Source organism: Globicephala melas, chromosome 6, assembly GCF_963455315.2.
Source record: "Globicephala melas chromosome 6, mGloMel1.2, whole genome shotgun sequence".
Classification (NCBI taxonomy): Eukaryota; Metazoa; Chordata; class Mammalia; order Artiodactyla; family Delphinidae; genus Globicephala; species Globicephala melas.
Window position 1 is genome coordinate 13,821,073 of NC_083319.1, and position 253,413 is coordinate 14,074,485.

Below are 253,413 nucleotides of genomic sequence, written 5' to 3' on the forward strand. Positions count from 1 at the left end.
TCCCCCGCATCGGCAGGCGGACTCCCAACCACTGCGCTACCAGGGAAGCCCCCTAAGTAATTTGTGATATGTGTTTTTGTTTGTTTGTTTAAAAGAGTTAGATCTTCTGTAAATTCTCCTTTTGTCTTTTAAACTCATTTGTAGTAGTTTGTTGTTGTTGCCAGTAGATGGTTTAGCCAAATTTGTCAAACTTGTTAAACTCATCTTTATGATTTGTCTTATAAATTGCAGAACTAATTTACTCATATTTTTCTTATAATCTATTTTTTAACATCAATTTCTTTACATTTAAGTGTTTGGTACATTGGTGATGAGGTGGGAATTCAATTTTTTTTTTTAATGGCCTAGCTAATTATCTATTCATCTCCATTGATTGACTAATCCAAAGAAAACTTACTTCTGATGGGTCCCCATCACCCCACTGGTATTCAGACTAAAAGCAACACTAGTGGCAGGGTCATTGGAAAGACTCTATTCCAGAAAGAAGTCAGAACTTTGAGGAGAGTCCCAGGTCTACCCTTAGCTCACAGGATGGCCTTAGACAGGTCCCTTTCCCTCTAGGCACCTTCTTCTAAGTTTACAGCTCTACCATGGGGGGGGGGGTGGACAGCAGGGGGTAAGTGAGGCAAGGTGATCTCTGGCAATTGTCCTTCTAAAAGCGTTCTGAAGAATTCTTGAAATAAAAAGAAATGTAAATTTAAATAACACCAAGAGGGAACCTGTTGTTTGTTCTCGCTCCCCCCTACTTCAGCAGGGGCCCCAATAAAGCCTTGCCTGGAAAAAAAAAACCACACCAAGAGGGACTTCCCTGGTGGTCCAGTGGTTAAGAATCCACCTTCCAATGCAGGGGACGTGGGTTTGATCCTTGGTCGGGGAGCTAAGGTCCCACATACCATGGGACAACTTAGTACGCGCGCCACAACTACTGAGCTCGCGAGCCTCAACGAGAGAGCCCACGTGCCGCAAACTACAGAGCCCAGGCACCCTGGAGCCCACGTGCCACAACTAGAGAGAAAACCCGCATGCCACAGCTAGAGAGAAGCCTGTGTGCCACAAGGAAAGATCCCACATGCCTCAACGAAGATCCTGTGTGCCACAACTGAGACCCGATGCAGCCAAAAATATAAATAAATAAATAAATGACACCAAGAAACTTTTTTCCACCTGTCAGGCTGGCAAATATTGAAAAGGTTGATAATACTTATTGTTGGCAAAAATGTAGGGAAATAAATTCTCTTAAGCTCGCTGCTGATGGGAATATCAATTGATTCTGCTTTTTGAAGGGCAATTTGGTCACAACCATCAAATGTAAAATGCATACATTTTTGGACCCAGCCATTCCACTCTGAGGAATTCTGAGATGTGAAGAATGATATAATATCTTTGATATAATGATAAAATAATATTGACTGTAACGTTTATCGTAGAAAAAACTGGAAACAACCCAAATGTCCACCAATCAAAAGTTGGATGTACAATGTACTAGTCAGGGGTTTGAATTCCTAGCTTCCCACCTCCTATGTGACATCGGGCAAGTTACTTAACCGCTTTGTATCTGAGTTTTCTCATCGGTAAAAATGGAATGATAACAGGGTCTACCTCACAGGCTTGCTGTGAGGATTAAATAAGATAATACTCATAAAGTATTGTACCTACAACAGTTCCTGGCACACAGTAACCACCCTCATAATATTAGCTGTCATAACCACAGTATACGTTCAGATGAAAAACTGTTAAAGTTTATGGACTGTCCTTTCTATGGAGTGTTGGGTGTTATTGCTGGGAGTTCCCTGATTCTATAGGGGCCTGAGTCTTTCACTGTCTATTTCACAACCCTGTAAATTATAGAAAAATGATAAGAATGCAAATTATTCTTGCTCATAGAAATGCAAATTGATTTTGCCCAGTAAATGTATAAATTAAGAGATAATTCAAAACATCACTCTATGCGCTAAAAATAATATAACCAACTTTGCATCATTAGCAAATTTATTTCTACATTACTGATTGCCTATATACACATTAGCTATATCCTATATATAATACTATACTATATAATATATGGTATATATACTATGTATTAATACATATACTAATTAATATATATTTAATCTATATATTAAAACCACTTCAAAGGAGAATCTGATTAGCATATATATGTGTGTGTGTATATATATGTATGTTCCTTCATTAATTACTGAGTTAAATAAAAATCTTTGACAAGTGTTCATTTTATATTTACATGAGAGTCACAATTTTACCTTTAAAAAATTATAACAGTATTTCTAGTATGATCTTATTTTCATTATAAAGATATATATATATATATATATATATATGTTAGAGAAAGCCGAGAAGGATGAACACAAAAATGTTTTTGAAGGCTGTCTCAGGCAGGGTTAGGTAGAGAACATTTCAGTTGACTTTTACTCTCTTCTTTATATATTACTATATTGTCCAAACATTTTTATGCTGAACATCTGTTTTATGGAAAGTTAAAAAAACAAAAAACAACCACAACCTATTTTCCTTTTTAAAAGACAAAACTGAAAACTCTCCTGCTGGAACCAGTCATTTGGGATGGGAGGAGAGAGTGCTTCTGAGGGGTCAAGTGTAAACAGCTTCCTTGCTCTACAGGGCTTTGAGATTGGGTATTTAGGTAAGGAGACCCCAGGAACGGGGAGGCCAGCTTAATTCCCAGAAGACCTATTCTTGCTGACATAGGGCACTAAGGCATAAAATGATCCAAAGTGGTCAAGTGGCTGATCTGGGGGTGGTCAAAGCTGAGAGTTGGGGACTTCTCTGGTGGCACAGTGGTTAAGAATCCTCCTGCCAATGCAGGGGACACGGGTTTGAGCCCTGGTCCGGGAAGATCCTACATGCCATGGAGCAACTAAGCCCGTGCGCCACAACTACTGAGCCTGCGTTCTAGAGCCCGCGAGCCACAACTACTGAGTCCACATGCCACAACTACTGAAGCCTGCGCACCTAGAGCCCGTGCTCCGCAACAAGAGAAGCCACCGCAATGAGAAGCCCGCGCACTGCGACGAAGACCCAGTGCAGCCATAAATAAATAAATGTATTTTTTTAAAAAGCTGAGAGTTGGACCTGAGCTCTGGCTCTTTCAGCCTCTTTGATCTTGAGCTGGTCAACTAATTCAGCCTCAGGCCATCACCCATAGAAGGTCAGCTCAGGAAAAGACTCACCTAATCCAATCCCTTCTTTCTATCCATGGGAAAACTGAGGCCTGGAGATGGGAGGGAACCCACAGAGGTCACCCAGCAAATTAGGGGTCACCCTAGCACTAGAACCCAGATATCCAGAGTCCTGGCCCAAAGCACTTTTACCAGTAAGATTGGGCTGTGTGAAGGGCTTCAAGCGGCAAGTCAAAAAGATTGGCCCGAGAGAAAAAGGCATGTTTGAACGGAACACGCCAGGGCCAAGGTCAGAGCTGTGTTTAGGAAGAATTTTCACTCAGAGTGGAGAGGAGCCAAACCCCCCCCCCGGTCTGGGAACTGGGCCGGGAAAGGGGTCTGTTTCAGGACCTAACGCTCTACCAGGCCTTTAACAGACTGCCACTGCCATTTAATTGCTTTGCAGGGGAAAACTGGCTGCTCTCTTTTGTTTGAGGAAAAACAGTGTCAGGGGACTTTTGTTATGCAAACAGAGCTGGAAATCCCCCTCAAAATGGAGCAGATACTAAGGCAGAATAAAGGGAAGGCTGCACTTCAGGTGTGTCTGGGGGTATTATGATGTTAACTGGCTTTTCTTGGGGCTGGAGCTGGGCTGGGTAGAGGGTCCTCTTCTCGGGGGTCCCTGTCAGAAACGGAAGAGAAAGGTGGCCCCTTGGGACTGAAAAGGGCAGGCCGGTCTTAAGTTCCTCCTTATTAAGTGCGCTGTTCCCCAGCCTTGAGGCCGCAAATCTCACAATTTTTGCCGTTTCCATGAACTAACCACACTATGGTTAACTTAATATTTTTCTGTAAATCTACTCACTTTTAATCATTTAAATATATACTTAAAGAGCATTTATATCCCTACCTCAGTGAGAAATCAGTATTATTTTCCTAAAAATAAATATAAGGAAAGCAAAACAGTGTCATAAAATTCCAGCTAGATACTGTTGCCCAAGCTCTGTTATAAAGGGAGATTGGCACGTGTTAGAGAACTTTTGAAAGGATATTAGAAGCAACCCGAGGCTTTCCTCGATTTAATCAGAAGGAATGAAAGGTAAGTGAAAATAGAATAACTATCTCACTACGAGGTTCATTTACTCAATGCCTTTGTGCGAAACGGTGTAAATGTGCTATGGTTCTACCAGTGATCCCTGCCAAACTTTGGAGAATGCTTTGGGCCCTGCTCCCCCACCCATTAGCTGAATAACCTTGGGAAAGTTCCTCAACCTCTCTGAACCTCGGAGTCCTCACTTACAAACAGAACCTACCCTTAGGCTCCTCTGAGAGGTAATAATGGTGATAAAGATGAGGATGATAGTGATGCTATTAGGAAGGCTTTGGTCGAAGTCTTTAAGCTGAACCTTCAGGTATTAGGTGTACTATGGGGAACTGAATGAAGAGTCTGGGTCTTTACTTGAGTTAAGAGGGGGAGAGAGACGAGCAGAAGGCTGCATGGTCAACAGAAGTTAGCGTTCACCAGGGTGGATTTGTGGAAAACGGAAGCGTTCCCTGGAAGGAAGTGAAACTGAATAAAGATATTGAACTTCCACGGCCATGCAAAATGGATGCTCAGATAGGACTGGTTGAGCATTAAAGTGAAAGGTGACCTCTAAATGACAGACCGGGTGTGCAATAAACAACCTACCTCATCCAGCAGTACTGCCACGAAGCAATAGAGATCCATAAACTTCTACCATCCCCACAAAGAGATGCCCTCACACAACTTTCAGAAATTGTGCTCACAAGAGATAAATGACAACTCTTTCTGTTATTTCTGGCAGCCATCTTATCAGACTGCCTAAAGAATTTTGTGGAATATACTTTGCTTCATGGGCAGATAACCAAAATTATTTTAAAAAATCGTTTCAATCTTATTAGTGGGGAATTTTTTTAATTGGAAAAGTTTTTCAGAAAACTTTAAAAAGTGTAAGTGAGTGATCTGAACCTGTCATTCTAGTCCTATAAACTCTAACCGAGGTATCTTGCTGGTTATACGTGGTATTGTGGGCCTGAGGAAATGAGTATTATAATTACTGTTTTCCATTTTATATGCAAGGAAAATGAGACTATAATATCAGATACCTGCCAGAACACTCAAAGCAGACCTATTCTCCGTGGCTTCATTCTTTCCAGTATTTCAACAAATGTTCCAAACATGCTTAACCATAGCTAAGCTCTGGGTCTGGGTGGGTGCGGGGTAGCTATGTACATTTAAAAAAATAAGATGAAGCTTTGCAAAACAATGTGGACAATATGATCTTATTTACGTGAAAGAAAAAAACAGCAAAGCTATATCTTTATGTACGTGCACCATATTTATTAAAGCTTACAAACAGATCTGGTAGCCGTGTTCACAGTTGCGTGGAGTGGGTAGGGAGGGGAGGACTTTAACTTTACCTGTATTGTTTGAGAGAATAATAATAAATTTCTATATTCTTTAGGTTTTTAAAATTTTAAATAAATGATTGTTACAGGCTGAACTGTATCTCCCACAAATTCATATGTTGAAGTCCTAACCCCCAGTATCTCAGAGAGTGACCATATTTGGAAATAGAGTCTTTAAAGAGGTAATTAAATTAAAATGAGGTCATGAGGGTGGGCCTTAATCCAACATGACTGGTGTCATTATAGGAAGAGGAAACTGAGGACACAGACAGACACTGAGAGAAGACCATGTGAAGACATACATCTACAAGCCAAGGGGAGAGTCCTCAGAAGAAATCAATCCTTGATTTCAGACTTCTAGCCTCTAGAATTTTGAGAAAATTAATTTCTGTTGTTTAAGCTACCAAGTCTGTGATATTTGTTGTGAAAGATGTTAAAGAAAAAAAAATCCAATGATACTTGTTGAAGATAGAAAGGCAGACTTTATTCAGGACCACGCTGATAGGTATAGGGACTGCAAAGGGATTTTCCAATGTGGGAGAGAGATGGGGCTAAGCTCCAAATACAGCATGGGCAAGTGGGAATTTGTAGCCAGGGAGCAGGGTGGGGTCAATGGATGGAAAATTACTGGGAGGAAACGTCAGGGGTAAGAAGAATTCTGGCTAAATCAACCTAATAGGATTTTTGCTGAAGGCAGGCCAGGATAATCAGACATCATTGGGGAGATGGTAGAGGGGATAAGGAACCTGATCAGATATCGAGGGTCAGGGGTTTGGGTTAAACTGACTTAGCAGGGTTCTTGCTAAAACTAGATTTTACAAGGAAGTGCAGAGATGTGCCTAGGAGAAGGCTCATCAGGCTGACTACAGTGTGCTCAAGCAAAGAACCTTTGACACAGCCCTGGTAAACTAACACAACAACCAAGGTGATGTTTCTGACTTCTGGGAGCTCTTAACTTAGTGGGAGAAGCAGTTAATAGTACAACCTCACTATGATACCAGGAAAAGTGGGAGAAGTGCTGCAAAATGCAGAAGCAAGATACTATGGAACTGGGGGTGGGAGACACTGTTGTGCCTGGCAGCTTTCATGGAGGAAGTGGCCTTTGAGCTGGGCCTTGACTGTTAAGTAGCAGAGAAAATGGGGGGGGTTGGGGGTAGGGGGGTGCATGGGGGGAGGGGAGTGGAGGAGACGGGGACTGTTCCTGGAGGAAACACAGAAGCTGGCAGTGAAGGTCTGTTTTCAGCCAGACCGGGGAGCTACACGTGAGCACAGGCTTCACCAGGGGATGCAGGGGAGATGTACCTAGAAGTGTTTGTTGAAGTATCCATTTGTCAGCTATTGCTGACAGCTATCGGCCATCATGGAAAGAGTAACATCATCGTATTTGCTTAGTAGGAAGACCACCCTGAAGTCCATGAGGCCAGGGTTGAACAGTGATGGCCCAAGGGACTTTCATGTCCACAGAAATATTTTATTTGACTCATCTAGCTATTTTTAAAAAATTAACTGTCCTAACATCTCATAAATTATAAATAATTTAGATACATAATTTATTTAAGAATTTACTGATATAATTTGAATCTAGGTAACATTGTTTATAATATATTTTTACATCAATTTTACATAAATTAATAAAATAAAACCAATATATTATAATTATGTTGATGTACTTTATATATAAATAAAAATTTTTTTTCCTTGATCACATTTTTGTTTTCTTTTTTATAACATCTTTATTGGAGTATAATTGCTTTACAATGGTGTGTTAGTTTCTGCTTTATAACAAAGTGAATCAGCTATACATATACATATATCCCCATATCTCCTCCCTCTTGCATCTCCCTCCCACGCTCCCTATCCCACCCCTCTAGGTGGTCACAAAGCACAGAGCTGATCTCCCTGTGCTATGCAGCTGCTTCCCACTAGCTATCTATTTTCCATTTGGTAGTGTATATACGTCCATGTCACTCTCTCACTTCGTCCCAGCTTACTCTTCCCCCTCCCTGTGTCCTCAAGCCCATTCTCTATGTCTGCATCTTTATTCCTATCCTGCCCCTAGGTTTTTTATAACCTTTTTTTTTTTTTTTTAGATTCCATATATATGTGTTAGCATACGGTATTTGTTTTGCTCTGATTTACTTCACTCTGTATGACAGACTCTAGGTCAATCCACCTCACTACAAATAACTCAGTTTCGTTTCTTTTTATGGCTGAGTAATGTTTCATTGTATATATGTACCACATCTTCTTTATCCATTCAACTGTTGATGGACACTTAGGTTGCTTCCATGTCCTGGCTATTGTAAATAGAGCTGCAATGAACACTGTGGTACATGACTCTTTTTTTTTTTTTTTTTTTTTTTACATGACTCTTTTTGAATTATGGTTTTCTCAGGGTATATGCCCTGTAGTGGGATTGCTGGGTCGTATGGTAGTTCTATTTTTAGTTTTTAAGGAACCTCCATACTGTTCTCCATAGTGGCTGTATCAATTTACAGTCCCACTAACAGTGCAAGAGGGTTCCCTTTTCTCCACACCCTCTCCAGCATTTATTGTTTGTAGATTTTTTGATGATGGCCATTCTGACTGGTGAGGTGATACCTCATTGTAGTTTCGATTTGCATTTCTCTAATGATTAATGATGCTGAACATTCTTTCATGTGTTTGTTGGTAATCCGTGTATCTTCTTTGGAGAAATGTCTATTTAGGTCTTCTGCCCATTGTTGCATTGGGTTGTTTGTTTTTTTAATATTGAGCTTCATGAGCTGCTTGTAAATTTTGGAGATTAATTCTTTGTCAGTTGCTTCATTTGCAAATATTTTCTCCCATTCTGAGGGTTGTCTTTTCGTCTTTTTTATGGTTTTCTTTGCTGTGCAAAAGCTTTTAAGTTTCATTAGGTCCCATTTGTTTATTTTTGTTTTTATTTCCATTTCTCTAGGAGGTGGGTTGAAAAGGATCTTGCTGTGATTTATGTCATAGAGTGTTCTGCCTATGTTTTCCTCTAAGAGTTTGATAGTGTCTGGCCTTACATTTAGGTCTTTAATCCATTTTGAGTTTATTTTGTGTATGGTGTTAGGCAGTGTTCTAATTTCATTCTTTTACATGTAGCTGTCCAGTTTTCCCAGCACCACTTATTGAAGAGGCTGTCTTTTCTCCATTGTATATTCTTGCCTCCTTTATCAAGGATAAGGTGACCATATGTGCATGGGTTTATCTCTGGGCTTTCTATCCTGTTCCATTGATCTATAGTTCTGTTTTTGTGCCAGTACCATGCTGTATTGATTACTGTAGCTTTGTAGTATAGTCTGAAGTCCAGGAGTCTGATTCCTCCCGTTTTTCTTTCTCAAGATTGCTTTGGCTATTCGGGGTCTTTTGTGTTTCCATACAAATTGTGAACTTTTTGGTTCTAGTTCTGTGAAAAATGCCATTGGTAGTTTGATAGGGATTGCATTGAATCTGTAATAAGTCAGAAGAGCTCATAAAATTTCAAATTTTTTGAAAAATCTTTTAACAAGTGCTGTGGGTTGAATTGCACCCCCCTGCAAGATATGTTGAAGTCCTAACCCTTGGTGCCTGTGACTTCTACTTATTTGGAAATAGGGTCTTCATGGACGCAATTAAGATGTAAATTAAGATGAGGTCTTAGTGGAGTAGGATGGACCCTTAGTCAAATATGACTGGTGTCCTTCTCTAGAAGGGACGCAGATACACAAGAGGGAGAATGCCATGTGGCTGGTAATGGAGGCAGAGATTGGGGTGATGCAGCTGTCAGCCAAAGGATCAGCAAGGATTGACTGCCAGAAGCCAGAGAGGCAGGGAAGGATTCGATCCAACCTCAGCCCCTTGATCTCAGATTTCTAACTTCCAACACTGTGGGAGAATACAATGGTTTTAACTACCAGCAGGTGGTACTTTGTTACAGCAGCTGTAGGAAACTAATACGACAAGGAACCTATATATTCTCCCAGCAACATTTGGCTGGAGCTAAGGAAGGGAGCCCCCTAGAGGTGAGCCACCAGCCAGGTAGCATCACTCATTCCTCCCAAGGTGCAGGCTCTGTAGCAATAGTCCAGGGGAGAAAAGAGGTCTCAACTAAGGCAGTAACAAGGGTGTGTGTGTGTGTGTGTGTGTGTGTGTGTGTGTGTGTGTGTAAAGCTTTGTTCTTAGAAACAATCATTCTTTACTTCACGGACAGGGATAAAGTAATACTTATCATTATAAACTGTATTTTATATCACTACCATGAGCCAGGTCCTATGTTGTGAGTTTTTTTGTGTTGTGCCATTTAATCCTCCCTACAACGCTATGTAAAATCCCCACTCTATAGATGAGAACACTGAGGCTCGGAAAGGTTACATGACCTAGACCTAGATTATAAATAAGATACGATATCTACTAGGTGCCAAGCACCTAGCTGAGCACTTTATGTCTGAGCTCATTGAATTCTCACAACACCCTATGAAGTAGGTACCATTATTATCCCTGAGTATATTTCCCCTCCCCCACTGAGACGAGGAAACTGAGGCACAAGAGGTCAAGCAACTTGATCAAGTTAGACACCAGCAAAGCTGGATGATGAAAACAAGAGTTTGTGTTTTTGTCTGGATCCAAAGTCCTTGCTGGCTTATCTTTTCATTCATTTGTTCATTGATGAATGCTCTTACGTCTTATGCATTTTTAAAATTATTTATTTATTTATTTGGCTGCGTTGGGTCTTAGCTGAGGCGTGCGGGATCTTTCATTGTGGAGCACAGGCTCTTCACTGCGGCGCACGGGCTCTTCATTGCAGCACGCAGGCTTCTCTCTAGTTGTGGCGTGCAGGATCTAGAGTGCGTGGGCTCAGTAGTCATGGCACACGGGCTTCAGAGCACGCGGGCTCGGTAGTTGTGCTGCACAGGCTTAGTTACCCCGTGGCATGTGGGATCTTAGTTCCCTGACCAGGGATCAAACCTGCGCCCCCTGCGTTGGAAGGCAGACTCTTAACCACTGGACCACCAGAGAAGTCCCTGTCTTACGTATTTTTGAAGGAGGCAGCTGGGTTTTGGTGTAGCCTGGGCCTCAGTGTCCCCATCTGTGAAACGTGGTGGGTCTGCTGGCCAATCTTGAAGGTCTCTTCTTGCTCTATAAATCAGTGATTCCCTGGCCTTGGGAATTTAGCAATTATTAATAATACAACAGCTCAGAATATTAACTCATTTGCCAACGTCTCACCAAATGACAGAGCCAGGATTTTAATTCAAGTCCACCTGACTCCAAAAGCTTCTCCACTTCCTCCTGGGCCAGGAAAAGAGAAGAACCAAAAAAGAGACTGAGGAAGTACTGCCGAACCAGATTTGTGTGAGCTACACAAGTGGGACCAAAGGCCAGGAGTTCCAACCATGGAGCTGGCCTGGCATGGGCCTGTGACACCCTCTTGTGGACCGCATCTGAAATGCTCTGCTTTGCCATCTTTTTCATTTTGATACCAGAATAGACGTAGGGATTGGGGGAAGCAGGATGTGGTTTTCCCAGTAGTTTTTGAAAACCAGTGACCCCAGCTACTGTCCTAAAACGGAGACTGCTTGAAGGCATGGGTCACTTAGACAAGCCCAGCTGCCCTGTGTTCATTTACTGATGAAACAAGTTACTTTTTGTTTCTGTCTTCACATCTTGTACATGCTTGTACCAGGTATAAAGCAGTGAACCCAGTAAAAATGGCCCCTTTCCTCCTTTGCGCTCAGAGTGGGGGAGGTCAGACATTAAGCCTGTAAAACCCAGAATAAATATATAGGCAGGAAAGAATTCTTCCTTCACGCTCCCTTTCCTCCTTAGCTTTCTCTCCAGAATCTGGAGGGGAAAAGTGTAAGGTCCATTGGCCCAGGTGAAAGGAGGCCCGGGGGGTAAGAGAAAACATCGACCAGTATGAGGTAGGAGAGGCATTGGGACATAACGACCTCACCTGTTCAACAAGAGACTCTAACTTCCTGCCCAGAAAACAATGGGGCTGACGGGAAGGGAAAATGGGCTTACGCCCCACAACACACCAACCAACACCTGGCCCTGCTGTATTCTCACCAAATAAGGAATTACCCTGTATAGCAAACCACCCCCTCCCTTTGCAAACCGCCTTCTGCTTTTACCCCAATAAAAATTCCCCTCATCCAGTACTGGACGCGACTTCTCTGGCCCCTTTCTCTCGGACCAGTGAACCTCGCCCGGGAGCGCTCCCTAATAAAGCTCACTTGAAGCTTTCCTTTGTTTCGCGGTGTCGTTTTGTTAAGATCCCACCTTACATTTGGTGCCGAAACCCGGGAGGGGTACCAAGCCCCGCGGGCAGCCGCACGGGCCGCTCCTCCCCTCCCCCAGGAGACAACCAGGGAACCTCTGCTCAGACACCCGATCCGGCAGAAAACGGGGTAAGTCCCTCTCCGTTGTTCCCTCCGACCCTCAGAGTCCCTGCCCTCCGGACTCCCTGTCCTTAAGCGCGGCCGCGTCAGGGATTCCTCCGTCCTCCCTCCGGTCCTCGGGCAACTGTGGAGACGTCCCAATCGCCTGACCGCCCTCCGACCTGCCGTGAATTGGAGAATGAGACCAGGGACGCCTCTCTCCCTCTCCATTCACTCAGGGACAGACTGGGGTCATGGGAACCTCACAATCGAAACCAGATCCTAAGACGCCCCTGGGGTGTCTCTTAGCCAATTTTACAGCCCTCGATTTCTCCCAAGATCACCGCTGTCAGACGGCTTATTTTCTCTTCCACTGTGGCCTGGCCACAATATCCTCTGGACAATCAATTCTGAAGGGACTTTCGATTTTAACATCCTCCGTGATTTAAATAATTACTGCCACAGGACGGGCAAATGGTCCGAGGTGCCCTATGTTCAGGCCTTCTGGTATTTGCGCTCCCGCCCCTATGCCTTAATTGCTCTACCTCCCAGATTCTCCTCGCAAAACAAACTTCTCCAACTCCCTCCGACGAAAACTCCTCCTCTCCTTTAACCGACCCCCCCGAATCTCTTGCTGCCCCCCTTTTACACCTCCCCCACCCTACCCCGAAGCGGTTCCCCCTTCCCCTGAAGCCGCTCCTCCCGCTGCTCCCCCGCCACCGCCGTCAGCTCCTTTGCCCACATCCCTCCCCCCACCAATCAGCGCACACACGCGTTCGCATGATTCTCAGGATCCTAACCTCCTCTGTCCACTGAGGGAGGTAGCAGGGGCAGAAGGACTGGTCCGAGTCCACGTCCCCTTCTCCCTCCAAGATCTCTCTCAAATAGAAAAACGACTGGGTTCCTCCTCTGCTGACTCTTCCCGCTACATTAAGGAGTTCCGCTATCTCTCTCAAGCTTATGATTTAACCTGGCATGATATCTTCGTGGTTCTGTCCTCTACCTTAACCCCAGACGAAAGGGAAAGAATTCAAACTGCTGCCCGAAACCATGCAGATCAGGTCCACCTTACTGATAATTCTATGTCAGTCGGCGTAACCGCTGTACCAGGCACCGACCCAGGCTAGTATCAGGACAGCCAAGATGGTCGGCCGTAAACGTGATCTCATGATTCAATGCCTCCTAGCTGGCATGCAGGCTGCTGCCCATAAGGTGGTCAATTTTGAAAAACTAAAAGAGATAACCCAAGAACCTAACGAAAATCCAGCTATCTTTCTCAATCGCCTTACACAGGCCTTAACTCTCTACATCCGGCTGGATCCCGACACACCGGCAGGGGCAGCGGTCCTAGCCACCCATTTTATTACCCAATCAGCCCCAGACATTCGGAAAAAATTAAAACGGGCAGAGGACGGCCCTCAAACCCCTATTCGAGACCTGGTAAAAATGGCCTTTAAAGTCTATAATGGCCGTGAGGATTTGGCAGAATCCAGCCGACAGGCTCGGATGCACCAGAAGGTGGCCCTCCAAACCCAAGCTCTTGTGGCCGCCCTAAGGCCGGCCATCTCCCATGGATCACAGCATCCACGGGGTCTGCAGAAGGCAACCCCGCCAGGGGCCTGCTTCAAATGTGGAAAAGAAGGCCACTGGGCTCGCCAATGTCCCAATCCCCAACCTCCTTCTAAGCCCTGTCCCAGCTGCGGGCTAACGGGCCACTGGAAGAGTGACTGCCCTACGACTGGCCCTCCCTCAGCGTCTCCACGCGGGGGGCAGGCCAACCCTGCGGCATTGCCACTCGAACTGCTGGGATTGGCTGACGACTGACGGCGCCCGGACTCGAAGAACCCCATCACCCTCGCCGAGCCCAGGGTAACGCTACAGGTGGCGGGTAAGTCCATCTCATTTTTGGTGGACACGGGGGCCACCTAATCGGTTCTGCCTACCTATTCCAGGCCAGTTTCTCCTTCCCAGATCTCGGTTATGGGTATTGACGGCAAATCCTTCTCCCCATTTCAAACCGGTTTACTCCCATGTAATCTTGGCGGGATGCCATTTACTCATTCCTTTTTAATCATGCCATTCTGCCCAGTTCCCCGCTTAGGCCGAGATATCCTCTCTTACTTAGGGGCCTCCCTCCAGCTGGTCAGACTTGACCCTAAAGTCCCCTCCTCCCAGCTTCTGCTTCCTCTTCTCGGTCTATCTCTAGAACCCTCTCCCTCCTGCCCTCCTCTTTTAACCACACCATACCCAATCAATCCCCAAGTTTGGGATACTTCTAAGCCCATAATAGCAACACACCATTCCCCTGTTCTCATCCGCCTAAAGGACCCCTCCAAGTTTCCGTCAAGGCCCCAATTTCCCATCTCTGAGACTCACCTTAGGGGCCTACAACCTATTATCACCAGACTCCTAAATCAGGGACTTCTTATCCCCACTGACTCTCCCTGCAACACCCCCATCCTGCCTGTCCGCAAAGCCTCTGGAGATTATCGCCTGGTCCAGGATCTCCGAATAATCAATGAGGCCATAATTCCTCTCCACCTGGTAATACCGAACCCAAACACCTTGCTCTCCCATATTCCCCCATCCACAACCCACTTTACGGTTTTGGATCTCAAGGATGCCTTCTTCATTATCCCCCTACATCCTGACTCCTATTTCCTCTTTGCCTTTACCTGGACGAATCCGGACACTCATACTTCTAGCCAGCTCACCTGGACAGTTCTTCCCCAGGGCTTCCGCGATAGCCCTCATCTCTTTGGTCAGGCGCTGGCACGGGACCTCACTTCCTGCTCCCTTACCCGCAGCATACTCCTCCAATATGTAGATGACCTCCTCCTTTGCAGCCCATCTCTTAACCTCTCTAGACAACATACCACAGATCTCCTTAATTACCTTGGCTCTCGCGGTTATCGGGTCTCCCCAGCCAAGGCTCAGTTATCTGTATCTTCTGTAACCTACCTGGGGCTCCACCTTACCCCTACCACAAAAAGTCTAACAACCGACCGCACCCGGATTATCCGTGAACTCCAACGCAAACACCAACCGTCCACCTCCCCAATTCCCGATTGGTGGTAATCCACCCTTTTTACCTGGCTAACACCAATCTCGGGCCCCTATTTTTTATTTGTATCCTGTTTATGTTTGCTCCCTGTTTTCTTAGGTTCCTTCGCAGGTGCATGGAAGAAGTCTCTCGAGTAGCCACAAACCAGATGCTTCTCGGCCCTTACACCCTGCTTCCTACAGAACCCCCCACTGGCTCTCCTTAAATCCGGGCCCCCGACCGCCCAACCCCAACGACGCCCCCACTCATGCAGGAAGTAGCCAGAGACAAAACGTCGCCCCAATCCATCAAAGATGTTGGGATGTAAGGTCCATTGGCCCGGGTGAAAGGAGGCCCGGGGTGGGTAAGAGAAAACATCGACCAGTATGAGGTAGGAGAGGCATTGGGACATAACGACCTCACCTGTTCTGGGAATCAACAAGAGACTCTAACTTCCTGCCCAGAAAACAATGGGGCTGACGGGGAGGGAAAATGGGCTTACGCCCCACAACACACCAACCAACACCTGGCCCTGCTGTATTCTCACCAAATAAGGAATTACCCTGTATAGCAAACCACCCCCTCCCCTTGCAAGCCGCCTTCTGCTTTTACCCCAATAAAAATTCCCCTCATCCAGTACTGGACGCGACTTCTCTGGCCCCCTTTCTCTCGGACCAGTGAACCTCGCCCGGGAGCGCTCCCTAATAAAGCTCACTTGAAGCTTTCCTCTGTTTCGCGGTGCCGTTTTGTTAAGATCCCACCTTACAAAAAGGATCTTTGGCAAGACCAAAGAAGAGAGAGAAAGACGTTTTTTTAAGAATAATGATTCATTAAAATGTCTATCTGCTCTTGAAACTTTCACCTGTTTCACAGATACTGTGCTCTGGGAATTCTAAAATAACTAAATCCTCATAGGTACTGAGGCACCACGGGGAAGGGAATACCCCCCTTACCCCCAGTGAAGTCCAGGAGCAGTTCTCAGAACCAACCTTGAAGGCTGCAGGGGCCTCTTCCAGGAGGGAGCTGACACCTGGCAGGGAGAGCAGAGGGGTGTAAATGGGGGGTGGGGTTGGGGGTTTTGGTGAAGAAGAATTTTATATGAATGTCTAACCTTCATAACAATCCAATAAAGTCAGGGCCACCATACCTATTTTACAGATGAGGAAACTGAGGTTCAGAGAGCTTAATAAGCTTGCCCAAATCTCAGCATTAACGGCTGTAGTGTTGGAATCTAAGTTTTAGAAAAGCAATAGATTAGGAATCCAAAGTCTGATTTCTAGTCCTAGCTCTGAACACACTTGCTGAGTTGGGCAGGTCAGTTAACATCTTGGATCTCTATTATCTCTTCTGCATAATAGGGGCTTGGTTAGAAAGGCATCCATTTTTCTGCCTGAGCAGAAAAATAGGAAGGGGGCGCTGAGGAGCTCCAGTGGTCAGAAGGAGACAGGAGCCCAAGTCCAAGCAAAAACATCAGTTACTGATGAGTGAATCACTGATGCGTGAATGCCGGGTTGCCTGTGATGTGTGGTCACCTGGCAGCCTCTCCTGAGTGGATCCCACAGCTTTCTCAGTAAGAGAACACTGAATATCAGAGACCTCAGAGATTCCCTTATCCAGTTGGTTTTTAAAAAGCTTTATTATCTCTCCTGTTAGACTCATACTAGTAATAAAACCCTCTCATGGGAGTGCAGGACTTTACAGTTTACAAATCACATTCATATCTGTGGTCTCATTTGAATTCTTACCCCTTTTCTGTGAGGTTGACAGGACAAGTGTTGCTATCTCCATTTCACAGAGGATAAAATGGAGGCTCAGAGAAGGTCCAGGGTCAGCTAATAAACAGCTGTCAGTGGCTGTCTGTCCCTCTGACACCTGAGTATGTTTGGATGGGGAGGTAGTCCACTGTGGAAGAGTGGATTACGCTTCCCCTATATAACCTCCCTGGAGCAGAATTATGTGCCCCAACTCTGTCATCATGAAGCCATAAGACTTGCTCTGGCCAATGAAATGTGAGAAGAAGTGATGTATGTCACTTTGGAACAGAAGGCTGAAGACCCAGCATGTTGTTCACCATGTCTCTTTTCCTTCTGCCATGAAATCTGGCAATGTTCCAGAGAGAGAGAGAGGAGCTCCCTCAGCCTGGGTTCTGGAGTAAAGATAACATGGAACAGGGAAGTAGTTGACCCATCATGGACATAGGGGTGAGCAAGAAATAAACCTTTGGGGTTGTACACCACTGAGATTTGGGGGTTATTTGTTACACAGCAAAACCTAGCTAATATATCTATAAAGACAGTACCCTCTCCTGGGAATAGTGATGTCAGACCCTGGATAAGTATCAGCTGGTCTATGATTGTGTGTGTGTGTGGGGGGGTGGCAAAGTGGGTACAGGGAAGGGAAGGCTTAGCGGAGTTTGCCCTGTATCCTATTCCAGTCAGTCTTTCAAACCAGCTACACATACAGGGGCCTGCGTCCCATCCTTCTCCTCTCTTCTCTCTGTCCCTATTTTTATTATTTGGCACAGAACTTCGGATCTCTGTTGAATTCCATGATAGCAGATAAAGTTTTTTTTCTTTCCCAAATTATATGGAGAAACTGCTTCAGGAGCTATTGATTGACTCTCAGAAATAATAATTGTAGCTACTGTTTCCTGAGGATTTGCTGACTATCAGGCACTCGTTAAGAGCTTTTCATGCTTTACCTCATTTTCTCTTCACAACTACCTGAGGAATTTGATCCTACTATTTCCTCATGTTAGAGGCAAGAAAATGAAGCCTTAGAGACGTTAAGAAACTTTTTTTTTTTTGGCTGCGTTGGGTCTCCATTGCTGCGCAAGGGCTTTTCTCTAGTTCTGGCAAGTGGGGATTACTCTTCATTGCAGTGCACGGGCTTCTCATCGCGGTGGCTTCTCTTGCTGCAGAGCACGGGCTCTACGAACGTGGACTTCAGTAGTTATGGCACGCAGGCTCTAGAGCACAGGCTCAGTAGTTGTGGCACAAAGTTGTTCCAGTCTTTGTGGCTTCAGTGTGTAAACCCAGCTTCCCTAGGCCTTTGAGCTCTAATGCTTGCCCCCTCCTAAGCAAAGGAGGGTGGTGTGGCAGAAATGGCCAGTTGCTGCTCAATTTGGGAGAGGGATTTGGGGCTCTGGCAGAAGCCTAATTGTGCATCCGATTCACACAAATGAGGAAATCAGTGAATGAGGGAAGGATAGAAGGATTGGGCATCTGTTGAATGCTTAGAATATTCCAGATACTGTGAATGATCCTTTCTATTACACTTTCTTAGTTGATCTAAACAAACATTCTATGGGAGAAGATCTATTACCCCATTATGTCACTGAGGCTCAGAGAAGTTAACCGCTTTGACTAAGGTCATTTAGCTTATAAAAACTTATGCTAGAAATGGAGCTAGGGTCAGTGTGACTGTGAAAACCATATTCTTTCCTCCATAGCAAACCATTTACTCACTGTGCCCTTCCACCAAATATAATACAACATAATAAAATCTTGTCCTCTTGAGTTTCTGCACATCTTGTGAGCAGAGGCACTATCATTTGTTCCACACCATCTTCACAAGGATGTTTGTAGAGCAAACGGCCTTCAAAGATAGAGTATTTCCCTCCAGAGCAAAAGACAGAAATGCTTGCCTCCCACTATAAAAGATTTGGTTTCCCTAAGCTCAGGGTTCCTGACATCCAGGAACTGATGTAAACATGCCGATGCTCATGCTGCATGTGGTGCTGTGGATAATAAAGTTCTTTGTCTCTGACCCGGAATTCTCATGTCCTCCGCTCATATCCATGAAACCACGTTACACTAAGTTGTTGGCTTACAACTAGGGTGAGATCTTAGTTCCTGACAGCACCTGCCATATTTGGGCCATGGAAAGAGCTACCATGTTTAATCCAGTTGTGTCACATCACCCATGCTCTTCACTTACATTATTTCAACTAAATGTATAAGGTCAACAAAGCAATAAAGAAAATTTAAATACCACTCTGCCTTCCCTTTTTCTAAATAAGTGCATGCCATGGAGGAAGAATGTGACAAAAGACTTAAATCTGCTATTTTCTCAGTAGATCTTAGTTTTCATGTGGCTTTCATGGCATGGTCATTTTGCCACACTGAGTGTGATTCAAAGATGCACGTTTTTTCATGTAGCATTGCCTCTAAATCTAAACCACCCACTTTGGATGGTCAGCCAAAGAGAAGGCTATCAGATCAAATGCTGGAGGAAAATTCAGAGATGATAAATCAGTCTCCAGTTCGAAGCTCTCCTAAGAAATTTTCAAGTACATCTTCTTTTGTTTGTTTTGGCTGCACCATGTGGCTTGTGGGATCTTAGTTCCCCGACCAGGGATTGAATCCAGGGAGGAATGAAATCACAGAGTCCTAACCACTGGATCGCCAGGAAATTCCCTCAAGTACATCTTTCACCTCATGTGATTTTTGTTGTTCTTACAGATCAACTTTAGAATGTTCCACCCTCATAAGCTATGACTCCAGACGATTATATAAGGTGGAGGGGGGATATGCTAATGGTCACAAAATTTCTTTTACAATTGAATATAGCGTGTACTTATCCTTACATTTATATATCACTTTCTTCTTTAGTACCATAAATTTGAATCTAATCCTTTTCCATCTCCAGAGACAAAAGAGTCCCATGGACTTAATTTTGACTTCTTAGTCTGCTAAATTTTGAAGTACAGTATATCAATTGCCATTTCTTTTTTGATTAAACTAGTATTATTTATTTATAATTTATTTTTTTTCTTATTAGTTATCTATTTTATACGCATCAGTGTATATATGTCAATCCCAATCTCCCAATTCATCACACCACCACCCTCAACCCCCGCCGCTTTCCCCCCTTGGTGTCCATATGTTTTTTCTCTACTTCTGTGTCTCAATTTCTGCTCAGCTGAACCAATCTCTAAACTAGTATTTTTTATTACTGTTTGTTTTTCCTCAATTGAATTATGTATCACTGGAAGTTAATCAACTACATTTGAACATATATTAGTTTTTAAAATTAGGTAGTAGTACATGGTAATAAATACCAGAGTACAAATTGTATTAGTTCTGCTATATCTTCAATATTACCTCAGGGATTGGGACATCAATATTTTAATGTCTGGTTCTGGATTGATGGCAACTCCAAAACTACTACATAAAAAAAGGGTGAGCATAGACAGAGATAGAGGAAAAAGAATGTACAGTCCAAGATAAGTCTATGAACCAAAATTCTAAAACATATGAGTAAACTTAACAAATTTAAGCCTATAAAACCAATAAGGAGATGAATCATTTTGGTTTAAATAAACACAATAGAGAGATCTGAAAATGAATTTCAAGTTTGGGTTCTGGAAAAAGATAAAGAATAGAATAACATCTATTTTTACAAAAGAAATTATAAAAATATAAACAGGTGTAAATGAAACAAGAACAAGTAGATATGAAAAAGAATCAGTACTGGAGTGATCAATCTCATGAATCTCCTCTAGGAATGGGTGACCCCTCATACATTTGCTGTATCTTCCAGCTGAGTGCCAGCTTGTGTTATTCAATCTAGGACTGCGAAGTTAAGCTGTGTGTGAGCATGGTGGGGGCAGTTCCAGTCCCCTTCCATCTAAAGCCCTCCACCATGCCATCCAAAGTCCCCTTCCATGTGGTCTTTCTCCATTTGTGTTTTCCTTTGCCGAAGAAGCAACGGGCAGAACAGGTTAGTAAGTAACAGATATCCGGGGGTTGCCAGTGTCCTCTTCGTGCAGGCACGCCCAGTCTTCACTAGTGATTCTCTGGGAGCCCTTCTCCCTTGCCTCTAAGAGGGACTACAACCCCCCATGGAGGGAGAGGAAGGGATGGGTCTCTTTTCAGAAAACTGCATTTGTCCTCAAGGCTGCCTTCCCTCCCTTCTCTCCATTCTTTCTTTGCACTGATTAGTGGTGATGGTTTGTCTGTGGGAGAAGGGTGGGAATGGGGAATAGGTGGAGTAGTGGAGTAGGAACTGATGGAAGGGCTGGTAGAATAACAATAATGGCTCTTCAAATGCCCTGCTGGAAGGTAGCTGGTTCCAACCACTGGCAGTTCTTTAAATATAGAATGTGGGCTCCTTATGGACTTTTTGGTTCGGATTTGGGTTTCAGCAGCAGTTTCAGGACAATAGGAAAAAGCTCTCTTAATGTCCAATTACACAAGAATATATGTCTATTATCCTTTCCTTTTATAATTTAATAAATGTTGGCATACTATTTACTTTTCCATATCTTGTTTTTTTCACTTGAAGTATTTCCTAGAGATTGTTCCATATCAGGATATGTACATGTGCCTCATTCTTTTTTATTGCTTCATATATTCCACAATATGGATGTACTAAAATTTATTACAACAGCTCTCTAGTGACAGTTAGTCTCTAGTCTTTTGCTATTACAAACAGTGCTACAATGAACATTTTGCATATACTCTTTTCATGTAAATAGCTTTTTTTAAAAAAAAAAACAACTAGAAACCCTGACAGATGTTTGTCATCCAAAGGACAGTCCATTTTAAGTATGCTGCAGTTAGTGTCACACAACCTCTTCCTACTTTGAAAATTCTGTGAATTATTACAAGAATTGCCAATTTCTACTCTTTAATTGCACTGCTTAGCATGTGATAGGCATTCTGCATTCACAACGTTTCTTTTCAATGCAGCTTCAAAGTGTAATGACTTTGACACAGATTTAAGCAAATTTAGAGATCTACATTTAAGCTGCTAAATGCAAATAAAGCGTGAACTACAAAGTAATGCTTAGGATGGGAGATCTGAAGTTATATGTGTTTGAATTCAAATCCCAGTACCAGTTTTCACCTATATGACTTTAGCCCTGTATGACACTCAGTTTTCTCATTCATAAAATGGGGTGAATAGAGTAGTGACTTCATGGGGATGTTGTAGGGATTAAATAAGAAAATATGCATGATTCTTAGGACATTTCCTGGAACACAATAAGTGTTCAGTAAGCGTTAGCTATACATAAAGGTTTCAGTTCAGGTGACAATTGTATATATACAAACTTTCTAGCCAGACATAAGTTCATAGCTGGACCAGTAGTGTCAGTTGGTTCATAGCTTTCTCCTTTATTTGGTACAGGCAAATTTCCTGATTTCAGAGATGTTAAATTGTGAAACAAACAAACTATACTTATTGGAGTTAAAGAATATAGAAATAGGGGCTTCCCTGGTGGCGCAGTGGTTGAGAGTCCGCCTGCCAATGCAGGGGACGCGGGTTCGTGCCCGGGTCCGGGAGGATCCCACATGACACAAAACGGCTGGGCCCGTGAGCCATCGCCGCTGAGCCTGCGTGTCTGGAGCCTGATGGATTACCTTATAGATTAGTATTACCTTATATTAGGTTATCATGTAATAACCATCCCATGTATTAAATTCTCATATGCCAAGCATTTTGCATATATTATCTCATTTAATTTTCACAAGGACTCATGTGAGATAGATATTATTATTCTTATTCTGAAGAGACTGAAGATCTGACAAATCAAGTGACATGCCCAAAGATATCATTAGTAAGTTGTAGAGCAGGGATTCATTCTCAGATTGTTCTGAAAAAAAGATATTTGTAAATTCCCATACATTTTTCCAATGAAATCTCACGCATGGCAGAACCAGCTTATGAAAGGTCTTGAATGCTAAAAGCAGGCTTGAACTTCATTTTGGTGGATTGAGGCAGGGCTGTCTTATCCATTAGGTACAGCAGGCACAGTGCCTAGGGTCCACAATACTTTTAGGGGTCTATAAAAATGTTTAAGTTCAAAATCAGAAGAGAAAAATGGACTTTTAGATTGAAGAAAATGACTTGCTATATAACATTAATATATTTATCTGTATATTAATGCATTTGTAAAATATGAAATATATATTAAATAAATATTATCTACTACATAAATATATATATTATATATCCACAAGCGCAAAGCAAAAGTGCCCGGGGCCATGAAAGTCAGCATGCGGCCTTGTACCGGGGTGCGCTAAACTTTCTGGGGAGGTGATATAGCAGACTAAGTTGGAAGAGGGTGGTAGGTGGTGGCCAGATTCTGAAAAATGTCACAATTTCTCTCCTCCCATCAAAGTGACCCCCCCAAAGGGAGGTTGTAAGGGACAGAGGTGAAACATAGGGCAGAAAGTGCCACTTCCTAGCTGCATGATTTTGGACAAGTGACTTGATCAATCTGAGCCTCAGTTTCACCATCAATAAAATGGAGATATGTATCTCCTGAGGTTGTTGGACAGGGACCTAGGTGCCGTGTTCACCGTTAGGTACGAATCGCTTGATACATACATGTTGAATGAATTCAGTAAATGTGTGCTTTGCACAGTGGTCGGTGTAAGGTAAGCCTCCAGTAGTGGTAGCTGCTAGCATTAAAAATAGTAAAAAGTCCCCATAGTTACAACCCTAGCGCTGCAGAACCCAGACGTACCTCAGCAGGTCCTACGGTAACCTGCGCAGTAACTTCCCACAGGAGGCGAGGACGCGCGACTGCGCTTGCGCACAAGCGCTTTCCTCCGCCCCTTCGGGCGCGAGGACCAGAGGGGCGGGTTCGGCAGCGTTGCGACGAGTCCAGAGGGGAGGACTGAGGAAGGGGCGTGGCCAGCAGGCCGGGCCACGGCCACACTCTTCCGGGCTTCTCCAGCTGCGTGCGCATCCTCCTCCCCCCTTCTTTTGTGGTCCGGCCCATTGCGAGGGTGACAGGAAACCCTGTGCAGGGAGCGCCGCCATCTTGGACGTGCCCGAGGAAGACCCTGAGGGAGCTGCAGGAACGTCGCCGCTGCCACCGCCACTGCCGCCAGTGCGTCTGCAGCTTCTCGGCCTGCCCGCTGCTTGCCGGCGCCTCGGCCGACCGCCCCCGCCCCTCTCCTGCTGCGCCCGCCCGCCTCTTCCTCGTCCTGACGCCCCCCTCACTCCCGGAAAGCTGCCCAGCCACCAGCAACCCCCCAGGTAACCCAGGCCTTCCGCAGTGTCCGGGGGCCCGGGGCTTCCTCGCCGGGCTCTCCCCGGGCCGGGGGTGGGGACGACGGCTGGCCCGGGGCGCGGGCGAGGGGCGTTGCAGGGTGGGCCGTGTCAGGCCGCGGCGAGCCCGGGGTCGGCGGTGGGCGCCGCGGCGGCCTGACAGGAGTCCATGCGGGGGCGAGGGTGTCCCCACGCGGCGCCCGCCGAAGCTCCGGTCCTCCCCGCCCAGTCGAGGGCTCCGGGGCGCGGCGTGGGCAAGGGTGTGTTCGGCCTCGTCTTCCCCGCCTCCTCAGCCGGCCTGGGCCGACTCGCACCTCCCGCGGGCCCCGTCTCCTTGCCGCCACTCTCGGCGGCCGCCGACCTCCCCCGCCGGGTTTGTCCACGCGGGCCGCGCCGCTCTGCAGCTCACGAGCCCCGGACGTGGCGTTTCCCGGCCCATAGGCCGCGTCCGGCCCCGAGCACAAAAGGCAGCAGCCCGCAGCCCCGCTGGCCTCTTGGACCGTCTGCGACGTCCTTGTCGATGTGGGTAGGCTCTCTTGGACTCGGGCTGGGCAGGGGTCTGGGCGTCCGAGGTTCTGGTTTGGGTGAAGCCCTGTAAGGTCTGTGACATCCTCTAAGACCCCGATGCTAGCTAGCATCTAGAAATAACGAAGACAAAAAGTTTTGGCTTTTCTAGAATTTAAGAAAAGAAGGCGGAAGAAGCGTGTTTTGGTGGTTTGCACTTTACCGTGTGCCAGACCCGGATTTAGGTGTCTTCCAACAGGTTTATCTTGCTTCACGGGGCCCTGGGGGGTAAGTGTCTCCATCTCCCAAGTGAGGAAACTGAGGCGTGAAGGTGTGATGTGGCTGGTTAATGATGGTATAGGCAAACTCAGGTTAGGCCAGGGTTACACACAGGACCATTTAAAATGTAGCTACGGCTTAATTCCTTTTTTGCTATGTTTGCATTTGGGTAACAGCTGATTACTCCTTTAGAACCCAGAGTCTGTCGTGTGGGCCACTACACTGCCAGTCCTCATTTTCACCACCCCAGAGGAGAGATGGCAAGATTTCCATTTTATATTTGAAGGAGAAGCTGGGTTTCGCAGAGAGCAAATGCTTTCCTGGTGGTCCCACAGCAAGTGTCAGTGTCCAGATTTGGACTCTTGCAAAGTTTACTGCTCGGTTCCATTACTGTCACAACTGCCTTTTATTTAGGGGTGGTTATTGAGGACAAATGTGACCTTGCGATAACCCAGCTCCCACTCGCCCACCCCCCAAGACTTCCCCAAATGTTTCTTCAGATTTCTGCTTACACCCATTTACTTGGTCATGCCTTTGAGACATGTAGTGGTTAGGAGTTTGGAGGGTTCCCACGCCCGTATTGCCACTTCCTAGTTAAGTGACGTTAAGCAAGTCACTTAACTTCTCAGACTAAGTGTCCTTATCTGTTCACGGGATAACTGTACGTACAATTTAGAGTTGTTGTGAAGATTAAATGGGGTTTAAAACCCTTAGCACATTGCTTGGAATATGGTAAGTGCCCCGTTGTCTCTTAACAGTGCCAAGCATGTAGTGGGTGTTTAGTATTTGTTGATTGAGAGGAGCATGGCTTTAGAGAGCTGTAGAGTTAGACCTGGGCCTTAATCTTAGCTTTCCCTTTAGTAGTATATGACCATTGGTATATCTCCTCTCTGAGCTGGTTTCCTTATCTGTAAAATGAGTTAGTTTTTAGAATTAGAGATTGCTTATAAAGTAGCTGGCATATAATAGTCACTCAGTAAATGGCCGTTATTGTAAAGAAGTAAAACCTTTAGATATTAATAACCTAAAAAATTCCTTGGAATTAAAGCTACATTTTAAAAAGATTTTGTTTTTTATATTTCATGTTACACTTTATAGTTGTTGCATACTTCAGCTATGCAACAGAATGTGGAGTGTTTTTACAACTGATTATTAGTCTTAAATATCTTTGCATAATCTCAGTAAGATATTGTACAATTAGAGGAAACTTTGGGTTAAGGCAAATAAGATATTTTAAAGCTAGAGCTATTGAGAGATGTTTCATTTTTTAAAAAAAGCTTGAAACATTTTTATGTGATTAAAAATGCTGGGCATGCCGGGAGTCAGCAATGCACATATAGAGGTATCAAAGATACTATTATTTTAAGAAACTATTTTTTCTAGACAATTTTAAACATATACAAAGTAGAGTAGTATGTTGAGCCTTCATATATCCATCAGCCAGTGTCATCAGTGATCAGTCTCCTTTCATCTATATACACCTGTATCTCTCCACCAAATTACATTTTTTGTTGTTGTTTTTTCTTGTTTTGATTTTTATTGGGGTATAGTTGATTTACAGTGTTGTGTTAGTTTTCTCTGTACAGCGAAGTGAATCATTTATACATATACATATATCCACTCTTTTTTAGATTCTTTTCCATCTACCAAATTATTTTGAAGGAAATCTCAGACATCATTTCATCAGTAAATTTTTCACTTATTGCTAATTCTTTTAACTCTAACGGTAAGTGCAGGGTTTTAGTTTTGTTTTGTTTTCCTCCTAAGTACTTTCCTTCTGTGGACAGAGGTACAACAGTAAAGTACTTTATTTCCTATTCACAGCGTGCTGTCATAATTAGGTGGAAACTTTTGTCTTTCTCGTGATTCAAGAGAAATCTGTTTTTTTCTTATCACATTATTAATTTATATAAAAGTGTGACTTTAAATATCTTGTCAAAAGTCAGGTGATTTTTAAAGTGCGTCTCAGAAATGAGCGGGTTATTTTCAGAGGTTGCATTAGTGTTGAGGAAAGGAAATTGAGCATACATTTTGATTAGATTAGTTTAGTAGATTAACTCCCAAAGTTCTGTGTCCACTTAACTGACAAATCAAGTAGCATTCCACTTTAGTGGGCTTGTAAGCACACCAAAATGCTTCTCTTCTTGAGTTCCCTGAAGGGAGGGACCCCTTTATTTCATTACTGTGTTGTAATGTATTTCATTACTGTATTGTATAATTTCATTACTGTATTGTCAAAGCCTAGCATAAGGCTTTGTGCCTAGTAGATAATTTAAAAATTTTTTTATATTGGAATCACAAATGCAGTTTATCCTGGCTCAGGTGTTTTTAACAGTGTTCTTCATGTAAAAAAAAAACCACTTAATTCTAACAATAAGGATAAGAATTTAAATCACCTGGAATATTTTTATTCGGGGGTAGCTTTTTTCCTGTGTTGTCTTGAATCAGTTACGTAAAAATTACACAGTAACATCTTATGCTCTAAGAGTGGAATAAAATAGCTGTGTAACAGTTGTGAAAGGATTAGTCAGACAAGTGCATAAGGTAACACAGCAAGGAGTCAAACCATAAGAAAATGAAAAAATGCCCTCCATTATTGGGGTGTTTTCTGTTTGTGTGTTTGGTTTTTTTTGTTTGTTTGTTTATTTTTTTTTTGTCTGCACCCCAGAGCTTGTGGGATCTTAGTACCTGAACTAGGGATTGAACCTGGACTCTCGGCTGTGAAAGCACAGAGTCCTAACCACTAGACTGCCAGGGAATTCTCCTGTTTGTTTTTTGAGTCTAATCACGAGTCACTTCATATGATGTTCCCCATATTATTGGTAAATGTGGAAGTAATGTTGGAAGTATTATGACTGGGATTTTTTGTTTGTTTGTTCTTGTTTTGTATTAGAATTATATATAAAAATGCTTAAAAAATATTTGTCTTCTTTTCCTCTACTTTTAATATTTTAGAATATTACTAATGAATATAGTACATGCTTATAGTGTCCTCACAGGGATATATAAAGAAAGTTAATAATTTTCCCCTTTTTTTCTCTCAATCTGTGTATTAATTTTTCACAGCTTGGTGTGTATCCTTCCATAGTATATGCATATAGGATTGAGTGTGTATGTGTTCAAAAATGGGATGTGCTATCATAAAACTCTGCAGCATGCTCTTTTTCACTTAAAATCATGGATATATTTCCAGGTTAATACTTATATCTAAATGGTTTTTAAACTAGATTTATATTATTTCATAGTACAGATGTACTTTAGTCATTTCCCTGTTGACGAGTGTGTAGATTGTTTCCAGTTTTTTGCTGTAAAAATGCTGCATTAAATGCACTTGCACCTGTAAATTATGGACTGATGCTTTTGTTTCTGTAGACTACTTTTTAAAAAATAAATTTATTTATTTATTTATTTTTATTTTTGGCTGTGTTGGGTCTTCGTTGCTGTGCGCGGGCTTTCTCTAGTTGCGGTGAGCGGGGGCTACTCTTTGTTGCAATGCTCAGGCTTCTCATTGTCGTGGCTCCTCTTGTGGAGCACGGACTCTAGGCGAGCAAGCTTCAGTAGTTGTGGCATGTGGGCTCAGTAGCTGTGGCCTGTAGGCTCTAGAGCTCAGGCTCAGTAGTTGTGGCACATGGGCTTAGTTGCTCCGCGGCATGTCTGATCTTCCTGGGCCAGGGCTCGAACCCGTGTCCCTTGCATTGGCAGGCAGATTCTTAACCACTGCACCAACAGGGAAGCCCTGTAGACTACTTCTAAGTGGGTTTCTTGGCCAAAGGGTGATTTGGGTTGTTTTTAAGATATTAAAATATACTGATTACTTCCCCAAAATATTGTGACACTTCAGATTCCCACAAGCAGAGTAAATGAAAGTGCCTACCTTCACATCTGTATCTGCACATTTCAAAACTAGTCGTTTATATGTATAGTTTTATTTGGAAAGGTGTCTGATTCAGTATATGGAGACTATGTGATACTATTTTGGCCCAGCAATGATTAGTGTTTAATGTGCATTTAGTAACCATTTAGATCTATATGTGTTGGCCTGGAAATAGATCCATGATATTGTTAAGTGAAAAAAAGCACGCTGCAGTTTCATTCAATAGCATACCCCATTTTAAATATATTTCTCACCTTAACAGTGGTATGTTTTTCATGTTCACGAGATGAGGTTGAGAAATCCTTTGTTACAGCATCATTAGGCAAAGTTAATATTTAAATGGGGCCACAGAATAATTATTAGTGTTTAATATGCATTTAGTAAACATTCTTCTTGACAACCAGGAAGTTTAGGACTAAATTTTACATGGACTGATAGTAAAACTATTACCTTAACTTTGAGTATTAATTAACCTCCATCTTTCTCTGATTTTGATTTTTTGCTTTTATTTTATCAACCTACATATATATGTTTTTAATGAGCTACTTTAGATAGAGAAAATCATGTTCTTTGGAGTCAGGTTTGGGTTCAGGTTCCAACTCTGCTATTTGCTAACTTTGTAAACCAACCAAATCAGTGAATTTCCCCAAACCTCAGTTCCTTCAGTTTTTACGTGGACATAATGGTAACGACTCTGCAGAGTTGTAAGACTTGAGTAAGAATTATACAAGACAACATAGGAAAAAGTAGTGCACATCCTCACATGGTTTACTCTCAACAAATGTTAGTTCCCTTCAGAAACTTTTTTGTAAATAGATATAATATGAATCGTTGTTACTAGTATTATCACTTATCCATATCTACAAATCCTGATCATAGTGCATCCTCTGAATGTAGTTATTTAATAACGCCTATTCAGAATATTAAGTTAGAACCAAGTGAGTGAACTGAGAAAGATTTGTGTCCCAAAGTACCGCTGTCGGGTTTTGTGGTGCATCTCAACTGTGGAGGAGGCCAAATAATATAGTGATTAAGAGAGGGTTTTCTGCAGTCAGAACAGTTGTAGGTTCAGTATAGACTTGACCACTTAGCTCTATGACGTGAGCATATTACTTACCTGTTGAGTCTTACCTGTGAAATGAGGATAATAGTCACCATTTTATATAAAGGTAGTAGTGAGGATTAAATGAAATAGCAGCATGTAAAGTATTCAGCACATTGCCTGGCATATGTTAAATGCCCAATAAATGGTAACTATAACAATTGTGTTTGTTATTAGTTTACAGATTGTTCATCACATATTTAATGACTTGTCTGCTTCTTGTCTTTAAGAAAAAGGTGTTAAAGGAGATCTTATTTATATGTGAATTTTATTCAAATGATTTTTGTAGAACATGTAAGAAGGTGCATTTTAACCACACCAATCACACATTTGCTGTGCACAAATTACAGGATATTACCAAGATTTTAAAATTAGTGGATATTGTAGTGTTGAGTGGACTCATGTTTTCAGAGTGTTTGAACTCGACCAATATTTCTTGCTCTCCCAATACCACTTTTTTTTTTTTTCACTTTTTGAGTTCTCAAAGTAAGTAAAGCAGAAGCACACTTAAGTAATAGGGGAAAAACTTTTTTCTCCCTTCCAAAGCTAGTTAAAAATATATTCCTCACCTTAACATTGGTATGTTTCATGTTCAAGAAATGAGGTTGAGAAATCCTTAACGCAGTATTAAGCATAATTAATAGTTAAAAGGTGCCACTTGAACATGGTTCTACTGCAAATACGTAGTTTTGAGTGAATGCTATCAATAAACTATGGGAGTCTATTTAAACCTAACTAGTATCTTACCTTAGAATAATAAAAAGAGGACTTGTGTTAGTGGCTACAGTGCTAGATATTTTTGCTTTCCTATCTACTGAAATTAGTAAATTTTAGTAGTTCTCCTTTAACTCTGCTTTTAGGATTTTTATTTTAATTTTTAAGAAACTTGACCAGAAAATTGTGTACTGAGGTGGAGACAGGGTGCTGGTATTCAGTCTGAAATAGGGATCATTCTCTTCTGTTTGGAAATAGTTTATACTAATTAATGCTTAGAAATTAAAAAAAAATTCAAAATTAGTCGTCTCAGTAGATATTTAATTAATTAATGCTTGTGTGATAATTAGCAAGTACACAAATTAGTACAACTAGAATTGGTTTATAATTTCATGATTAACCTTTAGAGCATTTCAAGTAGAAACTGGGATTGTTAGAGGCCATAGTTTTAACATAAAATGAAGGGAAGCAAAGTATGTACAGCTACAATGTTCAGTTAGAAGAGAGAAAAGAAATAGGAAAATCAGAAGAGGGAGAGCTTGAGAGTAACAGTAATTTAAAGGTGACTAATTACCTTCCCCCAAGTTTGAATAGGGAAAAAGAAGTTAAAAGAGGAGTTAAAAATGAATTGGATGAGAAGAACCTGAGAGAAATGCAGCCCAAGAAGAAATTAATAACCTTTAAATATCATTTTTATTGTGAGAGATTATTTTTTTCCTTGTCTTTAGGATCTGGTTCAGAGATGTAGTAAATAATACAGACCAGTTTGAGCCTCAGGACCAAGTTCATTCTTGTTTCTGGAAAAAGGGAATCAAATTAGTATGATGTTCAGAATCAGAGTTACTTTAACTAGAAACTCTTTCCTGAAGGAACTGGTTAAGGGAGTTTTCTGTGATGTGACTGATTATAAATGTGTTACATCATGTCCCACTTTTGTTGAATGTAGTTCATACAGCTAAGTGGGAAGACTGTACTGTGTGAAATTATCTAATAATTTACTGTAATTGACAACTTCCTCTTCCCTGGTAACAATAATTCACTTATTCTAAATATATACTTTTTCTACAGGTTAAATTTTATTAGTTACTTAGAAATTTTATTTGAAATATGACTTACAGTAAGGTGTTAATTTCAGTAAATGAGTTTCCCCAATCATACTAAATGTCTGGCTTGTGTATGCGACAGTTGGCCAAAACAGTAAAATCCAGGTTAAAAAAATACTGGAAATAAATTTTTTAAAAAATAGGGTTAAACCTTCATATTTATAAAGAATTTTTATCTTAAGCTTTTTGGCTACACCGTGTGGCTTGTGGGATCTAAGTTCCCCAACCACGGATCGAATCCCGACCCTTGGCAGTGAAAGCGTGCAGTCCTAACCACTGGACCACCAGGGAATTCCCTGAAAACTGCTTTGAGAATAAATTTTTTTCTTTCAATTTTATTGGGGAATAAAATTTATTGTAAGTTATTACCAGCATTAAAATTCACCTCTTATTTCTCTAGCACCTAGCACAGTGTCTGACATATTCAAGGCATTTGTTTGAATAAATTGGAGAGGTTTTTTTTAAGTTATTAAAAGTAGAAGAGGGGCTTCCCTGGCGGCACAGTGGTTTGGAGTCCGCCTTCCGATGCAGGGGACACAGGTTCGTGCCCCTGTCAGGGAGGATCCCACATGCCACGGGGTAGCTGGGCCCGTGGGCCATGGCCGCTGGCCCTGCGCGTCCGGAGCCTGTGCTCTGTGATGGGGGGGGGCCCATTGGTGAGAGGCCCGCGTGTCGCAAAAAAAAAAAAAAAGAGAAATTAGAATTCTTTAGGTTAAGTCTTCTCTGAGGGTAAGAAATGGGCTGTGATCTTTAAGAATACCTTCTAATAAACAAACTTTCAAATTTTAGAACCACAATATGCTATTATTTCTCTTAGCTCCTAGAATAATATATAGCAGGCATTTGGTATATTGTTAATCTTCAAATCCTATATTAGGTTGAGCTATATGAAATTGTCAATAATTGACTTTTTTTAAAAAATCTATAAGAACAACAGATTCATGTGGTTCTAATTCTGACATTTATTTGGTTTAGAAATAATATGATTACTCTTTCTTTGGATGCTATGCTAATTGATAATTTCAGGTAGAGTAAAAAGGTTATTTTGTGTTTATAAGTTGGTGGTTACTTTTTATAACATTCTGTTGTAAAATCAAAGAGTTCCAAACAAATAGGTCATCAGTATTCACTTGATCAGTTAACAGGGATGGGGACCTTAATAGGGGAGGAGGATTATTTATAATGATGATACTGTTTAACTTAAATTTATAAAGATTTTCTTGTTTGAAAATTTTCAGAGTAGCATTTCTTATTGGGTATTTCCTAAAGTGAAATATTGGAATTGTTTTTATATACGTTCTTATATTTCTGGGGATAATACATGAGAATGTTAAAGCGTGTTCATCTAAGTGAGTTTGTGCATTTGATCATTTTGGAAAATGCAGTTTTGCTCTGATATTGTAACCAACATTTTGTTTATAATCACTGTGCTTTATTTTATATATCTTTAAAGGATACACAGCTTGGGTGACTTGTGTATACTTTTTTTCTGAAGTAACACAGTTTTCTTTGTTTTTAGTGCCACAATGGCAACTGCACCATACAACTACTCTTACATCTTTAAATATATTATTATTGGTAAGTTTATTTAACTTATACTGTTGTTCTCCAAAGAAGGTTAAAATGCAAAATATTTCTATGCTAATACTTAATGTAGTACTCCAGAAGAAGTGAAGGATTTTCTTTCTCACTGCAAAATTAAAGCTTCTTTGATAAGGTTTATTTTTGTACCAGTGATGTACCTTTTGCTTTGTGACCCTGGGTACTTCTGTAGTACAAAGCTGGGTACATTTGAAGTGATGTTGGTTTTTCTTGAGGGCTACCTGAAAGTTTGTTAATACTGGGAATGAGATTAACTTCGTAGGAGTGCTGATACATCCAGAAATATCATGAAAGCTCTCAGAGCTCCCTGGATTCCAACAGTTGATAAAGATTCAGAGTAATTGTGTAAGATACATAAAATATAATGGTGGTTTTTCTCTTAATAAGTTTTGAGATTTAGCTCAAATTAAGACAATGCTGTTTATCCAGATACAGTTTTAAGAGCACAGTTGAAAGTATACATATTATTCTGTTAATTCATATTAGAACAGTTTGGTTTAATGTTGAGCTTATGTGACTGTATTGTAATGCTTCCTTCATCAAAGGTTAAATTGCTGTTAGTACAGTTAGAGATGATATCTCTTCTGTTATGATTTTCATGTGATGTACATTCTTTTGTGGAATTCTACAAGAAATACGAGATAAGATGGGATCTAGTGAATCAAGCTTCCCAAACTTATTATTTCTACTTGTTATATGCTGCCCTTTTGGTCACTCCTAGGAGTTTCTGACTTTTTTGCATGGGTTAAGGGAAAAGAACAAAAAAAGTTGAAATAGTTCAAAGTAAAAAATACTATGTTTCTCTGTTAAAAAGCTTTTGCCAGCTGGTTTATATTTATTAACATAATTCATAACCAAATTCTGTCACTGGTGAAGGTTGGGAATATTCAATTTATATATCACAGTGAAAACTGACCTTTAGGATCTTTTGAACTCGTTATAAATTATGGAAATAAAACTTTTTTAAGTGCCCCAGAAGTTTGTGATGTGATATGGTAGAAGGGGTATAGCAATCATTGAAGAGTATAAAATTATAAGTATAAAATTGAGAAATATAATTACCACTTGAAACTTTTTTTTTAAACAGGGGACATGGGAGTAGGAAAATCTTGCTTGCTTCATCAATTTACAGAAAAAAAGTGTAAGTTCAATATATAAGATAAAACATTAGTAAATTCTTTATTGTCACATGACACTTATTTTCAGTGTATTCTATGCAATTAAATATAACCTTTCCCTATATATGCACTTTTGTCTTTAGAAAGTGATTTTTTTTTTTAATAGGTGCAGACAAAATGAAATATACCTGTATGTATAGAGTGTTGGCTTTTTATGCCATAAATAACTTGATTGACTTGTTTAGATTTTTTTGATGATATAAACTTAAATTTTAAAAATGTATACTATAAAAAATTTTAAAAAATTACAGTGTCAAACTTAAGTAATCTTTTTCTTGTTCTCTGACTTTCCATTATAGAAATTATCTTATTGGGGGAAATTTGCTCATATATCATTTGCTAATAACTAAATAATAATAGATTGGAAATATTTAAGGTGGAATTCTTTCTACATTCATGACTGGTTGATTAAGATTCAAAGTGTACTGCTCTATCTTGGGTGGTAGGGGAAGGGGGCATTGTATTTTATGTAACCGATAGGCTAAATATAGTTGAAATTGTTTCCAGTAGTTGAAATCATTTCTATGGCATTTTTTGGCTTAATGTAACATTTTATGAAGTGTCCAGCAGTCTGTGTGTACTATAGAAGAGAATAATAGTGGGTTCAGGTTTTCAGTGGCCTAATTATAAGGAAAGGACTAATAAAATTGTTCTGTTGGATTAGACGTATATAACTTGACAATATATAATTATAAATATATATTAAACATGGTGACTTTGAGATATTGATAACATTTTGCAAGATAAATATTTGTTTGACCAAAAACTAGAGTCCTAAAACCATTGATTGATTTGTTATATGTAAGAATTGTCAGAAGGCTAAATAGTATAATGTTGGTATTATGAAGAGTTTATGAAAATCTTTATTTTTCATTAGCAGATTCTTTTAGTCCAAAGGTCAGCAAACAGTAACCTGTGGGCCAAATCCAGTCACTGGCTGTTTTTAGAAATAAAGTTTTTTTGGAATGCAACCATGCCCATTTTTTACGTATTGTCTATGGCTGCTCTTGTGCTTCAGCAGAATGCAGTCTTGTGACAGAGATTTTTTGGTCTACAGAACTTAAAATATTTATTATTTGGTTCTTTTTTTTTTTTTGGCCGCACAGCGCGGCATGCGGATCTTCCCTGGCATGTAGGATCTTCTCCGACCAGGGATCGAACCCTCACCCCCTGCGGTGGAAGCACGGAGTCTTAACCAGTGGACTTCCAGGAAAGTCTTATTATTTGGTTCTTTACAGAAGTTTGCTGACCCTTGTTCCAGTCACATCTCTGTGACTCACTTCTGGGTTTTTGCTAATTTTTTTTTTTTTTAGTGCAAGCTTTAGTCTGTTTATAGCCTACAAGCATTAGTAAGTCATTTGATTTACTAGTGGATTATTTTCCCACTGGTCTTAATTTGAAGATTTCTGCAAGTTGGAATGTTATATTTCTTTTCCTCCCTAACAGTTATGGCTGACTGTCCTCATACAATTGGTGTTGAATTTGGTACAAGAATAATTGAAGTTAGTGGCCAAAAAATCAAACTGCAGATTTGGGATACAGCAGGACAGGAGAGGTTTAGGGCTGTCACACGAAGCTACTACAGAGGAGCTGCGGGAGCACTTATGGTGTATGATATCACTAGGTAAGCGATTAATAATTTTCAACCTTCATCCTTGAAAAAAGAAATCTATTTTAGGAGTGTGGTTTCTTTTTTTATTGATTTAGGCATTCTATAGTTTGTAATTGCGTGTCTGTAAATGAGCTTATTTGGGTTTTATGGATTTTTCTCTAAATTGCTGTGTGTAATACTTGATATAACATGTTGATTTCCCTTTCTGAAAGTGAGTATGACTGAAGGAAAACTTCAGGAGATGCCGGTGGAGCGAGTGAAAGGATACTGTTCTGAAAAGCAGTATCAGTTGAATTATTTGAGGTGAAATAATATTTTACACCACATATTTTCACTTCAGTAGAAAGCAAGCAGATCTTGAGGAGTTCCTCTGTTCAGCCTCTAGTTATTTATTTTTGGCTGCATTGGGTTTTTGTTGCTGCACACGGGCTTTCTCTAGTTGCGGTGAGCAGGGGCTACTCTTCGTTGCATTGCGCGGGCTTCTCATTGCAGAGGCTTATCTTCTTGTGGAGCATGGGCTCTAGGCGTGCGGGCTTCAGTAGTTGTGGCTTGCAGGCTCTAGATTGCAGGCTCAGTAGTTGTGGCGCACGGGCTTAGTTGCTCTGCGGCATGTGGGTCTTCCCGGACCAGGGATCGAATCCATGTCCCCTGCATTGGCAGGCGGATTCTTAACCACTGTACCACCAGGGAAGTCCCCACACCTTTTCAAAATAAGGTCAAGCAAGGAATTAAGTAGTTTTGCTAACCCACCATGGTAGATTATAAAAAGTTCTCATACTTGCATCTGAAGTATTTTATTGTTTATTTACTTAAATTCTTTTTTGTCCTAAAATGGATTGAAGTAGCTCATGATACTTCATGTAGCAAGATTAAATTTATTTCAACTGTTTCTGGAAACTCAAAGGAATTGATAGAAACTAACGAAACTGGATCCTAAATGTTTGACTTTGGAATACTGTGCCACTTCATTAAACTCTGTACTGTTTATCTACTACTGTAAGCTAGAAAATGAACTGGATCACCTTTCATGTTAATGCAAAGTGCCAGTCTAAATCAGTGTGACTCTTGTCTCACTTTTTGAGGGGGTAGGAATTGGTGAGTGGGACCAAGTGATAGACTTTCAACCTTATTTCCTTTTGGGAAATGATTTATACTGTTTCCTCTTGAAGAGTCACATTAACATTATTTAGGACCTTGAGAAGTTCTGTAGTAAAGGAACTCTTTAAGTTTGTTTAATTTGGTGTTTTCTAAGGTTATTTTATTGAGGAACACCCTTTGGAAAATGCTGCCTTAGAATAAAAATAGTGGATGATTATAATTATAGTGCTTGAAGTCTTACTAAATTCTAGAATTTGGTGGTGTCGGGGCAAAACAGAGTGAAACAGCCTTAATGCTCTTCACTAGAGCCAGACAGTTGGTAAATAGTTTTGTGAGAAGACTGTTAAAGAACCTGGCCATCTGTACAGACATCCTTTTATGAGGGATGCATTCCTGAAGACTTCGCATAATTGAAAGCTGCATTCATTATTATAATTTTTTAAAATTTATTTATTTATTTATTTTTGGCTGCGTTGGGTCTTCGTTGCTGCACGTGGACTTTCTCTAGTTGGGGCGAGCAGGGGATACTCTTCATTGCGGTGTGCAGGCTTCTGTTCGTGGTGGCTTCTCTTTTTGCAGAGCATGGGCTCTAGGCGCATGGGCTTCAGTAATTGTGGTGCACGGGGGATCTTCCTGGACCAGGGCTCTAACCTGTGTCCCCTGTGTTGGCAGGAGGATTCTTAACCACTGTGCCACCAGGGAAGCCCTGCGTTCATTATTAATAAAATTTAAATATGGTGATGTGTGCTTAAGTGTATCTATCTATAGTGTTGTAGTTTGTTTTGCTTTCTCTATGTGCTCTTTTTTTAATTCCAGCCTATTGAGATACAGTCAACGTAGAAGATTGTATAAGTTTAAGATCATTTGATACGTGTATATATTTTGCTTTTAAACATAACTTTTAAGCATAGTAACTACTTTTGAGAAAATTTGTGTCTATTCAAGTCATTAAAAGTACTTTGCTGGAAACAGCCCAAATGCCCATCATCTGACAAATGGATAAACAAATGTGGTATATCCATATAGTGGAATATAATTCAGCCATTAAAAGGAAGGAAACATTGATACATACTATAAAGTGGATGAACCTAGAAAACATTTTACTAAGTGAAAGAAGCCAGACACATACAGTCACATGTTGTATGATTCCATTTATATGAAATACCTGGAATAGGCCATTTCATAAAGACAGAAAGTGGATTGCCAGGGGATGAGGAGTAAGTGCCAGTGGGTACAGAGTTTCTTTTTAGGAGTGATGAAATGTTATAGAATTAGAGTGATGATCATGCCACAAATTTGTGAATATATTAAAAACCACTACATTGTATACTTTAACAGGATGAGCTTTGTGATGTTTGTTATATCCCAATAAAACTGTTACTGAAAAAAAACAGTACTTCAGGTTTTAGATGGGTACTTTTTCTTGGTAAAGTGATACTTCATAGCAACATTGATGTGGCAGCTATGACACTGATTTTTTTCCCTTTTTTTCCTATTATTAATCATTGACATTTTGCAAACTTAAAAGTCTCTGCTTTAGAGTAATACTTTTTATTCTTAGCATTAACACTTTTTAAAAAATTTATTTATTTATTTTTGGCTGCGTTGGGTGTTCGTTGCTGCACGGGGGCTTTCTCTAGTTGCGGCGAGCAGGGGCTACTCTTCGTTGCAGTGCACGGGTGTCTCATTGTGGTGGCTTCTCGTTGTAGAGCACGGGCTCTAGGCGCGTGGGTTTCAGTAGTTGCAGCACATGGGCTCAGTAGTTGTGGCTCACGGGCTCTAGAGCACAGGCCCAGAAGTTGTGGCGCACGGGCTTAGTTGCTCCGCGGCTTGTGGGATCTTCCCAGACCAGGGCTCGAACCCATGTCCCCTGCATTGGCAGTCACATTCTTAACCACTGCACCACCAGGCAAGTCCACTAGCATTAACTCTTTTTTTTTTTTTGCGGTTCGTGGGCCTCTCACTGTTGTGGCCTCTCCCGTTGCGGAGCACAGGCTCCGGACGCGCAGGCTCAGTGGCCATGGCTCACGGGCCTAGCTGCTCCGCGGCATGTGGGATCTTCCTGGACCGAGGCACGAACCCGTGTCCCCTGCATTGGCAGGCGGACTCTCAACCACTGCGCCACCAGGGAAGCCCAGCATTAACTCTTGATTGTCACAGGGTACTTGCCTAAATTGACATCATAGTTTATCATGGTAGTTTGTTTGATATATCACATCTAACATCACACCAAATTTAGGGATCTTTTAGCACCTTTTTGTTTTTTTTTTTTTTTAGCAGTAGTAACACCAGTTAATGCATATTTGGGTCAATATATAGAGAGATATTATATCTATAGATTTGAAAGTATGTTGGTGAATTTTAAATTAGTAATGAGACAGTTACCAAAAGCATTAGCAGAAGTTATGTACATGTAAATAATTCAGTATACATGATCTTGATACTACTTACAAAGGATGTGTAGATTTTTCTGTTTACCAAAGTGTTGGCAGTTTGTAATTCACTCTTGCTGCCAGCTTTGACATTTTAAAATTGATCTAAATCAGTATAAATATTTTTGGACTTGTGTTGTATAAGGTTTTGTGCACAAAGCAAGATAGCTGTGTTGGGTAAAAGCAAGGTATGCTAGTACTACAAGTATTAAAGAGTGATAAGGCTTGTGCTTTTTAAAAGAAAATTTATTTATTTATTTATTTATTTTTGGCTGCGTTGGGTGTTCGTTGCTGCACACGGGCTTTCTCTAGTTGCAGCAAGCAGGGGCTACTCTTAGTTGCGGCACGCAGGATTCTCATTGCGGTGGCTTCTGTTGTTGTGGAGCACAGGCTCTAGGCACATGGGCTTCAATAGTTGTGGCATGTGGGCTCAGTAGTTGTGGCCCACGGGCTTAGTTGCTCTGCGGCATGTGGGATCTTCCCGGACCAGGGCTCGAACCCGTGTCCCCTGCATTGGCAGGCAGATTCTTAAAACCGCTGCACCACCAGGGAAGTCCCAAGCCTTGTGCTTTTTAAGAATTATATTTGACCATTGTTTGCTTAGAAAATTTTAAAGCATTGGGAAAAAAGTTTTTATGTGACTTTTTTTTGACATTTATGTGGTGATTTGTGTATAATGTAATATAGCACAGAAAAAAGAGAGTCTGAGTAAGAAATTCTTTTCACTTCTCACTGGGAAAGGATTAAATGTTTGGAATATCACATTTTATATGAGCACTGGCAGCTGGAGATCATGCAGTATATTCACAAGGCTGAACTCGAAACACTTCAAGGACACAGTGTGTGTACAGGGTTCTACACCCGGCTCTGAAATCATTAAAATCTTTATGGGCTTCTGTTTCCTCACCTGATAAATGAGTAAGATAGATTAATGTTCTGTGAGTCTGTAGAAGTCAGAAATATTTTTAAGCTACAAAATTTTTTAAAATTTTGACCTTTTTGGTAAAGTCTAATTAATAGTAATAGTATATACTCTGTATATTATTGTAAATTATTTGGATTTGTTTGTTATCTTAGATCCTACTTGGCTAGTGCAAAGGAGCCTATGAGTTTTTAAACTCTTGGGTTAGAGAAAATGGAGAAATAAGGCAGTCTGTATCCCCAAATGAATTAGCTGCTGGTTAATAAGAGTACAGAGTTAGGATAAACTCACTGTCTGATATACCTGGGGATTTCAGTTTCCAGTCAAATGTATTAAATGTCTTTTTAAAGCCAATTTTTAAAACTCTGAGTTTAGAATTGTTTTCCATCAGTTTTTTTAAGTTGTTCCTTGCTTGCTTATTGGTCTGTTTATGGATGTTCTTTTAAATGTAAAAAATTTACTCCTGACGTGTAAGTAATTAGCAAAGTTGCTGGCTATTGAGTTATTTATTTAAAAATAATAGGTTTTCCTAGATTTTTGAAAAGTATATGTTTGCATTCCACAGTTGTACTTTAGTGTAACAATCTAGTCAAATCAAAAATACTTCTTTAGGATCTGTTGATTAAAGTGTATATTTAAAATATTTGTTGAAGTTTCTTTTTTTCTGTTGAAATGGCATCTGTGGCAGTCACAAATGTAAACTTTAATTTTTGCAGAAGAAGTACATATAATCACTTAAGCAGCTGGTTGACAGATGCAAGGAATCTCACCAATCCAAATACTGTAAGTTAAATGACATCTATTATACAGAAAACTTAAGATCTAAGTTGACTCAGAAAGGAAAGCCATTTGCTAAGTGGGCTTTTTTTGTATTTGGGTGCTAAGAATGAGAGAATCTTTATTCTGAAATTAATTGAAGAAAAAACGTTCTTTTCAAATATGGATTATGCCAGGTTTTGCGTCTTATACTTGGGTTTTGTTCATGTTAGTGGTTAAAAAAAAAAAGAAAGTTATGAGTGGGGTAGTCTCATGTCAAGTGGAGACTCTGAAATCTGAAACTATCACTTTAATCTGCATTAGTTTCATAAAATGTTACCATTAGAGGAAGCTAGGCAAAATGTACTAGGGAATCTCTGTATTTCTTACAACTGCATGTAAGTCTCAATAAAATTTCAATTAAAAATAAAAAGAGTTCTGCATGCGTTAAAAAATTAGCCAGTCTGAGAAGATATTTATTTATGGAGATTTTCATAGCCACCATGCTAGACTCTGCAATATACAAAAATGAATGTGGGTCCTTAGCCCATAAAAGGTTATAGTCTAGCAGGGAGATTACCTGTGGGTATACAGATAGCTATACTGAAAAGCAGAGTGAATATGGGTTAGAAATAGAGTTACTGGTGTAGTGCTTGGTGGTGGTGGTGAGGACCCAGTATGAGCAGTGCCATCTGGAGAAACCAGCTTTATAGAGGAGGTGTTGTTTGAGCTGGGGCTTGAAGGGTAAAAAGGTTTCAGTAGATTCTGTTGAGGGTATTCCAGGAACAAGTGAGGAAAAGCACAGATCTGTGACAGACTCTGAGCTTTTTGAGAGTAAGGCCTGTGTCTCACTTAGCTTTGTACCCCAGCACCTGGCAGTGGCCTGGTTTAGTAAATATGTAATCAGTGGTAAGATTGGCTTTCATCAGGGAACAGCAATTTAATTATATTGATAGTCAGTTAACATGGTTTGCCTGTTATGCCAGGGACTGTGTCTGGAACTTTCCATCATCACATTAAACCCTCTGTAGGTATACATACAAATCTATAGATGAATGTTCATCAGCAGCTTTATTTGCAATAACCAAAACTGGAAAACAACCTAGATGGCCATCAGCATGTAAATGGTGAAACAATCTGGTACGTCCATACTATGGAATACTCCCCAGCCATACAAAGGAATGAACTGTAGATAAATGCAACACATTAGATAGATCTCGGGCATTGTGCTGAATGAAAAAAAGTCAGTCTCAAAAGATGACATACTGTATGATTCTATTTATATAAAACATTCTCAAAAAGACAAAATTATTGAGATGGAGAACAGATTTGTGGTTGTCAGGGGTTAGCGATGGGGGTGAAAGGTGTTAGTGTGAGTTGACTATAAAGAGGGCAGCACAAAGCAGTTTCTTTGAAGTGATGGAACAGTTCTGTATCCTGATGGTGATGACACAAATCTATACCTGCAATAAAATTGCATAGAACTATACACACTCCAGAACCTGTAAAACTGGTGAAATCTGAATAAGGACTCTAGATTATACCAATGTCAGTTTTCCTCGTTTTGAGAGTGTACAGTAAGTATGTAAGATGCTACTATTGGGGAAGCTTGGTGAAGGGTATATAGGACCCCTCTACTCTTGTGTAAGCTTTTGTGGTTCTATAGTTACGTTCAGGTATTGGTAAAATATTAAAAACAGCAAGGAAACAACTTATTGTACAGGGTCCTTAGAGGAGTGTAATAAAAAAATTAGCCGTGTCCTTCCTGCCTCATTTATGCCTCTTAAAATCTTTAGAAAAAAGAAAATCTCTTTAAGGTCCAGTGCAAATGTTACATTTTCTGTAACGCTGCCTTTGATTTCTGTGTGGAAGTTAAATACTTCCTCATTTTGTTGGTGGTATATTTTGTACCTCTGTCTTGTTAGCATGCCACTTTATGCCTCCCCTTTCATGATGATGAGAAGCATTTTGGAAATTCTTAAGGAATGGAGAGCAGGCAGTGTTTCCATTAAGCAAACATTTCTTGCTTTGAGCACCTGTGTTGTAACGGCCCTGTACTACTAAGCCATCGTGACTTGACCAACTTTGATATTTTTTGAAAAATTGATTTCCTTTAAGTGTTATTGCCTTATTCTTTAGAAGACTAGTGGACTATATATGAAAACTTCTTTCTCTCCTCAGTGGGCGCTTGTCCACACTGACTGAAGAATGCTCACTTGCTGAAGGTTTACATTCGGGTCAAAATGGCTATACTTCATGGACAGCATTTTTTGAAAGTAGGACAGCCAGGGCCTGAAATTTCACGTGAAAAAAAGTTAATGGTGGAAATCCCTTTTAGTTGAAACCGTCCATTTCTGAAGTATCTGTATCTGGATTACCACATCTGTTCTGAAGGGGAAAAGCGAGGATGGGGGGAGTTGCCAGTTGGTGTCAAAAAATACATTGGTAGAGACAGTTTATCCCCCAGCTCATTCCAGTAAAGGCTGAAGCCCTGTTTCCCAAGGCTGCACACGTTTTTCTTAGAGCTTTTCAGAGCAGCCTTTAACTTCAGCCTAACTTCACTGGTATAAATGACTCCAGAGTGGGTATAGGTGTATATAATATTTTGCCTTGAATTTGAACCCACTGCATATACGTCCTCCCACCCCCAATGTCCTCTATCATGGATACACAGTCATTTGTTATCAGTTGCTACAAACTTAGTCCAGCCTAGGGATAGTGTAGGGGAGGACAGTATTTGATGGTCACAGTTTGGGTTTTCTACCTGACTTCTAATGTCCGCCTACCACTGACTGAGTGACCTTTGACAAGTCCTTATTTGAGTATTAATTTCCTTACTTGTAGCCTGAGAAGTTGAACTGGTAGTTGTAAAGTTTTTTGAGGGTCCCAGGAACTTTTGAAAATCTGATGAAAGCCACAAACCTTCTCTTCCAGGGAATGTCCTTGTTTACAGCATTTTGTGCTTAATTTCAGTATATTCACAGATACCCTGGAGCTTGTCCATGGACCCTTAGTAGTCTTACTCAAATAAATCATAATCTTTGGCCTAGACCAGATGTGTTTCAGGCACACAAAAACAAAACAGGACTGTTTTGTTTTTAAATGGCTTGAGAGCTGAGACTGGTTTCTACGTGTTTATAGGGTTGTTTTTAAAAAAGTCAAGAAAGAAGTATATGCAAAGCGACCACAAACCTGAAATATATACTTTTTGCCCTTCACAGAAAGTTTGTCAACCCCTGGCCTAGGTAATTGCTGACATCCCTCTTCATACTAATACCTTCATGATTCTGTAGTTCTGTCTGATGGATAATTGCTAGTATTTCGTTTCCTTTTTAGACCCACTTGTTTTTTCTTCAAGATTTTTAGATTTCAGAATTTTCATGTTTGATTTAAATGGTTTCTTTTGTTTTAAGATGTTTTTCTTTTGGTCACAAACTAGGTAATAATTCTCATAGGAAATAAAGCAGATTTGGAGGCACAGAGAGATGTTACATATGAAGAAGCCAAACAGTTTGCTGAAGAAAATGGTGGGTTTCTTTTAAGACTTTTAATGGCTTTTTTAGGTCACACATGGGAGAATTTCTAGGGATAGGTGGGATTTTGACAATGCAGATTATTTGACAGTTTTTTAAAAATGCAAACTGCTCAAATCTAAGAATGAGGAAATAACAAAATGTGTTTCTATTTGAGGGCAGTAGAGTTATTTAATGACAAATGTAAAGATTCCCTCCATCTCAAACTCATATAGTCTTTCATAAAATACTATAGAAGGAGTACTGAAAGCTGTTGGGAAACTTTTATTCAGATGTTACTGAAGAGAGTGTCCTTGTGAAAGTTAATTCGAAATATCCTTCATAGTCTGAATTTTATTTTTAGGCTTATTGTTCCTTGAAGCAAGTGCAAAAACGTAAGTATGGCTAAAGTTAGTAGATCATTTTTAATTACATTCAAATTTCTCAAAGTAGAACCATATATTTAAAAATGTATAATGTATATACATGTAATGTATAATATATAAATGTGTAATGCTTATGGCAGGGAAAACAGTCAGCAAACATCCCTTTGCTTCCTGTTTCACTTTTCAAAATAATGTTTTTTGTTACTTTCCCTAACATATTATACCTTGCTTATACCCGTTGGTAAGCCAGGTTAATAAATGAAATTGTGTTAACATTTCAGAAGTGTTTGACTTTTACAACCAAGGTTGAATTTGGCATCTTGGACTCAAGGTTGGTCAACCTGTTGATTTAATGCTGCTTCTTATAGTAAAAAGCATGACTTAAGGAAATATTCAATGTCTAAGAATAATTAGAAGCATAATTAACATTTTCTAATTGTTATTCCATGTTCATTATTGAACCCCAGGACTGCTGTCATAGTTCTTCATTTATTAAGCCAAAAATTCCTTGCAGTGGTGAGAAGCTAGCTCCTTTTTGTTTAGCCTCATCTGTACTGTTAGTCCTAAGGGAGATGAACTCAAGTGTGAACATGGCTAAGCATGATAAGAACAGTACAGTTCATGCTTGGCTAATCAGACCATACAAATCCTGGAATACTGTTCTGCATGTGTTTGGAGATGACTTCATTTCTATTTGAAATACCCACTGTAATGGCCTGTCTTAATTATTGTTATATATTAATATACAGCATTTTAATGATTAGAGCACATAGTTTCAAATAGGGTTTGTAGAAAGAGCTGTTAGTATTGTTTATATGCTTTCCACAGAAAATATCTTCCCATGTTGTTCTCTTAGCTCAGTCTTCTGGTAGTCCCTTATTAGATGATACTGGCTGAGTTGAAGACATCATGCCAGTTGACTAAAGGTTAGCAAAAGGTCAGTGTATAATGTCCTGTCTGTCGTAGAAAGCTGTGGTTCGCCAATAAAGTTGTCGATTGCCTCTTAGGGGAGAGAACGTAGAAGATGCTTTCCTTGAGGCTGCCAAGAAAATCTATCAGAACATTCAGGATGGAAGCTTGGATCTGAATGCTGCCGAGTCTGGTGTACAACACAAACCTTCAGCCCCACAGGGAGGCCGGCTAACCAGTGAACCCCAACCCCAGAGAGAAGGCTGTGGCTGCTAGTGACCTCTTTGCCGTGGCTCTCATTTGACCTTTCACCTCTGTCTGTTGGAAGCAGTACTTTTTACTTGCTGCCTCATTGTCTTCTGTACATCTTACTGGGTTTAATTAAAAAGAAAAAACAACTCTGTTGTAAAAACAGTTTAACACAATACTAAACTGCTAAACAACTAGATGTAATCAGGTTATCAAAGGCAAGTAGAGTAATAAATCTCTTCTGCATGGTAAATCTAGACTTTTTTCCCCCCTTGATTGTCCTCGTGATAGGTATGTCACCAATACATGATTTAAACTGAGCACTGATGCTGGACTTGAGTTTTACCCCTCCCTCTTTTTGGCAAGGCTTTGTCTCATTGTACGGTTTAATTTTATGATATCTTAAGCCTTTCTTCCCATTTTTAACTGTTCAGGTATGTCTGTTATAACCCATAAGTTTATTGCTGTGAAATGACTTCTGATGATAGAGAAGGGGTCCTTTAAAGCCTTTTGTTTTTGTTGGATAAATTCCCTGTTGTGTGGGTGGCATTTTTCTTGAGGCGGTTTGCTTCTGTCTTAGCCTTGCACAGGGAAAATATCCATTTATCTTTTCTCTTGTGCTTAATTAATAGCTTTATCCTTTTTTTTTTTACACCATTTTATCTTTTTCTCTTTAGCAGAAAGTAAATATGTATAAAATTTGAAGGAACCGAACTAACAATACATTCTGTGTATATTATTTTAATGAAGAAAATAAATTGATTACTGGCATTGGAACAGTATAAAATACCAGTTTGTACAGTATGACCTATATGTGACTATGTTACTCCCTTCCATTTCATATAAGGAAATAGACACAACTGCAGTTCACAGGATGTACTGGCTCCACCCTTTGGTGCTGGCAGTGTTTGGGGACATTATGCTGGAAGGAGCTCCTGGCGTGAGAGGATTAACACTAGTAGATTCTGTTCCATCTTTGCACTGTGGCTTACCTGCTGATTTTCTTAACTGTTCTTGTGCAATCAATAATGTGCTAACGTGCTTTTCTCTTTTTGTAACGTTTTACATTACAGGCTGCATTTCTTGCCTTACTATATAGAAAAAGAAAAAAGGCTGGGTTTATTATTGCACATTTTAAGCTTTTATACCTGTATCTTCTTGGAATGGTGAGATTCTAAACGAGACAGCCAGAACTGCAGGTCTGCTGTTAAGGGATTTTAAATTGTGCATTTTTAACACTACAGTGAAATAATCTAAGATATCCCCTGTGTTCTTAGTATGAGGGGCTATTTTATGTCACGTTGGCATAAATTGTTTTGTAAAGGGGAAAGTGTTTCTAACGGTGTTCCAATATTTGTGCTGATACAAAGTAAGTTATTGCTTTGCACTAGGTGGTTTGGCCACTGACAGAATACTGTATTGCAAGGGAAATAATCTTTTATTTCTTTAGAAAGCAAACTTACATTTTACCAAGTTCTTTACTTCTGTTGATTGATTTCTAATTGAGTTTATGGTTCAGGCTGGGAACTGAGAAGTTATTTGAAGTAGGATAGGCAAACCTCAGTATATTATATACAACGCACTCTCAGCTCAACTGTTGTGTTTAAAATACACATTTTAAATCCCTATTTACAGACACTAACGTAAAAAATACAGCTTTCTGGGTTGTAAACATGTGGTAGTACCAGAGTATTGTATAGTCAGTGTTAAATAAAAGCCAAAACTGGAATGTGCAGAAAATAGGATTTGGTTAATTTGTGGACTCACCTTTCTGTCTTTGTTTAACTTTTTAAAAAGATACCTGGAGTAGATCAGTGTATTCTGTTAAAGACTTAACAGTGATCCATTTTGCTTACACTGTTGCATCACAAGGGACTTGCCCAGGGACCATGACCTGCTGGTGTGTGTATATATTTACAAAAACAAAACAAACAAACCACCCATTGGGATATAAGGTAGCAATCACAAATGAAAGACTGCGGCTTGTTTAGGTGCAGTACCCTGATTTCCCAAAGTTAGTTACAGTGGGTCTTAATTGTTTTTGTGACAGGAGTTATTCAGACTGCTGTACTCTCCATTTGATGTAACAAAATGCTATTAATCTAAATATTTGTAAATAAAGTACCTGTATCTAGATTAAATTAAAATTGTTTGCATTATTTTCTGAATTATAACAGGATTTCGTATTTTCTTCAGGCAGTTATTTGGCATAAGTCGCCGGTGTGTATTTCAGAATTGTCCTTTTTGTTTAAAAAGAAAAGTCTACATAAGTAGCGTATAAATCCACATCACCCAGTAATTGAGCTAGTCTTATCCTTGTGTTCAGATCACACTTGCAGTGTTTTTCAACCTTTTTCAGTGTGAGATCAGCACATTTGGTGGCTGATAGTGTTCTCCCTTGACTGTACTTGGGGCCAAATTCTGTTATTTGCATGTGTAATCCCCTATAATAAACTTGGGTGCTCAAAAATAGAGAAGCAAATTGTCATATTGTAATATCTGTGTGCCAGACACTGGGCAAGTACACTTTGGAGAGAATGTGAAATTCTTTTAATTTTTAATCCATGGAGAGCTTACTACGTGTGTGGTCACCTGCTTTTCTGGGTTACTCCTTGCCCTTTTGCACCTATGAGGCCCTCCTGATTAGTAATTGGTGCTCAGTACTCTACGCGTTAGACATTCCAGTATGATGTTCAAGTATTTTTCATGGACAAAGTGTTTGATGCGGTAACTTTGATTTTTTTTTGGTGGGGGTGGGGGTTGGTGGTGTTTTCATAATACTAGTTAGAGGTAGCAAAGTTTCTTTGGCAAGATGTCTTTTGGAACCGGGTGTTTGTTTGGCGTTACACGTTAATTACCTCACCTCTAATTCCAGAAGACTATAGTTTTGGGAACTTTTTTGCCCACTTTTTTTTTTTTGTGGTATGCAGGCCTCTCACTATTGTGGCCTCTCCCGTTGCGGAGCACAGGCTCCGGACGCGCAGGCTCAGCGGCCATGGCTCACGGGCCCAGCCGCTCCACGGCACGTGGGATCCTCCCAGACCGGGGCACGAACCTGTGTCCCCTGCATCGGCAGGCGGACTCTCAACCACTGTGCCACCAGGGAAGCCCCGCCTACACATGTTTTAAGTGTTCTCTTTTCTTATAAATGTGTGGCTCAATTCACTCCCCTTAACAGAAGACCAAATGATTCCTGTTCATGTGGGAATATAGAGAGGGTTCATGTGGCAGTTTAGAAAGAAAATATTTTACCCTCATTCAGCACATGGACAGACCAGGAAACTGCGTCCTTGAAGGATTTCAGTAATTGTGGATAGGCCAGGATTTTAAGCATTTTGCTAAGACTTGTGGAAATGAAACAAAGAATATAACTACCAAATCAGTTTTATTTTGGAAGTAGATGTTTTCTGGAACTTAATGTGTTAATAAATTTTATGCCATTTTCATTGTCTTTAATCGTATTTATCCCGTATCTGTTTTTTTTTCTTTTGGCTGTGCCACGTGGCATGAGGGATCTTAGTTCCCCCACCAGTGATCGAACCTGTGTGACCCCTACAGTGGAAGCGTGGAGTCTTAACCACTGGACCACCAGGGAAGTCCCTATCCCATATCTCCATATCTTAATGGTCCAGCTCTAGCCAAACAACTTATTAGGAATATAAACCTCAGTAGGTGGTGAGAGATTACTCACTGTGCTATACTGTGTATAGTAACATGGTATATAATACCTGTTATGGTTCAAAAGCTGTATAGGGGCCTAGAAGAGTCCTTGGGGATATTTTAAAACAAGTCTGACTGAACACAATTTGAATTTACCACTGGGTCAGATTCTCCAAAGTCCAAAGTTCTAATTTTCTACCACAGAATATTTTTGGTTAAGGAAAAGCACCTGAAGTATATATATAATAGTTTTATAACAGATATTTTCAAGTGATAAAATATATTCATTGATAGGTACAACATATTTCAACCTGCAGGCAGAGATGGAAAATCACTTGAAAGACTGAAATTTAGGTAAAAATTTTATGGTTTAACTGTAGATATGTGAAGTGTAAAGTCAGAATCTGTCAGACCCAAATTTACTTTATCTTTTATTTTTATATGAATACAGATTTTAAACAAAATCCAAAAATAACTTGGCACTGTTAATGAAGAGGGGCTTAAGTACATTTTTTTTAACCTTCCTAACTATGGATTTTACCAGTTTATAGATTCAAATCAGTATTGGTTTTATAATAATGCATTTCAAAGTGAAAAAACCCTTAGCCATCTAGGACCCTGGTTTAAATTGTATACAGTTGTTCCCATATGTACAGGTGACTTACAAAAACCCTGACGGTAATTGTCCAAGTGGAGTTTCAGCATTTGAATTCACTGGTTCATGGTAAAAAGCAAGTGGCATTCTAATTATGAAGTTGGTGAGGTAGTGGAAAAGGTATTTCCTCATATTTCTGCAAGACAGTTTTCCTCCATCTGGCTGAGCCACTCTTTTCCTACAACAAGATGAGAAAGGATGAACTCTTGCAACAGTAAAAACAGGTTTTAACTAGGTTAACAATTAAATGATAGCATCATGGCTAACAGGTAAAATATATACTGAGTACCTCTTCGGAAAAATGTTTTAAGATGAACCACCATATGATATTATCCAAGAGAAAAGTCAGAAAGTTACTTTTCTTAAGACTGTATGATAAACTAGAATTCAAGATCTTGCAATTGAAAGTGCAGGTTAAAAGAACTCTTTGTAACATGTACCCTGTGAGCAGGAGGCTGGGAATGGCATCAGTGTCGGTAACCGTCTAGTGATTGTGACGGACCTTGTAGAACTTGGAAGGAGCTCTGAAATGAAGGAAGAGAAAACATTAGGCTCAGAAGCCAGTCTCTTAATTCCAACCTAGTTCAGACTTTTATCCCACGTACACCTAGATTATGACTCCAGAGTCCAAAATAATTCTAACAAACTCACCTCTACTCCTTGTGCCTCAAACATTCCTCTGTTACTCCTGGATTTAGAGCACCTGAACTCTTCTGGCTGCCACCATGAGCTAAGAGTTTAACCTGGCCCTCAAACCCCTGTCTACTCATCTCCCACTATTCTGGGCTCTCTTACCTCCAGAGTCATCTACTCTTCAATGCTCTGTGCCTCTGACACACTGTTCCTCAAGGCCTGCCCTGAGGCCCATGATGGTTTTGGCCTGTATCTGACTTGGATCCTACCATGGAAGGTTTTAAGGTAATCATTCAAATCTTGGCGCTGCTGCTAATGAGCGAGCTGTGTGTCTATTAAAGATGCAACTGGCCTTGAATGTTCTCATGGCTCAACCATACAATATACCACTCTGGTAAAGAAAGATGAGCCTCTAAGTCCTGGTTTTGTCTTTTGCTGTGACCTTGACATTTTTCATTTTATACAATTTCCTTATCTATATAGAGGGATAAATCCTATTTCCCAGGATGTAAATGAGATAATATATGTAAAGTGTTTAGTACACACACACAGTAGGCACACAAGATGGTAGCTATTATCCATCTCTGACAGTAATACTGTGTTACTTACTGATTCCATGAGTATATTTTATGTTCCTCTAAATAATTATTAACCTTATGTAAGTCATAGAAAACTTGTGAAATCCAGGGTTTTTTTCTAATAGACTCTCAGTTAAGAGTTCAAACTCTGTTCAAACTTTGCTGAGGATTAACACTTGGCACAGTCATCTTCCCAAATGGACAGACTAAACTGGGACTCAAGTTGGTTTCAGAGGTCTAAACTTTTTTTTTGGCTGTGCCGCACAGCTTATGGGATTTTATAACTTTGTTGTTGTTGTTGTTAATTTATTTTATTTTTGGCTGCGTTGGGTCTTTGTTGCGGTATGCGGGCTTCTCTTGCTGTGGAGCACGGGCTCTAGGCGCGCAGGCTTCAGTAGTTGTGGCACGTGGGCTCAGTAGTTGTGGTGCACGGGCTTAGTTGCTTCGCGGCATGTGGGGTCTTCCCAGACCAGGGCTCGAACCCGTGTCCCCTGCAGGCGGATTCTTAACCACGGCACCACCAGGGAAGTCCCAGCTTATGGGATTTTAGTTCCCCAACCAGGGATCGAACCGGGCCCGCAGCACTGAGAGTACAGAGTCCTCACCACTGGACCACCAGGGAATTCCCTAAACTCTTTATATTGACCAAGTAGACGATAAGGACATCCAGAAATGGAAGGCATTTATAGAAGAATTAACTATATCCCTGACAGGTCACCCAGTTTCCTAGGCTATTGCCTAAATCATCAGCTTATCCTCTTTATTCATCTACCAACCAATTGATTCCAGTCTCCCCAGGGACCATGAAAAAGCAAGTCTTTCCTAAGACAAGTTTTTCAGAGATTTGAAGGTGGCATTCATATCCTTCTGAGTCGCCTCAAGATTATGGACCCCAAAGCTTTCAGGTACTTTCCATGTATAAGTCAGACCCCTTGTGAAGAGCTTCCTCCTACCTGGCTTGGTCCAAGATGGGAGTCCTCTGCAAGGGAAGACTCCAGCTGAGACACACTGGGTGATGACGTGGAATCTACAGATGTGCTGGTGACCAATTCCCCTAAGGCATCCACTTGTCTCCTCAAGCTGTGTAAAGTGCCCTCTGTCTGCCGCTTCCCTTTGCTTAACACTTCTGCCTGCTTGGACATACAGTGTCGAAGCTGGGCCTGAAAGTGTTATGGTAGAACATATTAGAACTAACACTGGGTACCTTCCTCATGTTTAACTTTTTTTTTTTTTTTGCGGTACGCGGGCCTCTCACTGTTGTGGCCTCTCCCGTTGCGGAGATGCGCAGGCTCAGCGGCCATGGCTCACGGGCCCAGCCGCTCCGCGGCATGTGGGATCTTCCCGGACCGGGGCACGAACCCGTGTCCCCTGCATTGGCAGGCGGACTCTCAACCACTGCGCCACCAGGAAAGCCCATGTTTAACATTTGATAGGCAAACCTGACTATAATAAAATAGGAATGGCTGCTGAAAATCCTCTTCTTGTCCTTTAAAAAAAAAAAAAAAGGAGGTGCCAGATGGCTACTCTCTGTGTTGTCATTAACTGGGCCTTCAACTCAGTCTGTTCTCTCTGCTGTCACAACACTTAGGATTTCAGCATCCCTGGCCTCCCCATTAAATGACTGCCTCATCTCTCTCTCCTTACTGCCCAGACTTAGAAGATTGGTTTATACTGGATATCTTCAGAGTCTCTCACAATGTATGTAATCCTCAACCCCATACTACGTTCTGGCTTCCCCACCGTACCTCTGAAATGATTCTCTTATTAAAGTCAACAGCAAGCGCTGTCCCATAGAACTTTCTGTGATGACGGGAATGTTCTATATCTGTGCTGCCCACTGTAGTAGCCACTGGTCATGTGTGGCCTTTGAGCACGTGAAATGTGGTAACTGAAGAACTGAATTTTTAACCTGATTTAATTAAAGTGAATTTACATTTAAACAGTCACATGTGGCTGGAGGCTATTTGATGTCAAGGGCCTCCACTCACTTGGTACCGCCCATGGCTCCTTCTCAGCCCTCGCTGTAAGTGGCCGTTCTTCAAAGATGCATTCTGTCCTCTCTTGTTCTATCTAACTCACTCTCATTTTCCAACTCCCACCTAAACTCTTAACCCCCAGATTTTTAGGTCAACAATGACCTATTCTAGACACCTGTTTTCAGCTGCCTATAGAAAGAGATCCTTCTCTGAGCTTCGAACGTGTAATCTATAAAACTGCCGTGAGAGCTGCAACAGAGCAATTCCCCCCACTCTCCTCAATATGCCAAGTATCTTATACTGTATTTTTCTTTTAAAAGGGCAACCTTTAGTCGATCTTCACGGTGACGCAGTTTCTCTCGGAGTGCTTCTCCACGCCAGTGTTCATCCTTTTTCAGAGGGAAAGGGAAACAGAGAGTCTCTAAGCACCACCATCAGTAACCGACCCACCTTTCCCCCCTCTAACCCTCTTCCATCCTCAACTCTGTGTTTGAGCTTATCTAGGGTAGGTGGGAACCAAATTATCTTTTGATGAAGTCCACAGAATAGCAGGATAAACCCTTACCATTATGTGAACATGAGAAAAATTCAGTTTTTCTTCAAAAGGTGATGGTCTGTCACTCACGGGGAATGGAAAGTTCTCTTTCAAGCTTTCCAGCCCTCCTTCTAGGTTTTTGTTCCTTTCCAAAACAGCTTCCAGATCTGCTGGTTGTTCTGGAAGAAACTGGTTAAGATTCTTCAGGCTGGTTCGGATTTCATCTTTCACTTCAGACTTAAGTGTCCTCATTGCTTCACTGATTTCCATTTGTCTTCTTTCCAAATCTTTTTGGTTTTCCATCTAAGGAGTGAGTGAGAGTCAAATAACTACTAGGTAAAGTTTGGGACTTACCTGGAATTGAACTGTTATTGTTAATGATTTAAATTTAATGTTTTAAATACATGTGTCATGTATTTACAGACCTACAAATGTTAATTACTATGATTAGAATGGTAAAAACTTGTGATTTTTCAGCTATTCCAAGTATCTACAAGCTACCAAGTAAACGATTTTACTGACATTTGACTGAAGCAACTTCCATTTAGAAAAGCATGGGTGCCATGTTCCTTGAAGGTGCATTACTCTATAGAAGTCGGTCTCTCTGGAGCTAGACAGAGCTGGATTCCAATCTCGTTTCCAGTAAACATTACCAGTATGACTTAGGGCAAGTTAGCTAACTTCTGAACCTGTCTTACCTCATTTAACATGAAGATAATACCTTGCATCCCGAAATGCAAGAACTAGGTGAGAATTTATACAAAGCACCTTAGTGGTACCCAAATGAGAAAAGGGCCATTTACCTAAACAAGCCATAAGTGATCTAGATTATAAATGTTAATGCTGGAAGGGGCCTTAGAAAAGATCTGGTCCAACGTTTTCATTTTATGGGTGAAGAATCTGGTGGTTTCGGCAGTCTGGAGGTTTCCTCAGGTTTTACAGTTTGTGTTTAAGACCTGAGACTACCCTATGTGGCTCTCTCCATAATAGAGAGCTTAGTGAAGATATTACAGTCATACCCACTTCTAACTGCCCTTCCAAGTTTGCAGAGGCTGGGGGGGCCTTTAAATAAAAGTTATTTGTGTGTGTGTGTGTGTGTCAGGGCTGGGGGTGGGTGGCTATAGGCACAGATGAAACTGAATGGCCACATAGGGTTATCCAAAGGACAAGGTGTAGCAGGGTCAACCGAGTGGCCCCAGCAGCCTGACTAGAGTAGAGCTCTGGGGTGGCCCAGCTGCTGCCAATGGCTAAGGGACACCAGGGGGGGTCTAGGGTTAGACTCTCCATCTAGCGTGAACTGCTTTCCCACCCTCAGCTTGGCAACGTTACAGGTTATCAAAGGTTTTCCCGGGGGTCATTTTTTCCTTCCCCAGGGGTTTGGCTCTTATAGACTTGTTTCTGACATAAAATCTAACATTTCAATACAGTGCTTTGGGACATGATAAAATTTTATGCTGAAGAGCTGCTATTTTTCTTTCAAAAACTAACATGAAAAAAAAAAAACTAACATAAAAACCTTGTTGAACTTAAGGGCATTTTAAAAGTATATTTTGACACTATTGATACTATGTATATAATAGATAACTAATGAGAACCTACTGTATAGCACAGCGAACTCTAATGCACTGTGGTGACCTAAATGGGAAGGAAATCCAAAAAAGAGGGGATATATGTATATGTATGGCTGATTCACTTTGCTGTACAGTAGAAACTAACACAACATTGTAAAGCAACTCTACTCCAATAAAAATTAATTTTAAAAAAGTATATTTTGAACAAATACTTTTTTTCTTGTGGAGGTACATTTCTACATTTCAAAACTAGAAAAACAGATTTGATTAATTAGCTTTTCACGACTTTCCCAAAGAAATACTCCTTTTAAAAGAGCTACTGAAGAAATATAGCTCTGCCTGAGTCCCGTGGGGTGTGGGCGCACCTGTTTCTTGAGCTCTGCGTACTCCTGCTGCATCTGGCTGAGCTCCTTCATCAGGCGCCTGGCCCGCTCGTGGTTGTCCTGGGCCACCTGCTCGATGGTTGCCATTTCCTTCTGCATGCAGCTGTTCTCCTGCTTTTGCTCCTAGCACCAGAGGAGGAGGATGACTCTGGAGGTGTGCGTTGCTGGCTTATGCACTCACTAGCTCTGTGACTTCATTTCTCGTCTAGGCTTCAGCTATAAAATGGGGATAATCTACCTGCCTTCTTTAGCAGCTGTGGTAGAGCTGGGAGTAAACATGTGGTCGGTCAGTCTGTCAGCCCAGAGTCTGAATCCTAGATCTGCAACATTACCATTGATACTAGGTTACTTTCCCTTGTCTGTAAGATGTTAACTATAGCCACCATCATAGGGTTCCTGGGAGGATTAAAATCTAGACATCTACATACTATCTTTACAATCATGTTGCCCATCACTGGTTGTAAGTGTATCACCCTCAGGGAAACACACCTGGTTGGAAAGTACCATTCAACAGGGCTACATTAATTCCTCCAAAGGGTGTTAGAAAAATCCATTCCTGTGACAGCCCCCGTTGCTGCCCACTGGCCTCCACCCACCATACGCTGTTTTGAACTCATCTGAGTGTCACCTCCCACAGTTTATCTCCAGGGATAAAACCATGGTAGGTTGAGCTTCCCGGTTTCAGGATAATGATTAATTAAAGCTAACGTTGACCGAAAAGGGCGTGATGAGAAAAACGTGTGAGCACAGACTGCAGCTGGGTAAGAATGTCTTTAGAGGCTTTCCTTCCCCAGCCCCCTCCTCGACCCTGCTGGGGAGGCTGGACCGCTGAGCTCTGCTCAGTGCTGACATTGTCTGTGCACACGACCATCGTTCCAGCCAGCCAGACAGCTCCTCTAGGGCTGAGCCCAGACTCTGGCAACATCTACCATCAGCTTCAGGAACAAATTACACGTAAATGCACCACAAATCACAGTTGGGTTAGGGACTTGGTTGACAGGTAATTTATTTTCTCTACCTTGAAGAAGTATTTTAGTTAAAAACGTAAAGGCGTCATCTCCTCATAAACTGCCTGGGCAGCGGATACTCACGAGAAGGTTCTTCTCCAGCTGACTCCGCTGGATCTTAAGTGCTTCCTTGAGGCCGGCGACCTGCTTCTCGGCTTGCTTTCTCTCTGTCAGGAACTGGTTCCGCAAGAGGCTGAAGTCCGCCCTCACAGAGTCCGTCTCCTTCTGCAGAGCCAGAAGCTCGCCTGACTTCTCCAGTAACTGCTGTTCCCGTTCTGAAAGCTGTCGTTCTGAAATGAGCATTTTAGGTAGTTTAGCCCGAGGCTCTGGGCTGGCCGTGGGCAGACTCCACAACGACATGCCACCCACTCAGGCACTTTGCTCTGTCACTCAGTCGTCCAGATCTCCCCTGACCCACACCAGAGGCCCAGAAAAAGGCCCAGAGAAGGGTGCCTCTTGATGTAATTTGTTCCCAGAGGCCTGATCCCAAAGTGACAGACAGCAACTGTCTTCCCTTTTGAGTCTTTGAGACCAGAGAGCACCAACCCTGAGGTGCAGGGAACATGAAACAGACTACTGACATGTTTTTTATAAACCTAATTTTAATAAAGGGGGGCACACAGTATTTCTTCCTTCATGGGAGGCAGCGCAGAGGAAAGAACACAGGATTTGGAATGGCACACATCTTATTTTCTACAGAAGAAACGTATTTCCTGGTGTTTAATGGGAATCGTGTATGCAAACACCTAGTACACAGTGAGTACTCAATAAATAACGCTTATGCACAACAGTGATACTTAACACAGATTTTTCTAATCACCCTCTGTAAAGCAACACGCCGCCCAGATTTCACTTCTCACACCTCTGGCATGGTCAGACTCGGCATATTTGTTAGGTTTCAGTTTCCTAATGAAATGGTTGGGTCTGGATGCATCAAGAGTTCCCAGGGAAAAAAGGAATAATAACCCTTTCAGGTCCCAAGTCCACTGAGTTCACTCAAGGTAGAACAACATTTTCTGAGCATTATTAAAACCTAAAGCCTAAGAAAAAGAAAACTCATTTATTGATGTGAGAACGATCATTTACCCTGGATTCCCATGTCAACTTCATTTATGTATGGCTCGAGAGAGTAAACAAACCCAAAGGCCAACATCTGTATCTTGGTACCATTCGCTATGTCAAATTTAGACAGAAGTAGAATTGTTAATATTGTGGGTTTTTTACTAGATTGAGATGAAATGGATCATTGTTTCAAAGCTCAGAAGTAATGTCCTTTACAGAAAGCACCTTTTGGCACTTCTCTGCCTTAATGTTCCACTCCCTTGAGACAGCACTCTCGAAGAAAGCAATACAGTAAAAGTAAAAAGACCTGACAGTCTTGGAACCAAATCCTATCTCCATAAAGACAAATTCCCTCTGTCCCTCTGAGCCTGTTTCCTCTTCTCTCACAGGGCTGGGAGGATCAAATGAGGGACCATTCTTCCCACTGTGCTTGTCCTGTGCCTCCCGTCTGGGCTATAGCTGGGGCCTGGGACTCCTTCACACATTTTACTCGACAATCAGCAGATTTCCCCACCCTCAGTGCAATGTTCCAGAATACATACGGGTTTGGGAGAGCGTCTTCTCCAGGGTCTCACCCCACCTTTCCTCTTCCTGCAGAGTCCTGATGCGCTCTTCAGCCACCAACACCTTGGTCAGCACCTGCTCCAGTCTGCTTTGCTGGTCTGCTATCTCCTTTTCCAGCTGGTGCCGCTGCTCCTTCAGTGTCACTCTACTGGCTTCTAATTTTTCTTCTTCACTTTCTCTCTCTTTCTGGAGTCTCTGAAACATCTTAATAGAGAACAACCTTAGTTAGTCATAAAATAACAAATACTCAGTGTCCTGAGGGAATCTTCATGGACACTAGATAGATTCCAGTTCAACAGAAAGTAGAAAACAGCCCATGGGGACAGAGAGTGAGTTCTCTTTACAAAGGTGATCAAGTAGGGACTGGAAAACTGTTTGGCCAGCATGTGAGGAGGGGATTCAAGCAGGAACTGGCACGTGGCCTTCAAGATTCCTTACCGGGCCTGTTCTATGGTCTTAATGGCCCGTAATATTAATACCAAGGGAGTTAAAGAGTTGGTGTAAACTCCCCTCTGGTCACACAGGGCAGGTAAGGGAAGCTAGTCCCAAGGGGGATACTTCTCAGCAGCTTTGTGCCGGGGAAAAAAGCTCACACAAGTGATAAAATGTTTCCTATTATATAACGTCATAGATGTGCGGTACCATTTCCTGTTGGGCTAGTTTGGCCTTGTTTTCTTCAACTTCATTCTGAAACACCTGCAGTTGTTGTTGTTTTGTTTCCTCTTCTTTTCGGCAGACTTCCAACTTCTTTACTTGTTCTCTGATGTCCTCCTGGAGCCTGGTCTGCTCACTGAGCAGTACATCCTGACGCTTGGTGGTGTGGAGCAGGTCCTTCAGGTGAAAGAACAAATTGAAACTACGGACAAAGCCACCTTCATTACAGGTGGCTAGTGTCACAGCTACATCTATCTACTAAGTCTGACAAAATTAAAGCGTAAAAGTTCCATATCCTTTATTATTTCAACAAACATACAAAGGTACCTGGAACTCAACTTAATCACTGGCTTCCCTCTTTTTAGTACCTAGGATGACAGAGATGTCAGAACCTCAGCAAGAGACTCAGTTCCTCCGAGCTTTAGCTGCCTTGTCACTGAGATGGGAGTAAACAACACCCACCTCACAGGATTGCTAAGATTAAGAAAAGCTGTGAATAAGGCTTAACTCTGAAAATGAACCTAAAGTCATGGTTTTGTTACCATTTGAAATATTTATACAGGTTAAAAAACTCAGACAACAGGACTTCCCTGGTGGTGCAGTGGTTAAGAATCCGCCTGCCAATGCAGGGGACACGGGTTTGAGCCCTGGTCCGGGAAGATCCCACATGCCGTGGAGCAACTAAGCCCCTGCGCCACGACTACTAAGCCTGTGCTCTAGAGCCTGCAAACCACAACTACTGAGCCCACACAACACAACTACTGAAGCCCGAGCGTGCCTAGAGCCCATGTTCCACAACAAGAGAAGCCACCACAATGAGAAGCCCACGCACCGCAACGAAGAGTAGCCCCCGCTCGCCACAACTAGAGAAAGCCCACGCGCAGCAACAAAGACCCAACACAGCCAAAAAAAAAACCTCAGACAACAATAAATACTTCTTTCTTCAAGGAACCCAAATTAAGCACTTTAGAAAAAGTTACCATATTTCTAACAACACAGAAAATATTCCTACGAACCTGTATAAGACTTCTTAAAAAAAATAGAATAATTTAAGTTTTTTTTTTTTTTTTTGCGGTACGCGGGCCTCTCACTGTTGTGGCCTCTCCTGTTGCGGAGCACAGGCTCTGGACGTGCAGGCCCAGTGGCCATGGCTCACGGGCCTAGCCGCTCCGTGGCATGTGGGATCTTCCCGGACCAGGGCACAAACCCGTGTTCCCTGCATCAGCAGGTGGACTCTCAACCACTGTGCCACCAGGGAAGCCCTAATTTCAGTTTTATATATCTTAGAAACACAGAATCTTAAAGGTAGAAGGAGGAGAATTTAGATGTCTAATCTAACCTGTAATTTACAGAGTGGAAACTGAGGCCCAAAACTTGCTTGAGTTTCTCTGAAATTCAAATTTTGGCAATAATCTCACAGGACAACACTGAATTACCTCAAGAAGATGATCAGAAGTACAAGGGTAAAAAGAATCTGCTCTAGGGGCTTCCCTGGTGGCGCAGTGGTTGAGAATCTGCCTGCCAATGCAGGGGACAAGGGTTCGAGCCCTGCTCTGGGAAGATCCCACACGCCGCGGAGCAACTAAGCCTGTGTGCTGCAACTCCTGAGCCAGCGCTGTAGAGCCCACGAGCCACAACTACTGAGCCCGTGTGCCACAACTACTGAAGCCCGTGCGCCTAGAGCCCATGCTCCGCAACAAGGGAAGCCACCACAATGAGAAGCCCGTGCACCACAATGAAGAGCAGCCCCTGCTCACCGCAACTAGAGAAAGCCCGTGCTCAGCAACAAAGATCCAATGCAGCCAAATAAATAAATAATTAAAAAAAAAAAAAAAGAATCTGCTCTATTCAACACCTGACAAGGCCCAGATTTGGCCATGATTCTGCAGCTCAACGAGTGATCAAATCTAAGCCCAGCCTTTGCAGGCCTCATCTGTGCCATGGGTAAGAGATGATCCATCTGGTCCCTGAAGCCCCCAGAGTGGCTGCTGAGGGACTGTTGGGCTCTTTTAGCCATGACCTTACTTATTAGCTTCGAGTAAAACGTTGTTTGAATAAAGAATTCTAGGGATAAAATAAACTGGAAAATCACTGCTCTGCATCAAAATTTTTGTATATCTTATATTTGTGTTTGATAAATGGTTCTAAGGGACCTGCTCATGTGAAAAGGAACCAGCCTACTTGATTTGTTATTTCAACCAATTATCTGCATGCCTTCAGGACACTACTAGAAGATTACCTTTGTGAGGCTTACCTGTTTTGCTAGGTTCAAGTGGTCTTGGACATCAGCTAGTTCCTCCTGTAATGAGTTTACTGCTTCCCGTTTTTCTACAGAAATAACATTTACATAAAATAAGAAATACTTATGTATACATGTTCCAGATTCCTATCAGTCCACTCAGAGAAGTAGAGTAGAAGTGAATTTATACTTTCTTCTGTTAAATGTATGACTATGCCACCCTATCTTATTAAAGGCCAAAAGAGAGGTACATGATGCGCAATCCAGATCTGGACTTGGAGCCCACGTTTTTAAAGACTTGCATGTTCAAAAAAAAAAAAAAAAAGACATGTTACATGTTCAAAACCTCACGATGAAAATTTACACATAATAATACCTCATGTTGATGAGGTGCATGGTTTAAAAACAGGTATCTTCCACATTGCTGATAAAAATATAAATTTGGTACAACCTTTCAGGAAGACAGTTTGGGAATAAATTTTATATCTGTACTGGTTTTGTCACTTACTAGCTGTGTAAGCTTGAGCAAGTCACTTCTCGCTTAGGCAAGTCGCAAGGAAACTAGGCTTAAGTTGCTTTATCTGTAAATGGGTGAAATAATAGTTTCTACCTCATAAAAATGTTATAAGGATTAAGTGATAAAATGCATATGAAACACGTGCATCATGTCCAGGACACAGTAAGTGCTCAACAGTATACTGCTGGCTAGGATTACTTAGTAACTTATAAATAAACAACCATGAGGCTTTATAAAGAGTTGGTAATTAAGATGTTATTTGCATCTTTGTTTTTAAATCTACACACACACACACACACACACACACACACACACACACACGCCCCAAGGAAAAATCTGGAGGGATATTTACTAAATTGATAATAGAAATTATCTCTGAGGAGTGAGGTGAATAGTAATTTTTATTTTGTCATTTTGCTATGTTTTTAAATTGTTCTCTAAAGAATATGAATTAGTTTTTTTAAAAAATAGCTTTACTGAGATGTAATTCTCACACCATGCATTTTCCACCCATTTAAAGTATACAATTTCATGGCTTTCCGTAAGTTCACAGAGTTGTACAACCACCACCATACCTAATTTTAGAACATTTTTCTCACTTCTAAAAGAAGCCCCATGCCCTGTAGCATGAATTATTTCTGTAATACGACAGCAAACAATTAAATAAAGAATCTAGCAAAAGGAAGAAAGTCCCATCTCTCCTGTTGTGCTGCCTCATACCCTGGAGCTGCTGCTGCATGGCTGCGATGTCTTTATGCAGTGAGAGTTTGTTTCTGTTTAGTTGGTCTAGCTCCTGCTGCAGTTTTCTGACATCCACTTCCAACTTTTCTAAGTCTGATTGCTTTGTTCTGCTATTCTCCTCTGTAGCTGCTAAAACCCTACAATACAAATGGAGAATAAGTTAGACTGTCAAATACAAAATGTCTAAGCACACACAAGCGACAACTAAGGAATAGTGTTATATTTCACAATGTAGTTGTGGAGTCTGGATGATATTAATAAATAAATATTAATAATTTACCAAATTATTAAATGTTATTAAATATTAACAAAATGTAAGGCTCTTCAACTCATTTTCAAAAGAAATCTTATTTTCAGCTTTCCAAATAGAACATTTGGAAATGTTTATCATTTCAAAAAGTGACTTGCTAAACCGAGGTTTTATAAAAGTCAGGGATAACATGGATAGCACTTGTAATTCCAAAAATGTGATTAAGGACTTCCCTGGTGGCACAGTGGTTAAGAATCCACCTGCCAATGCAGGGAACACGGGTTCGAGCCCTGGTCTGGGAAGATCCCACATGCTGCGGAGCAGCTAAGCCCGTGCGCCACAACTACCGAGCCTGTGCTCTACAGCCCTTGAGCCACAGCTACTGAGCCCATGTGGCTAAAGCCCGTGCTCTGCAACAAGAGGAGCAACTGCAATGAGAAGCCCGCGCACCACAACGAAGAGTAGCCCCCACTTGCCACAACTAGAGAAAGCCTGCGCGCAGCAATGAAGACCCAACGCAGCCAAAAAATAAATTAATTAAAAAAAACGTGATTAAAATGGATCACTAACTTCTGATAAGTGAAAATGCAGGAAACACACTGTATGTATAATAGGATTTACCCAAAAAAGATATGTATGAGCATGCATTCCTTTACACGAATGGAATCATATACTATGGACTGGTTTTTGTCTGGCTTCTTTCAGTAAGCATAGTTACTTTGAGATTCATCCATGAATTTGTCTGTATCAATCCTCCATTGCTTTTTATTGCTGAGTAGTATTCTATGGTATGGCTATACTATAATTTGCTAATCCATTCACCAGCTGATGGGCATTTAGGTTGTTTCCAGTTTTGGCTACTGCAAATAAAGCCGCTATGAACATCAGTGTACAGTTTTTGTATGGACACATGCTTTCACCTCTAGGTGTGAGAAAGCTAGATCTTCTGCTAGGTGTATGCTTGCATTTTTAAGTAACTGCCAAACTATTTTCCAAAGAGGTCTTACTAACATTTTATACTCCCATCAATTGTGTATGAAAGTTCCTCGCTAGCATTTGATATGGTCAGTGTTTAATCTTAGCTATTCTATTAGGTGTGTAATGATATCTAATTGTGGTTTTAATTTGCATTTCCCTAATGGTTAATGATACCAAGCATCTTTTCATGTGCTTATCTGCCATCCATATATTTTCTTAAATAAAATTTCAAATCTCTTGCCCATTTGAAAAATTGGGTTCTTCATTTTCTAATTACTGAGTTTTGAGAGTTCATTATATCCTGGGTACACGTCCTTTATCGGATACATGGTTGCCAGGATTTCTCTCGCAGTCTGTGACATGTCTGTTCATTATCTCAACAGTGTCTTTTGAGAAACAGAAGTTTTAAATTTTGATGAGGTCCAATTTTATCAATTTACTCTTTTATGGATCATGCTTTCAGCGTCTTATCTAAGGAATTTTTGCCTAACCCACGGCCACAAAGATTTTTTCCCCCTATGTTTTCTCTACAAGTTTTATATTTTGGTTTACATTTATGTTTGTTAATTTTTATATGTAGTGTGAGGTATAGATCAAGGTTCATTTATTTGGTTTTGGATACGTAGTGCTTTTAGCAACAGTTTTGAAAACACCATCTTTTCTCTACTTTGCATCTTTGTCAAAATCAGTTGTGCATGTATTTGTGAGTTTACTTGCAGACTTCTGTTCTGTTCCTTTGACCTTTTTGTCTATCTTTATACCAACACCACAGTGTTTTGATTACCATAGCTGTATACTGTCTAGAAATCACATAGTATTAGCCCTAAACTTTTGTTCTTCTTTTTCAAAGTTGTTTTGGTGTCATATCTAAAAAGTTTTAGATTCTATTCTAGGTCCTCTGCATTTCAGTATGAATTTTAGAATCAGATGGCCAATTTCTATTTAAAAAACCTGTTGGGATTTTGACTGTGATTGTTTTGAATCTATAGATCAATTTGAGGAGAACTGAATCTTAACAATGGGTTAAGATTGGGTCTTCCTACACACGAACAAGCATATATTCTTTTATTAAAAAAAGAAATCACAACAAGTTATTTTAAAAAATGCTTTTGGGGAAAAAAAAAAACCTAAAAGGAGAATTCACCCAAAAATGCTACTGGTGTATTGTATTGTGATACTGAGTTTGTGGCGTATTTTGTATTTTTTTGCCTTTTCTCAATTTTCCAATTTTTTGAATAGTGTGTTAATAATGCTTTAGCCTTCCAGATGGGATCTTACAAGCTTACTTGTTCCTGCTCTCACCGTTTGGTTTGTGCCAACTTCTTCTCCCAGCCATCACATTTCTCTTCGAGATCTTCCTTTTGTTTGCACAAAGACTCAACACACAACTGCAGTGCTCGGGTCTCAGCAGTTATTCGCTCAACTTCTCGTTTGTCCCTCTCCAAGAGCTGCTTCTGCCACTCCATTTCCCCTTTCTGTCGCAGGGCTGTCTGCTGCAAACTGTCCAACTCCAGTTTCTCCTAAAGCAGATAAAAGAGAAGTCAACCATGCAAACTGAGAAAGACCGCGGTTCACTACTGGTAAAACAGCTTTATTACCTCTAGCACTTCAACCTGAGCCTTCTCTAACTCAGACACCTTTTGGTCATGTTGTAGCTTCAAACCTTGCAGCTCATTGTTTTCAAGTTGCAACATGTCCAGAATATTCTTTAGTTCTAACAGAAACAAAGCATGGTCCAGGCTATTAAATGAATGTGGAAACATTTACAAAATGAAACAGAAAATAATGTTACTGGCTGACACAAGAAACAAAAGATAATAAAAATATATTTGTTGTGCTGAGTTAATGGAGCTAATTAATTATATTCTGAATGTAAAAAGCCTTTAAAAGTATTGCTAAACACTAATTTGTTATAAACATTTAAACAAAAACATTCAACAGAGACCTAGTTCTAAAAAGTACTTACCCTACCTAAAAGAATTTAAATCAAAATAGGAAAAACTTTAAAATATATCAGCTGACATTTATATAACAATTCTTTTGTCCTTTGAAATATAGACTTTTAAATATTAACTACTTTTATCTGATTATAAAAATATTTGTTCATTATAGAAAATTTGAAAAAAGTATAAAAGAAAAAAATGAAAACCCATCATTATCCTACCATCCAAAGACAATCACTACTGCAATAGCATTTTGATGTATTCCCTACCAGGACTGCACGCACACGAATAGACACACACACATATATATATTTTAAAATAAATTGGGACTACAATCAATATTCAGTTTTTATCTATTTTTTCACTCTTCTTTCATCAGCATTTTTACATGTCATTAAATGTTAAAATATGTTTTTAAAACAAATTTATTTTATTTATTTATTTTTGGCTGCATTGGGTCTTTGTTGCTGTGCGTGGGCTTTCTCTAGTTGCAGTGAGCGGGGGCTACTCTTGGTTGCGGTGTGCGGGCTTCTCATTGCGGTGGCTTCTCTTGCTGCAGAGCACGGGCTCTAGGCACCCGGGCTTCAGGAGTTGTGGCTCGCGGGCTCTGGAGTGCAGGCCCAGTAGTTGTGGCGCACGGGCTTAGTTGCTGCGCGGCATGGGGGATCTTCCTGGACCAGGGCTCGAACCCGTGTCCCCTGCATTGGCAGGTGCATTCTTAACTACTATGCCACCAGGGAAGCCCAAAATATGGTTTTTAAATTAGTCATTTGTTTCCAAATTTTGTCATTACAATTTCTGTTGCAAGTAACTGACTCAGTCAACTTAATTTGTAAAACTAGGAAATAAAGGCTTACTTCTTAAAAAAAAAAAGAGAGAGAAATAAAATAAATATTGCTGCGATGTACATAAACGCTTGCCCTCTCTAGATAACCGGAAATGGGCTACCCGGTTTAACAGGTGTGAGTTTAATAGTCTTAAGACACTGGGAGGTTGTTCCATTTTATACTTCAATCAACAGCCTGTAAGTGCTCTTCTTTCATCACACCCTGGTCAGCAATGAAGATGATTATTTTGCTTTTAGTCAATTTGAGTGGCAGAAAATATCATATTCCTTTTATAATCTGCTTTTCTTTGATTAGAAATAAGGTTAAACTTTAAACTTACCAGTTTTATGTTTAGACATTTGCCCTAAAACTACCTGGAGATTTTCTTCCTCTTTTTCAATTTCCTGCTTTATAAGTGAAAGTTGATCTTTTTTCTCACTAATCTGGACATTCAGTTCTCCCTTCTGAAAACTCAGTTCTTCCAGAAGAGATTTTAGTTCCTGTGCAAAGAAAAAGAAAAGAAAAGAAAAGAAAAAAGTCAACCCACCTTCACCAAGTTATGAATAGAAATTACTTTAAAATCAGTTCTGTTATTAACTGTCTCATTTCATAGAAATTCTCATTTGGAAACAAGCTCATGTCTGAGTTTTACGTCAAGAACAGCACTATATTTTACACTAACATATTTTAGTATAATAGAAGTAAAAAAGTAACACGTTATCTTCATTTAAAATTTATATGCAATATTTACTATGAGCAAAGCAATGTGTTGCAGAGAAAAAAGGCTGACTCGGACACATCTCCTGCCCTCAAGGGGCTTAGCACCTGGTGGGGAAATAAGGCAGGGAACAGAAACATGATCACGAAAGGCTACGGTGCCCTAGGAAATGTGCAGAGTGCTACCAAACTCAGAATCGAGAGAAACTCCTTCCAGGGTAAAGGAAAAGTTGGGGAAGTCTTCTTAGTGGCATGAAGCTGGACCATGGAAGCTGGGTCAGATCTGGACATTCCCAGAAAGGGAATTCCTAGAGAAGAAACAGAATGAGAAAGGCACAGAGGCATAAAACCTTGGGCATGTCCAGAAAACAACACAGGGGGAGAGCTATGCACGGCAGCCACAGCATGGATAGATAGCACAACACCAAGCTCGTTACAGAGGCAAGATGCAGGAATTTAAATTTGCATTTTAGGGGGAAACCAATGAAAATATCTCAAAATAAATCTACAGGACTATACTAGGACTCTTAAGAAAAACTATTGAAAAATGTACCCTGATGTGACTGCACTTCTCAGCTACTTCAGTTTCTCCCAGTCTCAGCGCTTCCTGGAGGTCAGCTCTGGCCTGGACCATGCTTCCCTGGAGTAGATGCAGCTCCTCCTTTTTATGCCCCAACTGTCTGTCCAAGACAGCCATCTCCTGCTGCTGACCTGTTACCTGCATTAAAGAAAAGTAAAGAATGCAAAGCCTGACAAAGTGCTGAGATGGAGAATATTTAGTCCAGCTAAAGGTTGTGTGGGGAAATAAGGAGGTAGTCTAATTCTCACAATCCTAGCTGCAAGAGTCAGGAAGGCCAGGCTGGGGGGCTGCAGGCATAAAATGCCTAATAAAGGCCTTGAGCTCACATAGGTAAAAACACTTAAATCACAGCAAAAACAACAATATGATAATAATGATTGTCCTTCAGGATATGGTTTTCAAAGAACTTTCATATCTATATTTTATTCCAATTGGCAACCACCTTGGCAATGGAAGTTAGGCAAGGATTTAAAAAATTTATTCATTTTGTAAATTTAAAACTTATAATTTTAAGGGCAATACATATTTAGTTACAGAAAAGCAGAAAATGCAGACATGCAAAAGGAATAGAAAATATTCACAATCCCCCCCTTATCAGATGACCATGTTTGTACTTTGGTATAGACTAAAAATTCAAACACAAGTATACATAAACACATTTAACATAAATGATCTCAGAGCATATTGTGTTTTGAGACTCACTTATTCAATAATATATCGTACTGAGTTGAGATTCAAATTTGGGTTGGACTCTATTCTTAAGCACTAAGATATATAGCCTCATTTATGCTTTATACTTTATTATGTATTTTCCAGTCTTTTCTACAATCAAACATGTATTACTTTTTATAATAGGTTTCCAAGCAGCATGAACTGGTTTTCGAGGTGTCTGCTGCCCTACCTGGCTTCTCAGCTTTTCCAGCTCTGCTCTGCGGGCCTGCAGGAGGGTCTCCGACTCTTTAAGCACCTGCAGGTGATGATCCTCAGTGCGTTCTGCGGTCTCGATGTCTTTTTGCAGCTTCTGCAGCCTACAAAGCACCAGCAGTACTGGAGCAAATTGGAAGGGAGACAGAGCCCCAAGAGCCGCCTTCCAGCACAAGCCCCTTGCAGGCCTGCAGAGGCCGTACTTACTCTTCAGTCAGTTTTTCCTTCTTCTTGTTTAGACACTGGAAGTCTGAGTCTTTTGCTGCAACAACTTTGTTTATCTCTTTCAAGATTTCTTCTTGCTGAATTTTGTGCTGCTCCAAATCCTTTGTGTCAGCCTGGAGCAATCTAAAACACATCTCTTTATTTCCCCCAGACTCCTTAGGCTTGACGTGCATTTATCATAGAGCAATTATTGTCCACTTAGAATCAAACTTCTCATTCATCTCACCGAGTACATCAGTGGCTGAGGGAGTCCACCTACCTGAGCTGCTGATTGGCTTTGACAAGGTTAACAGCAGTTTCCTGAGCTCTCCTTTCTAACTCCTCAGCATCTTTCTCAGTTTGCAATAAATTTCTTTTGGCATCAGTGAACTTTTCAACAGCATCTTTTGTCTAGAAAAGAAACTGTCATTAAAACCAATTCAGTTACAATACTCTCTCACGGCTACTGGTATCGTAAATTGGCTCAGCTCTTGGAAAACAAGACAATACAGAAAGACTGATAAAAATGTTCACTCACTTAGACTCTCCAATTCTCAAAAAAGAATTCAGAAGAACTATTACACAAAAATGCTCATTGTATACTGAAATAATATAAGACTTGACAAACAATCGATTCAGTAAGTGATAATGCATCAGCACAATGGAATACTGTGCAGTCTTTAAAATAATGACAATGTGGTAACATAGAAGAATGTTAATGATAAAATGTTGGCTGAAAATAAAATTTTAAATGGTTTAAGCACTGTAAGAGCAACTATAGAAAACTATCTTGTCAACAAAGACAGAAAGGCTATGCAAAAACAAAAATAGTCATCTGAGGGTGGTGAGATGGTGGATGATATTTTATTTAAAAATAATCTGTAATATTATTATATGCTATTTTTTTCACTTAAAAATATCTACCCCAAAACAACCACCAAAAAAACAGGAAAAGAAGAAATTAGGGCTTCCCTGGTGGCGCAGTGGTTGAGAGTCCGCCTGCCGATGCAGGGGACACGGGTTCGTGCCCCGGTCCGAGAAGATCCCACATGCCGTGGAGCGGCTGGGCCTGTGTGCATGGCCGCTAGGCCTGCGCGTCCAGAGCCTGTGCTCCGCAACGGGAGAGGCCACAACAGTGAGAGGCCCACGTACCGCCAAAAAAAAAAAAAAAAAAAAAAAAAAGAAATTAAAGGAAAACAAGAAATTTAAAAAAGAGAAAAAAAAAGTGAAAAAACAAACAAATATCTACCCAATTAAGTGGCAAGGAAGTGATTCTACCAATAATCCCTCCACATAAAGATTCTTCCTTTACTCTAGATATTATCTTGTTAAGTAAAACCCCATTAATCTAAGGATGATTTAATTATGGCTAAGAAACACAAATATTTAATACTTTTGAAGTATTTCAAAATCTTCCTATATATGATTTGGCAAAAACATCATTTTTTTTTTTTTGTCACCTTGGTTTCTTTTTCTGTCTCAAATAAGAGGCTTAACATAATGTCACGAGAGGTCCAAAAACAGAGTATGGTTTGTACTTGGTTGAGCAGTGACTCACTCTTCTGCCAAAACACTCCGTGTTGCAGTTGCACTCAAGTCAGAGGCATCTGTATGTGAAGCTCGTCTAGTAAATACCCCGTGTGGATGCAAGAGGGTTTGGCCAGTTCCCAGAGAGCAAGATATTTCACCACACTTCTTTCCACTTCGGATAGCTGGTTTCTACTAGATTCATCAGCAAAGCATTGGACAGAACTCACTATACACTACAGAAAGCCAGCCACGTCTCTAAGTAGTTTTTTATCCCTTGTATGTCAGGTTTTAACAAGTCTGGCACATTCCTTACAAAATGCAGCACTTTCTCCTTTCCTCTTCCCTTTTAGCAAGCTGCTTCCCTGAGTCATTTTGGGAGGATGAAGGAGGAAGAGCTTATTAGTCTCGGTTCACTTACTATCTCTGCCAACTACTAGTCTCAGCAATTTTCTTTTATACACCAGTGATACATTTTTCTCTGGTCCTGCTCACACCTATTCTCTCACAGTAATCTAACATGTGACAGAAGAGGGAACTGATCACCTGGAAAGAGATAAGGAAACTTTTCCATTCTTATCAAAGCCATCACTCACAGAATTTCTTTAATAAATCCTTCATTTCAGTTCCTGGGTAATAGATTTCTATTCATTTAAATTGATCCATGTTGAAATAACAATATAAAAATAGTAGTTCCTGATGTGCCCCATATGGATTCGGGACCTTTGATTTTAACCCTGGAATTCCCATCTAAAGCTCTCTTGGTGAGTCAGAACTTTAGCTGTATGACCCTGGGCTAGACCAGCCTCTGAGCTACATGTGCGAACTGGGCTAATGACCATCTTACAACGCTGCCAGGAAGGTTAAATGAAGTGGTATTTATAAAATAGCCAATGTGTGGCCATAGCAGGGGCTCATAAAAGGCAGTTCCTTTTCTTCCCCAACTTTCTCTGTGTTTCAGTCTTAAGAATACTACCTCAGGCCCAAAAATATTTGATTTTATATTACTATCAACTTGGAGAACAAAGTAAGAATAAGAGTCTTGTGAGGTCCATTGTTATAAGAATATAAGATTGGCCTATTTAATAAACACAGATATCACAGCCCGAATAATTTTCAAAAGACACAGATAGGATACGGAGGTAGGGTGTGTTAGGAACTAAATGACTTTCAGGAGCTTTAAATATGCTATTGCATTTAATTCATACTGAATTATACTAGGTTAATTCTAGCATAATTAGTATAGTCTAGGTTAATTAGTACAATCTAGGTTAATTATACTTCATTTAATTCATACCGAACAGCCTAGGTTTTCTTAGCCTGAATTTACACAGGAGGAAAGCAAAGCTCGGGGACTTAAGCAACTTGCCCAAATCCTCACAGCTCCTTAGCTAGCAGAGCACAGACTGGCTTGGACCACTGTGCTCTTCACGTTTTCTTTCTAACCCTTCCTGCCGCCGCCGCCGACAGCAAGCCAGCAAGCCGTCTCACCCCAAGCACAGCAGCACATACTTTCTCGGTTGTGTGTGAAAGTTCACTCTCAGCTTCCGCCAGCAGTCGGTCAGCCTCCCTGAGCTCTGCTCGACGTTTCAGGAGGGTCTTCTCGATGCACTCAATTTCATCTACAATATCTTCATGGTGCCTGAGTGATTTTTCTATTTCTAGTTCATTCATAAGACTCTCAACATTTCCATCAATGAAGTCTCTAAAAAAATCATATATACACACTCATCAAGAGATTTTAAATGTGACAATATAGATACTTGTAGCCTAATGATAAAAAGATACACAATGATTTTCTAATTTTATATGAGAAGGAACTGGACAGACAGCTACATCTGATTAAGTTCAATACCTATGCTTACCTTTTTACTCAACATGGCATACTGTTGACAATAAGTGGATAATATGTATAATGTATGAGGCAGTTGTTTTGTCCTTTTAAATATAAAGATTATTTTTTCATCAGCACTTGGTCAAGACAATGCTGATACTTCAGTTCTTCTGTGGTATAAAAATAAAACAAACCACTGCCTCAATAATCATCCATTCCCTCAAAACTATCCTAAGTTTCTACTAGAGTAAAATTATGGTGACGATATTTGACAAATCAGAAAGCGTAACACAGGACTTGGTAACTCAAGGTTAAAGTCAAAATTATTTGAAAACGGGACTATCATTGACAGAAAAACATGAAAATAAATTCAACCACATATTAACAGATTAATTCTTCTCTGGACATTTTTGTGTTATCCAAATTCCCTAAAATGATCATTTATTATACATTTATAACTAGGAAAAGAAGTGGTTCTCCCACTGCACTACACCCCCCTCAAAAAACTTCACCTCCCCCATATACACCTACAAAAATGAAATAACCATCCCCCAAGCCTTCAAACATCTAGTCCCAACCTTCTCTCGGTATGACCCTTGGTTTTCCCTGCCAGGTCTATCAGTCACTCTTGCGTTTGCTCCTAGAAGGCAGAGACCATATCTCACTCACCTCTATGTACTCCACAGGTCTCCCCGCAACCCTGGTACCTGGGCCAGTCTGGCTTAAGGGACAAAAACTGGGGAACTGTCATAATTCATGGTCTAGTGCAGAAGATGGGCTTCTACATAACTGACCCATGCAGCAGATACAAGCATTAGCTAACGGACCCTATGCCAGATGCTGGGGCACAGAGAGGGAGGCCCCGCTACTGCCCTTCTGGGTATCTTACAACATGGTCTGAACAACACTACGCCCAAGGTTGCCAACTCCAAACTGTGGGTGCCTGAGATGAGAAAGCTCTTCTGTCAGAGGGGATCCCTAACCTTCATCTGGAAAGACACACTGGAGTTAGGTGGAGGGCAGGTCGGGAAGCCATTTCAGGCAAAGGACAGCATGTGCAGAGGTGGGGAGGCAGGAGAAAATGTGGTGCTCGGGGAAACCACAGCAAAGTGTAGGGCCAGAGTAAGTACCGTGTGGGAGAGAAGGATAAAAAAGAGAGGTAGGGTTCAGATCTTGCAGGGCAGTATGTATGCTCGTGGGAACGAGAGACACAGGGCAGCGTGCACAGTTAGGTCTGCAGCCATGTCGAGGGTGGGATGGAGAGAAAGACACTAGACCTGGAAGGCCTGACCTAGGATGAGGATGACTAAAGGCCAGGGCAGTGGAGACGAAAGAAGGGGACCAGTTTGAGAGCTCTTTGTGTACAGAGTCAGTAGGACTTGGAGAGCAGCTGGATCCCTGGCGGAGTGAGGGAAAGGCAGGTGTTGAGGACACCCAGCATGTTTTCAGCCAGGGTAACTGGGGAGGGGTGGTGGTTGTGCCATTCTCCAAGAGGGACTACAAGAGGAGCTGATATGGATTACTGGCCAAAAGAACTTAGACTTCTACTGTCCCATATGCTAATCTCCACGTGGCTATTAAATTAACTCTGTTCCTCAGTTCTATTAGCTACATTTCAAGTACTCAATAGCCACATGTGGCTAAGGCTACTGTTTTGGATAATACTGATCTAGAACATTCCCAAGATCACAGAAAGTTCTACTGGACAACACTGATTTAGGTTACCTTAATGAACTAATATCATATTCATCTGAGTTATAAAGATAAAATGGCTAATAATTACTTTCGCTGTTGATGTTTCTGAATGGTTCTATGCAATTCTTCTACTTCGTGCTCTAAGTCTCTCTTCTCTTGCAAAAGATCATCAATATTATGATGCAGTTCTTCTATTTCTTTCTCACACTGCCGCTTGGATACTCTCATCCACTGTTCCTGTTTCTTTGATTTTAAATGCTGTATTATATCTTCCAATCTAGAAACTTCATTCTCCTGAGCAAAGAAAGAAATGCAATACTGAAATATCACATGATGTTTCCCCTTCCTCCTGCCAAAAACTGAAATTAACAGTGATTAAAGTGGTATCTTTGACCTGATAATAGTGGTAGCTTCTAAGACTTCAGTATGAAAAGAAAAATTAAGTCAAGCCAATTTCTTCACGTGCCATAGATGAAATTGACGGACCAACAGATCTTATGACTCTTCCATCAGTCCAGCTATGGCTGATAAATAGTCACCAAGCACCTCCTGTGGATAATGTCTGGCTCCAGAGTTCAGCATCTAGCAGAAGACACAGACAGAGGTCTCTCCCTCCTCTGCGCACATGGGAGAGGAGTTGGCTGAGAAGGATGCCTAGAGGAAGTGGTGTTCTGCCTGGTTTTGAAGAATAAATGAAATAGGAAATGACTACGCTGAAGAAATAATGTGCAAATGTAGGGAGGTATAAAGGCACACCCGGGAAACTACAGGAACAGCCGGGTACTGGTGGAGGGTAAAAGAACCAACAGAATTGCTATAAAAACAGTGTGCACTGAAAAAACTGCAGAATGACACGAGTAACTACCATTTTTAACCATGTAAACATCCACAGTCCCTCTGAAACTAGTCTGACCTACTAAAATGGGGCTGGTGGCTTGGCACCCAGGTATCCTAGTCCTTTATCTTCCTCTCAATCCGCTGAGAGGAAAAGGAAAAAATAAAGAGCTCCAGGTGCCTTAAGTTTGAAGGAGGCCCTTGTAATGCATTTTATTTCTTTAAAACAAAAAAGTTATAAAGGAAGCTAGTGATTAGGAAGTAATCATTTCTTAGAATTTAGCCTAGAGGAAAATATGAAATACAGTAAAAATTTATACACAGTTAAATGAACTACACAGCCTACAAATAAAGAAATGTTATGCAGTCATTAAAATACTGCTTAAAAACGCTTGTAAAACCATGGGGAAAATGCTTGTAACATTAAGTGGGAAAAACAGGACACAAAATTATGCGCACAATAAGAACTATGAAAAGAAAGAAAGAATAATCATTAATTTCACCACCCAGAGATAACCCCCACCAAAACCTTACTGTACGCTGCTCTTACATGTGTTTGTACACAAGCACACATAATATGTGTATGCACAGGTACAGGCACTAGTATGTGAATATGCCTATACATACACATTAATATAGTACTGGTCAATAGAAAAATATATAAAAAGCTTTCTAAAAATGGCTATTTTCTGGACTGAAAGCATTTTTGTTATAAAATGGTTAAACCACGTTCGTAGAATGGCCTGGTACCCTAACTCCTGTCCAGAACAGTGTTTTAATAAGAGGATGCTTGCTCAGTTCTAAACATCAGCCTTACAAACACACTTTTGGGGTATAATCCATGCATAAGTAGGTCGACTCATTAAGTATATAACCTTACTCAGTCTCCCATGGAAGCAGTGTGGACAGGGGTCTTGTGTCTTTCCACTTACTAAGTTATGGTGCTCCGGGACATTGCAGTGCAGCACGCCCACTGGGATGACGGGGATGGAGAAGTTGGGGGGTGGAGGCCCATATACGATGGGGGCCCCAGCGGGAGGCGGGCCATAAACAACAGTGCCAGGGGTGAGAGGTTGGCTGTTGTTGGGCAAGGGAGGAGGTGGTGCATACAGGGCCATGCCCTGGGGTACAGGAGAACCATCGGGAAACACGGTATACATCATGTATCCAGGAGGAGGCACAAATGGGCGGTCCTCTTGGTCATCCAGCTCACTCTCTTCCTGGCTATCTCCTCCACTGTCTGCATCTTGAAACAAAAAAACAGAAGAGCGTTTTATTCCCATGGCTCACTAGGTAAACATGTTCAGTAGAGAACAGCAGTGTTTAGGCCAAGATACCAGAGATGTGAAAATAAAATTCTGTAAAAAAGGTCAAAAGCAGTTTTGAAAAGTGGATCAAACAGGGATGCAAATTATTTTCACCAGGTGAACTTGAGTTTTTCTTTTTTTTTTTAAATGAATGAACTTTATTTTTTTTAATTTAAAATTTATTTTTGGTTGCATTGGGTCTTCGTTGCTGTGAGCGGGCTTTCTCTAGTTGCAGTGAGTGGGGGCTACTCTGCGTTGTGGTGCGTGGGCTTCTCACTGCGGTGGCTTCTCTTGCTGTGGAGCATGGGCTCTAGGTGCACGGGCTTCAGTAGTTGCAGCATGCGGGCTCAGTAGTTGCGGCACTCGGGCCCTAGGGCCCGCAGGCTTCAGTAGTTGTGGCACATGGGCTTAACAGTAGTTGTGGCACATGGGCTTAACTGCTCCGTGGCATGTGGGTCTTTCTGGACCAGGGATCGAACCCATGTCCCCTGCACTGGAAGGTGGATTCCTAACCACTGTGCCACCGGGGAAGTCCCCTGAGTTTTTCTTATACCTATCTGGTGGTTTTTTCCATCTTCATTCATTCAGCAACATTTGCGTGCCTGCTTCGTGCTACGTAAAACACCAACAGAGAAGTGCTGTGAGATACCACAGCCTCTCTCAGTTGTTGGTTCTCTTACTTATCTCCCCTATAAGCAGGAACTAGTTTTTTTTTTTTTCCACTGATGAAGAAAGCCTAGCACACAGCAGGCCCTCAATAAATAGTTCCTGAATGAACAAATTCTCAGAAGGTAATATTCCCATTTTACAGATTAGCAGTCTCAGAGTGGCTAAATAATTCCCCTAGGATAACACAGTGAAAGTGCCAGGATTTACCCCAGGTCTGACTCTTCCCCCTGGAGCTCTGGAAGACAGACCTGTAACACTTCATTTCAGTCGAGTTAATTAGTGCCATAACATGAGGATGTAAACTGCCACGTTCCAGGAGTGGAGGTGAAGATGTCGCTCAGTCTGCCGGGAAAGGCAGGGAGAAGGAAGGGTCCAGAAAAGGAGTGTTGTTTGAGGACCTGGGTCTTGCTGAAGGATGAGTAGGAATAGGTTTGGGAGAGAAAGGAGGAAGCAGGACATTCTGAACAGAGGGTTCAAAACATGGAGGTGTGAGAAACGTGGCATGCAGTGGGTATGGCTGACATGGGAGAGTGATGGAAGGTGAGACAAGAGGTCGTTGGCCAAGACCAGGTCACAGAGGGCCCTGCAGAGCAAGGTAAGGAGTCTGGACTGTGTCTTATGGATTTCAGGGAACCAATAAAAGGTCATTAAACAGGCAAGAGAAATGCAACTTCCCTGATGTAACTTACCTCTATTTGAACATGATTTATGTAACCCACTCCTGATGGGAGAATAAACCCAGTATCCTGAAGCAGGTGGAGGTGCACTGTGTTCCTTCCCATCCTGCCATGGTTTTCTAACAGGAGTTGAGGCTGCATACTTTAGGCCGACACCAGAGTCCTTGGTGGCCTGGGAACTGTGGCTGGAAACCTAAAATAAATGACAGCAGAGCATACTATCTCTTAACAAATAAAAAGGCCGATGTGGAGAAATGTCAAAGTCTAGAGCGAAGTTGAGAAAGAACTGGTTTCTTTTCATATATCGTAATCTCATTTTTCACAGGCAGAAACGAGACGTGATTACGTGGTCACATAACCTGCATGGGTGTCAGCCTCCCGTCTCCCGTACTCATCTTTCCTGGTGGTTTCTCTTCTTTTGCCTAGTCCTTGATGGCCCAGCAACTAAGATCAAGGAAACAGGAGCTTGCAAGGCAAGCTGGGATATTAGTCTCCTGTTGTGCCAGGAGCTTGGAGTGGCTTTAGAGCTCTACTCTGTTACTCTCCCTCTCCTTTCAGTTATAAGTCGACCCTCTAACCTACACTGCTTCCACCTGCAGCCCTGGCTGTGACACGGATGTCTGGCTTCCTTTAGATTTCTGGGAGGAGGATTTCAGATTCTGCTTTTCGGGGTTCTGATTAAGTCTGAACGACCTGGGGATCCTAGCATGTGGGAGCTGCTTCTCCTGACTGCTGTTGTCAGCTGATTCTAGCAGGATGTTGCCCAGCCCCTCTGCTTTGGATAAGAGCCACTTACAGTCCTCTCCTTCCTTCCCACATTCAGGCTGCAAGCCCTGACATTTTGCTCCCTGAACACCCCTCAGTCCATCTCTGCTCTAGCTCCACTGCTCTGGCTCTGGCTTCTTCCATCCTTCACCCGAACAAGTTCAAACAGCCCCACACAGAGTTCACCCACTACAAGTCTAGCCTCCACACTCCGCCTGATTATTCTTCCTAAACTACAGCTCTGATCATAGCACACTCAACTGCAGTTTCCCAAGGCCTACATAATTAAGTGCAAGGGATTTTGAGGCTCTTTTTTTTTTTTTAAAAAAAGCATGACCCCAATCTACGTTTCCTGTTTCACCTTTCATTGTTCCCATCCAGCCCTCCAGCCCCACAAGGGGCTAAGCCAACTCTCCTTTTCCTCACAAGCTGTTCCCTCCCTCCTGAAAGCCCGTCCTTTGAGGGTTGCTAAGTGCTGACTTCAAGCTCCTGTTTGTGAAGGCTTCTTCCCTAAACATCCCCATGAGATAAATCTTTAACATTTCTCTGCAACTGGGGCACGGAAGTCCAGTCTGTTGTCACATGCGTGTCACTGTTTTGTAATTACATTGGTGTGCTTGTCTTCCCCACCAGCCCATGAGCTCTTTGAGAGCAGGGGCTATATGATTCATCATGGTTCCCCACCAAAGCCTTGTACTTGACCTAGACCTAAGTACTGAATGAATGTGTTAAAAGGAAATGCAATCCGGGTGCTACTTTTCTGTCTGAGACTCTATAATTCTACTGCCATTTTCAAAAGGCTCTCTGGGCTCAAGTCACTTTATCTACCCTTATAGGATCCTTGTTCAGGGATCCCACACATACCACCTGAGCATGAGTGGGCAACTGCCACATTCCTTGGGAATGCCCCATTTCCATCTCACACAGCACAAAGTACTTAAGAACCTCAATGCATGGCTTAGCCTAGATATGTTGTTCTTGAGACCTGATCACAGATTTAGGGAAGGCAACACAGTCACACTTTCTTAAAGAAAATTTAGTATATATTCCCAGCACCACAGACTTCCTACTTTTGATGATGATGGTGGTGGCATAAAGTACCAATAGCCTCGTCTTTTGAAAGGATCTGCCATGCTGCTGATGTAATCATTCTGATAAGAAACTTCACGTCGGAGTTCAGCAATTTCTTCCAAAACATTTTCAAAGCCTCCTCTGTTATCTGTAAAAGGAAAGCCATTCTGTGAAGTTGGGTATGAAATCATCTACTTCCTCTCTCTCTCAAAATACAAAAGTGATTCCACGAGAGCCAATGACTTTTATCAGTTCCTCAAAGCTGCCGTTCAGCCTGTCCTTTGGTAATAAAGAGGACTTAAAGAGGACAGACATATCCTACTGCTGTTCACTTATAAAGTGAGCCAGAGAAAGAACAGATTTGTAAACAGTATTTCTTTTGAAAATACAAACATAAATCTCTCTTTGTAATCAAGTCCCTTGATACTGCACTTACTTACATTTAAAAAAGTGCTTTATTTATTAAGCTAATTATCACAGCTCTATAAATCGAGCATGGAATTAGTCTGTAACCGTTAAATAAATTTGCTAAAGGTAAAAAACAAACACGATGATTTAATTTTAGAACTACAAAACCACTACCAAAATCAAAGCCCAATACCTTACCAGCCCCAGTGAGGTCTAGTAAATTCCGCAGTCTTGCGATCTCTTTCCTTTGTCTCTCCATGGTCTCATTCAGTTTTTCGATTTCTAGCACCTGTGAGTTTGCTCCTCTGGTGCCTACCTCAACTTTCTCCATCTCAATTCGAAACTATTAAAAAATCACATATACAAAGTTGCCAATGAATATTCTTTCCCAGATGCATGTCTCCTTGCAGTAAGATTCTAATTCTATAATTTTGTACTTACACTTTACTAACGAGGAACTGCATTACTCCTTACATTTAAACCATGCAATGCCTGGCACACGGCAGAGAATCAAGTACCGATTGGCAATTGGCTGCACCTCAAAATTCTCTGAGATGTCGCCTACACTAATTCAATCTTTTAGGAACTGATAAGTACCCAGTAAGGAGGCGGTCTCATGGGGGCACCAGCACTGACCTGCTCCTCTTTATCCCTGAGGAGATTCTGCAGGAGTTCAATCTCCGCTTCTGCTCGGGTCAGATCCCTGGCGGCTTGAGCTGCCTTTCTGCTGAACCTCTCTGTTTCCTGCAGCTCCTACAGGGACAGAGGTGTGAGAAAGGCACCACTGCTATTGCAGGCTGCCCTCTTTATTTCTTTCTTCCTCTGAATGAGTCTTCTGCTTTCATCAGATCGCCCGCCTGGCTACTCTATGCACACGTAGTGCCAAGTCCCAGCTTATCTGTGCTGTTCCTATGATTTGGCAGCTCACTCTGGCACTCTCTGGGGGCCAAGTGGGCAGGGTTCTGCATCAGAAAGAGCAAGGACTAATTTTTTCTTCTCTGTTCTACAGTCTTCCATGACTGGTGTCTCTGTGGACCCCCATGGTTAGATTTTCCCTCCTATGATTTACTGTCTTAATCTCATAAGCATTTGCATCTTATAAAGACTATAACAGACTTATCTCAGTCAGGAGTCATAATAACCCCGTGAAGTGACATATTGTCATCAGACTGCACGAGATGACAAGGACAAAAAGTTGAGGTTCAGAAGGGTTATACAGCAAGTCTTGAAGACCTCTGTTCAGATGTGTATTGACAGGTGCCTCCCTAAGCAGAGACCCCTACACTTTGAGATTAGGATAGTATATTTCATTTGATGTCTCCTTTGGGACTCAATAGAGTACAGGACCCATAGCAGGGTTGTGACGGGGGAAATATAATCTTCAGGTCTGAAGAGGAACAGACAACTTTATGGTGGTTTATAAAAGAGCCAAAGTCTATAACAAGAGATCAATAATACAAGTTGCTATGTTTTCTGACAGGGGCAGCCCTGCTGGAAACTTGTTCTGTACGTGGGGACTCACCTCTGCGCGCTCCTGGTTAATTTTCATAACGGTTCCATGAAGGGACTTGAGCTGGTCTTTGGCAGTGGTGAGCTCAGCTGTGGCCAGCTTATCAGAGGCGGCCACGGCTTTCTTTAGTTTCTTCAGTTCTTTATCTAAACCAAGAAACTGTGCCTGAGATTTGGCATCTTCAAGTTTCTTCTAAAATAAAAGAAACACTAATTAAAGAGATGAATCATTTGGTAGCAATGAATTAAGACAAAAGCCCCATGAGGGCAGGGACTCTGTTCACACACCCCATGCCTAGAACCATACCTGGTACTCAGCAGGTGCTCCTGAGTGAATAAATAAATAACAACATCTCAAAGCTGTATGATAACTTAGAATGAAATCAGTATACTTAGTCAAGAATCTTCGTGATCATAATCCATTCATTTGTTGTAGAAACATTTCTTGGCACCATCACCAAGCAATGGGCCCGCCCCTTGTGATCACGGAGTCAGGCACTGGGCATATGGTGGTAAACAAAACAGACTTGGCTGCTGCCCTCAAGGAGCTTATGAGAGACATGTATTAAACAAACACTCAGACAAATGTGTAACTAACACTGTGCTCACTGCTATCAAGGGACAGAACAAGGTACTATGTGAGAGGCCAGCAGGGGAGACCTAGATTGGTAGGGGGAGGGCTTTCCGGAAGAAGAACGGTGGAGGGACATGGTCCAGGAGAAGGAACGGCCAGGAGGGAAGACAGAGCTTGGGAAGAGTCAGGAACTGAAAGAAGCAGCACGGTAAGAAAAGGAGAGAGCTCAACAGAGGCGAATCATGCAAGGGCTCAGAGGCTGAAGAATTTTTGTCTTTACCCTAAAGACAACAGAAGCTGCTGGAGAGAAGGGGAGACGGGGAGGGGCTGACAAGAGCCTATTCATGTTTTTGGAAGAGCGTGTTGGCTGCTCTGTGGAGCAGGTCATGAGTGGAAGTGGGGGACTGTCAGGTGGCCACAGCAGTTGTCCAGAAGTGAGATGATGGCTGGATGAGGGTGGTGGCACTGGAGAAGGACAAAGTGCAAATATTCCAGAGAGATTGTGGAGGCAGACTCAATAATACTTGGGAACTGATGGGTTCTCAGTGAAGCATGAAGCAACTCATTCACTGGGGCTGGGAGAAGGGAGAGGGTAGGTGTGAGACATGAGAAGGTATGAAACAGTGCAGCAAGGGAGTGGCAAACATTTATAGTGTTACTGCTATGCCTGGATGGGTGACTTTTTCTTCAGGAATACTTAGCCATGGGTGCAGGGCTACAGAAAGCAGATGGCTGCAGTTCTGTCATAGAAGATAGGCGAAAAGAGCAAGGGATTTGAGGATACTTGCAAAAAACAGCGAGAGTGGGAGACCATGGAATTTAAGTTGGACAAGGAAGAAAGTAAAGACAGGAAAGCCTAACACACAGAAAAGGTGGGGGTAATGCACTGGGATTATCAAGAAGGTTGAGAACCTGTCAGCATGACTCATCCCAATAGCATTTAAGCCCCACCTCACTGACTCTCAAGTCACTCCTTACATCCCAATTCTCTTGCTTCCATCTAGCATGGCACCCTTGTCTCAGGCTCTTGATTCGATGACATGCATCTAGGTCTCTCTAGGTCAGGTCCACCTCTGGGCCAGCAATGCAGCCAGAGGTGACCGTGGATCACACCCCTCTCAGCTGCCCCATTGCTGGGTGCAGGACCCTGGCAGTGGGGACTCATATGTCTCTTTCCTAGTCTTGCCCACCTTCTTCTCTAACTCTTGGAGTTGGGCCAGAATTCTCTCCTTCTCTTCATCAGCTTCCTGAAGTTGGAGATCTGTAAGGCCTTGGATTTCCTCCATACTTTTTAGATTTTCTTGTAAATAGTGAATTTCATTCTCTAATTGCTGAATTCTTGCTTTGTGTTGCCTCTTGTCAAAATTAATCTGTGAAGAAATCAAGTTTCAAAGATGATTTTTAAGCAAAGTACGTTTTGAGCAAAACAAAAACCTTCTAGAGGATTATGTTTCATTTTACTAAAGAGTAAAATGAAATACTGTGCTAATGAGTTACTGCGGATGTGGCTTTATCACAACTGCTCTCTAGGATCCATTTTAATGTTTGCCTCATCATGAAAATAATTACATCAAAAACTCAGATTCTGGCACTATACTACACTCTAGCGATGTTGTATTATCCACTTGCACGTTAAGAAACATCTCTCACTTGCTTCCAAAACAAGGAAAACACAGTGTCACAAAGAAGCCTGACTTTGACATCAGTAACCACATTTAGAGTTGAATTTTAGTCACACCTAGTTTGACTTATTAGGAGTGAAACTAACAACAATTACACTGTATTTAAAAAAATTATACCTTTATTAATTATACCTTAATAAAGGTATACCTTATAAAGGTATACCTTTATTAAGGTATAATCTACATAACAGACACTATTTTCTTTCTTTCTTTCTTTTTTTTTTTTTTTTTTGGCTGTGCCACGCAGCTTGTGGGATCTTAGTTCCCCATCAGGGATCGAACCCTGGCCCTGGGCAGTGAAAGCAAGGAATCTTAACCACTGGACCACCCGGGAATTCCCTACACTGTATTTACATGAGAAAGGAAGCACTGTAATTTGCTGAAAAATATGAATGTTTTCTGAACACTTCCCTCTAGCTGCCTCTTGCCCTTCTCTTACTCTTGCTTCAAGGGCTCTCTCACAGGTCTGCCTGAACTCTTCTTGTCCGCTGGCCAGCTTCTCCTGATGCAGGGCCACTTCTTCTTGGAGTTTTCTCTCTCTCACTTGAGCTTCCTCTTTTTCCCACTGGGAACGTGTAAGGATTTCACTGAACTGTTTCTGCAAATCAGCGAGACTTTTCCCTAAGACATCTGAAGGACTATGGATTCTGGTAAGGGGGGGAAAAAAAAGATGGTATAAGTGTGACATTTTATTTTTGATGCTGGATGCTGGGTGCAAACATGCCGGTAAAATTAGTGCAGAAGTAAAAAGAGTTGTGAGGAATGGGACTGGTGTCAATCCGTAGCAAATTACTGTGCACCTCCTGAGTGCAGATCATTGTTTTATTAAATGACTGTTGCCACTCTGAAAGCACAGGCTCCTGTCAGGCTAACAATGTGTGTTCAAAGAATAAATGTCCATTTCATATATTCAAATTAGCCTCAGTTTTCTTTCGATATTTGTTTTCTATTTAAAATGCATAATGTGACTCTACTTCCTGACCATCTGCAGTAAGCTTTCAAGAATGAGTTACTCGTAAAACCTTTGTGTTTTTTAAATTAAATAATACCAAAAAGTACAAAAGATCAAAAAAATCAGTGACAGACACTTGAATTAAGCAATCTGTGTCTCAATCATGGTAATATGATAAGGGAAAAGGGAAACCTTACAAAAGAACTCAGCCATTAACAGTAGTTGGAAAGGTGATTTCATCATTGAACCCCACATTCACAACTCAGCCCACTCTCTACCTGGAGGTCTCGAGTTTCCATTACCTCATCTCCCCAGCTCCTGATTTCAGTTTTCTCCTTAGCTCATCTACACGAGCTGCCACTTCTTCTGGACGAATCAAACCATCAACTACATGGTTAAGGTGATTCTGGAAATCTTTAAGTTGCTGTTTTAACAGGTTATTGTCATCCTGTGGAGGGGGTAAAATGGAGAGGGGTAAAAATTACCAAAACAAAATAAAAAATACACCCAAATACACACACACACAGCCCATGTTATTTACCATATAACAGTTCCAGTCAACTCCCTTTACCAATTTTTTAAAAACCCTTTGCACTATGGCCGACAATATCTGAATCTTTTGATTAATCCGAAGTCACAAAAGACACAAACAGGCATTACGATGTGTCCTGACGTGATGCAAAAAAGTACGTATGAACACTACCTAAGACTGTCTTCTTGCCAAAGAGTAAATAACTTGAATCTAAATAAGCCTCCATATGTGACATAAGAACATGTTAATCAATGCCATGGGGATGCAACCACCAAAATCTAGACTATGGGAAACTCTACAGGACAAAGACCTGGTTTTCTTTAGTATGTAACAAAGAGAAAAAAAAGGAGCAAAACTATAGATTACAGGAGACAAGAGTCAAGTCATCCAAATGCAACGTGTGCACCTTATTTGGATTCTGATTCCAACATAACACTTCTAAAAAATTTATAATTTGAACATTTTGTATACTTAAGGTATTTGACGATATTAGGGAGTTATTGTAATTTTTTTTTTTTTTTTTGTGGTACGCGGGCCTCTCACTGTTGTGGCCTCTCCCGTTGCGGAGCACAGGCTCCGGACGCGCAGGCTCAGCGGCCATGGCTCACGGGCCCAGCCGCTCTGCAGCATGTGGGATCTTCCCGGACTGGGGCACGAACCTGTGTCCCCTGCATCGGCAGGCGGACTCTCAACCACTGCGCCACCAGGGAAGCCCAGGAGTTATTGTAATTTTAAGGTGTAATGATAGTATCCATGTTTATGCCTCTTTTTTTTTTCTGGCCATGCTGCGTAGCTTGCGGGATCACAGTTCCCTGACCAGAGATTGAAGCCGGGCCATAGCAGTGAAAGCTCGGAATCCTAATAACCACTAGGCCACCAGGGAACTACCCTATGCTTCTTTTTTAAAGCCTTATTTTTTAGAGATACATACAATAGTACAGTATTTACAGATAAAATCAGATGTTTTGGATTTACTTCAAAATAATTCAGTGTGTGAACAAGTGTGAGGGGTGAGGTGTGGAGGGTATTATAGATGAAATAAGACTGGCCATGTGTTATAGATGAAGTAAGGTAGTCCATGTGTTGAAACTGTTGAAGATGAGTGATATATACATAAGGATTCATTTTAGTATTCTATTTTTGAATATGCTTGAGAATATACATAATTCAAACTTAGAAAAAACAAAAAACACCTTCCCATAATACTCAGCTTTATCTGCCAATCAACTGAAAAGTGGAACATCTAATACTGAAGTTCTCTAATAGCTTACAATTCTCTATGGGAGTATTTGTTATATGCTAGGATATTTTCACTAAGAAACTAATGAACATAACTAGACCCCAGAATTAAATCCAGACAGTACCTCTTTCAAGTAAAAAGAAACTGCTAAAATTTCCCTAAATTGTACAGAAAAATAGTTCTATGTCCTAAACTATTAACTATATTCCCCTGAATACCTATATTCTACTTAATTGATTTTCTTCAAACTTGGTATAACATTAGGTTTTTTGGTTTTTTTTTTTAACACTGTTAACTAAGTTGGAGAATTAGCATTGCAATGAACGTGCCTGTCCACCATATTTGCACTACTTTCTAATCCTGGCCACAGGTGATCTGACCCAAGGACAGCCAATCCACTGACTAGCCAGAAAACAAGTTCTCTCCCTCTCCAAAATATGAACCAAGATCCAGTCCAGCAAGTCTGTATGAGAGCTAGACCTGTAAGGTTATGTCAGCTTGGGGCTGGGGTTGATGCTGGGCCAAATGCAATGCCCAGGGAGACAGAGGAGAAATGAGAGCCACACAGGCCCTGGAAGGTTATCAGAGCAGCTCTGGTCACCAGCAAGCTGCCTGTCTCCTTCCTTGAGCTAGTGTTAGTAGGTTTTGGTTCACTGCAACTAAATGATTTCTGACAAAGATAAATGTAGAGTGAGTTTAACTTGTACTCCGCATCAGGAGGTCAGTAGGCCAAGTAACCAAAGGACCTAGTTCCAACTAAGAGAGTCTTACAGCATGGACCAGCATTCTGGAAAGCTGACCTCAATTTCTACCTTGGAGAGAGACCCCTGAAGTCCTGTTCTTTAATAGATGTGTACTGAAGTATTTATGGTTGAAATAAAGATGTATGAGATTTTCTTTAAAATATTCCAGCAAAAAAAAAAATGTGGATTAATTGAAATAAGAACAGCAGAATGTTGACAATTCTTTAAGCTGAGTAAACGAAAGGGCATAAGGCTATCTCCTCTCCGATTCTGTGATTATTTGAAAATTTCCAAGGTAAAAATAAAAAATAATAATCCAGTGAACACCCAATACACACACACAACACACACAAGAATGGAAAACATGTATATCTTTTATGATATTTACTTCAGAAGCTGAAATGATAGCAGTAAAAATTAAATTCTAGGTAACTAGATTTTCTTAAACTTTGAGAAAAAAATATTCAAGGCATTGGAAGAAGAGAGAGAGAATTTGGGTGAGTTTAGTCTTATTTGTCACAAATCCCCCTAGATGAATATTTGGAGCTTCCCCCAAACCACAATAACTCTGCCCCTTGATTTGTGGTGAAGTATAACAGCTGCCACCTACGTCAGCTAAGTGACCCCTGACCTCACAGATCTGGAAACCTGCGTGTTGATCCAGGTACTTGTTTGTTCAGACGTATGTCCTCTTTGAGAGCGTTTAATTACCTGGAAAATCCTGTCCACTTGCTTCTCGGGCAGTTTGTCGGGCAGATTATTGTGACAATAGCTATAAAAATAGTCTGCCAAAGAAAACTCTCAAAAATGTAAAATGACTGCATTTTTAATGACATTCCTTCTGAGAAGGAGACTGAAAACTTTACAATTAAGAAGTTCTACTGCAACTCATTCTAGTTAAATTCCTGGATAATTACAAAGATATTTCAGTGGAAGAAGAATGCATCAATCTGCTAATTTTAGCTCAGTCTGGTGACAAAGCCGCTTCTAGCGGAAATGCAAGGTACTGCTGTCCTCCATGGGTTTACCTAGTGTTCTCTGTTTACTATCGACACTGCCTCTATCTCTTAGCACCATAGGAACAACACAAAGGATATGCATATTAGTAATCTTAAAATAATCGCAACAGAGGCTATGGTACTATCCCATCCAGAAGTCCTTTTTTCTAATAACTCAAGTAGCTTACTACATGTAAGAGCAGGTTGTGAAGTGTCTCACATAAAGATGGCAACATCTTTGGGTGTCCCATATAAGAATGTATTGGGAGCCAATAAGTCTCTACCTGCAGCTGTTTAAGTTGGGTGCGGAGCTCACTATTTTCTTGTTCCTTTTCTTCTGAGAGCTGGGCTTTTCCGAGTGCGTTCTTGAGGGCTTGCTTTTCTTTCTCAAGTTCTGTTTGAACAGCTGATTGTTCTAACTATTGCCATAGGAAGCGATGATACAAAAAAAGTAAAATAGCAATAATTTATGATCTAATAAGGCATAAATAAATTTACATACACATGCAATCCCTTGGGAGCTTTGGTTTTATAACAACTCAGTTTTACATTTGTACCCCCAAGTTTAAAAGCCCAAGGTAAGTTTTTCACATGCCTCCTTAAACTATTAATACATAAGGAAGAGCAAGCATCAGAATCAGCTCAGCCCAGATACACCAATTCAGAATCTCCAGGAGTGAGCCTTTAAAAGCTCTGTGAGTGACTCAACAGTTACTGCTCTCTTTTCCCTTAGACCAATATTTCTCACACTGTGGTCCTCAAATACCTGCATCAAAATCACTTGCTGCACCTGTTAAAAATACAGATGCCTGGACTCCCTCTCAGACTTGATGGGCAGAATTTCTAGGGCAAGTCCCAGGAATCTGCATTTAACAAGCATCACAAGTGATTTCATATAACTAAAGGGTACCAATCATAGATCTGTAAAGCAGAGAGAGAAGATCTGTTATGCTCCACAATCTCGATGTGTGGTTTGAAGACCAATCTTGGTAGTCCTGATGCAAGGAAAGGAATGTCCCTTTCAATACCATATGAATTTGTGAAAAGGCCAGGCTGCTGTAATATTTTTGTCAAGACTTATAAGAAAAAAAAATAAAGGACAATGGAAGTACAAAAGACAATGGATTTTAAGCCAGTAAGGGCTTGCTTAAAAACTTTTGAAAATTTATTTCAAAGAAGATGCTATCCAGAAATTGTATTTACTATTATTTAAAAATATGTATTTACTGTTATTTTAATTGTTTCCTTCCCAACCTCTTGTTTTCCACACTCTGATCAGGTCAACTAGAGTTTTATAAAGCTTGGTACTCTTAAGAAATATAACACTGACAACTGGCAAATGGTCATTTGATATCATTTGGTATCTAGTAAGTAAAGGAACACAAAGTAATTACAATTATTATAATAAGCCTATTTTTATATCCTTTTCTAATCATATGAATGCCATTTTACATGAATTCCTGGGATTCAAACTATCTTATTTTTTTTAATGATTAATTAATTTTAAATTATAGTTGATTTACAATGTTTCAGTATACAGCAAAGTGATTCAGTTATACAAATATATATCTATTCTTTTTCAGATTCTTTTCCATTATAGGTTATTATCAATACAAGATATTGCATATAGTTCCCTGTGCTATATAGTAGGTCCTTGTTGTTTCCCTATTTTATATACAGTAGTGTGTATATGTTAATCCCAAATTCCCAATTTATCCCTCCTCCCCCCTTTCCCCTTTGGTAACCATAAGTTTGTTTTCTATGTCTGTGAGTCTATTTCTGTTTTGTAAATAAGTTCATTTGTATCATTTTTTTAGATTCCACATATAAGTGATATCATATGATAGTCGTCTTTCTCTGTCTGATTTACTTCACTTAGTATGATAATCTCTGGGCCCATCTATGTTGCTGCAAATGGCACTATTTCATTTTTTTTTTTTACAGCTGAGTAATATTCCATTGTGTATAAATACCACATCTTTATCCATACATATGTCGATGGACATTTAGGTTGCTCCCATGTCTTGGCTATTGTAAATAGTGCTGCTATGAACACTGGGGTCCATGTATCTTTTCGAATTAGTTTTCATCTTTTCCAGATATATGCCCAGGAGTGGGATTGCTGGATGATACAGTAACTCTATTTTTAGTTTTTTAAGGAACCTCCACTTCTCCATAGTGACTGCACCAATCTACATTCCCCCAACAGTGTAGGAGGGTTTCCTTTTCTCCACACCCTCTCCAGCATTTATTATTTGTAGATGATGGCCATTCTGACCAGTGTGAAGTGGTACCTCATTGTAGTTTTGATTTGCATTTCTCTAATAATTAGCGATGTTGAGCGTCTTTTCATGTGCCTGTTTCGAACTATCTTATTTTATTTAACTTTCATCCAGTTAGAACCTATTGACCCTCCTCATGTGCCAGGCACTGAAACAGGCATCTACAATCTGGGCATTCACTGTGCTCTGAGTCTAGCAGGAGAGACAGACAATCTAAACAGATGATTTCATACACAAGCTAAAATGCTTTGACTGAGCACAGGTTAAAGGAAAATCAAAGTAGAGTCCCGAATCCAGATTTTCAGCAGGCATAACAGAAGGTGAGGGTGGGCTTCCTGGAGGAAGATGCAACCCATTTGGCTAATAGCTAAACAAAACTGTATTTTAATGTGATCAAGAATATATTATAACTGGCCTCTGTCTTCCTCTCTGCCCTTATCTCTCACTCTCATTCCCTACTCCTCTTCTCGCTCCTGGCATATTGGAGGCATACTTTCAGCACTTCAAATGCATTAAGCTCTCTCTCCTTGCCTCTCTGCCTAGAACACATCCCTTACCTCTACCCTTTCACCTCTGCTCCCTCTGCACAGCCAAATCCTAGTTCCCCTTGAAGTCTCGGCTGAAACACCATTTCCATAGGGCAGTCTTCCCTGACCACCACCCCCCTAGCACAGAACCCTATCGTTTTCTTTGTCCGACACCTGTTTCACCTACCAGACTGTCAGCTTCACAAGGACATAACCATGTCTGTGCTACTCCCTACAGCATCCATGGCACCTGGCCCTTAATGGCCAATCGATAAGTATTTATTGGATGAATAAATATTTCACTAATTTTCAAATATAATTAAACTAGTGGGTATTTCATCCAACCAGAACAGGAAGTAGCAAAGTAAAATTTAATATCAACTTAAAAGAGGTCTCTTAAAGCTGTTTTGAGAAAGAACAACTAGAATTTATTGATTACCAACTGCTAGGTGCTTTCAGGCCCATTGTCTCACTTACCCTCACCATAACCCGCTTTACAGATGATGAGGCATTTGTCAGAGGCTCAGAGCCATGAAGTGAGTTGCCCATGTTCACACATGGGTCATATTTAAGCTCAGAATGTCTGACTCCAAAAATGTGCTCTTCCCATCACTCCACATACATTATATTAAAAAGTGTTTAATCTTCGATTAAATTAAAGGAAAGTTGTTATGTTAAGGCCCAGCCTAGATGGCTTTGTGCTCTTACTTACCTGGCTGAGCCTTGTTAGTTTTTCCAACTCTTCTTTGAGCTGGTTGGCTTCGGCATCCTTTATTTTTAACTGAGCCTCTAGCTCAGCCTCGTAGGCACTGAGATCTCCTTGGGTCTGCTGCAGGGATGCATTCACCTCATGCTGCTCCTGAAGGGCGCTTTCTAGCTCTGCAAGCTCCTGCAAGGATTCAGTGTTTTAAGTACAGAACCCTCAGTGTGCTGCTTAAGCATCTGCAAGTCATTATAAGTAACGTGAGCACTTAAAGTAAATGCTGGCCAGCCAGTGCTGGCCAGGCACAGAGTATTCAATGGCAATACGATGAAGCTGCAGGCTGTGTGAATCCAGGCTGGAAAACAAAAACACTGACTAAATGTAGTAAGAAAAATCAGTAAGCTACAACATGTTTTCCAAAGTAACCAGTTGTGTGATACTTTAAATGAGTCTTATGTATTCGTAAGAAGAAAGAAGAGAGGAGGATAAAATTTAAGGCCTATTTTCCTTCAGACACTGGAATAAATGTTTTCACATTCATTATTTAATTACATCCTCACAGTAACTGTGTAAGGTAAAGTATTATCCCCGTTTTATAGATGAGGAAATGGAGAATGAAGATCTAAGTAAACAGCACAGAGCTGTGCAGCTAAAAGAAGGACAGAGTCAGCATATGAACTGAGATTTCTGACTCCAAAGCCCACACTCTTCCTGTTAAACCACAGTATGTTCACTTATCAGAAGAACAAAATGGGACTAGCACTCTCTAATATTAAGGATGAGAGAGAAGCTTAAACGAGTGTTAACAAGAATATAAGTACCTGTTGATTAGCATACTACAGTTCTGATTCATTTTAGCCTATTTTTTTATGATTACACATTATAGCTTTCACCTGTTTATTTGGAATCTTGAAGAATTAAACTATTCTGATTAAAGAGGAGAATCCTGTGATAAGAACTTCTATAGAAGAGTTTCTCAGTAAGGGATCAAAAGACCACCTGGCATCTGAATCATATGGGTTGCTTGTCCAAAATGCAGACACTACTTATAACCAACAGAGGATTAATATCCAGAATATATAAAAAGTTCCTACAAATCATTAAGAAACAGACAATCCAATAGAAAAAATGGGCAAAGAATATGAATAGGGATTTCACTGAAGAGAAAAACTGAATGGCAAATAAACAGATGAAAAGTACTTAACATCTCCAGTAATCAAGTGAAAATGCAGTTAAAACAAGACACAATTTTGCACAGAGCATAGAGAAACAAGTTAAACAAACCATGAGGAAACAATCAGATAAATCCAGAACATGGGACACGCTACAGAACTACCAGCTGGATTCTACACACACACACGCGCGCGCGTGCGCGCACCATGAAAGACATTCTTGGCACAATTGGGAAAATGTGAATATGGCTCAGATATTAGATAATATTAGGGAATTGCTGTTAATTTTCCTAGGTATAATAATGGTATTGCACTGATGTAGGAAAATGTCCTCATTTTTAAGAGATATGTACTGAAGGGATGATGTCATAATATCTGCAATTTTCAAATGACCCAGCAAAAAAAAAAGATATAGAAAAATATTTGTTGAATCTAAGAGAGCACATAGATGCTCAATGAATTATTCTTTCAACTTTCCTGTAAATGTAAAAATTTTCATAAAAAAGACATCATTTCAAACTCAGCACATTGGCAAACACTAAGTCTGACAAAATGTTAAATTTCCTGAATTTGATCTTTATTCTGTGTTTATCTTAGAAAATGTCCTTGTTCTCAGGAAACATACTGAAATATTTAGAAGCTAAAGAGCATGATGTCTACCGCTAATTCTAAAATGATTAAGAAAAAAATTTATATAACAATGTATATAAAATCATGTAAAATTTTATATGAGACAGAAAGCAAATGTGGCAAAATAAATTGGTGACTCTGAATGGAAGGTATAGTGAGCTATTCTTGCAACTCTCCTGTAAGCTTGAAATTATTTCAAAATTAAGGCTTACAAAATAAAAGTGATAACATTAAGGTGATGTCAAGGATGTGGTGTAATGGTAGCCCTTCACACTGCTGGGGGGAACAGAAATTCACAAAATCACTATGGACAGTAATTTGACAATATCTAGTGAAGCTGAGAAGGCACGTACACTCTGACTCACAGTTCCACTGTGAACACAGTCCCCATGCTCAGGATGTGTGTAAGAATGTCACTCTCAATATTGTAATAGCAAAAGAATGGAAACCACCTCAATATCCCCCAAGAGGAGAATGAATAAGCAATAAATTTGTGGTAGGCACATACAATGGGATGCTATATACATCAATAAAAATAGAGCTACATGTATCAACTTGCATAATTCTCAAAAACATAAACATGAAGGAAGAAAGGAAGTAGCCAAAGAATACATTATGTACTTTTTATATAAATCCTAAAATTATGCAAAACTATAATACGTATTGTTTATAGATGGATACACATATAATAAAAGAAGAGAGATAGAGGGAAATGATAACCATATTCAGGATTTTGCTACCTCTGGGAGGGGTACACAGAGGGTTTCAAATATATCTGTATGTTTTAGTTTTTAAGCTGTGAGTACATAGTGTTAAATATTTTTGATATTCTTATATGTCTGATAAATTTCATAACATTAAAACAAATTAATTCAAATTTCCAAAGCCAGCCCTACTGAGGATGAGGTTTGGGAATCTGGGTTCTCCTGCAATGTAAAGTTTACCAAACAACTAAAACAGAGCAAGTGAAATCTCCAAATGAATGTCAACAAATCAAGCATGGAAGGGTATAATTTACAATGCTGTGTCTGTTTTGTTATCTGTAAAATAATACTACAATTATGAAGTAACAGCAACAAGAATAAGAAAAATTATGTTATGCTTAATTTTGCTACACAAATAACAAAATATGAACATCTAATACAGTATTTGTAATAGCTATAATTTCTTATTCTTTAGAGTTATTTGATCACAATACTTTTCAGGGATAGCAATTCAGCTAAAATAATCTTCCTTTTCTTAGTAAGGGAAAAATAATGCTTCCAAGTGTGTCACAACTAAAGGGGAAAAAAACCCCAAAACACTAAATAGCCCCTAACACTTTTGCCACTTATAATTGCACTGTGGCTAACTTCCTTAACTAACTTCCTTAACTAACTTAACTTGGACATCATCCACTTCTGAAGGTAAGGAAAACAGACAAGAAGAAACAAATCATACCTTCCTCATATTTTCTGCATCTAAGGCAACTATTTCCAGTTGGTCCCTTTCCTGCTTGACCTCAGTCAATCTCTGCAGCAATGTCTCTTTCTCATCCTGTAGCCTTCTGCACTCATTCTGGGCCTGAGTAGCCTGGCCTTTGACAGTCCCCAGGTATTCTTGCAACCCACTGATGACACCTTCTAAGTCCTTCTTCAGGGCTTCATTTGCTGCTATCTGGCCTAAGCAAGACGAAGAAAGGGAAGACGATAATATATATAAGAAAATGCTTTCAAGATACATAATTACTGCATTTAGTCTCCTTAGCTATTGTTACTAGCTAAGAATGACATTTTAAGCTTTCAATTATTTCCTACTATCTTAGATTTCATTTTCAAGATATAGTAATAGCTTTCCCCCCTATTATCCATGGTACAGGAGTATTAAGCAGGTACACAATAAAAATAGTATATTCATTGGCATTGCTTATGAAATGCTTAATACATGCTATAAAAAGTTTAAAGTAGTGATTTCCAAATAAAATAACGAAAAGTGTGCAACAAAACAGTTCTTGCTGCTAGACACACAAAACAAAACCAAGTCAAATCCCAGACTAGCAGCATTAACCTGTAACCTGAAGACTTATAAAAACAAACAAACCATATATTGGGTTTACTATGTCCAGGCACTTCATGAACACTATTTCATTTAATCTTCCCCAAACTAATGATCATGACAGAAATAATTTATCCCAGGTAACACAGCTGATAATGGCAAAACAAGGACTGGGGTCTTTTTACCACAAGCCAAGGCTCTCATCACTTACAGTCTATTATCTTCCTCTTCCACTATTATGGCAATGTCACATTTTTTTTAAATGATTTTTTTAAATGGGTGGAAGATCTATTTTTATTATTTATTTAAAAAATTTTCTTTTTTGGCCACACTGTGCAGCTTGTGGGATCTTAGTTCCCCAACTAGGGATTGAACCTGGGCCCATGGCAGTAAAAGCAAAAGAGTCCTAATCACTGGACCACCTGGGAATTCCCAGCAATGTCACAATTGAAATTTGCACTGCAGAAATAGATCCTAAAATTCTTTCTGCAGTCTCCTTATAACCAGACACCGAATGCCTGATATCAACGGACTCTTTGCTCCTGAAAAGATTTTAGGCCTTAGAAGAAGACAATCACATGCCAGAGTTTATCATGATAATGTACGGATTTCTTGCCATAGTGACCTGACTCACTAGGACATCAACCCAAGAAAACTAAAATAAAAATTTTTAATTTTATTAAACATTTTTGAGTACTCTGCAAATATTTCCCTATCAAATACTAGTACTAACAGCTGAAGCATATTCAGCTAATATCTGGATTAATGCCTGTTATTTGTCTTTTATTAACACTGAATCTGATTTACCTTAAATCATACTTAAATTCTCACCTTCAGTAAGCTGTTGTTCAAGGTCCTTAATCTCTTCAGTTTCTTTAGCAATTCTAGAAAGTATCTCATCCAAACGACTTTCAAGTTGTTTGTACTGCTTGTTCATAATGTCAAGCTGTTGTTCTTTACCCCTCTTCTGAGCCTTCATATGGCACTGAATTGAAAAAAAAAAATAAAATCCCTAATTCTTTAAACTCTTATAAAAATAATAGTCCTTAATAACATTTCTAGGGAAGAGTGGAAAAGAAAATGTAACAATTTGCATCTGTTTTGTGTCAGACACTGTTGTTTTCACATGAAGTTTTCATTTAAACCTCATGATAACTTGATGTGGAAATCATCTCCATTTTACAGATGAGCAAACTGAGGCTCAGGAAGGTTAAGTGATTTTTCCCAGGTAACAGCTAGTAGGTAATGCAGCCAATTTCAGTGTTCTTTGCACTGCACTAAAATGTATCTTTCCAAAAGGTTTCCCAAAAGTTAATTGATTACATATACATATATCCATAGGAAAAGGCTATATTCTAAAATGTTAACAAAGGTTACATCTGGGTGGAAAGATTACAAGAGATTTTTAATAAGTTTTTTTAGCTAAAAAATTTATAATAGACAAGTAATAACTTTTTATTAAAAAACATTAAGTATAATTTTTAAAAAGGTTTTTTTGGGGAAATACAGACATGAAATAAATACTTCCTTAGAATTCAAGTTTATTTTCTTTTTTTTTTAACTTCTTTATTATTGGAGTATAATTGCTTTACAATGGTGTTAGTTTCTGCTTTATAACAAAGTGAATCAGCTATACATATACATATATTCCCATATCTCCTCCCTCTTGCATCTCCCTCCCACCCTCCCTATCCCACCCCTCTAGGTGGTCACAAAGCACCGAGCTGATCTCCCTGTGCTATGCGGCTCCTTCCCACTAGCTATCTATTTTACATTTGGTAGTGTATATAGTGTCCATTCCACTCTCTCACTTTGTCCCAGCTTACCCTTCCCCCTCCCCGTGTCCTCAACGAGTTTATTTTCAATTCCTTATACAAAGAAACATTTTGCTTTTAAGTTCCATAAACTGGGAGTTGAGAGGGACCTCGAAGACCATTTAGCCCAGTGATTCTCAAGATGGAGGGCCCTATGGAGGCACACCCCTGCAACCACTACATACAGCTGCAACCACTACATATGCCCCTGGTGGAAAAGAGCTTCCACACACCCACACACACTCTGACAGTCATCGCTTTAGGGAGCTACTGTTAACTGAAAGGACTGGATTGTATTTCTCAGGTGTGCTGGGGGAAAAACTGAAAACTGATGACCTAGTCTAACTCTTCCTTTTACATGTGAGAAAACTGAATCTCAGATCCATCAAATGACTTGCCCAGGTCTCCTTAAGCAACTGTTCATATGGAGACAAAATAATTCCCCAGAGAACCTGTGCCCTCCCACTCACATCACACCCTCGCAGCTCTAGTTTGCCCCCACAGGATCAGAGGAACAGAACAATAATAAATCAAGAGAAAGTTACCAGGAGAAAGAACTATATTAGTCTGAACAACAAACTCCATGCGTCTCAAGTCTAAGACTACAATTTGATTATAAAAGAACATTTCTCAATTTTACAAGTCTGCTGCCTCCAAAGACAAGAAAGAAAGTCTCTTCATTTCTGAAGAATAAATGAGAGGCAGCTTGATTGGAAGGTTTTTATTTTACTACTGGTAAAACGTGATGGATGTTCAAAACTCTTCTCCTACTCTCCCAAAATACCCATCTGAAGTCTTTCTGAGAAGATAACTGCAGATAAAACCTTAAATTCTAAGTAAATTTAGGATTTTTATGGCTCAAGAAAGAATTTTCAAAAAGATCTACACTCATATCTGTATCAATAAATCTTAAAAATTCACCATTAAAACTTCCACTGAAATCTCTACATGCAGGACAAAAAAATTAGTTCAATACACCAATGATCTGCATTAAACACATGGGAGCAAAAGTAGATTCAGCGATTTTCACTACCATGGAGCTCACAATAGAGGTACTGTAAAAACAGGAACTTACATCTCTCACTCCTCCTCCTTTTTAAATCCTTTGTACACAGAGAGAGAAAATGATCATACCTTAATTTAGAATTTGTCCTGATAAAACTGAGACGTTGAGAACAGAGGAACTGTGGGCGGAACGCTTTCCAATGCTGTCTTGAAAATTCATGTGCACTTCCCTCTCTGACAGCCACAATTTTGTAAACGCCTCTGAGCCTCTAACCTCCCAGCGCTTCAAACCACATTCCTGGCAGAGATTGAGCGGCAGCCCAGCCCGTCCAATCACAAGCAGCCTCTGAAGGCAGGCCACACCCTCCGTGCTTTAAATCACAACACAGGAAGCTTCCACAGGCCAATCACGCACAATCTTTGCAACAGATTACTACAGATTAATTGCCTTTAGCATACAGTTTGCTCCCATAGAGCATTGCTAGACAGGGAACAGGGATACAAATCTTCCTTTATTATGTTTGCTCCTGTGGTATTTCTGCTTCTGCGAATGTTTTCTAGAACTAAAATGGGATTTGATTTTTATATAGTACCTTTTCCTTTTGAAAACTAGTTAAATGCTTATGTCTGTTGAAAACTTGGCTTGGCTCTGAGCTAATTTTAAAAATAATTAATCTCTTTAGACCTGTAACTCCTTTGTGAGGCTCTGCCTCTTCCTAAAAGGGGGTACTTTGGGAAATCATTTAATCTTTCTAAATCATATTTTCATTTTATGCAAATTTAAAAAGTCACCAGTCTCATTTGGATGCTGTAATAAAATAAAGTTCCACACCATATGTGCCTAAAACCAAGTGCAATGCAAGACACGTCACTGGCACTTAACATACTTGTTTTCCATCATATCTCAGTCATTTACTGTTTCCTAATCTCTCAAGCTTTTACTTTAAATTCTATTTGCTATTCAGAAAGATACTTCATCTGATTAGATAATAAAAGTTAAATAAAAGCCTGAATCTGCAGAAAAATATGCAGAATACCATTCTTGATTCTTTCCCTCTTGCTAAAATGTTCACATTTTGCAGCCTAAAATGGGGTGCCTAACACTAGGCATTAAGGTGACTTTGTGCAAATTAGAAAAAGATGCTCCTTCCAGGTGAACAAATTAAAAAGAGACATCCTCTGGTGCTCAGACTAAGACTGTAACCCTAAGAAGTAACCTTCACAAGTTTTAACAATACCAAAAAGGAACTTCAAAATCTGGCTTGTATGTTTCATCTCCACTATTACAGATTGATTTTGACTACCTTCAAAACTTGGATGCCTTTCCTACTTCTCATTTAACTCCTTTCTATATGTAATTCTTTACAGATATCCAGTGTGTATTAGACTCCCGGTATGCCAAGACTATCACAGTCCTAAGTTGAAAGCAAACAGACAATCTAGGTTCTGATTACACTCATAGATCACAGAACTACAAGAGGGAGTAAAGGAGCTTTGGGTAGTGCCTATAGGCCAGTTCTTCCCTACTTTCCTTAATGCAAGCATTCATAAACATAGCACTGGCCCCTGGGGATTCAGTTCCTGTCCTCAGGGGCCTTACATGGGGTGGTAGACTTCTGAACAAATAAATATGATACAGGAAGATATCACAGACCACATTATATATTATTTAAAATCTCTAATTTTTCATGTAATGAAAATTCTTCAAGATAATCAAGACTACTTTTGGTTTCTTTTTTTTTTTTTTGCGGTACGCAGGCCTCTCACTGCTGTGGCCTCTCCCATTGCGCAGCACAGGCTCCGGACGTGCAGGCCCAGCGGCCATGGCTCACGGGCCCAGCCGCTCCGCGGCATGTGGTATCTTCCCGGACCAGGGCACGAACCCGGGTCCCCTGCATCGGCAGGCGGACTCTCAACCACTGTGCCACCAGAGAAGCCCTGGTTTCAATTTTAATACTAAGTCTTAGGCTTTTGTTATAAAAGACCTTATGTCTGTGATGATATGGTCACCCTTTGTCAAAATTAGCTGGCCTCCAAAAAATATCTATGATATTTTACTAAAATGCTTAAAGGGATAACTAAATAACTTGTCAAGTACATAAAGCAATTATAGTGCATTGTCTTTACCATGTTAAATTCTATGGTTTCTCATAATCCAGAGATTTTAAAGTTTTTTTTTAAATAACCTTATTATTCAAAGTATACCAGTAAAATATGCAGGAAATATTCTTACTTCTATTTTACAAATATTGGCTAAAATATAAACCATTAGTAAGACTTTTCACAGTAGAGACAGAAAGAGACAAGAACCTAACTCCATCATCCAGCCACCTGACCACCTCTGGCCACATTTTAGGAAGACATACTCTAGAGAAATGTTTTCTTTTTAAGGACAAAACAAAACAATATGAAACAACAAATAGCTTTAGTGGAATATTTGCATAAAGGATTAAAGAAGAGGTAGAAAAAGGACTCCGAACGCCCTCAGCTCTCCCATCTTGCAACCTTGCTGTTAAGAAAGAAGAAAATAAAACAAGGAGAGAGAAAGAGTAAGAGGTTTGGAGAGCACCTTAGAGCAGGTTACTCTTGATTTGAAATATAATGAAATTCAATTACTTAAAAAAAAAATGTATATCATTCATCAATTGTTCTACTGAAAGCTACTACCTCCATCAAGCCCTAGGTTGTTTTGTTTTAAACACACACACACACTTCATATATATGTGTGTGTGTGTATGTATATACACACATATGTATATATATATAATACACATACATACACTCATATTATATATACACACATATAAACATATGTATTGCTCAGATTTGTGCATCAAACTAAAAGATTTTCAGAAAGGACTCTGAGGCTAAAAACGATGAGACATAATACCCAGAAAGAATGATATGCTCATCCCCATAGAACAAGCCAAAGATCTCTTCATTTACTTACATGTTTTGGGTCTTTGGAATCCAGACTATCAATACCTATTTGCAGGTCCTTGATCTCCTTCTGCTTTTCAGCAATTTCTCCTCTTTGCTTTTCCATCTGCATTTCTAGATCCAGAGCTTCTTGGCGTAATTTATTTAGAAGTTGTATCCTACCACTCAACTGCCTGTAAAGAAAGTCTTTCTCCGCTTCTGAAATCTAATTCCCCCCCCACCCCAACATACAATTAACAGAGGACAGCAACACTGATTTACAGATTTACAGAAAACAACTAGTACAATTTAAAAAGGTATTCCATGCTCTATCAGGTTTTTTTTAATAATAAAAGTAAAATGCAGGAGATACCTAGGCACTCCATTCATATCTTATACTTTTATCCCTATTATATGTAAGAAAATTTTATTTTATAAAAGCTTATGAAAACAATAGCAGTAGAAATGAAGTTGTCATATTAGTATAAATAATTTATAAATTATTATTAATAATAACCATAGTATTAATGGTAGCTGACTTTATATAGCACTTACCCTTGTATTAGAATATCAAGCCAACTGACAATGTAATGAAAAATTTAGGCTATATTATACTTACTCATTTAAAATAACTATTTTTTCCAAGCACATTTTGTAAGCATCCATTTACTTAAAAATTATGTACATTATTTACTTCTACCAATTTATCTATATAAAGCTTTCGCCAGTACTGTTATAAAACATTCTTATTTAATTATTAAAATCATTCTTAATAGCTCCATCCACCTCATCTCCCATTTTCAATCCATCTTTAAGTCCTGTCTATTCTACTGCCAGATTTTACCTAGTCTTCTTTCTCTCCATGTCCACCATCACCTTTGTAGTCCAAGCCATTATCATGTCTTGCCTGTACTAAACAACAGCCTCCTAACCGATATACACATCTCCATTTTTTCCATCTCTCTCAACCCATTTCACTCTCATCAAGTAGCCAGAGTGACCTTATAAAAATACAAATAGGATCAGCCATGCTACCACCTAAAGTCCTTCAAAGGTTTCCCATTACATTCAGAATAAAATTCAAACCCCTTAAAATGGCCTATGATGCCTGGCATGAGCTTTAACCTCATCTTCCACTATACTCTCCCTCATCCTGCAGAGGAATCTTTAGTCTGAAGTCTTTTGCACACACTGTCACCTCTGCCTGGAATATGCTTGCCCTTAATTCTGCCTTACTGGCTCTTTTTCATCCTTTGGGTCTCAGCCTAAATGTCACTTCCTCAGTGAGGCCTTTGTGGGTTGCAGCAATCTACATCCTCTTTACTGTCTCTCCTAATTTTCTTTCCCCCCTAGAACTTATGTTGTTTAACTATACATTTCTTTTAAACTTATTTTTACTTATTTTTTGCCTACTTCCTGCCCAAGAGAGAGGAACACATCCGTTTTTTTCATTACTCAGGGCCCAGCTCAGTCAGCAACTGCCACATAAACTTGAATCAATTTCTAGTTACTAAATAATTTGAAACTAATGACACAGGGTTATCTTTTTAAAAGAATATATAATTTGGACTTCACCTTCTTTTCTTCCTACTATGGTATGAATACATTACCATCACAATTTTCAAATACTGATTTTTAAAATTTGCAAATAACTAAAACCTTTTACTTACTTAAAAACTAAAATGTCAAAATACTTCCTTTTTTGAACTTTCTCCCTATGCAACTACATCATGGGTTTGAGCTGCTTGCTTCTTCATGACATCATCTTTATGTATACCATATTTTATATCATTTATATTTTTGCTACTCATGTTTAATAATGTTCATTGTAGAGGTGTTTTCTGGCTCTTAATCTAGGTTCCAGGATCTTAAAGGTGGCGAGTGCTTAATTAAATTAGGAGAGATATATTAGGAAGCAGCTTCCCTGGATAAATTGGACACTTTCATAATACAGTAGACTGAATATATCTTTTTACATAAATGGTTAAGTAATGTGTATCTATACACTCTATTAAATGCTAATAGGATGTCATCCTGAATGGAAGGAAATGAAATTGGAAAACGCTAGAACCATATCTGACTCTGAAATTTGTTATTCCGTAATTAATTAGGCAGCACTGATATAAAGATTTTTTTACACGGTTATGAAGAGGGAAACACATTTCATTTTTGGCATTTTCTCTTAGCAATGCAGCTTTACTTTTACTTACTTTTTTAAGTTGTACAGCTTCTTCCAGTTGTTTAAATTCTTCAGTAGCTCTTAAAATTTGTTGTTCTGCCTTTTCTATTTCATCATGCAGTTCTGATAGTCGAGCTTGTGCTGCAAATTTAAAAACCATGCACACAGGCACACAAGAAAAATCTTGAATTCTCAAATTTCTACCTTTTTCTTAGCAATAACTTCCTCCAATTAAATTCTGCAATTATACAACACAGGAATAAAAAAAAAAGTAATTTCTTATGATTGTTTTCCTCTCTATTAGTTAATCTCTAGAATAGTTTCATGATATGCCATAGAGCTATAATTGATCCATTTATTTGTAAAATCCTAACATAAAAGGGGCTCTGCTTGATACTCCCAACATTAAAGAACTCTTTTGAAAGAATAAGGATTTTATTTGTAAATATGTGCTTACATGTCACCAAGTTATAATTAGGTTTAGAGTATTAAACAAAAACCTGTGTTAGAGACAAATGCTTTATGATGGGATTCAATATCAAGAAATTCACTACTGATTTGGTAATCCCAAATCAGTGACTTTCCACCTCAAATTCCTGATTTCTTTCTCCCTCCCTGCCTCCTATAAAACTTGAGGCTGGTGTGATTTAGTTTCGCTTTCCCCTTCCAGAGCCTTGCATATAGTTTACGCAGGCACGGACAATTCGGCCTCTTTTCTCCCCTCTCCAAGTCAACCGCTATTGGCCTTCCATGTATTCCATTTAGCTGCCAACCAAGGGAAGATGGGCTACTAATCTCATTGCTTGAGATCCCCACAATGGGTCATGATTACTAGTGAGATGAATGAACTCAGGTCTGCTTTCTCCTTCCGCCATATGCATACAGCTAAGTGAGGAAGTGGGTCCAAAGTTTGCCATTTGGAAGGTCTCTAAGTGTCCCCTTGGATTGATTTCTTCCTCTTTGTGACTTGCCAGGAAGTGATAAGATTCCTTGAATTAGATGGCTGAGGGCGGGGTGCAGTTGACGAAGTGGAGTGTGGGGCAGGTCAAGAAGAGTCAGAGGCCAGCCTTAGGCCTAAGCCTAAGGAGAGTGCACTGATCCAGTTTATCCAAAGCACTACTTTAGGTTTTGGCGACATGTATAGGAATCAATAACTTTACTTGCTTCAATTATTACTAATTATGTCTTTGAATGTGTAAGTCCAATGGTGAGGAGCACCTGTTGGCAGGATGAAATTTAAGCATTCTTGGAGCCCCTGGACATGCTGCTATCAAATAACGGTCAAAAACCCCATTCTTCATAACAGGAATCATTAAAAAATAATCTGCTCAATGAATCACTGCTTTTGTTTTAGATGTCTCATGTAAACAACAATATAATAAATAACTTCAGCATGTTTAACTAGAAGAATTAAAAAACAAAATTTGCTTATATATTCAATTCTTTTGTATTTTTAAAGAATTTAAAGTAACTTTTTTTAACCTGCACTTATTTTGTTTTCTTTGTCTTCCAGTCGTGTGTCCAGTGGCGTATGGGCTCTCAAGTTCACATGTTCATTTCTAAGTTGTTCCCCTTCATCTGGATCCATCCTCTTGATCTCTACTAGCTGGGCATTATCGGTAATATAACTCTCTGTGGCAAACATATTTCTCTTGTATCTGGATTTGCCAATGTAAGGGCTTTCGTCTGGGGCTTTATCAATGTCAACATACTAAAAACAAAATAAATAAATCTTATGACTTAATAAGTAACTGCTATGCAGTCGAGTGACATTATTCATTTTATTAATGAAGAATATATCACAGAATTGCCTAAATAGTAATCCTACACACATAGAAGTTTAAAAAAATATGTAATTCTTTTATCTTATTCTTAATATACTAAAAAGGAACTAGAACAAAAAATGGTCTCAAAAGGATTACTCCTCCTATCCCCAAACAGTGAGCTGGATTGACTAAGAAAGTGCCTACAGTTATGTGGTTTTTGTTGTTGTTTTTAGCACTGCTGTATCTCTCAGATCAGAAATCTACATGTTTTATTTTGGTTTCTTGGCTGATATATAAGTAAAATATCAGTCTAATAAATTTTAAATGTTGAATTTTTACTAAAATAATTTTTCATAAAAATTTAGTATTTACTAAATACTAAATTTTTACTAAATCATATTTGATATGACATTTTATTATCATATATTATTTTATATGATACTGACTGGAGCTTGGAAGTTAAACAGTTCCCTGTTGCAGTGGCATTTATGGTATTTGTACAAATAATGGTTGACTAATAGTGAACCCACTGATTATTGAAAAAACAATGTAGGGAGATGTCTATTCCATGGTCACTGAAGCAGGCAGTGCACTTTTCCTGGAGGTTTGGATTTAAGGAAGCTGATCAACCACACTCTTGAGTGAGGTAACAGGATTAGAAGGGCTGCTTATGGTTACGAATATGGATGTGGGCAAATATCCTCTTGGGGCTTTTAACCTCTTTTGGACACTGCTCTACCTCACTGAGCCAAATAATTCACAGATTCAACCAAAATACTCTGCTGGTATCTTAAGAAAAACATGGAGTGGTTATTGATAAAATCATTTGAACATCTCCACCACCCTGCCCTCCCCTGCCCCATTCTATGCTGGCTTTAACTGTGGATTACTACAAAATCAAAATAACTCACCTCTGATGGATAATAATTCAGTGGCTCAAATTTAGCATCAATTTTATAAAAAGCCAATTCCTGTTCCAGTTCATACTGTTTCTGACATGCTCGAGTTAGTTCCATGGTCTTCTGCCTTAGCTATTGGCCCAATTTGATATGAAACAACACATAGATTCAGTAAGTTAGTATAAAGGTACAGTGGTGTGGCAAGCTCTAATTATAACTGATAATTAGATTTTTTAAAATCTCACAGCAAATAGAATAACATTAAGAGCATTTTATCTTAATTCTAAAATATTACAAAGAATGAAATACAAAATTATCATTTCATAAGAGATCACATAAAAGACCTTTGAAGTTTATATGTTATTTCAGGATACAATGAGTAAAAGTTTTAAAAATCATTTAAATTTGCCTTATCCAAACATGAAAATAACTCTGTATCAATTATTTTTAAGTAACTAGTCTACTAAGTACCTGCTTCCTGATTTCCCAATAACTGGTACTAATTTATTTAACTGACTCATGATAGTTTCAAATCATGGATAGAAATAATATTTGACATTTACTAAGAAATTAGAAGGAGCGAGAAGGATGAAAATAGGAGATTGGTTTTAATTGTTGTACTGATGTTGCTGTAGTATTTTGGCTAATGGCATCTCAGTTTTAAGTGTTCAGAACATTATTCTTTGTAATGGAGGATAAGGGATGTGAATAAGCTCAATCAGATCCAAATATAGGATATTAAATTTTTAATAAAGTAATCCTACTGTAATTACAACTTTTCAGTTATTCTTAGAAATTGTAGGAGCTAGAAGAAAAATCATCTAATCTAACCCTCTGAATTTATAAATAAAGAAACTGAGTCCCAGATTGGTGAACTGACTTGTCAAAAGTTACATCATTAGATTAGTGGCAGAAGTTAAATATTTTATTAACTACCAGTACCAGTCCCCTTTCTACTAAAGCAATCCTTGAGTTCATTTCAAAGGTCCACTAAGTGATTTCTGCTTTTTCATTCCCCCCAGCATCTGACAGTAGATACCAGACAAAAAAAGGCATGCAGAAACACTTCTTTAATATAAAAATGCAAGCTGAAGAAAATAAAACATAAACGAACATGAACATTTTACAAGGCCCGTGAAATCAAAGTCGTGCGTGATTTAGCTTTCAGTCACCTCCTGATTATCCAACTGAGTGGAAGTAAGGCTAACCTGGATAACAGGTAATTCTGACTGAGTACTCACTGTATGCCAGACACCATGCTAAGCATTTGACATATGCCATCTCACTGAATCTTCACAACTACCCTATGAGATGATAAAAGCTGTACAGAGAGGTTAAATAACTTGTCCAATTGCACAGCTGGCAGTGGAAGAGGCAGAGTTCAGTTCCAAGTTTCCCGATTTCAAATCCGACACTCTATTATACTACACTGCCTTCGATGTCCTGCTGCAGGGTGTCAAGCACATTACCCACATTGATGCTTTCACTGAATGCTCACAAGTCCCTGAGTCCCTAGAAGGCAACTCACAACCAACAATGTCAACTAATCTTGCGCTTCTCTCCCTAAAGATCAGTGGCAGTGGAGACAAACAAAGGCAAATGTGACTGAACGGTGGAGGCTATAGGGACTGGTCTCCACAGGCAAATACAGTTGACCCTTGAACAATGTCGGTTCGAACTGAGCAGGTTCACTTACACATACATTTCAATAGTAAATACTATAGTACTAGACGGTGGTTGTTTGAATCTGTGGATGCTGAGGAACTAAGGATATTGAGGACCAACTATAAGTTATACGTGGACTAACCCCTGTGTTGTTCAAGGCTCAACTTTAATAATGAATACTCTGTGCACCTTAAAGTACTTTTGTGTCTTTTACAGCAGTAGGCTTAGCATATAGTAAGCATTCAATAAATGTCCTTTGAAGAAATGCATAAATGGGAGCAAAGTGGGAGTCAAAGCCCGGGAAAGTATTAGCTGTGGATAATCAAGAGCTGACTGCAGTTAACATATTTACCAATAGGAAAAATGATACAAATTCTTTCCCCCACATTCAAATTCACTCTCCTATGTAAACAATCATTAAAAAAAATTATACATACACACAAGCACATTTCTCAAAAGGCAAGCCAGTTTCAAAACTTAAAATGTACATAAGGATATTAATACAAGTTTTCATGCAAACCATGAAAAACATAGTATACAATTCAGTCCTGAACAAACTACCTTTAAGGAAGAATAAAGAATCAGCAGAAAAGGGTCTGCAAGAAACCAAAACAAGGGCTAAAAGGAGAAAGAAGCAAACAGATACCATCACCTGGAGAATTCTAGAGAGTGAGGCTATAACAACATAAGCTGCTCTTTACTGACAACTTACCTTAGGAAGATATGGTTATTAATACCTGCATTATTCTCACATGGACACATTTTATCATCATTCTAATGGAGTTTTATATTTACCACCTTCCATTACTTAGCTTGATTCATTTCAAATCATTTTCATATTCATAACCTCACTTAGTCCTCACAACTCTGTGGGGCTGGCAGGACAGGTAAATCATCCTCATTTTAAAAATGAGGAAACAAGTACAGGAGTTTAAATAACTTGCAAAAAGACAATGAGTAACATTAATATTAAAGTTAACATTTGTTGGTGGCAGGAGAGGGGGACTACTACAGGTTAAATGGCCACCAGAAGTTTTCCTTCAATGTTACAATGCTTCATTTATAAGTTAATTGACTTACTATATGAGGAATTATTATATGAAACTAGAAAACATTATACAACTATAGGTGATATTATCACCAGATATTCTGCATAAGATAATGGAAAATGTTTTTCAAATGTAGTCTCTTGGAATAAGACACAGAATTTTTTTTTTTTAACATAGAATAGTCCTTTGGAATAATAAAAGAACTGGCAAAAGAATATGAATTTGAAGAATACAAAATAGCTAAGAAATACATATGCAGTACTCAGCTCTCCAATACCTAAAGAAATGCGAAATTAAAGCAATGAGATTCCATTTTTTTCTATCCTATTTACAAGTTCAAAATAATACTATCAAGTGGGGGTGGGCTCTTTCACCCACTGCTATAGAAGTGTGAAGCAGTTATAAGCTTTTTGAGGGGTAACATTAATAGCTATCAAAATTTAAAACTTACAGTGATTATGCTAAGGAAGTACTAGTATGAACGCGTAAGGTATATATATATATAAAGATTTTCTCTATAGTATTGTTTCTAATAACAAAAAAGTGGAAGCAACTTAAATATTCATCAATAAGAGAAGATTAAATAAATCATGGAAAATCCATATAGTGGAACACAATATACACTTTGAAAAGAATTTATGTGTGTGTGTATATATGTGTGCACATATATACACGTGTATGTATTTTTTTAACTTGGACAGCTGTCCAATGATATACTGTTTTGTAAAAAATAAGATGGTAGAATTTTTAAAAATATATAGTAAAATTTTTTTAAATCACAAAACATTCAAAAATATATATAATTACATATACACTATGTAATTATATATATATTGTAGAAGCATAGAAAACAAAAAGGATACATATTAACCTCCAAGGAATGTGGCAGGGGAAGAGTGAAACCTTCATTTTCTAGTGTATACATTTGTGTTGTCTGAATTTGTTATAATAAACATATAGTAACTTTGTATATAAAGTGTTTTTAAATAGTTAATGATAAAAGTAACATAATGACTCAAAAAGAGCACAGTCTGTCTTCTAACTGAAAACAATTACAGGAAAAAAAACGAACAAAAACTGTTGACAATTTACAAAACATTTATTTACAGCATAAACATATCAACATAATAAACGAACAAAAGAGAAAACTAGACAACTATAATAATCCATAATTTTGGGATAGCACACAAATATAAAATAAAATATTTTGCCATGATTTTCAATGGGTTGACTTAACGTGCACCAGGGAGTCAGCATATGGAAATCATAATTTTTTTTGTCTTAATAATACAAGATGAATTCTACACTATGAAAAAGATCAATAACTCAGGAAAATTTATTAAATGTTCACAAATATCAAGTGATACCAAAGTAAGTACTGTGCTTATTTTAAGTACTGTTTTATTTTTGTATTTAAAATACAACTGTTAAGTGATGGCACAAAGAGTTCACTGCTAAAATAAAACTGATTGTAATATGTCTTCAATGATTTAATTACTCATCATTCCACTCTTATGGAATGGAGTGCAAAAGATCTATGCATATTATAAGACCATTGATAATCACTGGTTTATTAACATCATATATAATATGCCTTCAGAATACAGCAGACATATTTGAAAACTACCTTCAAATAAGAGGCATATGAAGGAAGCCACAAATGCTCCGAATGTTTGACTAACAGAGCTGGGAAAGCGGCCCTGTCTTTTATCATGTCCCCCTGACAAAGAAGAGCTCAAGAAAGAGGTAATTAAGTAGTATTTGGATTTCAAGTAACAATTTCCCTCTCTATACAGAGGAGGGAACGCTTTTTTTTCTTGCTTAAAAATGTAAGTGCTTAGGCAGAATTCTTGTCAATAAATCAAGTAACTAAGCCAGAATGCCAATCTTGAAAGGGGGATGCAAAAAAAAAAGATAACTGTATCAAGGATTCTGCTAATTATATGAGAAATACAATTCTCTAAGTTATGCACAGAGATCAGAAAAAGAACTGTCAAAAGAAAAAGAGAGTACCAATAGCTATTTTTTTCTTCAAGGAAAGTAGACTAATAATTTTACAGAATCAAATTATCAAGGTTGAAAAGGGCTTTTAGGGTGATTTAGTCCATCTCCCTGACCAATGTTTTTTTTTATCTTTTCCCTAAACCCTGAGCACATGGCCTGTTTCAGTGATAGCACACACATTCCAGAGTTATCACATTTTATCTCAAGACAGCTATTATATAGATTTCTTCTTCATTACTAAATGAAAAACTGTTTTCCTATAATTCTTTTTGCCATTTCTTAATTTTAACTCTTGGTACCTTCATCAATAACTCCAGTCCCTCTTCCATGAAACAGTCCTTTGACTATCTGAAAGCAATTGTCACAGCTCACTGGGTCTCCTCTTCTCCAGCCTGGACACCCCTGTTGCTTTGGCCACTTCTCAGACATGGTCTCAAGACCTTTGAAGCCGCTGGGTCAGGTACCTTCTGAAGATATGCTATCTAGTCTGTCTAAATCTTTCTCTTTTAAGATATCTTTTCTACCTATTTTAACCATAAAGCCAAATTATTTAAAATTTAAACATTAAAGATATGCATATATGGCAATTTGAAAGTGCTCTATGATTCTACTCCCCTAAAATAACTGCTGTCAAGAATTTGGTATACATTCTACCATTTGACTTACACATACTTATACTATTATATACTTCCTTTATATATAGGACCATACTTGATATACAGCTTGCTTTTTTTCATATAGCAATATATGTTAGACGTCTTTCCATATGAGGATATACAGCTCTGCCTTCCTTTGATAAGAACACTATTATTCTACCACATGGATATCTACTGAGGGACATTTTAGTTATTCTCAATATTTTGTTAATATAGACAATAATGTAGTCAATGTCCTTGTATATATATGTGTATATGTATATTTATATACATACACACATGTATCTACATATATCTCTTTATACATTCTTGTACCATTTCTACAGACTATATTATTAGAAATATATATTATATTATACTATAACTTACAGAATAACCAATAAATAATATAAATATTATATACAATATTTCCAATATACAGGACATAGGGTACATCCATTTAAATTTGGATAATTTTGCCAAATTGCTTTCTAAAAGTTTTTGCCAACGTACAGCCTCACCAACGGTGTTGTTGTTTAAAAAAATACAGACATCTAAGGGCAGTCTGACCAACTCCCCACGGTGTGGGGCTTCATCTTCCTCATTTGTTCTGGATATCATACTTTCACATAACACAGCTCAAGACAGTATGCATCTTTTGGGCAACCATACCATAGAGTGTGCAGTCAACTACAACCTGTCAAACCAGTTGCACATATTTCTGTTAAACCACATCTTCCCCATTTTATAGTCAGGAAGCTGTGTTTTTAGACCTAAGAACAAAGAATTTTCTATTTCAAGAGAATATAGTCAAGGCAATGTAAAATACGGACTTACCAGTTCATTTTTCGTGTTTAGGTTACTCTCTAGCTCCTCACAGCTCTGTTTTTGTAACATGGCCTCCTCTTTTAATGATTTGTTCAACTTATCTTGATTTTTAATTTCCTCGAGGAACCTTGTTTGTTTGCTTTTAAGCTCTTCAGTTTCCATCACCTTCTTCTCCAGGTCTCTTTCCAGTCTTTCTACCTCTTCTGCTAGTACAAATTTAATAGTTTATTGATCATTATATTTTCTATTTGAAGAAACATAAGACTATTTCTCAAATAATAACAAAAGAAGTCTTAGAATAGTATATATACAATTCTACTTTTAAAATTATTCACTATGGTTTTGGAAAAAAAGATTATTTTGAGCTAGAAAGTGATTTCTATTAAGAGGTAAGAAGGTATTACCATGTGGATAACAATTTTAAAAGATAACACAAAAATAAGGTGACTATAGGTGCGTGGGTTTATCTCTGGGCTTTCTATCCTGTTCCGTTGATCTATATTTCTGTTTTTGTGCCAGTACCATAATGTCTTGATTACTGTAGCTTTGTAGTATAGTCTGAAGTCTGGGAGCCTGATTCCTCCAGCTCCATTTTTCTTTCTCAAGATTGCTTTGGGGCTTCCCTGGTGGCACAGTGGTTAAGAATCTGCCTGCCAATGAAGGTGACAGGGGTTTGGGCCCTGGCCCGGGAAGATCCCACACGCCGTGGAGCAACTAAGCCTGTGCACCACAATTACTGAGCCTGCGCTCTAGAGCCCGCGAGCCACAACTACTGAGCCTGCGTGCCACAACTACTGAAGCCTGCACGCCTAGACCCCATGCTCCGCAACAAGAGAAGCCACTGCAATGAGAAGCCCGTGCACCGCAACAAAGGGTAGCCCCCGCTCGCTGCAACTAGAGAAAGGCTGCGCGCAGCAACAAAGACCCAATGCAGCCAAAAATAAATAAATAAAAAATAAATTTAAAATTAGAAAAAGGGCTTCCCTGGTGGCGCAGTGGTTGAGAGTCTGCCTGCCAGTGCAGGGGACATGGGTTCGAGCCCTGGTCTGGGAGGATCCCACATGCCATGGAGCAACTGTGCCCATGAGCCACAACTACTGAGCCTGCGCGTCTGGAGCCTGTGCTCCGCAACAAGAGAGGCCGCGATAGTGAGAGGCCTGCGCACCGCGATGAAGAGTGGCCCCCACTCGCCGCAACTAGAGAAAGCCCTCACACAGAAATGAAGACCCAACACAGCAAAAATAAATAAATTAATTAATTAATTAAAAAAAAAAGAAAATTAAAAAAAACTTCTTAAAAAAAAAGATTGCTTTGGCTATTTGGGGTCTTTTGTGTTTCCATACAAATTGTGAAATTTTTTGTTCTAGTTCTGTGAAAAATGCCAGTGGTAGGTTGAGAGGGATTGCATTGAATCTGTAGATTGCTTTGGGTACTATAGTCATTTTCACAATGTTGATTCTTCTAATCCAAGAACATGGTATATCTCTCCATCTGTTTGTACCATCTTTAATTTCTTTCATCAGTGTCTTATAGTTTTCTGCATACAGGTCTTTTGTCTCCTTAGGTAGGTTTATTCCTAGGTATTTTATTCTTTTTGTTGCAGTGGTAAATGGGAGTGTTTCCTTAATTTCTCTTTCAGATTTTTCATCATTAGTGTATAGGAATGCAAGAGATTTCTGTGCATTAATTTTGTATCCTGCTACTTTACCAAATTCATTGATTAGCTCTAATAGTTTTCTGGTAGCATCTTTAGGATTCTCTATGTATAGTATCATGTCATCTGCAAACAGTGACAGCTTTACTTCATCTTTTCCAATTTGGATTCCTTTTATTTCTTTTTCTTCTCTGATTGCTGTGGCTAAAACTTCCAAAACTATGTTGAATAACAGTGGTGAGAGTGGACAACCTTGTCTTGTTCCTGATCTTAGAGGAAATGGTTTCAGTTTTTCACCATTGAGAATGATGTTGGCTGTGGGTTTGTCATATATGGCCTTTATTATGTTGAGGTAAGCTCCCTCTATGCCTACTTTCTAGAGGGTTTTTATCATAAATGGGTGTTGAATTTTGTCGAAAACTTTTTCCACCTGCATGCTTTTATTCACACCTTCTCCCTGGAACTGTCTTCCTCTATCTCCTACTGGCGTATTTTGCATCCTCCAGGTCTTAGTTTTAAAAACTATTCTGAGAAGCCTGCCCTGACTCTACCCTCCCCAGGTTGGACACTTCTCAGGGATGCTATGATGCCACCCTGCACCTCTGACGCAGTCCTCATCACAGAGAGAGTTGGAAAATGTGATCAAATAGCTTGGCTGTCTGCCTTCTCCACTAAAGTTTTGTGAAAGCAGAAACCGCATCTATCTGTATTACCACTGGATCCCAAGAGCTCAGCATCACTAAAAGCTCTTAATTAACATCCAAAGTTGTGAATGAATTATAAGTACTTTAAACATTTCCCCAAACAGTATATTTATATAATGACTTCCCCTTGCATTATTTATATTTTTTAATGATTCCAAAACATCAACTTCTGGGTAACAAATGTTGAGTTAGGGGGATCCGAAACAAATAAAAATCTACCATTTCTCAAGTATTGGATCAAACCATATGAAACTGTTGTTTTTATAAGTCAAAATGGACTAACTTGAACATACAGGCTCATGCCCTAACATTATCATGTTAGGCTATTTCATACCTTCCTCTTCCCTTCAAACCTCCCATACTCCTTCTATTTTCTTTTTCTTTCCAATCTTTTTTTTTAAATTAATTTTTATTGGAGTATAGTTGCTTTGCAATGTTGTACTCCTCCTATTTTCTTTCTCAGCTGATGACCTCTTATTTTATTGAGAAAACAGACCCCACCAGTGGGAACTTCCTCATCTTCCTACCACCAAGGCAACAAAACTACCCATACCTACACACATCTTCTCTCCCTTCTGATGGAGAAAGTGTCCCATCCCTCTTATCAATAGACAATCTTTCCTTTTTTTTTCTAATCTCATCTCCTGTCTTCTCAAGGACCAAAAGAACTAAGCCACGATTTGTCTCTCCACTCCGCTCTTGAATATTTTCTGTTGCTTTGATTACTAGCTTTGAGGTTTATTGCACTTGCTTCTCCATTTCCTGGTTGGAAGCTACTGGTGAAATTTTTTTAAACTTACTTTAAAAAATTCATTTATTAGGTACTAGGGGAGGAAACTGTGGGAGGCAATATCAAATCTTTACCCAAATGTCTCCCTCCCATTCAGTCTTCAATCTATAATCTAGCATTTGTCCCAGCCACTCCTGAACTGCTCTTGTCAAGCTCATCATCATGTTGTCACTCTAAAGCACTTCTCTGTGCTCATTTTTCTTCTTCATGTCTCAGCAACAGTCAGCATAGCTGACCACTTTCTCTTTTGAAATCTTCTCTGGGCTTCTGCAACCTACTACTTCCTGGTTTTCTCCTACCTTGCTGGCCTCTCTTTCTCAGTTTTCTTAACTGGCTCCTCTTCATGCTCTTCCAAACCCCTGCCTGAGTGAGCTAGTTGATTCCGGTGGAATTAAATATTATTTTTATGCTGATGAATCCCAAATTTATATCTCTAGGACAGATCTCTTGAACTCCAGACTCATATTTCTGATTCTCTTCTTGGTTGTCTCACAGACATTCAAACTCAACATTCTGAGTTCTCCCATTTTCCAAAACAATACTACCATCCAACCACTTACTCAAGCCAGAAGCTTGGGGATTATCCAATTCATTAGAAAGTGCTGCTGATGCTACTTCCAAAGCTGATCCGTCTATTCCACATCTACCACCTAAATACAGGCCACCAACATTTCTAAGGCAATAGCCTTCTAACATGTCCCTTTATCTCTATTTTGCCCTGCTTCAAATCATTCTCCATCCAGCATCAAAAATAATCTTAATATACAAACCCCCGCTTAAAAGTTGTCAGTGGCTTTCCACTGCACCTGGAATAAAATCCAAACCCCAAGGCCCTGTGCCATCTCTCCCCTCCCCATCTCTCCAAACTTTCACCTGGGCTATCCTCCAGTCATACTGATCTTCTTTCTGTCTCTTAACTCACCAGGGTCTTTCCAATCTCAAAGTACAAGCTGCTCCCTCTCCCTCAGGCCTTTCTTCACATGACTAATCCTCTCCTGCCTTTGCCTTCAGCTTATATGTCACTTCCTCAGAGAGCCATTCCTTTACACCACTTTCCAAAAAGGGGGTTCTCCTCTGTTACTTTATCTGGGTTTACTTGTTTTTTTGTCTATCTTCTCCACTAAAACACAAGCTGCACGAAGGCCAGTACCTTACGTCTTGATCACCATTATATCTTTAGTGCCAGATACAGTGCCTGGCTCACAGTACATGCCTAATGAATATTTGCTGAGTTCATTGATTTATGATGCCATTGTCTATGCAAATTTTTTTTTTTTTTTTTCCGGTACGCGGGCCTCTCACTGTTGTGGCCTCTCCCGTTGTGGAGCACAGGCTCCAGACGCTCAGGCTCAGCAGCCATGGCTCATGGGCCCAGCCGCTCCACGGCATGTGGGATCCTCCCAGACCGGGGCACGAACCCGCGTCCCCTGCATCGGCAGGTGGACTCTCAACCACTGCGCCACCAGGGAAGCCCATATGCAAATTTTAATAGCATTATAAAGTTCATAATAAATATTTTTTTTCTGGATAATTTCTGAAATAAATTCCTCTCCCACCCAAATTTAGTTTTTTAAAAATATGTCACCTCACCTAAACTGAATCTCTCAAAAGCTTCCTGTCTGTCCTGAGTGGTTACTGGCTGACCTTCCAAACTTTCCAGTGAACGGAGGTGAAAAATGGTGAACTGGAGGTAATGAGGAAGGGTCACAACTGGATTTTCAGCTAGGATCACAGAAGTCAAATCTTGAAGGGGTTTCAATTTGCTTACATCTTGGAGCTGAAATGATAGGTAACATTATAATTGGTATAATTGAATTTAAAAATCATAAACATCAAGATGTTAAAAAAATAAATAAATAAATAAAATAAAAATCATAAACATACCTAAGGGAAGTAATAAATCAAGGAAATTGCTATTAACATGGCAAGCAACCTATTCATGAAACCTATTATCCAAAAGTAGTGATTTGAAGGGCGGAAAAGAAAGGAGTATTTGAGAATCTAAAATGTATCAAGGGCAGTATTAGGCATTTTCCATATACTATTTTATCTGTGACTCCTCACAAAAACCTATGATATAAGAACCATCTTAATTTTCTAGATGATGAAACTGAGGTTCAAAGAATTTAGGTGACTTGCTCAAAGCTCAGAGGTTATATGTTAATGAAATAGGATTTGAATTCAAGACTGTGAAACTCTAATCCTATTATCTTTTCAGTATGCTGATTGAACAAATCAAAAATATAAATGGCTATAAAAAAGGAGTTTGGTAAATCTTCAGGTAACAGTTATACTTGATAGTTAAAAGAAATAAGGATATGTAGAGACACTCACAGTTCTGAAGTAAGATTTTTACATTTACCCAAAGAGGGATTTTAAAAGGTTGAGAAACACTACTATCAATAGCTAGTATAAATAAATCTCTCCCAAGTGGATGTGCACTCTTACTGAAGCCAATGTCAAATATGAACTGGGATGAGAAGGTCTTACAAAATTAGAAATAATAATAAGTATTTATTAAATGATTTTCCTGTTAACAGTCCTATCTAGGGATCAACTACTTTTGGAACATGTGTGGCAAATTTTAAATAGATTCATGGTTACCTCCTCCCATCACCCCATAAGCTCCAAGAGCTCCAAGGTGATGCTGTGTAACATGGCATGGGGCTTGGGCTGTGAGGCTCCTGGGCTGTCACAGTGAAATGGTAGAGTCACCTTACCAGATCTTTATAAAGATGAAATGAGAAAGCATAAACATTGCACAGCATTAAACAAATGTTATTTATTATTATTGGCTTCTACTGGTGAAAGTTTAAAATACTAAATAACTCTAATGCTGTATTCCTTATAGTTTTTAAAGTATTTTCACATCTATCATTTCATCTGAGCCCCATACCACTTCTGAAAGAAGGCAGGGCAGGGACTCTCTAATTTAAATAGTGAGTTTTAGAGAGATGAAAGATTCTCCAAAGGTCACAGAAGCAAAGTCTAGACCCATATTGGAAGTCACATCTTTTATTTTCTATTCTAAGACTTAAGTTCTTTAAATTATAGCAGGATTGTACCAATTTTAATACAGATTTAAGTAAATTAATGTTTTTACTTTTCAATGCTTATTGAATATCTAACTGTATAAATATCACAAGGAAATCATAAAATATACTCCAGAGAAAAATACACATCATTATTAGCTTATGTGAACCACGAAAACAAAGTTGCCCTACTATAAAAAGCTAGTGATTAACACTTCTTGTAACACCTAACACTATAATCAAGATTAATTCAGATTAATTCACAAGTTTGAAAAAAAAGAACTCTGCTCTAGCCATTCAGTGACATGGATTCGGGCACAAGTTGAATGACTTTGGGTAAGAGAGTTACCCTCTCTGAGACTTTACTTGAAAATGGGATAAGACAATGGTACCTAACTCACAGAATTATAAAAATAATCCCTGCACTGTCTCCTTAACAAGAGTATTTTGAGGCTCAAATGAAATGAAAGATGGGAAAATGCTAAGAGGTCAACTTTTAGCTACCATGGAACCATGCAAAACCAGGACTGCCTATATTTAATTACCATAGAGAATACTAGCTTATGTCTGAATTTGATGTTTTGTCAAAGAACCAAAGACATTAGAAGAAGTCCCATTTTAAAAAAAACTTAGATTTTAATTTTTTGCTTCAACAAATCCAAAAATTTTTTAAATATTCTTGCTACTTTGAATAACTTACCGATGATATCTTGTTGCCTTTCAGATTGAGGACTCGCAAACATTTTAACTTCTTCCCTAACCATACTGGAATATGTTCAATTTCATTTCCCGCAAGGTTTAGCTTTTGCAGATTATGCATATTTTCTATACCTTCAATTTTGCTGGAAACCAAAGGGTAAAATCAAACTTAGTAATAAGTACAATGATAGTGCCCCTCCATTGTATTTTAAGAATAAACAGGCTTGGTTTTATGTGGAGTTACTTTCCATAATTATAATTTATAAATGAGAATTTAAAAAGAGTGGCTAAAAACAAATTTACCAGAACAGCTCTAGTAAACTCTTCATTACTGTCTGTGCCCAGGAATCCTACCTATCTTACTATCAGACTTTAAGATCCCACAACACAGAAGAGTCTGTCTGTAGCATTCTCACTAACCACTGTGAAGACTACTAGTGGACAGCAAGGGGAGAGCTAGAAAGTTCAACAGCACACACTGTGCTATGTGCTACAGCCCTGCATAAGAACAAGATGTCCTTAACTATTACCTTAAATCATCAACAAAAGATTAGCTATGCCAGCAGGATATGGCTGCTACTTTGAGCTGGTGGACCCCCAGAATGATACTGTATTTATGAACAAAAATATTTTAATCAGAATATTTAAATTAATAAAACATTATCACCCATATTCAGGAATTTTCATTGATGAAATACTTTCCCAAGTTGATTCCAATTTAATTCCTTGGTCAATTCTCTATACTGGGCAAATATTTCCAAGCTTCTTTATTTTCAGTTTTATTTTGCTGAAATTATTTTCATCAGGATCAATTTTTTTATACACACTTTACATTAAGGATTTGATTCATTAATCACTTTTTTTCCCATTTCATTTTTGCCATATTAGAGGTTCTGCTACTGTTAGTTGTTTTGTTCTCTGGCCATTATATATACCAAGTCTTATGTGGAGGGAAAATACATAGATATAAAGATATTCAAGATTTGATAATTGTATCATTTTGCCTATAACAAGTTTTCTATGTGCATTTTTAGCAACTGTCAGTTTTATTATGTTTATTTCTCAGAGTAATATATATTATGAAGTGGAAACAAGATAGTGTGTATTTATTACAGCAATGAGCAAAGAACATTAGGATAAATACATAGGCTCAAAACAGGTTGAAATATCTTTAGGATCAAAATGACAGGGTTAAAACATTCTGCTTCATGCCACCTTTTTTAATGAAATAAGGCAGTTAATCAGACTATATCTGGGAAAACTTCCTGTCAAAAATGGAATTAAGATAAAATTTGGTACTCAAAAAATGTATCTCCTTCTTTGTTAATGACAGACGTTATTCTGTACTTTAGTAATGCCAAAATATGGCAGCTATCATATGTGAAGGGCTAGACTACAAATGAATAAGAATCAAAGTGCCTGATCTTTCAAAGGATTCTTTCAGTAACACAGCAGCATTAATCTACCTCTTTAACAAAGATGACGACCCTGCAGTGCCACCCAAAGAAGTATTTACTTACCAGATTTTGTTATATGATAAGTTGAGCTCACGTAATTTCAACAGCTTGTCTACCTTCTCAATCTTCCCTATTAGATTATGGCTGAGATTCAGTATTTCAAGTTTAACACATTTTTCCAAATTTTCGATATACTAATTGGAAACAAATGAATAAATACTTTATATAACAGATGCCTCGACATAAGCACGACATATAAGCATGTGCTGATCAGTCACCGGAGACTAAGCCTTTACTGCTTCCCCGGAAAATCCTCTGGTGTGGCTCTCCTCGGCCAGGAGTGGCCACTCTCTCCAGGTCGCCAAACTCTCCTTGCCCCTCAGCGGACAACACTTCCTACGCACTAAGAAACTGAAGACTATCCAATGAGAATTTCCCCATCAATCCTTTTCTCCACCTCGTCTTTTCTATGCCTCTCCCTTTCTCCCCTCTTCAAAGTTCAACTAGGTACTTACGCTCTTGCATAACCTTACCCATCTCTTCTCCTTATGTTCCTGTATCTCCAATCTCTTTCTCTCTCCTGGATCTTCCCCTCAAGTTTAAAAACAGTCACTTTTCAACAGATATTCATTTCCCACTCACTACATGTCAGATGTGGCGCCGGGCAATGGCGGTATACTGGTGAACCAGACTATTTCCCTGCTGCAGGAGCCTATGTTCAACATGCTCAGTCTCCTCTATATAATACAAATCACCTCACTCCCAACTTGCTTCCTACCAAGCTTTCATTTTATCACTCTTATTTGCCACCATGTTCTCATAAAAGTTGTGAATATTTGCTCACTCTGAGGCCTTCCATTCACTATTATTCTATTGGCAAGGCAATATATCTTCCACCCTTACTATGTATTCGAAAAGTTCTCTCCAAGATCACCATTCATTCATCCATTGCAACAAATATTTATCAAACATGGATTGATTATGTGTCAGGAGCTGTTCTAGGTACTGGAAATATGGAAAAACAGTGGTGAATAAGGAAAACAAGGTTCTTGATTTCATTCACAGGGGAAGCCAATAAACAAATAAAGAAACAAAATTTTTAGGCACTGAAGCATACTAACAAGAAAATAAAGGTAACGTGATGTGACAGAGTGCAAGGCACCAAGAGGGCAGATTTTGTCTGCTGTGTTCACTACTATAGTACTAGTGCCTGGCACATGGTAGGTGCTAAATAAATATCTATTGAATGAAAGAATGAGAGGGAGTGACTGAGGAGAAGGTGGCTAACTGCAATTGGGTTAAGAGAAGGCTTCAGAGAGAGAGGAAGTGCATGGAGTTGAGACCCTAATAATAAGCCAGTTGTGTGAACATCTGGGGACAGAGAATACCAGGCAGAGAAAAAAATGCAAAGACTCTAAAAGAATGAACCTGGTTGGTTTAAGAAATAGAAGGAAGGGCTTTTTAAACTGCCAGATCAAATAACTTCTTCCAAGTTTTCATCCTATTTGCTGATTCGGTGACATTTTATAGCATATCCTTTCTGCCTGACGTTCTCTCAACTTTGGCCCCCGTTCATCATACTCTTGGATCTTCTATTCCAACAGCCCCTTCGGACTTTTTCACTGGGTCTGTCTCTCCCACGTGCTCACTCTCTTTCTCTGATTCCCTCTCACTATTTCTCCTCTTAATCCTAGGCATTCTTCACACTAAGCTCTAAATTCCCAGAGATCAGAAACTAAGCTTATTGGCTTCTGTATCTATTCCCACAGCCTAACATAATGCCTGGCATATAATAACCACACAGTAAAGATTTACTAACTTGATATTTCATTTTCACACCCTTTAAACTCCAGGATGTCTCCTTTTTTCCTTTTTAATTACACAAGACATAAATATATTCTAATAAAAATTTCAAACAAAACATAAAAAGCTCTCTTCATCAGGTCTGCAGGCCCCCATAAAAAATCTCACTGCTCAAAAGTAACCATTGTTAAGAGGCTGGTGTATATACACATACATATACATATGTATACATATAGGCCTTTCTATTCATTTACATCTATATATACATAGATAGAAAAACAATTTTAAAAAATATATTTTGAGACCTTGCTATACAAAATATTTTAGAATTTGTTTGTTGCATTTAAATATACTGGAACATTTCCCCACATTAATACATAGAGTTCTGGGGTTTTTTGGGTTTTGTTCTTGTCTTTTAAGAAACTTGATAGTATTTCATGGTATATTGCACCATAATTTTTTTAAGCAATCCCCTATTGACAGACATTTGGTTATTTCCAATTTTTCCATCTTAAATAATGCTTAATAAACATGACTATTCAGACAATTTTGGATACGTGTGCAAATATTAATAGATATCAAGGAGTAGAACTGCTGTGTTGGTGAGTATAAACTCAGTAAGTATAAACTCGATTGCTGGATCAAACAAATACATTTGAAATTTTGATAAATACTATCAAACTGTTTTCCTAAAATGCTGTACTAATCTATACATCCACTAAGACCATATGAGAATACCCATTTCTCACACCTTTCTGAACACTGAAATAATCTTTTTAATTATTGTCCATCAGACATACAAGATGGAAAATGGCATCAAACTATTGTTCTATTTCACACCTCTTTGATACGAATGAAATTGAACATATTTTCATGTTAACATTAGCCATTTATAATATTTTTGTGAACAAACTGTTCATATCCTTTGCACATTTTCCATTTAGCTGTCTCTTTCTACCGAACTGTAGGTGCTCTATATATTATGTGGATATTGTTACATATGCTGGAAACACTATCTGCCAGCTTGTTGTTTTGCTTTAACTTTTTAAAAGATATCGTTCATTAAACACAACTTTTTAAGTTTTTTAAGTAAGCTAAATCTGTCAATATTTTTCTTTGTGGTATTAGGGTTGGTGTTTGCTTAGAAAGGCCTTCCCAACTCTAAGATTTAAAAATATATTCTCCTATATTATTTCCTAATAATTTTATAGCACTTTTGTCGGTTGATTTTTGTTTCATTTTCATTAAGATTTTCAATCTTCTGGAATTAATTTTTGTGACTAATGTAGTAGGCATCTACGTTTATATTATTTCCAATTAAAAAATTAAGTTGTCTATTACAATGTGCTCATGTTGTATAGTTTATGAATAAAGTAGTGAACAGTCTAGAGCAGGGATCCGCAAACTTCTGTAAAAGGCCAAATAGTAAATATTTTTGGCTTTGTGAGACAGTCTCTTTGACAGCCGCTTACCTCTGCCATTGTAGTGCAAAAACAGCCACAGACAATATGTAAACAAAGGAGTGTAGCTCTGCTCCAATAAAACTTTATTAACAAAAATAGGCAGTAGGCCCAATGTGGCCTACAGGCTGTAGTTTGCGGACTCATTCTAGAGAGAATCAATAATGTGTAGAATAATAGGAGCTTACGAATTTGAAGATGTCACACTTCTGATGGAGAACTTTCACTAGAAACGATAAAAGATCTGCAACAAATTCGGTGACATTAGGGTGCTGTGAATGTAATATACTCTTTTAAAAAAAAATTTAAAGCACATAAAAATTAAAAACAATGTGTGTATTCAGAAATGTTGGTAACCTACCCTAAATTTCTTGCCACCATCTTTAGAAAGTGAAAGGTTCAGAGATTTTACCAAGGCCAAATTGTCCTGTTTAGTAAGTTTTTTAACCAGGGCCTCGGTAATATATCGAACTCCTTCATGTGAATCAGCTTCTGAAATTACACAAACAGATCATTATCAGTAGAGGAAGACATGAATACTTTGAAAAACAAATCGTCTTGATGTTATATAACAAAAAAATTTTTTAAAGCAATGCAAATGTAAAAACAGCTGGCTAGTTCTATTTGCAATGTTTTAATAATAATATTTTACTTTATGTAGCATTTCATAATAATGACAATAACAGTTATACTCTATAAATATTAATTGTGTGCAAGCTTTGTGCTGAATACTTTACATATAATCTGGGGACTTCCCTGCTGGCGCAGTGGTTAAGAATCTGCCTGCCAATGTAGGGAACACAGGTTTGAGCCCTGGTCTGGGAAGATCCCACATGCTGCAGAGCAACTAAGCCCGTGCGCCACTACTGAGCCTGTGCTCTAGAGCCCGCGCACCACAGCTACTGAGCCCGCGTGCTGCAACTACTGAAGCCCGCGCGCCTAGAGCCCATGCTGTGCAACAAGAGAAGCCACCGCAATGAGAAGCCCGTGCACCGCAACGAAGAGTAGCCCCCGCTCCCCGCAACTAGAGAAAGCCTGCGCGCAGCAATGAAGACCCAACGCAGCCAAAAATAAAATTAATTAATTTAAAAATTTTAATTTGTACAACAAACTTTTGGGATAGAAATTACTGTTCCCCTTTATAAAAGAAATTATAATAATTTATTCAAGATCTTGCAGCTAGAAATGTGCAAATCTAGGACTTGAACCTAGGCAGATGAATCTAAAATTTATACTTTTAATTATATGCAGCACTGAGGTTTTTAGCAGTATTTTAATGTTAGCTATTTTTAAAAATATATATATTGGCATTATTTAGTTGTTTGTTTTTTAAAATTCTAATCTGAAGTTCAAAAACACTGGAATTCTTAAAAATCCTCTTGTGGTGCTCCAAGGACAAAGAATGACCCTCCTTCAAAAAGTTTCAGCGCCGACTCTTTTTTCGGTACGCGGGCCTCTCACTGCCGTGGCCTCCCCCGTCGCGGAGCATAGCGGAGCACAGGACGCGCAGACTCAGCGGCCACGGCTCATGGGCCCAGCCGCTCCGCGGCATGTGGGACCCTCCCGGACCGGGGCACGAACCCATGTCCCCTGCATCAGCAGGCGGACTCTCCACCACTGCGCCACCAGGGAAGCCCCCCTTACCGACTCTTAATCGCCTTCCCTACCATGTTGCCATGGTTACGAAATTCCTGAGCCCACCTGGGCACGCCCGCCTGGGCTACCGGGCCTGTCCCAAATAAGGAAAGGCATCTGCCCTTTCCCACTCCCACGCTATAGAAGGAAGGTATATGTGCCTCGACCAATCAGTAAATGAAATTTTCACCTCGGACCATTCCTTTGTTTTCTGGCTATAAAAGCTGATCAATAGCACATGTTTGGGCCCGACTCTCCCAGACTACTAGGAAGTCGGCCCGCTGTTCTGGCAGCAACCCTTCCCTCTAATAAATTCTATCTTCTTTACATTCTGCCTTGAGTCTGGAAATTCTTTTCCAACCCACGTTCAGATGACACCTCTTTTCCTATTTCTTTTTTATGGTAGGAAACTCAAATTTGTTGCTCTTTTAAATATAGAGGATCATAACACAGTTTATAGAGATAAAGTACTAACTTAATGGATAGCACACCCTATCTTAAGACCTTCCTGGATATTGCAGTCACAGCTTGTTAAAGCCATGTTAGTATAGCACAAGGAACTCTACTCAGTACTCTGTAATGGCCTATATGGGAAAAGAATCTAAAAAAGAGTGGATATATGTATATGAATAACTGATTCATTTTGCTGATTCATGAAATTAACACAACATTGTAAATCAACTATACTCCAATTTAAAAAAATATTTTTAAAAAAGCTATGTTAAATTCTGCAAAACCATCCAAAAAAAAGAGAAAATTGCCTCTTGGTTCTTTCTTTATGAATCAAAGATAATTAATCCTGGGTTCAGATCCAGGCTGTGGGCCAAAGTTTCCCGATGATTACTCATAATAAGTTAATATTACATTTATTTTGGTTCAAAATAAAATAATTTTTAAAATTTGGGCCATTCTAGGAAAGAACATATTCTAAAATATTAATCAAATTAGAAATAACAGGGCTTCCCTGGTGGCGCATTGGTTGTGAGTCCGCCTGCCAATGCAGGGGACACGGGTTCGTGCCCGGGTTCAGGAGGATCCCACATGCCGTGGAGCAACTGGGCCCGTGAGTCATGGCTGCTGAGCCTGCGCGTCCGGAGCCTGTGCTCCGCAATGGGAGAGGCCACAGCAGTGAGAGGCCCGCGTACCACAAAAAAAAAAAAAAAAAAAAAAAAAAAAAAAAATTAGAAATAACAATGTACCAACGGGCAGCAAGGGTACAGTCAACTCAAGGCTGATAATGTTTATTAATAAACACTGGTCAATATTCATGTCAACAGAGTTTGATGACTGTGATTTCATGACTTAGCAAAGAAATCACATAGTTTTCTTTCACACTTAATCACATTATAGATTCCCAGACTAACAGAATGCTTTTAAGAAAAAATAAAAACCTTGGTGGAAGAGGGAAGAGATATGGGAACATATGTATATGTATAACTGATTCACTTTTTTATAAAGCAGAAACTAACATAATGTATATAAATGTCAAACCACTATGTTGTACACCTGAAACCAATACTGTACTATACTTCAATTACAAAAAGAAAAATAAAAACTCTGCTATATACTAATTAAAAAAAAAAAAAACCTTGGTGGAACATTTATATGTCCCTTATGTGGAAATTAGTCCATTCACAGATTGCTAATAAGCAAGATGCTAATAAGCAGACTGGAATAGCCCAGGGGTGGATAGCATTTTTATACTGAATTAAGGCACTCCATTCTGAAGTGAACAGATATGCCCTCCCCACAGCCAAGGATTATGGTAAATTTGGCATATGAGCTTTAAGGCACTCTCCCACCACAGGAAATAAAGCTTCCTCTTTCAGGAAACTCCCTTCTCCTACCGCTTTTAGACATCTTCACCCTCACCCAGAAGCCTCCATCCCCCCACTGTCCCTACACAATTTCTGTCAATAAAAAACAATGGTTCAAGTTAGTAGTTGGATATATGTTACATTTGGACCAAAAATGTAAGTTGAATATTTTCCATCTGTACTTAAGAGTATTTGGTGAAATTCTTAGATTAAAAGCAATACCTTGATGGTCTTGGTAGTCCAAAAGCATAGGGTTTTCACCTATAATCTCAACTTGCTCATACCACTGTCTTCCAGAATGAAAAGGTAGAGTCTCGGATCCACTTAAAGGTGAAAGTGACCTAGATCTCATATTGGATGTAACAGATGATGGACTAGGAGAGTGAGATGATGGTGGCGTCTTTGCTTTGGAAATTTTTTGCTGAGGACCTTTCTTCATTGCAAGAATAAAGCCAGGTATCCATCAAAACCTGTAAGAGTTTCCAGTATATTTAACAAGGTTAATTTTTAGAGCTATCAAAACTATTTATTTCTAGAATTTTCAAGACTACAGAAGTTATAGATGCTAGAACCCAAACTACTCCAAGCTGATGGGAGCAGACACTATTTCAGACATTGCTGATTACTTTACCAGAGGGAAGAGACCTCTAGAGGGTCTGTACTGACACATACTCCAGCCAGAAGCCTTACCTGTCATGACGGTTCTCAATTTATTGGACCAAACTTGTCACAATGTCTCTTCTACCCATAAGGGGTCCTAGATTGAAGGAAGGTGGAAATACTTGGCAACCAGCAGTATTTCATACTGATGAGCAGTCTCTCCTTCCTGAAACAGTTTCTTCCTTTGGCTTCTGGGACGCCATCCTCTCCTATCCTTCCGTCTCCCTGGCCACTCCTTGGCCTCCTTTGCTGGCCAAGGCTCTCCTATTCAATCTTTAAATGTCAGAGCTCCTCAAGTCTCTTCTGGTCTTTCTAATCTTAATTTAGACAATCTAATGAACACCCATGGTTCCCAACGCCACCTGTATACTAATATTTATATTTTCAATCCAACCTTTCTCCGAGTTCCAGACTCCTATTCCCAACTGCTACCTGACATCTCATTGGCATCCTGAATCAACATGTCCAAATTGAATTTATCATTTCTCTCATTCCTCCCTCATTTTCCTCCCACCCTGTTCCTCCTCCAGTGTTCCCTAACTATGAACAATGCTCTTGGGAATAAGACAGAAACCTGGGAGTCATTCTTGATGCTTCCCTTTCCCTTTTCCCCATAACCAAACGATCACCAAGTTTTGTCAATTCTACCTCCTAAATATCTCTCAAAATAGTCCATTCTTTCCATCTCCACTGTCGTCTACTCTAATCCACGCCCTCATCAAACTACTAATAATAGCTTCTAACTGATCTGTCTACAAGCTCTCTTGCCTTCCTCCTCCATCACTACATTGCAGCCAGACTGATCTATTTTAAAAGTTAATCTGTCTGTAATAAATGAAATATTTACCATGACCTATGAGGTCCCCCATAATACAGCCTTGTCTCTAGCCTCACATCTGTCACTGGTTCCCTCAACTCTGTGGCTCCAGCCACACGGACCTCTACATCTAATTTCTTCTGCTATAAATGCTTGCCCTCAGTCTTGTCTTTTCGTTTTTTAAAACTCTTCAGAAATTCTCTCCATATAATCTGGATATTAACCCTAATCAGATATATGATTTGCAAAAATTTTCTCCCATTCTGTGGTTTCCTTTTTACTCTGTGATATTGTCTTTTGATGCTCATTTAAAACTTTTTAAGAAGTCCTATTTGTCTATGTTTTCTTTTGTTGCCTGTGCCTTTGGTGTCATATCCAGGAAATCACTGCCAAATCCAATGCCATGAAGCTGTTGCCCTATGCTTTCTTCTAAGAGATTTATAATTGTAGCTCTTACATTTAGGTCTTTGATCCATTTTGAGTTAATTTTTGTATATGGTGTTAGGTAAAGGTCCAAATTCATTCTTTTGCATGTGGATATCCAGTTTTCCCAGCATGATTTTTGAAGACTTCCCTTTCCCCATTGAATGATCTTGGTACCCTTGTCAAAAATCATTTGACCAAATTCCTTTACTTTTTATGTAAGAAAATTAAGGCCCAGAATGGTAAATGACTTGGTCAGACACAATGCTAGCTGGCATTAGTTCTCCTCTCAAATTAATTTGTAAGTCAAATCACATAATTAATCCAGTAGAATATAAGTTCCATGAAAGTAGGGATATTGTTCACTGATGTATTCCAGGCCTAGAACAGAGCCTAAAAGATAGTAGATAATTACTACTTATGGAATGAATTATTCATAAAGAACCTGCAACCAATAAAATGCTATTTAGTACTTCAGCCATAGGATATCTTCATGAGTAGTATTAGTTCTCAATACCAAGAGCCCTAACTTACAAGTTAGGTTTATGAAAAAAAGATTTTCATGTTATACAATTGCTCTTATAAGTACATTGCATAAACTATAAATTTGACAAACTTTTAGACCAAAAAATCTTATAAGAAGCATAGGTCTTGAACAAGGCTGCATTAACAATGATTCTACTTTTGCTCAATATCCACAATCTCCCCTACTCTCACTACTTAAAATGTGAAGATAAAACACAAATTCTTTTTTAGAAAAGTAGTTTGCAATCCAAAGTTTTTGGATAGCTCCAATCTTAATGCCAGGGACTCCCCTGGTGGTCCAGTGGTTAAGACTCCGTGCTTCCACTGCAGGGGCCGCAGGTTTGATCTCTGATTGGGAAACTAAGATCTCACATGTTGTGTACAGCATGGCCAAAAAAAAGAAATAATAATAATAAATCGTAGCTTTAAAAAAAAAAACTTATTTTATTTTATTTTTTTTGGCTGTGCCGCGCAGCGTGGCAGAGTGTGGATCTTAGTTCCCCAACCAGGGATCGAACCCGCGCCCACTGCATTGGAAGCATGGAGTCTTAACCACTGGACCACCACGAAAGTCTAAAAAAAAATCTTAATGCCATATAAGTTGGTATTAGAAAGAGATATTATAGTGATTTGATGTGTGAACATCTTCATGTATAATAAATACACCTTCACAGGTATGTACATGGGTATTATTATACAGGCTGGGATTTTAAAGAAACTTATTTTTTAAATGCTTAGAACACATACAATATATGTAAAGGAGAGCTGCCATTAATATATCGAATCAATTAACCAACATTTAACAGATGTTAATACCTTTCAATGACTAGTCATTCTAGGAATGCTGATCTTGCCCAAAACATTTCTGGAATTCCTCTTTGGGTCCTGCTTTCAGAATTAATTTATAAGTCTCACAAGAAAACTAGATCTATCACTTCAACTACATTTTGTTTTTATTTTCCCAGTTTGATTATTAACTTTACCATGTGCCAAATATTGTGATAAGCTCTTGTATGTATCATCACATTAGAAGGATTAAACACAACTCTATGAAATAGGTGTTATTATCTCCCATTTTAAAGATTAAGAGGTTAAATAATTTGTTCAAAGTCCCATAACTAATTGGTTAAGCCAAGACTTGAATCCTGATCTGATTCCAAAGCCCATGACTTCATTACCATGTCATACTGCTGACTGAGTTTTCTGGAGGCCAGATCATGTTTGATTCACTTTGTAGGGCCTAGGATAGTGCCTTAGACAAAACAGATCATAAACAAGTGCCACTAAACAACCTTGATTAATGGACGACATACACTATAAAAACTATTCCTGAAGGAAAAACAGAAAATTTAATATAGTAATAGCATCACGGAACTCATGATCTAGCTTCTTAAGGTGACTAGTTTGAAGGTAACAAAAACCTGCGAAATTTTTACAAAGTGACTATTATTTCACAGGTATACAGTACAACATGGCCAACTACCTTGTTCCAATAGTCTAGGTCACTTTAAACTGCAAATCTATGTCTTTACTTTCTCTTTCATTTTTTCATGTCATATCATCCACATGGGTCAGAAAATCTTTCCCCCAATTCACATAACTGCTATTTATGCCATAGCCACATGGTTTTAGGTCTTAATTTCAGAAGCGTGGTAAACAATTTTTGTCTCACCATTCTACCAAGGCAAAAAGTCTCTTAGTAATACTCCTCATTCTGTGTTAAGTTGCACTGGTGCTCTCTTTCTAAATAATAATATACTCAAGCTTGAGAAGAGCTAAGAGGCATGTGCTTTAATAGTATAATTTTATTCATTCCTGAATTAAATATAGTTTTCATAAAGGCAAGAGATTTAAAAGATAAAAGAGGAGAGGCACAGGGCCCAGTTCCCACTTGTATATGTCTTTCTCTATCCCATATCATGCTATCCCATAGCATGATAGAAAATTATAAAATTAGAATGATAGTATGCTACATGTTACAGAGATATGGCTTATATATTTTTCTAGTTTCTTGGTTTAAAAAATGCACATCCTATATTTTTACGCAATGCAATTATTTTGTATCCTGCACCTTAGTCTTATCTCTAAGATAAGACTAAGAACCATGCTGAATGCCTCTCAGAACATCCTAATAACCAAGACTCTTTGGGCCTCACTAGAATATCATGCAGTCCTTTGTTACCTCACCTGATTAGAAAAACTCTGCCTTACTCATTTATAGAGTTAAAGAAATATATTAGAATGGATTCCAGAAATTGAAATCAACTCTTTCCTTTAATGAATTGTAACCTGAAAGATTAAATGATGGTTCCAAAGTCACAGTGCATTGCCAGACCCCCCTCCCTTGGTTGCCATAGCTCCTGTAAAGCCTGGACGTAGGATCTCATAGAACAGCTAACTCAGTGAAATGAGGTTAGGGATTTACTGTGCTTGAGAAAGGCTGGCATTATTTCAGAGACTATCACCTGGGGGTAGTAACACCTTGAACCACAATTTAAAGAGACAGATATGGCTGTTGTTTGACCTAGGCTGTAGTTTGCAATAATATAAACAAAGACTAAGCAATAGAAAAGAGAAGATAGAGCTGAGACATAGGGCTAGAGTGTGTGAAGGGCAGGATAAAGAGAAAACAAAACAAGCAAAACAAGTCCAGAGCTGGAGACACACTTTGAAGGCCCAGAAGGTAGTCTGCTGAGTAAGGAAAGCTGTTGGATGATGTTATCATCAGAATCATATGACCGGGCATCCAGTCATTCTCAGACTCAGATACTTGCCTTGATCTAACAATCCCCTCCGTCACAGCTTAGTAGAGACCACACCTCCACCTCTATCCAGCCTTTCCTAACATTCCTAACTTTCCACCTTCTTCTCTGATCTTTTCCAATGAGGCAGACCTCAATAATCCTCAAACCTTCCTTCTCTCTTTCCAGCCACTCCAATATGCAAATATCCATCCCCATTTCTTGACCTCCGTATCTTCTCCACTGCATCCCTTAGCCCTTTAATCACATCTCAGTACTTTCCCTACAATTCGACTTCATCCCATACCCTCACCCATTTAAACACTATTACTCTCTAACTAGTCCTTTCAAATATCCTGACTCCTATTCCTCTCCAATGGCAATTCTCCATCCTGTGCTCGTCAACCTCTGCCTCCCGTCCTTCATCCTATCCTGATTACCAAGTTCTCCCACAAATTCTGTTCCAATTCCCTAACACTGTATTAGTTTCCTCCATTTCTCTATAGTTGTTTCCAGTACCCTGACTCAACACTTCTATATCCATCTTGATTTCCCAAACTGCTCATCACAGCAAATATTCTAACATCCTAATCCATTCCAATACTCTGACTTCTAATTAACCCCTCTTCAAACAAAATAATCAAACTTCCACCCATTCCTCTTCATCTCAACCCAACTGCCTATCTACTTGCCTTTCCCTTCCAACACCCTGACATCTGTGTCCTTCTGCATCCTATTAACATCCTGAACTCTCCTCTCACATCTCTCTCCATTCTACTCAGGTACCCAAAAAACCAAGCTCCCCATCCCTTTCCAGTATTTTATTTATTCAGCCATCCAATTTTATTTGGCAACTTTTATGCACCAAGAACTGTGTTAGGCTCTAAGAATACAGGGCTGAGAAGGCAGGGTTTCTACACTCAAAACGCACAACAGGATTAGGTCTCTGCACCAAATAGCATCCTTTACAACACCTTACAATTAGAATTAAATGATTATTTGTGAAACGACTTGTTTCTCCTTCTAGAGTTTATGCTACAAGACAGTAGGGACTCTATTTGTTTATTGTTTGGTGCACAATAAATATTTGTTGAATGAGTGAAGAAAGGACTGTGCTAAGCACTCTAAAGACATTACCAAATTTAAGTTCTTGCAGATGGTGTGTAAGGTCAAAATTATTAACCTCATTGATAAGCGACAGGGTATCATTAAGAATTAAGAGCTTGGATTCTGGAACTAAGCAACCTGAGTTCAAATGTTAATTTTCCACTTTCTGTGTGACATAAGGCAAATTATTTAACCTCTCTGATCCACAGTTTCATCACTTTTGAAATGGGGATGAAAACCTCACACAAGTTATTTTAAATTCTAAATCAGTTAACGCAAAGGACTAAAGGACTCAGAACTGAATCTGGCACACAGCGTACACTCGAAAGTAATTAGCGATTATTTTTTACAAACAAGAAAACATTTGCTCGGGAAGGTTAAGGACCACGCCCAAATCGCAGAGCCGGTAACACAGGTGGCCGAATCAAGAGGTGAAGCCAAGTTTTGACTTCAAAATGCACCTGTCCCTTAACGGTTATACAACAAAGTATTTGCTCTTCCCCTCCTTCAAATATTTCTTCCCAATATCCTAACTCTCATTATTCTCCATGTACCGTATTCCGCCCGATCCCAGGACGCCCGTCAGGATACCCAAACCATCCTGTACCCGTCATTCCCCGCATACACCTGGCACACCTCCTCCCTCCTCCGCTCGGTGGCGGGACCCCATCTTCCTCCACGCCGCACCCCACCCCTGACCTCCTCATTTCCCATCCAAACCTCCCTCCATCCTCCTCCTCCCCACGCCCGTTCCGGGCCCTCCCCTCCTTCCCATCCAATCCCAATTCCCCGGCACACGCCCCCGCCCCGAATCCATCCCACGCTCGGTTCAGGCCTTCCCGCTTTCGCCCCTCACCCCACCGCTCCGTCTGGATGCCGGAGAACGGCCTCCACCAGGGCCACTCACCACGGAGGAGCCGGGCCGAGCGAGCTCGCGGGCCGACGCCGGGCGCAGAGGCGCTGGTCGCTCCCTTCAGGCGCTCAGCGGTGCGGCGGCCATTTTGTTGTGTTGTGCCGGTTGCCGAGGGGCAGTGCGTGCGGCGTGGGCGGGGCCTGCTGCGGTCGAGCCCCTCCCCGGAGCATGGGGGCGGGGCCGGGCTTCCCGCCGCCTAGGACGCTAGGGCCGCGGGCGCGCAAAGGCGCGCGGGAGTCGGCGGGAGGGGAGGTTCCCTGTAGCAGCTGGCTAGAGGCCTAGCGCTTTTCTCTGAAGCGGAGCGGCCGACTCACGACCAGGCTTCGACTCGCTCCGTGGGGGCTGGGCCTGAGGACGACCTAAGGGACCGATGTGGCGCTGTCGCCAAGCTCCTGAACTTCCAATGCCGGCCGTCTGGGCTTGAACTAGTGTGCCTTGCCCCACGCTCCTTCTCGAGGCCCATTTCTGAGGCGAGTTCTCTGCTTCAGGGGCCAGACGTGGATAAACCGCTCAGGGAACGCAGCTTGGGCTGCAGCTGCACCCGAGGTTAAGGGAGTGAGAGCAGCCTGGGAGTCCTGGCAGAGACTAGTGCTCTGGTTGTGAGAGGGAAGCCAAAGCCAGAAGCGGTTGAAGAAACTTCGGTTGGCGCTTGCCTGGAAGGGCTGCATTTCACCACGTATATTCAACAGATAGTTTAAGAGAATTTAGAACATACTGTGCTGGATGCCAGGGAAATACAGTGAATTCTTTTAGAAAACGTTGTCGCCGAGGACACCATTCCTCCACTCCAGCCTCCCATTTCCAAGTTGGTACCCTGGACAGTGTCACCATCAGAGGCTGCACCATCTCCAGAAATCGCCAATGCAGGCACCACCTCTCCCTTACCGTAGTTCTCCAATCTTAACAGCGTGCTTGCTCGGAAGACCCCCGTCCTAGCACAATTCACTTCATTGTGACTTCCAATCCCTTGTTCTTACCGTTTTCTCACAGTTCATGGCCCATCTGTGTAACACTATTTTAGGAATTTCCTTTGTCTGTGCCTCAGTTTCCTCATCTGTGAAATGGGATAATCCTACCTACTTCCCACAGTTATCCTGGTAGTTATAAATGTTAATGTATGTGAAAGAACTTAGAACAGTCCTAAGTTCTCTCACATGCCCTATAATATGTTCTCAATATGTTTTAGTTATTTTAGCATTAGGCAAAGGTTTCCCAGAAGAAGTGACGCCTCATCCTAAGTCCTGGAAGAAGCAAATAACTTAGTTCAAGGAGTATGGGAGTGGGGAAGAATTTGCTTGGCAAAGGGAACAACTTCTGCAAACCCCAGGAGGAGGGGAAAAAAGAGCTTGGCAATGAGCTGGAGGTTAAGCAGATCAGGATACAGCCAAAAATCTGGAGTGTAGAAGCTAAAGCAGGAAGAGGGACCTTATGAACCATATTAGGCACTTGTAATTTTTCCTGAAGGCAGAGATGGATTCAGGAATAGGAAGTTCAGGTGGCTACCAACAGGGGGCGCCATTCACACTCACATTTATGTGAATGATGCTCCCCTCTCCCCCACTATTTATGCAACACGGAAGGAGGCCCTTGGAGTTGTAGAAAAGTCAAAATTCATTAAAAGCTCCACGTTTTAAATTGAAAGGAAGATGTATCCTTTTTAAAAAAAATCTAAGTTCAGATGATATTTATTAGTTTGGAATGTGTACATTGCTGAATTTCAGTTCTATTATTTTTTGTCTTTTTGTTTTGACACTTGTTTCTTTTTCTCTTTTCCAACAGAGAATTGGACTTATGGTGTCACCTCACTGCTATGTCCCTCAAAGTCTGTAATGATATTTAGGTGGAATCCATTATCGAATCATGGTATGCTGGTGTAGTTCATTATCAATCTGATAAGTAGCTGGTAAAAATATACACAAAATCCAGAGGATGGTGCAAAACACTTATTTATCCCTTGGGTAGTCTCTCACTCCCTATCCAGTTAACCTTGGGTGGGTACTTGCCAGTTCCTTATTGGCCAGTTCTCCTCCTTCAACCAGACCCTCTGCTGGTGTCTAGCATGATGAAGGCCTTGGATAGACCTCAGGCCTTAGACCAGTCAGAGGTGAAACCTTTCTCTAGCTAATTTGTATATTAACTGCCTCTCTTAGCATGCTAAAAGAACCTCTCTCCCCAAAGCAGGAGTGAGAATAGGAAATGAGTGAGGGCAACTCTTTGATTCCACACTAATTTGTATTTATCTGATAATATGAAGTTGTTACTCTTCTGAGTTGCATTTACAATACAAATACTAACCATAGCAGAGTGACTCAGCTATCCCTCAGTTCTTTTCTCCAAATGATAGAAAGCTATTCTGTTTGTTGTCACTTGCCTCATGTTTCACAATCCAGTTTAATAATTTTGCAGATTTGCTTCAGAGGAGAATCAGACTAAGGTTGTCAGGCAGCTTCCTGACAGGAGATATGTCTTATATTTCATATAGCACCCAGTAGAAATCCTTCAACCTGCAGTTTCATAATCATATCATTTAATATTAATGGAATTTCCTCTTATTTAATTTACCAGAATAACTTGGAAAATAACAAGATTGTACAAAGCTAGAATTTAGCAATCAGAGACAGGGCCAGTAAGACCTTGAGTAATTCATGAACTAAAAAGCTAAGATCACGTGAATCCCCAGGAATAATAGCCAGTGTCACAAACCAAAGGACTGATAATCCATATAAAACTTTCCCAGATTCTTTTCAACAGATTTATGGACTGTAAGAACTAGAGAGAATCTCTGGTTCTGTTATATCACCTAGCTAAACTCCTTCAATTTACAGTTTGCATTATTTTTCAGTCCTAAAAGATAAAGTTATTTTCTTCCATAGAAATGGTCAGGCTCTAGTGTTTAGTCATTGGTTGAGGGCTTCTTGGAAAGAGCGTGGCCTCAGCTTGAAAGCTAAGGTAGGGCTTGAAGGCATTAACAGCTGGAGGCTGTCAGCTAATATCCCCCTTGCAACTGATGGCAAGTTCTTTAATCAAGGGAAATTGGAGCAGCCCATCTCCATGGTTGTCACACTGCTTTGACCACCAAAGACACCATACTGTTGCTGAAGTGCACAGAGGTATGTGCCGAGGGTGTAAGTGCCTGATGGCCAGGGCAATTTTGTTGTACTGAGGGAGGAGTCTCCTAAACCAGGAAGTCCTGGCCCTTGTCATTTTTTTTTTTCCTTTTCCAGTTTTATGAGATATAATTGACTCTTGTCATTGTCAATGCTAATCACTACTGTAACCAATCAAAACCATGCTACTGAAGTCTTGTCTCCCAATACCTCATGGAGATTTGAGCATTTTTAAGCCAGGCTGTTGTTAGGGTTTCCTGGGACTCAAACATGAGTCTATTGAAGCTGAGTCCAAGGAAAGTCAGAATGGCAGACAATGAACTATTATCGGAATCATCTTCCCAGCTCCATGTAGCTCAATTCAGGAGCCTGAATTCCTCTTAACTCTCTCTTATAATGATTTCTGAAGACCTCCCTAGTAATTAGGCCTTTGGTGGCTTTCACTTAGGGTGACACTTATGTTCCATCAGGTACCTTGAAAGGGTAAACAGAGAGACCAGACTGAATCTTAGGAGATGATCCCTTAGTATTCCTCTATAATCCTTTCCACTTGTAGAATATTGGAAATAATGCCTCTTCTTTCATTTGTGATTTTAGCAATTTGAGTCTTCTCTCTTTTCATAAAGAGCTTAACTAAAGCTTTGTTAATTTTGTTGATCTTTTCAAAGAACCAACTTTTGGTTAGGTTGATTTTCTCTGTTGTTTTTCTACTCTTTATTTCATTAATTTCCATTCTAATCCTTATTATTTATTTCCTTCGGCTTGCTTTGTACTTTGTTCTCACTGTCTTAAAGTGGAGATTAGGTTATTGATTTGAGAGCTTTCTTCTTTTTTAATACAGGCATTTATAGCAAAAGATTTTCTGTTAAGTGCTGCTCTTGCTGTATCCCATATGTTTTGGTATGTTGTGTTTTCATTGTCATTCATCTAAAAGTATTTTCTGATTTCCCTGTGATTTCTTCTTTGACCCATTGGATATTTAGGAATGTGTGGTTTAATTTCCACAGATCTGGAAATTCCCCAAATTTCTTTTTGTCATTAATGTTTAATTTTGCTCCATTGTGATCAGAGAAATATGTGATTTCAATCCTTTTAAACTAACTGAGGCTTGTTTTATAGCCTAGCATATGATCTATCCTAGAGAATGTTTCATGTGCACTTGAGAAAAATGTGTATTCTGCTCTTGTTGGGTACAATGTTCTACAGATGTGTACTAGGTCTAGTTGATTTATGGTGTTGTTCTAGTCTTCTATTTCCTTGTTGATCTTCCACATAGTTGTTCTATCCATAATTGAAACTATTATTGTTGAATTTTCTGTTTCTCCCTTCAACTGTCTGTTTTTGCTTCACATATTTTGGGGCTCTGGTGGTAAGTATATGTATGTTTATAATTGTTATATCTTCCTGATGGGTTGACCCGTCTATTATTGTAAAAATCCCTCTTTATCTCTAGTAACATTTTTAATTTCAAAGTCTGTTTTGTCTAACATAGTATAGCCACTCCAGTTTTCTTGTAGTTGCTGTTTGCATGATACATCTTTTCCCATCCTTTTACTTTCAACCTGTTTTTATCTTTGAACCAAAAGTGTATATCCTGTGGGTAGCATGTGGGACAATTCCATTAGTCCCAACAAAATGATGAAATCTAGCTTTGCAGTTATGAGACTCCTGCTTAACAAACACTATCAAAATCTAGTGCTTTTATGGTAGATCATTTTTTACAGTTGCTGTTGTGAATGAATGTTTGACATCTCAGACTTTCAACAATTTCTGCTTGCATTTTGCCTTAGAGAACAATTTTCTTAATTCTTTGCATAGCATGTACTACCTGTCTATTCTTTTCACGGAATGAAGAATACTAGTATGTCATAAATAGATGGTAACATCCTCAGGGTCAGAGAAACAAGGTCAAAATGTCCTTGATTTCCCTTCTAGACTCCTTAGCATGGCGTTCAAGGCCATATATAATCTGGCCCTCAACCTCCCTTTCAACAGCATCTTCCTTGGTCCACCTGATGATGCATTCATTTATTCATTCATTTAGCAAAAATTTGTTAACTGTCTAAGTGCCTTTTAGGTGATAAGTTCTGTGTGTATCCCCATTGTATATGTTAGACCCAGTACCCATCCTCATGGAACTGTAGTCAAGAGGGGAAAACAGACAAGTGAAGAGGCAATTAAACAACCCATCATCCCAACCACCAGCAATCCTGACTATGCCTAGAGACTTGTAGTTCAGGATGGGTTTGTGCATACAATTGAATGCAGACTTGAGGAAACTATGACAACAATAGTTTTATAGTTTCCTTGCCCATGTCTGGTCATTGATGGGTCTTTTTTTTTTTTTTTTTTTTTTTTGCCGTACACAGGCCTCTCACTGCTGTGGCCTCTCCCGTTGCGGAGCACAGGCTCCGGATACACAGGCTCAGCAGCCATGGCTCATGGCCCCAGCCGCTCTTTGGCATGTGGGATCCTCCCAGACCGGGGCACGAACCCGTGTCCCCTGCATTGGCAGGCAGACTCTCAACCACTGCGCCACCAGGGAAGCCCTGATGGGTCATTTTTAATCCCAGAGTTCCTGGGAATACTTTAGCATTTGGGAGTATGCCTTGGGATTTCAGATCTGCTCCAAAGTGGATCAGTATAGGCCTCATGGGCACAATTCAAACCAGACTCATTCCAGGGAAACCTCAGAACCATTTCCATATCTGAGACGTTCTACAGAGAGTCCAGGATGATAGTCCCCTCTCATGCTCCTTAAATTTAGAATGGCTTCCTAGAAGCAGAGCCTGAGACTGGGAGACTCTCTCATGCAAGTGGTTTATTGTAAGATTTTTCTTAAGAGAATTTTATAAGCAGTGAGGGAAGCAGGACAGGGCAGGAGAGAAGATAAGCAAAGATGTGGTTTCAACCAAGGTCTAGCCTCAACCTGATCCCATGAGGGGCTCTGTAGCATGAATGGTACCACAAGGTTGTCCCACATTGAGGCAAGGGAGCTAGTCTGTTGTACCCCCAGAATCAGTCAGTTATTGACTGTGGACCAATCCCAAGGAGAGGATATAACTTCCCAGGCATTTCTGGGCAAGCTGTCTCCTGGGGCTGAGGTGAGTTACCTGGAGAAGGGAGCAATTAGGAAACTTTAGCAGCCAACACTCACAGCATCTGTAGGATGGGCATAGCGGGCCCAGAAAAGAGGATCTGGTCTGGGCATCAGCCGCATCTACTACACCCGGAAAATGTTCAAGACCAGAGCAGCCTCCAAATATTTTGTGTCTGTGTCCAGCTTTGAACCATTTTCCTGGAGACTCCCATTTGGGTGTCTTTTCTGCTTTAGTCATCAAAATCAAGTTTCTCTGCTTTGAATCCCAAAATTATCTTTGGATGTTAAAAGGTTATCATTTAAATTTTTAGGTTTCCTTCTCAGTGATCCCACTATCTGACATTAATAATTAACCTGAAGACTTATTTAACCAAATTATTCAAGCTGAGTTCACAAAAAAAGTAGGGCAGTTTCAAGAAATGTTGTATCAATAGTTTAATCCTAACCCAGCCATGGACATTTTAAGCATAATGTGTATTTTTTTCTACTTGGGAAGAAGTTGGGGACAGGAGCAAATGTAAGTGAAGGATCCCATTTTCATTTGCAATGTATTTTGGTTGTAGTTTTATAGAAAGCAGAATTCAATCAATGCCACATGAAATTAACTTTCTAGTTCTGAAAACTCCAAGTGAATTTCCTCTTTTCTCTCTTGTCTAATGCCATTTCCGTTTTTTAATACGAGTACTTTGTGATCTATCATGACTTATATTCAAATACTCTGTATTTTCCCAGGCTGTTATCCCTGCCATGGGGAAGAGTAATTTACTGACTGGAATTTTGATTAAGAATTCAAAAAACAGGGCTTCCCTGGTGGCGCAGTGGTTGAGAGTCCGCCTGCCGATGCAGGGAACACGGGTTCGTGCCCCGGTCTGGGAAGATCCCACATGCCGCGGAGCGGCTGGGCCCGTGAGCCATGGCCGCTGAGCCTGCGCGTCCGGAGCCTGTGCTCCGCAACGGGAGAGGCCACAACAGTGAGAGGCCCACGTACGGCAAAAAAAAAAAAAAAAAAGAATTCAAAAAACAAAATTCAAAAGACTGCAGCATGATCCCTATTTGCACTTCTTATAGAGGACTCTATTAAACATTGCCCTGGCTGCAACTGATCAAAATCATTTCGAGCTCTCTCTTTGAAATTTCATCTTAGAATGCTTTTCAGGACACTATCCTGGCTTTATCATAGATAATAAATTTTTGAGGAATAAGACATGTATTGCTAAATGTAAGAAAAATTGCTAATTTGGACTAAGTGAAAAACATTAAAAATTATGTTGTATTAGAGAATCATTCTATAATTTCACTGTTTCAACAGATATGTTGTCTCAGCACCTGAAGTATTCTATGTTGGAGCCTCTGAAAATGTAGTAATCCAAGTTCATGGATACACAGAATCACTTCCAGTGACCATTGCTATTAAAAGTTATCCTGCCAAAAGTTTTACATATTCTTCTGATCAGATTAATTTATCTCCAGAAAATAAATTCCAAAGCTTTTCAAACTTAACTGTACGTATTCATCTTACAGTTTCTTTTGTATGCCAATGTGTCTTTGTAAAACATATCTGTAGATGATACATTGATCCTTTTTACATACATGGATAAAATGTGATACATCACACTATTAAGTGAGTTCACTAGTTGGTGAGAGATAAGTGGCATGTTTATACATGTAAGTAAGTGGGAAATGTTTAGTAGAGAATCTGTTTCTGATTTGGGGACAACGTCAGGAAATGTAAATTTTTGAATGAAGCAGATAAAGGTTTTTAAGGTGAAAAGACTTGGTGACATGAGTTGAAAACTACATTAACCAACACATGCACCTGTTTCAGAATTAACATGATGAATACTAGAAAGAGACAATTTAGATACTTAAATTTTATTTATTAGGAGGAACAGAAATATTAATATATAGAGACAGACTCTGTTGATTTAAAAAATTCAGAGAAGTGAATGGAGAACATTTTGAACATTTGTTTTCCTAGACTATATTCAACATTCTAATCCCATGGTTTTCTAGAAAAATTAATTTTTTCCCTAAAGTGTGTATCTATCATAGGCTTTTGATATTTTCTGTTTGGACTTGAATCAAACAAATTTTCTTTCAAACAAATCTGTGAAAAATGTCAAGGAAAATTAGAGATGTGTCCACAAACTCTATTACTATAAAATATACTGACCATATGCAATAAATTTGAAGAGGGCTACACACTAATTATATAATGACCAATAGACATGAAAAACATTAGCAGAAGAAACGTTTTAACTTTTAGTGTAAGTCTAAATATAAATAAATATAAGAGATATTTTATACTACCATGTGATAAGTCATTTAGTCCATTCTCCACCTGACATCTGAATCACCCCCATTCTCCCACCTCTCTATTGCTGATAAGCTTTTGAGCTTTTTATCTTTCTTAATGACGTTTGGTTATTTTGTTTACTAAAACTTGAATTTTTCAATGATTGTCATTTTTAATAGACATATACTCTAGATCAACTTTTTAAAAGTAATTGTTTCAACCTAAATTTGATAGGAAACTAAAATACAGAGGTGTTCCTGGAAAAAACATATTTACTATTTTATTTTACAAAATTTCTTTTTTCTTTTTTTTTTTCTTTTTGGCTGTGTTGGGTCTTTGTTGCTGCGCACGGGCTTTCTCTAGCTGCGGCGAGCAGGGGCTACTCTTCATTGTGGTGCGTGGGCTTCTCATTGCGGTGGCTTCTCTTTTGCAGAGCATGGGCTCAGTAGTTGTGGCTCGTGGGCTCTAGAGCACAGGCTCAGTAGTTGTGGTGCACGGGCTCAGTTGCTCCATGGCATGTGGGATCTTCCCAGACCAGGCCTCAAACCCATGTCCCCAGCATTGGCAGGCAGATTCCTAACCACTGCGCCACCAGGGAAACCCCAAAATTTTTATATTTGTTGCATGCAAACAATTATTCAAATCATTTTCATAGATACCTAAAAGACAAGTGCTTTCATTATATTAATGTATTTATATTAAGATATAATTAGTTAATAATATATAATCAATATAATCATGTATCATAATTAATATAATAAAATTATATTATTTGAATATCTTAATTATACAATATTCATCCATTAATTTTTTGAAACAGATACAACCAAAAGATTTATCTGGAGGCCCAAATGCAGTTTCACATGTATATTTAGAAGTGGTATCTGCTCATTTTTCAAAAGCAACAAAAATTCCACTACACTATGACAGTGGATTTCTCTTCATTCAGACAGACAAATCTATTTACAATTCAGTCAGGTATAATACAGAGGGGGGAAATGTGGGATGGCCTGATTAATGGTATTGGGACAAGTGGTTTATTTTGGGAGGAAAATGAACTTAATTCCTAACTTTACACCATACACAAAAGTAAAGAGCTGACAAACTAAAGGTTAAATTGTAAATTATAAACACAAAGAATCAGAAAAATACAAGTATAATTTGGAGATAGAAAGACCTTTCGTAGAATGATGCCAAGGCTCCTTTCAAAATAGTTTTTAAAAAAACCCTTAAGTGATGTATTATCGAACTTAACAAAGAGGCTGAATTTTAACTTTAAAAAATCTAACTTTTAATTCTCAATATCATCTCCTTTTATAAAAAATATTTCAATTTCATATTAACATTGAAAATTGTGAACTAAATTGCAAAGTTCACCTACCTACATCTGCCTCCTTATGTTTCCAGTTGGAAATGGTTTCAGTCTTCTTTCAGGAAATTCCATCTTACAAGTTATCTCAAGAGTGGGAAGGAAGGTTGAGCTAACGGGGGTGTACTGAATGCAGCTGCACTTTGCGAATCATCACTGAAGATGATGGTGATGGTGGTGATGCTAATTAGGTAAGCATCATCTAATAAGATAAGATGGAATCACCGCCATAATTTTAGCAACAGGTCAAGGTCCCCACTAGTACACATTAACCTGGCCTTAGACAGAACTGTTTCTTGGGCACCTGATCAGAAGATGACTGTGTGTCGAAGGAGAGCTGTGGTGCCTGTGAGGCTTCCACCCTTCTATGCACTCCAGTACTTAATTATACCCTGAGACATGCAGATTTTTGCCTGCATCTTCCTTCTATTAGAGAATGCTTCACTGGGTTCTGTTGACATAACTTACTGCTTATGTTCTTCCTCCTCAACTCCATAATAAATTCAGATACCAGTCTTTTTTATCTATCAGTGGTTTAAAAATACAAAAGGCTGTGTAAAAATACTTCTTAATAAGTTGAATTATATTTTAAATGCATAAAGAGAAACATTTAAAAGAATCCCATTCAGGAAATATTTTGTGAAAAGAATATTTTTTTCTACTTTAACATCAAGTTCACGTTCCAACATCCTAGCTCATCTTTCCCTTTAAACTTGGATTTAATGTTTTGGGCTTTCTTAACTTTACGTTTAATTTCACGGCCCTCATGTTATAGGGTTATTAATAATATTGTCAGATCATTTAGAGTTCAACAGAGTTTCTAATAATGACAATTTTTTCCTTACAGTAAAAGTTAGAGTTTATTCATTGGATGAAAACCTAAAGCCATTGCAAAGAGAAGTTGCCTTAACTTTTATAGTGAGTATGCAACTAATTTAAATCAAAATTTAACCATGGCATTTTCATTATATGAATAAAGAGTTTTCATTATTATAACACTAGTCAAATGTGGCATTAAATTATTCATTACTAAATAGCCGCAAGTATTTACTTAGCATCTATTGTGGGTACAAACTGGTAATTTTATACTTCTGTTATTCTGACTGACATTTTTTGTGTGTAAATTTAATGTTAGTTGAAATACATTTCAATGGCCTCATTAAAGAACATCTTTTGGTGGGTCCATCTCTAAAGTGGGTCATATTGGTTCATATCCTCTTGCTCTTTGTGAAGCGTGGACAGATGTGATGAGGGTTGTAGAAGTATAATTGTGGTACCAGTTAGAAGTGCATGGCATGCATTATATCATCATGACAACCTTATAGGGTCAATATAATTATTATCTCCTTTTTATAGATGAAAATACAGAGGGTTAGAGAAACTAAGTAACCACTGAGATCATACTGATAATTATTAGCTGAATCAGGATTCAAACCCAGGTGTGTCTTTCTCCAGAGCTTCCTCACTTAGCATCTCTTGATTTGTTCGAGGGATTATGGTGTGTGTCCTTCATAAGCATTTGAGTTCAGAAAGGCAAACAAGCACACATAATACAGTAAGCCAAGTACGGGATGATGTAGGACCAATAGCAGACCAGCTTGAAGGGAAGGCAGCACTGGAGATGATTATTAAGTTACTCTGGAGGAAATCATGAAAGGATGAGGGCAGGTCCTGAACTTGGTCTTTATTTATCTATCTATGTGTTTATTTATTTCATTATTTATTTATTTATTTTTGACTGTGTTGGGTCTTTGTTGCTGCTCACAGACTTTCTCTAGTTGTGGCGAGTGGGGGCTACATGCGGTGTGCGGGCTTCACATTTCGGTGGCTTCTCTTGCTGCGGAGCATGGGCTCTAGGTGCATGGGCTTCAGTAGCTGTGGCATGCGGGCTCAGTAGTTGTGGTTTGTGGGCTCTAGAGTGCAGCCTCAGTAGTTGTGGCGCATGGGCTTAGTTGCTCTGCAGCATGTGGGATCTTCCCAGACTAGAGCTCGAACCTGTGTCCCCTACATCGGCAGGCAGGTTCTTAACCACTGCGCCACCAGGGAAGTCCCTTGAACTTGGTCTTAAAGGAAACCATGGACATGGTTTGATAGAGAGAAGGGGGATCATGTCTTGGGTGACATGCAGAAGGAGCAGAGGTCTGGAGCCAGGAAGAAGCAAGGTGTGGAGATGACCATGACAGTGACTTGGCTGTAGCAGCTGGCCTGGAAACACTTCCAGGAGAATAAGTACCAGCTTTGGTGGATTATTTTACATTGGGAGAGTTCTTGGGGGGACGGCATGTTCAGGTGAACCTGTCATAGCGGTGAATGGCTCCACGGACCCCATTGTTCCCTTGTTAGAGTTCCCCATGGACAGTAAACATTGAACATATCAGAGGCCATTGCTGTGGCATGTCCCAAGGTGTTCAGGTTTGATCTTGAAGATATAGAGAGCCAAGGACGTCTTTCGGGCATGGCATGACGTCATGTAAACAGTGTTTGAAGAAGATTATCCTGGAGGTCCTGTTCAGGAAGAAGCCAGGAGGAGAAGAGCCTGTTGGGGGTTTATTTAACATATTCTAAATATATACCATACTACTTATGTCTGTTGAAAATGTGCCTTTGTGCCTTAGAAATTAGTCTTTGTTAACAAGCCTGACCAGTTGACAGTCATTGCCTCAAATCTACATCAACATCATATATGCTTAGTTTCAACAAAGTTTCTTAGGGCTTAGTGAATATTTCTGTAAGAACTATCAACTACATATTATGCTTAGGTGTGACTTCTGTACTTATAGATTATTTTAAAAAATGAAACTTGCTTTTCTTTTCACTCAAAGGATCCAGAAGGGTCAGAAGTTGCTGTGATAGGAAAAAAATTTTTCTCAGAATTATCAGTTTTCCTGACTTCAAGATTCCATCTAATCCTAAGTATTTTAAATGATTTGTTGGTACAGTTGTTTATCTTAAAAGCAGTGGAGGTAACTGGGATTATTGAACAGTCTGATGGAGTCATCAACATCTGACTGAAAGGTGCTGATGTAAAGAAAGTTTGGTTCTAGCTAATCTTCTTATGCCCAGTGAGTGTCCTTCCTGCCTAAAGGAAGGTGGCACCTGCTGGGGCTCTTCTGCATTGAGATGGGGGAACTGATATAATTCTGCCAGCTGTGAGCACCATGCTAGTCTGTTTATTCAATTTAGATAATACACATAACATAATATTTATGATTTTAATTATTCACAAGTGTACAACTCAGTGGCATTCACATTCACAATATATTCACTGTGTTGTGTAACCATCACCACCATTTACACCCAAAACTTGCTCATCATCCACAACAAAAACCCTGTACCCATAGGCAATGTCTCTCACTCCTGGTCTGTTTCTTGATCAGGGATCCTGTCTCCACTTGGCTGTCCCCTGGCCTCAGCCTTGTAGCTAGATCCTACCTGTTTGCAAATAGGCCTCCTTGATTTGACCTCCTGCCTGACCTTCTGAGGAATCCATCCCAGGATTGCCCTAACTCTTGTGACATTGTTTTGTTGGACTCCTGATACTGGCTGCCTCTCTGGTCTTGTCCCTTTTTGAAAGTACCCTATAGATACCGGCTGCCAAAGTGAATGCTTCCTAAGCATCTAGAGATTGGGACATTGTCTGTCCCACCCTTGGGAACTGACCTACGTTTAGGTGCTAACCCCTGACAATCTGTACGTCCGCTGAAAGTAACTAGGCTGTTCTATCCTTCTGATAACCATCTCCTTCCAAACACTTCTAACTCCTCATCCTTCTCCAGATTTTAATCCCTTTACCCCTTCCCATTATCCTAGTCCTCAGTCCTTCAGTACCATCAGGAACTTCTCTAACCAGCTTTGTGGGCATGCAGCCTATGCAGTGGCACAGTGCCTGGCACTCTGAAGGGCCCCCTACTTAGTTCAGTGCTCTGTTGTTGCTGTCTTAAAATTATTAATAATTTTATATTTGAACGTGTATTTTGTAAGCAAAGTCTGACTGGACAATGGAGCACGCATGTGAATTAGAGGAGATGTATGTGATTCATGTGCCCACCATCCCTTGCCGCCCCCTTCCCATAGAGCATTCACAACACTCCATGAACACAGGATTCCAGTGGATCCACAATGCGCAGAAGTTTAATGAGACTCAAAGTAAGTACAAAGTGAGTGTGTCATGTCTATGACTGAGCAAGCACGGGTCCTGACAGCCCCTAGAGGCCATATTTTCCACTGGAACCAGAACTCGTTTTGAATGCAGAAAGATGACAATGGCATTCAAAGAAACACAAATGACTGAGGAACCTCATCATATTGTTTCTTGCTCCTGTTGCTACCCTGTACTAGCCAACCACTTACACTAAATATGATGATATAGAAGGAAAGGGAAAGATAGGGTAACCCATAGTTCTTTTTCCTTTCGGGCTTTTCCTATTTATCAGTAAGCAAAGGTAGAGAGTGTTATTAGAATACACACATATCAAGAAGTAAAATAAAGACAGTTGAGTTATCTTTGTGCAGCATTTCCACCATTCTGGTAAGAACGAAATATTAGATGTATGCATGAGCTATGAAATACGAATTATGTAATTTTGGTGATTCTACATATGAATTAAATGCTCTTATATTTGCATTTAAAACTCGCATTGCACAATACAAAGATGAGTGGCAAAATTCATGCCATTATTTAAAAGTTTAATTTTTCTTTGCTTAGAATGATATTAAATAGCAAATTAAAAAACACCATGGCAAGTTGAGTGAGAGACCCAGAAAAAAGGAAAAAGCTTTATATTTTAATACCTGTAATAGCACTTTTTTCTTGCTTTATGAATAAGTAGTTCTACATTTTCATCTTGCACTGGGACCCTCAAATTTTATAGACGGCCCTGGCTACTTCTTTCTGTGTGATTCTGAGCAGCGCTTCCTTCCTTCCTTCCTTCCTTCCTTCCTTCCTTCCTTCCTTCCTTCCTCCCTCCCTCCCTCCCTTATTTCCTTCCTTCCTTCTATCCTTTTAACGCTTTCTGATCATCAGTTTGTCTGTAAAATGGAGATAATGCCAAATCATGCCAACCATTATCAAGTGGCCTCTGCTGATGGGCAATCATTTTATTCATTTCGTATCTAACTTCCATGGAGAGATCCAGAAAGCATTCTGGAGGGGTCTGTGGATAAATGAGGGAAAAGAAAATCATATAAAGTTGGGGGGCAGACTAAGCCTTTGGCAGTTATTTGGGGGGGAAATCCATTGAACAGTTTTTTGTTTGTTTGTTTGTTTTTTGCGGTACGCGGGCCTCTCACTGTTGTGGCCTCTCCCGTCGCGGAGCACAGGCTCCGGACGCACAGGCTCAGCGGCCATGGCTCACGGGCCCAGCAGCTCCGCGGCATGTGGGATCTTCCCGGACCGGGGCACGAACCCGTGTCCCCTGCATCGGCAGGCGGACTCTCAACCACTGTGCCACCAGGGAAGCCCCATTGAACAGTTTTTTGGTGTTTGCCTTTTTTTCTGTTAATGGAGACTTTTGCATGTTTGCAGGTAAAAAGAAAGGAGTTGGTAAAGCAGGAGAGATAAGATGCTAGAAAGAATGATCATATGAACTCCTTATATGTTTATATGATTTTCAGAGCTCAGAGTATATCACATTTAAGCATTCCCATGAAGAATCCAAGGCAGGTGTTGCTATCTCCAGGAATTGAAGAAGCCTAGTTCTCAGAAGAGACATAAGATGGGAAGCAGGGGTTTACCTTGGAAAGGTGTTACGGGTTAGCACTGACCATCAGCACCAATTATTCCAGCCTTCTTGGGATGCTATTAAGTTACTACCAGCAGGTGGCGCTTCAAGCAGGCCTCTGAGCCCGCTGTTGTTTAAGAACTTAAAGTGCACTTGCAAATTAAAGTTTGTTTTTATTGAAGTACAGTTGATTTACAATATTGTGTTACTTTCAGGTATACAGCATAGTGATTCAGTATTTTTGCAGATTATACTCCATTATAGGTTATTACAAGATAAAGGATATAATTCCTTGTGTTATACAGTATATCCTTGCTGCTTATTTATTTTATATGTAGTAGTTTAGGCCCCATATGGAAAGGAACTGAGGCTTCCTGCTCAGAGCCATGTGAGCAAGCCACCATAGAAGTAAATCCTCCAGCCCCAGTCAAGCCTTTAGGTGACTGCAGCCTCAGCTAACAACTTGATTGCAACCTCATGAGATAAACGAAGTGAAAATTACCCAGCTAAGCCATTCCTGAATTCTTGCCATTTCAATAAAACTGTGAAGATAATTGTTTATTTTAAGCCCTTAGGTTTTGGGGTAATTGATTACATAGCAATCGTTAACTTGTACAGTAGAATAGCTGTTTTTCTATGTTTTTCTAAAAATGCAGCTCTCATGAAATCTCCTGCATTCACTGCCACCACTAATGGGCAATTGCCCATTAGGAATGGCTTAGCTGGGTAATTTTGGCTTGGGTTCGGGTTCTCTCAAGAGTTTGCAATCAAGTGGTTAGTCACCAAAAGGTGTGACTGGGGCTAGGAGATTTACCTCTACAGTGGCCCACTCACATGGCTCTGAGAAGGAGGCCTCAGTTCCTTTCCACATGGGCCTCTCCATAGGCTACTTGTGTGTCCTTACAGCATGGTGGCTGGCCTCCCCCAGAGCAGGAAATCCAAGAGAGAGCAAGGTAGGAAGGGCAATGCCTTGTATGACCTACCCTCTAAGGTCACACACCTCTGCATTTGTTGTATTCTATTGGTCAAATGGGCCAACACTGATACAGCATGGGAGGGAACCATACAAGGCCATGAATATCAGGACATTGGGGGCCATTTTGGAGGCTGGCTACCACATCCAGCCATTGGATGAGTGGCTGAGTATGGATGCGTTACAGGTATTAGAATTAAACAAGAGAGCTTATGCTGAACAACAAGTAAGATTGTCTGAAAAAGTGTGGGACAGTGAAGCCAAAGAGGGGGTTAATGGGAGAGTGGGCACCTTCTTGTATTTTGTCTCTTTTTGTTTCCTCTGAAGAAACGTGCCTAACTGCATTCCATCACAAACACTTGATTTTCTCTTTGGGCCTTATTATTTTCCACTTCCTCCATATTCTCTCCTCAGAAATCCTCCCCTATTCCATTACTGAGTTAGGAACCTGCAGTGGCCTTTTAGGACGTGCTATTCCAACCCACTACTCTGGTGACTTCCAAGAATAGTTTGAGCAACAACTTTCTTCTTTATCTTTCTTCAGTTATCATTTGGAACTTAAACATAAAATCATCCACCCTTGGATCTGAACTACTGTGCTCCCTATGACATGACTTATCCAGTTTTTCTTGGCTCTTCCCTCCTCTAGCCCTTTTCAGGTAATCTCCTCAATCTGCCATCTGCCTGGTTGCCTCTCCAGTCAGTCTCAACCCTACACCCTTTGAGGTAGGGAGACCCAGATATAAGTCAGAGTAGTGCTTCATTTATGTCACACCTATTCCCAACTTGTACCTTTGAACCTTCACCTAGAATGTACAGTGGTATCTAAATAAGAATCAAAATGTGTGGACCAGGCTATAAATTCTTAAAGAGTTTACAAAACAGAGAATCAATCACAGACGAAAGAACTGGAGACTGTCAAAGAGAAAGGAAGACTTCAGCAGGGCTTGGTATCTCTCCCTTCTTTTTCCTACTGATCCCAACACAATCAAATCCTCATCTCTGCAAGTTACTAGATGTGTTTCCTGAGGCAAATCACTATATTTCTCTGAACCCCAGTTTACTCATTGGTCACCTGAGGTCATAACAACTTTCAGAGTGGTTGTGAAGATTAGGGACAGTTTATATAAGTTAATCATTGCAATACCTATGACATGGAGCTAAAAATTGGTAGCTATTGTGTTATTATTATTATTTTTTTTTTTTTGCGGTACGCGGGCCTCTCACTGTTGTGGCCTCTCCCATTGCGGAGCACAGGCTCCGGACACACAGGCTCAGCGGCCATGGCTCGCGGGCCAAGCCGCTCCGCGGCACGTGGGATCTTCCCGGACCGGGGCACGAACCCATGTCCCCTGCATCAGCAGGCGGACTCTCAACCACTGCGCCACCAGGGAAGCCCTATTGTGTTATTATTTGGATGAGCTCTTTAAAGGTTCAGAACATGTTCTTCATGTCTGAATCACATATAGCACCTGGCAAAATGCCATGGAGTTTGTAGGTCTTGTTGAGATGGTGAATTAACATTTATGGCCTTTCTTCTTAATCACTATACTTATTCCTGGAAGTAAGAAAAATGCTTCAAGCAATATCTTTGTTACAGAGAGAGCAGGATCTTTTTGAGTGTAGACCTTTTATAGCTTATGAGATAAAAGTAGGAGGGTACACATAATCTGCTAATGGCAATCAATGCCATAAACAAGAGGAAAAATAATTGAGTGCCTTCTAAAAAGGATTCCGGTCCATGGGAGCCTTTTTGTGCTCTTTCGCTCACTAAGTTAGAATGTTAGACTCTCAGGAGGTAGCAATTAGCCTCTTAACAGGTCAGTCATCTAATCTCTGACCCTTAATTGACAGCAAACAAACAAACCAGAAAGGAAATAGGGGCAAAATTCGCTGGGCTCAATGATAAAGAGATTCTTTCATCCTGAGAGTCATGAGACTGTTAGTGTTGTGTTCCGCCTGGCCGCTGCCAGGAGGGTAGAGCTATATTAAATATAGATTGGTATGATCCTATGCACATATACATGTATATATATATATTTTTTGCGGTACGCGGGCCTCTCACTGTTGTGGCCTCTCCCGTTGCGGAGCACAGGCTCCGGACACGCAGGCTCAGTGGCCATGGCTCACGGGCCCAGCCACTCCGTGGCATGTGGGATCTTCCCGGCCCAGGGCACGAACCCATGTCCCCTGCATCGGCAGGTGGACTCTCAACCACTGCGCCACCAGGGAAGCCCCATATACATGTATTTTTAAAGTAGAAGATCATGACTATGTCTTAAACCAGTCGTAAATAATAGCGACAATTTTCAGGTTCATGCTACGTGCCAAGAGCTTTATACATATGTCATTTCATCCGCCCATCAGCGCCATGAGGTATTATTGTTTTGATTTTATAGATGACAAAACTGATGCTCAAGTTTTGAGTTTTAAGTTGCCCCAAATCACATAGTTTTTTATACAAACACAAGATTTGAATTCAAGCCTGCCTCGCCGCAGACCATACTTTCTTTTCAATGAAATATTTCAAACTTTTAGGAAGCTACAGGACTAACCTCTCAAACACCGATATAACTACCACTAAACTTTACTGAATTATTTGTAAGATATTGCTATACTGGCTTCAGATGTTCCTTTAAAACAAAAGGTAATAGATACAGTGGAAGCATATACCTCTTTCCTATCCCAAATTTCTCCTTCCCTTTGCAGACATAACTACTATTCTGATTTAGTATTTACCTTTCACAATCATGTTTACGTCATTATTACTGGTATAAGTGTCTATAGAAAATGACATTGCTGTGTATGTTTTTGGTTTTTTTTTTTGGCTGCGTTGGGTCTTTGTTGCTGCATGCGAGCTTTCTCTAGTTGTGGCGAGCTGGGGCTACTCTTTGTTGCGGTGCACAGGCTTCTCATTGCGGTGGCTTCTCTTGTTGCGGGCTCTAGGTGCGAGGGCTTCAGTAGTTGCAGCACGCAGGCTTAGTTGCTCCGTGGCATGTGGGATCTTCCCTGACCAGGGATCGAACCCATGTTCCCTGCATTGGCAAGCAGATTCTTAACCACTGCTCCACCAGGGAAGTCCTGCTGTGTATGCTTTTAAACTTGTGTAAATACAAATGTTATTATTTTTTTTGTTGGTTTTACCAACCAATACTGCAAGTTGGTTTTGCCAGCCAACATTGCATTCCATGGTATGAATATACAGTAATGTATTTATCATTTTTCTGTTGTTTTAGGTTGCTGCCAAATTTTACAGATAACACTACTATTACAGATAACACTACAAAGAGCATTCCTATACTAGTGTCTTAGGGAGTTGTGTGAAAGTTTTCTGGGGTATATACCTAGAGTATCTATTTTCCCATTACCCTCTAACCAGGTTTCCTGCAGTCTGTGGTGAATTCCTGATTTGATGTTGGGATAACAGGGTACTGGATGTGGGATACAGGTATAAGATTGTAAGAAAAATGGGTCATTTAGAGGGCGTGATGTTGATAGCCCAAGTCACTTGAGAGAGGAATTTTAACACACAGCTAAAGCAGTGGATCTTAGACCCAAGGAGAAAAGAGACTGGTTTCTCCTTTGGCCTAATCAACAGAAAACTAATTTCGAGCTGGACTTGGGGATGTTGGAAGAGGGAAATAAGGAATGGACCAAGTGAAACAGGGACACGTGGAAGAGGTTGTTTGGTGCTTTCAGTTAATGGTTTTTAAACCATGTGTCCAGGGACTCCAGGGTCCCTACGGAGCCTCCTCAAGGCCACCTGGGGGTGCATGCTGGCAGAGAGCGGGACCACCCACTCTGTTCACCTGGAGCATCTCTATTCTAACTAGTTTACACATTGGACTTCCCTGTAAGACTTTGTTTCAGTAAAGTTTTTGTAGCTAAATGTCTTTTTAAATTCATTTAAATATTTAGGAAGAGAAGTAACTAATGAGAGGCATTTACTTATAAGGTTCCATAGCTGGATGTAGTTTATATCCCAAGATTCCCTTTCTCACTGGTGTTATGGGTGAGCACTTAAGTAAATTCTGAGTGAGTTGCATTCTGCAGTGCTAGTAGCAGTAACCCATATATAACCCATGTTTCCAAAGACACACAGAATTGAAGGTATAAATAGGTTAAGAATAATAGTAATAGTATTGGGCTGACTGTTACCCTGCTAGGAGCACTTTCATGTCATGGTGACTTCAGAGAATAAGTAATTCAGCTAATTGGCTGCAGTGAAGAAGAGAAGCATTTGAGGCTGGAGAATCAAGCAGGACTCAGATCAGGAGGGGCCTTGTGAACTAAGTGAAGTCATGTAGACTTGATCCTGAGGGTTGAATTGAGGTAGCATTAGCAGGCAAGTCGGATGACCACCAAAGTTGCTGCCAGACCTGGATTCTCCTCTTTTAGAGATGGAGTATCTGTATAAAAACCAGATGCCTCCAAAGGTCAACATTTTAAAATGTAAAGAAGAATCCATCTTTGAGCCATGTTTAGAAGGCAGATTAAAAAAGTTTAGTTAAAGACAATTGAGAATCTGTAAGTTGTTGAACTTCAGTTCTATTGAGAACCTTTGAGATCCATCGTTTTTTAAATGTTTTCTATCAGAGAAACATGCCGATGGTTAGTGATTGATATCACTTATCAGTATTGACTCCATAATACAAGCAAATAAGTGTCCTTCACTTCAGATATCATCTATGATCATTTGAGTGTTCTCGCTTTCTCCTAAGTATCTTTTCCCGAAAATGATGGCAAAAGTACTTTGTTTGTTTTAACTTGCCCCATCTTTCGTAACCCAGTTTAATTATTTTACAAATTTCCTTCTGAAACAACTAGGTCAGACAACAGTGGCAGATTTTTGCCATTTCAATAACATATGTAGAGACACTGTTAGTGAAATTTGTATATCAAATTTTCCTTTGTGTGCCTTTTTTCCCAATAAACTCAGTACGAAAGTGTTGGTAAAATAGAACCTTATTAATTCAGAAGGATTGCCAATGTGACCGTAAAACATCTGGATTATAGTAAAATGTTTAGAGAAATCTGTTTTACTATTTTAAAATAGAGTACTTATTATATACTAGGCTAGAAATGAGTGCTAGTAAAAGGAAGGTAGTAATAAAAACTTTCTAGTAAGCATAAAGTATCATAAAAATCTTAAAGATAAAATTTTTATTTCATTCTAAATTAATTACTAGACTCATTTGTCATAGGAAGCTTTGTTTTTCTTGCGCTCTTATATTAAAATAATTTAAAACCTCACTGAAAAGTAAGTTTATTTTTTAGAAAATAAAGATATTCTGTGCCTGAATGAATGCAAATTTTGAATTTATGCTTTATGAATTAATAGATATTGTAGGATATCCATTCCCCACTAAAAACTAAAGAATTTGATTGGTCATTTATTCCCTAGAGAATGATGCAGCATCCTCAACATGATGTTTTCATTGCCAGTCACAATCTTTTCTCTACCTAACATTCAGCTTCTTCTCTAGACTGGGACAGACCAAGGAATTATTCCATAGACTTCCTTTGCAGATCTGTCTTCTCCTTTCACCATTTCCAGTGCCAATGACACTACTGTTCAGGTCTTCTCTAGAAAGACACCTCATAAGCCTTCTCTAAACCAGGCCCATTCTAAAATCACCTCAGTGTGAAACTGAATCCAGGTGGGTCTCCATCTGTATCAGAGGGCCTCCAAAGGCATGCTCACAGATGATAAAACATCAGAGCAATTGCCTGGTTAAGAGATGAAAGGCCAAAGACAATGCAACTTACTAGTTTCTAATTTTGAGCCATTCATTTCAGTGCCAAACTCTTATGTTAGAATCCTTTTATTTGTATTCATCAAAATAAATTATCTAGGTGTAGGACTCTATAAAAAAACTCCTACTTTTATACCTGGGCATTAAAGGGTGTTTCAGTTCCAATTTTACTTTTCCTACTTAGAAGTCCCTCTTCTTGACATTAATAATTAACCAGTAAACCAATTTACCCAAGTTCTTCAATCTCGGTTTATTTAAAAGGAGAGTAACTTCAGGAGCGTTATATCCATGGTTTACTGCTACCTCCAGCATGGGCCTGTGGGGCATACTTTGTTTTTTAATCTTTGTGGGGAAAAGTTGGGGACAGGAACAAACGTAAGTAAAACAACCCATCTTTATTTTTCAATGCATCTTATTAATGTGATGAGTGAAAAAGTAAATTCAACAGACTGTGTTAATTTGGTTTTTTGTTTGTTTGCTTTTTTTGCGGTACGCGGGCCTCTCACTGTTGTGCCCTCTCCCGTTGCGGAGCACAGGCTCCGGACACGCAGGCTTAGCAGCCATGGCTCACGGGCCCAGTCGCTCCGCAGCACGTGGGATCTTCCCGGACCGGGGCACGAACCCGTGTCCTCTGCATCGGCAGGCGGACTCTCAACCACTGCGCCACCAGGGAAGCCCCAGACTGTGTTAATTTGTAAATAACTTTCTACTTCTGGGAGCACTAAGTGAATAGTCTCACCTCTGAATAAGAAAGTCATGTAGCATTTTGATTTGATGAGTGGCTAACAACATGACAGTTTTAGGGGATTGTTACTTATAAAAATTTACATAAGTGATTATTCAAATTCCTCTTCAAAACAGCACAAACTAAACTCAAGATAATAAACTTTCTTGGTGTTTCTGGCTTGTTTCTATCTGGTGCAGAGTTTTCTTTGTGTTTTCCGTGTACTGTACATAGTAAAGCAAGGGTTACTTGGGGTTCAATTCTAAGCCTGTGGTTTGAAAAATCTATGGTTATAATTACTTCCAAATTTATGAGCTAATGCTTTATAAATTTTAGTGTTATTATTGAAATAATGTGTATTTTAAACTAAATCTTTAAAATATTGATATCATATCAAGAAATAACATTTTAGTACTGATAAGTAACTGGAGAATATCTAATCAAACCTACTCATTTCCTGTAAGGATAAATCCAGATAGAGAAAGTAACTTGCCAAAGGTCACACCACTAAGAGAAACAGAAGTAGGACTTGTATTAAGGACTCCTCTTTACCGCTTCAATTTTTTCCCATTTTGTTATAAATGTATACTTTAAATATGTAAAATATATTATAAATATAAATGTATACTTAGGATGTCATAAATTTATAGCACTCTCCCAACCCTAATCTGATTTTCTCACATGGTCACAATCACCCCATTTCCTGGTTAGTTTTCGTTTATTCCTTCTTGAAAGACAGCCGACTGAAGTTCAGAGAAATTGGATTAAATGACTTCAAATTAGTGGTAGAACTAGGACTAGAACCTGGGTCCCATGATACTTAATTTTTTCTACTACACTGTACTGGCCCTCAATAAACATCTTCTCTCTTTCTCTGAAAAAGTGGGAGTATGCCATTTACAACATGGGAATCAATAAATTTAATTGATTGATTCAACAAAAATTTTTTCAGCACCTACTATGTGATAGGCACTGAGGATATAGTAGATGATACAGAGCTTGCATTCAAGTGGGAGAAGAAAATGATGAACCAATGAATGAACCAATGAGTGAATGAGTAAATAAATAAGGTCAGGTAGTTATTGGTACCATGAAGGAAAAAAATAAAGGAGAGTAAGAAGATAAAGAAATGATGGGGCACTATTTAAAAGTGTAGACAGGGAAGGTTCTCTAAGGAGGTGACACTCAAACAGAGCTTGAAGGAAGTAACAGAGCAAACCATGCAAATATCTGGAGAAAGAACATTCCAGGTAGAGACCAAACTAGAATTTGTGCCTCTCTGCAAGCTCAGTGGCCATATTCTCTACAACTATTGAAAGAAAATAAGAAAAGTATGAAATACTTTATAGCTACTAATGTATCAGTAAGGACAAAAGTCTGTATGAATGAGTGGTTCCAGAGCTGTCTTTTAGGGACCTGAAGCATGAATTATTTTATATTTCACCACCACCACCACATAGACAATCAAAAGTAAAACAATACTAAACTGAAAAATATAAAACTTCTAACAATACCAAAATTAAAATAACTTTTTTTTTCTAAATTTCTCTTGCAAAAATTCTTGATAAATTCAGTTTAGCCTAGCAATTGAACGTGTTAATTCAGGAAACGGGCTGCTCGGGTTCAATTCCTAATTCTGTAATTTAATAGCTATGTGACCTTGGGGAAGTCAATTATCAGTTTCTTCCTCTGTAAAGTCGGAGTAATAGTAAGACTTTTTTCATAGAGGGGTTGTCACAACACAGTGAGTTTATATATATATATATATATATATATATATATATGTCTTAAAATAGTACCTAACACTGAGTAAGATTTCAGTAACTGTACCTTATTATCATCAAAGCTGAACATTCCTCATTTTCTGCTGTTCCTGGGTAAGCACATGGGGAATTGAGAAGATGAAATTATCGTAAACCACAAATAAATGTTGATTTAAAAATATCATTTTAAGTTGAGAATATGTGCCTATTTTATTTATTTTTATTTTATTTTTTATTTTATTTTTTGGCTGCATTGGGTCTTCGTTGCTGCGGGTGCACTTTCTCTAGTTGTGGTGAGCAGGGGCTACTCCCCGCTGTAGCGTGTGAGCTTCTTATTGTGGTGGCCTCTCCTGTTGCAGAACACGGGCTCTAGGCACATGGGCTTCAGCAGTTGCAGCACGCGGGCTCAGCAGTTGTGGCTCGCGGGCTCTAGAGCGCAGGCTCAGTGGCTGTGGCGCATGGGCCTTGTTGCTCTGCGGCATGTGGGATCTTCCCGGACCAGGGCTGGAACCCATGTCCCCTGCATTGGCAGGCGGATTCTTTTTTTTTTTTTTTTTGCGGTATGTGGGCCTCTCACTATTGTGGCCTCTCCCGTTGCGGAGCACAGGCTCTGGACGCGCAGGCTCAGCGGCCATGGCTCACGGGCCCAGCTGCTCTGCAGCATGTGGGATCTTCCCAGACCGGGGCACGAACCCGTGTCCCCTGCATTGGCAGGCGGACTCTCAACCACTGCACCACCAGGGAAGCCCTGGCAGGTGGATTCTTAAACACTGCGCCACCAAGGAAGGCCCCAAATGTGCCTATTTTAAATTGAATCTCTCAAGTGAGATTTAAAAAAAAATCAGAAGTATAACAAAAAATGTCATATAAATATACTGTTCCTTCTCTTTTCCTATTTCAACAGGTATGTCATTTCAGCACCAAAAGTATTCTGTGTTGGAGCATCTGAAAATATTGTAATTCAAGTTTATGGATACACTGAAGAATTTGATGCAACAATCTCTATCAAAAGTTATCCTGACAAAAAATTTACTTATTCTTCAGGCCATGTTATTTTATCCACAGTAAATAAATTCCAAAATTCTGCACTCTTAACAGTATGTATTTATCCTTCAGTTTCTTTATATATATAGAATATTCTCAGTAAAATGTGTACCAAGTTTGAGTATTGATAACACAGAGATTTGATCATTTATACCACTCTACCACTGCGTGATTATTAGATGATGTCAGTCACTAATGAGTCATAAGCACAAGAATATTATACTTACTTTTAGGTTTGTACATATTTAAGTAACATTGTACTAAAAATAGTTTTTATTATATTGCAAATAATAAAAAGACAACACTGAGAGTCCTCCAAAACATTTTATCCTTTAAACGGGATCTGTGTATTACTCAGGTTTGAGAAACGCTGATCTAAATAAATTCTAACCAAATGTAGGAATTCTTTGATTAATGTTCTTGATGGTAAATGCTCTAACCTCTTAACAAATACTTCCACTTTTTAGGTTTATTAAGAAATAAAATTCATTTCCCAAATGTAGACACTCTTATCTGATGCCATTAGCCACACACATGTGACTGTTACCTTTAAATTTAAATCAATCAAATGTAACTAAAATAAAAAATTCAGTTAATCACTCATACTAGCCACCTTTCAAGTGCTTAAATAGCCACAGGTAACTGGTGGCACCATACTGAACAGCTCTCCCTTATCACACAGAGCTCTGTTGAACAGTTCTAACTCAGATGGCTAATTGGAAAAGTAAATTAGGGTGGGGAAATCACAAAATTGATGCATACCTTAAGCATTTAACTTTATCTTAACGTTACAATGTATCTTTATTTGCTAATCGTTAAATGTTGTGCCCAGGTCTTTTCTTGGGTCCACTGGTTGGAGCAGAGATTCTTATTTATAATGTGTCACAGCTTTAACGAATCATTTGTTCTACAGTTTCTATTTCCTTAAAGTAGAGAAAGAACTTAGATACTTGCAAAGCAATCTGAGTGCAGAATCTTTATAGATTTTTACCGTTTTCCAAATTTTTACAGTACTCTCACATATCTAATTTAACATGGTTTGTTTTAGTGATTAACTTTTATCTCATGTTTTCAAAGCCGAAGTTTTCATAAAAACACTTTTCTGGGCTTCCCTGGTGGCGCAGTGGTTGAGAGTCCACCTACCGATGCAGGGGACACGGGTTCGTGACCCGGTCCAGGAAGATCCCACATGCCGCGGAGTGGCTGGGCCCGTGAGGCATGGCCGCTGAGCCTGCGCGTCCGGAGCCTGTGTTCCGCAACGGGAGAGGCCACAACAGTGAGAGGCCCGCGTACCGCAAAAAAAAAAAAAAAAAAAAAAAAAAAAACACTTTTCTTTTTTCTGTTACTTTCTGTGTATTAAATGTGCATATCATGCAGTGTAAAGTGGATCATTACAATTACATAGACAAATTGGAAAGCACATTGCTCAACCCGTGGAAGCAGAAGGATGTAGATAGGATACAAAGTGTCCTGAACATCAGTCAGGATGTTGAACTGAGGGGATGGAGAACATGGGCTAATCCAACAAGCTGATGAAGTGAAAGTTTAAGAGAGCTCCTATAGTAGTAGTTTTTACTAAATGCATGTAAAATTTGGGAAGCACAGAACCAAAAAGATTTTTTTTTTTTGTGGTATGCGGGCCTCTAACTGTTGTGGCCTCTCCCATTGCGGAGCACAAGGCTCCAGACGCGCAGGCTCAGCGGCCATGGCTCACTGGCCTAGCCACTCCGCAGCATGTGGGATCTTCCCGTACCCGGGCACGAACCCGTGCCCCCTGCATAGGCAGGCGGACTCTCAACCGCTGCGCCACCAGGGAAGCCCCCGAAAAAATTTTAATTGCTTAAAGCTAAATGTTGATTATGACATTTGATATTGAAGGGCTTTGGGCAAAATTTATTTACTACTTTGGCTCCTATACTACTTTTTAAATAACATGTTTTATATCCTTAAAATTATTATACTCTTTTCCATCAACATTGTCTTTTACAGATACAACCCAAACAATTGTCTGGAGGACAAGACCCAGTTTCACATGTGTATTTGGATGTTGTATCAAAGCATTTTTCAAAATCAAAAAAAATGCCAATAACCTATGACAATGGATTCCTCTTCATTCATACAGACAAACCTGTTTACACTCCACACCAGTCAGGTAGATTATAAAATGCTTCTCTCTCTGGGGGCGGGGGAGTGGGATTGGGATTGACACTATACTGTAGAGGTTTTTGGATTTTTTTCCCCAAGCTTGAACAGCTGGGTAAATGATGATGGCATTTATTTAAACTGAACTCTGGATGTGGGGAAGAGTTTTTATTTATTTATTTTTAATTTTTATTTTATATTGGAGTATAGTTGATTTACAATGTTGTGTTAGTTTCAAGTATACAGCAAAATGATTCAGTTATACATATACATATAACTTCTTTTTCAAATTCTTTTCCCATTGAGGTTATTACAGAATATTGAGCAGAGGGCCCTGTGCTATACAGTAGGTCCTTGTTGGTTATCTATTTTAAATATAGTAGTGTGAACACTCCCAAACTCATTCTATGAGGCCACCATCACCCTGATACCAAAACCAGACAAAGATACCACAAAAAAAGTAAATTACTGGCCAATATCACTGTAGAGCTTTTTAAAACTTGAATTTAAGTGGAGATAGGTTTCCAACTTGCTCAAAAGAGTCTCAATTCCCAGTGATTTTTACACTTATAAATATCATTTTAATTTTAAATTCATACAGAAATTGTTAAACAATTAAACAGAATTAATTTTAAATTTGATTTTAAATATAAATCTTAAATTCATATGGAAATGGCAAAAATTAACAGTTATATTATCTACCTCATCAGTTATTCCCATGTAGAAAAAAAACTATTTAAGAATTGTGAAATGTAGTGTTAGGTCTTATTATTAAACAATTTTAAGATGTAACTGCAAATATTATTTTGGCAATGAGAAGATAATTTATTATAAAGCAGTGATCATAAAAAAAGGTCTATTACTTTGGAGCTAATCCTCAAATTCAGAAAACAAATCAAACCCTAAGAATCAGATGTTTCAGCAAAATATAAACTAAATCACAGAAATATATGGATATTAATTTTCTAAAGGGATCTGCCTAAAGAAAGTTCCTATTAGAACATTGTTTTGTATTCTTGGTTTATCTGTTAGAGGGGGAAAGGGCAGGATAGCCAGTCAAAACTCTGGGATTGACAATTGACTGGATTTATTCCTAAGAAACCAACAATAAACACAGAAAAGTGTGAATGCTGACCACATATGTTCATGTGTCTGCAAAACCTTCGATTCCTCTATCACTCCCTGTTACCAGAATTAACTTTTGAGCACATCAGAGATGGAATTATGAGAGAACTGTATGTGGAAGGGGGAGGTTATGGAGTTTCAATAATGACATTATTGGTGAAGGAAAGAGGAAGGGAGGCAAGACCAGCCAGCTTTGTTGAAAACATTTCAGGTAGTAGATACCTGCTGCATATTGGTTGATGTTGATAGTATGGGGTGGAACAGGCCTGCACCACTACCTTTTTAGCAGGAGCTCCTGTTATGACCAGCTCAGAAAGGAAAGGCCTAGAGAGGGTGGGGTATTGCTTTCGGCTTGGACAGAATATCATAGCCAGAATAGTACTCTCTTGACTCCAAGATGATTTGGTGTACATGGAGATAGTCTCTGCCCATAAAGCTTGGGCCCTTTTTAAACATCATACCCAGAAACAAATATATCCATACCCCTGTGTTCCTCCTATGTTAGAGGAAGCTTCATTAATTGGGTCCTGTTGACACTACCTACTATTTAGCATCCTCATCTTTGTCCAACAAGTAGTCTGATACCCAGAGCCTGGGACCTCTCTTAGCTATCAAGGCTTTCCTTAAGAATAGCCTTGGGACTTCCCTGGTGGTACAGTGGTTAAGAATCCACCTTGCAATGCAGGGGATGTGGGTTTGATCCCTGGTCGGGGAGCTAAGATCCCACATGCCTCGTGGCCAAAAGACCAAAACATAAAACAGAAGCGGTATTATAACAGATTCAATGAAGACTTTAAAAATGGTCCACATCAAAAAAGTCTTAAAAAAAAATTAAGAACAGCCTCATATGTTATTTCTTTGTCAGAACTTTAGTGTAAGAAGATGTGGTATCCTCATCTATTCTAATCATAGAGGAGAACTAGAGAACTTTCTTCTAAATTTCTTTTTTTAATATATTTATTTATTTATTTTTGGGTGTGTTGGGTCTTCATTGCTGTGTGCAGGCTTTCTCTAGTTGTGGCAAGTGGGGGCTACTCTTCGTTGCGGTGCACGGTGGCTTCTCATTGCAGAGCATGGGCTCTAGGCATGTAGTTGTGGCACACGGGCTCAGTAGTTGTGGCTTGCAGGCTTAGTTGCTCTGCATCATGTGGGATCTTCCTGGACCAGGGCTCGAACCAGTGTCTCCTGCATTGGCAGGCGGATTCTTAACCACTGCGCCACCAGGGAAGCCACTCCTCTAAATATTGACTCATTGGGACTTCCCTGGTGGTCCAGTGGGTAAGACTCTGCGCTCCCAGTGCAGGGGGCCGGGGTTCGATCCCTGGTCAGGGAACAAGATCCTGCATGCATGCCACAACTAAGAGTTCGCATGCTGCAACTAAAAGATCCCGCATGCCACAACAAAGATCCTGGGTGCCACGACTAAGACCCAGCGCAGCCAAAATAAATAAATAAAATTTAAAAAGTAAATAAATCTTTTAAAATAAATAAATAAATATTGACTCATTACTGAGAAGTAGTGAAGTATAGTGGTTAAAAGCAAACTCTGGAGCCAAATTGTTGGGTTCAAATCCCAGCTTGGGCTCTTATTAGCTCTGTGACCCTGTGTGAGTTAATATTTCTGAGCCCCATTTTCCTCATCTGTATAATGGAGATAATAATAGAACTTACCTCATAGAGTTGTTGTGAGAGTTAAGTGAATTTATATGTGTCAATACTTCAAACACTGCCTACCACAGAGTAAGCACTAGGAAAGTATTTCCCATTATCATTTAATCTGTGGAATAGCGTAAAGCCTTATTTACATAGAAGAAAAAGAATGATTGAGAAGTAATTCTTTTAAAAATTGATTACATCTTGCTGTTTATAGCTCTTATGTCCCAATGCCCACATTTAATCTGAAGATCGTTGAGGGATTTTTCTTATAAGCATCTTTAGGATAGAGGCTTAAATCTTCAAGCCTTTATAGGACAAAGGCCTTCAGAGTATTGACCAAAATCCTTCAATTTCACACAGCCTGTGTCCTGCCTTCCCCTCCAACCTTATCACCCACCATGTTCCCCTTCATCGGTGGACACCAGCCAAGCTGACCTCTTTTCAGTTGCTTTCTCACACCATTTTCCTATCCACAGTAAAGCTTGTGTACCTCTTCCTGGTATATTCATGCCCCTTCCTTGCCTTCTTAACTCCTACTCAACCCTTACGTGCCATCCCATAAAGGGCAGCCTTCTCTGCTTCAAAGCTCCCTCTTCCACACTCAGAAAGCCAGGGAGTGTCTTTTATAGCACTTCCTACCCCTGGAATTTTACATTTACTTTGTGTCATCTTGTGTTTGCCTCTCTCCTCCACTCCATTAGAGGAATTCCATGTCTGATTTGTCACCACCATATCTCTGTGCCTAGCATAGTATCTGCACATAGAAGGCATTCAATATACATTTTTAAATTAATAAGCTATATCTTTGGTACAAAAAAATTATTAATCTTACCTTTGATACACCATTGCTATGAAGACAAGATTAATTTTCTAACCTAACACAAAATGGGTTAGAAAGTGAACAAGTAGTAGCCATAGAAGTAGTATAAAATAAAAATAATAAACATTTATTGATCAGTTATTATGTGCCGGGTTATGCAAAAGCTTTGTCTCATTTAGGCTCACATACTATGAAGCAGATACTAGCAGTCCTATTTTACAGATGCAGGAACTAAGGTGTAGAGGGATTAGGTATCCTGCTCTGGGTCACATTAGAAAGTGGCAGAGGCAGGAGTGAAACCCAAGTTTTGAACTCGAGGGCCTGAGCTCTTAACTTTTGTGGCATACTGCCTCTGGCAGCATCCCAGTGATGCTCAGGCCTGGACCAGGTATGTTCATAAAGCAGGAGGGAAGACTCGAGGAGAGAGACAGGGGTGAGGGGACAGCAGAGTGGAGGGATTTACTGAGCATTTTGCTTTGATCTTATGGTATAGGGAAACAAATTTTAGAGCGCTTAACACGTGGCTTCTTGTGTAGAGCTTTGCATAATACCGACCCTTTAAAAGGTTTATGGCATCAGCTCAATTTTATTTTGTGGTTAAAGTTTTGGCCATGAAATGATTTGAGCATCAGTAAAACCCTAGAGAAATTATAATATGTCATTGGAAGGAACTAGATCAGCAAGTCTCAAGCAGCTATGAGTTAAAAGCTAAGCAGATGCTTTTTTTTAAAAGGTGGGGATCTATTAACTGACAGAAAGAAGTGGAAGAGAACTAATTGTTATTGAGCCCTTGCCATTATTCTTTTAACAATGAGAGAACAATTGTAGGATCTGCCTCAATAAATATAACAAAACCATAGAATTCAGTGCTATCTTTAGTAACAGTAAGAGACAATTTGGGGCCTTGTTGTAAGAGTGTATAATGTCTGAAACAAAGTACCTAATTTTCCATTAAAATCTTCAACTTTAATATGAGACAATTTATTATACTCCCATATAACCATATGGTAGACATCACTATTTTGCTACTATGAAATTCTTTTTTTTTTTTTTTGGTCCATGCCGTGTGGCATGCGGGATGTGGGATCTTAGTTCCCTGACCAGGGATCAAACCCATGTCCCCTGCATTGGGAGCGCGGAGTCTTATCCGCTGGACCACCAGGGAAGTCCCTACTATGAAATTCTTTATAAACAGTGGCCTAATTACAGATATAACTAATTTTGTACTATATATTTATTCCCAAAAAGATGTATGTAAATATATTTTAATAAAGTGAACTGTACTTTAAATTCACTAGAAAGTAGCTCTTTAAAGGAATCCAAAAGGATTCTCTTTAAAAGAAAAAAATCATTGGTATGTATATGTCTACAAACTAACTTTTCCTTTCTTTTAAATATGGATTTTCATGTATGACTGTGTATTGAATTTTTAAAATGAAGCTCATCTCTTTTAAGGGTGACTATTGTAAAAAATCAAAATACTGTGCTTAGCAAAGTTTTTGATGATATCAATTATTCTTACAGTAAAGGTTAGAGTTTATTCACTGAACGATGACTTGAAGCCAGCCAAAAGAGAAACTGTCTTAACTTTCATAGTAAGTATGTTATTTATTTGGATGAGATACTCTGTTCCATAATCCTGCCCTCACACTATACTAACTCATTCAGTGTTCAGGAAATGGTTGTTGAACACCTTCTGTGAGTATAAAATTGTAGGTTTATACCTCTACAATATGTAAAAACCTCATGAAAATGAAATCTCAACAAGTTATGTTTTGAACTAAATCATTTAAATATATCCTTCATGATTTATTTCTTGAAGAACACTGATCAATCACTAAGAATTAGTTGAATGCCTATTATGTCTGAGATTTTTTATTTGTACAATACACTTGAGCACTTTAGGCTTTAGTAACTAACATACTAACACATGAAAAATAGTGCTAACCCATGAGATAAAGATCAGCTGTTATCAGCTTTTCATCAGCCATGACATATGTAACAGATGATATGCACATGTGAAATAAACTCCCATGGTCTTCCCAGTTCGTGTCACAACCCTACAAATTTTTGTGGGGAGATAACTGCTCACCTATTAACAGTAGGTGTACTAGTAATTGGTCCTTCACTATAGGTTGCAGTACCTTTCCTCCTACTCAAATAACCAAAAACCCGAAAACCTTAACAGAGCACAAATGAAAAAGAGGATTGTATCGGAATAACCTTGAATCCTTCATAATTTACAAAAATCATAAAACTTTCACAAACTTTAACATCTGACTATTTTATAATGAATTACTTGAGAAGCATCCAGAGTGTTCCAAGATTGTGGTGGATAACTATTGACATAGACTGCAAACTTACAAAATGTCTAGCTAATAAATGCATTTTACAGCATATTTGCTTTGGAAAGCTTCAGATGAACACATACAGAATTTAGATTCAGGTATCTGTAAAGCATGTAAGTTCATATTTCATACATTATAACATCAGTTTTTGTCATACTTCTTTTTTTTCTTTAGTTGTACAATAAAGAGTTGAATCTCTTCTAGATAACTGAGACTAGGATACCCAGGACACTGATTTACTCCCCCCCCTCCCCACCCCCGGTGAGGCAGGAGATGGAAGAGGGTCCAAAAAGAGGGAGGGAAGTGGCTTAAATTAACCATATTTGCATTTCACAACATTTAAATGATTATCCTCCTTCATATTTAATTTGAAGACATGGATATTTGTTAGTAAATATTACTGTAGATCAAAGACAATATAATCGGGCTTCCCTGGTGGCGCAGTGGTTGAGAGTCCCCCTGCCGATGCAGGGGACACGGGTTCGTGCCCCGGTCCGGGAAGATCCCACATGCCGTGGAGCGGCTGGGCCCGTGAGCCATGGCCGCCGAGCCTGCGCGTCCGGAGCCTGTGCTCCGCAACGGGAGAGGCCACAGCAGTGAGAGGCCCGCATACCGCAAAAAAAAAAAAAAGAAAAAGACAATATAATCAGTTAATTTTAAAAATGTGATTTATGTGATTTGAAGTTGTTTGTTTTTATTCAAAGGATCCTGAAGGATCAGAAGTTGACATGGTAGAAGAAAATGATTATACTGGAATTGTCTCTTTTCCTGACTTCAAGATTCCATCTAATCCTAAGTATTTTAAAGTATTTGTTAATAAAGTTTTCTCTAAAAAGCACATCTGGAACTTTTGGTTGTGAGGTAGATAACCAGTCAAATGGAGCCACCTAGTGTTAACAAAGGGTAGGTGTGAAGGAAATGAGGATATACAAACTCTTTTCAAGTCTAATTAGAAGCTAGGCTCAGGTTCTGGCAAAACAAACAAACCACTCCCAATACTTCTTACCAATCCTCTTTACGTATAGAAATTAAAATTTGGAAGAGGCAAAAAACAGTCCCCAGTCCTTTTTTTTTTCTTCCCATCAAAACCATCAACCCTCCACCCTTCAAGGAATCTAATAGACTATCAGTCTAAAAGGCTGGTATTATCCCATGCCTAGCTCTGAGAGTTATAAAAATATTGGTCCCCTGTAGTCTTTACTGCACAGAATACCAGAAGACAGATTTCAAGAGGGAGGGTGTTATTAATTTCCTCCATTTGGCCACATGCTAAAGGATTAAGAAGAGAACCCAATGTGAAAAAAATTTAGTGAACACATTCCTGGTATACGCAAAGTACAACGGGAATGAGAAATTCAAAACAGAAATAAAGAATCCACAGTCCCTGTCTGCAAGGAACTTAGAGGAGGACAAATAAGATAAGTGCACCTATAAAATGACTACAATATCACTTTAAAGCAAAATCTTTTTATGGTCATTTTTGTCTGCCCTCTAGAATCGAGTTTGCAGTTAATTCACTGTACTGAAGATTTTCTAGAAATTTGGATGAAATTGGGGGATTTAAATAATTTGGATAATTTTAAAATTTTGTACTTCCTTGAAAATATTACACGCTCCATAGCACAGAATTTATCCAGTTATTTTATAATTATTATCATTTCTCCAACTTCATCTTCTGTCATTTGCTCCATGACAGATTATGTCAGCCATGACCAGTATTGTCTTACCCCAGTACATTTGCACATGTTGTCCCTTCTGCTTAGAATGTACTCCACCTTGCTCTTTACAAGGCTGGCTTCCTTTCATTCTTTAGGACACAGGGTAAATGCTCCCTTTTCAAAGAAGTTATCCCTGGATGCATGATCTAATGTAGTCTCTCTCTTCCTTTTACTCTCTTGTTTATTTTCTTCATGGCACTTATCTCAGTTTTGTAAGTAATTATTTATTAATTTACTTGTCTTTTATTCCCCACTAGACTGTAAACTCCTTGAGGACAGGAGTCTTGTCCATATTGGTCACTTTTGAATCACTAGCACCTCAACATAACAGGCACTTGATAAATGTTCTTTGTGTAAATGATGATGATAACCATAATATTAAACTTTATTGATTGCATAACCAGTGTGCAAGATAGATTTTATTTTTCCCATTTCACAAATGAATCTAAGTAATTTGCTCAAGTCCAATCTGCTACTAAACGTAAAAGTGGGGATTTGGACTCCCATGGACTAGTAACTCTGGGAAGACAGGATCTCTTCTATCTTGTTCATTTTTTATCTCCAGTGCTTAATCCAGTTCTCAGTCAATATTTTTGAATGAAGGTTGTGAAACTCAGATCATTTTCCACTTTAAACAAACCATATTTTGTCCCCAACCAAAATTTCATTTATGTGAAGTGTGAATTTTATCATCTGGATAGGCTTGACCTGTATTATATGTTTCTAGAGACATTGTTATGGATTTTCTACTACAGGGTGGATTTTAGTATTATGTTAGTATAATTAAGCTCCAGGATTAGTAAATTTTCAAGTATCATAAGCTCTTCAAATCAAAGCTATTATATTGAGATAAAAATACCTGAAAAAAATCACAATGTATGAAAACTAATTACTAAATAATTTCTATTATCTTGAAAATGCTCAGTTATTTCTGTTTATTGCTTTAAAATCTGCTGTCGAAAAAAAGTATGTAGGCTATATACATCTTTACTTACCTCTCCCTCTTTAAAATGGGAATTGATTAGATTTTCTTTGGGTGAATTAAAAACATTTGATGACTTCTGTAATTATAAATATTTTGCTTCCATAGATATGGTGTATGGACAGTTCGAGCTAAATATAAAGAAGACTTTTCAACAACTGGAACTGCATATTTTGAAATTAAAGAATATGGTAATTTCTTACAATTAAAAGTTTACCTATAAAGAGTTAGTATTTTTGCAATAATTCTTTTCATGAATGAACTTAATGCAAAATCACTCCCAGATGAAGATGAGGCCACTTGCTGGTATGGTTAGAAGTACTGCTCAAGGGGGTGGGCAGAGTTGTCCACATGCCTAGGCTCTAGTTCTGGCTGCCCTTGGTAACCCTGAATAAGCACACCAGTCTCTCTGGACTTGTCTTCCTCTTTATAGAGCCTCAAGAGACGTAGTCCCCTGAGGAACTTGACTAGTTAAGGTCCTTTCCAGAATTATGATTTTAGGAGAAACTTAAAGAATCAGAGTTGAGGTGAACAGAACCTGATAAGACTAATAGATGATTTACTGAATTCATTACAACCAGCTAGTGACAGAACAAGAACATTTGGATTTCCTTACCTCTAGTCCAGTGCTATTTTCTTTCTAGCTCACAAATTCCTAATACATTGATCCAAAATTTTAAGATATTCTTATTTTGAAATCAATCATATTAATGGATTAATAATTAACATATAAACAGCTTAACCTTTCCATTTCTTGTGGTTGTTTACTAGAGTATTTGTGTGCTCTGATATCAAATTTAACTTTCTTTTTCTTGAAGTCATTTTTTTATTCCCCAGGAGACTCATAGTAATGTGGCAAATAACACGAATTTTAACAATTAACAAACGGTGACAAAGCAAATTTATTATAATGAAACTCAACTTTAAAGATTATAGGCTCTAAATAACATATAATCCTGACTGATCCCCCATCCTCCAAGTGTTTTTGCTGCTTCTTGTAGATATCTAAAAATTCATCCACCTCTTATTATCTGCAGCCACACATTGATTTTACCACCAGGCTCCCTCCTGGTCTACTGCAACCCCCACTAATTGCTGTCTCTGCTTCAAAGATATTCTCTCTTGGTATTAGCCAAAATAACCTTGAAATGCAAACTTTGTCATGTTATTTCTCTATTGAAAAGTCCCCAGTATCTCCTCATTCCCACCTCTTTTTCAGCCTCATTTATACCACTCCAGGAATGGTGACTTTGCATTTGATGTTCCATCTGCCTGCAACACCCTCCCTCTCCCTCTTGCCTAGCCAACTCCTACTCACCTTTCAAGTCTCAGTTGAAAAGCCATTTATTCAGTGAAGTTTTCCCTAAATTCTTTTTCCTGGGAAGGATTCCCTGTACTTATTTATATCAGTTTTCATAACTGTCATCTGTCATTTAGGTGTTTGTGTAATTCTTTGCTTATGCCTGTCTTCCCTGCTTGACTGTGAGCTCATTAAGGGCAGGGTTTGTGTCCTTTTCATTGGTATATCACTGTTGGCAGGAGTACGCAGGCTACATGGCACCTAGGTACTGGATGAAAGGATGAGATATTTTCCTCTACTTCATATCCTGGGGAGAACACATCTGTCTTGATCTTTAATAACATAGGAATGCAGCCCAGAGCAACAAATTGCATTGCTCTTTTTCTTCTGTTTTTCACCATTTAGAAAACACATAAGCCCTATCTGAAGCCAACTATCTCACTTACTCTCCCGTGTCAGTCTTTGTCTACAATATCAAGGTCATACAATCACCCAATTTTCTACTAACTGTTGTGCAGGTTAATAGAATTAGAATCTGTAAGCCTCAGTACACAGTCTGAGTTAGTATAAAGAGAAGACAGTGCCATTTTGACAGATGAAATTGTTTTCTCTTGGGCAATCAAGATACCAAAGAGAGGAAAAAACCCTCCTTCCTTTCTGCCCTAATTTTTAATTTTTTATGAAGGTTCTTTCTTGTAGCTAATTGTAAGCTCTCTCTTCTTGACTAAAGTGAGAGTTTTATGTTGGAATTTGGAGACTGGATGGATTTTTCTACTAGATAAAAAAAGGAAATATTAAATAAGCAAGAAATTTCTTTTTCCATTTTGAATGTAATAAACATTTGTTGAGCACATACTATATTTGCGATTCATGAGAAAGATGGGAGGGGGAGACATACAAAGATAAAGAGAGAATAGTCTTTTTTGTTTCAAGGAGCCAATACTCTAGTGGAGGAAATAATCGATTGCCTATAATAAGTGCTGAAATCAAAGTATAAGTGAAGTGTTTCCAGTACATAGAGGATGGATTGACCTCTGATTGGCAGAATGGGAGGCTCCCCAAAAATAGTGTTGTTGTTGATGATAATGATGACAAAGTGGATGTTGTGCTGATGTAGCAGCTTATCCAGCTAATCCAGAAATACAGTTGGTTGCTATGATTTAAAGACTACTCTAAATTAAATGGTAATGTTGCCTCTTTGTTTTTATTTTCAGTGTTGCCACACTTTTCTATCTCAATAGAAACAGAAAATAATTTCATTGGTTATAAGGACTTTAATAATTTTGAAATTACTATAAAAGCAAGGTAAGAAAGTTTTTTTTTTTTCAGATTATCTAGCTGAACTGAGTTCCAACTCTGGGGACAGTTGCCCAGAGTGAGATGTGTGATCTTTTTCCAGTTTTATTGAGATATAATTGACATATAACATTGTGCAAGTTTAACGTGTACAATGTGTTGAGTTGATAGATTTATATATCGCTGAGATCTGTGATTTAGTGGCAATGTCTTCCATTACTTAAAAACCGACTGATTGAGAAGACACTATGCCTATAGTTTATTAGCTCATACTGATTTTAGCTGATTCTGATTTTAGCTTTGTTGGTTATTCACCAGAGGGGGGGTGGGAAATCCTAAAGATTTAAGTTCAATGTGTATGTTTAGGAACCAGCATGACTTAGGATATTGGGACTGAGATATGAAACCTTCACTTCTTGTCATTTTTAATGGCTTAATCAGCCAGCTAATGCTGCATACCTGCTCTAAGATCTAATGCCTTAAAACCATAGCCATTTACGAGTCAGCTGGGCAGTTCTGCTGATCTGGGCCAGGCCAACGTCAGTGGGGCTCGCCCATGTGCCTGCAGTCAGTTGGCAGGTCAGCTGGGGGCCAGCTGGTTTAGGGAGGTCTTACTCACATGCCTGGCAGCTGGCTAGCAGTTGACTGAAGCTACAAGGATGATTGGACCATGTGTATTTCTCATCAACCAACTGGCTAGCCTGTAGCAGCAGCAATGCTCAAAGAGAGAAAATGAGAGCATAAAAGTCCTCTTGAGGTTTGCACTTTGAGACTGGCACACCATCACTTCCAACACATTCTTTTTTTTTTTTTTTTTTTTTCTATACGCGGGCCTCTCACTGTTGTGGCCTCTCCCGTTGCAGAGCACAGGCTCTGGACACGCAGGCTCAGCGGCCATGGCTCACGGGCCCAGCCGCTCCGCGGCATGTGGGATCTTCCCGGACCGGGGCACGAACCCGTGTCCCCTGCATCGGCAGGCGGACTCTCAACCACTGCGCCACCAGGGAAGCCCCCAACACATTCTTTTGACCAAAGCAAATTACAAGACTAGCACAAAGGAAATAGACTCCCTTCACACCCAAGGAGCTGCAAAGGTGGTGGATACATGGAGAGGTGGAGAATTGGGGTTATTTTTGCAAGCAATCTACCACAAAAGCTTAGGTCATTTAAAAATGATGATATACTGTAGTTATTAATAACATTAACTGATTTATATAACTATATGTGTCAAGCACTTTTGAAAGCACTCTGTACACATTACCTCATTTAAGCTTTATGAAAACTCTATGAGGTAGATACTGTTACTATCCCCACATTACAAATGGAAAAACAGAGGTACATAAATGTTAAGTAATTTGCCCAAGATCATACAACTAGTAAGTCACTTGGCCTGTCTCATTCCAGAATACATGCCCTCAAATGCTACCCTATACTGCCTCTCTTACTAGCATTTATTCCTCAAATAGAGTGTTTGTCCCTTAATCTAAACCAGCATAAAATGCTCACTTGACAGAGAATTGTAGAAATTGACTTCTTTTAATGGAGGGACTTATTTTTTTGTTCAAACTATGAATAAGGAAAGTTAGCTCTTGCTATAGTATTTGCTGTGCAGGAAGTTTTCTTTATTATTACTTTAATTCTAAACTAAAAAAGGAAGTATGCAGTTAGAATTTTAAAAAAGAACATATAACTCTGAGATCGGGCATGCTGCTTTTAAAAACATAAAAGAAGAAAAAGAGCAGCTCTCCACTGGTATCAAAATCATTGAGGAAGTGATGTGTCCTGTAAGAAAGGGCCCCAGACCTGACTCTTTTGATCTCCTCAAGATCAGTTTTTTTCATCTAGCACATAGTAATAAAAATCTGTACTTTGGCTTTATTATTGTAGCTTTATGAGGATGAAATATAACAGTGGATGGAAGGCACTTTAAAGTGTATCAAATGCTTTATGTAATTTTGAATTGTTATATTTTATCCAGATTTTATTATTGTAACCCTGTTAGCAAAACAATTTTATGGTATGATTGTTTGACAGATATTTTTATAATAAAGTCGTCAACGAGGCTGACGTTTATATCTTTTTTGGAATAAGAGAAGACTTAAAAGATAATCAAAAAGAAATGATGCAAAAAGCAATGCAAAGCACAGTGGTAAGAGATTCACTTGTACCTAAAGATCCGTCATGAATGCTAGAGATGGAAAGTGACTTAAAATTCATCTAGTCCAATCTCTCATTTTAAATAGGTGTGGAAATTGAAACTTAAAATCCTCTGTTGGTTTCTCACTATCCTTAGGATAAAGTTCACTTTCCTTGGCATCAGCTCCCCTCACCAGCCCATTTCTCCCTTTCTTCTCCCTTGCACTGGTCACTTCAGTTTCTCAAAATTACCCTAGTCTCTCTTGCCTCCAGGTCTTTGCAGAGTTGCTCCTTCTGCTTGGGAATGCTCTTTCCCTTTGTTCCCTCCTGCCTCTTCTTTGCCCAGGTAATTCCTTCTCATTCTTTGTCTCAATGTGGACACACTTTCTACTCCCTCAGGCCTTGAGTCGCTCTCAGTGGAGCACGTTTCACACTTCATTGCAGTGGTTCTCAACCAGGGATGACTTTTACCCCCAAGGGGACATTTGGTAATGTCAAGAGACATTTGTGGTTGTCACAACTGGGGAAGAGGATCATACGGGCACTTAGTGGGTAGAGGCCAGGGATGCTGTGAAACTCCTTCAGGACAGTGCCCCACAACAAAGAATTATCCTGTACAAATGAGGTCAATAGTGCTGAGAAACCCTTCTTATTGTATGGTTTATTTACGTCTCTATCATTCTCTACACAAAACTCTTTGGGGGTCTGAATCATTCCCATTGTATGCCCAGAGCCAGCCTCGTTCCTGGCAAAACGTAGGTGCTCTATAAAAATTTATAAGTGAATGAATGAACTCACTGGGAAGTTATTGGTCCATGGTCAAGGGCTAGTGGTTGCTGGAGCTCAGAGTAGAGCCCTGGTCCCCTTTTCTCTAGTTCAGTGTTCTTTACATTATACTGTGGATGGTAAGGGTTCATGTCATTTTGCTCACTGCTGCATATTCACATAGTTTGTATCATCAGTAATTTAGCCTTTGTTCTTTCAAAATACAGTTTTATTTCTTTAAGATATAAATTAAATGCCTCTTTTTAATGCAAGATTCTATGCTAGACACTGAGATTTAAAGCTACATAAGACAAAATCCCTGGCCTCGTAACACTCAATTTCAGAAGAAAAAAGAACGCAAAATCTATTTTACTGTTGTGGTTAATAATTAAATAATATCATGTGACTTAACCCCATATCCCATTACCCATTGTGTGTTTTTAAATTAGCGTTTCAATATGTAAGCAGCAAAGTACAAAGTAAATATCATAAAACCCCATAAACTCTCAGTTAAGAGCAAAAGTAAGCTGAGAGGTCTAGAAAGATGATGACTCAGTGATTGGAAGAAGTCATCTTTGCCAGCTAGTACAAAAAAGGCCTGTGAAATCAAATGATATTTAAGACGCTTCCGTGTCAAAATTCTAAAGAAATAGATTAGAAAATAACATTCTGGGCTTAACTGTGGACTCATTTACTCACTTTAGTGGTGACAATAAAGCATTCCTCTGACATTTGTCTTCAATTGAGAGGCTAGTAAAGGCACATTTTGTTCATTTTTTCCTTATAAATTCTTCTGTGAAATAACTCTTTCATTTTCCCCCTTTAAACAGTTGATAAATGGAATTGCTCGAGTCACATTTGACTCTGAAACAGCAATTAAAGAATTGTCCTATGGCAGTCTAGAAGATGTAAACAACAAGTACCTTTATATTGGTGTGACAGTCATAGAGTCTACAGGTGAGCTTGGTTTTTTTTTTAAACTTTCTCTTGGGAAATATTTAGACAGCATTTTCAAGGTATAAATAATTTCTACAGTTCTTTCACAGTTTACTTCCTTTTATAGTTAAGTTTTATTTTTTACATCATTAAAAACTTGGATTAAAGTATAGCTCTGCCACCCCCTAGTCACTGGGTCTCTATTGCCTCACTGGCAAGAATGGGATAACACCTGCCCATCTGGTATTCCAACTGGGTCTGCAACTTATCTGGCATGAACATTTGGCACCCCGATTTTCTCACCCAGTAAGAATCAAAATCAAAGAGATTATGTGTGTAAAAACATTTGATAAATCACCATGCAAATGAAAGTTATTACTACTATCATTGTTTTCGTCCCCTTAGCTGTACAATGATGGAGTTGAACAAAGTGCATCCTAAAGCCCTTTTCTTCTGTAATAGTCAGTAATTCTATTTAAAATTGGAGGTGATGTTTCTAAAATAGATCCAATAGTAGTATATCCCTCATAGGGTTATGGTGAGGATCAAAGAGTCAGTATATGCAAAGCACTTAAAACAGCACCTCTTCTTCCTCCTCCTCCTCGTCCTCCCCCTTCCCCTCCTCCTCGTCCTCCCTCTTCCTCTCCCCCTCCTCCTCCTCCCCCCCTCCTCCTCCTCCTTCTTTTCTCCACCTACTTCTTTCTTAACATTCTTAGCACCTTGTCTAGTACTCTTAATCCTCACTCCAATGGTTTTAATAGTTATTAATTATTACTCCAAGTTGGGTTACTTTGTCTTACTTCTGATATGTCTTGATTACTAATGTAACTTATATTTTCAGGTCTATATTGAATCCCCAACCAACCTTGAACAAATAATTTAACCACACTGAGGCCACTTTTTTTTTTCAATAAAATGACTGTTAGACCAAATTATTCCTAAGTCCCGTTCCACCTCTTTAAATTTTCCTTCTGGGTAGCAGAATGAAGAATTGAGGTAATTATCGAGTTATTAAGCACTTTGTATGCATCTGATGCTCAATAGATGTGGGAGAATGATGATGACTTTATACTCCCTGCCCTGGCTGTGTTTTTGACATTGTTTTAATGTTTCTTTGTTACTTTTATTTTTCTCAATTTATTACAAACAAATTCAGGTTAAGCAGTATTTATTAGATATGCAAAGAGTGCTGCTAAATATGCAGGCTTACAAATATTAATGATGCGTAATCCCAGTACTCAAGTGGCTTACAAACAAGCACCTATAAGACAAGTAAACAAAGAACTCTGAACAAGAAGGCATTCCATATGTGCTCTAAGAAAAGTGCTTAATGCTACTGACCTTCAGAAGAAGATGAGCTCCTAGGTGATTGTTGAGCAACCAAGAATGGTGTCCTGAAGATGATTGGTCTTGTTGTGAAAGATAAGTAGGGTTCTGAGGCAGGGATAACAGCCAGGATGAAGTGGGGCACCCTTCACAGAGTGAACATACCAAGAGTGGGAGGTGAAACTTGACCTTTGAGAGTAGCAGATTATTCCTTTCACTGAAGTATAGGATATATATGTAGGGGTATTAGGGATGTAATACTGGAAAGGAGTTTGAGGATACTAGAACTTTGTATATCATTCTTAATAGTTTAGCTTAAGTTTTAGCTAATGGGTAACAAACACTATTGGGGTCTTGCTAGTAGACCCTCTGGGCTCTCTCTACCTCAAGCTCTCCTTTTATGTCTTCTCCACTTCTCTCCATATCCCTGCTTTCTAAAGGTGAATGCCCTGTAAGGCTTAGTCTCTGGCCTACCCTTTCTTCTCTCCTTAATGCCTTATACATATTTAACTGAAACTCAGGCCACTGGTGAAAAGTGGTGTCCCTTCCTTGAATTCTTCCTCAGTCCAATCCTATTGCTCTACTTCCATAAGGACCACCTCTGCCCACAAGCCTTGTGCGTAAGGCTTTGGAAACTCCTGAGAAGAGTTTACTCTTCTCTGCACTGCCCCTCTGAACCAAGACCCATATCCTACTTGCTGTTGGTAAATGAATGAGTGCAGGAATGGAGTGAATGAATGAATGAGTAGGTCTGTGGAGACATATGAACACAAAATAGCTCCCCACACAGATCCGTACACTCCTAATAAAGGTCAACATAATCCTTGTCATTTCTTTAGGTGGATTTTCTGAAGAAGCAGAAATTCCTGGCATCAAATATGTCCTTTCTCCCTACAAACTGAATTTGGTTGCTACTCCTCTTTTTGTGAAGCCTGGGATTCCATTTTCTGTCAAGGTAGATGATGGGGGGAAACTGCTAAATGTGATTATCTTTTTCTAAAAATATGGGGGTGGCAAACAAAAGAAGGATGATGGAGAGGCAAATCACAGAGGGAACTCATTCTGTGTGTGAAATCTGCCCCTCCGACTATGTGGTGGGTGGTGGGAAACTGCAGACCAGCTTCAGCCTTGGGGATGATATCAACCCTTAGGGCAGTATCACTATTTAGTAAGATAGCCTGTGTTAAGCATTCCCTAAATGAGCATTGCATTAAATGATATGTAAATAAAACCCCATAAGTCTATAGTTCAAAAAACACTAAAGTTTAAAATTATTTGGCAACGTGCTCTTTAAAAGTCTTAAGACAGAGATAGCATTCCTTGAAAATAAACCCCTTTCTCTCACCATTTTTTACTTCCTGTGTGTCTCTGAGGGTGCATTTCTGTGCTTTTCACTCTGCATTCTCTTTGTACATAACTCTTGTCTGATCTCATCTCTCTGTATTGTTCTCCATCCTTTCCATCTTGACACTTTCTGTCTGTCCCTGACTCTTTTCTGTATGTTTTTTTTTCTCCTTTACAATATTTTCTCTCCTTCCTCCACTTTTCCTTTTTAAAATGCTGATAGTATGGAGTTAAAACATTCATTTGACCTTTTAATTATATTTTATTGTAGATTAGTATTCTATATCTTATTATATATAAAACATGCTTTATTACATATATGTTTTATTATATTTATAAAATGGAAATTTTTATTCCCTATCCTTTACAAAGCTAGAGTAGAATTTTTTTATTCTTTGAAGATGTGTTGCTTTTAAAAATCAACTTTAGGATAATTAAAATGGGTTATTTATTACTTACCGTAGGTCACTGGCCTTTAAGAGAAAAAAATTTACTAGACCACAAGCAAGCTTTGGACATGCTTATAACTTCTTAGTATATATACAACATATTTAATAATATATAACATATTACTATATAATGCATATGGTAATTTATAATATATTATGGAGTGTATTAATATATATAATACAAGATCACAAAATATGTCACTATATAGAATTTATTATTTTAAAATATATTTTATATATTTCATATCACATATACAAATAAATAATATAAAATATATCTTTGTGGAAATTCTATATGTCCATATGCATGGCAATGAGAGGTAGAGTTTGAGAAAAAAGAAGATGCACTTATTGTTTCTCATATCCAAGAGAATCATTCCCAGAAGTGATTGCCTCATTTTTTCCTTTATCCAGTTCTCAACCAACTGAACACACACAGAAATTAAATAGCAGAAGACCTTATCACATCTACTTGGCAGACCTAATGTGATGATATTTATATTCTGAGTCTTCTCGATATACAGGGGAATCCATTCAAGAATGATTTAACTAAATAAGATTAAACCTTTCTATATATAAGCTGAGAACATGCTTCTTTTTCCTGAATTGAATATGAATAATTTATACATTGGTGAGGAGGAGGGAAAATTATTTCAGAATTGTTATGCTTTAAAAGAAGTGATGAGCTCTTGAAATGAATTTGGACTGTTCTGACAAACAGGTGCAGGTTAAGGATTCACTTGACCATGTGGTAGGAGGGGTCCCGGTGACCCTGAGTGCACAAATGCTCGATGTAAACCAGGAGACAACTGACTCGGAGTCAAAGCAAAGTGTAACACGTTCCAGTGATGGAGTAGCTTCTTTTGTGGTGAATCTCCCATCTGAAGTGGTGGTGCTGGAGTTTAAAGTGAGCTGAATTCTTCTGTTAAATTTTCTGGGACAGTGTGTACTTTTGACTGTGTGTTTTGGCCAATGTGCAGAACAAATGCAGCAGATTTTATACATGAGTCCAGTGAACAGTTCCACAATTTTGCATCCAAAAAAATAAAAAAAAAAGCACCAGAGGCAATCTGCAAATTCACTGAATGGTCCTTGAGGAAGATAAATCTATCAATTTTTTATTTGGGGTGAATTATATCTGTAAGACTGTATTAGAATCTAGAAGTATCAAAATAGGTATAGCAGTGGAAATCAGTGATAGAAATATTCTCTGTTTCCCACCCCCCAACTTTTTATCTCTTTTCAGGGCCACAAAAGAGCCAAACGTGGAAGCCTCTCTTTTTTCCAGCTGTATGAGTCACTCTACCTTAGAGCTCACTTAATATTCTTCTCTCCTAGCAAATAATATTTAGGTTCCCAATCCCAAATAAAAAATGAGTAAGTTAGTAATGCATGTCAATGACCCCAGCATGCATAGATTCACCATCATCTACTGAGCCCGTACGAAGTGCTAGGCATTGTGCTAACCATTTTGCAGCTGAGGAAACAGAGGCTTTTAACCTTTCTTATGGTTAAATAACTTATCCAGACTTAATAAATGATGGTACTCAAGAGGCAAACCAATGCCTGTCTCACTCCCGAGCATGAGCTATTAACCAACCCCTCTGCTGTCAAAGGCCGATATTGGTGCCATGATATCATTTCTGCCCCACTCTGTTTGTAAGCCCTTCTCTGTGCCACGACTTCGCAATGAAACTGGGCCAGAGAGTCTGTGTGATGTCCATTCACGACTCCTGTCCCCAGTCCTCAGGACCTCCCCACTGCTACCCTTCCAACCCATAGGAAAAGGAGTCCCCAACTCACCATGACACTTCAGGAAGGGTGTCAATATTTGTTGCAGGAGCATCTTTCTCTCTTCACTTCACCAGACTTTCCCACCATAGCCTACAATCCCATATTATCCCAATTATTGTCCATAGCCTTTGTAAAGTTACTTGATACCGCAGCTGTACAAACACTTTGGAGTAATGGATTTCTTTTTTCTTTAGAATTTGGTGTTGTGAATTTTAGAAATTTATAAAGCAAAGAAAGGAATTGAAAAGTTATGTTTCACAGAAAACATTAAGTCACAGTCCATGTATCTTTTTTCACTTTTTTCCTTTTCAGGTCAGGACCAAAGACCCAGATCTTCCAGAAGAAAATCAGGCCAGCGAAGATTACCGAGCAATAGCATATTCATCTCTCAGCCAAAGTTATCTTTATATTGACTGGACTGAAAACTATAAACCTTTGCTTGTGGGAGAACATCTGAATATTGTTGTTACCCCCAGAAGTCCATATATTGACAAAATAACTCACTATAATTACTTGGTAAGTATATAATGATAGATTTACATCTATCTATTCCCCCACCTGATTTTCCTTTGCTTATAGAAAAGCGTTAGAATGATCCCTTACATATATTCTTACAAAGCACTTTCAAAAACATCATCTAATTTGATAATCAGTTTTTCAAAAGCCTTTGAGACAGGGAATGATTTTCATGACTACTTCACAGATGAAGAAACTGAGGGACAAAGAGGTTAAAGACTCACTACAGTCACTCAGATGGGAAGAGGAAGGTTGTGATTAGATTAGACCTGGGAACCTCTGACTGTGTTATATGCCTTTCACCAAAGACAGCCTGATTCCTCCATAGAGAGAGCTTGATTAAATTCTCACATTACCTCTGCTCTACTTCATGGCCAAAGATTACACGCCTAGACCCATTTAAAATATGTGCATTTCACTGGAAAAAAGAGGGGACCCAAATCCTGCTCTTAAGGGTTGAGTCATATCATACCTGCTCCAGCAACATCCCTGTTACATCACTTAAATTAATCGGAGGTGTCAGTCAAGGCCGTCAGTGAAAGGTAGGAAAGAATGTAAAAAAAATGTTAAGGGCTTCCTGACAATTACCCAAGAAATGGAATTAATTATTCTGATGATCAGGCCAAACAGGTGATGATGATTTTTTCAACGGTTTTGAAGAAGAAATTAAAAAATAAATGAGGACCATACTGACTGATGAATAATTAGGGGACTTGTTTAGGGACTACATACCAAAACCACATACACAGTCCTGTTCTCTAAGGACAATTTAAGGGATCTCTGAGGACATTTTGGCTTCATATGATTTTTAGGGTTTTTTTTTTTTTTTAACCTCACACCTCCAGTTTAGAACCTAACCTCTGGCTTTAAAACTTAAGGCCAGAAATTAGGGAAAAATAAGATGCACTCTACCTCCTCATCTACATTTTTTAATCAACTAAACAAGTAGATGTTAATGACAGTGTGATGACTTTAAACAGATTTGAGGTCAAATTTTAGCTCTCTGAATTCGTAGCTAGGTGGTTTTGAACTGAAATCAGTATGACATTTAATTACTTCCTGAACCTCAGTCCCTTTATCTGCACAATGGAGATAGTATTCCTATCCTTCTGGTTATTATGGGAACTAAAAGAGTTAATTAAATGTACAGTTCCTGGAACATAGTAGGCCCATACAATGTTAACTTTCTTTTTCTTTAACGTAATTTCTACTCCAGCTCCAAGCTCCATCCTGAAGTAAATGTTTTGTTTTTGTAATTACCGTTGCTACTGCTGTTTATTTTTAGATTTTATCCAAGGGCAAAATCGTTCACTTTGGCACAAGGGATAAACTTTCAGATTCAGATTATCAAAGTATAAACATTCCAGTGACACAGAACATGGTTCCTTCAGCTCGTCTCCTGGTCTATTACATTGTAACAGGAGAACAGACCGCAGAATTAGTGTCCGACTCAGTCTGGTTAAATATTGAAGAAAAGTGTGGCAACCAGCTCAAGGTAAGCCACAAACTGTAAGTCACAATCCAACTTTCTTCTGAATAAAGGGGCTGTAAATGCAGCTATCTGTGAAGTTTTTGTGTCATACAAATGATATTTTCTTTTTCAAATGACCTTATAGGTTCATCTGTCTCCAAGTACAGATACATATTCCCCTGGCCAACATGTATCTCTTAATATGGCAACTGAGTTGGATTCCTGGGTGGCTTTAATGGCAGTGGACAGTGCTATATATGGGGTGCAAAGGACAGCCAAGAAACCCCTGGAAAGAGTTAAGTAGTGCATGGCCTTGGTTACTGGGGTGGCCCTATGCAGTGCTTCACAAAGTGTGGCCACTAGGGTAAGTCGTGGGGGAAGAATTAAGGGAAGACTAGACCTGCTTTTCTATAGTCTACTCAAAACAGTGACTCTTAGGAAGGTAAGCCATCCTCACATTAGTCTCTAAAGCCCAGGTCTATCCATTTTTACTTTTCCAAGTATGGAATTAAGTACTTTAAAAACATATGCCATGATAGCAATTACATTCATGGGCAAAGTGCCATTGATTGGGAGGGTTTGGAGATTTGGGAGCAGGGAGCTTTATAGTAGCAGCAACAGAGAAGAATGAATAGGCAACCACTGGGGGTTTTTTGGGTTTTGTGTCCTTTTTCTTACTCATTAAAATCTGTGGCCCAGAAGAATCTGAAGATGATTCACTTCCCCTAAGTTCCCATTTATCTCCCCTAAGCTCTGCTTCTATTTTCTAGGCTTGAATTTCTTTGAAGGAGGAAGAAAGAACTGAGAAACTATTAAGTTAAAAACATTCAGAAAGGAAAAAATGTTTGGGGTCAAAATTAAAACTGGAAAAAGCCTCCCCCCGCGAACAAGTTCTCACCCACTTATAACCTAGAGCCCTCTTCCCCAAAATACAAGAGATTGTGCTCTTTTTTCTTTTAGCGACTTAAAAATTAGCTTGTTTATTAATTCACTTATTCATATATTCACTCATTTATTCTTTTTTGGACATTATATTGATTGCAGTATGCATTCTGTGTACAAAACAGCATGGGGTCAATTTCGAAGAATCACCTCATCAAAGCTTAAGACTTAGTTCTTGATTTAATTTTGAATAGGTATGTACTTCTAAATACAAAAGGACAAAATAAAGGAATGAAGTTGGGAAATTTGGTCTTTGACCATTTGATAAATGAGTGGGCTGTGCATTTCACAGATTTGTTAGAACCATGTAACAACTTGTACCTTTAGTTTTTCAGAGGAATGATTTCCATATCTGAATAGGCTCACCGTTTTGCCTTTAGTTAATTCCTAAGAATTATTAAATTAACTAACTACCTCTGGACAGGTATTTCAAACTTTAGAGAAGAGTGACCTGGGCTGCGGGGCAGGTGGTGGCCGCAACAATGCAGATGTATTCCACCTGGCTGGACTCACCTTCCTCACCAACGCAAACGCAGATAACTCCCAAGAAAATGGTAAAACACTCAGTACTTTTTGTTTATTCTTCAAATTGATTACTGAAATTTACGTGGATGATTTGCCTCCCAGACCTCAGTTTTGTCCCTCCTCCAGAATATTCTCTAAACTGATCTTATAATGGCATGACTAGGTAACTCCTCTGTATAAAATGTTTCATTAGCCTTCAAGATACAGTACAAATTCTTTACTGTAATACTCAAGGCCTTCCACGATCCTCTCTCCAGCTCTTTCCAGCTGTTTCTCATCTCACTCTACATGACCTTATGTCTAAGCCATACAGAACCAAGGTAGTTATGGGTGGCACTATTTTACATCTTTGGGCCTTTCCTTATTAGGACCGCTTTCCCTTTTATTAGCCTGAAGAAGCTAGAAGAAGAATCATCTCCTTGATTTGGCCTCTTCCCCATATAGAATTGATCATTGCCTCCTCCTTTAATAGGGGGAATACTATAGGGAGGACTAGATGTATTTATAGCAGTGCATCATTGTACATTCTTACACTTAATTACACACCTTGTCTCAGTCACTGCACTGGGAGCTCTTTAAGGGCAAGGACCACATCTTAATCATCTTCTTTCTGTGGTTTTAAAATTGTTCATAATTATACATGATACTATTATTTGTAATAATATAAACACCAAAAGTAATTAAAATACCATACCTAACAGAAACATGGCTCACTCTAAAAGCTTAGATATTTCCTTGTAATCAGTGGATCAAAAAGGTTGCAGGATTAAAAACCAAATTCAGATCAAACAAGTCAAACTGTGTGACAATAGATTGTGAGCCCCTCTAAAAACAAGTCATATTGAGATGTGTAGTGTGCGGTGCCTAGTCGAAAGTAGGCTCTCAATGTTTGTTGAATGAATGACGTGAATGTTTTAAAAAGTTAAGTAATTTTACGGAATTTTGTGGTTTTTGAGATTTTATCTCCTTTTCTCCCTTCTTTTTCTTTATCTTTTTAAAACAGATGAACCTTGTAAAGAAATTCTCAGGCCAAAAAGAATGCTGAAAATGAAGATAGAGGAAGAAGGTACTCTAAAAGTTTCATGTGATTGCCAAAAGGTTATGATCGTGTCATTCAAAAGCTGGAGAAAAGTAAACATTATCTAATTTCTCCTAATTCAAATAGAATGGGTGAAAAGAAAGATATGTACAGACATCTAGCTCACCTCCCCTGGAAAGGTTAATCCAAATTAATCCAATAGTTCATTTGCCATAACCTTAATCTGAGGGAAATAGGTCTTTGTTATATCTATCTCTAAAATATAAAAGATTAACTTTTATTTGTCACAAATATTTCCTCTCTGTAAACTTCATCTAGTAATTAAAATCATATGCTTCCATTTTATTCTAACAAAATCCATGATTTAAGTAACTGTGAGATATACCTGGAAGTCTATCTCTTCTTGCATACACTTAACAGTTAAGAGTATTTTAGATAATTTTGGGTCGGGAAATAATCCCAACAGAAATTATTTTTAAGTATTATTTAAACAGAGATATGATAATTGGCAATGCTACAATAGAAAGAACATTGAGCCAGCAGTCAGTGCCCTGAGCTCAACTAATAAAGATGTTTATAGTAGTACAATAATACTTTCCATCTGTATATGAGTCATTTAAATTCTAACCTTCATTCTAAGTTTTAATGATATGAAAAGAGAGATACTGATTAATCGAAGCACTTATGATGAGGAAAGATGCCACTGGTGAAGAAATGTTTGAAGCCACAAACCACAAGAAATGTTTGAATAAAATAGGATTTTTAGCTTGAAGAAGAACATACTTGTATAGTGATGATAACTATCTTCAGATATTTGCAGGCTTCTCAGATCATTAACTTATTTTACTCAAAGGGTGCTGAACCCAAGGTGCCAGTTTCAAAAGTCAGTACTCAGCTTAGTTGCAGGAAGCCCTTAACCATTTAGTGCAAATCAGAGTGGATTACCTTATGAGGCCATATTCTCCCATTCCTAGGGTAGTTCCAAAGCGGGCCTGGACAGTCAACTAGCCATGGCTCTTGTGGGGCTGGGGTCCTATGACAGCAGAAATCCAGTATCCCTCAAGAGCCTTTCTAAGCCTGAGATGTTTTGACTCTATGCATAATCAAGGGCACTTGAATTATTACCATTTCAGCTGCTAAATACAAAGATAGAATGTTGAAGAAATGTTGTCGTGATGGAGCCTATCGTAATGATGATGAAAACTGTGAGCAGCGAGCCGCTCGGATTAAGATAGGCCCAAGATGCGTCAAAGTTTTCAAGAACTGTTGTGCCATCGCAAGCCAGATCCGTGCTGCCGAGTCTGGTAAAATTATCCAATTGGGAAGGCTACGTAAGTTTGACATTTTCGATTGGAAAATATGGGGAAATTGATGTAATTTTATGCTTCCAAAAAAGGTGGTTTACATGCTCTATTTAAAATGGGAAGTAGAAAAGATAACTTGCAAATGCTGTTAAGAAAAAAATTTTGTTGTCATTTTTGGGAATCAGAAGAGGTATATATAGTACAGAGCAGAGTGCACTAGTCCATAGTCAAGACCCAGGCGAGTTTGAAGCTGACTCATTCTATAAACGTGAATGATTATTTATCCTCTCTGAGCCTCAATCTCCCCATTTTTAAAGCAAGAAGCTTGGGCCAGGTGATCTCTAATATGCCTTTGAGTTCTAAAATTCCATGGTTCTGTGATATTACAACCATTAAAAATTCTGTTTATACCTATACTGACCACATATAGCAAAAGATTTCTAAATGTAGCATAACCTTAAATGTACTCACATAAAGTTGAAATCTTATTTCAATTTCAACCACAATATACATTTTCAGAATTTATAGAACTCTCATTAACATGTTTTCAGAACTTTTAGGACTTTCAATTCATTTATATACAGTCAAAACAAACAAAAGCAGAGTGACAGATCCTGTTTGATTGTTTTGCTTAACAGTATGTCTTTTTTTGTTGTTGTTACTTTTTTTCTTTTTTTAAATATTTATTTATTTATTTATTTTTGGCTGCGTTGGGTCTTCGTTGCTGTGCACGGGCTTTCTCTAGTTGCGGTGAGCGGGGGCTATTCTTTTGTTGTGGTGCGCAGGCTTCTCGTTGCGGTGGCTTCTCTTGTTGCAGAGCATGGGCTCTAGGCGTGTGGGCTTCAGTAGCTGTGGCACGCGGGCTCAGTAGTTGTGGCTTGCGGGCTCTAGAGTGCAGGCTCGGTAGTTGTGGCGCATGGGCTTAGTTGTTCCACGTCATGTGAAATCTTCCCAGACCAGGGCTCAAACCTGTGTCCCCTGCACTGGCAGGCAGATTCTTAATCACTGTGCCACCAGGGAAGCCCTTAACAGTATGTCTTAAATGTCATCATTCTGAGTGGATACATTTCTGCATAAATAAATTCTTGTGGCCATTTATCAAAACCAGGTTATTAGATATATTTAGGTTGTTTTCAGATTTTTGCTTATTACACGCAGTATTTTTTATGAACAATCTAGTACATATCCATTTTTCGTGGTCCAGTTTTTCAACTCTAATCATCTGGGTTGGCATCAGCTGCCTGGAATTCAGCCTCTGTAGCTCCCTCCTCTCTGTCCCTTGTTCTAGACAGCTTGGCCTCCCAAATTCCCATGGGTGGTGTTGCAACTCTGCCAGGGTCTGTATGCGTTTTTCTCCCTGCTCTAAAGCCTGTAAACTGCCTCCAGACAGTAAACCTGGATAATTTTAGGGTTCATCCAATCTGTCTCCCTTTTCTCAGGGATCACTGTCCTGGCTCACTTATGCTCTAATATTTGAAAGCTGTTGTGTCTGGTTTTCTAGTTTTCTTAAGGCAGAGGTGTAACTCCAGTCCCTATCAGTGCATCTTGGACAGAAGCAGACATTCTGTCCATTTTTATTATAGAAAATATAAATAAATTTCTGAGGTAAGGCAGAGAATAATGTAAACCTCCCTATTTTACAAAATAAAAACAATTATTGCAATTTTTAAAATGCAAATAACTTTATAGACTAATTAGTATCTTGTATAATTTTCCGAACATGAAACATTTAGCAATTTAAAACACAAATTATTAAACATATTTTTATGCTTTATTCATTTTGTCAGTGTCACTAGTGGAGAAATCCTAAGGCCTTTATTGTTCTATTTTGAAATCACTAAACAAAATGTTTCATTGACCTTTCCAAAAATGTTTAAGCTATTGATTAATGTCCATATTTTAAAATTCAGCTCTAAGTAGAATTTGTGTTGTTTTTCCATAATCAAATATATTTTTCCCCCAGATATAAAGACTCTTTTACCAGTAACCAAACCAGAAATAAGGACTTATTTTCCAGAAAGCTGGTTATGGGAAGTTCATCATGTCCCCAAAAGGTATTATATTTCTTTGACTTTTCTCTGAAAAATATGGGAAAATGCAAATATTCTGACCAAAAATCTGGAAACTACCCATTTCCCAATATTTTATTTAAGAGTTAAGATGATACCACCATTGGGTCAAATTTTATTTTACTTCTTTTTTTTTTAGCGTGTGATTTCTTCTAATAATTGGTTCCAGGTCATGATTAACTCTTGGGGAAGAAGGGTACCATTCCATTCAACTTCATTCCATTTCAGGTAGTCTTTACCGAGCACAACTGTGTGCTTTACACTGTATTATGCAGCTGTTTTCATCCTGAAATATCTGTAACTACAAAACATTGATTAATAGGGAGAAAGGTTCTTTTCTTGTTAAAGTCCTTTATTCAACACATGTTTATAGAATGCCTACTCTGTACCAGGCACTGAAAACAGTGCCCCTTCCCTGAGTGTCATCCTTCCTCAGGTCGTCCGGCGGGGGGAGGGGGGGTTGGGGGGGCTCAAAGCACAGACTTTCCAAGGAGCCATCAAGGCAGTGAGTTCCGGGCCTGACATCTGACTTCTAATGGGTCTCCTGGCCTCTACCCTTGTCCTGCCTGATTCCTCCTCCACAGTGTTGTCCACTTCATCTGACATTGCCCCTTGGCTAGCATTTCCCCTCGCAGACCTTTCCACCGCTGTCCCCCACCCAGTGATTGGATGTACTGTCCCTCTCAATTAACTCTGTTGCACATATCACACAATATAATAATGTCCTGTTTACCTGACTGTCTTCCACATTAAAATGTAAATACTTCCAGGGCAAGGACTAAATTCAGGTTAGTTTTATATTCAGGACCTGGCATAAGGTCCGGCTTCTAGAGGCACTAAAATAAATTTGTTGAATCAATGCATACTGCCTCTGAACTTTTAAAAAGTTTTATTGGTACAGTTATTACAGTGAATCGCAATTTATATACTGAACTATTTCTTCCACTAGACCGTGAACTGCTTGAGAGCAGGACTGTATCTATGAGAGCTGTGTACTCAGTATTTAGTGCTATGCTTGACACAAAGATGGTGCACAATAGCTGTTTGTTGAATGAGTATAAGCTTGATCTTAATCAGAAATTTTTAGTTATATCAACTTCGTTATGAGCAGTGTTAAGATGCATTAGTATTTTGCTTCCCTATTTTAGAACATACTACACAATAAACAATTTTTTTCTTTGAATTGTATGTTTTGAATTTGCAATGTTTCAAAGACATCCTTCTGAATTTGAATTCTCATAATACAAGTGAAATATCTAAAAACATGGAATGAGTATAAGAGTTACTGAATAAACTTCTTGCTTGATTTTTCTTTAATACCTGATGAGATTTTGTTCTGTTGTGATTTTTTTTCTTTATTCTAAAGTAGTATGAAGCAAGAATTCTGTTAATGCAAGCTGTCAATTTGGGTTAATCAATGTTCCTCTGTATTTGAATATATCAACATTTTAACTTTCAGAAACCAGTTGCAGTTTGTGCTACCTGATTCTCTAACTACCTGGGAAATTCAAGGTGTTGGCATTTCAAATAGTGGTAAGCAAATTGAAGTTATATGCTCACGTAAGGAATGATTTGATTTGGCAAAATGCAGTTTTTTGTTATTGTCTTTTTAGTTTACACAGGACTTAAGTGGTGTCATTTATTAAAACCTATTTTTAATGTATTACAAAGAGACTTAGATGTGCCCACATCATGGACTGTATCAGTTTCTTCTTTTGTTCTTCTATTAGCCATCATTTTATAAATACTGATGTGAAGCCCCCATTTTCCTTTGTATTTTCTCAGTGAGTAGAAGATTCAGTAGAGTTAGAGAAAAATATGTAATTTCTCTCCTGGACTAGTGCCCTTTTGTGGTGATTTAGTGCAGACACTTTATAAATAATTTCAGACTTGGCTTGTTTGCTCACTATATTTTGTTCTTATAAATCTTGGTTTCCACAATCAAAATTTTATGCCCATTAAACGGAACCAATAATGAATATCTAAAAAAGAGATTTGGTGCTTTAGTTAATAAACATTCTCATGCCTTAAATAGAATTAAATATTTGTTGGACAAATGAAGTTTTCTGTTAATACCAATAATTATTGAATGAAGAACAGTGATAAAAGAATAGATCTTAAAAGTTCTTACCACAAGAAAAGAAATTTGTAATATGTGTGGTGGTGGATGTTAACTAGACTTATGTATACAAATATCGAATCATGTTGTACACCTGAAGCTAATATAATATTATACTTCAATTATAGCTCAATTTAAAAAAATCAGTGAGTAGAAAATTCAAGGACATGGGGTGTTAGGGCAGAGAAAAACATCATCTAACTTTCGTTTTTTCCTTGAAGCAAAGCAAATCTGAGACATTTTAGTACTAATAAGGCATTATGGGAATTCCCTAATATGCTTCAACTTTGCTTTCACTTTGGGCTGAAGGTATATGTGTTGCTGATACTCTCAAGGCAAAAGTGTTCAAAAACGTCTTCCTGGAAATGAATATACCATATTCTGTTGTACGAGGGGAACAGATCCAATTGAGTGGAACTGTTTATAACTATAGAACATCTGGAATTCGGGTAAGTATTTATGGTATGTTCAAATAAATGGAAAAAATGAAGACGTCCCTGATTTTCTGAGAATTCTATTAATGGAATTATCACGTACACAGGCACACAAACTCAACTCAGTGAAGGAAAGAAGAAAAGAAGAAGAGTTAAGATAACTATTCATACAACTCCAATTCAATGAAGAATACAAGTCCTTAAGATAATCAATGTGCTGTGGAGGCTCAGAGAAAGATGAGATTACATTTGGTTCATTCATCACCCTGATCTCCTTACCTCTAACAACACTTTCCTTTCCTCCATTTTAGCCATTCACACTCTTCACTTTGCAGATCTTGTCTTCCCCCCAGAAAATATGATTTCAAACATCTCACCAACTGACCACCTCCTACCTATCCTTCTGACTCATTAACCTTGTTACTTTGTAGCTACAGTTCTACAGCATCATTGAAACCTCCAGCTCTGTGACTCCATTACTTTTTATTCTTCATTAGCCTTCTTATGCTAAAGTCTTTACTTCACTCCTTGTTCAGGTTAGAATTCATAAGCCATCATTATAGCCTCACTGATTAAAAACATGTCAACTCCCTTGATCCCCTTTTGCTCTGGGGTACACTCTGTGAAAAACTGCAGCCATGGCCAGACCCACCATTTGCCTTCTTTTTGCCAACACATTTCTAAACAGAGTTATACATTAGGCTGTCTGATTTCACTTGAAAATCACAATCACAAAATTTTATATAGGAACTCAATGCAGTCTGAAAATCTGACTCTTTTTTTTAAAGCTCTAATTTTATTCTTAGACATGAGTATTTCAGTGGTCTCCAAAAATTTCGCTTACAGCTCCCTAAATCTTTTTGGAAAAACTAAGTACCTCATTGGCACATTTTTAAATTGGCATCTAAAATTTTTCATCATAAATTCAAAAAAATATGCAAATTTATAACTCTGGGAATACTTGAGTATTGATATTTTAAAAATAAAACTGTTATATCAAAATTTTAAAGGTATATAGCAGAATCTAAATACCATAGCAATCCATTAAAAAATACCCAAATAAACTCTTGTGAACAACAAATTATATACCATTCCTTTTATCTGTGAACTCATATTTCCATTCCACTCTCCTAGTGTTATATATTTTACACTTGAATGTTTTCTATCGATCAGTCTCTCATACTTTGATGCAACAAAAATATGTACATACACTGAAATTGAATTATTTTTAAGTTTTATGATTATAAGTCTCTAAGTGTCAAGTAATTGCTTGCTGATCTAGTTAAAAATGTATTCAGGTTTTGATAGGTATTATCCTGAATTTATAAATTACTGTAAGGGAAACTGACTTGTCTACAATATTGAATTTTTTACATCTCTTCATTCTTTTGCTTTATGTACTAGGTCAGGGGTCAGCAATCTATGGCCATGGGCCAAAACTGGCCTGCTCCCTCTTCTTTTATGGCCTATAAGATAAGAATGTTTTTCACATTTCTAAAAGGTTGAGGAGGAGAAGTAGAAGAAGAATATTTCATGGCACATGAAAGTTATATGAAATTCAAATTTCACTGTCCATAAATAAAGTTTAAAGCCACACCCATTGTGTAGGTATTATCCATGGCAGAGTTGAGTAGTTGTGACATAGACCGTATGTAGTGCTTTCGTTGCGTTGCACTGCTGCTCAGAGCACCACAAAGTGCAATGACATAATTATAATTAGACAATATTTTAAGTGTCACACATCTCATGGTACTGCCATATTTTATTTAATTTTTAAACTATCAGTGCAGTATTCATCATATCAAAACAAGAAACAAGAACATCTGAGATATCTCAGGGTAATTACCAATTAATTACCTTTCCTCTTGAGTACAGATCACACTTTCCTATTTCTTTACATCTAGTAACTTTGCATTGACCCTTGGACTTTCTTAATGAAATGTTACAGAGACTCTGGATTCTATTACTATCCTCTGAAGAGTTTTCATCTTCGTTTGTATGTTTTAGCAGGCAGTTGGCTGAATCAATCTCAAACTTTGAAATCTCATTTCAGTTCCTTTAGCCTTAGCTGGGATGCTTAGAGTCCGTGCTGTGCGTAGTTCAAGGGTTGACCAGGTTTGAGCAAAGTTTATATGGTGAACCTGGAGGTCCTTCACTTTTCCGCTGTGGTGGCTGCGCCATACTCTGTCCCCTGGTTCTTTAAGCCAATAAGATGGCAGGTTCTACTGGAGGTTTAGCTACTCCTTAAGGGACTAATGGTGACTGCCCTCAGGTTAAAACTGTAAAAAAATAGGACCCTCACACAGTGTCCCTCCTTTCTTCTGAGTGTCACCTTCTCTTCCAATCTCTAGTGCCTTCAGGTAGTTTTTGTTTTTTTTTAAATATGTATTTTGTCTAGAGCTTATAGTTATTATTTGCAGAAGAGTTATCCAAGTAGGAGCTACTTGGCTATTTCTGAAAGCAGAACCACTGCCAGAATTTTTGGTTTTTGGGTTTGTTTTTTTTTTGATATTTGATATCAGTTTCAAAAGTTGCTATCTCAATTTACTAAGAGTTTTTATAATGAATTCATGTTGAATTTGATCAAATCACTCTTCTGTATCTAGCCTTACCTACCTTACCCCAGCTCTCCAGGGGGAATCATTGGCCTCCAGTGACCCAAAAGTCTTCTTTAACTCCTGCCTCACCCACCCTAGTTGTTGTGTTTCCCAAGAAGATAGTTAAGAGGGAAAAGGAGCTTACCGTTTTTGAGAAATTCCTCAAAATTAGTTGTTGAATGTTGTTACTCTTCCTTGTTTACCTGCTTGATTTATTCTGGATCTTACAGATTTATTATTTGGGATATAGTTCTGTCAGTTCACTAGATTTTGGAGAGGAGATGAAAAATATTCACTGTTTGAGCCAGAAGTCAGTAGGTATCATTATTATCCCCATTACAAAGATGAAGAAATGGAGGGTCATGCAATGTGCTCTTGCCACACAGGAAGTGGCAGAGCCAAGATTTGAACCTACGTCTTTCCGGAGCCAGAGTCTGGCTGTATAATGGGGTACAGGTGGGAAGTTAATAAGAGGCAAGATTGGAAAAGTTGGTCGGGGGCATATTAGGCAGGACCTTAAATGCCAAGAGATGGAGTTTCCAGTCTTTCATAAAACCATTTATTGAAAACCAAAGGCTGAGCTATAAGATACAAAGTTGAATAAGACACACAGAGTGCCTGAGACTGGGGTCCCACTGCCTAAAATATAAACATGTAGAGAGACAGTGTAACAAATGCTATCATGACAACATGAACAAAGAACTTCAGTAGTGTTGTACCCGATTTAGTAGGTAACAGTCTAAGGAAGGTTAGATGTTTCTGAGCCAGTGTTGAGCTTTCTAGACATCCTGTCACATTGCTAAGCTCTATGGCAACTGGTTGTGTGTTTTAGAAAATCTGAAATGAGCTTTCTCTACAGCCTTGGAATCTAAGGGATTATTTAACGAGTACCAGGGGAGAGTTTTTGTCCAGATGAATGTAATCAGGGCGTGCTTTCCTTATCATAAAATGTTTTGAAATAATTGTTCACTGGTGATATTTCAGTTCTGTGTTAAAATGTCTCCCGTGGAGGGAATCTGTTCATCGGGAAGCCCAGACGTTGACCCTCAGGGGAAAAGTTCCTCCAAATGTCTGCCCCAGAGAATAGAGGGCTCCTCCAGCCACTTGGTGACCTTCAGCGTGCTTCCTCTGGAAATCGGCCTCCACAACATCAGCTTCTCACTGGAGACTTCTCTTGGAAACGAAATCTTAATAAAAACATTACGAGTGGTGGTAAGAAAATATGCTTTAAAAAAATACTTTCAAAAACACTTTTTTCTTTCTGAAAAAAAAAGTTATCAGCAACTCATGCTTAAGTGATTCAGAAAGAGACACACAAAGAGAAAATTATAAAACAAACATAACAAAATGTTAACATTTGGGGGAATCTGGGTGGAGGTTATCTCAGATATTTTTGGACTATTCTTATAACTTTTCTTTAAGTCTGAAATTATGTTTTTAAAGTTTAAGTAAAACAATGATGCTTGCTCATTGTAGAAAGCATGGAATACTGAAAAACCACAGAGAAGAAAATTAAGACCACCAAAAACCCCTACAACCAGAGATACCCGATTTTAACATTTTGGTATATAGTTTTCTGGAGTATTTTTTTCCCCCAACACATTCAGAAAATGTTTTGAAATCTGTGCCAGATATTATGCTAAGTACTGGAGCTACAGCAATAAATAAGATAGGATCCATGCATTTATAGTTTAGAATTTATAGCCTAGAAAATTTTCCATTTTGTAAATGAGTAAACAGGCCAAAAAAGGAAGAAAACTATCATTTCTTAAGTACTGTTTACCCACACAGTCTGTTGAGAGTTTTCATGTTATCTTTTTAAGATTAAGATTCTTGGCAAGAATGTTAATGACAGAACTGGGTCTTCCGAGGTCTTCATTCTCTGAGTTCTGTTTTCAGCCATGAATTCACTTTGGTAAACATGTATTGACTTATTTTGTGCAAGGCACATTCTATTTTCTATACATCTTTGCATGGTGGTTCCATGCACAGATTCTGGAGCCACACTGCCTGCGTTTGAATCCTGGCTCCACTAGCAGTGTGGCATCAGATAAGTTTCTTGATCTCTCTGGGTGTCAGTTTCCTCGTATGTCACATGGGAGCACTACCCCATAGAGTATTTTTGAGGTTAAATGAGCTAATACATACAAAGCACTTAGATCAATTACCTGGCTTATAATAATTTCTATTTAAGTGTTTGCTCTGATCATCATGCAAATAGCCAGAAAATCTTATTCCTGGAGGTAGGCATATAAGTATTTAAACATACTTTGCCTTCTCCAAAAAAAAAAAGAATTTTTTAATTGGAAAAGTAGTCAAGTTGATTCAAGCATTCAGGTCATATAAATTTAATTATGTTCTTAACTGAATGATTTTTGCCTTTATTTTAGCCGGAAGGTGTCAAAAGGGAAAGTTATGCTGGCACTACTCTGGACCCAAAGGGTATCTACGGTAGGCAAAATGAGTTTGTATTTTATATGTTGTCTTTTGCCCTAGAGAGATGTGTAACCTGAAACACTATTTTTAAAAATGTTAATTGTATAGAATCAGAAATATCCACTTCTTAGTTCACTGCCATTTTTGATAGCATGTGTTATATTATAATTTGGATGGGTTTAGAACAAAGAAAAATAATCCCATTAGGTTTTTGTTTGTTTGTTTTGCTGCATGGCGTGGGTTTCGGGATCTTATTTCCCCACCAGGGATCAAACCCAGGCAGTGAAAGTACCAAGCCCTAACCACTGGACCGCCAGGGAATTCCCAAAGTAACCCCATTAGTTTTAAATACAAAGCATTGAAATAGTAATCATTGCATGACTTCCCTTATAAATTAGTCATTTTACCATTCTATCCATCACAATAATAAGTTATATAATATTTTTTATAGAACCATCAGTCCAAAGAACACCTAAGAAAAAATCTTTTACATTCTTATCTAACATGCATTATTTGAAAACACAATAATGCTGATAAATTACTTAACAAAGCCATTCCTCATTGTTCCTGCTTCCTTGCTTTTCCTCCAGTTGAGATATTCTGAATCTTCCTTTTTTTTGGAATCTTCTTAAAGTTAGAATTGTGCAAACATTTGAGCACTTCATCAAGGCCTAAATACCTATGTATTTATGAAATTTAGAACGTTTTCAGTTAACAATTCTTTTCACCAAAAAAAGACAGACTACTGTAGTTCTTATTAAATGATTGAAATTTACCTTATTGTTGCATTGTATCATTCTTTTTTTCTTTCAGTGATACAGCAATGGAAAGAAAAAGTTTCCTTACAAATCAAGGCCACTATACTCAGAGTGCTATTTCCTCTAGGAAAGCAAAGAATTAATATTTACATTTCTAATCAGCTGAGTCCCATAAACTGAATAAGGATGACTTCATGCAAACTTTTTTCTCTAATCTTATCTTCACACAGACCTCCTCCCAGCCTGTGAAGGATATATGGGGAGATATATGACAAATTCTGAGGTTTTGGCCTCATGCAGTCACATCACACCTCAGAGCCACTGCTTCCTTTGTCTTCTCTTTCTCTTCCCCCTTATGCCTGCTATACTAACATTATTGCAAACAGCTTTCCAAAACAGCCCTGTCTTACCCATCCCAGGTGTGAACATCAGGCCCACAAGATGGCAATGATCTTTTATCGGGGAATAGATCTCTCCATCAAAAATCCTGGTTAAAAAAAAAGAATCTATGCCTCTTTCCAATCTTGTCACATGACTTTTTTCCCTTATCATTTTAGACAACTTAGATTCAGGCAGCTTTGTTACTTTCCAGAGTGCTAAATAGGGTAAAGATGACAACCAATTCTGTCTAGTTTATTTCAGAGATTTTATTAAATACTTCCAATCTGTGTATATTGGAATTGCTATACTGCTATGATACTTTACAGTTTTTTTTAAAAGCCTAAAAAAACGTATTTGGAAAAGTAAACAGACAATAATGTTAGAGGAAATCTGAGAAAAATATCAGTGAGGGAGAATGAGGTATCAGAACAAATTGTAAAGTAATAGTAATTAAAATTATGTGACATCAGTTTAAAAAGAGACTAAACACAGAAACTCAATACACGAGACTAGCCCTAGCCTTTGGTTCCTGCTTTCTCTGCCTGACAAGCTCTCTCCCCCACCTCAGTTCTCAGCACATCATCATCATTGGTTTGGGCAGGCCCCTCTCATGTTTTATTTTCTCTCCTCATGCCTGACCTCCACTCCCATTTCCCTTCCTTCAAATGCCCCCAATCTAATATGCTTGAAATATGTCTTAGAGTATGGAGGAAAGGTTGTTTTGTGTGTGTATGTTTTTTTAACATATAAAAGGTATTGTGCTATAGGTCCTGTTCTAGTTCTTAAGTTTTTAAAGACAATACTGTGTTTTAAACAAATATTTCTATTGCTATACATGCATTTAATTCACTGCTTCTACACAGTATTTTATATTCTGTTACCAAACTCAGGTTTGGCTGTTTGCCACTCAAAAGGCAATAATTTGAGAGGCAAATGTCAATAGAAAGGAAAGATGCTTTAATCAGAGAAGCCGGCAATCTGGGGAGAAGGTGGACTCGCATCCCAAGACCAACTCCAAAGTTTCTGCTCAGCCATTACAGTTTTTAAAGGAGAAGGGGGAAGAATTTCAGTGAATCATCTAGGCAGGAGGTTGAATTCTGCATCATTCTCCATTGTGTGCAGACTGGCTGACTCTTCAGATGTTATCTTGCCCACGTGATTTGCCTGCAGGATTTCTGAAGGGGCTGTTGGGGGTAGAGAGCTAGTCATTCATTTTTTTTTTTTTTAATTTATTTTTAGCTGCGTTGGGTCTTCGTTGCTGTGCGGTGGGCTTTCTCTAGTTGCGGTGAGCAGGGGCTACTCTTGGTTGTGGTGCGCAGGCTTCTCATTGCAGTGGCTTCTCTTGTGGAGCACGGGCTCAAAGTGCGCAGGCTTCAGTAGGTGTGGCACGCAGGTTCAGTAGTTGTGGCACATGGGCTTAGCTGCTCTGTGGCATGTGGGTCTTCCCGGACCAGGGATCGAATCCGTGTCCCCTGCATTGGCAGGCAGATTCTTAACCACTGCGCCACCAGGCAAGCCCTTTTTTAAAAAAAAAATTTTATTTTATATTGGAGTATAGTTGATTAACAATATTGTGTTAGTTTCAGGTGTTCAGCAAAGTGATTCATTTATATGTATACATGCATCTATTCTTTTTCAAATTCATTTCCCATTTAGGTTATTACAGAATATTGAGCAGAGTTCCCTGTAGAGCCAGCCATTCTTTAACTGCTTAATTCTTCATTTTTGCTTCTTTTTATTTAGGTAAAGGATCAACAGGTTCTTTGATTCTTCGCATGGTGTGCATTCAGGAGAGTATAAGTTAGGAGTTAGGTCAAACTGCCTAGTGATCTCATTCCTATAATTAGGTTCTTTTAAGGTTAGAGGGGGACAGAAATGGGCAAACAGGAAAAGGGCAAAAGAGCTGCTTTCATTTCCCCACTGTCAAACATCATTCCATTTCTATGGGATCAGGGGTGAAGCTCCATCTTCTGTAATTTTCTTCATGCTGACGTAGGGCACCATATTCTCAGAGTGGAAAATGTCAACATGGGTCTGTAGCATCTTTGCTGACAATTTTAGTTGCCTGCTTACATATATGGGCAGAGTAAGATACAATTATTTTGATGCCCACAAAGATATAGTTTATTATGAGCAATAATGTTAATCCCATTCTCTTGAGGCCAGTTCTTGGAATTGTGATAGCCATAGATTCAGTACTGCTCAAGATGGAGAAGCTAATGTCATGGCTATAGTCTTGTCCTCATGCAGTTAGCTTTTTTCCTCTGGTGGCAGTTACAGTATCTGTAAAACAACTCAGGAATGTGCATCAGACACTCAGTCTGTGACTATTGTCCTAATCATTAACTGCTCATTTTTGTACGTGGGGGCCCTGCAGGGTTCTGCTCAGTTCCAATTCCACCACAATTTTACTTACCCATCCCCTAGTGACAGGTTCCCCACTACCATCAACAATGCTGCAATGAACATCCTTATTCATCTCCCTTTACGAATCTGTGTGAGAGTTTATCTGGACTATGTTTTTTGGAGTTGAACTGCTGGGTCAAAGGGCATACATATACTGAATATCATTTACTTCTGTCACATTGCTCTTCAGAATGGCTGTACTATTTATACCTCCACCAGCACTGCATAAGGATTCTCCTTATTCCACATCCTCACCAACACTTGGTGTTACTCACCTCTCTAAAATGTGCCATTTTTAGGGGTATAAAGTGACATCTCATTATTGTTTTAATTTGGATTCTTCTGATTACAGTGATTTCTAAACATTTCTTCATATACTTGCTGGCCATTTGGACTTCCATTCTGTGAATTGACTATTCCTATCTTTTGCACTTTTTTCTATTTTCCACTTGGGTTTTCTTGTCTATTTCTTGTTGATTTTGTCTCTCATATACTTCTTTGAGCAGTCGTAGACCTTAGTGGGTTTTGAACAGTAATCTTTTTTTCTGACATAGTCAAATTCATTATAATTTCATTTTATGGTTATATATCTTAGTTCAAAAAGACATTATTGCTTATTTTATCCTGTTGGTTTTAAAGATTTAACTTTTAAATGTTTTAATCTCTCTAGCATCTACCTTTATAAGTGATGCCTTGATGGGTCTTTTTTATGATCTCTGACAAGGAGTAAAATTGACTTCTCTTAGTTTTAGCCTTTTTTTCTGTACATTTTCCATCTAGTAGAAGAGTTGATAATGAGAAATGAAATAGTCAAGGGCAGGTATCAATGGAAAAAAATGGTGGAGGATCAAATTTAGATAATCTCAAACAATTTACTGTCATAAGTACCATATATTGAGCACAAACTGTTTGCTATGCTTTGTCTACATTATTTTTATCTTTACAAAAACCCTTTGAGGAAAATACTATTACCTCTATTTAACTGATGAGCAAACCAAAGCATAGAAAGATTGTGTCTTGCCCAGTGTCACATCCAGAGTAAGTTCTTTCTGAGCTCAGTACTCTTTCATCCACATTGCAAAGCTCTCAAATGTCTTCCACTAAGTTTTATTTTAATATTATATCCTCAGCATTTATCAAAGGTTGATGAGGAAAGAAGAGGAGCATTCCTGTCTCTTCTGCAAAGCCATGTGGTTTGGCCATGCAATTGCAAACTGTCACTAGATTTTTTTTTTAGCATCTACCTTGTGCCAGGGACTAAGTGCTTGGGACTACAGCGTTCAATAAGAATGGTTCCTGCCCTCAGAGAGCTTTCTTAGCAGGACAATGGGAGGAGGAGTCTCTTTGTGGTGACTACTATGGGTTTGGCAGTAAAGCTTCCTGAGTTCAGATGCAGCTTCATCTGTACTAGCTCTGTGACCTTGAGTAATTTGCTTTCTAAGCCTCAGTTTGCTCATCTATAAAATTAAAATAATAATAGTAGACACAGTGCATAGAGTTGTTGTGAGGATCCAGTGTAATGATGCATTCAAAGAGCTTAGCAGTGTGCTTGGTATTCTATCAGTAGAATGATAAATACTATCATTTTCATGAAATAAACCAATGATTACAGTAGAAAATGCTCTGATACAGCAAGCTTAAACTCTGTTATTGTGCTGAAAGAAAAAGTGTCTAAGTTAGATGGAGAGGAGAAGGTAGAAGGGATTTCAGGGCATGCTTCCCAATGGAGCTAATCTTCACATTTCCTTGACTAAGGAATTACTTGTTAGTTATTTTTAGATTTCAGTTCCGGGAATAATTTTCTGTCTTTGGACAAAACAGCATGCTCCTTTTTACTGATGAATAAGATTTATATAACCTATTTATTTCCTGTCGTGTAATGACCAGGAAGCTTACAGTCAACGTTAATGCTTTATTTAATGAGATTATATAAGCCTAGGGTTTGATAAAAAATCCTTGATTATTTTAAATTTCCCTTTTAAATTTTAATATTGTTGTTATAAAAGAGTCTATTATTTTTTTTAAAATTCCCTGAAAGTAGTTATACTATAAATAATCTGTAAATAGTCTTCCCTCAAGAACTCTGTGTAAATCTAATAATTTTCTTTTAAATTTCAGGCGTCATTAGTAGACGAAAGGAGTTCCCATACAGGTTACCATTGGATTTGGTCCCCAAAACAAAAGTCAAAAGGATTGTGAGTGTAAAAGGTAAATTAACAAGTACCATTTTTATTTCTTATTTCACTTTGTGTTTCAAACAAAAATCAAATATTCTCATGATTATCCTATTTCTCCTCTTCTCTACTCAGTTGCATGTACAATAGGGGACCTCTGGGAGTACCCTATTCCTACTCCCACCTTCAAATCCCTAACCACTCTTCCAACTCTCTTCTTCCAGTGGCCTGATTTGAATGGAGATGCATGCTCCCATGATGGAGGGTGAGGGCTGTCATTGGCCCAAAGACCTTTCTAAAACGAAAGTGTAGCTGCGTCCAGATTTAAAGGACTTTCTATTAGCCTAGTGGCCAGTCCTGTTCCAGAGAAGGCTTTATGACCTGCAAATGGCCCCAAGAAAGCAGCTCTGCTCTTTTAGAGTGCCAGTATATTTGTAGAAGTGGTGTCTTTAGCAGGTTTTATCCCTGGTCTCCAGCCATTAAAAATTCAATGACGCATCATCAGAATAATAGAATGTCCTGACTACATTTTATCTTAGATAAAACCTTGGAATCACAGAATGTTAGTACTGGAAAAGACCTTTTTAATCATGTCCAACTCTGTAGTTAGATATATAAGAAAGTGTTTTTCCCAGGGTCTCACGATGAGTTATAGACAGAGCTCTCATAGCACTCACAGAGTGTTCACAGTTCAGACTCTTAGCTTCGCTTCGTGGATGCGATTGATTCATAGAGTTTACAATATCTAAAGCTTTCAGGTTGAATGGAACTAATTTGCCATGTCCTCTATGCTGTAATCTGCCCACTGTATTACATCATTTTATCCCCATATTGCAGTGGCATTTTTAAGCCTGCTTTTGGTGTTTCTTTTAAATACATCTTCTAATCAAATTTTTTTCCTCTCCCCAGTTCTGAGAAGTAATTCAGCTGCCTAGATAAAAAGGAAAGGATAGGGATGGTTGCTCTTATCTCCATTTAAAATGTACTGTTACTCAGAAGTTGACAGAAGTTGATTGTACCTATGATTTTTGTTTGTGTGCTTGTTTGTTTGTATCAGGACTTCTTATAGGTGAGGTCATGTCTGCAGTTCTGAGTCAGGAAGGCATTGATATCCTCACCCACCTCCCCAAAGGGAATGCAGAGGCAGAACTGATGAGCATTGTCCCAGTATTCTATGTTTTTCACTACCTGGAAGCAGGAAATAATTGGAACATTTTTTCTGCTAACTCATTAACTCAAAAACAGAACTTGAAGAAAAAATTAAAAGAAGGTAAGAAAAAAACTATTTCACATATTATACATTAAAATCTTGTGATTTTTAAACCAATAGTTTGATTAAACTAATATTTAAGTTATGAATTATACAAAAGCTTATTTGTAAAAGCATTTCAGCTAAAAAAAAAAAATCATGAGGTGGACTCTATTACACAAATAAATACTGTTTGCTGGAGCGCTTTGGCTTAACTTACTAAAACGCCTGGATGAGATACAAGACACCTGCATTCCAAACTCTACAGAGTACTTCCTTCCTTCTTGAATGAGCTCAGAATGTTCTACTTGATAATTCCCAATTCAAGCGTTTCATATACTTCCTTTGAGAAGTTCAGTGTTGGCCACAGAGCATGTGCTTGCTGCCCAACACCAAAGGAAGTTCAGTGTTCCCAGGGGCTAATAAAGCACTCTCTGAGTAGAAATGGGGGTCATTGAAGCACTGTGTTCTTTCCCTGGTGCCTCTTAGGGATGGTGAGCATCATGTCCTTCAGAAATGCTGACTATTCTTACAGCATGTGGAAGGGTGGAAGTGCTAGCACTTGGTAAGTAGAAAGTTTTGACTTGCATTTCCATAAGTTGTTAATTAACTAAAGAATAACAACCTTAGTGGAAACTCTGTCCAGTTGCTCAGGCTAAAAAGCCTAGTCATTCTTCACTGCCCTCTTTCTCTTACAAGCCACACCTGATCTAGCAAATCCTTTTGGCTGCACCTCCGAAATATATCCTGAACTTGACTACTTCTCACCAACCCCAGCCCACAACCCTGGTCCAAGCCATTCTCATCTCATACCTGAATTATGACACTAGCCCCCTCTGGTCTTTCAGCATCAGCCCTTGCCCCTTTTCAGTCTATACTCAACACAGCAGCCAGAGGGACTCTGTTAAAACATGTTAGGTCACGTCCCACAAAACCATTCAGGAGCTTCCCATCTTACCCAGGGTAAAAACCAAACTTCTTACTGTGATCTACAAGACCCTACATGGTCTAGCCCTACCTCACCTCTCCAACTACATCCCCTACTACTCTCTTTCACTCCACTCGAGCCCCACTGGCCTTCTTGCTGTTCCTTGAACATGCCAGCCATGCTTCCACCTCAGGGCCTTTGCATTGACTACTCCCTCTTCCCCCTCTTCCTGTATCAGCATGGCTGACTCAGCTACCTCCTTCAAGTCTTTACCAAAAGTCACCTTCTCAATGAGGCCTCTGTTGATCATTCTATCTAGCATGCCATTCCCATCCCAACACTTCATATTCTTCTCCCCAGCTTTCCTTTACTCTTTAGAATTTATCACTAACATTCTTACTTATCACACTTATTGTCTGTCTCGCCACTAGAATGTAAGCTCTATGTGGGCAGTTTCAAGTATTCCTAGTGCCTGGTATGTACCTGGCATATAGTAGGTGCTCTGTAAGTACTTAATTGGTGAAGCATAATAACTTCCAAAATTCTGATTATTTGAGGGAAAGTCAGTCTGAATTAACAAATCCATATGGCAACTTATTTTCAAAGAATAATATCATGCTTTGCCAAAATATTTACTAAAGACACTGTGACAGGTACTTTGTAGGTTCTACTATATGAAACACTTTTAAGGGGTTTACAATCTAGAATAATTGTCTTTTAAATTATGCCCTTTAACTGTTGAGAGTCCCCAGGATTTTATCCTTGACCCTCATTTTCTAGACTCTCTCCTTGTACAATCTCATCTTTGCCCATGACTTCCATAATTCCTATGCAGATGATTCTCTAATCACGTCTCAAGGCCTATCTTCTTTCCTTAGCTCCAGATCCATATTTCTGTGGACTTGGGAGCCAAAAGCCCTTTGAACACATTCCATGCCAAATTCATTCTTTTGTTCCTCTGTTCCCCTAATCAGTGCACAGCAATACTTTGTCCTCTACTGACCAAGTTTGACTCCTCCCTTTCCTTTTGGCTTTACATCCAACCAGTCACCACGTTTCACAGATTGTACCTTAGAAGTGGGTCTGACCCTGTGTGGGTAGCACATTTGAAAGACACACAGGCCCCTGGAGTATGGCAACCAGAGGATAAAACCCAGGATGCAGGGAGTGGAGATCGATACAGACTGGAAAACACCACAGCAGGAACTGGAAACTAAATGCCTGGAGAACAGAAATCCCCATGAGAATATGCAATAGCCTCTCAGGAAATCCCCAGAGCCTCTCAAGATTCTGGGCAAGACTGAGTGGATGGTGTTCAGCCAGAAACATAGAAACACTTGGACCCAACCACCCCAGGCCCAACTCCATGAGTTCCTTTGGAGATAAACATACATAGAAGAAAATGGCCAACACCTGAATACTTTCCAAAAAAATTTTTTTTAGAAATACAGAGAAGATACAAAAAGTACTGAGAATAATATTCCTTTAAAAAGGAAAAGGAAAACAAAACTTTAAAGTGAGGGAGAGAGTCAAGTGGTCTGAGTCTCAAGGGCTTCTGCCTCCTGGGCTGCTGAGTGAAGGAATTGGAGGGGAGGAAAGGAGGCATAAGGGGCACATGGGGTCATGAAGTATTTAGACCCCCTCTGATATTCTTTGAGAGACAGTAGAGACTGAAATTGCTTTTTGACTAAGTAATCATAATAATTAGGGCTTCCTTGGGAGGTGGTGAGTTCTGCATCAATAACATGGTTCAAGGGGAAGAGAGATAAACATTCCCACGGATGTTGGGGAAGAGAATTCAGACCTCAGACGGGGATTTAGATCAGATAGCTTGTACAAATTTTACAATCTAGAATTTTATGATTTCGCTCCTCCATATCTCATGTTCATGAGTCAGTGCTTTAACACAAAACTATTTGTTTCAACACTATTGTCTTTAACTTTAGAGAAAGAAGAATTTTTTTATCATCAGGCATCAATTTTCAGCTTGTGTACAAGCTAACAAATTTGCAGTCACAGAAGACGTGCTGCTCACATTTGATCGTTTTTGGAGATCTTCCTGAAATCTTTCCTGCCCTTGTGAAATGGTAACAACTTACTTTGGAATTGTGCGTTTTAAAACATTATTTTTGGGCTTCCCTGGTGGCACAGTGGTTGAGAGTCCGCCTGCTGATGCAGGGGACACGGGTTCGTGCCCCAGTCCGGGAGGATCCCACATGCCGCGGAGCGGCTGGGCCCGTGAGCCATGGCCGCTGAGCCTGTGCATCCAGAGCCTGTGCTCCGCAACGGGAGAGGCCACAACAGTGAGAGGCCCGCGTACCACAAAAAAAAAACAAAAAAAAACACATTATTTTCTTTTCAAGAATAAACACTGTATGAACTAAAACACACTGAAAGTTGAAAGCCAACAGGGATTCAGTGTCTAAATGTTTATTTATTTGATTTTGTCTCAAAGGTTAACAGCTTTTGCTTTAAGAGTACTTGGACAAGTAAGTAAATATGTAGATCAGGAACAAAATTCAATTTGTAATTCTTTACTGTGGCTGGTTGAGAATTGTCAACTAGAAAATGGATCATTCAAGGAAAATTCCGACTATCAACCAATAAAATTACAGGTAAGGAAACCAAATGCACAGATGAGCAATAGTTTTATTTACAAGTTTGAGTTGTGTTCTCATCCATTTTATAAGAATGAAAAAGAGAGGGGAGAATATATGCAATCCTGCAAGAAACTTCTCTTGTGTACAAAGAATTTGAAAGGTCTTCTCATCCTGCTCTTCAGACAATTCAGCATAGGTCAGATGAGTGAGATCTTGGACACCTGGTGTAACAGGCATTAGTGGGTCACAGGGTACAAGTGCTAGTGATCTCAGAACGGGTAAAATGTGCTAATTTGTCCACGTACACTTGGTATGAATCTGAACTTGAGCTTCAGAGCCTTCTTACAGGTCAAGACTGCGAGATGTTGTGAAACACGGAAGGGATCCTATTTACACTCTGTTAGAAAGAGTGGGGTCAATTTATTAAAAGTACAACAAAGTGTTGTTTGAAATTGGAATCCACTTACATGCTTGAATTGCAAAACCTCTGCAAGATACTGCTACAACATCTTCTACTCCTAGAATGTATTTTTTAGGATCCAACAGCTTTTATTTATTTATTTATTTTGCCTGCCCCAATCCAATCCCTTTCATATCAGGCACAAGCAGCCTCTTGGCTGACAGGGGTCCCATAATTAGGACCAATTAGGATTCACACAAGAAATGGGGGCAACTGACATCATCTAGGTGCTATTTGAAGAGTAAAATACTACAACAATTTTTTTTAAGATCCCACCCATCCATCCATCTATTCGTATCCATTCAACAACCATTCACTAAGCACCTAAAACATGCAAGGGCCTATTTGGGGCACCATGGGGGAGGAAGAGTGGGAAGGATGGACCAGAGTATCCCTGCCACAAAGGAGCTCACACACTGGTAGGGAAAGTGGGGTATAAATGCTAATAACTCTAACCAAGATTGAAGTGTGTGTGTTCATTTATTTATTCAATAAGTATGTATTGTATGTGTACAAAGTGCTACATGGTAGGGACATAACAGTGAACAAAACAGGTGTGGTCACTGAGGCCATGGCAGTTACAGTCTAGCAGAGAAGTCAGACATTGAGTAAGTGATTTCAAGTGTGGGATTCATGTTAAGAAAAGGGAAATACAGTTTCTTTGAAAGCAGGAAACTCTAACCTAGATTGGGGGAGTTGAGAAAATGGGTTGACCAGGTCCCTGGGAGCTAGGTAGGAGGGAGGCAGGCAGAGTGTTGCAAGTGGAGCAAACATCATGCCTGTTATCTTGAAGTAGAGAGAGGGTGGTTCATTAAAAGAGCTGGAGCCGAGAAGTCCAGAGGGTGAGTGGCACAAAATAAAGCTGGAGAAAAAAGTGAAGGTTACTTACTGGAAGGTCTTGGAAGCATTGCATAGGAACGTCACTGCCCTAAGAGGAGAAAATGTGGGAGAACAGAGGCAGAATAGTGCTTCTCAGGGGAGGTGGCATTTTAACAGGGTCTAGAAGGAGAGGGTGAACTTGAACGTGGTAAAGAGGTATGAAGTGGAGCTACAGGGTAGAGAGGTGGAGGAGAGAAAAGCAAGTGAAAGCATGTAAGACTCAGAGCTTTGAAAAAACGCAAGCAGTCCAACTAGAGTGCATGAAGGGAGAGAAGGAGAGTAGGTCCAAAATAAAGATTAGAGCAAGGTCACTTCACTTTAAAGACACCAGTTTGCTCTCCTTTTTAAACATTGCTTACTTTTAGGGTACCTTGCCCATTGAAGCCCGAGAGAAAACTTTATATCTTACAGCTTTTGCTGTGATTGGAATTAGAAAGGCCTTTGATATATGCCCTCTGGAGGTAAGTAAGAGTTTTCTTTCTCCAACACCCATGGTCTTTTTCCATACCATATTCTTGGGGGGAGGGGGGAAGGTAAGAGGGGGGCTTGAAAATAACTTTAACTCCAGAATTTAAGGATTTCAGAATTATGATAGATACTAGAGAACATCTAGTCCAACCCACTCATTGACAGTTGAGAAAGCTGAGGCCTGTACGAAAGGTGAATTTAATTGTCCCATGTCACAGGCTACTGACTCGTAGAGCTGTGATTAGAACAGATAACTTCTGACTGTGATGAGAAAATGACCCCGTGTCTGCAGCTTCCTACTCTTACCTCTGCTAAATCTTATGCCACGTATGTGACTGTTGTTCTATAACCCGGAATACAGAGTGTTGAGGTACTCTGTATCACAGAACTGTTGAGGATGCCCCATACCACGTTTGCTGCCTTGGGTTGTGCTGTTTCATTTGCTTGGAAGATGAAGGGAGGAAGGAGAGGATCCACTTAAGTGAATCAATATAGAAGATTCCAAAGGTTAACAGAATTGAGACCCTGATCTGGGAAGTAAATTAGACATGTCCTTCAAACCAGCAGACAGAACCAAGATGGAAAAACCCAAGGGGATTGATAGGACTCGAACCACAAAACAAAATAATCGTTTAGTTTAGTTCAAGAGAATTGTTTTATATATATATCCAGCAAGACAAAATAATCAACAAGGAGAAGTTAGCAGTGGTGCTGGGAGAGAATGCACCAGGCAAGATGTCAGCAGCGATGCACCATGCCACCTCCTCATCCACTTATCCAAAATAACTACTTTAGTCGTCTCAGGACAAAGTCATAAAGACTATTTTCCCAGGAATCCTTAGGATCAAAAAGTACTTTGACAGCTTGGCTCTTTTTCTGCTACTGATGGTTTTAGTTACTAAAACTCCTTTTGAAAATGTGAATCTGTCTCAGCTATGCTGGGGGGGAATGGAGAAAGCTGTGTCTATACTTGGTGCTTCCTCTTCCCAGAGGCTAGGTCTGACATGGGAAGCAGAAATTCAGTGGAAAAACCTCTACCGAGGAGGGGAGGATTCAGAAACTAAAACAACTGGATGTGGACAATCTCGTTTTCACTTTCCAGGTTACACTCTGCTCCTTCTCCCGGAAGGATTTGCTTCAGGGAGACACCATCCATTTCTATTAGGTCATTTCTCTTTCCACCCTTCACCTTGCTTGCCCCAGAGTGGCACCATCTGGGGGCAGGTCCCATCAGTTGATAGGCCGATGCTTGACAAAGAAACTTAGGTATCTTCTGCTCTTGTTTCCAGAAAGTCAGCACAGCTGTAACTAAAGCTGACACCTTTCTGCTTGAAAATACCCTCTCGACCAAGAGTACTTTTACACTGGCCATCGCTGCTTTTGCTCTTTCCCTGGGAGATAAAACACACCCACAGTTTCGTTCAATTGTCTCAGCCCTGAAGAAGGAAGCTTTGGTTAAAGGTATGACTTGTTCCTGACAGGTACTCGGCAAGTGTCTACTAGGCATGTAGCGTCTGCTAATTGGGGAAGGGGTGGTGGCATGCATAGTGGAGTGAGACACCATCCCTGCCCTCAAGAAACAAATCATCACAGTACAAAGGAATAAGCGCTGTTATTCATTTACTTAGTCACTCATTCAGCACATTTTTATCCATTCCTTAATTCAACAAAGGAATGAATGTGTATTGAGTATTGAGTACCTCCTATGCACCAGGCACTGTTCTAGGCTCTGGGGATAAAGCAACAGACAAAAAAAAAAAAAAAAAATTCAGGCCTTCATGAAGCTTACATTCTAGTTAGGGAGAGACAAATGCAATAAATAGCTAAAACATTTAATATACTGAATAGCTTAGTGATGACTGATGTGAAGAAAAATGAAGCAGGGAAGTGACACAGGGCGAGGGGGTGGGTTGTAATTTTAGATGGGGTTGTCAGGCTTAAGCCTCACTGAGAAGATGGTGTTTGAGTCAAGACATGAAGGAGGTGAGGAAGCAAGCCAGTGGCTCTCTGGAAGGGTGTTTCCTGGTGGAGAAACAACTTTGCATATTACTGAGGTAGGAGCATGCCTGGTGCTCCAGAAAAGGCCAGGAGGCCAGTATGGCTGGAGAGAAATGAGATGAGGGTAAGAAGTGATGTCAGGGAAGGAAAGCATGAGGGAGTGCCATGTAGGACCTTGGAGGTCATTACTGGAGCTCTGCAGGACTCCTGTATACAGTTGTGCAATGTTCAAAGCACCCAAGCAAGCAGGTGAATTAAGGCTGAAATCCAGCCTGTGCTCTGCTCCCCCATCCATGCACCCTGGTTTGAGTCAGCTTCTACCCTGAGCAAGGGGTGCCTGAGTCTCATTCACATCAAGGTGCTGTGGGGGCCAGTGTGAGCCCCAGGAGAGTGCATGACCTAGCTTGTATTGTACCAGGTTGACTACAAAGTAAAGATATTGCTTCCTATGGGTCAAGAGTAAAGAAATAGAGAGGAGCTGTGGTCATTGGCCAATGTGCCTAGACCAGCACCGGCATGGTTGGGCACTTCTGAGCCGTCTCCTGACTAAGGTTTTCTAAAAGTTTAATAAATCTTACATGAGGTTTATCATTATCTACAAAATTTGACTTCTGTCGTCATTTAAAAATGACTGACTCTTAACATATACCTCGAAACCACTTGTATAATACTTTTCAAATAACACAAAAGAAATGTCTTGGGTATTGTAAGAAATGAATCATAAAATCATAGAATTTAAGAGCTAGAAAGGAACTTAATAATTCAAATAATGTTTGATCTGGAAGTATCTTTAAAAACCAAAACTTTCATTCTAAATACAGCCTCCACAAGTGAGGGAAAACATTTTGTCCACAGTCATGCAAATCAGGTAATTCTGATGTGTAAATAGATAACATCAAAATTTTGAGGGATGGAGTGGGAGGTTGGGATTAGCAGATGCAACCTATTATATATAGAATGGATAAACAGCCAGGTCCTACTGGATAGCACAGGGAACTATAGTCAATTTTATATATGTACGTAAAATACATATATTTTATATATATAAATATATATACATTCTTTTTTAGATTTTTTCCATTATAGGTTAAAAGAGCCCTGTGTTAAGGGACCTTGTTTGTATTGGTCACCTTGAGAAAGTTCTTCTTACAAAAGAGTAAAAAATTTCTGGAAACCAGAAGGCCACTACCGGAAGAAACTTCTAGAAACTTGCTAGAATTGTTATGCCAAATTCACACTTTTCATCATATTTACCAGTGTGATTTGTTGATGTTCAGGTAATCCACCAATATATCGTTTTTGGAAAGATGATCTTCAACAGAAAGACGGCTCTGCACGTTATACCAGCACAGCACACATGGTAGAAACCACGGCCTATGCCTTACTTACCAGCCTGAGCTTGAAAGACATGAATTACGTTAATCTAATCATCAAATGGCTATCAGAAGAGCAGAGGTATGGAGGTGGCTTTTATTCGACCCAGGTAATGTTTCTTTCTCAGGGTCCATCCTCCTGGAGATATTTTTAGTGCCTCCCACACCACACATTCCACACTCCTTCTGACCTCCATGCTTCTGTCACCAAGGGAGCATACCAAAGATATGAATAAAGGACTAGAATCAAGGACCCTAATGGATATGTGCATTGACACCCTTCTTATACAGAGGAGCAAGTCAGCCTCAGGAGGTTGATTCAGGGAGTTAGTGGCAGAGCCAAAATCAGAACTCACGTCTCCTGACTCTAAGCCCAGTACTTCCTTTATGATTCTTAATTACCATGAAGGGCTAGGAGAGTTAATTCCTATGTAAGGAACAGCAGCTGCCCTGCAAAGGCACTGATGTTTCTGTCCACAAAACAAATAAAAGGTGAGAGGAATACTGATTACTAACATGTTTATCTATCTACCTACCAATGTAAACTCATTTAAGTATGTATATTTTACATTATAACTATATGCAGTTGTTTAGTGTACATCTACATTCAAGTTTATCTCAAATGTTAGCATCTTCCCTGTTCCCTGGATGCTTGGACAATGACAGGGTGTGTGTGTATATGTATATAAAATTTAGAGCTAGAGGGGTCCTTCAGGGTGACATTAGTGATCATCTAATCCGAGGAGGCAAATGGTTTCATCGTGGGTACAACTGGAGGCTTAGAGAAGAGAGGACCCCGCTTATTAGCACTGGCTGCATGGACATGGGCAGAGAGGGTAGCCACAAATTTGCTATCTCTGATCCAGCCACATTTCCTAATTTTGTAGATGAAGAAGATGAAGTCCAGAAAAATTAAGTTCATCCATTTATTCCTTCAACAAATACTTGTTGAATAGCTACCATGTGTGTGTACTTACTAAATGTAATGGATGCCAAGAAAAATATACTACTTGCCCCCATGAATCTTATATTGCAGGGGGGGACGCCAGTGATAAACTCTACATAAAAATATTACCAATTGAGATGAATGCTCTAAAGGGCAGAAGGGAAGAACATTAAAACAGAATAATGAGAAGGGGGAGCTTCTTTATGGCTTCACTGTGCGGATATTTAAGCTGAGACTTAAGGATGGGAAGGAGATACATTGTCATGCAAGGAGTTGGAGGTATTCTGCAAAGAGTGACTTGCCTGAAGTCACGTGCTCAGGACAGGTAGAGAACCTGGACTTGAGCCCACACAGCCTTTCTGTCCCTGCTAACAGCAGCATCCTTATTGGGGGAGGGGGACGATCTTCCTTCCACCTCCACATGGGGACCCTTAACCAGTTTCACTCAGTCAGCTGGAGTTTCATCTCCAGGCAATGCTGACTCACCTTCTCATAAGAAAGGGTATTTGTAAACAGAGAGTACATAAATAAGTAAACCTATGTTTGTGCCTTGCTGATTGTTGATAGGATACAATTAATGCCATCGAGGGCCTGACAGAGTATTCACTCCTGGTTAAAAAACTCCACTTGAATATGGATATCAAAGTTTCTTACAAGCATAAAGGTGACCTCTACTATTATAAGATGACAGAGAAGAATTTCCTTGGGAGGCCAGTAGAGGTAAATAAAGGATTTTTTTATAGTATTTTATAATCGGATGGGACCTTTGAAATCATCTGTTACAGATGCTAATACGTATTTTTCTAATTACCACATTTTAGATTATTTTAAGGTATATTTAAACATACAAGTAACTGGAAATAGTTCTTACTGTCCACAGCCTACAAATCCGTGTTTGTGCAAAGTAAATAAGCATGAGAAATAATATTGAACACAAAAATCTTTCCAGGTGCCTTTCAATGATGACCTTGTTGTCCTAAGTACTGGACAAAACAATGGCTTGGCTACAGTGCATGTGAGTATTTCATGGAGAGCCGACTTAATTGGGGTTATGTGTGACTTAATTGGGGTTATGTGTCAGCTTGTACTAAGTAACATAAAAGAAAGTTAGGGACTTTGCCACAAAGTTACAGAAATCTGGGCTTGGGTAACCATGACTGACGTAAGAGTCATTTATCATTCTTTCTAGCTATCTTGGTAGCTGTCCCCACAATTTCTTTTTGAAAATGGTCATATTAATCTTTATATGTATGTAGTCTGTGTATTTGTGGAAATTATATATATATATAATTATATAGAGAGATAAATAATTTTTATGTCTATATATGTATATATACATGTGACTTGTATGTATACACTCATACGTGTATATACATGGATGTGGTGGTTAGTAACGTAGTCGCACCTCATTTGTCCAGCATCATCGGGGATTGATGGATATGTAAGGGCTTAAGTTTCTTCTATTTTTAACCATAGATTGCATGGACACATATAAATAGCTTAGAAAAACGTGTAACTGCCAAATGCCTCAAATAAAATAAACTATGTATTCGGAGCATAAGTTAACATTCTGTTGATTATTTAATTGTGTGCTCATCTTTAGTACATTTATTCCTTCAAAGACTGCTTCTAAGATTGCGTGAGGGTGGGGAGATGGATGGTCCACTTTTCTGTCACTTCTGGTCACTCTCACCATACCTACTTCTGGCAGCACCCCTGCCCTTCCACGCATACCTATAATTTGTTGTTACCACAGTGGTTTGTGGGCTGAAGAAAACCATACTTCATGACCTTGTGGTGTTCTCTGTAAAATTAGTGTACAGGCACAAGGATGAAAGTCTTAAAAACTTTCCTGTAGAGTGAGGTGCTCAGATTTGACTGCGTGGGATTTGGACCAAGGTTCTGACTGGACAGAGATCGTTTTTTGCTTACCTTGGGCTTCTCAGCTATGTTTCAAATTGTGGAGTTTGCTGAAAGTCCGGTTGCTGGGAAAATGGTCTTTAACGTACACCATTTGCACTGGGTGGTGAAAATACTTTAAGCATCTCATTTCTAGCCGCAGTACTGCCATAATACCTTTTCCACTCCCCGTTTTAAACAGAATACTCTTGTTTACTTGTCCCAATATAGGTAAAAACTGTGTTTCACAAAACCAGTACCTCTGAGGAAATTTGCAGCTTCCATTTGAAAATTGAAACTCAGCAAATTGAAGGTAAAACATCATGATTTACACTATAATTTGGGTTAAGCATAAAGAATGCCAAAGAGCTTCCCTGATTAGGAAAAACATGCTAAATCAAAAAACAATTTTCTTATTCAAATTCTTTAACAGGTTGACATCTGAGTAAACATAACTGCCATTTATTATAATACAGGTAACTAATAATAGTTGGAATTTGATATTAAATAACAATATCTAAGCTAAATGTATCCGCTATTGATCCAGAAATTGTTTTGACTGAAAATTACTTTAAGAATGTAACTAGCATAAAAAAAAAATGTAACTAGCTGTAAAGCCACAGAAGGGTCTAATTTCAGAAACTTGAATTTCTGTTACTTTTGTGTCAGTGTTCCATTCCTGGGCCCTGAATTTCTCTCATCACTCTGTTGGGTTTCCATCCCTTACCCTTTCTGTATCCCAAGGAGTTTGGCAAATGCACATTTCTCTGCCCCCACCTTCAACTTGATCTCTCCAGGACTTATGATCCTTTCTTAATGTGCCTTTTTTTTTTAACCTGTGGCCCTCTCATCCCTCTTCTGATGGGTTAGTTCTCCCCTCCCAGTCCAGAAGCAAGGCCACTTGCACACCCCAGTTCTCCTTTACCCTCTGCCCTGATAGCTTCTGTTTGTGGCTCAGAAGCCTGTTCCTGCAGGAAAATTTCCAACTACCAGCAAATCCAGGCGTCGGCTCTTCCTCTCTGCTACCTCCCCCAGACATGTGACCAACACATATTTACCTTAAATGACTCCTTCCTTAAATTATAAGTTCTTGGAGAGCAGAGAACTGTTCTAATGGTTTTAAGACTTCCTGGGATTGTCAGTAGCCACGAATCTCCATTAAAATCATCAAAAGTGAAAACTACCAAATCACAAATCATTTTTAAGTGTGTTTAGAGACATGCTCATTAATGATTCTGTTCTGACATGTTGCAAAACAGCTAAAAACGGTTTACTCTTATTTTTGTTTGTTTGTTTGCTTGTTTGTTTGCTGTGTGTGCCAGCCCGCAGCTACAGCAACTCGGAATACAAGCGCATAGTGGCATGTGCCAGGTGAGCCAGTTTCCACCAAGGGGAGAGTAGACTTCAGGGTCTCACTTCTGCCAGAGTATTATTTCTTCAAATATTTTTGAATTATAAGAATGTCCAGAAGATGCAAAATTGTTCGCTTTTTTTAATGAGAAGCATAGCAGGTATTCTTTTTTTTCTCTTGCATCTTTATTGGAGTATAAATTCTTTACAATGTTGTGTTAGTTTCTGCTGTACAACAAAGTGAATCAGCTATATGTATACATATATCCCCATATCCCCTCCCTCTTGAGCCTCCCTCCCACCTTCCCTATCCCATCCCTCTAGGTCGTCACAAAGCATCAAGTTGATCTCCTTGTGCTATGCAGCAGCTTCCCACTAGCCATCCATTTCACATTTGGTAGTGTATACATGTCAGTGCTACTCTCTCACTTCATCCCAGCTTCCTCTTCCCCACCCTCCCTCCCCGTGCCCTCAAGTCTGTTCTCTACGTCTGCGTCTTTATTCCTGCCCTGCCACTAGGTTTATTTGTACCGCTTTTTAAAATTCCATATATATATGTGTTAGCATACGGTATTTGTTTTTCTCTTTCTGACTTACTTAACTCTGTATGACAGATTCTAGGTCCATCCACCTCACTACAAATAACTCAATTTTGTTCCTTTTTATGGCTGAGTAATATTCCATTGTATATATGTGTCACATCTTCTTCATCCATTCATTTGTTGTTGTTTGTTTTGTTTTTTTTGAATTTTATTTAATTTATTTTTTTACATAGCAGGTTCTTATTAGTTATCCATTTTATACATATTAGTATATATATGTCAATCCCAATCTCCCAATTCATCCCAGGACCACCACCACCAACCCCGCTCCGCCACTTTCCCCCCTTGGTGTCCATACGTTTGTTCTCTACATCTATGTCCCTATTTCTGCCCTGCAAACCGGTTCATCTGTACCACTTTTCTAGGTTCCACATATATGTGTTAATATATGATATTTGTTTTTCTCTTTCTGACTTACTTCACTCTGTATGACAATCTCTAGATTCATCCATGTCTCTATAAATGACCCAATTTCATTCCTTTTTATAGCTAATATTCCATTGTATATATGTACCACATCTTCTTTATCCATTCATCTGTCGATGGGCATTTAGGTTGCTTCCATGTCATGACTATTGTAACTAGTGTTGCAGTGAACAATGTGGTACATGTATCTTTTGGAATTATGGTTTTCTCAGGATATATGCCCAGTAGTGGGATTGCTGGGTCATATGGTAGTTCTAGTTTTAGTTTTTTAAGGAACCTCCATACTGTTTTCCATAGTGGCTGTATCAATTTATTCCATTAAATAGCTACTTACTGTACAGAACAGCTTTGTTTTGCTCATATATAGTTTTCTCTCCCATTTTTGGCCTTTTTCTAATTCAAACACTAAAATATTAATTTGTCTTCCAGAAAGGTAAAGATATGATACGTAGGTATTAGGAAAAGAAAGAGCAAAAGATTCTCTCAGAAGCAGCTTCCACACTTTTACTTAGAAAAATCATGTTCACCCAGTAAAATCCCTGGCCGTTATCAGCCAGCCGGTGGTTCTCAAGTCAGGTTGCACATTGAATTCAGCTGGAGAGAGTTTAGAACTATGCAAAACTCCATCCAGGCTCACCCCTGGAGGTTCTTCTAACGGTAGCCAGGGCTAAGAACCATGGATGCTGAGCCCTTAGCAAACTAACTCCAAAGCCTGAATTGGCCACTATCTTCATTTCCTATTGCTGCTAGTAACAATTTACCATAACTGTAATGACTTAAAACAACCCAAATGTATTATCTTATAATTCTGGGGGTCAGACGTCCTAAAATCAAGGTGTTATTGGGGCCACGTTCCTTCTGGAGGCTCTAGGCGAGAATCCACGTCCTAGCCTTTTCCAGATTCCAGAGGCACCTGCTTTCCTTGGCTTGTTGCCCCTCCCTCCATCTTCAAAGCCAGCAACACAGCATCTTCCAGTATCTCTTTCTGACTCAGACCCCTGCTTCCATCACCGTAACCTCCTTCTCTGACCCTCCTGTTTATTTCCCTTATAAAGACCCCTGTGATCACATTGGACCCACGCAGATAATCAATCAGGAGAATCGCCATGGCTCAAGATCCTTAACCTAATCACACCTACAAGTCCCTTTTGCTATGTAAGCATAGCTTCAGGGGATTAAGAGGTGGACATCTTTGGAGGCCATTATTCTGCTTACCAAACCACCATCCTAAAACGTTTATGAAAATATAGGTTTTTGAAAATATGTATATATACTTTAGTGATCACACAGAGTGAATCAGTTAATGGCAGAGCCAGGACTAGAACACAGGCTTCTTCCTTCTTTCCACCACCCCTTAGTACCTCCTGTTCTGTTCTGTTTCCTTAATTCTTCCTATTCTCAACAACTGGCTGGTATTTTGCTGTTTTTACTTATAATCACACATGATGCAAAGCACTGAGTATGGGTAAACTAGAAATTCCATAGAGTTGTGTCATAGATTGGAGCTGAAAAGGATTTTAGGGATGATATAGTAATCCTCTTATTTTAGAAGTAAAGAAACTGAGACCCCAAGAGGTGAAGTAACTGGCCAAATTCTCACAGAGTTAGAGGCGGAGCTAGGACCTCAAAGCCCAGACCCTGATGCCCAGTCCAGTTTCTAAACCACATCCTTCAGTTAGTGTAATCTGAGACCACTGACCTTGAGGAATAGCACAGAATTTCTCACCACCTCCTTCCCAGCATTTTGCAGCCCTGTCTGTGGTCCCTAGCTCAGTCACTCTCTTCTCAGGATTCCTTCATCAGCTAGCCCACTCGAAGTCCCTCCTTCCTTCCTTGGCCAGTCTCTGCCATCTGTTCCCCCTCACACACCCTTCCTCATTCCCTAAGGTCCTGTTAAGGTCACCCTTTCCCAGGCAGCTTGCTTCCTGCCATTCCCACTCTTGGGTACCTCTCTTCTAGAGGACAGGGTGTGATCACTGTTTAAACCCATAGAACTTGTCACAGGGAGGTATGAGCAAACTTGTTCTGGGCAAAGCTAGAATCAATGTGTGGGACCTACAGGGAGGTACACTGAGTGGGCACAAGGACTCTATGATAGTGGAGCTGGACACCTGTGGGGCAGCCTCTGCCATGAAATACTCACATGACCTTCAGCAAATCAGCTTACTTCTCTGGGCCTCTTCTGTAAACTAAGGATATTGGACTATCTGATCCCAAATTGCCTTCCGGTAGTTCCACAACTCTGCTATACATTAAAAGGCTCTCATCAAAAACTTGTTCATTTGAATTCATTGACAGGAGGCCTAGTTCCAGATTGTTAGTATATAAAAGATAGCAACAGAGATGTAATACTGCATATTCTACCCTTTGGTTTTTATAAACCGGGGACAAAATGTTCAAAAAACCAGGTGGAACATGCTTTTGGCTCTGTGATGCTGAAGCTGGGTTGGATAAATTCCAAATGTAACTGTGCAGTACTTATTCATGTGAGAAATTCTTTGCCTTCAAATATACACTCTCCTGATTTAAAAAATGCCAGCACACAATTTCTATGTTCAGAGGGTCTCTTTCGTGTATTTAGCTTTTTACAACTTCTCTGTTGTATTCATAAGAAAAGAAAAAAGGATTTCATTTCTCTCCTTCTCCTGGAACAAAATGCCTTTGGGAAAGATTGCTGTCCTTGGCAGCAGGCAAAGGGCTTCTTGAAAGGAAGGTTTCTGTTCCACGGTTGAAACAGTCACCATGGCAACCAGTCATCAAGGCTCCAGCAACTTTTCATAGACACTCTTCACTCAGGAGGCCCTTTTCCATCATGTTGACAGAGTATTTGCATCTGTGAGCCAGAGCTCTCTGCTTCTGGTGACACTCACCCATCCAATTAGGGAGATGCTAGATGTCACATTTCAGTTCCAAGTTGCCTTATATTTTGTTCTAAATTGTTAATTTGGTGAAGAATGGGGTTAAATTTTTATAAGCCGGAAATTTTATAATATTGAAATTTTTATGGTAAATATGACATCTAAAACTTCTAGTAGGATCTGCTTTATATATGTTCAATAAGATATGATTGGGGAAAAGAGGTCCCTTGCCACCTCACTAATTCAAATAATACCTCCCATTGCACTCATATTTATTCCTTTGGGTGAGATCAGTTCATTTTCCCCTTTATGAAGCTGTCTCACCAGGCTCTTCCTTTAATCCCAACTGCTCTCCCAAGCTCCACTCTCAAATGTCTGGCTGCCTCTCCCACATCATAAGGTGAGGCTGGAATCTAAAACTCAACCTTTGCAGAACCAGACTCCCATCCAGTCCCTACCCCACCAACCTGCTCCTCCTTTAAGTATTCTAACTTTGCTTAATCATAGAAACAGGCCTCTCTGCCTCTCAAGATGAAGGCTTGGAATTATAAAGATAAATTTAAAACACGAGTTTATACTTCTTCACAGTTAATTTTACAAAAAAGAAAATGAGCTCTAGAAAGGGAAAATAATTTGGGGAAAACCCTCAGCAGAACTGGGATAAAGCCCAAATTTACTGATTTGGGAATTTACTGGGAATTTCAGTATTGGAAATGGGAATTTCAGTAAATGGGAATTTCAGTATTCTTTTCCCTCATACCAGAAAAACAAAAACAAAATAAACCAAATCTCCCATTTTACCCCCTTTGCCTTTCTCCTCAGCTTCCCCACAAGCACAATTCCTAGATGAAGGATAGTCCTTGAAACATTTTTTTAAATAAAATATCTAATATGAAAATTTTAGAAAATACAGAAAAGCACGGAAAAGAGATAATCACTTATAATCTCATCATCCAGAGAAAGTAGCTTCTAACATGTTAGTGTGTTTCCTTCCAGTCTTTTCCTGAACATGCTTATTGAGTTTCTTTCCAATATACAATTAATTTTCTTCTTTGAATATTCTCCGTTAGAAAAAGAACTAGGATGAGAATCAAGAGACTTATGCAGCTCTGAGGTGAGATAGTCATGTGAGCTTGAACAAGTACCTTATCTCATCCTCAGTTTCCTCAACTAGCTAATTAGGAGCTCGGACTGAATGGCTTTTATGATCTCTTCCAACCCCAGAATGGAGGTCCATTGAGATAACCGGTCAAGTGAGTAAAGAGTTGGAATAGATGACTAAGAAATCTCTTGCATCTCTAAAATTCAGAGATTGCAACACATATATTGTAAAGAAGCAAATAACTGGAGACTCACATTAGAAAGTTAAAGCCTACCAAGGAACAGGGGCTTTTCTTAAAGAATCTTATTTATTTATTTATTTATTTCATTTCCTAATCTCTAATTTATTTTAGCTACAAGCTCAGCAGTGAAGAATCATCATCTGGGTCCTCCCATGCAGTGATGGATATCTCTTTGCCTACTGGAGTCAATGCAAGCCCAGAAGACTTAAAAGCTGTAAATGTTTTCTTTTAAATGTTGTTATGGATACCTGCTTTTGTTTATTGCATTATTTTACAAACAAAGCTATTTCCATTCCTTCTAATAGACACTTTCATAGAATCAGCCAGAATATTCTTTTCAAACCAACAATCTACCTAAGTTTTTATTTTTCAAAGTGAAATAGGGACATATACTTGCATGGTCTGAAAAATGTGAGTGCATACGATGACGTGTTCAGACTTTTTCAAGAGGAGGAGCTGCTCTTCAATGTCTTTAAATAGTGGATTACATCCCCATGACCTAACATTCCATCAGTGGGTGAATGCATTTAAACAAAAAGTCCATGAAATTAAATTTGAGCTTTCCTCTTTGTTCCCTTAGCTTGTGGAAGGGGTGGATCAACTATTAACTGATTATGAAATCAAAGATGGACATGTTATTCTGCAACTGAATTCGGTAAGTTCCACCTCTCACCATTCTTCATTTATTATTACTATTCAAAATTTGCAGCCTAAAATATTATGGGTCTCTCCTCTCCCATAATTTTCTTAAACCTTGAATTTGTCAAACAGATTCCTTCCAATGAGTTCCTTTGTGTTCGATTCCGGATAGTTGAACTTTTTCAAGTTGGGTTTCTGAGTCCTACTACTTTCACAGTGTATGAGTACCACAGACCAGGTAATCAACTCTACTCTAAAGTTTCTTCAGAGGACTGCTTTGTATTCATTATGTAGAAATGCACTAGAGGCCTACAGATGTATGTATGTATGTATCGCCTCTTCCAGGGCTCATTCCTCACAAACATTCCCAACTTGGACAAACAACTTCTGTGTGACATTGAACAAATCATCTCACCTCTCTGGTCCTCAGTTTCTTCATGTTTAGAATAACTGGATTAGACTGCTCCCAACTTAAATTCTTTGCCTCAAGTTTATCTTTGGTGTTCAGTTTTACTATTCATTGCATCTCTCCTTTTTAGAGATGCCCACTCGCCCAACTATTTCTTTAATCCTCCCAGAATCAACTTCTCCTCCACCTATAATCTCATCACATTTTGCAGAGAGCTCTATTATAGCAGTTGCCACATTGCATTATTATTATTGGTTTCTCCACAACCCCAGACAGAATGTTTTCATCCTTGTGCCCCTAATCTCTAGCACAGTGTCAGGTACATAATGTGTATTGATAAATGTCAAATGAATGACCCCCACGTTTGATCATTCAGCCACTTCTGAGAATATTAAGTGATTGGAGAGCACTTTGGTTCACAAGACAGAAGACTTCAATTTGGACAGTTCTACTTGTTACAAAATTCTTAAAGTGAACCAAACTCTGAGACCCATTCAATCTAGTTTTACTTCTGAAATCATATAGAACATAGTTAGCCTCTCTTCTCCTTGAGTGACAGAAAAAACCCCCAAAACTATGTAAATATATAGTTTCTTTTCTTCTCCAGCATAAATAATTACCAATTACAATTCTTTCAATAGACTCTCAGGTAACATAATTTTTTTCCTCTCATTCACTGAAGCACCAAATATTTTCATTCTAAGAAATGAATATTGAAGAGTAAAATTTCAAGTACAGAAAGGGAGAATATTTTGTGGGTAGAGGGACCCATGTTAGGACAGACAATTCATAATTTAACTTCCTTGGGCCTCAGCTGCAAAAAGAGGGTTTGGAATAGGTGATCTCCAAGGCCCCATGGGAGGGACTCATTGATGGGGTAAATTGTTGTGCGTTCATCAAGCCACCTCTTCTAATTGCACTTTCATTGCTGCAGATAAACAGTGTACCATGTTTTATAGCATGTCCCATACCAAACTTCAGAAAGTCTGTGAAGGAGTAATGTGCAAATGTGTCGAAGGTAAACTTTGTTTAATGTGTTTAGGCTGCGTGCTTGTTTAAAGCAGCCACTCATAATCTGGGACTAATCTTGGGGGAGCTGTTTGACAAACTGTCGTTTCTCAGAAGTAGAAATGTAATCTCATCTGATTGAAAGCTCATTCCTTGAGCACTGTAAAGCTACTTTTCGACAGCTCTGGGACAACCCGATAGTTCCTACTGTACAGAGGCAGAGAAATACCATCCAGATGGTTGTTGGATATCCGAAGGATAACATGATGCGAAATTGTTACTTTTCACCTGGTCATTTTAGTGTAATAGGACCACAGCCTAAGAGAACAGAGGCTCCAGACTGAGCCACTAGCTCCTCTTTCTTTCCCCTTGTCCTTCCCAGATAGTGACATTCTCCATTCAGTCTTTCATCTATCAAGGCAGTTTTACTTCTTGTTGGCCAAGGAAAAGACCCAGAACTCACCAATAATCAGCAATGGACTCCATGAGGGTCTGGGTTCTTTTTGGTTTTATTTTGTTTTTCAAAATCCTTAAAATCTATACATTTCTTAGGTACTTATTGCTCCATCTTAGAGCTGTAAATCAGTCAACTCATCAATTTGGTTCCTTCAAGGGATTTTTGATTATACTCAAAATGGAAAAATTTCCTCCTTTCTTCAATGAAGCATATATATTTCTAAAGAGCTGAATGTGGAGTGACTACCCATTCTAAGAATAAGTCTCTTGTTCAAGATTTTGTTTTTGTTTGTTTTGTTTTGTTTTTGCTTTACATACTGTTTTACTTTATGGAAGAGGAGAAAATGGACTGGTCTTAGGAATCTGGTAATTGTAAGATTATTTTAGATTGTCTCAGGGCTGATGAGAAAGAACTATGTTTACTCCCAAAGCTGCCTGTTCCTTACATTAACCTAACTTGTACTGTTTTTCACAAAATCCAGCTGACTGTGGACAAATGCAGACAGAACTGGATCTGACAATCTCTGCAGCTACTAGAAAAGAAACAGCATGTAAACCAGAGATTGCATATGGTAAGTTCAAAAGTTCAATGTATAGTTCCATTAAACATGACATTTTATGAAAACATGATCAGTTAGGAAGATCTACAACTTTACACAGTGATTATATAGATACAACATTCCACATGTTCCCTTGAAGGAAAATGCCATCAATTTTCAGCATTAACATGAAAAGTTATTTATCCTTCAGCAAAGAAATAGGATTTTCATTAAAAATGATAGGAGTGAGGTGCACACGCAGCCAAGACACTTTATTCCACAGACCCCATTGAATTAAAGGTGCTAAAACATATTCAAAGAGAATATTTGAGAAGCCACAGAGGTATAAGATTTCACTACTGCATTCTTCCAGTCAATCGAGCAGAAACAGAGACAAAGACGGTTTAGGGGTCTGGGTACTTTCCAAATCCCTCCAAAGACAAGGTAAAAATATCAGTACTAAATAATTTTTAATATATCCACAGTCACAATCCATGTTTGAGACTCTCTCCATTTCAAAAGGAGCATCTCTTTCTTGTTGTCCAGACCTCAGAGCTAAATCAAATGCCCAAGTACAGTTGTAGTCTTGTCTCAAATTCCTCATAGAATTAGATCCTTTATTTTCTGTCCATAATTCCTAATGTTTATTTCTGGCTTTTTTAATAGAGAAAGAGAGAGAGAGAGCACACAGATTATACACTATTTCAGATCTTTTCTTGAAAATTGGTAGGGGGTTATTTATAAATAAAAAATAAGAACAGTGCTGTTCGTGTAGCATTTTGTGTTTACCAACTGCTTTCATATATGGTTTCACACTGGTGTCCCATAAGCCCCCTTGGAGGTAACAGAGAATTATCCTTATTTTACCAATGAAGAAAGTGAGAGTCTGGGAGACTAAATAATTTGCTCAAAGTCATGCCAGAAGTAAGTAATAGAACTAGGATGCATCCTGGTCTCCAATATTATTTCCGTGATATCACGCTGAATTCTCTAAATGGAAATACAGCCATAAGAATGAATTTTGTATGGCTCATGGTCTTTCCTTCAAATTCATATCTTGAGTTTTTAAAAAATGCTAAAAAGTTGCCTAACTCAGCCAAGACCCACTGCCACTTTTAAAATACACTGAAGAGAATACTATATTGTTTTAACAATTTTTTTCTAAAATTTAGAAGAACCAAGTTATTTCTTCCCTCCATAATAGAACTATTTTAACTCTTAAATATAAGAAATCTATTTTAACACAGAGTAAATGCAATCTGGATTTAGTTCATTACATTCAAGAAAAAACTTAGCTGTCTTTTTTGGAGCTACAGGTTAATGCTGGAATAATAGAATAGAAACAAAATTAAATAATTCCCTCTATCCATCTATGGCCACAGTAGGTACATTGCCCATATCCACCATAAGTACTTAAGAATCTGAAATTCAGGACAGTCTTTAAGCTACTAATTTACACAGCCTTTAGTTCTGCCACAATGAGTTCATTCATTCATCTATACGTCTTGCTAACTAGCTAGGATCTCAAAAATAGACAAAAGCTTTTAGGTCATTCACTTCAACCCCATCGAAAGCAAAAATAAGAGGATTTTTTTTCTCAGGCCATATAGAAGAGATGGGTCCCTTCAAGCTGGTCATTTCAGAGCTGAGGTCAAACACACCATAGGTTAAACATTGATGCCTGAATGAAGAGAAAACAGGATTGAGAATGTTTCATGTCAGACAGTTGCCGATACAAGCAAAGACGGGTTGGAAAATGGAGTCCTATCAAAAACCAAAGATCAAAGCCAGTGGAGGTATCTGAAGAATGGAGGCAAGGGACCAGAGAGTCTCACATGGCAGGCCCTAGTGATAGAGAAAGAAGGGGCTCTTTGAAGTGCCCCGTAGGCATGACTCCATTCATCTCAAAGATCAGAATCTGAACTTTACATCTTTCTAAGGCTTGTTTTGTTTGATTTTGTGTGCTTCTGTCTTTTAATTTAATATTGCTCTTATCCTAACCAGCCTGTTCTATAACAGTGATCAGAGATAGTGATTTTAAGTAGAATGAGTCATTACAGTCATGACCAGTAGAATCACACTGGGAGTATTTGGGAAGGCTTCTTGGAAGAAATGAGATTTACTGCAGGGTGCCCATAAGAGCTTGCCATGCTTCATTTCTCATATGTTTGATGGACTCTGGCTTCTATTGGACACAGCAGTAGTGGTAATAAGCATGAATTATTGTGTATGTGTGTGTTTTTTTTAACCAGCTTATAAAGTTAAGATCATAGCCATCACTGAAGAAAATGCTTTTGTCAAGTATACCTCAACCCTCCTGGATATCTACAAAGCTGGTAAGAATTCATTCATTCATTCTTTCATTCAACAAATACTTAGTCCTTACTATGTGGCAGGCATTATATTAGACACAGAGGATACAATGTGAATAACACAGCCATAGGTCCTGCCTTCATAAAATTTATATTCTATTTGAGGAGACACGTTTTTTAAAAAAGGAGATGGACAAATAAACAATTATAAATCATAAGTATTATAGTTGAAACAGATGTGGAATTAATGGGGGAAACTCCTTTGGAGTGATAGCAGATGGCGTCTTTTAGGAGATGATATTAGGAGTTAGCCATTCTTAAAGGGCAGAGTAGAGGGAACCAGATGGGCAGGAGCTGGGTCATACAGGGGTTTATAAGGCATGGTGAGAAATTTGGATTTTATTCTAGAAGTTCAAAGGGAAGCTAATAAACGGTTTTAGGTAGGCAAGAAACATTTTATGATGTATGGTTTTAAAAATCATCCTGGTTTCTATTGGAGGGCACAAGAGTTGAAACAGGGAAACCAGTTAGGAGCATCTATGAAGTGCAAAATGGCTCAGATGCCATGTGAGTTTTGATAGGATAAGTGAGCTTTAGTAACCAATACAAAAAATAAATTCATATGTAAAATAACACATAAAACACTTTAAAATATGTTCCCTTTTATTCTTTAAGTAAACTGAGCTACAAATATTGTGAAACTGCTTGTAATGATATAAATAGTAACACAAATGATTCATTAAATCATGTTTAATCCCAAATAAGTTTTTTTTTTTTTTTTAAAGAAACTGTCAGTGTTATTTTGCTTGACTCACTCACTTGGATAGGGGACCCTGTTTGTGCTTTGATTTGACAACAAGGAACCACATCAAATTTTTCCAATTGCATGTCTACTGATAGTCATTACATGACCTATAGCCTCAATAAGTAATTTCTCCTAATAGCAGCAGTATCGTGCATGGTACTGAACACTTTCTCAGTTGCTGCTGAACTAGCAGTAATTACATTCAAATGTTTCTAGTCCTTATGATACCGTCTATCATTTTCATGTATTTAATATATCTCTATTATCAGCTAAATTATAAAAACAATTACTGAAATGTCATATTTAATTTTCCTAATTTTCTTAATTTTTATTCCCCGTCAACCCTCAGTTTTACAAACATCATTGACAAAGTTTCAGAATTCACAGGTTTTACAAAACTTAAAAGTTCATTATATTTTTTGCTCTTGTCACTAAAAACAAAAACACTTTCATACAATTAGTTTTTCTCTTAAATTGATATTTTATTTTGTTTTATATCAAACGACATGTCATTCTTCATTTTGTAACAGCTCTTGCTTCATTTTCATATTTCCTTTACTTATTTTTCTATGATCAGTTTTATCATTCATTCATTAATCTGTCAGCTTATTAAAGCTGAAACATTTTTTTCTTGAATACATATAGTATTGACATAATTGCTAGAATATCATAGGCAAATCACTAAAGCACATATATATTCACTTTCTAAATGTTTACTCCTATATCTGTCAAAGTGAATCTATCAGACTTGATATGATTTATAAACTGCCTTTGGAGTTCTAGCACTACTGGCTGCCTGTCAAAATCCCAATATTTTTCCAATTTTTATTAATGCAATTGTTTGAGGTCTTCACACTATTACTTAATTCTGTCTAGTGTATATTAGCTATGTGGTAGTGAATATCAAATATATGAAAACAATATCTAAAGTGATTTTTGTCTTTGATTGCATTATCCAGAGACACTTGATAGGTGATTCAGTCATACTGAAACAGCTGGAAATTTCAGGATTTTTACTGAAGCCCCAGACTTCTCCCTGGCATTACATTTGCACCAATAAGGTGTTCATGTAAATATTTCTCATTGACACCTTTTTTCTCAAACAGTTTGATATGCTGTCCCGTTGTTCCTTCCAGTACCTTGAGTTCAACAAAACCCATTAAGCCATCTTCAAAGTCTCTAATTTTTCATTTTAAGTTATTTAAAACACATGTTATATTAAATAGTTGATTTTCTCAATGATTGAAATTTTATTTTATTACCTTATTTATATTTTTCAAAAAGCTGTGTTCTCATTTCAGTAGATATAAATTTTGCAGTAAGTAGGACCATAAATCTAAATTGTGGCAATATGTTTACATTGTTTTTTTTGAAATGTTATCAAGTATTTCAACTCTGAAAATGTTTGATTATTTTTAACCATACACTAGAGTTTAAAATTCTAGTAGTTTCCAAATTTTTCTTTGCTTGATCAATACTCTGACAACATTTTTTCTGATTTTTATTATTTCAAATGTTTTACTGTATGAAGTTGATTTGTGATGTTATTTTTTTCTCATTGATGATCACAAGTATTCCTTATTTGAAACATGATTGCCATTCTGACAAAATAGGTAAGCGTTTAGTACTTTGATCTTTTCACAACCCAATTTTCAAGCACTTTTTGCATACAACGTTCGCATCATAAGCAATAATAAGCCATTCCTATTTTTACTGAAATAATCAAGTGCTTTTCATTCCAGAAATACAAATTACTTATTTTGTATCAATTCTTGCCTACTATCAAAAGACGTTCCAGACTGTTCTGAATTTTCTGCAGCATCAGATGATTCCCAAGCTGCAGTTTTGTTTGTTTTTTAAAAAATTTTTTTGGCTGCATTGGGTCTTCATTGCTGCGTGCAGGCTTTCTCTAGTTGTGGTGAGCGGGGGCTACTCTTCATTGAGTTGCGCTGGCTTCTCATTGCTGTGGCTTCTCTTCTTGCAGACCATGGGCTCGAGGAGCGATGTCTTCAGTAGTTGCAGCACACAGGCTCAGTAGTTGTGACTCACAGGCTCTAGAGCGCAGGCTCAGTAGTTGTGGCGCACGGGCTTACTTGCTCTGTGGCATGTGAGATCTTCCTGGACCAGGATTTGAACCCGTGTCCCCTGCACTGGCAGGTGAATTCTTAACCACTGCACCACCAGGGAAGTCCCTGCAGTTCTCTTTTTTTATAAATTTATTTCTGGCTGCCTTGGGTCTTCGTTGCTGCATGAGGGCTTTCTCTAGTTATGGCAAGCGGGGCCCACTCCTCGCCGTGGTGCGCAGGCTTCTCATTGCAGTGGCCTCTCTTGCTGTGGAGCACGGACTCTAGGCATGCGGGCTTCAGTAGTTGTGGCACACCGGCCTAGCCGCTCCGCAGCATGTGGGCTCTTACCGGACCAGGGCTCGAACCCATGTCCCCTGCATTGGCAGGCAGATTCTTAACCACTGCGCCACCAGGGAAATCCCTGCAGTTCTTTACTGATATCATTTCTTCTTTGTTCTCCTGTCAATTCAGAAGATTCATATTTATGATAGTTAAAAGGAAATGTTAAGAAAATTTTGCATACTTTGTTATCTAGTCATTCTGGGTGTTAGTTTTTAATATATATAGATTTTGAATTCATATAAATATTAAAACACCACACACTTACCATTTACAAAAGAATTGCTGCTCACTAACAATAAACCAAAATAAAAACTAAACTACTTAGAATCAAGGGCAACTATGTGGTTCAAGGATAATGATGTTATTATCCTATGATTAGTGTTTCTCCTAAAGCACAGGATGCATAGAGTAGGTGAGGGTATAAATGAAAGAAAGATGAGTGATTGTTGAAACTGAGGTTGATTAATTATTCTCCCTTCTGAATATGCTTGAAGTTTCCCGTAACAAAAGGTTTTAAAAAATAATAAGCCCCCCTGCAGCCACACTGCTTACCATGACAGGGGCTGACTTGGCAAATCGTACTGGGAAGGGTGTTTAGATGTTGCTGCAACAGGAAGTCATGTAATAATGGTCACCGGGAGAGCCTAAGAACATTAGCTTGAACTAACATGAGTACACTAGAATTTATAGTACTAATTAAAGTTTACCATTTATGCATTACTATTATATGCTATTTAGCAACAGGTTCAGAATTTTTTCAGGATTTTAAAAAATGTTTTTCTTTATTTATTTTTGGCTGCATTGGGTCTTCATTGCTACACGTGGGCTTTCTCTAGTTGCGGCGAGTGGGGCTACTCTTCATTGCGGTGCACGGGCTTCTCAATGCGGTGGCTTCTCTTGTTGTGGAGCATGGGCTCTAGGTGCACGGGCTTCAGTAGTTGTGGCACGCAGGCTCAGTAGTTGTGGTGCACGGGCTTAGTTGCTCTGTGGCGTGTGGGATCTTCCCGGACCAGGGCTCAAACCCGTGTCCCCTGCATTGGCAGGCAGATTCTTAACCACTGTGCCACCAGGGAAGCCCGAGGATTTAATAATTAGTATGACTCTGCCAGAGTTTAATAACTGGATATCAGTCCTGAATTTATAGCAATGAATTCCCTGTCCTGGACTCAAAAAGTTTCCAGCCTAGCAGAGGAATCAGGCATGTGGAGTGAAACATTATGATAGAAATTCAAGTATAATGGAGTAAGGGGAAGACAGATACTTTTGACAAAGAGCATCAGGGAATGTTTACTGGATACTGTGAGAACTGAAGATGCGTTTAAAGATGGGTAGACATTCAACAGGCCAACATGAAGAGGAATGCATTCCAGGCAGGGAGCCAACTTCTTGGCTACATACTAGTTCTGTGGGAATCCTAAAGTTATCCTCCTTAAAATTTTCTAGTCTTTCGCATGTCTTGCACTTTTCTACGAAGTTGCCCATTGCCAGCTACCAAATCCTTTTTTATTTTCCTGTGTAACATATGGAGATTAATATTGTTCAACTCTAAAGAGGTTCTTTTAATTCCTGGTTCTACAAGAGTAATAATGAAAAGCGCTTATATATTGCTTACTGTGTTCTAAGCACTTTTCATATAGTAACCCATTTAATCTCACAACAGTTCTGCAGGGTAGGTTTTACTGTGATGCCCATTTTTTGGATGAGGGGTCTGAGCTTCATTTGTCTGGGGTCACACAGCCAGGAAGTGGAAGAGCTGGGGTTTAGCCTGGGGAGCCTAATCCCAGAGTCTGAAGTCTTTTTTTTTTTCACACACACACACACTGTATTTTATTTTTACAAGAGATAAATAAACTGACACCAAGCATTGTAAATGGATGACCACAACAAAAGCAACAATGATTGCAATTACCAAACACAAAACACACTCACACTATGTCATAATATTGCAGAGTCCGAAGTGTTAACCACATGGACATTGCCTATAGCCATTAGCCTGTCAATAGAAATTTACACTGAATAATAAATAGCCGTGAGGAACTGGAATTCTCGAAAGAGTTAATAATTTTGACATTGTGACAAGAATGTGATAACCTTATTTGTGTGTCTCTCAGGAGAAGCTGCTGCTGAGAAAGACTCTGAAATCACCTTCATTAAAAAGACAACCTGTGTTAACGCTGACCTGGAAGAAGGAAAACAGTACTTAATTATGGGTAAAGAGGCCCTGCAGATAAAATACAATTTCCATTTCAAGTAAGTCACCAATATTTTGGAGTCTCTGATCTTCCCTCCAAAACAGAGTGCAATTTATTCTTAAACACACTGCGTGTTCTTCCGTGCCCTGCTGTTAATACGCAAACCATTAGGAGCATAAATGAAATAATGTGAGTTTAAAACAAAGAGCTCCTCAAAACCACCAGGGTGGCTAAGGACGCACTGAGGATAAACCAATTGAGTGCTCAGGTCTGACAGTGAATCTGGGGGTGCTCATTGACCCCCCTTTACCACATGTGTTCCCTCAGTAAGTTCTCAGGCTGTTGTGTTTTAAAGAGGACAGTGTTTGGATACACGTTTTATTATCTGTTTTTTAAAAATAGACATTGAAACAGATGCTGTTCCTGCCTTTAACCATGGGAGCCCCAAGCAGCTTATGATCCCCAGGGTTTTGTGGACCTTCCTGGGGAGAGACGGGTCCAGAAGTGTTTGGCCGGCAACCTGATCCCTGGGCACCTGAGCAGCCTGGCCTCAGCTGAATTCAGCTCTTCTCTCTCTGTGGCCATCATCACAAATGCTTTGTTTGCATTATTTCTTGGCAGGTACATCTACCCGTTAGATTCCTTGACCTGGATTGAATATTGGCCCACAGACACCGGGTGTCCATCTTGCCAAGCATTTTTAGCGAATCTAGATGAGTTTACTGAAGACATCTTTTTAAATGGCTGTGAAAATGCCTAAAGAAGGTCAGCTGCATCCAGTTTTCACTATAGACTCCTGTTGAAGTTTCTTCCTTTTTTTTTTTTTCGAGCGTTCACAGCTGGTCTTATTTGGAGAGCTCACTCTACTTAGAATTAGGGACACTTGCTTTTATTAGAGAACGATTTTAAGAGCAGTAACTCTCTGAAATAACATGTCCTTGGGGGGCATGGAGACAGACACTCATTCCAAGGTTATTGGACACCAGAAGCAATAAATTGGAACCCTCCTAAAACCTACCACTCAGGAATGTTTGCTGGGGATGAAAGAATAGCCCCATTGAAATGTAGTATCTTACAAAAACATGGCCTTTGCTTGAAAGAAAATACCAAGGAACAGAAGACTGATCATTAAAGCCTGCCTTTGCTTTCAAAATGTGCGAAAAAGCGTGTTATTTTATGCTAGGTCAGCTTCAACCACACAAAGACAGGCAAATTGAGAGAGGTAGAGAAAGCAGCCCGGGAGATCTGAGAAGGCCTCACCTCAGAGCCCTCAGCAACCTGAGAAGGTAGGAGACTTGCCGTTGCCCCCTCCCCTCCTGTTGCCCTCTCCTTACCCTCATGGGGACCCCTCTACTCCCCTCCCCACCCACCCAGCACATACTCATTTCCCCTGGAACTTGTTCTCCTGGAAGGCAAGCAACCTAATGAAGAGAAATCTAGTGGGAATCAGGAGCCCTAACCAGGTCTCTGAGCCTCCACTGCGGGGTTATAAATGAGGATTTCTAACAGAAGGCTCATTTTTAAGTGACATTTTGCAGCACTTGAGATCCTATGGAAGAATTCTCACATGCATTCCCATTTAATGTATCCAGAATCTCACGAGGTACAGAAATTATTATTATCCCCATTTACAGATGAAGACTTTGAGGCTCAGAAAAGTGAAGCAATTTTCCCAGCCTAGTAAGGGGCAGAGTGGGAGACCAAACCCCAAGGCTCACTCACAGTCTAAATACATCCCTCTTCCACCTCTCTGCCCCATCCTATTGCTCGTCGGGTTTAATTTCCTAAGACCAAGTCAGGATGCAGGTGGAGTTTCTTAGATTTAGTTTAACCAGCCCCACTGAAATATTACAAGGAAACATAAACTCTGGGTGAAATGGTAATAGTGACTAAAATGCATTCCCTTTTTGAAAAATCTGCCCCTTACCAGTTAGGTGAAACTACACAAGGCCCTGCAGTGTGCCTCCTAAGTTAAACTAAGATTTTCCACTTCCAGGAACTAAGGATTTATTTTTGTTAATGTCAAAACTCACATTGTAGGCACTCCCTTGGCAAAAACAACCAGTGTGTCCAATATGCCCAAACTCTCTGCCAGCGAGGGATGAAGGGCCCCTCTAGAGCAGGCCTGAAGTGCCTCCTGTCACCTTCTTGCTGAAAGCAGGGTGGGTAGGACCACTGCAGCACCCCCGAGGCACCAGTGTCTCTGAGTCATCACATCACCTTCTCCTTGAGCACTGTTTCAAATAGGTCAGCCACAGCGGCCTAATTAACCCACAATGCAGCTGAGCTTCCAAACATCAAAGCAGGCCTTTGTGAGTGAGCCTGGATCCCTGAGAAATCCACCAGCTCCTCTTCAGCAAACTCCTAAGTACTTAAACATACGTGCTTAGTGAGGCTTTCCTGACCCTCCACACAGCAGGGCCCCTCCTCAACCCTGCAGTTCTCTTCCAAGGCACTTGCAATTATTTACTTACTCATGTATAGTTCTTTGGTGTGCCGCTTCCTGGCTCTCCTGTGAGCTCCATGTGGGCAAGGTCTGGGTCCTTTCTCTTCATCACTGTCTCCTGTTCCTGGCACAATGCCAGACACATTCTAGGGACTCAGCAAGTGCTTGTGGATTCACCAGTGAGTGTGGGGCATCAGGAGACCCGGGTTCTAGTATGGCTGTGCCCCTGGCAGGGGTTTGGGACAAGCCTCTTCACCTTTCTGATGGCCTGTGAAACAAGGGAGTTGAAACAGTCTAATGCCTCTTTTATCTAGAGCTCCAAGAAGAAATTTTACAATCTTATGAAACAGAAAACAAGACTACGTGGCATGTAAGCACCCAGATGTTAGGTATGTATTTCTTCCTATAAATGTGGAGGGAACTCAGAAACGTGAATGAGTATGTGAGTTGGAGGAGCTTCCAAAGGCTTCCTGGAGATGGACAGCAGGATTTGGGTAGGTAGAGAGGGACAGGAGGGTCTTTCTGGTTGAAGGAAAAAGCACAAGGCAGGTTTCCACTGGGGGTAAGCAAGACAATTTAGGTGGTAAATAGTTATATGCTTATTTTAACATGTATTAGAAAACTATACAACGAGCACAACAAAGCCATGATATAAAATTCTCTTTGAAAATAAATTTATCTGTCAAAAAGTATATTTAAGGAGTTTTTAAGTAAATAAAAGTATAGGTTGTTCTAAGGGCAAAACTCATGAGGTTGGCATGTACATACTTGAAGTTTAGGAAACCCTGTCTTAAGAAAATATGTGGAATTTACAACCAGCCAAGCTTAAAGCAGGGAGCTTGACTCCTTATTTCTCAGCGAGGGGTTCTAAGCCAAAGTCATGCTCAGTTTTACTTTCCAGCCCCTGTGATGCTCATTTATTCAGCAACATCCAACAAATATGTTCTGATGGGTCATTGCAGGTCAGGCCCAGTTCTAGGAGCTTGGTACCTAGATCCTTGCCCTTGTGGAACTTAGATTCCAGCGGCCGGAGACGTGCGGTAAATAATAAAGTCAATAATTAGGGGATTGACCTTGAATGTTGGCAGGTCATAAGAGCTGTGGGAAAAAGAAAAAGCCCCAGACTAAGGGAGATTGGGAGTGGTGGAGAGAGGGGTTGCAGCTCAACAGAGTGGTCAGGTCAAGGTGGGCTTCAGTGAGAAGTGAGACTCGAGCAAAGACTTGAAGGTGGTAAGAGTGAGCCATGTGGTGATCTGGGGGGGTGAGTGTTCCGGGCAGAGAGAGCACCTAGTGCCCGAGCTGAAAACAGGAGCACACCTGGTATGTTCCGGGAAGAGCAGGGAGGCTGGCGTAGCAGGTGCAGACTGAGCAGAGGGGAAGTAGGGGGAGACAAGGTCAGAGAGGTCACAAGGACAAGACTGTGCAGGTCATGGACAGGGTGCTGGTTTTACTCAGAGGGAAAGGGGAGTCACTCCAAGGCTTGGAGCAGAGCAGTGACATGGTCTGTCTTACCTGTTAGGAGGATCATGCTACTGCTCCACTGAAAATGAGGCAAGGGTCAGAACAGACCAGTTAGGAGGTTACTGCAGTAAACCAGACAAAAGCTGATGGAAATTCAACAAAGTTGAGTTTATGGAGCTTCTCACTCAATGGATGTTAGAAAGAACTTGTTATAGGATTTGGGCTTGTGATGGATTATTTGGGGAGGGTTCAGGGAGGTGGGCTTTGCTCTGGGATGGATGCTGTCAGGAAGCAGAGGTAATCCTCTGATTGAGCATATTAATTCTTATCTAACTGGGAAGAAAAGAAGAAGCAGTCCCTCACATTAGTCAGGAAAGGGGGATATTTGGTCATTCTTGCATTTCAGATTATATTCTTGTTTTATTCTCTGCTCAAACATGATTATGGAGCATTCTTTTTTTTTGTCTTGATCCATTTTGTCTGATGCCGATGTTCAGTGACATCAGACACAGAGAACACCACAGCTTGGCTCTGAGAACCAGGCCAGCTCCAAGGGACACTACCAAGGGACACTAAGACCCAGCTCCCAGTCTAGCTCCCAGCTCTCAAGGGCTACTCTCCCCTTTCACAGACCCTTCTTCCTAGAAAATGCATACTTGGGACTTCCCTGGCAGTCCAGTGGTTAAGACTCTGCGCTTCCACTGCAGGGGGCACTGGTTCAATCCCTGGTTGGGAAACAAAGATCCCACATGCCACGAGGTGCCGCAAAAAAAAAAAATTAAAAAAAAAAATATGTGCACACAATGGACAAATCTGCATACTATTTCAGAGGCCCCTTGCAAGTGCACACATTGACCTCATGACTGAAAACCTCTGTCTCAGAGCTGGGAATTTAGCAGCCAAATCTGGGAGGTTCTCAGAGATACAAAGAGGAAAACCTGCAGCCTAGGTTTTCCCTACTCCTGAAATCAGACTGATTCTGCGAGTTTAGTGTGATGTGAGAAACGTGTCACCAGGGGCACGATCTTTAACTTTGACTGGAGATTAAAATATCCCTTTATGCCTCTGAATCAGAAAGAAAGGCAGAAAGGAAGACAGGAGGAAGAAAGGAAAAAATGAAGGAGAGAGGGTGGCGGGTGGGAGGAGAGGGGAGGGAAAGAGGGAGGAAGGGACGGGGGTTTGTTTAAAGATGAGAACTCCATTTCTAAGAACCTTCTGGATTCTTCTTGGTTGGCAGGGTCCCCACCCTGACAGACATGTTGGCAGAAACCGACCCATTCCTTGGAACATGGTGTCCACTCCTTCACTGTTTCCATCATTATAATCAGATATGTGTGTATTACGTACACCATCATGAGTTATATAATCCTCAAATGTCCAAACCAGGAAGGACCTGGGAAAACAGGCCCAGAGGAGCGGCTTCCAGTGGTCACAGCTCTGCACAGCGCAAGGGCTGGGACACGAGCCCAGGGCCTCTGACTCTGAGCTCAGTGTTCTTTCCACCACACAGTTGAATGGAGGTTACAGAGAAATCAATTTGGGCTCCCTGCAAAGAAGCATTTCCTTAGAGCCAGAGCTGTTCAAAGATAGACTAGGCTCTCTAGGAGGGACCAGGTTCCCCATCACTACCACTGTCCCGGAATGTTGCAGGAGCTCTCAAGGTAGGAGGTTGACCCCAATGACATCCAGTGTCCCTGCCACTCTAAGAGGCCATTAACAGAAAGGAAAACATCTCTTTTCCTTCCTTACACCTCCATTTTCACATCTGAAAATAATTCCCACTTCAGAGGATTTCTGTGAGACTTAAATAACACAGGTCATGCACATAAAGTGATGAGCACAGGGCCTGGCACGATAAGTGTAACTTGCCGTTGTTAATAATACAGCCCTGGCACATGCTAAGTGATGAATTCAACAAAGTTCTTGCCTGGCGTCATGCTGATTGCATTTCGTGAAGTATTCTGTTGACATATCACACCCATCCTGTGGTGATTGTCATCATCCTTACTGTTAGGAAGGAAGCAGCTGAGGCCCCGGGAGGCTCAGTAATTTGCCCCAGGTCTCATACCTTCATGAGCAGTAGGGCCACAACTCAAATGTGCACCTTTTGGGCTCTGGCAGCCATGCTTCAGCGTCTGAGCTGACCGCCTTCTCACACACGGGAAGGGTAGGAACATGGTCATCGTGTAATCCTAGCAAAGTCTCCGCCTCCCTGGGCCTCAGCAATGAGTATGTTCATTATATGCTCTCTAAGCTGTCCCTGTGCTAGGTCCACAGGTGAGGCAGAGTGAGGCCGACGAGGGCTCTGGGGACAGGTACTGGGGCAGTGGGAGCACTGACATTGGTGTAGGAAAATGAAGGAAGGTGGCATCAGAGAGAAATTTCATAGATTTGCAAAATGTGTCCTGAAATCGTCTTCCACGTGGATATAACACAATTTGTAAAACTCTGAATTGACAGGTTCTCCTACCTCCCCTCAAAAGACTCTAATTTGCCAGTAGAGTTGAGGTTTTTTTCTTTTGTGAGCCTCCTACATAGAATCATAAAATACTGAAGATAAAGATTCCGTAGAGATCATCTAATCAAACTCTCCCCGTTTCACAGATGAGGAAAAAGGCCAGGAAAGAGCAGGGACTCTCCAAGGGTCCCATGTGGGAATCAGGGATGGAACCAGAGTGCCAAGCTCCTCTTCCCCATATTAGTGCCTGGTGTCTGCTCCCACCAGCTGGGCCTAGGGGCAGATGGGCAGAGACCAGAGCCCAGGGGGTGGGGCCCAGGGCTAACATTGCTAGCAGATGAGATGAGAGAAATCAGACCTGTCCTGGAAAGAGTGATTTTTGTTTGGCTGTAGTTGTGTGTGTGTGTGTGTGTGTAAAAGACAGACACAGACAAAGGAGTGGTTACTATGGGGAAGTGACAAGGGGAAGAAGTAAGACCTGCCCTGGTTAGGGACCTTGGGAAAGTTCCTGAAGCTCGTCCAGCCTCTCGGTTTGCCTCTCTATCCAGTGAGAGTAGGATGAGCAGCCTTGAAGGGATGTAAGGATTAGAAATAACACCTATGAGCCCACTCAGGGAGTGCAGCCTGTGTAGGCCAGCTGGCTGTGATCTCTAACTCCCACAGCTCCCTGTGCCTCTGTTCTTTCTTTTGGAAATGAGGTAGTAATTTCTCTGGGCCCAACATACAGGGTTGTTGCAGGATGAAATCAGATCAAACAAGTGAAAGAACTCTTAAGCTGTAGAATTTTGAACAAATATGGAAATGGCATTAATAATCAAAAGCATCTTTGTGCTGATACCACAGGCAGAGACTGCCTGGTGTGGTTTTAAAAGATTAGGAAAGTGTCCACTATCTTAAAAAACAATCTCCCCCTAGTGCCTCAAATTTCTCTATTAAAGCTTCATTCCTTTGGTCCTGTAGGCTGGCAGTCTTAGAGCAGTGCTTCACAAAGTGCTGAAATGCACATTCTCGGGCCCCACCTCAGACCTACTGAATGAGAAACTCTAGAATTGGAGCACTGAAATCTATACTCTAAAAAGATCTCCAGGAAAAGCATAGGCACATTAAAATTTAAGAAGTATTGTGTTAGATCTTGTGAAAATGCAGGCTCTGATTCTGTTGGTCTGGGGTGGCCAGAGATTCTGCATCTCCCAGGTGATGCCTATGTTGCTGGTTCTTGGACCTAACAAGGCTCTAGATTGTTCTATAAAGTCAGGGATTCTCACATAAAGGGAAGCAACCCTTTAACAGCCGACACTTTAGTTGAGAGTCGTGCACAAGGCCTTTCAGGAATGGGTCGCAGAAAAGACTGAGGAATTCTGGGGACAAGAGAAACACAGGGCAGCAAAGAGAAAGAGGTCTTAAGAAAAAAAGAGGGGGTAGGAGGTGCTAAAAGAAAACGAAATTGCCTTTGTAGAATGTGGCCCGAGCAGGTCTGGGCATCAATTTATCCTTTTACTTACCAAGTGCTGGCTACATGTTAGGCACTGTGATATGTTCTTTACGTTCATCGGCTCAGTTAATCCACAAAACAGCCCCATGAGTTTCGTACAGAGGAATAAACTGAGGAACACAAGTCACTTACCCAAGTCACTCAGCTAATAAGTGGTGGAGCCGGGATTTAGAACTCAGGCAGCCTGACTCACTAGCACTAATTCCACCTCAAATTTGGCCTCTGCCCTCAGGAAGCTTATAGTCCCATGAGGAATATGGGCGAGGACTGATAATGGCCCACACTTGAATGATGCCCGTCACGTGCCATATTCTGAGCACCTTACATACAGCTGCTGTTTTAGCCCTTGTAGTGGTTCTACAAGACGGGGGCAGGGCGCTGCTGCATGGGCCTGGCTGTGTGTGGAAGTGCATAAGACAGGTCTCTCTGTTCCTTTTGGTTTATGTATGGAGGTACTCATATCGCCCAGTGTTCCATGTCCTAAGCAGGAAAGCTTCAGTCCAGAAACAGCCTCTGCAAAGGGGCCTCCAGAACCGGGTCCAAGCCCCACTTTGCATCCTCAGCTTCCCACCCCCTCACCAGTTCCCAACACCGCCTCCGGGATGGCCTCCCTGCTGAAGAGCAGGGGCACTGCTCTCTTCTGCCCACCTTGGCTCCTATAGCCAGACCCAAGTTCATGCAACAGAAGGCCCTGTCTGCCTCAGGCAGGCCTGGAAGACCAGGCTGTTGCCCCTCCCGACAGGCGCTGGATGAGGGCCCTGCTGAGCTGGCTAGTCACTACTGCTGCTGCTGCTGCGGGCCCTGACCCACCAGAGGCAGCAGCTCTGACCTGCACCTCCTCCCCTGCCATTTCTAGCACATGCCCTCCCCACCTCCCTCCCCCACATACCAGAAATCACTACCTTGGCACGGGGGATTCAGAAGGTTGCCTAACAGATGAAAACTGACCTAACATGTTTGCAAACCTATTTGACAATACATTTCAAGAGCCAAAATATGTTTATATCCCTTGATCCGGTAATCCTCCTCCTGATGGATTATTTATAGAAATTCCCAAAAGCAGAGGGGGCAGGGAAGTTCATACACAAAGATCTTCTGTGCAGGATTAATGATTTATTCAGTAAATATTTATTGAGTTCCTTCTATATGCCAGGCATAGTTCTAGATGGTGTAATCAAGATAAACAAGGTCCCTGCTCTCCTAGGGATTATGGGCAGAAAGACGATAAATATCTACATAAATGAGAAAAATAATCTATTTACTAAATTATCTGCAGGGAATTAAAATAAAGGTCTGCAACTGAGAATAACTGGGTGACTGCTCTTGATGGGGTGGTCAGGGAAGGTCTCTCAGATGTCACTAAATAACATGACATTTAAGCCGAGATGCTCAGGCAAGAAGGGGCAGCCATACCGAGGCCCAGAGGAGAACGTTCCAGAGGGGAGGCCAGTGGTTCAGGAAACTGCAAGCAGGCTGATGCGCTAGATCAAAGAAAGCAAGTGATGAAAAATGAAGTCGGAGGAGTGGGAGGGGCCAGATTAATAGGATTTTGTAAGCGTGGATGAAATGTCTAGATTTGATTCAGTAGGGAGTACTAAGCAAGGCAGGTGAGACCACATTATAGATAAGAAAGGGGCAGGGAGACCAGTTGGGAGCTATTGCAGCTGTCTTGGCAAGAAGTAATTGTAGCTTGAACTAGAATGGTAGAAATGGAGACGAAGAGACATGAATGGATTCAGGATATTTTTGGAGGTAGGGCTGAAAGGCCTTGCTGAAGGAATTGGGATGGGGGTGATGAAGACGAAGGACTCAAGGTTTACTCATGGATTCTTGGCTCGAGCTGCTGCAGGTGCCATTTATACGGCTGGGGAAAGCAGGAGAAGTTGCAAGTTTAGGAAAATAAGAAAGGAAGATGTTATGGTTTGAACTGTGTTCCCCCTAAAAGATATGTTGAAATCCTACCCCCCAGCGTCTCAGAATGTGACCTTATTTGGAAACAGGGTGGTTGCAGGTGTAATTAGTCAAGGTAGGATGAAGTCATACTGGAGTAGGGTGGGTCCTTACTCTAATGTGACTGGTGTCCTTATAAGAAGAGGGACATTTAGACACAGAGACAGAGGCACACAGAGTGAAGAACACAGCCACATGAGAGAAGCCAGCCACATGAAGAATTTGATTCACACAGGAACTAGCAGTAAAGGCACATGGATATTGAGTCCCTTGACCTGTGCATGTGAGGCTCCTTCAAATCCCCGCAAGGTAGGGACCTGAAGCCTGAAGCACAGCTGAACATTCGGGTGATGGTTAAGTGGCTTTAGCTGAGGGGAGCACAGGTACTTAATTACTTCGGAAGAAGTGATCGAAGCAAATAGCACAAATTAGAAAAATATGATGGAAGACAACAACCCATTTTATAATAGCAAATATAATCAATACACTGAGTAAATAAGACTTGAAGTGTATAATCATAAATCAACTTTACTTTGTCTCCCACCCCCCTCTAAAATTTTTTTCAGAGGAAAGGGAGAGAAGCCCTTTTTCTGACCTTTGATGAAAACTCAAGCTTCCTATGACTTTTCTGATCATCTGATCATTCTCAGGACATAAAAACTCCTGTGACCACTTCAGTCACCAAACAAATTCTATTTTATAAATCGGGCCCATACAAAAGCAAAATCCAGGGACTTCCCTGGCAGTCCAATGCTTAAGGCTCTTCGCTCCAACTACAGGGGGCACGGGGTTCCATCCCTGATTGGGGTAAAATCCCACATGCCACACAGCACGGCCCAAGAAAAAAAGCAAAATCCAAACTTGATTTAAAGTTCAATCTTTTTTCCCAACCAGGGCTTGCTGCAGGTGGAACCCCTATAGCTGGAAATGGGGGCATGGACAGCTGCTTTTCCTTCCCCAGACTGCCCTCCCCAGTTTGCTAACTGTGGCCTCTGACCTCTCCAGGGCTAAGTGGTTGGTAGTGAGGAGACAATAAAGGGGAGCAGGAGAACTCTTACTCAACAGCACTGTCGTAAGATGGCTTTAAAGCTTACTTCTGTCTTGGGCACATCTATGGAATTTTCAGACACTGCTCCCAAGCTCTGAGGACCTCTCACCCTTACACAAGCATCACATTACCTTGTATCCCATTGGTAACCCCTTCTGCAGCCCTAGGAATCCAGCGGTACCTTCAGTTTGTCCCCCTGTTGGACAGACCGAAGAGGCCTTCACATCAGTTCTTCCAGTGTGTGGCCCACTTCTCGTCCATGGGAACAGCATCCTTTGCACAAACCAGCTTTGGGAGTTCAGGCTGATCTGAGCAGCGCTATCTCTTCCTTGTCTTATTTGTCTAAGATGACACCCATCTCTCAATCTTTCGGTTTCTCTGGTGGCTGTCAGATGAAAGTCTACTATGTCTCCCCATCTCAAACCACCGTAGACACGAATTATGCTAAGTAGACTCCATGAAGTTCTTTTCTCTTGGTTTGAGAAGGGGGAAGCACAGCAGCTCTCTCCAACACATTCAATCTTTATTCAACCCTAATCTCCTAATGACAGAGCAGAGGGTCTCGGGATCTTTCTATAGCACCCTACTGCCAGGTGGCATAAAGGGTGCGCGCGCACACACACACACACACACACGCGCGTGTGTGCCCATATAGGGGGATGAATGATGAATCCACTGCTGTTTCTCAAGGGTCTCAATCTGTTAGGGAGACTAACACCTGCATCCATCAGCACAAGGCAGGATGGTTCCTTTTGGGCACAGTGGAGAATGCTCCACGGAGAAGGCAAGTTCTGAGCTGGGTCTTGAAGAATGACTAAGATTTGGACAAGCTGAAATGAAGTCTTTTCAGAGAGAGGTAATAATGAGAGCAAATGCCCAGCATGGGAACAGAGGGAGCTGTGTGGAGACCCCTGGGTGGCTTATTTCAATGAGACGTGTAGAAGATAAGGCTAAGCCAGACCAAAGATGAACAACACCAGGGGTTTGGATTTTTTCCTGCAGGAAGTGAGAAGTTTTGAAGGTTTGGAAAGGGTAGCAGGATGGAGGGCTGGGGAGGGCAGTGACTAATTCTTGGTGAAATGTGTTCTTCATTTCCTTGAGTCATTAACCAGGGCCCCATTAAGAAGAAAAACAAAACAAAGACCTTCCAGGACCTGCTTTCTTTTCCAGGAAAACCCTTGCCCTTTGGAACCTCTCACAACTTCAGCTTATAAAGACATCCAATCCTGTTTTTACTGTTAGCTAAGGGGCCTTGGCACAGCTGCCAGGACCCTCCTCCAAGCTATGGGACCCTCAGCTTCAAGCCTGATGGAGCTGTTCGTCCCATCTCCCCATGGTCCCCTGGAAGGGGCTGCCCTCTGGAAGAGGCTGAGGAGAGGGGCTTCCCTTTCTGAGCAGGAGGGCTATGGAAACCTTGCCTTTATGAGCCCAGCCACAAAGGCTCCGCCCTGGGCCCACTGGAGCCAAATGGGAAAAATCCAGGAGGTAGCAAAGCCAAGAAAACAGCAGGTTTGGATTCAATCCCAGCTCTCCCCTTCTTTTCTGATCTTGAGACCTCACTCAGCTTCTATGTCTTAATCTTTAAAATGGAAATAAAGTCATCTACCTCACAAGGTTGCTATGAAGATTAAATGAGAGTTTGTGATCATAGCTAGCACATAGCAGATGCTCAATAAATATTCTCCCTCCTTCTTCCCCCAGCATCTCTCTATGTCTCAGTTTCTTTGCCTACTAAATGTGGTGGGGATTCAAGGATAAAGTTGAATCTGACGAAGTTTCCAAACCTCTGCCATCTGTCCCACAAGAGGTCCTGGGGAGAACAGAGGGTTTTTCTCTGCCATGTCTGAGCTCTGGGAGCTATTTCTTCTTTTATTATTTTCAACAATCAAAAAAAAAAAAAATCACACACAAAAAAATCACAAAACCACTTAGTAGTAGTGCACATTGGCACACACTTGGAATGAGCCCACACCCCCCAACCTCTCCCCAGTACCACCGCCTGACTCAGTTTCCCCATCTGTAAAGCAGTTGTGTCCCTTCCCTCTCTGCAACTGCCCACTAGGTCGGGAGGACGGTGCCCAGCAGAGGGCGCTCTGAGTGTGACCTCCTGGCCACCGCCCTGGGGAAAGGCACCCGGCCAAGGAAAATTCTAGTGAAAAAAACGAAGAAAGGATTCCAGGTTTATGAGTCCCAGACTTTGAAAAACAAAACTGCTGAATTGTCTCCTGAGTTAGGGAAAAAGAACACCACAGCCGCCTCAAGATTTCCAGGAAACAATTTGTGAAGGCTTTGGGCAAGGCTGGCAGGGGGAGCTGGGGAGGCCTGGCTTGGGATGCTGTGGGAGGTGGGAGATGGGGGTGGGCGTGTGCCTGTGGGAGCTTGAGAGTTGGGATGTTCCTGGGCGGTTCTTGGGGTGGAGTTACGTGACTGTGTGGGTTTACATCTGTATGTGTGTTTGTGTGTCTGTAGGCAATCCCACAGGTATTTATTGAGCACCTTCTATATTCTTTTAGGTGATGGGGATGCAACAGCAAATGAAACACAGCCCCTGAACTCAGGGAACTGAGTTTACTGAGAGATGCAGAGTAGCAGACATTTCAGTTCAGAGTGCAGGCATCCCGGAGGTGAGTGGAGGGCAAATGCTGGCTTTGTGGCCAGGCAGCCTGGGATGTGAGTCCAGCCACCGACCAGCTACATGACCCTGGAGATCCCTGATACTCAGTCTCCTTAGCTGGAAAGTGAAAATATTAAAAGGACATCCTAGGAGATAGCAAGCGTGTGTAAATATTTGATGACTGGTCTCTATCAGGTGCACACAAGGTCTAACCCTGGATAAGCATATATGGTGTGTGTAGTCCCAGTGAGCTACGTGCAGGGCATTAGCTCACCTGCTTAGGTCATGTGTGTGACATGCCAGGCTCTACCAGAGGTTGTAAATCGTGGCCCTCAGACACAGTTTGTGGGGGTGCTCATTTGGTTAGGGTTTGTTTTTTGGAGCGTTCTAAAAATCAAGACACTGCACATAAAAATCCAGATTTCCAGGTTCTCTTGAAACCTTGGAAGATGTGGCCATCCTGCAAGTATTTGCATGTGTGTGCCTGTATGCCACGGTCTCTGCTTCCCAGAGATGTGTCCTTTCCAGGAGCACCCTCCCTCCTGGCCGGCTTCCAGGCCTGTCCTTGGAGGGACTCCAAGGTGGCTTGGGAGAGCTCATGTGCAAACACATTCTCTGTGAACAGAGAAGCAGGACCAGGCAGGGACTGATGCCAGGGCCCTGGCCTCCCCAGGCAGCTCTGGTTTCAGCAATCAGAGGGGATGGAGACCACTGTGGGCCCTCCCCAAGGCTCTCTGGCTGTGTAGCTGGATGCTGGTTACAGAAGATAGCAACCAAGGATGGCAGCCAGACTAACTTTTCTTGTGTATTTGATTTTGCATTTTAAAAATTCCTGCATCCTAGCTCCAAAATGATTAAGGCAATGATCTCCCAGAAAAAGAAAATTTTTCTAGATGTCTATACTATGGTTCTTCTAAAAATGAGCAAATAGCCTCATGGTAGAAGCTAAAAATATAACTGTTAAACACATTTTGGGAACCCACAGATGTGAAAGGTAGGATGGATGTTTTCCTAATATTCCTGGATCCTCTTAAGATGGCAAATAAGTCTCTCTTAATAGATACTTACTAGTGTGCGAGATGTAGCCTAGGTACGAGGGTACTACAAAGATGAATACACCCTGCTCCCTGGCTCTCGGGAAACTCAGTCTTGTGGAGAGATGTCCAAGAAGAAATGAATGCAGGAACAAGAAAGGACAGGGGTATTATTGAGACATTTGGGGTCAAAAGACACCAGAACATAGAAGAAGATGCCTCTGGACCTCTGATTTACAGTGCAAGCTCTTTCCCCAATCTGAGTCCCCGTTTCCCCTTTTTAGACAAGAAGCTTGGAAGAGATGAACAAACATCAATCCCATGTTCACAACCCCAGCCCCCAGCTTGGGTATTCTTTGAGGGAACACAGGCTGCAGCCCTTTGGTTCTTAGCCTCTTACTCCCTGCCCCACATACTTGCTCCCAAGTCTTGGCTTGTGCTGGGAATTCATCTGGCTTGAGCGCTGAAAAAAATCCATCAGAGGAGGTTTTTCTCATTGCTTTTTCTTGAAAAAAAAAAAAATCTGGAGTCCAAAAAGACCAGGCATCTAGTGGAAGCTTCCAGCATCCATTATAGGGGGTTCCTGGTCCAGGTGAGGAGAGCAGCCCCTCAACAGGTAGGAGAGTTGTACCCCTTCTCGAGCACCAGGGTTTGAATGGTTAAAGAATTTGCCCTGAAGGATTGTTCTGAGGTCATTCTCCCACTTTTCAGATGGGAAAAAGGAGGCCCAAGGATGGGGTGGACTTTCCCCACAGTCCTGAAGTCAATGTCAGAGGCAAATCTCTTGATTCCTGAGTAAGGGCTCTGTTCACTCACTGATTTTTCTCTCTCAGGCTGAGTCCTCAGGACGGAGGGAGAGGAGGACCCCCAGGATACATTGCTCCTCAGGCAGATATCAACTGCTTTGGGGCTAGAACATCAAGATATTCTTGATCTGATCCAGCAAAAAGCCCGGGAAACCCAACCTCACAAATGTAAGTGTGAAGGAAGAGCAATAATTCTGTAGCCCAGTAAAAGGCATTGGAGGTCCAGGCACCCACCTTCAGAAGAGTCTTTAGGGCTTCCCTGGTGGCGCAGTGGTTGAGAGTCCGCCTGCCGATGCAGGGGACACAGATTCGTGTCCCGGTCCGGGAAGATCCCACGTGCCGCGGAGCAGCTGGGCCCATGAGCCATGGCCGCTGAGCCTGCGAATCCGGAGCCTGTGCTCCGCAACGGGAGAGGCCACAGCAGTGAGAGGCCCGCGTACCGCAAAATAAATAAATAAATAAAAATAAGAAGAGTCTTTATTGCCAGAGTCCATGAAAGAAGGAATTTGACACGTAGCAAAAGCAAACTTTTAGAACAAGGCACGCAAGTGGCCAGAGATGGCAAAGAGAAGCAGCAGGTTGACCAGCATTGACCCAAAGTTGTCTGCCTTCCTCATTATTGGCCTCTTAAGAGCTTGTCTTTATCAAAGGGTCCATCTGCCAAGCTCTTTGCCTGGACCACTTTACCATCCCTGTGAGTGTCATTGGTACCTCCATCACAAAGTGAAATCCCCATGGCACTTTCAAAGTGGCCAGCCCCACAAATAATTGGAAAACCCCTAGGGACAGGTCTGGAGCCTACAATTCAAAAAACTTCTGAGGTGCTTTGTTTCTTTCCTTAAAATCTGGAAATCTACTGAGATAGGGAAAATCACCAGACATAGAAACTCTCTTCAAAAAAGAACCCCAGATTTCTTTTCAAATTTTTGTTAGAATGCTATTTCTAACTTCACAACACCCTGAAAAGGGCCAGGCCAAAGATACTTAATAAACATTTTGTGATGATGGTGAAATCATCATTAATGATTATTACCTTAAGTAAAAATGATTATGGATAGTGTCTTGAGTATTAGTCATTCACTGAACAAATGTTTGACAGCCTCCTCTGTGCTAAGTCAGGGGAAAGAACAATGAAGAAATCAGACACAGCTTTACTTTAACACCTTTAATTAACTTAATTTCTCATATTCATATAATCCACATAGTCTAGTGGGGCAGAAAACTAGTTGTAAACAGGCACATTTTAGAAATTGCCAGTTATAATAAGTACAGTAAGAACCAGATGGAGATTAACAGAAGGAAACTTGGGACATTTTAAATCATCACACCAAAGCGGAGAAGGTGTACTATAGGCTACAGTTTTTACAAGATCATTTGGTATATTTCTTTGTTTTATTGTTGATATCAGCTGTGTGTGAGTTACCATGGGGAGGTATTGAATTTGGGTTGAGGAACCCAGGACAATTTGGTCTTCTAATCTACTAGGTGACTGATAACATGTAATCATCTGTTTAATTAAATTTCCTGGTTCGGGAACCAGAAGTTTACAGAGGAGATTTAGATGATGCTAGCAGGAAAGCTGTTCACTAATTGTTTTTACTAAACACAAGCTGTGAGTATGACAGGGACAAAGCCTGCAGCTGGCAATGAAAAGAAGGAATATAGAGGCAAAACGAGGAATGTTTGGTATTTATGAGTAGAGGAAGTAGTAGCCCATTATGGGCTCCACGTTTTAAGGGTTGCTGACAAACAGAAGCAGCCCAAATGGCTGGCATTAGCTGACTGGATATGCTCATCTGGTGCATTCATATCTAGGAGGCAGCTGTCATGAGAACAGGAGCTCGGTCTGCCTCATTTACTGCTATAATCTGGGGCCTGGCTTTTGGAAAGGAGAAAAACAGTTTTCTCATCTCTTCTTGATGATCTTAATAAATGGAGCAAGGCATGTGATGTGCTCCGATTAGAGCAGTGTCACTGTGACTGATATTAAATAAAGTGTAACCACTATTACTGTCACTGTTATTTTTACCATGACCACTGACCTCAATCCTCTAGATGCTTAGGCTCCGATCTGGTCCTGCCCCCTCACCACCTGCAAGGCTAATGACCCAGGCCAATGTAATCTTTCCCTCCTCCAATGCCCATCTGGACTATAACACATGGAAAGTCACAGTTATTGAAGAAAAGGTTGAACGGCTGGGACACTAGAGGCAAGCCAGCCCAGGAGAGAATCCCAGTTTCCACCTCTGGGACCTGGGAGCATCTCATTAGATCCATGATTTTTTTTAACCGTGTCCCTAGAGCCTAGAGGCCCGGAGAGGGAGGAGAGAAGCCCAGCGCACAGGCTCCCAGCTGCCTGCTCCGCTTAACAGAAAATCCTTGCTTCTAGCTGGTTTGTACGTTTGGGCTCTATGTGAAAAAGCATTTGAAGACACAGTCCCACAGCTAATACAAATTTTGAAAAAACCCAATGCATTCTATGATCTTTAAGGTCATTTTCCACTAAAAAACAAACAAAAACAAAAAAACTATGGACTATTATTTCTTGAATTATTGCTTAAGCATTCATCTATTTATCTACCGCCCCCCAAATACTTTAGTGGCAGGGAGAAAAAAAAGAGCAGAAGTATCCTGACTCCTAGTCCAGTGCTCATTCCAAAATAGAAATATGTCCTCCAAAATATCACTATGGATTTCAGATGGGGGCAGAGAAGGAAGACACAATTCCTTTCATTCCAGTACTGAACTGTCAGCGCCTTGTCAGTTTTCACCATTTTTCTCTTCTGCATCTCAGAAGGGATGAAAAATCTCTCCTCTAGGAAACAGGGCAGGCCAGGAGGTGGTCAGACACTTACGGGGCTTGTCACACGTGCTCTACCATCTTCAATGCAGAATGGCTCACCAAACTTTAATTTTCCATAGTCCTCCTGGCCACTCAGTCCTTAGTTCCTTGCAGGAATCACAAGCTCAAAAGGCTACAAGGCTAGCAGGCAACTTCAATGTCAAGAGCCTGACAGCTGAAGGATTGGGGCAAAACTGGAGAATGGAAAACTTTTGGTGCTTTGTAGAACAAGCAGAGCAGATTATGGATGTGAGTGGGACTGCTGAGGCTCAAACATTCCCTACTGCCCTGTGTGTGCTTTCTTGTTCCCCAATCATGGCCCCAGGTTCATACCACCAGATCTTAGGCCTTAGCCAGATGGACTACTTTTCTTCTTAAACTTATTTTTGGGAAAAAGAAATTTTTTTTTCTACTGGGTAGAGATGAGTGGTCTCCAAAGGGTTTCGATTCCTTTCTGAGTCAGGTTAAGCATCACTGGGCTCCGCTTTCGATTTCTGCAGGCTTGCCACTTGCTGAGGGCTCAGAGGTCCCCTGGTGATGCCCCCTCTATTTCAAGAGCCCCCAAAAATAAGTCGAGTGACTACAGATAAGTTTTTGGTACTTTCCAAAATTAAACTATTTCCCTTGGTAAATTTCCACCAAATGAGCTCATTAATCTGAAAACAGGATGTGGCACATGAAGACAGTGAAGTCAGGTTGCCTGCTCACTTACACTGGCCCGGGGCAGGGAGGAAGGGGGCGGGTGGGAGAGAGGTGGGAGCAGAGAAGGGCTTTTAGAGGTCCCACTGCACTGAGAATCAATGAATTTTTAAATCAGAGACTCAAAGCTCTAAATCCTTTTCTCTTAGAATTGAACGTGACCACAGAAGCCACCTCTGGTCAGTGTCCCACAGATTGCCTGTCTTGGAGGCCCCTGAGACCCTCTGCTTGTCTGCAGGCAGGCGCCTCCCCTCCAGGTAGGACCGAGGCCCTCCTTTCTCCAGGAGGATTCTATCCTGCAGCATCAGCTCCTCAGGCAGAAGCTGGGAGTTCTGCCCCAGGTGAGTGAGAGGCTTAAATACATCCCAGGTTAAAAACAAACAAAACCAAAGGAGTAAAACACAGTTCCCAACTCCAGTTGGTGTCAAGACAAAAAATGGGACCCTAATACATAGAGAATGTAATGGGTGCCTCTGAGCCACAGAA

The 253,413-nt window shown here is 39.7% G+C and overlaps 3 protein-coding genes across 14 annotated transcripts; 2 read left to right on the plus strand and 1 right to left on the minus strand.

The window, feature by feature from the left end:
- The first annotated feature begins 23,676 nt into the window (after window positions 1-23,676).
- RAB14 (RAB14, member RAS oncogene family) lies at window positions 23,677-49,657 on the plus strand. Of its 2 annotated transcripts, none has more exons than XM_030858809.3 (8): window positions 23,677-23,963; window positions 33,071-33,129; window positions 34,241-34,294; window positions 35,778-35,955; window positions 41,112-41,178; window positions 44,591-44,678; window positions 45,028-45,058; window positions 46,057-49,657. In XM_030858809.3, the coding sequence occupies exons 2-8, from the start codon at window positions 33,078-33,080 to the stop codon at window positions 46,232-46,234; spliced, it is 648 nt and encodes a 215-aa protein (XP_030714669.1). In that variant the 5' UTR covers window positions 23,677-23,963; window positions 33,071-33,077; the 3' UTR covers window positions 46,235-49,657. The 2 variants fall into 2 exon arrangements, with proteins under 2 accessions (XP_030714669.1, XP_030714673.2); XM_030858813.3 differs by lacking the exon at window positions 23,677-23,963 and adding an exon at window positions 24,130-24,497.
- Window positions 49,658-50,259: 602 nt separating this feature from the next.
- CNTRL (centriolin) lies at window positions 50,260-134,866 on the minus strand. 11 transcript variants are annotated; one of them, XM_060300540.2, is made up of 45 exons: window positions 134,765-134,866; window positions 127,807-128,054; window positions 124,494-124,624; window positions 120,933-121,063; window positions 119,414-119,555; window positions 117,272-117,458; window positions 112,543-112,739; window positions 108,579-108,635; window positions 106,365-106,484; window positions 105,170-105,398; window positions 103,719-103,828; window positions 101,540-101,734; window positions 96,602-96,755; window positions 95,177-95,397; window positions 91,944-92,120; window positions 88,707-88,841; window positions 85,212-85,357; window positions 84,397-84,604; window positions 83,466-83,645; window positions 81,715-81,894; window positions 80,829-80,945; window positions 80,391-80,535; window positions 79,784-79,932; window positions 77,961-78,141; window positions 76,228-76,541; window positions 74,550-74,755; window positions 72,424-72,637; window positions 69,686-69,816; window positions 69,409-69,549; window positions 69,179-69,305; window positions 68,251-68,415; window positions 67,321-67,480; window positions 65,809-65,924; window positions 65,513-65,730; window positions 62,962-63,119; window positions 61,740-61,813; window positions 59,528-59,662; window positions 58,810-59,035; window positions 57,290-57,495; window positions 56,181-56,321; window positions 54,275-54,547; window positions 54,036-54,098; window positions 52,687-52,893; window positions 50,963-51,046; window positions 50,260-50,700 (listed from the first exon to the last, which is right to left on the minus strand). In XM_060300540.2, the coding sequence occupies exons 2-44, from the start codon at window positions 128,021-128,023 to the stop codon at window positions 50,990-50,992; spliced, it is 7,041 nt and encodes a 2,346-aa protein (XP_060156523.1). In that variant the 5' UTR covers window positions 128,024-128,054; window positions 134,765-134,866; the 3' UTR covers window positions 50,260-50,700; window positions 50,963-50,989. The 11 variants fall into 11 exon arrangements, with proteins under 11 accessions (XP_060156523.1, XP_060156525.1, XP_060156522.1 ...); XM_060300542.2 differs by having other exon boundaries at window positions 54,335-54,547; window positions 59,474-59,662; XM_060300539.2 differs by having other exon boundaries at window positions 50,261-50,700; window positions 59,474-59,662; window positions 72,445-72,637; window positions 112,543-112,736.
- Window positions 134,867-157,401: 22,535 nt separating this feature from the next.
- On the plus strand, window positions 157,402-235,210 carry C5 (complement C5). The gene is made up of 41 exons (XM_030858828.3): window positions 157,402-157,466; window positions 160,483-160,675; window positions 162,612-162,774; window positions 167,890-167,960; window positions 169,418-169,509; window positions 171,522-171,604; window positions 173,928-174,018; window positions 176,044-176,158; window positions 177,741-177,867; window positions 180,012-180,127; window positions 181,687-181,872; window positions 183,072-183,275; window positions 184,561-184,770; window positions 184,892-185,041; window positions 186,113-186,242; window positions 187,217-187,279; window positions 188,386-188,583; window positions 190,520-190,610; window positions 192,085-192,158; window positions 193,054-193,193; window positions 196,760-196,987; window positions 198,166-198,226; window positions 203,875-203,964; window positions 204,988-205,200; window positions 205,669-205,744; window positions 208,563-208,722; window positions 210,412-210,507; window positions 211,804-211,975; window positions 213,790-213,995; window positions 215,399-215,551; window positions 215,781-215,846; window positions 216,962-217,043; window positions 218,053-218,101; window positions 223,421-223,523; window positions 223,890-223,964; window positions 224,081-224,186; window positions 225,292-225,375; window positions 226,304-226,393; window positions 228,613-228,696; window positions 233,997-234,135; window positions 234,699-235,210. The coding sequence occupies exons 1-41, from the start codon at window positions 157,402-157,404 to the stop codon at window positions 234,835-234,837; spliced, it is 5,034 nt and encodes a 1,677-aa protein (XP_030714688.1). The 3' UTR covers window positions 234,838-235,210.
- Window positions 235,211-253,413: the final 18,203 nt, after the last annotated feature.

Coding starts and splice junctions, on each gene's coding strand:
- RAB14 (XM_030858813.3), top strand. CDS start 24,145: ATGCGGGGGCGAGGGTGTCCCCACGCGGCGCCCGCCGAAGCTCCGGTC. Junction 24,498..33,070: donor TCTGCGACGTCCTTGTCGAT/GTGGGTAGGCTC, acceptor CTTTGTTTTTAG/TGCCACAATGGCAACTGCAC. Junction 45,059..46,056: donor CTTGAAGCAAGTGCAAAAAC/GTAAGTATGGCT, acceptor ATTGCCTCTTAG/GGGAGAGAACGTAGAAGATG.
- CNTRL (XM_060300534.2), bottom strand. CDS start 128,023: ATGAAGAAAGGTCCTCAGCAAAAAATTTCCAAAGCAAAGACGCCACCA. Junction 74,756..76,227: donor TCCCGGAGCACCATAACTTA/GTAAGTGGAAAG, acceptor TTCTTTGCTCAG/GAGAATGAAGTTTCTAGATT. Junction 69,817..72,423: donor TATGTGCTGCTGTGCTTGGG/GTGAGACGGCTT, acceptor TTTCTTTTCTAG/ACAAAAGATGCTGTTGAAAA.
- C5 (XM_030858828.3), top strand. CDS start 157,402: ATGGGCCTGTGGGGCATACTTTGTTTTTTAATCTTTGTGGGGAAAAGT. Junction 224,187..225,291: donor GTATGAGTACCACAGACCAG/GTAATCAACTCT, acceptor TCATTGCTGCAG/ATAAACAGTGTACCATGTTT. Junction 226,394..228,612: donor TAAACCAGAGATTGCATATG/GTAAGTTCAAAA, acceptor TTTTTTAACCAG/CTTATAAAGTTAAGATCATA.